Below are 288,358 nucleotides of genomic sequence, written 5' to 3'. Positions count from 1 at the left end.
GTTTCCCCAGCATGATGGATTTTATGGTCAGGTGTGGTGACATCTCATGACCTAAATAGCTTTCAGAGAATGGCTGGTCTGTTTTGAATGATGATGGATTACACTCCAGAACTCTCTGTGAAAAATGAGGTTTCAGGCTTGCAAGTATTGCATGGATATGGATAAGTCCCAGCCAGCTTTTGGACTTTCATTTGGTAAACCTCCTCCTGGTTTTATTGCAAGTGTCTGTCTGTATGTTTTCCACACCTTGTAATTCATTCCCTTGTTTCCTCACAAGATTATTTATGGAAATACGATAGAGCCACTGAACCCTGAAATATTGCTAAATGAAGGTACTAAGTAACACCTGATTTCAGCTAGAGATCATGAATATTAGACACAACAGCAACAGTGGCAAAAACATTAACAGTTAGGAACTGGCTCCAACATGCATGTTGATCTAATCCAGACTTTAATGAGGCACTACGTATCTTCTCAGCAGAAAGTGCCTAACTGAATAAATAGGAGATTTACTGGGGGGGGGGAACCAACAACAGTTCTAAAAATAGCTCCTTATTCCAAGTTTAATCACTTGGTAGAAGTTTAATAATTTCATTTTTTAAAAGTGCATTATTTTTGTCAAAAATATCCATTCTGGGGTTCTGCAACATTTTACTGCGCTAGAATTTTTCAACATTTCATAATGCTAAAACCAACTCTAAAAATGGAAAGGTAAGGAAGAAAATAAAATCCATCATCTATGACTGCAAATCTAGCCCTTCTTTTCTTGTGGTAAGTCACTGTGGAGCTATACTAGTGATGTCTCTCTCTGTCCTAGATGTGCATACATAAGCCTGCACAGAAAGTACCACTATTGCCATTCGTTATGTGCTTCCACACCTCCAGAGAAAAACCCCATAAGCAGTACTGTTGGGCAGAAAGTGCACAAGACAAGATGCTCTGAAGGTGACAGAGCCACCTCTGCACAGAACCAGACCAAATCCAACAGATTCCTCTGGTTACACTGCATATGTGCTAAAGCTAAATTTAACCCTGTACGCTTTGCCACATGTCTACCAAATTCATAGAAAAATTTACTTCCACGGAGCATTGATATGGCATCACAGAGGAGGGCCATGTATAAATTATCTGGAACAACAGCCTCCAAGCTACATCTCTACATAAATATAACTAAGAAGTTGTAAACTTTAATAAGGAAGAAAGATCTCAAGCTTTCTTGCACTATAGGTTAATACACACCAATAGTTTCTGGTTTGAGCTTGCACTGCTGTTTTCTTCCTTTCCAGTATTTTCTACTCTTTTCTTCTCCGAGGATTTAAATGTTGTGCCTCTGTCTTTGTTTTAGGAACGAACATTTTTAATTGAAGATTTTGCACTCTCTGAATGTTGTGTGTCATTTTTTAAATATCAGGTGGCATGCTGACATCAGGGAAGAGCAGGGAAGCACCCACCAGCACTGCCTAATGGAGCAGACAAACACCACCAATTGCAGGAGAATAAATGAAGTTCCAAAATATTCCTTCTATCTTTTTGCTATACTATTGCAAAGTCCCATTTCAGTGTAGTAACCAAGAGGAGTTTAAACATGCTTCAGCACTGAAGGAATCCATTTCCACTAAAGAAGTTACTGTACCACAAGCAATGACTTCTTTCCTGTTTGAAATGCATTAACCTGTGGGCACAGATTATTCCAGGCGTGTTGCACAAGCTTTTCATGCACTAATTTTTTGAGTGCCTGCCTCTGACCTGCAGCACTCAAGCTGCTCCAGTTCTTCCTCAGCTGTTCATGTTCGTCAGACCTCACATCTGCATCCAGACCTTGTTGTTCGAGCATCTAATATCTATTCAACACAGCTCAGCTTCTGCCAGACTCTTCTCCTGTAGTGCGTATACATACCCTAACTGGTTTCTGTAAAGATCCATGCTAGCAGAGCCATCTCTACCTCCTTAATTAACTAGCTTGAAATGGAGCTGAACCCAATCCTACCATTTTGATATAGGTGAAACTGCCACAGAAGTCACTGAGAATATTGCCTAAGCGATATATTGACTGACAAGATATTCTGACTCTTAGTTTCTACTAGTTTATTGTTTGAAGTGTTAGTGTTTTACAGGACTGAAAATAAAGGCACAATAAGATTAGTTGCTTTCTGTTGGATTAGAAACCCTGCAGGACTGCCGTGTCATCACTTCAAATAGAAGATATGGAGTGCTGGAAGTCAATTTTTAAGCTAAGTTAGTTATGTATCACCCCTCCCCTCTTCCCAGTAATCACACATACAGTTCATGCTGAGAAAATCCAAATTCAGCCCTGGTCACACTACAGGCTAGTCAACTGTACTCCAATCAAGTGGGAAATTCTGCTGCAGTGTAGAAAGTATCAGATCCATCAATATCAGGGGCATTTAACATGACATACAGACAAAAGAAGCACTAACCCAAATCTTCACCAAATAAGCAGTTCCTGTGAGATAGCTCCCATTCTTAATTTATATGTACTGTAATATTAGACAGACTCTTTTAATCTTCATTTATTTAAACAAATGCAGTGCTACCTTCAAGTCAATAGTCTCATTGAGAGATGAAGCTTATGATCGCTTGTTCTCTCACCTAAACAGCCAAAGCCTTCCTTGAATGCCTGCTCCCTCTGTACACACCAAAACCACGTTCAAAGGATTCCCAAAGCAGTCCAAGGGAGCATATGTGTGCCTAGAGGATTTTTAATAGAAAACAAAAACAGTAAATCAAGCCAGTAAATTTATACCAAAGAGATAAAGATAAGAGGATCATTTATGTTTCTTTCACAACCTGACATTTTTAAACAGTTTCAGAAACTCTTCAGGATTTGTTTCTTTAAGGGATGGAGAGTATTTTATAGCAAAATTCCTCTTTACTAGCTCATGAAAACTGCAAGGAAAAAAAACCCGTAAAGCCATTTACTTTTATTTGTTACAGGCAGAACTCTCACTGCAGGATATTTAATAGATATTGGAATACTGATATATCCTCTTCTGTACACAAAGAATAAGGGCAATTTTGGAAAGAGTTTCCTCCAATTTCACTAAAAAGAAAGAGAGAAAGGACTTAAAAAGTGAGAAAAAACAAATTTGTTGCTGACCTTTCTTAGACACTTAGAAAAAAAAGAGCAAAGACAGAGTTCCCCAGTTGCCAGTATGCAAGATATTATGGATATATCAATGTATCTGATGACAGAAGGGGCAGAAGTCCAATCCTGTCTGCTTCAAAATGCATGAGTTACCAATCTCAGTCTAAGAGACATTTCATCAAGCTGTTACCACTGCAACATCCATTAGATTCAGTAAGCAGTTCTTATTTTATTGATAATGTTTGGCCCTGTCCAGAACTTAAATGTATGGCTTTATTAATCTGAAATATTGACTAAGTGGCTGCCATGCCCTAAGGTTTCCTTAAACAGCCTGATATCACCAAAGCTTTCTAACACTCAGTTTGTTTGTTAACAGCATGACAACTTCTGTCACTTCAGCAAGAGATTTCTGTTGTACTTTATAAATTCCATTGCATTCCAAAAAGGAGATGGCAGAAAGCTTGTAAGGATATTTGGAGAGCCGTCTAGTTCCCTGCTGCTCAAATTCCCCAAATGCCATACTCATTCTGGACCGCATGCAGGGACACAGGGAAAACAGAAGATGAACTGAAGAAAGCAAAGATTAGCTTCAGAACGGCAAGTAGATGTCTAATGGGAAATATGTCTTTCTGAAAGGCTAGTGGAAGTCCCATGGAAGCTAAAAGTAAATTTACTCAAAGATCAGCCTCAGGACTCAATTTATTTAGTACCATTAGTAAGTCAGGCCTAACAAGGAGGAAGAAGTTCCCATGCCCATTTATTCTCAACATAACTATGAGTGAGTTACTGGCGTGACATGAACACTGAAGATCCAAACATGATTCTGGGAGGTTTCAGATAAATACTGACATCAAAGAGGTAAGTCACTATGATCTGCAATGTGATGCAGTTGCTGCGCAGGCCCCCGGCTATTCACACCTCAATGAATTATTTCACGGAAGTAAAGGTTCAGGGAAGGGTGATAAAAATTGTCAAGAGCTTTGAAAAGATCACACAGAGAGATATTGAAATGGCTTCAACCGTTTGCCTTAGAAAGTGGCTACAAAGGAGGGGACATGATAGAAGTGCATCAGATAAGTAACTGCACTAGTAAAGGGAAATTGGGATTTTCTGTTTTCTGTTGTGCAATACCATAACAGGGAGATGTAGAATGAAACTGTGAAAGGTGGAAACTGAAAACTAGCAACAGGAAATAGTTTTGCATACAATATGTAGACTGAGGGCAGAATTTTTTTCCACTGGAAGCTGAAGATGCCGAGAACTTAACAAAACTTGGCAAGGAACTAGGTTTTTACAGGGCATAATCCTATATTCTGAAATCACTGAGATGCATGCACTTATGAGAAGACATTTCTCCCTTATTAACACTCATCAACACCTAAGCCTGCCAGAGAGAGAAACATCATATTACCTTGGGTGTTAGTTTGTATTTGAGAGCCTGACACTGCAAGAATGAGCAAGAGGTAACCACAATAACCAGAAGACTGCCCTGAAAACAAACTTAACCCAAGCCAAGGTAAAAATAAAATAAATATACTTGCATCAGTATACAGATTTTAAAGATACATGAGTTCCAGTGGAAGAACTCAGAGACTTACATTTGCATCTACTCACACCTAGATAAGCTCCAAAGTGGTTTTTTTCCTTAATATAATGCCCAGCTGGCAAGCCTCTCTGAACTCCTACATACCCCCCGAGGCTGGAAGATTTTCTTTGGAAACACCTTATTCTTTTTAGTGAAATTACTGACCACCTCAACACTATTAACAACTACTAACAAATAATCCACTTTCTGTAAGGCAAATGTGTACTTCTAAGCCAGATCAAAAGATATTCAAACCCAAGACTGAAGCTTTTTCACGCATTAAAGCACACACTGTCACCCTTCACTTTGGTATTTAGTTTGGTCTAAGTATTGCTAACGCAAACGCAGACTCCTTTGCCATTTTGGGAATAACAGAAGTGTTTCTGAGAAAGATGCTTGCTGAATTAATTGTATTATTAAATCCTGCATTCACTGTGGCAAAAAACAATTGTGAGGGTAGATGTGAATGAAGAACTGGAAGGTTAAACTGGGCTTTACCAATGAGAGCTGCGGCTGAGCACTGACATGCTTCTTGATCCAAGCATAAAGCATCCAAGTGTATTTTTCATTTCAATGTGAGGCTGAGAAAAGAGGGGTAATAAAAAATAAAAATAAAAAATAAAGAAAGAAAAGAATCAACAAAGGTATGAAGGGAGCACTAACCAGTGATATTCTGTTCGTTCATTTAAGGGCTGCGGTGGCAGGTGTGGCCTTGGAAGAGGACACTTGACATGGTCCAAGGAGAGGAAAACTTGTTGGAGAGCCAGGCTGTCCCAGCTGTATTTTCTGTCCGCCTCAGATCTGGCCCCAGATCTTTTGCTGTAGGCTACACATGCCGACATGGAAAGGATCCCCATTGGCTGTACTGCACCTTGCAGCCTTCTCCACCACTCAGACCGGAACTGGAACATGAGCAAGGACACCAGAATTAAACAGAAAAATAATCTCTTGTCTGATCAATTTCCTTTTCACTCAGAGAAACATTTTCTGCTTTCCTGCACAGCAAAACAATGCAAGCAAGGTAGCCACCTCAAAGGTGGATACTTAACTGAAGAGCAGATATTTATCTGTGAAACCTATGGGGAAAGGAGAGACCCTGAGTGTAAAGTCTGCTGGCATTTTTCTTTGCTAGTATTTCCTGACCTCCTATTACAGATCAAATTAATTTTGTGAATTCCATTCACAAACCACCTCCCCCTATCTCCCTCCTCTCCATCGTCTTTCAAATCTGATAAACACAAGCATCTCAGGCACAAAATACTTCAGCAAAGAGCATGACTCCATCAAAGCTTAATAACTTTACTCCAAACAAGAATAATGGAAGGGGAGTTTCTTGCGCTGTATCCATCAATTTTTATTAAACATTTCCTTCAAAGCTGTCAGACCACTCATTCCCCCATCCAGGGAATGAAAAGCTCTGATGTGGGGCAATGCTGAAGGGCTCTGGGGAAAGAAGATGAGAGACAACAATGTGACCACAATCACCAAAACTTCAATCTCACTCAGGCTATTATAGGATACCCTGCTAGCTGCTATGAGTCAAACAGAAAGATAACCACTCTGCAGACTTCAATACACCTTGAAAGAATTAAGATTTTTCTAAGCTGTGAATTGCATTTTTTTCTCCCTTTTCCTTTTTTTTTTTTTTTTCTTTTTTTCCTTCCACATTTACTCCATACCTCACTCAATCAAAACTGCTCACTCAAAACTGCTGATTCTTGTATGGGGCAGGCAGGAGAGGCTGTGCTAAGCATTAGCAGAGGCCTGGCATGCAAAGGACTTTGGTACCGTCTCAGCAGGGTTCTGGTGTCCACCACAGGAACAGTTTCAGTATTTGATGAGGATGATTGCAAAGGTATCAGATATAGATGAGAGTCAGTCTTAAAGGGGAGGTAGATAGGAAGAACAGGAAGATTAGCTCATGTGTTATTGCAACAGGGTACAGTAATGCCCCCTGAGCCGCCTGTGGACTCCAAGATAGAAGAGAGGATGAAACAGACTTCAACCCAGATCTGATCCGCAATTTCCATGCCCTCAGCAGAACCAGGTAGGCAGAGATGCCTTGTGGTTAAATAAAGTAGACTAGAAGCCAGAGCAGGGCTTCCACCTCACCTACTAAATGACAGTCTTCTTAATCTATTCTTTATGTGGGTATTCAGGGTTACCAACTGACCATGTTGTAGATGCAGAGACAGTTCTGGTCCAGGTGGATAATAAATTAAGGCACACCACCACAAATGTGTCCAGGATTTTTAGTATCATCTTGGTTCCAGTAATGGCACAGCCACTGAAGCACACCCCACAGCCAAAACTAAAAAACCTGCTAAGCACCATGCTAGCTCTAGGATTCACAACACAGACGTCCCAACACTTTTCTATGTGGTCAGCCAAGAGCCTGCTGCACTCCCTTGCTGTAAGCTGACCAGACTCCACAAAGACACTTCATCCTCTTTTTACTCCCCAATTCCAAGAATTGTGTAATTGAGCCCTAGCTATCACATACCAGCATTGCTCTGTGTTGAGGCTGATGAGCCATTCTGGAAAACTGAGTACTGCAGAATAAAACTGACACCCCCTAACTCTGGATCCAGCAAACCTGGCCATAATCAGCAGTATTTGCAGCAGCGGGTCCCAAGCTCTATTTATGATGGGAGCATCAAATTCCACACCACATACTACTAGACATACACTATTTAGGTTTCTCTGGTTTCTTGGATAGCCCAACCACCTAGTACACAGAGTAATGAAAAGCTTTCAAATACGTTGAAGTATAACAGAAGTTCCATTACATGTCTGGCTTCTAAGGTCTTTTTCACTAAAAGTAAATCATTATTGTTAACCTCAAACCCTCCTGTTATAGCCGTCACTTAATTAATGGGCTAAATTCATAAATGGGTTCAGTTCCCACCAACTTACAGTAGCGTCAAGGTAGATCCCATCTCTAAGATAATAAAATTCTTTATATAAGTCACTTAATCTCATATTTTAATACATAGATTCTGCTTAGAAAGTAGAGGGAGATGCAAAGAAGTTTGTGATTTGTGTACTGAGGTGACAGATTTGTTTATCTGCAGGCCTAGCTGTGTAAATTAGCCTTTCCCAGTAACATCAGAAACCTGGAAGATACTTCATGACTGATGAGAGCAGCATCCTTCTTTTCTCTCCAAATCCTCAACTATATTGCAAATTATATCTGGGAAGGAATCAATATATCTGTGCAGCAATGCTTTAAAGAGAGTAGCCCTGTTACAAGATGAGATTCTGGCTATACTGTCAGTCATGACACAGGGTCTGACAAGATCACAATGGGATGTGACAGGTTTAACAGAACATGTCTGGTAAGACAGTCAGACCAGGACTCATATCCAAACTCAAACTTTGCCCAAAGTAAGCAGCTCCTAATACACTCCCAGGCAGAGCTCCATGGATTCCAGCTGATCATTGATGTAGAGGACAACATCCCCTCCTCTTCTCCCCTGTCTGTCATTCCTAAAGAGTTTGTACCCATACATTCCCACAGTCCAGATGTAGAAGTCATCCCACCACACCTGCCAATACTGTAGCCATGCAGGCATGCACATATCTCTAATGCCTTTTGTTTGTTTCCCATGCTATGTGTATTTACAGACAGGCATCAAGACATATTATGTTCTTAAGCTACTCAGTTCTTCAGAATTCAAAGTTAGTCACCCAAAACTTCAAAAGCAAAGGTGTGAAATTCAACTCAGAAGGTCATAAGCTTCAGAAACCAGGAAATACCTTAGGTTTCAGTTGGACAAAAAATGGATCTTAAGTATCTCGCTACCTCCTTTTCCAAGAATCTTTAGAGCAGCTTTCAATATGCTCATTAGTTCTCCAACATTCTAATTGTATTTGTCTCCCCTGACTTTCCTCAGCATCTCTGGCATAAGGTAAGCCAGCTTTCTGCAGCTTAGATGCCTACCATCCCAGTCCTTCAGCTAGGTCCTAGTGAGGACTCAGACTGTTGACCAGCAGGAGAAAGCATCCCATTACCCCACCTCCATGATAGCAACTACAGGTGGACCTTGACTAATATGTATTCCATACAGAGTGAATGAGCGAGCACGTGCACATCTTTGAACAGAAAGTGCTACCCGCTCACTTAGTAAATACACTTCAGATTTGCTGAGTGCTGTGGTTTTGTTCTTGTGGTTACTTCACCCTAAATTCCACCATGACAACCACAGTAGAATTTTGCTCCCTATAACCATCTTGTTACTACTAATTCAGCCACAGTGGCATGGGGCTGAGCTGTGCCTGGAATCGAGCCCATGACCCATCCACTGGCACAGGCCAAGGTCAACCAATTACTGTTTCGTAGCCTCAGCAAATTTATCCGTTTCCGGCTGCAAGTTAGTTAAGTCTCAAGCTTCCCACATGGAGCCAAGTAAGAATGAATGGCTCTGTGTCCAGCATTCCTCACCTGAGAGCAGATTCATTTTGGTCACAGTTATTAGTTCCAAGATCTTTCAGTTGAAGGAAGCTTTAATGAAGAGACACTGAACCACATTGTGGGCTCCCTGCTGTTTGTGATGCAGGTGACGAAAAAGGCTTTCTAAAAATATCTCATTAGAAATATGATCCAATCAAATATAGCTCTAGTTCCTTTATGTGACTTTAAGAGAGCATACACAGAGATGAGATATTTTGACATACAAGCTCAAGGGCTGTGCTATGATTTTCTTCCTTTAATAAAGCCTTCTTGTAGCCATGTGCTAAATAGAACAGCACTGGAAAAAAAAAAACAAAGAAATGCATTTTTGGCCATGAACCTAATGGGATGAAATAATGATGCACAGGATTCTGAGTTTTTCTGGTACATTTTCATAAATCTTAAAATTTTCTTCCACAACAGAAATTTCCTTCAGTGAATGCTTGAGTGCAGCCACTTCTTTAAAAGAAAACATGCTAAGCACTGTTACAGCAACAGCACGTAGCCAGTCAAAGCAGGAGGGGAAGAAGACTGCTCTCCACTTTTGAGCAAAAATAGCTTTTTGTTAGTTTAAGAGACAGAAGACTTGATATAAGTCAGAAAACTCAATGTACCAACTTTAAACTCTTACAGTGTTTAAATTAGGGAATCCTCTCATCTCTAGTTTGTCTCTATGGGCCCTGTATTCTTCTCACATGCAACATTATTGAGGCCACCAAAATGGAGAGTTAGAACCTTTCAGGTGTTTTGGTTGTGTTCCAATCCTGTCTAAAACCTGAGACAGAATATGGGATAACTAACAGTTACTTATATCTTTCATTTTTTAATGAGGTTTTCGTATTCTCCAGATAAATATGCTGGATAGGATAATGTCAGCTGTATTTTGCTTCAAGGTCTCATCTCCATTGTAATGCAACACCTCACTATATTCTATATGCACAGCAATAAGGATGCTATGCAGCAAAATCATTGCTTCTATCCTAAAGACAAATGTCAAGTTCCCCATCCCTAGCAGGATGCCATCTGCTTCTGCCCCCAGTGTGTTTCTGCTAACCCTCAAAACACCTGCTTTGTGACACAGAAAACACAAAGCTGCCAAGCAGCAAGAAGTAGCAGTCAGGGAGAACAGAAAGGCTTCAGGCCCTCCCTCTCACCCTATTACCAATCAACCTGCTGGTCCAAATATCTGCATGGTTTCTCTTCCCAACAGTGACAGGGTCAGGGTGCTTGACCAAACCAAGATGCAGGCAGCATAGTTGTTGTCATCTATGTCAGAGACTTAGCGGTACATATTCATTCTTGTCGCTTAGGACCACTTAGAGATAGTGCCTCTAGCTGCTTAGTTACCACCTCTGAGCCACTGAAGACCACACACAGATGTGGCCAATTATAGGAGACAGTTTCCTTGCTTACTTTCCACCATGCTTTTACCACCACTCCCACTGTTGCCCCAAGCAACTGTCATTTTACTCACACTTAAGACTGACTCTGCTCAAAGATAATTATATTCTACCTAATCTGCTAAAACCAAGTTGGATTCCAGGTAATTCAGAGTTAGACAAGTGAAAGCTGTTACATATAACATTTCCTTATGGTGAACTAAAAGTACATAACTGTTATGAAAACCCAAGAAAAATATTTTATTAAATAAATCTAGAAATCTAATGAAAATGTGCCCTTGTGGCCAGGAAGGCCAATGGTATCCTGGGGTGCTTTAAGAGGAGTGTCTCCAGCAGATTGAGGGAGTTTCACCTCCCCCTCTACTCTATGCTAGTGAGACCTCACCTAGAGTATTGCATCCAGTTCTGAGCTTCCCAGTTCAAGAAGGACAGGGATTTACTTGAGAAAGTCCAACAAAGGGCTATGAGGATGATTAAGGGATTGGAACACCTGCCTTACGAGGAAAGGCTGAGAGACCTGGGGCTTTTTAGTTTGGAGAGGAGAAGGCTGAGAGGGGATCTAATTAATGTGTATAAATATATGAGGGCTAGGCATCAAGAAGGAAGGGACAACCTCTTTTCAGTTGTGCCCTGTGATAGGATGAGGGGCTATGGATGCAAGCTAGAGCACAGGAAATTCCACTTCAACATGAGGAAGAATTCTTTACTGTAAGGGTTGCAGAGCAGTGGAACAGACTCCCCAGAGAGGTGGAGTTTCCTTCTCTGGAGACTTTCAAGACCTGTCTGGATGCTTTTCTGACTGACCTGCCCTAGACTTGGTCCTGCTCTGGCAGGGGAGTTGGACTCAATTATCTCCAAAGGTCCCTTCTATGAAAAAATAAGAAACTTCTAACAATTCAAATGACCCTGTTCCTATACTGGATCATCAGTAATACAATAAATGCCTAGAAATTAGTATCTGCCCCTTTCTTCTTGGGTTAAGCTCTCATCCTTTCAGTGCAGTGAGTCGTCAGATAGGAGGAGAATGATGTTGATGGTGACTTTCTTCTTTCTGGGTCTTGTATTGATTCAAGATTACTTTTGCATGTTTATACTCCACTTTCTAAATAGGTTACATGTTTTTCTCTCTTATTGGTTCTCAGGGTTAGTTAAGTCACAATTTCTTCTCTGTACAAGGTGTAATACCATAAAACATGGCCTGGCATCTTTTGGGAAATAACTACACAGCTTCACAAAGAGAAATAAAACCTAAAATAAATCAGGTAACAATACAGCTAAGAACAAGCTCAAAACAACAGAATGGTTGGTTATTATTAGAAGACATGAGGTCTGCTACCAGCAGTGGGAAAAATCAAGTTGTCTAGGGGACAGGACTACAGCACCATAGACAGGAAACAGACAATTCCAGGAAGGCACCATTTCAAAACATGAGAAAAACATAATAATTCGGTCTCCGTCTGGATTCCAGCTAATCTACATGGATCAGTCCAAAAGGACAAAGCAAGAACACAGAGGCCAGCTCACAAACCAGACAGGACACAAGAAAAGCTAGGGTGAGGTTCGAAACTGAAAAACGAGGTTGAGTAGGAGCTGGAACAACCACTTGGGAAACAAGACCTACAATGGAAAAGACAGACTCAGGCACAAAAGTGGCCTGAGTAAGCTTGAGTAAGCTTACAGCTCTCATGATGCTTTTGTGCAGATCCTTGTTTACTCTGACTGTGGTGAGACAGTGGAACAGGTTGCCCAGGGAAGCTGTGGATGCCTGCCCCTCCCCGAAAGTGTTCAAGGTCAGGTTGATTTGGGCTTTGAGCAACCTCGTCTAGTGGGAGGTACCCCTGATCATGGCAGGTGGGTTGGAACTAGATGATCCTTAAGGTCCTTTCCAACCCAAACCAGTCTATCATTCTATCCCTGCTTCATGCCAGCTTAGTACTTTCAGGTATTGGGCTTGAGGAGCTTCAACATCTTAGCCCTTGCTTGACCGTAAACATAACTGCTGTCTCTCCATCCATTCACTCCAAGTCAAGGAAACAAGAGCCAGAAATTACAATGGGTCTCTTACAAACACATGTGCTTTTGCATGATCTTTTTTTTCTGGATATTGTTGGAAGCATAAGTATATTTAGTCATAAATACAACAAAAGTTGGTAAACATGCCTCCAAACTGGAAGAAGCAGACAGGGCAGTATCTCATACACACAGATCCCATAATACATCTGTTGTGGCAGCTTAAGCACAGAAAGCTGAGACAGAAACAATTCTATTTTGTAGTTCGTCAGGAGCACCTTCTTTGATTTCATTTGCTTTAATCGTTCCTTATATCTTTGTAATAGCAGAAGAAAAGCCAGAAACCTCTCAAGGCAAAGAGGGAAAGAAACAATGCGTAAGAGCACCTCTTTCTCCTAACTGGCAGACACATACTATCTGATCTGGGCTTGCCTCTAGGGAAGGGCCACGAGTCAAATCCTTCAAGGCAACATCAGAAGATCTAGTTGTGTTCCTGACAACTGAGAAACACCAAACTAAGGATAAAAGATAGGCTGCTGGTCTCCACAGGACACCGCTATTGACAATGAAGAAAATATAATCCCAGCAACCATTAATTTTACTTCATCCTTTCAACTTTTACTGACATGTGCAGACAGAGAGAACATGATGCAAACACACAAAGGAAATCATCAGAGGAAAATACTGCTGTAGGTAGACCTTATCCTAGAAAAGCCCATGCATTAACTGGTCATTATTTAATACACCTAGTAAAGCTAGTAGAAATCCTTGTATCTTATTTTATGATAAATGACTTGTGAATTTTAACCAGAACTGTCTGCTGTCCTTGTAGACACACAAGATGTAAAGGGGGAGGGAAAGGGGCTCCAGCACTTTCTAGGTGTTTTTTGTTTTCTCTTTAGTCACATTTTTCACTACAAGACAGGTCTACTTGTTAGGCATAGAATGCCTTTGCCTCGAGGTTACAAGGTCTTCAAAAACCTAGTAATGAAGCCGAGAATATCTAGAGAAGGACATGTCTGGTAATAGGAAAGCACTGTGAAATTCAGGCAAAGCCACCCAGTATTTAATGCATCTGCTTCTTGGAAACGATTGATTGAAACAGTGATTGAAACAGAAAAGTATTTGTTTTCAGAAAAGTATGTCCATTTCCTTGAAGGAGCAGTAATTAGTCTAAAGTTTAAAATATTCATCACTAGCTTTTGTAAAGCTCTAATTATTTAAAGTGAGAGTTGAAAAACCCTGTACTGCTCGAATATGTGGGTTTTTTTCATTCTGTAGATATTTAGCGATTCAAAAAGGTTGACATTCACCTCCTGACCACTTTCACAAGCACTAAAACAAGTTTTTTGTCCTAATACTGCAAATGCTGCAGGAAGATATTTATTTAATGCACAACCAAACTGTAGGTTTTCTAAAGCTTTTTGCTTTTTCATTTCCAAAGACATTCACTATCCTATGATGCACACACCAGCATAAAAAATAAGAATGAATCTTGAATCCAAAGTAATCATTCAGGACTGATTAGGCACTGCTGTGTAAAAAGCTCTGACAATTCTGTACACAGAGAAGACAAGCTTAATTCCTACTTAGATTTCAGAAAGAACTCTGGAATTACTGTTATAAGACAAGTTATGAAGAACATATTCCTACCATCTACTTTTTTGGTGACAAAATTTGATTCCCTTAGCCCTATTTCCTTGCCTTCTCTTATTAGCCAAGAGTAGTACTCCTTATACCATACACACATACCCACAAATGCACTTGTTTTAAATTGCATTCCTCCCCACTGCAGAGAAAATTAACTCCTTCATGTGACCAGAGTAGGTATCAGGCTAAATGGAAGGAAGAAGTGCTCATCAAAATTGCTGCTGAAATGCAAAGAAATTTAAGCTGGCAATACAGCTCTGACAACAAGAGAAGCCACAGTGCCCTGCGCTGGTGCAAAGCATTGCCAGCAGCAGGGGCAGCGCCTCTGGCAGCCTTCCCATACTTGGGACGCCAGCAGGTACCTGCCTGGTATATCCCATGTGCCTGATCAGGTGCTCAATTGAATCCAGGCAGCCAGTCCTTGAAATTAAATGCAAAGTCAAGAGAATAACTTTCTAAATGCTTTTCTGCATAATAAGGATATTATTGGACTTGTTTATAGCTCCAGCAGTTAAGAAATACCTCTGGTAATACCCATTTCCCAGAATTTTCAATCCCATTTTCCTCCTCAGCCAAAAAAATATTATGGCACTAAGACAAGCTTCAACCTTGTGTAAAGTGTTCTCCTATTCCTTAAAATTTCATCCTCTTTCTCCTGTCCACCCTCAAATCTCAGCAGCTCTCACAAAAACTGGCTGCGATACCGCTTTGCTTGCTGACACACAGTGAACTCTTCATCTTGTTATTCCTCAGCAACCCATTTGCTAATTCTAACTTGGCATTGCTGATAACCCAGATGTTAATAGATACTGGGAGAACCCAATAGCCAATGATTTAAAACAGACACAGATGGAGGACACTGGAAAGGTTGCTTCTACAGTGGTTTGCCAGCTACCAATTTTGACCCAGTATCGTCTTGTTTTCTCATCTCCTCCCCCTTGTGCCTGGAGCAAAGACCAAGCCTCTGTTTTTCAGGCCATTGCCTGCTTAGATAGCTTTGGGTGGGGAAATATAAAGCAAAGGGATCACCAATAAATGCCAGTGCTAGTTACAGAAAGGTTTCAGCCTTAAATTTTAGAACAAACTACACACACACTCACTCCCCTTTCCCTCCATGTTTAAAATAATGGACCACCAATAATCCAATTAGGAAATGGAGAGTCAGTGAAGCCTCCCTCCACTCTTTGCCACTCAAGTCCCTGCTTCCAGCACTTTGAATATTCCCAAGGCCAGCACTCAATCTGGCACCTCTCAGGAAAGAAACAGTCAAGATACTTTGGGGCTTCTAAATACCCCAAGAACGGTTAAAATATGTTGACATTAAAAGTCACACAACTTCTGTTTTCTCAACTCTGATCATTTAAGCTGTTCTCATCTACTCTCACTAGTATATAAGGCTTTTTCAGCAAAATGGTAATCTAAATCCAGCTTCTTATATACACGGCAAAAAAACATCTGACTCACTGTCCTGTGGTTGTATTAGGTCTACACGACTAACAGATGAGTCACTGAACTAATATTTTTGCTATTTTATTACAAGAAAGAGATTATGTCCTAATATTTTTGAGAGATCTAATTCTACTTATGTCAAGATTTACACTGGTAAAAATAAACATAAAAAGCTACTAAAAGTATGAGTAAAGTGTTCTGTTCAGATTATGCACTACCATGATTTTTGACATTTGTAAGTGATGGTAGAAAACTAGACACAAGGGTACAATTAATCTCACTGCCTGTTGAACAAAAATGTGCAACTTTTAGGATGTTTTTTCAAGAGTAGCCACCATTTAAGATAGGAAGATAACTATTATAGCTTTTATATTTGGCAACACATAATTGGCATACCCTGGCATGCAGGATGTTTTTATGTGGTTATTAGTTAATACATATGATCGATTGCTCACAAATATAGCAGAGCAATTACTTGACATGGTATCAGCAACTGCAGGTTTGCCTATATTTATTTTTTTTATGAAATTTATGAAAGAAGTTTGGCCTTTTCCTCATGGCTTTCAAGCACATAGAAGGTTTTTTCTGTTTTGGTAGATACCATTCATTTGCTACTGTAAAGGTTTCTGTGAACACTGTGCCTCCTTAAAATTATTCAGGAGCAAAACTATGTGTTGAACATCTTGTAAAGAAGTGTGAGCTCCTTCTAAAATCACTGGAGAAGGTTTAAACTCACATCAATCTGGGAACGTTGGTCCACCTGTTAAACAGCACAGCAGAAATGTTTGCCAGTTTTCCCACAAAGGGAAATTTCATTTTCAGCATTTCTACTACTCTAGAAAATTAAGCTTTGAAGTGAAAGCTGGAATAAAACCTAAAAAAATGGAGATTGCTTTTTTAAAGGAAGAAAGGATAATCTGCTCACTGCATCACACAGGCTACTCGGCAAAGAGGAAAGGAAGAGCTACCCTTTAGATGAAGATAGGTCACAGCAGCCAGGAAGAGATTTCAGCACTCTTCTCCAACCCTTGGACTGCACTGTACAGGTGGCAAAAAAAGTTTAGTTGAAAGGAGGAGGTAGAATGAGAGAATTCAAAGCTAAAGTAAAATTGTCAGTGAAAATGTAGCACTCAGGTGCATGACAGCGTACTCAGTGATTTCAAACTCTGAAGAAGGCAGGACTGGACTGCAGCAGGTACCAGTATGATCCACAACCCACAAACTGGCTCTTGTGCCCCACAGCACATGGCTTGCATAAGACTGCAGTGCACGTACAACACTGTAGCTGTGTGTAAATTACATGCTATTTATGTTACCGCTGAATTTGGCTCATGCTGCTTTTTCCCTTTAACACAAATTGGCTTCTACATATGGCAATTAAAACTAACCTGGCAAGTGGGAAAACACCTGTATAAACCTTTCATTATTCTGGCATCCTACACTACTCATACTACGTTTTAAGAATTCAGTATTGCCTCAGGTGAACAATTTTTCTGATGTTCTACAGCCAATGAACTTCCACCAGATGAGCTGCTGCTTTCCTTAATCCCAAAGTTTTAACATGACCAATCCTGATTAGGTCTGTGGATCGACCAGGTTCCTGGCCTAACAGCCAAGATGCATTTTACCTAAAGTTCTATTCACAGTTAACTGGAAAATACCTGTTATATTCACTGGCAGATCTGCTTCAGGTAGATCCTTGGAAGTAATTATCTGTTGTAGTTTGGGGATGCCACATGTAGTATATTCCAAAACCCTAAATTGCATAGAATTTATCTATTTCTTACTTTTTTTATTCAAACGCAAGATTTTGGTCAGGTTCATCAAGAAGATCACAGGCATGGAACCAATTTCCAAAAGAGCTGCAGCTGTTTTATGATGCAAAGGTAGTGCCTTCACTCTGCTTTGTTGAAAAAATAAAACAATTTGGATTTGGAACATGCTTTTCTTTGGCATTTTGAAACTGGTTAATCCTGAAACTAACAAAATTCACATAAACCAATAGATACTTGCCTGAGATTTGAAGAGAATCTAAGCTTCACAAGTCCTACTACCAGAACAAATTCTCTATGATGAAAGAGAATCTCTTCTATATATAGGATGCAGTTACAAGGACTCAGAAATACAACCCCTACTTTATTCTGCTAGAGGTCAGTAATATTTTGAGCAGACAGGAGACTTCATACATACAGAAAAAGACAAATAGTATTTGGGTTAAGCCAACACTGAATTCACAAGAACTGTTTTGTTGTTTTTTCCTCAGGTCTGCCAGTAATTCATCAGTGACCTTGAAGAATACTCCCATACACTTCAAAACAGAACAAATAAAATACCCTGTCATTAACAGGCTCATTGAATTAATTAAAATTAGTAAATTGCTTTGGGGGTTGATAATTTTAAAGTTTGCTTCCAGCACTAACCCTAACAGTGGTAGTAAAATAAAGCCAGTTTAATCCAGAAATCTAACAGTGATGGAGATAACTGCAGCTATATAAGACTCAGTACTGGAATAAACATACTGATTTATTTTTTTGAAGTTACTGTCCTGGCTAAAGAAAGAAAAAATAAAAAGATGAGGAGAAGATATGAAGAGAGGAACAAGACACCACAAAGATGGCATGAATGTTTTCAAACTCTTCACATTTGCAAAAAGACTCATGAGGAAGACCAAAGAATATCCCCAGAAGTCAGGTTATGCTTTTTTCAACGACTTTGTCTATAAAGCAGGTAGATACTTCCTTAATTATCCATAACTGTATTACTATAGGCTAAAACTTCATTCTTCATTCTGCTTGCTCTTTTGAGCCTTGAGAACACTTTCTGACCTTCCCAGACCAGCAGTGATTTTCATATTGGGCCTGAGGATGGACGCAATTGACTGTGTGAGATAATTAAGTAGGCAAAAAGCCTTAATCTCATTAGTTATTGGGGGGGGGAAATATATATATATATAAAAAAAAATATATATATATACACCCAGGTCCGCTATGGCTTGTTGTTTACTCTGCCTCACCTGTGACACCTTTTAAGAGATCCATACAAATTTCAGAAATCTATCTCCTATGTGATCCTAAGATACTTGGCTCTTCAAGAACTTAAGATACTCAAAATAGTCCTTGTTAGTGAACACATGTAAGGGTAGGGGAGATGGAAAGTTGCAGTGCAGGATGTTTAATTTTTTTAATAGCCAAAATAATGCATGAGCCATAAGCAAGTGTATATTAATCTCACTACAATGAGAAGAAAAACAATCATAAGAACAAATTCATTATTTGTGGTTTGACAGTTTCTTCATTCAACTGAGATGAAATACCACTTGAAATTAGTAATGCTAGAAATTCAGACACTGGTGTACTTTGGGACAGAGTCTGCGCAACAGAAACAAGCACAGATTCCCCAGAATGAATCTCCCAGTGCCTATGCCCCTATTAACCTTGTGAAATTCAAGTATGCAGCTGGCCAATGGTCAGATACTCCAGTGTGTATAGGTCTAAGAAGAGTTTAATCTTTTCACACATCAAATGTTGTACTTTTGCTTTGCTATTTTAGCTGCTTTCCTTGATTAATTTCCTTTTTTTTTTCTTTTTTTCTTTTTCTTTCTTCTTTTTTTTTTTTTTTTTTTTTTAATTAAAAAACCCTGAAAGTTTCTTGGGGGAAGATGGACATTTCAAATGGCGTATTTTTAAAGACAGGTTTCTCACCCTGGTAGTGAGGGCAAAGATGTCACAGAGGTTACATAAGATATCTGGAAACAAGAAGACAAATCAAAACCTAAAATCTTTTTTTCATTATTTTGATCTTGATATCCATTAATTTAAGAGAATCTGCATCTTCATCTTAAATTTCTGAAGCTGCTAGTAAGGGCTTTGAGTTTGAATTGGTCCAAAATACAAAGCAAATTCCATCAAATTTTACATAACATAAACAACAACAAGCTTCAGTAACCTACTCTAATTTCACTTCCATCTTTTGATCCATATTCAGCTCTGGGAAGTGATAACAGTATCAGCTTCAAAGTTTGGATTCAGTTTTTCCTCTAATGTTCAGACCCAGGTTTCCAGTGCAGCCTGCTACAAAAATAAGGGCTCTCCACAAACCAGCTCTAGATCCTGAAGTTTTTTTGACAGGTGCTTTTGAAAACCATCTGCTGAGGAATACATACTTCATACTTACGAATCCTCAGAAGACATTAGTGAGTGTCATCACACCTTTCCCTTCAAGCAATTGAATATTCTCCTGTGTACCATCCTGTCCACAAGGAACTTTTTAAGCAATTCTGTTTCTGTTTATAGCTTAATCAACTTTATCTGATCCTGTTTTGAAGGCAGGCCTATCTGAGAGTGAAGGACAGCGGGCCTCCCCACACATAACAGTTCCTGGGAAGAAAAATGCCATAACCACAAACATTCCCTCTCTCTCCTCTTTTCCCTGAGCTTTTACTGCTGAGTACAACATTATATAGTACGAAATATCCCTTTGGTCACTTTGGGTACCTGTCTCTACTTGTGTCCCCTCCCAACCTCACACCCCTGCTCACAGGGGAAGCCTTGACACTCTGCAGGCAGTGCTCAGCAGTAGCTGAAAGACCAGTGTTATCAACACTGTTTGAGCCACAATCACAAAGCACAGAATCATATGAGCTGCTATGAAGAAAGTTAACATCATAACATCATGCCAGCCAGACTCAGCAGAAATATACATATGATGCAAGTGTTTAAACCTATTCTAGGATACTTCAGCCTAGAAACAGTTATTTTTCCTTGCTTTTAGGATCACACCTCAAGCATTTAACTGCACCCTTCCATTGTTGTAGGACACCTAAGAAAAAAATGCAGAAAGATAGCAATTTATTTTCAAACACTTATCTGCAAAGTACTACAGAACATGGATATGATGATTTCACAAAATGAAAAGGAAGTAGTAAAATCAGAACAACTTTTCATTCTTGCAGATTATTCTTAGACATTACCATCTCCATTTCTTGTGAATCCTCACTCCAATGTCACTCCTCACCCAACCTACCTTCTTGCAATCACAACAGCACAGCCAAGTTTCTCCCATGCTCTGCATCATCTTTTTTCCTTTACTTTTCAGCCTCAGCTGGACATGCTCTCCATCAGTGGTTGTGCTGCCAGTCTTATGCCTGATTGCCTTAATTAAAAGGCCAGAAGGGATGATTTAGAAGTCTCATCATCAGGCTTGACATTGAATCCAGGAGTCTTCATTATGTCAGATGCTCAGAGAGCTAAGACAGCTGTAGGCAGTACTATACAACATGCTTTGCAACAAGAACTAATTCTGAAAAAAAGCCTTAAAAGAAAGGTTTAGTCTTCTTCCTTGAGACACAAAACATCCCCCTGGCACTTTTTCATAAAGTCCAGATTTGTGTTTATAACCTCAGCCAAAGCAGCCCTAACATCTATGCCAGAAGTAGCTTTATTTTAATACTGTCAAATGTATGAAGTTGAAAATTGCCTAGTGATCCTCTGGAACAGACCACAGTGTGTAAACAGCTTTACTGTTTACATCCTATATAGGGCCAGTTTTAAACTAAAATAATAAAGGGGGGAAAGAGGTCATGGCACTCAGATATTTTCCAGGACTTGTCAGCATCAGGTAAGCACAAAAGATCAAATCTTCTGAAGAAACAGAAAAATATTGGTTTCAAGGTGTCTCAGATGCTACTACACTGAGTAGACAACTGGATACTCACCAATAAAGTTTGCTAAAGAGGGCCAGAAGTGAACTGTCATGGTCATTGGTATGGCTCTAGTCTCCCAAATACTACATTTTCTTTGACTTTGTTCTTGGAGATCAGGTTTTAGTTTTTTTCTAAAATTTAAGTGCTGTTCTGCATGCATTGCTTTCACAAATTAGAGGACACAGGGACGTGATTTTAATTGTTGAAGATTCTTGCCTGTGGAAAAAAGGTGATATTACCATAAACACAAACAAGCAGCTAAAATGTTAGTTTCTGGAAGACCAAGCTAAATAGGACATACACTTTACTGAAATCTCACAGGTGGGGCTTTGAAGGGAGAAAAAGCACAGATGTAGCCAGCTTAAACAAGGCACATAGTAGTCTAAGTAAGCAGTTTTCATAAAGGATGTAATTGCACCACTGCTGAGGTTCAAACCTTAAAACCAAGCTTTCTGAACTCCCTTTTTCCATAAGTGTTGTTGTACTGCCATCAAGTGGGGAACACGCAAAGAAGGATAAAGATAGTCATGAAGATGTATGAACAGAGGCACTACCAGGAGCCAGAGTAATGGATTCTGAACTCCCCATTCCAATAGTCACAGTTTAGGAGCCACTTCCAAAGTAATATGCAGATACCTGGGTAACTGTCAATCATTTCTACATTATAAAGAAACAAGACCAGAAGACTTGAACTGAGTATCCATGAGAGGTATGCCACAGGCACCAAAGGCTTGTGACCAGACCACAGATTAAGCCAAGTGAATAGATACTGACACAGTAATCCCAATTATCTGAAGTCATATATGCACAGAAACATCTTTCAGGGGTAAGAGGAGTTTAAGTTCAGTAAGCAAGTCAATAGCTGGGAATTATTCTAAAAAAAATTGCTCAGAAGTACACAGTGCTCAAAAAGCACATGTAACTCTATGGATGTATCCCTCCTTCCCTTTAGGTTGGTCTAGTTTTACAGTCAAATGCACTGAATTGAAGGGCAAGGCTCTGGCCAGTTTTAGTGAACTAAAATTAATGCCTCACCTTGTGCCACTGGCTTTAATTTGAGAATGCAGTGCCCAGTCCAACCTAGAACCTGTTCCATTTTTTTATTTTTATTTTTATTTTGCCCAACTTAGCACCTGTAAAAGGGTTTTAATTTATCTCTTTGTGAAACCCAAATCCCATACGATCCAAATAGGAATGTCTGTCTCTCTTTTAGAGGGACACAGGTACCAAGAGGACTGTGACTTCTTTTCATGGTGATGTCCTGCCCCAAGACAAAGGGTGCAAAGAGCTCTGTGCAGCTGGCTCTGAAGAGTCAGCAGAAGGGCTTTTCCCAGGTAGACAGAGGTCCTCTCACTTCAGCAAGAGATAACCTCCCAAGATGACAAGAAAGTTTTCTGAGGATCTGAGGGGATTTTTAGCATATAATATATTACCTGGGTTGCCTCTAGCCAACGTATTTCAGGCAGAGACTTTAGATAAATGACATGGAAATATGACTGATCTATCCATTAAAAAAGAATGTCACCACCAAATGGCATTATCTATGTTTTATGAAGCTAAATGTGCTTTGTATGTTGCTGAGTATGCTTCCATTTACTCTAAGGCATGAAAGAACATGGTCGCATTTGGAAGCAGATTGTAGACAGTATGTGATACCAGAAACTGGGAGAAATGCAGCTGAGGCAGGACTGCCATTCTCAGCAACAGGCACTAACTGGTTGGATAGCAAAGCTCTGCCTCTTGTGGTCCAGGTTGAAGACCAAGGTTCATCCTTTGCACATACATCCTAGGAAGGCACACTAGTGTTTAACAGATCAATGTTTTCAGAATGACCAATTTGCTATTGTAAAAAGGACATATGGAGCTGTGAATCTCAATCAAGACATACTTCCTCTCTGGGCTATGTCAAAGTTGAGATCCTGGTATCTCTAGATCTACCGCCATGGTAATAACCATACATACGTTGTTCTCTGAGTAGGTTATGGGCAGTGCTTGACTACAGCGTTCAATGGTGAAAGGGACTGATTCACTCTCCATGACCCTGTTTAGAGTACAAGAACACACTGACTTACTGTGAGGTCTTCTCATAAACCATTTTTCTAGGATTCTAGAAAACTAGGTTTCCTAGTGATAGACCAGAGAGTCTGCAACCCCTTTGCAATTTGGGGGACAAAGTGATGACCTACTCCAGCTAAGTACTTAAGAGGATACAGAGAAAGCTACACAGAAAACCATGAATATGCCACAAATTTTGAATAACATCCTTCAACAGATTATCAAACACTTCAAACAGCAGGACCCACCTAATTTGGCTAATTCTCTATAAAACTAGCCAGAAAAGTTACATACATAGTCAGGAATTATCCCTATCATTATTTGTTCCATAAATTATACAAATTCCTAATCCAGTTGCGAGTTTGGTCCTAGGTATCTCTGAGATCAACTTTGTTTTTTTCTGCAGCAGCTGAAATCCACAGACCCTCCCAGAAGAGTATCTCTCCATTTAACTGAAGAGGCTGCTGACAGGCAAAATTCACACTACAGTAGCTGAGGGAAATGGAGAATTTTCAGAAAATTGCAATTACCTGTTCAGAAACACCATACAGGTTATCTGCTTGAACCAGGCAACAATGCACCAGCTGACAAAAAGGCCAGTAAGAACCTCCTGAGTAAGAGTGAGGTGTAAGGACAGACCAGTGATTAGGAGACAACAGTGCTGTGACTGTCAGCATCTTTTGTTGTTTGCTTGTGACTTCAATTAGAAACAGCTACAATGCCTACTTACAAGACAGTGAAAAAAGTAACTGAACAAAGACAAGTGTCTCATCGACAGGCACTTCAGGAAGAATTACAAATGCAGCTGAAGCACCACTGGGACAGAAAAGAAAATACAATGAAGCTGTACTTCATAATCTAGAGGGAGACAGAATGAATTTACTCAATTTAAACATGTCATATCTCCAACTATGCGAGACTGTTGGTAAGAAGAAAAAAAAAAAAATCAGTTTCTTGGTGATGCTATTTTCTCTATAATGGCTTATATAAAAAAGTCCCAAAGGCCATGGACAGAAGGGTAGGCAGATGGATTAACAGATAACTTTAGATAACTTTACCCTGAAGTTCCACTGTGTGAAGTGTGGAGGATGTTTAAGTGTTTCCAATCACACCACCAGGAAACAAACAAACAAAACAAAAACAAACAAACAAAACAAAAAACAACACACCATAGGAAGACTCTTACCTCTTAACTGTAAATGCACAGGAAAGCTGGGAAGAGAGGATGCCATTATTCAATGGGAATGAAACAGTGACAGTGCAACAAATATTCCTTACACATTCTACCCTCTAAAATTGTACATTGTTTGGGACCTTCCTAGCCTGGGAAAAAGAAAATGGCCTGAGAAAAAATGCCAGGTGTGAACCAAGATCCAAACCTTGTATTACTATCCAGACTTGTACCTAATCAGACTGCTTTAAAATTTCTCAGCAAGCTCCTCTACTAAACACCTTGAATCCAAGTAACATTAACCTCTTAAGGTCTTTGGAGCAGACAATCCAGAATCTAGATCTGGATCTAAAGCATGGACAAATATACATGGAAACATCACTTGTGCTTCCAAAAATTTTCAGCTGAGTAGAATACATACACTTACCAATTACTTCCTCCAGTGAAAGCTGCTTCTGTCTCTGCAGTACAATGAATGAACAAATGGATGGATTAACCTTCAGGTTCTCTGGCTTTATGTGCCCCCTGCCCCTACACTATTTGTAATCTCCAATGTCTATGATTATTCGAGGAGGGCATCCCATCATAGCCTTTTGGACAGACTTAATACTCTCCTTTCAGCCAGGGACCAAAGGCAAAAGCAAGGAAAAGTCTTACGATCCTCACTTTTAATACAAGAACATATGATAGTGATAAAAAGCACTGACAAAGCATCCATAATTCTACTGTGAAATTAACTGTGCGCTTACAACCAAGTTGGAGTAATTTCCAGCTATTTTATGCTAGTAATTTAACTTCAAATATCTCAGCCTTAAGATTTGCTATAAAGAGTACTAAAGGCAAAGAGTCACTACGAAAAGTTTCTTCCAGTTCTCCACCCACCAGATGGCTATTATTTTTAATAATGTATACAGAGGCAGAAAGTACTTTTCTTCCAACTAATTGATGCAGCATGCAGCCTTTTGGACTTTCTATTATAACCTGCCCCCTGTTATGAGTCTACCATGTTTCTACATATGAGGTTCCTCCTCCACCCCACCTGGGCATTGGCAGTGCTTTTAAAAAGGAACCAAATTAATTTCCATGGAGCTTGCTGTAGCTGGATTTTACTCTTGAGTTGTCTCACAAAGCCACAGCTATTTTAGGACTATATTAAATGTTTCTCTACAGAAACTAAGGTACTTCAAGTAAAAGGAAGACATAAATAACAAGTACTGTATTTCATTCTTACTCCTTGTTACACAGACTTCATTTGGGATTGTGGCCTTTTGGCACAAGGCACACAAAATTATTAAATACAGCTTCAACATTAGGGTGGAACTTTATAAGCAAGCTTCAAAATATAAAAAGCCTCATCAGTTGGTGTCAAACTTCCTTATTATTGTCCAATGGCCTCAGAGCTCAATTTTCACATTACAAGGCTTGGAAAAGAGCATCTGATAGTGAGGTTGTATCATGTCACTACAAGATCTTGCCCAGGAGCTGCAACAGGGGACCATAACCAGTGTTCTCATGCAACACTCTTACAGGGACACTCCTGAATCATCATCACTTGATAACAGCACATTTTTCTCATAGTGGCATATTGTAATGGCTGGGCTGCAGCACATGGGATCATTAACATCCAAGTTGTATTCAGATACTTCAGGGTATGGTGAGAGATTACTAAAGCAAGTAGGTTTCACATGAACTGATTTTAGATGCCTAAATTAGAAGGTTAATCACCTGATAGCAATACAAGCATGCATATGACAATTTATAGCTACAGCTAAAAAGACATATTGTTCTCAGCTGCCTCCTGAAAGAATCCACTGAAAAAAAGCACTGGGGACCCTGAGGAAACTAGTCTAAGATAAATGTCCACATTTAGATCTCCAGTGTTTGACACAGACTGTAATAATTGAAATAAATGTTTGCAAGACTAGAATGCATAGGGCACAGGAGAACACACCACACTGAAAGAAACAGAAGTAGCAAGCAAATCCTTGGTGGATATAAATGAACATAAATCCACCAGCATCAGAGGAGTTTGGCTAGTTTCAACCTGTCAAAGAACTACAGCGAAACCAGCTTACTGCCTCATGCATGTCCTATTAGCAAGAGGCTGCCAGTCTCCCAGTAAGGGTGTGTTAAAAAAATAATTAAAAACTTTAACATAGAAATGCAACAAAACGAAGATAAGCTGGTGCTACAGTTTTTGTTGTAACATTTCCTTCATTTTGACAGCATCTCTTCACAAGTCAAACGCTAACAAAGCAAAGTGATCTCTTATAAAATGCACACATAACAGTATAGATATGCACCTCACTGACTTCACTGAATAGCTGAATACATTATCTTTTTAGTCCCCCTGCTACAAGAAACTGCATCATGTTTACATACCTAAAAAGCATATCCAACCAAGTTTTTAAACCAAATACAATATTTTTTTTTACAGTATCCTTGAAATACACTCTGGTCCTCTTTCCTTCAAGATGCAATTGAGAATTATCAAGATCTCCCATAAGGCTACATGAAAAAGATGAAGAGCAAGCAAACCAAACCAAGTGCTTTTTCATCTCTGCCAAGAATTAAACACAGAGCTCCATCAGCAGGAAGGCTCACTTTAGTAACAAAATCTGTCTCAGTCTCTACCTAAAAGGTTTTTTAAGGCTGCAGATTAAAGTTTAAAGGCCACTAGAAAAGCCTCAAGACAGGGAGAGCTCCTATAGGAAAATTGCTATCTAAAATTTCCAGAAAGAAAAAGGTAATTATTACTTTGAGTAACACCAGTAATAGCAGCAATAGTCCTATTTCTAATGATTCTCTTTCCCTAGAGATCTCAACACTTTTTATAAGTTATATAAGCATCACTGTGCAGATCACTTAATATTGAAATTCAATAATCTCTGAGCACAACTGCAAAACACAGTACTATATTACATTCCAGCATGACAAAAAATGCTTTCTTAATTCGAAATCACAAGGGAAGTTTCACAAGACAGCTGGAGAAAACACCTGGACTACAAAACACTCACTTCCTGGAAGAGTGCCACAGAATATTTAACAACTGAAACGGTCAAGATTTCTTGCATGTCAAACGGAAAAAGAAGGCAGCACTTCATCCATCCCCTAGCCCCTGCCAGTACTGCACTGAAACAAACTTGGGAGGCAGTTGATCAGTGACTAAAAGGGAAAAGCTGGAGCACTGTATGGGAATTGCAGCTATTTAGAAGGTATACAAAATGCTCAGGCACTATTTGCACTGGAAATTAATTTATCGGGAGGAGGACGGCACAGTCTGTAAGCTCTGGTCTGCATTGCACGTATGCAAGCATGGGCTGACACATTCACACTCAATACATCTGACTAATTATTGTAGTATCAGCCTGATTTCTCTTAGCACAGTATTAAAATTAAGACAAAGGTGCACAATGAATAAAACTGTAGCAACACAACAAATTTCTAAAGAAAAGTAGTCTGATTTGATAAGGGTGTACAACTTAAACGTAAAGGTTAGCTCAGTTTACAGCTGTCCTACAGCAATTCTGCTCATTACTTAGTGTAGTGAAGGAGGCTGAGCATTTCACAGTCTTCCCTTTTCACTAATAAGCACAATAAATCAAGGGTTACATTGTACAAGGCAAGCCACAATAGTTACCCCTACCCCAACCTAACACATGGACCTCCCATGATGTGTCACACACAAACACTTCTGCTGAGCTTCTCCATCATCCATCCTTCACTCTCTTCACTGAACTCCACACCAAGTGTGTGGTGTTTCTCAAATGGAGATCGAGCGCGTACACTGAAAAAGTATCATAAAGTAAATAATAAATTGCAACAGGAAGTAAAACTAATAAAACAAAAATTAAAAATCCATCATTTCTTTTTAAGTCAGCCTTACGTTCTCTGCAGAATGGAAACATGGGTCTTGAACATCTAGGCCTGGAAATAATACATAAGCTCATTATTTGTAACTCCTGTGATCTTGGATGTAATTTGATTTTAGGGCTAAACACCATCCCCCCCCCAAAAAAAAAAATACACCCAACAAACTGGGAAAAGCAAATCAGAAAAATACCTGGCCTCATTTTATATTGTGGCCAGAACAAAGGGCATCAGTCTCAAGGCTGATAATCTAGTATTATCTCACCACGATGAAAACATGCTTCATTTACTTTAATAAAAAAAGCTAAAGGAAGACAGACAGAATTGTCTTTTCCTTTTAACTTGCTTTGATGGCTCAACTGGCCTCTGATTACATGAGGCTTACAAGTCATCTGAACACATTAGTATGCAACTATTTAATAACACTACAGTGATTAAGTGTCTGAAGTTATCTGAACCAGTTCAGTGACTGTCTAATGCAAAGTGAGCTAAATTAATAGTGGAGGTACATTGGCTCCGATTATAGCAGGAATATTACAGCCACTTCTCTTAATAGTAATCTCCTGTCAAATTGATGCCCATATATATTATGGAATTGTTCGATGATGAAAATTTGCCACATTGTTGTCATTCCCAAAAGACTTACCAGCAAAAGGAATGAACCACAGAGACTTAAACTGCCAATTAATGCTCATAAAGATCCATAAAATGGTTTGCATTGGAAGGGACCTTAAGATCATCTAGCTGCAACCCCCCTGCATGTGCAGGGACACCTTCCACTAGATCAGGGTGCTCAAAAGCCCATCCGATCTGGCCTTGAACATTTACAGGGAGGGGGCATCCAGAGCTTCCCTGGGCAACCTGTTCAAATGTCTAACCTAAATCTAACCTCTTCCAGTTCAAAGCCATTACCCCTTGTCCTGTTGCTACATGCCCTTATAAAAAATAATCTGATAAAGTGAAGTCCCACTAGGGCACTTGAAGGAAATTTTTGTTCTCCTCATGCAGAAAAGAGAGCATGTAATACAAGTCCAGAAACTTCACAAGGAACAAAAGGTACAACTTTTAGTAACTTGGGAAGCTGTCAATGAACATGAGGAAACACTTCTTCACCAGGAGGGTGGTGTAGCATTCAAAGAGGTAATCCATAGGGATTGATGGTACCTCCAGGCTGCATCTAGAAAAAAACACAGCTGACCTGGTCTATTAGTAGCAACAGTCCTACTCCCAGTGGGACATTTGGTGAGATTAAGCTCAGAGGCCCCATCCAACCACCTTTTCTAAGATTCTGTAACCTTGTGTGCAGACACAAACCAAGCCAAAAGCTACATACAATGGCAAATGATTGCAGCAGTCCTTAACGTGACAATAAGGCCATATGCCTGGATAACTGTCAGGTAGAACCATTAAAGGCTTTGTGCAGATGCTTACAGCAGCAGCTGTTTTCTCCAGAGTATGATTATGGCATTGCCTTTCACCTGTCAAAAAATATTTAGGTGAAGGATTGAGGCGTATCAGCCATCTCCTCCTCTGTCTTTTTTCCCTGAGAAGAACTTTTTTGCCAATCAGACATGTATTTGCTGAAACATGAAGATGTTCCACACATGCCAATCAGAGAGAAAGCCTAGTACGCTTCAATTCCCTCCAGAACAGCTGGCATCAGCATGTAGATGGTTACAAATGCACAGAGAATCTTAGTAGGCAAGAGGATTTAAGTAGAAAAAAAGTGTTTTTCTTTTTCTATATTTTTCTACCATGAACTTCCTTGTTTAACTTTGAAAAAAAATCTCTGCTTCAAAAGCTTTTCATGCCTATGAATGCAATTTTACCTTGTCTTTTTATTTCACTATTACAAAGACTTGTTAGAAAAAAAGTGGAAGGAATAGATACTCAAGAGAAATATACAAACTGACAAACCGTTCTTCAAGAAGTGCATGGTTGCATCTTTCCTCTCTAGTGGTACAGAACATCTTCTTTCACATCTTTTAAAAATTGCGTGTCCACACACAGAAGTGCTAGTAAAAACAACTCCGTCTCAAGATTTTTGTAGTCACTGGTGTGATGTGCTCTTCTGGGTAAGCATAGTTTTAATTCACTGGTGAAGCTCACAAGACCATTTTTTAAACTATTATTTTTTAAGCTTGTGGCCACCAGATCTTACAGAGAATCTTAATAAAAATAAACAATTAAATAAAAAAGCTATGTGTGTCATCCAGGGGGTTTGCCCTGCACTGTGAAACTTTTGCTCAGTCTTCTATATGTTACGTCCTTCTCATTTCTGTAGTAGCAGAAGGAACTGAGGAAAAACACAAAAAGCTATTGCTGTGACTACAGTTGAAAGTCTTTGCATCAAGCTAGCTCCCAGATACAGCATCCTACTGTAAAAATTATGTTCAGAAATTCATAAATCTCCAGAAGATATACTCTGTAGTCCAGAAATGAAAAGTTACAACAGTGAGCCCCGAGTTCTTATGATCTTCTGCAAAAAAAGAATCTCTCCTTTGGCCCTCATGCACCAAATTAACAAGTTATGGAAAAGACCAATAAATACAATGTGGCAATCAAAGTAAAGTCTGGATTCCACATTAAGCATTTTATGCTTCCACATAATGAAAAGTGCTAGGTGTAAATAGAAAGTAAGATGAAATTAATAGGTATGAAATACATACATGCTAAGACTGGACCAAAGCAACATGCTTCCCATGCTCTTCACATGTTTTTAACTCCTGCAGGGTTCGTGTAGTATTTCTTTCCATTTTAACACAGCTTTCTAGGAATTATATACAAGCATGCTCTTGAGCAAGGTAATGCCAAAATGTTAAAACTTCAGAAATTAGGGCACAGCCCACTGTCTGCAAGTATCTTCATTTACACATTGCATCATTTTCAGAGTAAATGTGACTATTTCATTAAGTTATTGCAAACAATACTGAAAATGCCCTACTGGGGCATCTTATCTTCAGCTCAGTTATCTGTATATATTAAGTCAACTTTCAGACTCGAGGGGGAGAGAAATAGAATTAATCAATGTATTGAAAGTAATTTGCAGCAAAGGACCATTTTTATGCCCTTCTCTGAACTTAGTCTACTGCTGCCATGTCTATCTTGGAGTAGAAACGACATAGCTGGACATAGGACTGTAGTGATCTTACCAGTGTTGCATACAAAGGCAAGTCTGTATCTGTACATTTACCCACTATTCCCTTTTCAAAGTTTCAGTATTTGTTCATAGCAGAAAATTTTTGCACATCATTTTACTAAAAATTAGTATTGAGATAGTCACTTTAATAATTCCTCCTCTAAGGTATTCCTTCTCAGGAGTTTCTTGGAAGGGTTGTTTAGGTATAGCCATCATTCTCTATTGCTATGCATAATGTGTTGTATTTATCCACATAAAATGTTTCACTGTAATGATTTAGTTAATTCAGATTATTCTAATAATGCAACAGTACTCTGTCCTCTTCAGTATGAAATATACCACTAATCACCATATCACTTGTGAATAATTTAAATAAAATTTCAGAACACTTCTAAAATGCTGAATAAAAGAAAAGCTAAGATTCCTGAGAGACCCTGTCAGAAACAGACTCCCTGCTCTCTTCCCAACAGCAACTTTTTTAGATCTGCCAAGAAGCCAGATTTTAATCCATCTAATATATAACCTCTTAGAGCCAAGTTTCATTGGTTTCCCCCGAATCAAGATGTTAGAGTGATAAGATAAATGCCTTTGAGGAATTAAAGTACACTATATTCATTCTGCTCTCTTTATCAGCCAGATCAGTGATCTTGTCAAGTGATGACAGTTTTGTTTGACAGGACAGATTTACATAAAACCATCTTGACAGACAATGATATGCTATTCGTCTCTAACCTTTTGTTGAAGGCGTCCAAACTGTTCTGCTTCCTTGCTGAGACTTACATGAAAGTAGCTATTCTCTTGGGTTTTGGATAGTCCCTTACAATACCTTTAAATATTGGTATTTTTATGGCACTCCTGCACTGTTACAGAGCTTCCTTATTCTCCAACAGTCTTTAATATCAAATTAATGGCTCAGAGAATTCACATGACAGATTTATTTATTTATTAGGATTCCAGAACTGCTGGTAATAAAATACTTTTAGCTGGTGCTCCCCACACATTCTTCTTTAGCTATAATGAATAAATTTATACTATCCATAATGTCATTGGAGGGTTAAAAAGGAGAGCAGAAAGAGCTGCTAAATATGACTAGTTGTTCTGCATCACTTTATTTAACTTTATGTTCAGTTTAGCAACAGATAACTCAATTGACCCAATTTATGTCAATCAACTGGAGGGGTATTGTTCCTAATAAACCTTTAAAAATGTCATCTTCCTGCTTTTAATCCGAATAGTTTTTGGCAATCACATTCCCTCCCCATGCCTTGCATTAACACAGGGACAAAGTATAAATTAAGTACTCATGTCAGCTTTAGCCTCAAAACATGGGGGGGAAAAAGATACAATAAGATTGTCTAAGCAACAATGTGCATGGAAGAAATCCTACTTCATTGAAAAGAAAAATCAAATGAAACTGGAAGCAAAATTTAGAGAACTGCTACTTCAAAGTTTTTTCACTTGACTTATTATTTGAATGTTGGGAATTACTGTGTATTATTTTTATAAGATACAGGCAAATACATATACATAGAAGTTGCTCAATTGTTTTACAATGTAAAAATGGAACTGTTGCCTGTAAGAACAGAGCCAAAATAAACCACTTTTAAGAGAATCAGAAACTATTTCATCTTAGATACCAACATCCCTGATACACACTCCTCATTTCCTAGTTTAGAAGTCGCATAAAGAGAGTTAAGAGACAGAAAACTAACTGCAACCTTTTCCAACACAAACAGAAATCAAAGGCAGATTCTTAACTGTAGTTCATTAGAAAGGACATCAGTAACCAGCAGAGCTGGACTGGCACAGAGATGTTCTGACTCTCTTGATTAGATCCTTACCTAGGGGTTGGTGAATTTCTACTACAGTTTTTTATGCAGCAAAAGTTTGATACACACTATTTCTCTGAGGAGTGGGAGGAGATGGAGAAGAGGCATCCATACCTCTCCAAATATGTTCGGTGCTGTTGCACTTAGTTGTGCATATGCCAGGGACATGAAGCATATGGCCCAAGGGCTGGCAGTGTCTCTCTAAGCAGATGTCTTCAATACATTCTGCAATAAAGTATTTTTGGGGGCTGTTTATCTGCTTTTCATCAGACTATTCTTTGTCTCTGGTTGATAGAGTTATTCACCTTAACTGAAATCCCACTAAGCACCTTTATAGAATTTGTGCATCTTTTCACTTTCAGAAACTAGAGAATAAGACTTTACTACTCTCTCAAATTGTCCGCATCTAGCAGATAGATTGACTGCAGACTGACTCCTAGGTGCCACAAGAAGTCATAAATCTTCCACAGCAGTTATGCTGCTTTGGTTTTTTAGACAATGGAGTCAGAAATAGGAAATACGGTCAACCTCCAAAGGCAATCACTCCCTCCTGTGTGGCATTACTCCAAGCAGACAGGGATGAATACACAGATTTATGGAGGCCTGGCATGCCAACAGGTAAAGAGGAAGGCCCACGCAGCTTACAGGAAAGCAAGAGAGCAAGTAAAATACTGCTAATAAATAATAATCTTGTGAGCTATCTGGAAATCCACTGCAAATTAATCTTTCATCTTGGCATTGTAAGGACTCATCAAGTTATCTGAATAATGAACAATATTTAATTCTGTAGACTGTTTACAAAGTCCTTTACCTCAGTGGATTTCTGGCCAGATAACTTCCACTTTATATTTGTGCATTTGACAATTCCTTCCCCACAGGGCTTCCAGTGTTTACACACATCTATCAAGATAAAGAACAAAATAATCCTGCTAAAAATTACTTCTTTTTGCCTTTATAGAGGACAGGCCATACAGTGGTGTAATGGTTAGATGGTATAAGAAAATGCTGTTGCACAATATCAATTGTGCAACAATATCTATACCAAATTATATGACAAAACTGGAAAGTTAAAGCATCAAAGGTGATTAGCGTCTAGTCAATGAGCTCAAAGGCAAAACAAGACACAAAAAAGACTTAATTTCTACTTTTTTAGTTTATTTCTTCTTATAAAGGCTTGACACTTTCACCAAGTATCATGATCCTGTTTAGTACTATTTTGAGCTCAACATCTGTATCACCCTAAAACACTGACATCCTTATTTGCAAATTAGAAGGGATAGACTAGCACATTTTTTGAACCCTCGTGAAAATACTTTATAGAATAAGACCCAAGAGAACCCAGAAGAACTGCTGTTCAAATGCATCCCCCAACCAGTGGTAGAGTACTCCCATTCCCTATCACCCTAGCTGGTGACAGAAACATGTCCGGCTTCTTCCAGGTAGCATTTCTGATACTCTTGCAAACACCTCACACAAAATACCTCATTTATTTATTTCCTTCTCAATGTGGTCAAACACCCTGATTAAAAAGGAAATTGGATTACCTCAACAAAGTCTGGTTTTCAGTGAGTAGGGTCTGCTCTCCTTGCCTTAAAAGCAGAATGGGAAGGCATTTTTAATTATGTCAACACAATAAGCAGTGTCTTTTCAATCAAATTAAAGAAAATCTGGATTATTTCCTCCTACCCCCTTCTGCAACCCCCTTGTGCCAGATTCAACATTTCTTCCTTGTGTCTGAATTACAGAATAATCCATGCTTTAAGAACAATAATAAGCTTATTATTTTGTTCTCCAGTGCTTTTGTAGTTCTAAATATCTCAGTAGACAAAGCTTCTCCTCCCTTCTTTGGGAGGCTATTCCCTAGTCTAATATATTTCATCATCCATTTGGGATTCAGCACTCCATAGATAAATTCTGAATAGATCAAGAGAAAAGTATAATTCTCCAGACCTTAATGAATTTTCCTGTATCCTCTTAAAGAGTTAATTACTTAATTTCTCAGACTTTCACTACTATGGTACCATTTAGATATAAAATATAAATGTATAACAAACATCTATTAAAAGAATTCAAATTAACAGAACTATTTTTATTACCTTAAATTGCTGCTTGATCCTTACAAATATTTTCCACGGGCCCTGATTCAGCAAAGCACTTACAAGCACATTCTTCCCCAATTACATGCCAAGGTCCCACTGAAATAAATCACACTTTACATTTTCCATTCACAGAATCACAGTATCATGAAGGTTGGAAAAGACCTGAAAGATCATCAAGTGCAACTGTCCAAGTTCAAGTCAATACATAGACGAGATGAATGCACACAACGCACACACTGACCTATTTCAACCTAGTATTAGTCCAAACCACTCAGACATCTGCTGATGACTAGTCTGAACAGATTACTTGAATAATGATGCAGGTTTTACATATTTGTAATCATCTGTTTAAATTCAGAAGTGTAAGCATCCATCTAGTCATTGCTATCTACAAAAATCCTTATTCCCCTCAAGCCCATGAGCACTACGGGTCTATGATCACAATCTCTGAACAGCCCTATTCTTCTGACTGTTTAACTGTTCATCTTTGCAAAACTGCAATAAGACAAATAGATTGACAATGGTAGTGCAGAGTGATTGCTTCTGGAGACCTCAGCAATGTCACACTTATATTTTCAGAAACTAGAAGATACTTTAAACATTCCTACCCACAGTCTCATTAACATCCTGTGAACTTTCCTAATCAGACAAAAAACAAGAGAAATTTTCTTGATGCAACTCTTCAAATAAAGGCTGCAACTGACATTTTTAAATTATACTACAAAAATTCTATGACCATTGTGGTGTGGGGGTAGCTTGATGCAACCTAAGAGAAGGAAAGGGAGAGAGAAAGTACTGCCCACCCATATATTTTCCAAGGAGAGAAAGATACATGCTGGTAGTAAACTTAATAGCATGTGAATAGAAGTTCGGCAGCAGCACAGTGCCAGACTTTTAATTGAGAAAGCACTGAACACTGATATATGAGACCACTTACTAGAGGAGCTGGAAGAGCAATTCTCAATAAACAATTTAGTCTCCAAATGTAGCTCTTTCACTATTCAAACTGTCCACAAAGACCATGCCATTTTTATAGATGTTTGCTATTTGTAATTATTCAGACAAGTATTTCCTTCTAGTCCACATCAGTTCAAGTGCTGGCTTAAGAACTGAGAGTTACACAACTGTAACTGCTCAGGCAAGTGGTGGGGTTTCCACTGCTGCTGCTATGTGCAGAACTTGAACCTTCTGGAAGTTCTGTCTTGGCATCACCAGCCTGGGATTATTTCTCCCCAAACCTCAGCATAAAGCCCCTGCTCATTCTGTAGACTTCATAACTGATGTGAAGAACGTATCATGATTTTACTGTAAGGTTAGTCAACTTTTTTTTTTTTTTTTTTACTTCTTTCTCCAGCTTTCCATTAAAGCACACAGGAAGAAAAGGAATTTAGCAGACAGTCTGAGAGACAAGACAGGCTAAATTAGTCTTGTTTGTCATATCTGCTTTGTCCCTTTCCTCTACCCTTTGAAATTTGATTTCTTGTTTGCAGAGATAGCATCTCATAAAAGCTTAACCAGAATACGCATAAAACTTCTATAAATCTGAGATTTTTCTTTTCAAAAAGCAGGTGCAAGTGCAAGAGAACCATCCAGTTACTTTTCTAAATGTAATTTGATTTAAGACCTCATACAGCTCTCAGGATTATGGCATGGTGACATTATGTATGAGGCATGTAATTTGATGTACATTCACTGTAGTTCACACGCATACTCTGTTTATTCATATTAAGCTGCAGTTGCTGAAGTACTTACATTTCAAAAAAATAAAACTTGCAATTTTAGGAAACTAATGGAAAAGAAATGGAGAAACACTGAGATTTTTCTTTTTTCAGTTCCCAGTCATACGAGGTCAGGTGCATCCATGGGTCATGAAACAGCTTGGCATTTTCCTCTGCACCCTTACAGACTTGCACTGAATCAACACAACTGCCCTTTCCAGAAGCAGGCAGGAAGCAAATTTACAATGTAGACTTTGTTTCCCAAAGACACACTTGCCTAAGTAGGGAAAGGTGAAACAATAGAAAACTGAAAGAAACTGAAACTAAATTTGCCAAGACTGTTGTTGCAAGCCTGCAAATCATTCAAAACAAGGCATTTTTCACTACAGTTTTCTGTAAGACAAATAACATGAAAACTACAAAGTAGAGAACAAGGTCTAAACATTGTTCAAATACCAGATACTGAAAAGAAAGTTTTCTGTAATTTGGCATTGGAGATCAGAAAAGACAAAAGATCCATCAAGTAGTAGAAAATTAAAAGACAACATCTGGAAGAGTTCAAGATAGGTTGTGCTATCTGAGAATTAGAAGGTTATCAGTCCTCAGAAACCATGGATCCCCAGAACAAAGTGGGGTGTGGGGAAGGGAAGTGCACCGTATCTGTACATTTCCAGAAGACTCTTCACATCAATCTCAGAGAATTCGAAGTTTGCTTCAGAAGATCAAAATTATTAAGTTATTGCAGGATGAAATCCCTTGCATTAATCCTGTATTAATTTTAATAACTATCTGAATGAGAAGTATATCAATTTCCATTAAATGCTCAGTTCTTCTCTACCCTACTATCAGATAGAAAGATTGTTTTAATTTTAACATGCTATTGTCTGTTATTATTTATTGTCTGTTTAGAGAAGTTAAGAAAATTATTGCAGGTTAGTTAAGAAAAACAACAAAATTGTGCTTGTAGATAATTAAAAATACAGTTAAACTGGCCTAAAACTGATTTTGTTTAGGCCTCTGAACAAAATCATGCCAAATTACTAAGTTATCCTGAGCTGGATTCAAACCAGTGACCTCTAATTAAAAGGTACTATATTGGATTACTAAGCCTCCAAGGCACATGCTTTCATTGGCACAATGCTAATTGTTACAGTGCTTTCTAACTTCATGCTTTTTGCCCTGGAAAAAAATAATAAAAATTGTCTCACTAATTTAATCTCAAAGTAAGATTTTTAGCAGCCCTAACAGAAATGAGCAAAGTCTGTTATTTCTAATTCACATAAACAATATCCTATTTTACAAGTCAGATGTATGTTATTTCTTTTTTTCTTAGCCAAAAGTAGATTAAAAAATTGTTTGACAGCAACACCTACCTTTCTGAAGCTAAAAAGAGAATTTTCATGCATGAGAGGTTTTATAATAATTATATTTTCATGAGATCACTCAAGGATCACAAGTCTCTTTCAAATGCATAAAACTTAACCTAATTAATACTTCTGTTTCACAGATGGAGAGACTGACATAACTAACATTTTCAAATTAGGTGTCCTAGAGTCAGATGGCTATACTCACATTGAGAACTGAAGATACTCAGGATCTCTGAATGCCAAGACAATTTTTTAGGAACCTATCTATTGGCTAGGCTAAGAATTACAGGAGCCCACTATTGGAAATTGTGGTCTATATGATTAGTCCATAGATATCACAGGAACCTGTGTGGCCATACACCTTATTTTAACTACCACTATTGCTAATATTGAACTAAATAACTGTTGGGTTTATACATTTATATATATTTTATATATATATACACAAACATCCAGAAGAGAAGAACAGAATAAACAGGTAATTTTGCCATTTCCTATAAAGTATATAAACTAGGTAGGACTACTAGGTTTGACACCCTAATTGTGTACCATTTAACACAATGCCCTTGGTTTTAAGCTACCTGCAAGTAGTAATGGCAGCCTACTCATCAGGAGGACTTCAGGAAGAAATGTCTACCTGTTCAGAAGTTTGATCAGTGTCTGATTACAAAGCTAATAGCTTTGTGTTCTGCAAATCAGACTGAAAGGAAGGATAGAGGCTTCTCATCTACTGAGGTAACCCATTAACCTTTAATACCAGGCCTTGGAATATACCTGTTACGCATACAAGTTAGCTAATCAGACCATAGAACACAAGCCACTCTCAGTTCAAGAGAAAAGGCAAGGCTCAGCTTATTAACTTCATAATAACAAAAAAAAAAATAAAAAAAAATCCAGAGGTAAGTGATTTCTCCACAAACTTTGGGCAAATTTGAGTTTATTTAAGTCATATGGAATCAGCAGACTACACTGTTTTTCAGGCACAGACTCTCAGCATGGTAGAGAAAAACTTACTCTGGTCCATTAGATCCAGAGAAGCACAGGACATGTTTGTAATGCAACAGCTGCAGCCATTTAAATATTCAGCGCTGTTTCCAATCCTGTTTCTCTTTTTTTTAATATGTATTATTGTAGTACTCATGCCCAAAGACACTCTCATCTTTGAACTAATTTGCTTCTTGAGACATTTAATGTCAATATGTCAATCAGTATCTCTACCTTATTATTTCATAGAATTAAATAGTCTAGAAAACTCATATAAAATAATAGTGTTATATTGAGATTAGTTTATTTATTCTCTTTGAAGTCACATCATCTTTTGCTAAACTCTTTAAAGAGAGAATTAAAAAAATAACATAGTGCATCCATTTATGCAACTGTCCACAGATATGTATCTGCTTGATCTACATTACATATAAAGAAAGTTTCTATATAACTCATCTTTTGCTGTCTTACTCTCTTTTGTGTTTATCCAACAGAAAATCCAACATTTTTGCAACCTGAATTAGTAAAGAATTACATAGTAACATTACATGGTATATGTCATTGTTCATCCATTCACTCACTGGTGCAAGAAACTGAAGGAATCCTTCCCCACAAATGGGGGAACTGACCACCTAAATGCAATAGGGCTTTCTTTCTCTCCTCAGTCTTTCCTCTAAAACATCTATAAGCAAAATCTCAGTAATCCAAAATTCTACTCCAAGTATGACACACAAGCTGAAATCATGCTGCTGCAACATAGGTGCTAGCTGTGGATTTGGTTCTTTGCAGCATCTGAACTGGACACATACTAGAAATGTATGAAAAAAGATAGCCAACAAGCATTCATATAGTTCACTTATTTTGAAGTACATGCTGCATTTTCCATGTGTGAAAGAGTAGCACATACAGGCCTTTCAGCATAGATAGCTTCTTTTAAAGGAAAAAAGCTAGCAAATTTCCTTCAGCAGGTACAGTATGGGATAGAAGTTGATCCATTTCTTCTTTCATAGTATGCTGGTTCACTTCAGCAGTCAGTAAACACACAGGAACAGAGGGCTAAAACTTAAGCTAAAACTGAACACAAATCATTATAAAACTGAAATTTGATGAACTTATAGCATCAAGCTCCACCTGTATCTCCAGCAAGACTTAAAGACCAATTTTAAATTAGCCTTAGCAACAGTTAGTCTAGAATGTGTTATAAAAAAATTAGACATTTATCTGCTTTTTAGTCCCAGCTCAGAAAAGCATACTTTTTCACAATAAAATTATTTTGAGACAGAAGTTGCTCAGAATTCAAAAATGAAAACAAAGTTACCAAAGGAAGTTGGTCCCAATTGCACTTCAAAAAAGGAAAAAAAAGTAAAAGAAAAAGTGTAGAATCACAAAAGCATTAACTGTTCCCTGTGTCTTTGGTACAAATACTTTCCAGTCCCAGAAGTGACATAAAGGCACTTTAAATATGCTTAGAGGTTGAAACATCTAAGTCTCTGAATTATTGTGAAGAAAACAGCTATTATTCTGCAACTTAGTGAGGCAGATTATGCATAATTATGCTACACGTTATTTACCATACTGAAGTTAATTTTGCCCTGCAATTACTTTCTTTGTGGGGTTTGCCTAGAGATTTAAATAGCCTTATTATGTCACTCCACGAGCAAGTTCTTTCTCAGTAAAGAAGGGATGTATTACCAATGCCATCTCACAGCCGAGCAACTAAAGTCTTGTGAGGTTAAGGCGAGACTTCCCAAAAAGTGGACTCAACCAGAAAAAACTTTTTGTTGTTTTTTTTGGATTCTAACTAGCAGTACCGTTGCTTAAGCTTACAGAGCACGACAGCACAACTCCACTTTACCGGCAGTATTGGTCAAGATGTTTTAAGACACTCGAGATGCACTTGGTAAGTATAATCGACAATGGAAACCCCTTAAAAACCCCTCGACTTTCAGGACTTTGCTAACCACAGCAGCCTTCCCCTCTGCCAGCAACGCCCGGCTCGCGCTCCCCCGGCCCGGCGGCAGCAGCCCGCGCTCAGCGCCGGGCCGGCAGCGCCATCTGGCGGCTGCGGGCGCTATGACCGCTCCGAGGCAGCCAACGCGGGGGTGGCCGGGGGCCGGGGGCGGGGGCGATCCACATCGCAGATAATTATAATAGCAAGCGCCTTCAAATCGGATTTGCGGTGGGCAATTTTTATAGCTTTCGTAAGCTTTGAGGTATCTGGAATGGGATTTTTTAGGTTAGTACCTAACAGGAAACTCAAGTGAGAACTTCAGTAAGGAGGACTCCCCTATAACTCAGGCCAAATCCAATTTACACCCCAAACGAGCTTCTTTCAACAGTTAGGATTTTACTGCAGTGTTTGGAACAGACACTGCTGAGGAGTGATGCCCAATGACTGATCTTCAAGTGACATGTGTGGCAGAAGCAGCAGCAAAGATAGCCGTCTGCTGAAGTGGAAATTGCTCTTAAACCTAAACTGTAATGCTCCTCGGGCACAACAAACGGATCGCTAGATCTCTGATCTAGTCAGTTTAGAACTGAGCGTACTGAAGTCTCTAACGTGAACACTGAGCTCCACCAAAACTGTTTATGTGCTCTGGGCTACAGAGTATCTGAGCAGACAAAATCCAAGACCATGACAAAAGTAAGGTGATCACCAGTGTCCTAAGGGATCTCTACCGAGTCTGAAAAGACTGACACACCAAACATTTAAAACCCACAATCACAGCAGAAAAAAAAAAAAAAAAATCTGCAGTGCAGTTTGTACTCCTTTCCACAGTGAGACTCATCTCTCTATCCATGGCATGAACTGACAGCTGCTTGCACTGCTGAACCTGCAGGCAACCTTGGACTCCTGGAGCAAGAGATGAATAGCCCATTTTCAATAATTTCCAATGGGCAATACCTTAACCCGAGCACCATAATTCTAAAGCTATCTGTGACACTTATATATCCTTTAACAAGGCCCAAAATTTTATGAGGTGGCATGCATCAATAAGCAAAATTAATTACTTTTTTCCCTGCCTTTTACAGACATAGTATATTTTTTTGAAAAACAGAAAAATAAGCCACTTAGAAGCCAAAAGCTGTGTAACTGTAGGAGAATGCCCTCACTGAAGGCCATGCTTATAAAGCCAAACACGGTGTTATAATGGTACAGTTATGTGTCTTCCAGATCTCATTTGGCTTTGTTTCCTTACAAGCTGAGCCTGATTCCTTGGCACAACTCTGTCTCTCAAAAGTAGCATGATTGCTACAGAAATTAGGGCCCATTAAAATGGACTAGCAACATGTTCACATTGATGTTATCACCCATTTGCTTCTAGGGGATACAATTGTGATTCTCCCAGTAGTCAAAAGCATCTGAATATTATTTACCTTATTCATACACCAATGGAAGTCCATTAAATAAAAAAAGAAAGAAATGTTTCCCTACTTTATCCAGAGATACTGGATTTCTCTGCAGAGACACGAGTTGGTAAATTCACTGGGTTATGTGGGGTGGCAGACTTAAGACTTAATGAGCTAACACATACCTTAGAATTATCTGCTCTGTGCCTAATAAGACTATTTTTACATCAAGACTTAGGAAGACCTACATTAGAGTATATTAGAGCAAGAAAAAATCCCTGTAGAATGCAGAAGAAATAGCAGAAGACCCTTCTAAACTTAATCAGGCAACAGGCAGTTGCAGGAACTGTTACTGATAACGGAAAGATTAATTCCACTTCCTCCAATTAAATATGCTTTGCCAGTTAAGGTTATATACATCTTCTATAAAAATATGCAGGACTTAATTACTAATACTGGAGAATAATCTGGCAACTTTTATTGCCTTCACTAAAAAAAATTACAAATACTACCAAAAACACAAGCCAGAGAATTTAAGTCCAACTTGCCTTCACTTTTTTCACAAGAAAATCAGATTCAGGATTCCAAATAATTCCTAAATATCAGAATCTGAAGCGATTAACTGTGTATCACAAATCTCCAGCTGCTGGAAGCCTGATTTTTTTTTTTTTTTTTTAAGCTTCTAACCACAGCAGATATAGAGCAAGGCTTGAAAATATTACTAATCATTCCACAGAGCCAAAAAGCTAATGGAGATTATACCACAATCACGTTTTTGTAAGTGTAATTAATTTACACCATGGTCATGCATTTTTTGCAGCTTGTGTCCCAAAAAAACAGTTTATGCATTCCACATAGGACCTGAACACACCATCCTCGTCCCCTCCCCCAAAAAATCTTTCCACTTTTATTGTTCAGGAGGTAGTTATAATGCTGATCCCAGGTACTGTTCACAGAGTAACTGAAGTTCTTCATGGGCACACTGCTATCAACCTCAAGAAATTCACCCATTTGAAATCATTAAGACTAATAATATTCACTGAGTAATACCGTAATTATAGCACTATCTGACTATAAACAAACAGGGATTACTGAAGGCCTCCATCATCCTTAGGATTATAGTACTTAAATTTTCTTTCAGACAGTTTATACCCTACCTGACACTACTTTCAGCCCCCCATCCCCCAGCTCCAGCCTCAATTACTGTTTCACTAAGACATCTAGTGGTTTTATCTCTTGCTCTTAAGGACAGCATAGAAATACTGGTGTGTGAAAATGCCCCAAAAATACTGATGCATTTTAGTGAGGAACAATGACAAACTTATTTTTTACTGAAATCACACAGTATCCAAGGAAACTGTATGATAGGAACAAATACATAAAACAGTTATTAGAGCCTAAATTTCTTTAATTTAATATATTTCCCTGCTTCCACTGCTACGATTAATTTCCATGTCATCCTAAAGGTTTGTGAGTTGGAGAAGTTCTACTTAATCAACTACAGAAACTTACTTTGTAGACAGCTGAAATTATGGCAAGCTTCTCTTCTCTGATCTTTTTATAACAGACTTACAAAAAGACTGTGTATCTTTGATGCATGCTCTCAGTTGAACTAGCTGACCTATTTTCAGCCTCTGATTCACTGCCACCTCTTGGGCCCCATGAAAAAAATGAATGACAATTAAAGAACTTTAAGGAGAGAAATCATGCACAGGCTTTAATTCCCGACTTGACACTCATACCATGGATCACATACATCACTATTTAGTTTGACCTATTTGCCTAACTTTGTGTGCACCCAGCTCTACAGCATTAGAATTCTTACCTGTCAAGGAGAATCACCTGGAACAGACTAACACACTGAGAATACATGAATATACAGAGAGCCATACTGTGCAATGTCAGCTGTTCACTGAGGTCAATATCCTGTCCTCAGCAATGGCTTGCACAAAACACCCAAGGAGCAAAGAATCAGAGGTAAAGCTTCTCTATGACTGGGTTACTGCACTGGTGGATAAGGGAAGAGCAACTGATGTCATCTCCCTGGACTTGTGCAAAGCATTTGACACTGTTCCACACAGAATCATAGAATCATGAAGGTTGGAAAAGACCTTCAAGATCATCAAGTCCAATCATCTGCCCTACAACCCCTAGTCACTAAATCATCTCCTGAAACACCACATCTACCTGTTTTTTTAATGCTTCCAGGGACGGTGCCTCCACCAACTCCCTGGGCAGCTTGTTCCAATGCTTCACCACTCTTTCTGTGAAGAAATTTTTCCAAATATCCAATCTAACCTCCCCTGGTGCAACTTGACCCCATTTCCTCTTGTCATCCTTGTCTCTGAAATGGAGAGACTTGGGTAGACCACTCGATGGATAAGGAATTGGCTGGATGGTCACACTCAAAGATTTGCAGTCAGTGGCTCAATGTCCAAAAGGAGACCAGTGATGTTCCTCAGTGTTTGTTATTGGGACTGGCGCTGTTTAACATCTTTGGACAATGAGCAGTGGGATTGAGTGCACCCTGAGCAAGTTTGCTGATGACAACAAACTGTGTAGTCGGTATGCTGGAGGGAAGGAAGGCCATTCAGAGGGACTTTGACAGGCAGGCCTGTGCAAACTGAATGAAGCTCAACGAGATCAAATGCAAGATGCTGCACCTAGGTCAGGGCAATCCCAAGCACAAACAACAGGTTGGGTGGTGAATGGATTGAGAGCAGCCCTGAGGAGTAGGACTTTGGGCTGCAAGTTGATGAGAACCACAACATGAGCCATCAGTGTGCACCTGCAGCCCAAAAAGCCAACCATGCCGTAGATGTCCCCTCCCTGGAAGTGTTCAAGGACAGGTTGGATGGGGCTTTGAGCAACCTGGTCTAGTGGGAGGTGTCCCTGCCCATGCAGGGAGGCTGGAACAAGATGATCTTTAAGGTATCTTTCAACCCAAATCATTCTATGATTCTAAGTGGCTCAGCTCTGTGTTATAGAATTAATGAATGTCTAATTCAGTATAAACTTAAGCATAGTTCACTCACACACTGCATGCAAGACCCTCTCACTTTTCAGCTTACACTTGTAACTACGGTTAAACCAAGAACAGGAGCAGCAAAACCATTAGAGAAAACAGCCTTCACACCAAAGCAAATATATATATATAATTAAATAGGTTTAATATTCTTCCACTTCTCACTAGACATCTGATCACTAAACCATTTCTCCCAAGGACAACAGTCTGGCTTTCCTTTAAGTCTCAGATGTTTGATCAGAGAAATGCCTTTTAAACGGCTTTTAATAAACTGAACATTGTTTTTTGCAATGAAAAAAAGATTAAAAAGCACAACATTCTGCCTGATTTTTCTTCCTTGCTCCCAACCACATGCTTTAATCACTATCATGTCTGAATACTGTAAGCAGGCCAGCTTGTTAGTACATATGGTGCCTGACATGAGAAAGACAATGAAACTGATGGCAGGAGAAACTTTGTGTGAATCAGTGTAACAATACCATTTGGTGGCACAGTAAGATGGATTCAGGCTTTGCCAGAAGCATCAGAAACCAATGACTTTCAACTTGCCTTCTTCAAAGTCTAGTTGCCCATTCTGCCCCATTGGCACACAACTAGTTACATCACCTCACTCAGCATGACAACAGCCTAATCCTGCATTGGAGAAGTCCTCCTCAAAACTCTTCCAAATATCGCTGGGCAAAACTTCTTGGGCGGGCTGACGTATATCCTGAATATTTGCCTCTTACTCTATCATGTCTTATCTTCCTTAGATGCAAGTTGTTTCTACACAGGTGTTTCTAAATATATACAGCTGATTAGATTTTACCGTTTCCTGTTCTCAAGTAAAACCAGAAAAAATTACACTCCCCCCCAAGCACATTCATTATTTGCAAGTGTTTGTTGAATCATTTTTTCTGAATAAATTATACTCTCCATGAGTGCTAAGATTGTTTATTTATTATTGATACTTTAAACCTTTTTACTGTTTTCTGTTTTGCAGCAGAATTACTCAAATTTGCTAAGCATTATGAATAGTAAATAACCTCACTTAGGAGCTAACCCTGAAAGAACTCCAGAAAGAAGAGTGTTGCTATAATGTAAACACAAATTAGATACCCAAGAGTTCACAAAAGGCCAAGGGACAGCAAATACAGCAAAATATAGCATTCTCAGAGATGCATTCTATTTCATCTGGCTTTGTGTTCCCCCCAGAATTACAGCTCTGGGGATGTTTCCCAGTTAATATTCAACCCTATTCCTATAAAGAATACCCTGTGTGCATCTGCCTTCTCACCTGATCATTGACCAGAGTTCTTGCTTTGGTCCTGGGCCTCCAGTTAGCACAGAAATTTTCAGGAACAGGTCTCGTAAGCTGGAAAGTAAAATAACACATCCAGGTCCCACTTACCCCTGAACCCACCTACATGCTATACGAATTATCTTGTCTTCTTTTACTTTGAAGAGTTTCAGTCCCTTTGAGCTTTTCTTATTTTAAAGTCATTTCGGTTAACTCTAGAAATTGCCATTAATGTAACTGACACCACTACATTTCTAAGTGCAAGTGCAACCTGTATGAAATTTTTAGGTTGCAGAGAGCATCAGTTCTAATTTCCACCTGCACTGCAACTCCTGAGTTGCTCATGTCAGCAACTCCGAGGAAATCATGTCAAAGACACCCCTAAATTCACATGTAGGTGCAGCAGTACAGAAAGGACACTGACTAGCTCTTGTGATTTCCAATGACAGTTTCTTAACTGTTAGACTATGTTTATTCTAAATAAAACTATTTTCCTCATTTTGTCCAGTTTCTGAAATTTAGGGGTAGAATAGAATTCTACTGATTTTACACTGCACTACTTGAAAACTTAAAATGTTTTCACCACACTTGTACACAGGCCTGATGGCACTACACTTTACCTCCAGAGTAGGCTGGTGTTTGTTATGCTGTAATGCACTGCAAACTCATTTGTGTTTGCTATTTATTGTCATCCAACGACAGGACAGACCTTGAGCACACAGGCAACTGGATAACTTTCTTTTTAGTGCAAGCACACCAACTCTCTTTCCCAAAAGATTTCCACACTAGGCAAAGAGCTGAAGCTCTCAGCACAATTCTGAGATGTAAGAAATCTCTACCAACAAATAACTCATGCCCCTGGGTCTGTAACATTACAATTCTGGTAAGCATGAATGAATGAATGAATGAAACTCAGGTTTCATTAAAACCTACAGGAAATCTCACTGAAGGTAGCTGGAGCTCTTCCCTTGAGAAAATGAGCCGTATGAAATGCAAGTGATAGCAGTAACTCCACAGCAGAGATAAAACTAGAACCAAGGCAAACAGGTGGCATGATTCCAGGACCTTCAACAAACATGACTATTTTTCTCTATGCCACTCAAAGATTCCACAGAATGTGAAAGCATCTGGCTCATTAAACTATCTGGTTAAGCACTTATACTGGTTTGGTGGGTTTTTTGGTAGCAGGGGAAGGGCGCCAGGAGTGGCTCCTGTAAGAAGCTGAGAAGCTCCCCCTGCCCCAAAACCCAGCCAAGGAGCCATTAAAGGGACAATAGATGTGCCTCTGTGATTAACATACGAAAGAACTGAGATAACACACCTGAGCAGAGCTAACACACAAAAAAAGGAGAAGAGCAGTGCTGGGGAAAGTAAGAGCAGTGCTGGTGGCTAGTGAGGAAGAAGCGGAAGAAGCAGAAGTTCCAAGCAGTTCTGCCCAAGCAGAAGTTTCCCTGCAGCCCATGGCGAGATGGCAGCTGTCCCCCTGCACTCATGGAGGAACGTGGTGGAACATTCCCTGAAGGCGCCAGGAGGGGTGAACTTGGCCAGTGGACTTGGATTTTGTGTCCAGCGGACTCTGATTATGCAGCTTTCATCATGCCATAAAAGTACGAGGCAGTATTTAAATAAGTCCAATTCAAAAACCTCTTGGAAATTTATATTAAGTAGCACTTTGACTAACTAAACCTAAGGGTACCTAAAACACCAAGGATGAAATCTGAGCCCTTATTATTTGTCCAATCACTTGATACTATAATCCACTTCCCAGTCTAAATCAAGAGATTCTTCAATGGTACATAAAAGACCACCACATTTTGGCACAGAATAAAGAGGAGGGTGTAACAGTGGCACCCACAAACACACGGATTTACTAGAACGAATATTTATTCTGGTCATTACTTAGCACTTCGATAAATAAAAAATAATATCACAGATTCTGATGTTGGTTGGGAATACCTTACAGCACAACTACTTAAGGATTCCTATGTTTTGACTAGTCTTAACATGGATAATAATAATCCCACGTGTACACATTCATTCAAAGGCAAAGCTTTCCCCTCAGGTGCCTGGAATCACCTGTCCAATAGGGACAAGGCTCACTGAAAGATATATCTAGAAGTATTACTCACCAAACATGAGGCCACTCAATCTCGAGAAGTCTCCTTAGGTGGCGTACCGACTTAAGGGGCAGCCTTCCTCCCACACCTGCTGCTCCAAGGGAAAACCTAACATGGGATTTGCCCGCGGCAACTCCGTTTTTATGGACCAAGTCAGATCTGTCCTGTGGTTATTCATTCGTTGGTCTACCTCGGTCGAGACACCCCATTGGCTGGGGACCCTGCTCGTTGACAGAGGGTCCCACCCCGGCAACCCCCAGATTGCAGCGAAAACCAGGTGCCTCAGTGTCTGCTGACAATTCCGCAGCACAGCAGGGGGTAAGACCAGCAAAGGTGGCACAATACCTGGCCCATCAGGGGTTAAGGTGTAGCTTCTTCTGCCAGCTCCAGAGGCTAAACATGTAGCAGCCCTCAACACCGCAGGGTGGGGTGGGCACGACTGCTCTGCCACAGAGGGACACAGCAAAAACACCTAAGCTTCCATTCAGAGCTTCAAAGAAGAACATGCAAAACTGATTAAGGAAAGTAATTGGAATGTTATGGATGGTGCACACATAAATGGGAAGGCAGCAATAAATTTACCACTCTCAGAGTACAGCATAATTTAAATTAATTGGAAATAACCCAGTCTGCAACAGTATCTGATTTTTTAATATTTTATTTTATTTTTGGAAGATGATTAATGATTTCAGAAAAAAAAAGTTCCTTCCCCCATTATATTTTTTCACTGGTTCCTCCATTTCACTTACCCCTGCATACACGAGTTTAAATACAGAATGAATTTGGTCAGAAGTGACCTCTGGAGGTCACTTCGCTCAACCCTTGCTCGCAGGAGGGCTAATTAGATCAGGCTGAGGAGAGGTTTCTTCACTCAAGTCTTGAACGCGTCCAGAGCTAGAAATACTACAGGGGCTCTGGGCAGCCCACCCCAGCACCTGGCACCCCTAAGCCAGAGAAACACCAGCACTGCAGCAGAGCTGTGGTACCACGGCACCTGCAGCAAACCCCAGTGCCTCCCGGACACTCTCACACCTGAACGGCCACCCCACACACGTGCCTGAGGGCCCCTGACAGGCCAACACCAGCGGCCTCCTGCACAAGCCTCCACCCTGCCTCACTGCCCTGTGTGTGTGCGCCGTCACTGCCGCGACATTCACAACCAGGTGGACTTTAATGCTGTTCTACTTAAGAGTGACAGAAGTTAAACTTAGGCCTAACTCGAGTGCAGGGAAGCACTCTGGTGAAACCCCTTCAGCCTGTACTGAAACAAGTGTGCTCCCACAGCATCGAGTTTAGCCTCGACTGACAGAGACTCTCATAGATGTACTATAGCTAGAATCAGAACTACTTACTGGATCTATCAAAGGCAATTACATGCTACTCAGAAGCCTACCTGAAGCAGCACAGGCCTTCATTCCCCTGCCTAGAGACCCAGTCCCAGCAGGAAGAAAACCCTCAGATAGCCCTGGGGCATGGGACTGCATGTTTCATTAATTCTGTTCTTCCCTTTCACGCAAAAAAACCCACAGCGACTGGTGGCTACTTTCGCTCTGCAGAGACCACAGCTGAAGAGCTGTAAGGATGAGACAGCCCAACACTATCTAGACAGTGTGTAACAAATCTATTTTATAATTCAGCATGGTGTAACATTTACTGTTCAGTTGTTTCAGTCTATTAAAGGTTGGGACACTGGCTCCCCTTCATCATTTGTTGTTGCTTTATAACAGATGTACAGAAAGATGCAATTCTTAAAACAACCAGAGTGATGTCCCACAGTCATCAGTCCCTTCCCTGAGCGGACACCCTTCTGAAGAGAAAGTCCTACTAGTCACATCCTTTATGGGTTCCACGTGCTTCAGCCGTGCTGGTTTAGTGTGTTCAGCTGCCTGTAATTCTGTTGTCTGAAACAGGCATCTCTGTTACTTTTAGAAGCAAAGTAAAATCATAAACCATACAGTTCCCATTGGAAAAAAAATAATAAAGTTGGTATAGAAGCATATTGACACAGGATAAAATGCCATAAGAAAAATAAGACTTAGAAAATTTAGCTAAACCTTTAACTTCTCTCTCCGGCTGCCCCAGAAGAGAAGCTGTAACTGAGGCTCTTTTACCCTGCACCGTCACGGCACCTGTAGCTGCCCTAGCGGGTCGAGAGGAGACAGCCCCGCCCCGGGAAAGAAAGCGTGGCTAGTCACAGTCAGCGACTGCTTTCCCCTCTCCGCCTCTACTACCCCCGGCCGGCCCCAGCGGCACGCTAAAGCCGCACCTTGGAGATGCTGCTTCCCGGCCCTCGGCCACCACGGCAGCCGCCGCCACCTCCCCTCACCGCTGCCCGCCCCGCAGGCAGGGCCCAGCGGCACGGAGCCGCTGTCCCGCTCCCCAGCCGGCCTCCAGGCTTCAGAAGGGCAGGGCGGCGCTGCTGCCGGCGCCCGGCTCGGGGCACAGGGGGCACCGCACCGCACCGCACCGCACCGCAGCTCCGGGCCGGCGGCGGCGCGAGGCAACAGCCTCAGCGCTCCCCGCAGCTCCGCGCGGGGGGTTGTGGGTGATGTAGTCTCCCTCGCGAGGCCCCGCGTCTCACTTGGTCACCGACTGCGCCTCGGCCGCCGCAAGGCACTATGGGCCTTGTAGGAACAGCGCGCAAGCCAATCAGCGCCTTTGTTTCGGAAAGGCACGGCGCGTCGCCGGCGCTCTCTAGGGCACGTGTTTACTTTTTGCGATTCCATTGGCCAAGAAGAGGGCGTGACCGGCAAACCTCTACCTCCCCCGGGCCAATCGGAGCGGGCCATGTAGAGCAAGCCGTGCCCCGGGGAGCTGCGTGTGCGGCGGCCGGCGGATTGGTGCCGGCGGGGCTGTGGGCGGGGCGGAGGAGCCGGACTCGGAGCCCCTCGGCGGCGGCGGCCCCTCCGGAACCCGGCGGGATGGGGCGGCGGGCGAGTTTCGGGCTGCTGCTCTGCCTCGCCGTGCTCTGGGCCTCAGGACTGGCCACGGCCGGTTAGTACTAAGGCTCCACCTCTCCGCGACCCGCTGGGCCTGAGTTCTGCGGCGGCCTCGCCCCCCATGGCCTGCCACGGGGGCGGGGGAATGTGGTGCTCCCGCTTGGGGGTGCGGGCCCCGAGGTGTTTGTGGGGATCCTGGTGTCCGCAGCAGGTTGCGGGGACAGCAGCGGGAGAAGGGATCCCACGTCCTCGCTGGGGCTCTGGGGGGCGTGGGGCAGCTCCATCCTCACCCGGGCGCTGAGGCGGCGGAGGGGACGGAAGGGAGCTGTGCTCCTGTCAGCTGCGGGACCACGAGTAGCGGGGGTGGCTGGGCCGGGCTTGCCGAGGTGCGGCGGGTCCGTTGCTCAGCCTGTACCCGCGCTTGCCCCTCCGGGGGCAGTTCGGCAGGGCTGGTGGGGGTGAACACACTTTTCAGTCTGGTTCCTGCCTTTAAACAGCTAATTAGAAGCCTGCTTTGTAACACCTGCTCTGCTCAAAGCCGAAACGACACTTTTTTTCCTCGAACGCATTTCCTTGCTGAGGATCTGATAATGCTGATGTTAGCGTTACCAGAGCAGTTTTCTCATGCAGATATGTAGTGAGGCCTGCATTATGACACTATAATACTATTTTTTCTGCTCCTTTTGTTGTTATTCAGCTTGGGTTTTGTGTGCTTCTCAAATGTTGTCATCTACTTCCTTTCCTTGAGTTTCTACCTCCCACACCCTTTCCACCATGGGCGGAGGGGGTGAGAACCTGCAGTGCATTTATTTATATAGTGTTTCTTATGCCAGAAAACAGTCCTTTAATAGACAGTCTTACCCAGTGCTTTTAGGCTGTCAGTGATATTTCAGGAAATAAACATAATGTTTTTTTCAGAGGTAAGATTTGGGCTTCGTTTTCACATATGCAGTAGGAAGTTGAAATTTAGAGTTGTATTACTGGAGTTCAGATTAAATATCAAGCACAGTTGTATGATCTATGTAGGTAACATTATAATCCAGCAGGGTACTTCCTGAGGTGTAGAAAAGATGCATACAAGTTCTGTGAAGCCAGAGATGTACCCAGACTTTGAATGATATGTTGTCACTAATAGTGTATATCAAGAAAAAAGCTAAGGTGAGATGAGACTCTTCAAGTCAGATGAATCATCTGTTGTGTATGTGGAAATTAAGTGACGATACTAGGGTCTGTTCAAGTATGCATCTATGGCTGTGCATGGCTTGCATGCAACTCTTCTGTCTTCACTGATTTTCCACTCTCACAATGTTATGTTTGTGAATATGAAGTTTTGATAGCTTAATTCAGCCTTCAGAAATGTATGTTTAGAGTCAATTGAACTAATACAATCAGTAGGCCCAAGAAAGCATGTGGAACAGTACATGTAGGATTAAGAGCTGTTGTCAAACTGTGGCTACTGTGGGGTAAAAATGTTCATTCAAATCCAGAATTAATTAGGAGATGTTTGGAGTCCACCTTTTGGCAGCAGATTATAACAGGTATGCTTTTCTTGCTCCCATTTTTGGTCAAGAATCATTCTGAAAGAAAATAAGTCACCATCACTTCATTGGTGTTTTGATTTCCTACACTTTGTCACACAGTCTAGAGACTGCTGAATGCTTCCTTGAATACTATTTTGTTCCTAATGTCTGGTCTGGAAACAATCGGCTGAAATATGAGTACATTGAAGGGAGGAGAGGGATGATTGAAAATGGTTCAAGCATTGAATTTCATTACTTCAGAAGGTGTTTCTAATGATGATTTTTTTTTTTTTTTTCAGTAGTGAGTCATTTAACTATAGCCTTAAGCCCTAACTCTAGTCATAAACTTAAAATTGTTTAAATCAATTTATTGAAGACATGGGGTGAATGCAAGTAAAGACAGGCCTAAGGAAACAGGCAATATTTTTTTTAACTTTTGAAGTTATAATATTAATAGACATGATGAGGAGATTGAACATTGGAGGCTTGGGAAAGCAAGCTAAGGAGTCCATGGGGAACTGGCAAAAGCAGCTAAAAACATGATGTGCGGTCTGAAGTGATCTTCTGTTTATCACAGCAGCAATGGCCTTCTGCTTCTTCTGTTGATTCTTCTTCAAAAATGTAGAAAAAAAATCTTCTCTTATTCTGATTGGTAATATTAGTTGATTCTTGGGGTTTCTTTTCCCTTGTTCACAGACTAGAAGGTAGAAATTCCGCCTGAAGAGAGGAAGCAATTCTTCCTCTGACTATCCTGCATCTTCCATGGCTAACTTCAGTGATAGGGAGTTTTCATACTGTCTTAATAACTGGTAGGACAAATGAGCACAAGCATATGCTCATAGGAAACTTCTGTACCCATTATCTCAAAAGACAGAGCAGAGCTCAGTGGTTTTTCCGGACCCTTCTGATTTTGGTTACCTAACTGAAAACATTCCCTAAACTTGTAGCCTAAAAGGGAATCTTAATTCTTACAGAGAAAGTTTTGTAAATAGTTAGCGAGGAAACTGGGAAAAAGTTTTGTATTCAGGGTGGGGGTAGACATGTATCTTAATCTTGTAGTTGCACTAAAAGGAATACTCTGCACAGATTGTGGCTGTGAACAATTTTATTGCTGCCAAGGATACTTTGAAACTAGGCTTGCTGAATAGATGCCACTTACGGATTTTGCTTAACTCACTACATGTTTTAGAGGTTTATGTAACACAAATAACAGTTAAGCTATGAAATCTATTTCTCTGCTGAATTCAACTGTTGAAAAATTGATAAGCAGCAATCAAAGGTAATTTTTTCTTAAGATTTCTTTTTTTCTTGCAAGAATAGGATAAACAGGGTTTGTATTCTATTTCAGAGTCTTAACTAGTCACTTGCATGAAAAGAACATTGAAAGAAATAACTGAATACCATAGAAAATCTGTGATAGATGCCCTAAAATAGTTGTGGCCAAATCTCAAGTATGCATCTTCAATATTTAACTTAATATGTTAGTACAGTAGTACATACATGTATTTTTAAATGTACATCATAAAGTATGCACAAAACCAGAAATTAAAAAAAGAATGAGATAAAGGTAAATTAAACACTATATTAAGAAAAGTTTTATTAACAGTACAAAAAGTATTTTCTTCCTGCACCACTAGTGGGTTGCCTATTGCAGGTCCTGGGGTGTACACACCCCACTTTGGAGATCACTGCTCTGCAGCATGCATAATCTTAGTAGTTGCTTTGTTGTGATAGTGTTGAAGCTTGAAGAGCTTGGTGAAAACTGGGAGGAAACTGCCTACAATGATCCATTAGGGCATTCATCAGAGCTCTGGGAGATTGCCAACTGCTTGTACTTACTGAATTTTTGGCTGTTTCCCGAAGGTGAGGGGACCATTCTACAGTTGAAAGTTACAGTATTTCTTGTCTGGTAGTAGCAGTCCTTTAGCTTTATAAGCTGTCAGTTGATTTGTTCTTATAGTATGGCAAAACTCTGGAACTGTTTGGCTTCCTCAAGCTAATGACATTCTTCTTGCTGAATCACATGGCATAGCTCTTCTTATTCCTGCCTCTCTCTCTGTAGTGCTCTCTTGAAAACAGTAATTCTCACAGCATGGTAGGATCTTTATCCAGCGTATGGTAGGACCTTTTTTGCTCTCATAGGTTGCCAGAGTACTTTTGCTATATTTAAGTAGACTAATTGTACACTGGTCTTTCTAATTGAGGAAAAATGAATAAATTTTAAAGGTGATTTCAATTATATGAAGTGGTGGATGGTTGTAACAAGTGTTCAGCTGTCCTAGCTGGGCGTGAGAGCACCCAGCAGTGTCTACAGCTCCACACTGTTTGTGACCAAAGCATTCTCTACAGTGTTGTCAGCTGCATGTTTCAGCCGCAGTTATTTTTGCCCACTTTTTCCTTTCACTGTATCATTGAATCCCCCTAACTTGTTTAGCAAAGGGTAGGATTAATTTCCAGTTGTTCTTTTCAGAAGGATTTCATAGAATTAGGCAGTCTTGGTAACAGACTCAAAATTAAAAAAAAACCCAAACCAAAACAAACAAAAACAAGGTCATTTTTAAAAATTGAACTATGGGAAAACAAACTCAACTAGCAGCTTTAATCTCTGAAACAGGTGCACAAACATAAAATCTGTGACTTTGTTCAGTAGTTGAGCCTTGACTAATAGGCAGTTCTTAGGTCAAACTGTGACCTTCCGTAGAGCTTTTGTTAACACTTTCAGAATAGTTTTCTTAACTCTTTCTTAGAAGTAGACACACTTCTATGAGTAATGGGTGCATATTAGTCAGCAGATCTGTGGAATAACAAGGCTGTAAGTGATCCCTCCTCTAGTCACATTATCAGTCATCACTGCAGCCTCATCGGCCTAACTTAAAGAAAGTCTCAAGCTAAGAATATTCAAACTAATACTTTGTTGTTGCTGTAGTGCTGTTTTGGAACCACTGTTTTGAAAACAATTATTCAAGTACAACTTCTTAATAACAGCTGGTTTCTTCAGAGCGAATTGAAATGATGCAATAAAAATGAAAGAGGCTTATTCACTTTCAGGGAACAAGAGCGAACATTTAATGAGCTCTGTCTTACATTGCTGAGATGGTTCTTGCCTTTCAATTTAGCAAACCTTTTCCTTGGCATATGAAGTTACAATAAAATTGTTTTTTTATATATGTGCATAGATATTATACCGTACTTCTATTTGACCTTGTCTGGTCTTTTGTTTTAACAGTTAGTAAAGCCTTTACTAAAAAGTTAGAATGGTCTACTGCTGTCAGATGTGTAAGCTGATTTTGAGCACACAAAACCAAACACCTTAGCTGGTATAGCTGTTAAAAATAACATGATGTTTGTTACTGCAGTAATAGGTACTGTGCGTGTGTGTGTGTGTGTGCGTATATATATATAAATATATGTAGACATACACACACACAGCTTTGTATAGATTAATAGCAGCATAAAAGCTGCTGGGTAGGTTAACTGTCTTAGTTTTCCCCCACTCCAGAAGCATGTGTGAAATCTCTTGACAGGCTCTGGAGTTTGAAGTTTTAGGAGTGGCATTTGGTTCTAGATCAAAATAATTTAAGATGGTAGAATGTAATATATGGGAAACCTGCTAACTTCAAATTTGCCTCATCATTTCAAAATAGAAAGGACCAACACATAATCTTAAATGGAGACATACTTTTACTGTATTTAAAAAACAACTGTTGTATGGTGATCTGAAGTGCTGCAGTTCAGTGGTAGACTTACCGCAGTCACCCTTATGAGATTGCTCAAGCTGATAAGCAGTGTGATCACTGCCAAAAATGCAGCTGGCTTTATTTTTTCTTGCCTCTTTTGGTGTTTTTTCCAAATTGGCAGTTGTTCTGCTGTCTTTGTTGCTACTTTAAGGGTCGGTTTCATCTGGAGTGCTCTTTGCTGTCTCCACTAGTTTTTCTGAAGATCTCTACACACTTTCAGTTTTGGATCTGTAGGATGCAGCTGCTTACCCACACCTACTGTTATACAATCTTTTTTTCATCCTGTGTCTGCTTGCAGTCAGACTTTTTGAGCTCTACATCCTCTTCAGTATGCTCAACATACTATTATCTATTTGTCACAGTTTCACTGTCAAACTTCTTGTCAACTTAGTTTTGCAGCTTCACTTTTAAGTCTTAGCATTTTTGCTTTATTTTTATTATGGTGTTACAGCTTAAAGTTGGTCCTCATCTTTTTATTCATTTGTTCTAATCAAAGGTTATACTTCATATAACAATGTGGAAATTGCTTTCTGGAATCTAGCTTCTAAGATTAGCCCTTTCATTGCAAATACCCAGAGTTGTTCAGTTACAGTAATAATACTCGTAAAAAAATGAACTGGTAAAGTGTCATGTTTGTAGTTTGTCACTTCAGAGGTTATTTATCTCTAATAAGACACTTTACTTTCTTGAGGATGAAAAGTATGCAAGTTACGTTTGCTGCCAAATGCTTACAAAAAGGCAGCAGAATTCTATAAGCTTCTGGAGTGTTTTGTTGTCTTTCAGTATTTATGCAGTTAGTCTTTATAGCTAACCATAACATACTACATGGTGCATCTCGCATATAGATCACTAACTTCTATCAGTTTAGGTACCTTTTCTAGTTGTAGTGCAAGTCTCCAGCCTGTTAACAGGGCATTCTACATCCTAGAGTCTTAAAAGGGGAGGATTTCTAAATGTAGTAGGAGTTAGTAGCAGCTTTGCTTAGTCATCTGTTTATCTTTAGCACTTTTAATTTCTCTCTAAGTGAGTTGTGTACCAGAGAGAGGGGGGTCTGTAGCATCTTCTTCCAAATGTGGGAGATTTTTGTTTACCTAAATGAGGTGCTGTCAGATACTGGTGACTGGGAACAGTCACATTTTGGCTGTGATAATTTTAGAGGCTTTCAGCTGAGATAATAGTACAAACCAAGTTGTTTGCAGCAGAGTGAATAGCCCATTTCAGTTACAGGAACAAAGCAAGTAAGAGACACAATTCTGCAAAACAATGGTAAAACTGTCCAAAGTAAACTTTTCTGTTCGTGTTCTCCCCTCTTTTTTCTCTGTTCTTTTAGATCTCCGACTAATAGCCTTTCTTCTTTACCATTTTTTCTTTTTCCAGTCTTTCTAATCAAGTGTCATAGCACAGTCCATTAAGATAAGAAAGACAAGTTAAACAAGGCTTGCAACTCTTAAACCTGGTCTGAAGGACAAACTGATTTCTCACAGTTCTGAAGAGTGACCTCTATGTAAAGGTTTGAGTATGCTGGTCAGGTAAAATTAATTGGCATTCTGCAAAGAAAAGTGTTTAATTAAAAGCAGAGTGGTATTTATTTGTATTAATGTAACTTTCTGGTCACTACTGAAGCTGTTTATACTAAAGCTGATTTGGTGACTAAAAACCTTAGGTTCCGTAGGCCCTTTTCACCTAATGAGTAACTTTTGAAGTAGTTGGACCAGAACAGTTCAGACTGTGTAGTAATCTAGGGGACTGATTATGATTTTTTTTAATCTTAAAAAAAAGTTCCACACTTTTTTCCAGTATTAGAAACACAGTTGTGTTGGCATAATTTAAGGAAGAGGAGGATCATCCGTGAAACACTTGATTCTTCATGATAACAGTAACAATGTCTTTCTGAACTGCATTAGTCAACTTAGTACAGTAAAATATTTCAGAATCATGGTACAATATTATAGCTAAACTTATTTTTGAGAAAATTACTTGTGGAAAAGTTTTTTACCGACTTATCTCTTCTAGATGAAGAGGGAAATCAAGATGAATCACTGGAGTCAAAGGTGAGGAAATAAGTTGATAGTTATTCAATTTTTCTGCTGGAGTAAGGGCAAAGGTCTGAAATTTAGAACTATGATTCCTGTTATAAATTGTTTTGTAGCTCTTGTTTCATTAATTTCTTCTGTCCAGCAGAAGAATTAATGTGTTATGCCTTTGAAAAAAAAAAAAAAAACAAAAAACTGGAAGGGATAGAGTAAACAAGAGCTGATAGAGGTAACTCAACTGCTGAAACTTAGTATGTTAATTAATTGTGTCTTAAAAAGTAGTAGGTTTTTTGCTAGCTGCTGCCATTCTGTTTCTAATCTTCTAAATTATGGGATGCTTTCCTTCAGACTTCATCTGCAGAGGACCAGGCAAAGGACCATTCCGCAGCAACTCGAGTGGTAGCAGGTCAGATCTTCCTTGAATCAGGAAAATCTGACTCTCAATCAGAGGATGAAGATGACTCTCGAAGTCAACAGGAGGAAAAAGAGAATTTGCTGGAAGAGTTGAACTCTCTAGAGATGTCAAATCTATTAAATAAGGATTTGGAAGAAGCAGAATTGCAGAGTCCAGGTAACTGCTCATAGTCTTTTGATCAAGTGGCAATAAATATGCATCTGAGTGACATGCGTACGAACACAAATATTAATTTTGAACTTCTGAACTTATGAAATAACTAGTGTCTTAATTTTTCTCAAATTGAATGGTAGTTGCTGGCTTTTCCATTAGAAAGTAACGTAAAAAGTTTTCAAATATATTGTGGTTGAATCTGGGGGGTTATTTTTAGATGAATTTGAAGGGATTTTCAATAATTCTTGTTGTTTCCATCTTTGAAAGCTTTAACTATCAAGTGGCAAAAGCCCAGACTTCTTTAAATAGGACTAAAGTATACATACTATGCTGTGTGCATGTATGCCAACCTGAGAAGGAGCGATTGCATTAGTGTTTCAGCCTGCTAGCTGTTTGCCTGAAGAGGCAGTTGACAGTGAAGGAAGACATTTTTATGCAAATTAAAACTCTTTAGGGTGGCATTCGGAGCCTTAGGGCAACATCTAAATCGCATGTAAACTTCAGTAAGTTTTTTAATATAAGTAAAACCTTATGTTCTTGTGCCTAAATTCCCAGGAAATTCTAGTATTTCTTTTTTTACTACTGATAAAAATAGAAATGTAATATGATTTTTGACTTGCCGTTACTAGTGGATGATATCTAGATGGAACAGTTGAGTACCCTAGCGAAGACTTTTCTTTTTTGCTTGTCCATAAAAAGGAAATCTTCAACTTTACTGCAAACAAAACATAGTTACATGGTAACAGTAGTATTTGTCTATCTTCTCACCTCAGATTTGAATGTCAAAAGAAAGCAGGAGTTATGAAATGAGCTCTTAGAATATAAATACTAACAGTTTTCTAATAAGCCTTCCTTATTAATGCAGAACTAGTATACAATTGGTAAAAACTCAGTAACAGGATCAAGTATTGCTGTCGATAGGTGTGGTGTTGTACAGGAAAAAGGTATCTTGCATCAGAAAGGGATAACCAGATGGCTTGCTCCTTGGCAATTGCAGTCTTTTAACTACACCTGTGAAAGTACTGCAAGTGACTTTCAAAAACCAGAAATGTAAGTCTTGCACAGTTTTTTGAACCTCTAATGAGATAAATAGTTATGTGGATGAAAGGATTACTGGTTTTATCTAAAAAGCAATTCTGAATGAAAAGCACTTGTACGCTGGAAGGAAAAAAAAGCTGCTAAAGGAAAGCTTTACTGGCAAAGTTTTTAACTGAGCAGGAAAGGAATCTACCTCAGGTACAGATATTACATCTCTTGAATGAACTACTGGTGACAGAACTGCATTAAGGGAGATTAAAGCTTTTCTAAATACAGTTTGGGTCCTATGTATCGTCACGAGATTGCATGGAAAAAAATAATTCAAGTTTCCACATTTTTTTGCAGGATATTGAGCAGAAAAACATTTCATCTTGAGTAATTTATAATTAGCACTATGAAGGCTTTTAACCTTCTAAGAAAGTTGTCCTGCTCTCTTCTAATTAGTGAGGAGGTCTTGCGCAAAAGAAAATTGTATATTTTTAAGATATTCCTCTTTTGTGTTGTATTTTTTTGTAATAGTCAAGTTCCATATTAACGATTTTTGCTGAAAACTGTCCATGAATTTATACATAGAGCTGGGAATTCCTGCAATGTTTTTCCTCTTTGGAGGAATCTTACCAATGTAACAAAAACTTGTAAGTAATCTATATTTGGGTTTCCTGCAGCATAAAGTATGAAATATAAGTAAATAAGGACAAAATACACTTATCAAATACCATATACTTCATTCAGACATGGTAAAACAGGTAAACTGCTACTTGCACACTCAGTTGGTCAAGAAATTATTTATCCTCTGCGTAAATTACTTACTTCATATTTATCACTCTTTATGTACACGATAAAATAACTGTGCTGAGCATTTTATCCTGTGATTGCATTGTTTGTTGCTTTAGGGGTTAGTAGTTGCTACTATCTGGGGGGAAAAACATAATTGTGGCTTAATTTAGAATTAAAAAGGGGCAAGGGGGGGACTGGGACAGAGTAATTTAATAACTGTATTGTACAGCTGACTTCTTGCAGAGCACTGTGTAAACAGTTTGTGTCCAATTGATTTCAATACAGGAGAGAAGATACTAAACTATACAAGTAAAACTTGTATTAAAGTTCTCAAGAAGTGTTAATGTCCCGGACCTAGAGTTTGTTCAGATGACAGTCATAAAGAGTTCTCATCAGTCATAGTTATGTGTATCCTTAGCATGAATTTGCACGTTACTCTGTTTCTAACAGATGTCGAAAATTATTCCAGGCTAATCAGACCTCAACACATTATGTTTGAATGCAGTTGCTGAAAATATCTGTTTTCTTTGTGTGTTATGGATAATTAACTTGGAGTGGTGTGGTGGAACATCTGCCAAGGAATCAAATTATGAAGAGCAATTTCAACAGGTTAACCAGTCCTGGAGGTTTCTTATGCTTCAAAAAATCAACATGACATTTTTAAATTAGTATCATCTTTAGGTCTTAACAGTTATAGATTCTAGAAGAAAGAACTAGCTTTCTCTACAACCAGAAGAATTACAAACTTAACTTCAAAAATCACCTTATATTTTACATTCTCAATTGCATGACTTTGTAAATGTCTTTAAATGTAGCTGAACCCAACTGTTAGATTTATCTTAGTGAAAGGGAAAAACCTTTATAAAAGACTAATTAAAAAACTTTACTTTCAAAAAAAATAGTTAATTCTTAGTCTTCACAGAAGATTGATTTTATTTAAAAATATTGCAGTGTTAAAATCAGTCATCTTTGATGTTCTAGTGCATGAGAATGAATAAATCATGCTGTTCAAAGTAATTTTGAATGCAACTTAAGTATATTGGCCAAATGAAATGAAGTTTTCAGTACAAGTACGTGCAACAGTAGAAAATTACTGGACTTGTAGTGTTTTCATTTAAGTCTTTACTTACAGTTCTAATTGTACTCCCTGCTGGTACTCAAGTACTTTCAGCATCACATTTGACAACGTGAGTGGTTCTGTTGTGATTGCATCTAACCCTGGGGCTAAAATGAATATATGCACTGGAATGCATTTTCAGGGTAGTGCAGAGAAGAGAAAATGAAAGGAAGGCCTGGTTTTTTGGTAGGCGGTAAAAATGTAACTCAGATTTGCCTCTCTAGTCTAAACAAAAATACTGTCTTTGCTTAGAACTAAGGAGTACATAGGAAACCACATACCTTTGTTTAATTTCCCAGTTAAAAATAAGAATAATATGTTTTCAAAGAAAACAAATAGATTTCAGGCTTTTATAATTTGAAATTTTACTCTCAACTTGATTAAATGCAATTCATGGTCATTAAAACCAACATAAGAGTGCTTTCCTATATATAGCAGATTAATTTGTGGAATAAAGGAAAACTGTCTAATTCTTGAGTACATATTTTCAGTTTTGACAGCTATTGGAGGCACTGCAGATGGTGAACCTTGCCACTTCCCCTTTTTGTTTATGGAGAAGGAGTATGCAGAGTGCACTGCAGACGGGAGGGAAGATGGCAGGCTTTGGTGTGCGACAACCTATGATTACAAGAAAGATCAAAAGTGGGGCTTCTGTGAAAGTAAGTAATCTAATGTCTTGTTCTTGTCCAAGGAATGCTTTTTTAAGCTAGTGTTTTCAGTCTTCTTAATGCCTTTTATTTCAGGGTCTAGAAGTCCCTGTCATATCAGTGACCACTGTCTACTGTCATATACAAGTAATTATAAAGGCAAGGTTATTGTAATGGAAAATATAATGCAAATGCCTCTTCCCAAAGCTTTTTGGGAAATCTTGAAGTGGAAGCATCTGTAAAACTCCTGTTTCCTGAGGCTGCATATAGGAGTACAGGGGTTTAACAGTGTTTCCCCTTATACTTGCTGATTTATTGTACAAAGGCAAGCATTCTGTAGGAAACATCCTCCTGAAGGAGGAATCTTTCTTCTTTGCACAGATTGCTTGGAGTAATGAAAAGAGTATTTTAACTCATACATGGGTGACAACACATGAGAAGAAACTGTCTACCAAAATATACCCCCTTAGACAGCTTTTTGTAATCACTTATGTTGTTTATTGGTCTTGAGAAATGTATTTCTTGCTGTATTTTCCCTTTAGAACAAATAGGATTTTTGAGAGAATAGTCTTGAGCTGAATAATTTGAGCTCTTAATATACTATTTTTTTTTCTTAGCTGAAGAGCAGTCTAATAAGAGAAGGCAGATGCAAGAAGCTGAGGATGTTTATCAGACTGGAATGAAAATCCTTAATGAAAGCAGTAAAAAGGCCCAAAAGAAAGAGTAAGTTTACCTCCTTCATCCCTACAAGAGAAGGATGACTTGGCTTGTCACTCCAGGTTAACTGAAAAATAACTTGAATGAGTTGCCCTGGGACTTTGCACTGTAGTGGACTTAGCATCAAACTATGTGGTGACAGTACTGAAAATAAATAGTAATTTCATAGTATTTAGAAAAACAAATTTATGCCTGCTTTCCTCTGAAGCCACTAAAATTGTGTAAGATTAATTTCTCAAGAGTGGATGTCATCAAAACATTGATTTAGTGCAAGATGGTGCTGCAGTACCACTGTACTTAAAAAGACCTATGTTAATTTAAAACTTGGTTCTCATTTTGACACCTTCATCAATAAGTAGTGACATGAGGCTGCTGATCATTATGCGAGTACTATGAACATGTTCAGCTTGTTTATGGAGATGAGGGAGCATACTTCTACTTTATGTATCAGGGAAACTGAAGCACAGCTAAAGGTTGTCTGTCACACCTTGGCAAAGAAAAAGGAAGACTGACTAGTACTCTTTTGGATAAAATAGTGTAGGAATTGTAAACAGTATTAGATCTTAGTTCTCTTGAATACTTTACACTTTCTTAAAAGGTGAAATTACGTGAGGAATTGCTGTGCCTCAACATGTTCTAAAGAAAGAAAACAAGTCTGAGAATTGAAAGGAGGAGAGGTAAAGAAAAATCTTGGAATGCTATTGAAGGTCCATGATAAACATGAAGCATACTTGGCAGTGCTGTGTTATGATGTGTAAGGTTACAGTTTTTTTAAATTGGGAAACCAGCTGGTGTGAAATCACTTTGGAGAGCTACTGTTAGTTCTGAGGCTGAAATAGGAAGGGGAGTTTCCAGAGAACTTTCTCATTGTTAGTATGACTGTTTTATCACAAAATTGATCATGTATGCATTTGCCTTGGACCCAAAACCTAGTGTTTTCATTGGAATTATTTTGTACTAAACAAATCAAGGAGACTCCATGGTCTTTTTCAGGCTTCTTTTTTTTGTCATGTCCAAGTAGCGGTCTTACTAGGTGCCTAGTACAGCACTTAGAATTGTTGCTACAAAAACGTGATCATTTGACCTTAAACTTTTTGTATATCTTACAAGGGAGGCAATGCATACTGCTTTGCATATGGATTAGAGTGAATATTAAAATCTGACTTGTCTAATGTTGTTGCATAGATTGACAGTTCAGTGCTGGAACAAATTATTGTAGGTAGATGCGTTTGTAGAAAATAGAGTCTAAAACAAACAGAACGCCTTCCCAGAACTTGAGGTTTGTGAAAGGAATCTGCTTCTTTGTCTCAAGGTGACAAAGAATTTGTTTTCTTTTAAGAGCATATCAGTATCTTCTGAAAGCAGCTGACATGAATCATACCAAAGCAATGGAGAAAGTGTCTTATGCTTTGTTGTTTGGGGATTACCTGAAGCAGAACATCCAGTCATCAAAAGAACTATTTGAAAAGCTAACAGAAGAAGGTTCTCCTAAAGGACAAATGGTATGTATGTCCTTAGATTCTAAAGACTTTTGTAGGTTTATGAGTTGTTTTATAGATTGTACTTGTTCTAAGATGGGTTTTACGGATTGTTCTTGCTTCCAGAATAGAATGAGAACAGTAGGTGGTATCTGTTGCCTGGTTAAAAAAGACAACAGAGTGCTGATTTTTTTTAATTGTTTGAAGACTTGTAAAAAGCTTTGTCCAGGCTCTGATTCAGTAGATGTATTTTATTAATGCTTGTCTAAGCATTTCCTAATCCTGACTATTCGTTGTCTTTACCTTTTTAAATTTCACCAGTGTCTTCCTTTAGTTCAGAGAGTGCCCCCCAAATGCTTTTGCTTTACCTGGCTTCTGCATGCTGCTAGCATTACTGAGGGTGCAGTAAGAAATGACACCTGCACCCTCAAGGTAAACACATGGCAACAGGTCTTCTCTTTGAGTTTAAAAAAAACAGCATTAAACTACCAGTAATTTAGTATGGTGGTGGTCATTTAATTTAATTTAATTTTTTATCTGTTACATGACTGACCTGATTGGATGTATGCATCCAAAAATTGGGTAGATACAGGTGACTCCAGCCAACAAAGCTTCTCTGAAACTATGTTACTTTTTACTTGTGGTTTGTGTGGGATGTTGTGGCTTTTCATCTGCAGTTTTACCTTTGAGGTAGGGAGGTAGAAAGACACACACCAAAGTTTAGAATGTAGGAAGTTATGAACAGCTAGGAATCTTGGAAGCTGTTTAGAGAACGGGACTCACTTTGTCCATGTGTCTTTGAACATTACAGAATCCATACATAATTGTTCACTTGTTATGACATAAAATATTAATATTACCAATTTCAATATCTCAATATCTGCATATACTTTCTATTTAGTTCCTTCTTTTTGAAAGTGTAAGCTTCTTTGAGAACTACCCAGATTTGTTTAGATCTTTGGTTACCGAGTGCTGGTTTAATGTTGGAGTGCTGATTAACCATAGAAAGCAGGAACTTATTTTCTGTAGAGACTTTATATCTCAATGAAGACCTTGACTTTTATTGCTCTATAATTCAATACTGCCAGCATGGGGTAATCGGTTTTTTGGTGTGTTTTCAGAATAGCCGAGAATAGTATCCGACACTGTGAAATATAGGCATCTTTTTATATATATTGTTAACTTCTGTGCTCCTAGTTTCTTCTCTGAGCCACACAGCTGTAACAGGTGTTAGAAAGAGCAGTAATTATGTAAATTTTCAAAATAAAAATAACTGTTGAGAAAAAAACATCATCCTAACAGCTCTGTTCATTCTAACTGCTTATATTGATAGTAATAAATGCAGCTAACCCATGGCAGAACAGATGCAAAATAGTAAATTCATAGGATCTGCTAGACGGTAAATGAAACGGTAAGACTTTTCTAGAGAAGGTCAGGGTTCATGTATGTTTACACTGGTGTAAGCGGCAAATGGGACACATGAATAACCTGGCCAGTATTGCTGATCTTCTCTTGAGTGTCTTGAAGCTGGGATACTTCTACTGTTCATGACCTTTGTATCTACATTTGGCATTCAGGAAGCTATTTCTTCCTTGCGTTCAATCCACTAGACTGAATTCTGGTGCAATATATTTATGTTAGTGTCCTAGGCAACTGAGTGATTTAGAAACATCATACTCTAAAAGGGGCAGGGTAAAGCCTAGGTATTGGAGGTACCAAAGTGAAAGTCAAGCTTGGCATATTCTTTGCAGCTTTGTGTTGTTGTTTCACTTCTTTATACTTGCATATTTGAGGAAAACTGATCCTGGATTTTTCAAGGGATGTCCTAACAAACTTTGTTTTCTTTCTAGGCTCTTGGATTTCTATATGCATCCGGTCTAGGAGTCAATTCTAGTCAAGCTAAGGTAACTTAGAAATATTCAGTGTGTACTCCTGGTTTTATCTTGGAGGCAGATGTTAAATAACAAATTATTTTGTTTTAAGGCCCTGGTGTATTACACTTTCGGAGCTTTAGGAGGAAATCTAATTGCTCATATGATCTTGGTAAGTAAGATAGTTAATAACTCATGTAAGAACTTTTTTGTACTCTTAAAATTTTAATGTAAGATTGGCATTTATGTAAATACACTGTGCAAATATCAGATCATCAGGCATGCATTGGGTAGGCAGTGGTATCTTTCCTGGTACTCCTTGTTAACTTGAAGAAATGTCTGCTCATTTTTAAGTTGTACACCACTATGCATTTAGATCAACCATGTTTACATCTCCTGACTCAAAGCAGAAGTGTCAGACTTTTAATTTTTATGGGCTAATGAGAACTGTGAAATCTTTACAGAAGATGCCAGTTCAATCCGTATAGTGAGTTTTAAGACAAAGTGCAACATAGGTAAGTAAAAGGCTTTAGATTTTTGCCCGTAAGTGTCATTTGGGTTATTTGCTTTTTTCTGAGTAATATCTGAAGAATATTCACTATGCATAACTTTTCATGTTATCAGTCAGTTTCTTTTCATGCAGACACAATGGACTTATGGCCTTTGTTTTGCCTCGTCTCATCAAGTCTTGCTCAAGTAATGTGAAAAAAGATTGGAACCTGGCAAGCAATATGTTTTCAAATAACATTTTTTTATGTTTTCCATTCTAGGGTTACCGGTACTGGGCTGGGATAGGAGTCCTTCAGAGTTGTGAATCTGCTCTCACTCACTACCGACTTGTAGCTAATCACGGTAAAAACTTTTTACTAGACCGAAGTTCTTGACTTTTTATGTATTTCTGTGTCACTCACCTAGATTATACTAGAAGTACTGGTATCAATACTAATAGTATCAAAATAGAAATTTCCTGCTATTAAATAAGCTATCTGTTTGACTCTGAATAGCCATATGGTATTTTTATCTCCTGTTTACTAAAATGCTTTTAATTCTAAGAGTGTCAAAGTAATTAATTCTCTCTGAGAAATAATTTGAGGCTTTGTAGAGATCTGTTCTTCTAACAGGCAGTATAATATTGGTATTGAAGAAAACCATCTGAAAATTTATCTTACCCATTTTGCAGTTGCTAGTGACATTTCTTTGACTGGTGGCACAGTGGTTCAGCGAATTCGCTTAGCAGATGAAGTGGAAAATCCAGGAATGGCAAGTGGGATGCTAGAGGAAGACTTGATTCAGTATTATCAGTTTTTAGCAGAGAAAGGAGATGTGCAAGCACAGGTAAGATTAAGTTCACCTGATGGTACACACAGGTTTTCAAGAATTACAGGTAATAAAAAGATGGAAAGATGTTGGAGCTTTAGTTTTCTCTTTCTCCCAAATCAGGCTGATTACTATTTCCTGACTAGTTTTTATGAGAAGAGGCTTCAGTTTTAGTGTGTTTGAGGTAGAACTTGGACAGAAAATTCAAATTTTAATGGAAAATAAGTCCGAAACATTACAACTTTAGTATCTTAGGAAAGACGATCTTGGCTTTCACTAGAAACCAGGTAGACTAGTTTAATGATAGCTTTAGATGTGTGGAGGAAGCATTGATCAAAAGAACTGGCCCTGACAGGGGACCTCAGTTTCTTGTTGCTTCTGCTCTTCCATGACTTGTGCATGGTGCAGGCTAGACCTCTTCTACACACAGTGCAGGAGGTGAAGATACTAATATAGGCAGGTTGTCACAATTCAACTTGATCATATATGACTTAAGAATTAGCTAGGCAGAATTTAAATGAAAAAGTACTATTTTGTATCTGGGACAGTCAAGTCACTTATCTAGGATAAATTTGTGCTTAGGATAATGTGAAAAAATAGGACTGTACTGCAGGTATTGAAGCAAATCTGTAATCTTCAGACTTTGTGGCATCTTTAGCTTTGATACGGTCTGTCTTTCTGCATTTCTGCACTGGTGTCTGTATTATTAGAAAAAGAAAGTCCCTAGGAGAAAAGTGACTTATTTGCAATGTAAAATTTATTTTTAGGTTGGCCTTGGGCAGTTGCACTTACATGGAGGAAGAGGAGTAGAGCAAAATCATCAGGTATCCTTTCTGTCTATCTCTGATGCCTATTAAACTTGGTGGAGAAAGTATAGCTCTGAGGCCACAGTGAAGCCAGAGTGCATAAGTACCACCGTAAGGTATTTAATGGCTTCAGTAGTCTTGTTCAATAAAACCTAAGTCATTCAATAAAACTTAATCTTTCTGTGACTAGGACATGGAGCTGATTTTCTTACACAGTTAATTTAAGAATAATCATCTTGGAAATGAGGAAGTCAAAGACAAAAAACAGGTTTTTATGAAAGTAGTACTTGAAACTGGTTGAGCTTTTGTTCGTGTAGTGGAATCTTCATGATGCACTGTACACACAGTGCAATATTCAATACTAAGTATATTAAGCATAGAAAATACAACTTCTGCTGATGTAAGCCAACCTAGCTATTGGTTGTAGAAGTTAAAATTGCTAACCTTTTCTTAGCATATGTATTGAAAGTATGAAGAGCTGAGGATGTGTAATACTGAGGATTATTTTAGACTCAGCTACCAACCAGAAATTATTTAACAGTCATCACATTTATAATACCTTAGAGTGACTCCCTGGAAGGGTCCAGAGATGACATCAAGTGGTCATAATGAGTATAAACAAGTTCTCTGTAAAACTGGAATGGGAACTGGCAGATCTCTCCTCTTCTAAACAGGGTTTGGAGGTACACTAAGGAAGTAAGATTTACCTGTGTAGTTTGTGCATAGTAGCAGTTGTAGTTGTGGGTTTTTTTCCTTCTGCCTTTTGGAATACACTGTTGAGAGGGATTGCTGCTCAATACTCAGATTATAAATGGAGAACCCTGCTACATATATTAAATTAGGTGTGATTGATAATTCTTATCCCCAGAAGAACCTGGTAACTTGGCAAACCTGTTTTCTTCCCTACAGCGAGCATTTGAGTACTTCAGTCAAGCAGCTAATGCTGGCAACTCACATGCCATGGCCTTTCTAGGAAAGGTAAGTAAGATATGAACACACTCTCAAAAGTAAGCAAGTTGACTGCCTTTCAATGAAAAATAACAATTATTTCCTAGTTTCTGATACCAGGCAGTCTAAAACTTGAATCCTGGCGTCCAGGTATTGCTGTTTTGCTACTGTTTTGAATGGTCCTGCAAGATTTGAGTGCTGTAGTTTATTATGTCTAATCTGAATTTGCTACTTGTTCGTTCACTTTAGGAACTTCTGTTTTTTCTAAATAGTGCTTGAACTAGACTTTTTTAAAAATTAAATAGTTGAATACCTAAATGTCCTTTTTCTGTGGCGGAGTTCAAAACTCCAAGCAGGCCACTATGCTTTTCCATACAGTGTGTGGGAGTAACAGCCAGGCTTCTCAAAATTTTGCCTAATGGGTAATACTAAGTTCAGAAAGGAAGAGGAAAGGTATCTGTATTCTTATTCTGTGTAGAGAACTGAGGCGTCTGGGTCAGAACAGCCAATAGGTCCGCATCTACTCTGCACCAAACCCGGAGTCTATGTGCAAGGTGGCCTATTGTATCAGTTTTAGATTGATTTTTTTAAATCTAAAACATGACTGACAAGCTGCTGTTGGTGATGTTAATGAGTTCCTGCTTAGGAAGGTATTTGGGTCACTTGCCAGCGATCTGGGTTGCAGGGCTACCTTCACACTGTGAGGAGCGAAATCCTTATTACTCCATTTGAATACCCTCTAAGGTTAGGCTGCAATAAGCAGCAGCTGTAGCTCATCCTTTTCAGGCTGTCACTGTAGTAGAGGATGCAAAATTAATGTCCTTAGAGAATAAAAAAAAAAACAAACATAAAGTGCTGGTCTGGGCACCTGACAGGAAAAATTGCAGGCTTCTGCTTTCTCTATTGCTTGGGTGTTTTGTGTCTAGAAAATACTGAAATGAACATATGATTCTATGACCAGGATTTATTAACCAATTTTTGCCATGTTTTCAATAAGTATTTTAACAGCCATTATAGTTTGACTTCCACTGGTCTCACAAGATTTTTGCCTGATTACGTGTTTTTCACTGCACACAGGTAGAACTCAAACATTAAGGGTATTTTCATGAAAGCTTTTTATTTTATGGGCTGTTCATTCTCAATTAGAAAGTTAAACCCTTTTGACAGCATAGAGATGTATTTTCTGCTTCTGGGAAAGTTTTTTAATGATTACTCAGTAAATAGTCAGAATAGTCTGACAGTACGATAGACTCCCTCTCATATCCAAAGTGAAGATGCCTCGTGATCTCAATGTTAAACTGACTTCTTCATCTCTTCTTCAATAATACCTTTCTTCTTCAGATGTACTCAGAAGGAAGTGATGTTGTACCTCAGAGCAATGAAACAGCTCTTCAGTATTTCAAGAAAGCTGCTGATATGGTATGATTATCTGTAAGCTTGAAAGAAATTAGATGCACTAAAAAATGTATTAGCTTGCAAATGCTGCTTTTTGTGCACTTCCATGTGTGTACACCTAGTCTCCCAGCTTTTGTCTCAGATTAGCTCTTAATTAAACCCTGCATGTCTAAGATGCCAGAAACTGCTTCCAGTTCTGGTCATGGTGCTTCATGAAGCTGTACTCAGCGTAAGGAGTGCAATTCTCATGAATGCTGGCATCAATACGAAATACCGTCCACCTAAATAGTGTGCAATTCTGTTCATTGTTATTTTTCATTAATCCAACGTTTTCTTGTCACAGAAATTTACAGTGCACTGATGATATGTTATTTTAGTTCTGTTTTCTGGTCAGTGACTAGATAATGGTCTTGGTTTTATACTGCTCATCTCATTTGAGTGCTTGTTTTTAGGTCTTACTCCCTCGTGCCTTTATGTGACCTGTCCCTTATGGTAGCCTTTGTACAGTTAACGCATGTGTAGCTTTCCAGGAAAGGTGTTTAGCATGTGAAACACAGTAGTTGAAGTTCTGAAGGGACTGTTGAAATATAACTGTCTTCATGGTTCTTGCATTTCACAATTAGATTGCACCTCAGTCCTAGAGTAAGGATCTCTCAGTTTGCTAATTTCCTACATTCACTTGAAGTTTTATGATGTGCTTCATTGCCTGTCCTGGCGTTGAGGAATACCACGGTTCATGCTTTTCCGGGGGCAGTGGTCAGTAATGCAGCCCACGGGACAGCCACCAATCTGTCCTTAAATTAAGGCAGGTTCTCAGAGTTCCTGTAGTTGTTTTGGAAGCTTCTGTAGCATCCAGAACATCTCAGACTTGGAAAAACTAAAGTGAGTAAGCTATTCTTTTGACTATTTGAGTGAATAATCTATTCTTTTCTAATGACTCACCTTTCTGTAGGTGTGGGTTCTACATCTTGTACCTACAACACTTTGAAAGTGCACTAACTATTGTTGAAAGCTTTTCTTTTTGCTGTTAATCACCAGTGCAGTTACTGAATAAAAGTTACTGAAGGTGGTATTTTCTTCCTAAATAACTATTGCTTACTAGGACCAAAGTTACAAAGCAAATCTATCTTAAACACTGTTTGTTTTAGTGATGTTAAAGACACAGCAAATTTGAAATACATGGTTGTAGGTTTTGCCTTCCTTTGCAGAAGTGTTCTCCTGTGTTTTCAGGGTAATCCTGTTGGACAGAGTGGATTAGGAATGGCTTACCTCTACGGAAGAGGTGTTCCAGTGGTAAGCTTTTGACAGTCATCTTTCCAATCATAGATGATTGTGTAACTTCTTGTTGTCAAGAAACTTATTCTCTGGAGAGAAGTACTGTAGAAGACTTATTGTGAAGATTTCTGTTACACTGAAAACTCCATGAGGAGATCTGTAATATATTAAAAAAGAATGCAGTTAGCAGTATGAAACATACTGAGTCCCTCTAATAAGCTTGAAAATGTTGCTAAAGCTATTATAACTTCATAGCAATGTGACTTTTGAGTGGGAATTTTGAACTTAGCTCTAATTTTCTTGTGAAATACAACAAATCCTGACTGTCCTCAATTTCTATATCTTTTGAGAGTGGAAGAATATTCTGAAACTTCTAATTAGTTAATTTGACTTGTTGCTTTTCCCACAAGGTTTCATGTCAAATATTTTATATTTAGCTATGCCAACAGATATTTAAAAGTTGAACTAGTCTAGAGTTGAGGAAATAAATAAAATAATGGTTCTAGAAACTGAAAAGGACATCCATTCTAATTTTAAGCGTAACTATTCGTAACAATGCTATATGTAGATGCCAGCTTTGAGATAGCTGCAGACTTAAGACACACTAATATCATAGTAGGCTATTTCATTTTTTGTTTCCAAATTTTGACCAGGTGAATATTTTCTCACTAGAACATCCCAGTGTAATTATTCTGTATTACAGATCTGTCCATGCACTTACATACACACACACACATTTTCTTTCTTTACTTAAAATTGTGGTGTATTGCAAGGCACTAATGACTGGACCAAATTTTCCTGCAGAACTATGAATTAGCACTGAAGTATTTCCAGAAGGCTGCAGAACAGGGATGGGTCGATGGACAGCTTCAACTAGGTTCCATGTATTACAGTAAGTGGCATCAAAATGATGATTTGCCTGGTCTAATCAGTAACTGTTCACTAGGTGGCATTAGAAGTGTAGATATACTGTCTGTAGAGTAGTCTTACTGCATTGAACTTAGACTTCATTCTGGTTTTTCCTAACACATTCAGAGCATTTTTCTTTAATAATTTTAAAGAGGAAGTACATACTTTATTTCATATAGCTCTGCTTTTCAAGGGGAATGAATACTAATGACTTAATCTTTTTTTATAGATGGCATTGGAGTCAAGAGAGACTATAAGCAAGCTTTGAAGTATTTTAACTTGGCCTCCCAAGGTGGCCACATTCTGGCTTTTTATAATCTGGCTCAAATGCATGCTACTGGCACCGGAGTGATGCGATCCTGTCACACTGCTGTTGAGGTAAGGTCACCCATTTATAAAGGTCAAGTAATACTGTCTTGCAAAGGGTTAGCTATAACCACATCAGTTTATATAGGAAGTTTGCTTTAGGTAAAATCCACTGGCGACTGCAGAGCCAAGGCTATCAAAATGAAAAGCATTACCAAACTCCTTTGTATCTCATGGAGAAAAATCTTTATTTCTATGTTGATAGGGCAAGTTTTGTATTTGCTCTAATAACTTCGAAGAAAATCAAGAGAATGTAAAGCAAAGCAAACACTGGTATTTTCTGTGTACTGAATTCTTCATTTAGGCACAGGTTGAATGTAACGAAATAGCTGATAATAAGAATAGTTCTGAGTAAGCATCTGCATCTTGGCATATATTTGCTTAATAACTGTATCTTAAAATAAGCCTATCTTAAGCAGTGAGTTCATCTATCAAGTTTGTCCTGTGAAATGTAAATATTTTGAACAAGCATTTGAATGTTAAAGGTTTACATCTTGCAAAACTGAAATTTCTGAACAACCTACGTTTCCTGACAACTAATCCTCTGCTCTATTCTTTCCTCTGCAGTTGTTTAAGAACGTATGTGAACGGGGCCGTTGGTCTGAAAGACTGATGACTGCCTACAACAGCTATAAAGATGGTGATTCAAATTCTGCTGTGGTTCAGTATCTTCTTCTGGCAGAACAAGGCTACGAAGTTGCACAAAGCAATGCTGCTTTCATACTTGATCAGAGTAAGGACCTGAAAGGTTTCTTTGGAATTTGCCTGCAGAAACCTATTTAGTAGAGTGCTAAAGTGCTTGAAGATATAATTACATAGCTCTTTTTCAGTTAGAACTACAATAAGACTCTTGTTCTCTTTCCTGCTGTTCAAACTGGAAAGCAGTTTGTTTTAATTTTCAGCTCCGTGGATGGCTTTCTGGCCTAAAAGTTAGAATACACTTAAATTAGAAGTTAGAATACACCTAGGGGATTTAAAAAATGGGATAGGGAGAGAATGCTTTACAAACTTGAACCATGCTGAAAATTTTCTTCCCTGGACTTCTAAACACAGCCTTAACATTTTATTTTTAAATCTATTAAGTTACAATACTTCCCAGCTGCAGCTTCCTTTGTTCTTTATCTTGTAATGTCTTAGTGCTTTTCTTTTCCTCCAGATTTAGTGTAACTTTACCCATACTGCTCATGAAGCAGGGAAGAAGAGCTGGACAGTTGGTTCTGGACAATTTAAAAAAAACTTGTCTCAAGTCTCTTATTGCAACTACATGACTGGAACCTGGGTTTCTCAGAGTCTGAGGTCATAGGGATACAATGGAAATGGCAAATCTTTCCAGAAACCAGAAAACGCAGGATTTTAACCTTTCTGGATCTCAAATCGAGGTGTCTCATTAGCAACTTCAGGGCTTTGTGTCATAATATAAAAATCAGATATTCATAGAACCATAGAATGGTTTGGATCGGAAGGGACCTTAAAGTCTTGCTCCAACCCTCCTATGTGGGCAGGGACACCTCCCACCCGCTCACTAGACCAGGTTGCTCAAAGCTCCATCCAACCTGCCCTTGAACACTTCCAGGGACCTCCACAGCTTCCCTGGGCAACCTGTTCCAGTATCTCACAAGCCTCATAGTGAAGAATTTCCTCCTAATATCTAACTGAAATCTCCTCTCTTCCAGTTTAAAGCCATTGACCCTCATACTTTCACTACAAGCCCTTGTAAAAAGTCCCTCCCCAGCTTTCTTGTAGGCCCCCTTCAGATACTGGAAGGCTACTATAAGGTCTCAGAGCCTTCTCTTCTCCAGTCTGAACAACCCCAGCTCTCTCAGCCTGTCTTCATGGGAGAGGTCCTCCAGCCCTCTGTTCATCTTCATGGCCCTCCTCTGGACTTTTTCCAAGAGCTCCATGTCCTTCCTGGCTTGGGGGCTTCAGAACTGGACGCAGTTCTCCAGGTGGGGTCTCACAAGAGCCAAGTAGAGGAGGAGAATCGCCTCCCTTCACCTGCTGGCCATGCTTATTTGATGCAGCACCGGACATGTGCTGGCTGCACATTTCTGGGCTGCAAACACCCCTTTCCAGCTCATGTTAAACTTTTAATCAACCTTGAAGTCTTTCTCCTCAGAGCTGTTTTCTATCCAGTCTCCACCCAACCTGTATTTGTGTTTGAGATTGCTCCAACCCAGGTGCAGAACCTTGCATCTGGGCTTGTGGTGGTTGATGGCCTAATTTAACATCTTAATTTCTAGTTCATGTTTTCAAAAATGCCTGAGCAACTCATCTTTAGATAAGATACAGCAATTAGACTTGGCTGGGTGTGCATTCTTGCAAAGAAGTACCATCTTTCCCTGGCTTAAAATTGTGATTGATGTTAGTCAGATATTACTGCATCTTGAATGGAGATAAATTTAAAATTATTTTATACACTTTTTACAGAAAATTTGTATGTCAATTGTAAGATAGTATAGCTGAAACCATACTTAGACTACGAGTGAAAACAGTTATCAATCCTTTGAACTGTCTGAACTCTCTGATCCTTCAACTACTCTCATTTTATGACATGGACAATTAAAGTAATTTCTGTTCTGAAGTAGCTGTAGCACTGCTGTGTAAAATATACCTCTGGCTGGTTAGGGAGTTTAAGCTTTCATTTCACTGACTAGTCTTGTTTCTTAGATGGCCAAACTAAAATATCATCTACTTAAGCCTTGTATTTGAGTGCACCTTTGACAGGGCCTGAATTGTGTGCTTAAGACTTGCATCTTCTTGAATTCTTGCATTACGCTTCAAAATCTACTAGAGCATGAGTGGGAGTGACACTTGGTGGTAAACAGTATTTCAGGGTGAAATGCTGAGTTTGTTCCTAGCTCTTATATGGGCAGTTACGTGGAAAAAACATATAAACAAAAGGGTTTTTTGTAAGTTTCAGATAGGTTGGATTTTTTCTGTGCTATAGCACAGATGACTTAAAGTTTTTCATTCATTTCAGCAGACTTTAATATAAGCATGGGTGTTTTTTTTGTCTTGTGTGCTTATACCATGTTCCCCTTTAACTGAATTACTTTCTTCTCTAGAAGAAGCTAGCATAGTAGGAGAAAATGAAACCTATCCTCGGGCTTTGCTTCATTGGAATAGAGCAGCTTCTCAAGGTATGTCTGTACTTCACAATTCCAATTGCTGTATTTTTAGTAGAGCCATTAATGTTTTATTTCATGTTTTTTATTAAACAGGGAAGGAGGGAAAGCTTACCTCCTCCTGTTCGGCATTAGTTACTCCATGTAGGTTAGTTGCTGTTCTTTGTTCCACTGTTAGCTATAAAGTCATTGCAATACGCTTGCAGTTCTGAGCCATTCTGAGATTCTGAAGATTAAAGAACTGAAAAGTGTGTGGTGTGGGATTTTGCCATTCAGTATGGAATTACAGTGTTAAACAGCATTAGGAATGTTTAGACTGATTTTTTTAAAAAATCATTCACTTGGAAAAATAGATATGAAGCACCCTTTAGGATTTTGGTACTTTTCATGATTTATAAAAAATGTCATTTCCTGTTGAAAGCCAGCAAAATTCAGTGATGAAGAATGCAGTCTTATTGTCCAACCAACAAACCTAGGTTTAAACTCTGATGCTTGTGATCCTATCCTAAAATAGACAAAACTAAATTAATCATTGAAGATCTCAATTTGCTGTATCTAACTTTCATACAGGTGCACCTACATTCATGTACTGGCTTTTAACTGAAGAGCAAGTGTATAATGCAAATGGAGCCTAAGAGTTTTGTCTGAAAATCTCCAGACCTACTTAGCTTTTAGTAGAAAGTTAGAAACTGAAAAGATGGAATGGTTAAGTATGCAGTTACCAAATGATAATAAGAGACTTTCAAGTTTTCAGTGTCTCTGTTTTAAAAACAGAGCTGAAGCCCTTAATGAACTTCTAAGAAATTGAGAGTTTTTCTGTAATAAGTGACTGTGAACAACATGATACGGCTTTTCAACTGATGCCTGTAAATAGCAGTAAAAATGTTGGTAGGATTACCAAGAAATAGAAATCTGTTGTGTTTTGGTTAGCTAAACTAAATTACAAAAAAAACGCACCCCAAACAAACAAGAAAAAAACAAGAAAAAAAATAAAAGAAACAAAAAAAAACCAACAGTAAACCAAAAATGTTTATATGAGAGAGGGTAAAAGGGAAACAGTTTGTGCAAACTACGGAAGGTAATACTGAAGGTCTTATTGCATCTTCATATGAAACTAAAAGGCTTTCTTTGCCTAGCTGTTTCATCTTTGTTGTTGTTGTTTCTTCATTTATAGGATATACAGTTGCAAGAATTAAACTTGGAGATTACCATTTTTATGGTTTTGGGACTGATGTTGATTATGAAACTGCATTTATTCACTACCGACTGGCATCAGAGCAACAGCACAGTGCGCAAGCAATGTTTAATCTGGGCTACATGCATGAGAAGGGATTGGGCATCAAGCAGGTGGGTAAGCTGTAGGCTGGTAGTCTGCTTCATTACAGTGCATTTACTAATATTAGATTAAGGCCATAAACACTACTGGGCTTTGGGCACTATTTAACCACTTAGTAGGAATTAGCATGTCTCCCAATACATTCCCCATTAGTAAATGGCTAAGTACTTCCACTTCATACTTAGCTATGTGAAGAAATGAGACCAAGACAGGGAAAAAGCTCTTTGCCCAAAATTGTGAAGACTGGCAAAAAGAGTGCCATATGCTTGAATAATACTTTCAAGACTTTGAAGTGTAATGAAATGAGTGCAAATCAATTCCTGGTTCAGGGTATTTTAGCACAAGATTGTTCTTGCTGTGTGAAACACTGATTAATTTCTTTTCTATATCATGACATTTTGAAAAGAAGTTCTATGTGTCTTCAAGTAAGAAACCATAAGCACCAAAACCAATGTGATTTATTAGCTATGGTTTTCCAGATTAGGCTAGGCTACAATTTGCTTTGCAAGCTACATCACATAAAAGGCAGTATATCTCGTCCTCTTAGGAAGCTCATGGTGTATTGCTGTCCATGAGTTAACTAAAAATTACAAAATCCAAAGCAACATGTTCTTATATGTGTCAAAATCATGTAGTTAGTGATTACATGCTAATTTTAAGCAGCCTGCTTTACCTTAATGTATTATTAATTCATGCAATTGATGTATGAATTCAGTAACATCTTCTGGGTTACCTGAAATTGTAAGAAATTGTTTTTCTTTCCTTATTTTCAGTGAGCTGCAACATTTAGGTTTTGTCCAGATACGCACCTTTTAATTATTCAGCTTATTAAAAGACATCCCTTTGCCCCTAAATTCTTGGGAAAAGGTTAGAACAGTGAAAAGCAAGTCTTAGGTCAATATTGTTACTTTGGCAGCAGCAAGTGATCAACATTAGATAACTGCTTACTGACCTAGCTGTAGAAGAGACAATACAGTACACAAATTGCATGATTTCTAAAGCTTATCTTCAAATTTTATTTTCTCTTTTTAAGTGAGTCCTTAAAACTAGTTAACTTCTGGAAATGAGCCTGTAGCTAAAAGCAACAGTGCTAAAATTGGGAGATTTTCATTTTTAAAAAAGAATCCTTTCAGAACATGGAATTTTTTGTTTCTTTTGCTTCTACCTTGAAAACAGCCTAATTTGGAGCAAGTAATAAAAACTTTGAAAATTGTGTTACATCATGTTGAGCATAACTGCTGGTTATTTGAGGAAAAATTAGTCCTAATTCTATCATTTGCATGGAAGAGAAATTCTTTATGGTATTTCAAAATCAGGATAAAATTACAAAATGAACATGTGGCATGAAGTCCTGGAGGTTTCTTGTATTTTAAGTGTCCAACTTGGAACAATTTCAGAATTAAGTCTTACACAGGCCTGTCCTCCACATCACTGAGTGAACACAGGCAGTTTGTATTCAAGTATTCTAACATTGCATCATATAATCTGAAGTGGAACCACAAAAACCCAAATAAGAAAAGTTGAACTGTTCAGGTACACATATCCTCTGTTCTTGCTACAGTCATCACCTTATTCCAACTATCACAGAGGAGAACACTATTTTAAGCTCTTCCTAAAGTTGCTGGCTGTGCTCATGCTTTTGCCACTCATGCAAGTTATGTCCATTTGGATAGGAAGTAGAATCTAATTTGAGAGTATGTGCAGAAATATATGCACTATGCAGCAAGCATGCTGTAGTATAACTGGGAGAAGCTGCTGCTATGTACTCCTTCATGACTTTGATTTTCTTAGTCTTCCATGTTTAGTGTGATGTTGGAGATGTCAGTGTAGTAGGGTTACATAAATATATGCCTTAGTTTACAGTGCATGGGTTGAATATGTTAATACTAATCTCTTGATGAGCTTCACTTCTAGCATCAGTTACCATAGCTTAGCCCTCAGATTGAAGCTTCCCTTTACTTCTCTGTTCAGAGGTGAATGTCCCTCAGAAAAAAAGGGGAAGTTTTACTGAATGGCCTTTGTTTAACTTTACCAAAACCCTTGTATTCAAATGAGAGGATGCAATAGCTTATAGAAAAAGCTCTACGTATTATGGCTAATTTTTTAAGGTCTTCAAAACTTGAGCTTTATATTTTCTTAACTTTAGGATATTCATCTTGCAAAACGATTCTATGACATGGCAGCCGAAGCAAGCCCAGATGCTCAGGTTCCAGTCTTCCTAGCACTTTGCAAGCTTGGAGTGATTTATTCCTTGCAATATGTACAAGAGATCAATGTAAGTAATGCAGAATTAACAGGAAAAACAACAGTGTTTTTCATGTTTAGAAGAAGCTTGAGTTGTAATGTCATTTAAGTAGAAGTCTTACTTGAGCCTTCTGAAAACTTAGATGTGTTTTGTGTTGTTGCATATTAAGAAAGCTACTGAAGCTGTGATTCTTATTTCCTAGAATCATGCCCTCCTGCATGGGCAGTGACTTCCCCCTCTAGACCAGGTAGCTCAAATCCTCATCAAACTTGCCCTTAAATACTTCCAGGGATGAGGCATCCACAATCCTCCCTGGGCAGCCTGTTCCAGTGTCTCACCACCCTCACACTATAGAATTTCTTCCTAGTGTTTAATTTGTGCCATTATATGAAACTGAAATATGCAAAGCCAGTGCTGTTCTTCCCTTGAAGAGAATTTCCCTGACCTGTTTGACTGCTCTTATCTGTGGCCATGTGGTGTGCAAGTTAAGTAGACGATTACAATGATATAGTCGCTGTTCAGGAAAAAAAATAAATAGTTTTCTGTTGCCCAAAGTCTCATGTATAACTATCCCACTTGAGTTTTGTTTAATTTCTATGGGAAAAAAATATTTGTATTAGATAGTTTAGCTATTATACAGTTTCTGCAGAGTGGCAGCACTGAAAAATATATTTGCCTGTAATTTAGGTGAATTCTTTCTATACAGTGTCTCAAATATTCCTCAGTATTCTGATATTTTACAGACTTTTGTATTACTTCTCTGTACCATTTGAATTTATTAGTGCCACTTAGAGCAAATGGAAGTTCAGACAATCCAGCTAAATTTGACTGAATCTAGTAGTCTTGAGAGTGAAGACTTTAAAGAGTGGACAGTCAAAATACTCTAAATCGATTGAGCACTCAGAGAGGCTGGTATGCACAATACAGATACTCCAAGTTTTAAGTCTGATGATGCAGACCTAAATTGACAATGACTGCAGTACCATCAGGTACAGTAGTGAAGCATAAGGTGTGTGTTGTAATGCTTGTGTGGATGGAAGCCTGATAGAAAGGCAGTTCAGTCAAAACTAACCATCACTTTCTTCCCTGTACTTCATCCCCACAAATCTTAGCACTGTACCACATTAAATATCCTGGGACTTACTGTTTTGTCATTCATGGTACTTTGCTGATGACTTCCACCTTGGCTGGACTGATAAGTTCACTGCTTCTCTGTATGTGATACTTGCTTCTCTTTCTTTAAGACAATTAGTATGGTTACGTACCTCATTTTTATTTAAAATTTTTATTTAAATTTGCTTTGCATGGGAAAGCTGCAAAGTGGCTTCATGTCTAGAACAGAAAATAGAATAGCTCATCCTTTATAGCATGGCTTTTAGTCTTACTGGCATTTACTTCTGTGAAATTAAAAATGTTACTGATGTGATATTATTTTTTCAAATAGGAAAAGAGCTATTGAAGTTGTAAAACTGGTAGTTGTACATAAAAAATGTTACAAGTCAAATTTGCAATCAAAGTAACTTGCCGTTCATGCTCTTTAACATGATCATGTGGACTTCTTGTTTCTTAGATAAGGGAGGTGTTCTCACATATTGATATGGACCAGCTCTTGGGGCCTGAGTGGGACCTTTACCTTATGACCATCATCGCCTTGCTTCTGGGAACGATTATAGCTTACAGACAAAGGCAACACCAGGCAGTTCCCAGACCAGTAGGACTGCGTCCAGCTGTGCCTCCACAAGAACCACCACCAGAGCATCAACCACCACAATAGCAACAAGAGCCTCAGTGAATGAACTGGATTTTTCCAAAAGGAACAATTTTCATTGTGATTTAGGACTTTGGATCAACAGTCTCTCCCCCAAAAGAGGCGTAAAGAAGTTAAAAAACAAAAACAAAAGTCTGAAAGCTGCTTAGAATTATGCCTTTTTTCAGGGATAAGAAAATTCTTCTGAAACAGATTTGAATGTTATTTCAGTGCCAATGGAATAACACTATGGCTTTTTTCATGGAAACACAAGAGTGCTACTACAAATATGTTGCCTGCTGTGTCTAGTTCCTCTTTATTTAGGGTCCTTTTCATTTTCTAGAGAGAGCAGAAGTCTACTATTGGAAAGTTTTTGCCTGCTTGATAGCAGTTGCCCTATATAAAAGTAATAACAATAAAAATTTTATGGCCAATGTAATTCCAAGAAGCTGAACTATATTCAAAGCTCTAAAAAGATGAGCTGTATGAACTTTTATTCTAATCTGCATCCCAAATATTTCTACAATCCTTACATTATTATTTCTTAGTATTTCTTACACTTTGGTTTTCTATGCTGTCTTGGGTGGTTTAATGTGGATTATTTATAAACTCTGTAAAACTAAGCCAGCAAACATGCCATTCTCCATTTGTGCTTTTTTTGTTTTGAGTATTTTCCTCCATTCCCCTTAAACTTGACAGTTTTCAACAGACAGTAGCTAGCCCAGGAGGTGGATTGGGGCAGATTTGGTCTGTAGAGTTAAACAGTTGCAAGTTAGCCACACCGCCCAGATCTTGCACCTGTCTGGAACTTTTTTGAAGCATTGTACTTTGACATAAAAACAAATTGGTGGTGTTCCTAAATTCCTTAAACTTGCTTTTACAAGGATGTTGAATCTAGATTGCAGAAAGCACCAGTATTATTTTGGACACTGATAAAAGGACAGAGCCTGAAATCTCAGCAAGTTAGATTTTTTTTGTGTGTGTGTGTGTGGTTTTTTTAGAGGTGGAAGTTCTGTATTTAATTTTCAACAATCCTGTAAGCAGTCTGCACTGCAAGAAGGAAATGTATGTGGTATCTCATGCATGCATCTGTTCAATGCATCTACAAAAAAAGGCCCCAAACATGCATACTCTCTACAAAAGGGCAGTGATGCTACTCCAAAGTTTGGCTGACTGATAAGCATAGTGTGTTAGATTACAGCAGTGCTCTGGCTGTCACCAGCACCTCTTGTACCTAGCATACATGAGAAAGTCAAAATAACATCTCTGGCTGTGCCATCCTGAGGATCCCTTTTAACAAGAGTATAGAAAGAGAAAGAAGACTAATGGTTCATACCAAAAGGTCAGTGCAGAGGCCTTTTAATAAATGTAATAGAACCTGTGGACTGTTTTAGACTGCAAGAGGAATCTTCACTTAGTAATGATTTTAATTAAACTGTAATTTCAGGCCTGGGGTTGGGAAACAGTGGGGGAGTAGTTTAGAGGCAAGAAATGCAGAAGTTTCTGTTCTTATTTACCAGTGGCAGTTAAATATTTGTTTCTATACTAGCATTAAACCCTCTGGATATGCTGTCTTAAAGCTGAGTGAAATGCAAATGAGGCTTTAGCTGCTTTCTGACAAAAGCTGATGTATTTAAAGGGTTAAGGGCTTCCTTTCATGCAAATATTTTTCCAGAGGATTGGCAGCAATGTATCAATACACTTTATTTAGAATTCAGATTTTCATATGGTTTCATACTTGGACATTTTTAAGGAGACCATTGCACAGTAGATCTGTAGTTTGGGAAAGGAGATAAGCAATCCACTCTTTTGTAAATTGAAATGTCTTGGATGACTAGTATTAAAATACAGGTAGAACTTCTCAGTACTTCAAAATGCTTATGCTGCTTTTGTGAAGACAAATCTTTCATTTTAGTTTGGAGGGTTGAAGCATGTGATAGAGCAATGTCCTGTTCAGTCGTAATCATCGTTAGCAGATGGAACAGTATTGAACTTAAATGTAGGGTCTAAAATGTACAGCACTTTCCAGCTACATTTCTAGGATATCTGTGACTTCTAAACACTCCCTCTGAAGTATTTTTGCCTCTGTCACTTAATAGCTCTTTTTAGCTTGGCATGAAAAAATTAAAGACTACATGGAAAATGATTTTCAGTTGAATACCATTGGTTCACTGGTATTGGTCTCTTACAATGTTTAACAATTTTGTTACACTATTAAAAATGTTTTGCTTGATTGATCTACTAGAACTAAATTCTAAAAGCTCTGTCTTACTTGCATGAGAATCTGTCATCATTGCTGCTATATGACAGTTGACTTTCAGTGAACCTGCTGCATTTTTATATCCAAGACATCAGCAGAAGAAAATGATAGAAGTTCAGCAAGTTGTTTCACTTTAAAGAACTGCTTTTTGAAGAAGCAATAAGGAAGTCTTCTTCTGCTACTTTTTTCCCTTCCACCAAATTACTACCACTAACTTTTTCAGATGACATTCATTTGAATGAAGTGGTAGTAGTAAAATAGTACTTACCATAAGTAATGGCAAGTTAACTCAGGGATCAAAGAAATTAATAACTTTTCTAAATCAGTTGTCTACAACATGACTTAAGTTTTTGTGACAATCCCTTGCTTCTCTGTTCTGGAACTTGCATTTCAAGGGACGTATATTTAACTCTTACTAGCAATATGCTTCTTGCTGTGCATTCAGTTTATTAAGCAGCTTTTTTCCTGAAGGAGCTGGGTTGCTGAGTTTACTGCAAGAAAGTACTATTCCCTTTTGGTAGCACACAGGTTGTCTTACAGCTTATATGCAGGAGTATTTTAGAACGCAAACTTGATTCAAGAGAAACCTTTCTGGGTATGTTCCGCATGCTTTAAATGGAAAAATTGTATTCTTTGTCTGAAGTAGTGTAGACCAGAGCCTGCATATTTGACCTTCCTGGATGCATGCTTTTCTCTCCCTGCGCAGAGAATTGAACTACAGAGCAGTAAATGTTGTTGATGGGTGTTTATATGTAGGAAAACTGTGGAAAGATGTAGGGAAGAACGTTTTTCTGCATCTCAAATTCTTAATCAAACACATTAGGTGTTCTTGGTGGTAGGAAGAATCTCTGACCTGTTGAGAAAACAGGATTCATCACTCTGGTGAAACTTGTCCCAGAGCTGTCTGTTGAAACAATTTTCCTTTATATTGTCCATTATGGGACAATGTAATAGAAGATAAGGCCTTTGGTAGAAACATCCCAATGAGACTCTTATGAGACAGACTCATTTTTTGTCATCTTCCTTAAGTCAGCTGCTCTTATTAAAGTAAAACAAACAAACAAACAAACAAAAAACAACAAAAACAGCAACTATCAAATGTTTTTACTTTAGGATAAGGATGTTAAAACATGGATTGTGAAAGGACTTCTAAGACTATGCATTATCTAATTTCCACCTATTATATGCTAGTTTTGGCCTATAAAAGGGAGGATCACACTCACCTTTGCAAGTTGCTTCCTTTTTAAAACGGCAACAGTGAACTGAAAAATCTATTTTTGTTTCAGAGAATATTAAAATAAAAAGATTTAGTTTGATTTGAACTACTGCAAATGCATATGGCAAATAGAAACTATTGGGGGGAACCCTTTGTTTTTATCAGCTGAAGTTCTTTAAAGGGTCTTGTAGGAGTTTTGTAAATTTATTTTGTATTTAAAATCAGTATAAAGGCTGGTCAAATGTAATATAATTGTGTAAACAAATTCTGTTAATAGAAAGATGTACAGATTCATTTTGTACTGTATCTTTAATCTTGTGAAATAAAGATGCCACCTGTGTGGTTACCCTCAGTGTTCACAGTGGTTATGGTAACAGGGGCTATCAGTTGTTATTTGGATGTACTGATCTATACTACTGCTAAATGCACGTCTTCCTGTAAGGACACTCACGCTTCCTTCACTTCTTACTCTCTTTAAAAAAAAAAAAAAAAAAAAAAAAAAAAATCTGTTAATTTGGGTGGGGCATAGAAAAGGGAATAGAAAATTATGCATTGCATCTTTAGCTGTGCTAGAAATGTGCCGTGTGTGTGTATGTATGTGACCCTTTTTTCAGTGTATGCAGCAGCTGTACCAAGTGTGGCAGACACAGAACTGCAGGGTGATTTGAGAATAGTGACAAGTAACTTAAGGATTACTGTTGCATTTTCATTAGTAATAATACAGGGATAACACAGTGACTAGAAAGATAGTGGGGAGGAACTTTTCCGAACTGACAAGTTTTCTTGCTTTTCAGGCCTTTTTGAACCCATTCATTCCTTCAGGTTCCATCTGTTGAGACTTTGAGTCCTCACTCATAAATGTATTATGTTGGTTTGCTTTCCAGTGTGCTTATTAATTTGGAAGAAAACAATTAGAAGAAAAGTAAGGAGGTTGAGAGACCAATAGTAACAGTTATGGAAGTTTTCAGCAGGTGAACTGCCTTGGGCATGAGCCCAAGTTACATAGTTTCCTGAGTCATTCAGAGGCTTCCCACCAGTTCTGCTGCAAACAGCACTTGTTGCAGGTACGAGACGGAACTACTGATACTAAAATGAGGTTGAGTGACTGATGTAACTTAAGCTTAGTGAGGACCATCTGTCACCTTCCAAAGAGCCCATGGCTTGAGATGCGATTGCTGATGTGTTCAACTGAGGTGGGGTCAGAAGTATAGATACCTTGTTTTACTTGTAGCCTGTATCCATTAGGGAGTTGTTTTCTGTGGTGGTAATAGAGTACCATGTGTATAAATGATAGTGGAGGGAGTTGTTCATTTGATGTTTTGGTTTGTTTGTGTTTTTTTTAAGACACACTGAATAGTGTTCCTGGAAAACTAGTATATTTGTTTGAATTTCCTGATGTGGTTGGTTTTGTTTGGTTTGTACATTGCTATATTCTCCTCAGTCTAAGACTAAACCACTTGATTTAAAATTAAAATACTAATAGAAAGTGTAGTTTGTAAAACTGCAACAGTTGTTCCATTAGAATATGTTACTTGGTTTAATGCAAGAATGTTTTTCCTCATATCTAAATGATCATGAGCTTAATGGCATTTCTGAATCCTGACTTTAATTCCTATTTTTATAAAGAATTATTGAGGGGAAAAGTCACTCTAGTCTATTTCTGAAAAAATTCAGAAGACTGTAAATTACTTCTTCCAAAGCCTGTTTGAGGGAAGGTGGTGTATCGAATATCCAGGTAATGAATACTTTAACATCTAATCTTAATTTTCATTTTCAGAAAGAAACATAAGTGGAGATGGAGCACCACTGTAGCTGCCTTTTGCGTAGAAAGAGGTAAATGTCATCTAACTTCCATAGCACAGTAACTGAATTCTGTAGTGAGTCTCAGAATGTTTTTACCCCAAAAGGTGCCGCTTATTCTGGTAAACTTTTCTCAGTGCAGCAGCATTTCAGGCAGACCTCCATTTAAGGGATAGGTTGCTCACATTTTTATTGTTTTGCCACCCAACTTCTTGGGTTTTCCATGTAACACAGGTTGGAATTCCAGAGTTGTGAAAATAACTTGGAAGAATATTATTTTTTTGTGCCACAAAACATTGCAATTATGTTTCTCCAATTCTGCCATCAGACATTTTCTGTATTTCCTTCCTTATATTTTTTCTATGCTTGTTTTTCTTCATACTCATCTTTCTTCCTAAACACAGGCATAAACTGTACTGTAAAATTAGATGTTCCAGTTCCCATCTGTTATTTATGAATGTGACTCCATTTTTGCACAAGAGTCATACTAATTTTTTTCTCTTTTTATTGTTTCTAATTAATTGCTTTTGCTAAAAAAAAAAAAAAAAAAGTACTTTGGATGTGTATTTCCAGCTAGAGTGGCTACTTCTGCAAAGTTAACTCTAGATTTTCTTGGAGTACAAATTCTTTCCCACTAAAGCAGGTGAAAATGTTTAGCAACTAGTGATGAAGGTTTCTTTTAAAATCACTTTTTCACTGAGATCATCTGGTGAAATATTTGAACTATCTAAGTTATCTGAACTCTGTATTTTACAATATTTTACATTACTCATTTCTGTTTAATCCTGCTTTCAAGTTTGGTAGGCTCTGGACTTTGCTATATACTGAAATTCCAGTAATTTTTTTTTTTTTTTTTTTTTTCAAGCTTCCCCAGATCTGTTTAAGAACAATTGTAAAGGAAAAACTGGCTTGCATTACTAGTATTAAAATGTGTATGTGGAAAAAAAATCAAATGCACTTTATAGACTTCATTTAAAGTCATGATTATAGCTGATGTTAAAACTACCAAAAAAAATCTGTGGCATGTTCCAGTTTAAGGCTGATATATTTAGAATATAAAAAAGAAAACCTGGAGGATCATCCAGCTTTGAATTCAAAGGCTAAAAGCCTGAAAATCTATGTTTGGTGAGTTTTCCAGTAGCTGATTACCTTCGTTACTGATGCTGTGAGATCAAGAGGACTTGACTTAATTCTTTTCAGTTTGTATTTAGTTCCATCTTTAGTTCTCATCACATTGATTATAGGATTGGACAGTCCGTTAGGAAGAACAGCCACACCGTAATATGTATACATTTTATTGAGTAATCCAGACGTAATGTTAAATGTTCATCTGTAATTTGTTAGCTAAAGGATTTAATATCTTTTTACAAATAATTTTGAGTCTGACTTGATTGTTGAAATCAGGGAAACATTGCACAGAAGGGAGGTGACTACAGTAAGAGAATTCAGACCCAGTGAGATAAATGTTGTGATCTCACCGCACACAGCTGTGTTGGCTTTTTCTGCCCCAGTGCTAAACAAACAGCCTTACTCAGTTTCCTGCTTGGAGTCTGATCTTTTACTCCGTGGAAGGCAAAGGGTGCAACTAGGTAGGAACTTCTCAGAACAGCAAGAAAAAAGGGTTTCTTCATTAATGTATCATCTCTCAAATACCAGTTTAGCTGTTTATTAGCTATTTGCCTACTCTGGTATCTTTTACATTCAGTGAAAAAGCTCCACAGATACAAAAAAAAAAAAAAAAAAAAAAATTCAAAATTTTTTTTCACATGTAAAATTGTTTCTGTTAGTGTTTTGTTTTGGGGTCTAATTATTGTCTTTGAGTTTACAAGTCCCCAAAAGTTTGTTCTTCTTAGTTCAACTCCTAAAGATAGATTGATAGGAAATGCTTTTAAATGTTTATGGTGATACTAGTTCAGTATCATAAAACAGAGCTCTCGTATTTAGAGTAAACAGTTTGCAAATAATCCTTTGGCTGAAAACTGAAAAACTCTATGGTAAATATATTGAAACTTAACAGAAAGTAAGCTAAAAGCAAATCCCCTTTTTTGATGTTTCAAATCTAGTGTCTTATTAGTCTTATCTTTGGTAACGTGAAAGGTGCTAGAACAAAAGATAGATTGTGTGAATTTAAAACACTATTCCTTACCTAAACACAAAAAATGAAATATTCATTTCTACTCTCTCCTCAGGATCTCTAGATGCCAAATCATAAAAACTTCCTTACAGCAACAGAAGAGAAGTTTTCATATTATAAATGCACGTCTGATAAGTCTTTAACTCTTTCTACGATTCTTATATTAAGCATTTAATGCTTCTAAATTCCTCCACTAGCCACTCCTAGCACTGCTGTCCTACAAGCTCTTTACTTGCTCAGACTGCAGGCAGAAAGTGCTCTGCAGCTACTGATTGCTTTGGTTTGCTGTTATAAGGCAAAACAAAGGTGCTTGGACACCTGAGCAATTTCTTTTTTGGGGAAAATACCCCTTTTATGAATGGGAAATTAGGGTGTTGGCCTGTCATGCTGGAAGCAGCACCTTTGTCCCAGAGCTATTGGTTTTAAAGTAGTCTTGCCATAACTAAGATGTACAATTAATTACACAAATCTCTCCCGAAGTATGATATTTCAGGCTTGCCTTTGTCAGCTAAAGCAAAGACAATTCACATGTGTCCACATGTGTCCAAGGTAAGGAAGCTAAGCAAACAATTCTTTGGCACATTTATTTTCTCTTTCTGTTCTTTGTGTTGTGCCAGTATCAACCCATGGACTGAGGAGCATGCATAAACAAACATTCCTGTGAGACAGTACTTTGCGAGATGTTATAAAGAAGTATGTGAAGTAAAGACTTGGTAATCGTGGAAGCAGGTCCAGTTGGGTAAAAATTTCTGGAAGTGCTTCTGTACGCTTCTGAATTGGGCCTTGGTTGGGATACCACTAAGGGTTAAATCACACTTCCTCATTTAATCCACATTTAATACAATGAAATATATTAAATTCTGTTGAATGATTAATTCAGTTAAATCTACAGTAAAGCTTGCATGAGAGTTCTTGCTTTATATTGGAATAAAATAGCATAATTAAGAGTTTCCCAAGATGTGAATTATTAATACCATGTTTGTAATGAAATATTAACATTAAAAAACATTAAAATTATCTGTCAAGTTGAAAGAACAAAAAGTCAGGTGATGTGTATATTCAAAATCAGTTATAATCGGAATTGTTCTAGTCTTTAGTTATTCAGTACATTTATTTATAGTTACAATCTCACTTGCTCTAACCCTGTAGAGTCTCATAATAAATACATTTTCAATATAGGTTAGAACACCAGCAATAGAATGCTGTATTTTTATTGTTAATATGCAGCCTTATGTCATATTCTGGAAAATCAAATGACATATTCTTTAAACCCAAACTACTTGAAGCAGGCAAACCAGACTCTCAGGTATTTGACATTTTTTGGTTTGTTGGAGTTTTTTTCCCCTCACTGGGGGGAAGGCAGAAGTTCAAGTATGTTCTACCTTCTTTTATTGTATAAATAGCAGTTTTCAACCAGATACTTAATGTATAATTATTCAAATTAAGTAATTTTGTTTCTGATTCTTTAATATAATAGAACATTTCAGTGGAAGGGAGCTACAGCCACCATCTACTCCAGCTGCCTGAACACTTCATGGCTGACGAAAAGTTTTCTCTGTGTCTTTAATTCAAAGACGACTGAGGAAAACGTAAGAACCTGTAACAGGTATGTTACCTGAAAGTCTGTCCATTCTAGATCTTACTAGTAAAAGTATTTCAGAAACGAATAAAAATTTCTTATAAGTCCAAATCGAATAATGGCATTAAACAGAGCTGTCTGATGCAGTAGTAATGGTGTAACAATTTTGATGGAATAAACAGATTAAGAGAATAAAGTTTTCTAAATCATCTTTCCCGTGGTAAGGTAAAGGTAAAGATGCAACTCTTTTAATTTATTTTTAATTTTTATTTTTTTAATTAAGAAATATTCCTCAACCTTTAAATCATCTAGAGGTTATCACTAAACACACTTGGGGGTGCAAAGGACAGTAAAGATGGAAAACATAAGTTGTTATTTCTGGTGCTGAGTCTTAATTACAAACTGGTGGTTGAAATTACATGCTGAGTACTTTGGCAATGCAAGATACACAACCATTGCCACTGCTGGACTGTTTGGGACAGAATTTGTAGCTGCCTTTGTGACTGCAGGCTTATAGTAATGTTGCAGAAAGGTGCCCTGTAATGGCTGTTCCTGATGCTGTTATTCAGAAAACAAATGAGGAAAAAAGAAGAAAATGGGCTCAGGACTTGGCCAAAACTGGGAAAGGATTGATGGCCTTGGAGCCTTTTTCTAGTCAGGTTCTCTTCCAGGCCAGTACATCAGAGGTCAATCATGTTATTCTGGATCCTGGGTTTATTAAAGATCAGGAGGACAAAGGTCAAACAATTGGAAAACTCATCTGTAGTTCTTTTGGCTTATAAAATAATTATGAGAAGAAACAAAGACACCAGTTGTACCTGAGCAGAACTATCCTGTGTCCTTGTTGTAGGTAACCTTTAGACATTCAAATGAGTATGGCTACCAGCCTAAATCCGCCTTGGCCTATGGGCAGAATATGCAACTAAACATATTTTTTATGACTTTATGACTTTTATGACTTTTATTATCTTTGTTTGGGAAATCAATATTTTATACTGCTGGGTAAGAAAGACTGTACATGACCTGCAAATACTGTTCAGGGATGTTGGAGTTATTTTCCCCCATTCGCTTCTAGCTGGCACTCGTGTCGACCTTGTGTGCCAGGGGGTACTCACAGGGGCTTGGGGTTTCTTTGAGTGGCAGTGGACGGTGCACATCTTGATGCATGTCCCCAGGTTAGTATGTACCAACAATAAGCCTTCAAACCTCTGGGAAAGCTTCTTCAAGACAAAATCAGGTGAACCACATATGCCAACCATAACATCAGTTATCGTAACCGTGTGCTTATCTTGCACTTTTAGTTTGAGATTTTCCCACTTTTACAAGAGCATTTCTAAAAATGTTAATTCACCTGGAGAAGAGTTAAACTTGTGTAATGCTTCTTGTTGTTGTTGTTTTTGTTTGTTTGTTTGTTTTTACAGTCAGTCCCCACTACTAATTGAGGCTGTTACAATTTTTTTTTTAATGCAAATGTTAAGTTTATTAGCATTTCTCACCTTGTAAGGTTTTCAAGGAAGCTGTTTGGTGACTTGAAGCTTGGCCAGCTCTCCAGGGTCGTGCTCTAGCTCTCCTGATGGGTACACACCTGTACTCACCTCTGTATGGAAGGTGCACATGTCCATTTTCCACAACTTGCCTTTCATCAGAAGTTTTGACATGGTTGTAGGGTTAGAAATGAAAGTCGCCATAAAGACATGCCTATGAAAATTATGATCTGAAATCTTTGAAGATAAAGGCAGAAATTAAATTAATAACACAAAGCTAAAGTATTAGGTATGTAATACTCCTACAGCTTAGGAGCTTAAAGACAATTCGGTGCACAGACAGTGCAGTTAATTTTATTAGACCTAATATAAAATATGGGGTATTTGCTGATCTGTGAAATTAGTCAGGGTCTAGCAAAAGGCACCTGTTCATTTGTATTAGAAGTGGGTTCACAGAATCGTCAGTTACAAATTCAGGACTGCCAGTTGAATGACCCCGAGCGGAATGGTCTTTCGTATGCTATACATTATTATTATTATTATTATTATTATTATTATTATTATTATTATTATTATTATTATTATTATTATCATCATCATCATCATCATCATCATCATCATCATTATCATTATCATTATCATTATCATTATCGTTTCAACAAGAGAAGGCTGCCTATCAGGCAGGGAAGTGCCTTGACTTTGAATCGTATTTAAAAACAGGCCGTGGAAGTATCTGAATGCGTTAATTCCGAGAACGAGGAAACAAACGCCTGTTCCAGCCTTTCAGCCGCAGCCTTCCCGGAGGCTGAACCGGCGTCCCCCCTCCACCCGCCCGCATCCCGCCCGCAGCCCCCGGCGGCCGCCGCTCACAGGGGCCAATGAGGGCGCCCGGCCCCCCGCGCCGCCCGGCAGCGCCCAATGGCGGCGGCCCCGCGCTGCCGCTGCCCTGGGGGGGCGGAGCGGGACTGGCCGGGGCCGCGCCGCCGCCTCCCTCAGCGCGCTGTCCGGCAGCGCGGGCGGCGGCACCGTTCTCCAGCGGCGCGTCTGGGCCGCCGCCGGCAGGTAGGGCTGCGGGGGGCTCGGGGGAGCGGCCGCGGAGTCGGCAACGAGTGCGGGCCGGGGAGAGCTGCGTGCCCGGGGCCCCCCAGCCGGCCCCGGCGGGGGAGGAGGGTGCGGGACTCTGTGCTCTCCCTGCCTGACAGTCGAGGAACAGGTACCAGGTTTGCGGGGAGGGGATTTGCGGGCAGCGTTATCGCGGAGGGAGGAGGAGGACGTCCAGAAACCGGAGCCGAGGAAACCTAAACCGAAGGCAGGTGGCCCTGCTGGCGGGGCTGGGGCGGTCGCGTTCCCCTCGGCGCATCCGCTGCTGCTTTGCCCTCTCTGCGACTCCGAGGCGGGAACGTCTTCAGCTGCTCGCCCTGAGGGAGCTGAAGTTTCCCCTCCGCGCTCCAGCCCTTTTCCCTGGCCGGGGCTCAGGGCACGGTTCCCATCAGCGACCATCTGGACCGCGTTTCAGCCTGTCCCCCCTTGGTCTTTACACCCTCCTCCGAGGCTGTTTACGATGGATACTGTTTATGACAAGCAGCCTAGCAACCCCCCAGACGCCTTCCCCCAAATGAAAGCTCACTTCTCTCATTTGTAATAAGTGCACGCTGTGCTTCTGTGGAAGCGCTAGTTATTACTAGCAGTTTATTACTCCGCGTCTGCAGAAAGGTTAATGAGTCATTAACAGCAGCATGTGGAAGCTGCTCGTATCCACCTATCTCTCAGCTGCTCTGTGCAATTACTCACGTTTTGGCTTTTTCCTTTCTTGACTCAACTGAATTGCGCTGCTTTTGAAATATTTTTCTGTGCTTAAGCTATTGCAAGGCAAAGAAAAACCGCTACTCATCTTTCTGTCCTCTCGTTTCAATACAGTATGTAAATTATAGGTTAAAAAGCTCAAATTACATATTTCTGTGGAAAATGGATGATTTTTTTATTTTTTTTTTATGTAGGGCCAGACAGCCGCTTCACTGCACGTTTGCCTTGTTCATGTGTTAAATATCTTTTCTGTACTGCAGCTCCACTTTTCTCTGTTTATTTTTGTTAATTGTTTTGTTTGCTAGTTGGCTGTAAACAGACTCTATTTTTCTGATTTTTTTTCCATGGTTCAATTATTTTTGAGAATTCAGTTTTTCAGAAAAAAAGAAGTTTTTTTAAAAAACTTGACTACTTGACTAGATAAGCCAGTGATTTACGGCTCACATCTTCCCGTGCTTGCACCTTTTTCTGGGAATTATCCTTAGAATAACTTAACAGTATTGGTTTGGGGCATCTTTAGTGTTGTCGTGTCAAATTTGGCAGACATTGGTATTTCTTTATTTGGCAAAGTTCCTGTGTTTACTAATTGTGGCACCTGTCTCAGATGTCTGTTTTTGGTTTTTTTTTACTTTCTTTGCCAAAATGACTGAAACATACCTTGTGTTAAGCAGACAAGCGAGCTCTGGACTTTGCCTTAGTATTTTCCAGATAAACAGTTTTATCATATGAAGTTTGTTATCACAAAGAAGCTTGAAGAGGTGTTTCCCACATCTCCAGTGAGAAGCATTACATGGGATTATGCAATACATATGACTTCCCTGACTACTTAGTTTCCAAATGTCTAGGTTCTTTCTTCTCCAAGATTTTTCAGATTTAATTGGTTATTAGGAATTACGTTTAATCTGCTATATCATGCTTTTTTCAGGTAAATTTTTTATTTATCCTATATAACATTAAAGCCTTTTCTTTATATTCCTGTGGAGATCTCAAGAACTAAGCAAGAAGTAATAACTCCCAAGCAGATCTAACATTGTTTTCTTTAGAAACAGGAACACAGCTGACAACTTCAGTCATCGCTGCTTTTTTGTACTTGATTTTTTTTAATTCTTTTAAAAATATGAATGCCGTCAAGAGCACGACCATCAAACTTCCCAGTAAGAGAAAAGGTCAGATTTTTTTTTCTCTCATAAGTAGCACTGCATCTCAGTCCTGACTAGCTGTACTCTTATGATTTGTGTTCTTAATTGCCATTCGGGACTTAACAGCATACCTTGGTCTTTAACTGCAGATCTCTCCTTTACACGAGTTCCTCAGATCCTTCATTGCATCAGTAGCATAATTAATATTCTGCTGTGTGCTTGGTTTGGATAACAGTCCAAGGGATGCAAGGTAAAAAGCAACAGCTACATCTCAGTCGTGTCCAACTCCCCCTCTCGAGTCCTTGTTTGTGCTACCTTGCCAGCTTATCTTGTTAAGAACTGGCAGCTGTACAGTTCCCTGGTTGAGAAACCCAGACTTTGTGGGGGTTAAAACCATATTGTGAGTAGGCTAAATACATTTTGTTTATAGAGTCCTTAAATTTCAGCTATCTCAAGTCTGGCATCAGCAAATGAAGATGAGAAATGGTATGTGTTACAAATCTCTCAAGATGTTCTGCTTTGCAAGGCTTCTGTTGCTCCTGTTGTAGAAGTGGTGACTTCTTCAGTCAGGGAGGCACTTGCCAAGGTGGCACTGGTTACAAGATCATGTCTTGTGGATTCTCTTGCTCTGATGCTTTGCTCCTGGTAGTACCCTTTCTTTGTGCAGCTTTTAATTGAGTATTCCACTGAGGTTTTGTACAATGCACCTGTCACCATCTTTGCCAAAAAATAACAGAATAAGTGAATTTTGAATTTTGAAAAGCCCTATTCTTAAAGGCAGGATGAAAGAAAAGGTTTTAGCCTCAGAAGATTTACAAGAATGTTAGTTTTCTCTTTGAAAGTTGGAAAGCTAAAAAAGATAAGAAAATAAGCTATATTACTATAAGGATTCATGTAGTTGTGGCAATCTTTTAACATAATCTTGGCCATCTAGAAGTTCTAAGCCAATCACTTCAGCTCACTCTACAGCTAGGAAAGGAGAGCCTTCAGCAGGCAATTCTTGGGCCATTTGTCTGTATTGTTGGTTGCATTACAAAAAAAGAAAAGAATCTACGAAGTGCTTGGTGGCAAAAAAAGATATTTTTGTCCTCTGATTTCTTAATACATTTTATTCAGAGCCTAACCATGCTGGATGGCTTCTTAATTCTGCCAGTGGGTGTAATAACTTCACAAGTGGTTAACCTCAAGGAAGGAATGCCTGTCTTTGTATGCACTGGGTATGTGCACGTGTTGTGTTCAGGACTGTGGCTGTAATTATGCCCAGATGAATTTGAGTTTTAGGAAACACAACTAGAAGCCTTACGGGTGAGCACATACATTTGGAACTTCAGGTGTTAAATATGTGCACCTTGAAAGTTTTGTCACAACCTTAAACAGAGCCAGAAATCCTTCTGAAGGTGTCTGTATGGATAAAATTACTTCCCAGGTAGGGATTATGAATCCCCTACTAATTTCTGCAATCAAATTTCAGTGTCTCTTAAATGTGTAAATAAGGGGAATGGTGTGGAAGGTCATAATTCTTTCAAAATTTAAGCATGTAAAATTTCAGAGATTGAGATTGAAAAAAACAGAGAAAATGCAGTCCTATGGAGATCTGAAGGAACAAGGATCAGGGTTCCAGGATTCCCCTTCTCTTCTGAAAAACTTGGGATGTAAATACATTTGTGCATTAGCTGGAGCAGGGATGCACTTTTGAAATTAATGTGCTGGTCATCGATGCTTACTGCACTTCAGTTTGCATCTCAGAGCACATGAACTGTTTTTGTTTTGGATAAAACTGAGACAGAAGAACTCCAGGAGCTTATTTAATGTACTCCAAGTGCTAATATAAAGTCAGTCTACAGCATCAGATTTTAGATAAGTAGAAGCAAAAGCCACAAAAAAACAGGGTGAAACCTATGCCCTTAATGACAAGTATTTCACTGTTCAGTTCTGCTCTTATTGGTAAGATTTTACACTGCTAGTGTAAACTTAGGATATAGCATCTTGATGAACTAGTTAAAATTTTTTAAAATGTAATTCTCAGTGAATATTTACAGAAAAAATACATGGGTAAACATAAACATCATAGCATAATGTTAGACAAGTTAAGAGATCAATTCATGTGTCCCTTAGATAACTATGAAACAAATAGTGCTTTATTAATAGAAAATACACTTAAAGGAAGTAGGTTACTGAAATGCATAGGTTTATTGAACATCAGTTCTATAGAGACACATTTGGTGAAAGGGAGCTCTAAAATTAAAGAGCTTCTGCCCTCACCCATCCAGAAAATCCTTCAATAGGAACTTTTCTGACAGAAATATTTCCTAAAACATTGAAAACTTGTTCTCAGCAGCGGTATATTAAGATTTATCAGTCCTCTGCCATGACATGTCTAGCAATATGTGTAAGACTTCCTTGTAGTTTACATTTTTATTTATTAGAAGTGGTCATGCTATAGGAACGTGTTGATTAGTTGTGCCATTACTTCAAATCAGCACTTGGTGATTTCATCTCATATTGCTCAGGGGCATTCATATGCAATGAGAAATAAGTCTCTTAGTAACAAACCACTGCTGAAGTGCCTCCTGTTCAACTCTTTGCAGAGTAAGGCCATTGTTTTGTGTTTGATACCGGCAGGGAAGGTGGGATAGACAGATTGCGATCCTACTGAAAGGTTTTAGTGTATAAAGTAATTTATCTTCAATATTAAATGTGGCTTTTAAGCTTTGTTGCAGACATTTCCCTCTGGGAAGACAGAACAAAGTGAAACTCCTAGGAAAGGGTTCTGAAAGAAACAAATAGCAGCCTTAGACATAATGAAGGAGGCAGCCAGAAAGCAGCATGGGAAAATAACCTGAAAATGTGTGTGTGTAGATTATTTAATAATAACAATAAGTACCTGTATAGAAGCCCTGTGTGATCAGGAGCGTGTGCTGTAGAGTTTGAGGAATTAATTAGACTCCCTGGAACAGGGGAAGTTACACGAACACAGTGTATCAGTAAAAGGGGAAACAGTATTGGTACAACATTATTTTTGGCTGTGATTCTGTTGCCTTAATTTAGGTGTGAAAAAGATATGCAAGCCTAAGTTAGTCTTTCTGGAGGGGTATTCACCTTGTCCAAAAATAGGTGAGATGAAGAATCCTGTGAAGGCGTTGTGTTCCTTCTCTTGACTATAAACAGAGCATCAGATTACTATCTCGGATGTCTAACTGGGCGTCCAGAGTTAAATGAGATGTGATTCATCTTGCTTTATTAAGGCAACTGAACCAAATTGTCTCGGCACAATTCCTTCAGCTTGAAACAGGACAGAACTGACCAGTGTTCTTCAGGATCCTGTGAATGGGCTCTAGTCATACCCTAACTATCCTAATACTCAAGGAGTAGTCAGTGCGCTTCGGAGCTGAGAGTCAAAGCAGAGTTTCTGGTCCAAGGGCAGCAGACCTGCCTGGTAAGCTGGACAGAAAGGATGTCTTTTTGCTGAGCTGAGTTTCTTGTTTCATTATGCTATTTTAGGCCAAGTTTTAGTTGGCATTTATAGACATGAATATTTATAGAAACTAATTCTCTCAGTGGGCTCTTGGGTTTGCCAGCTGTGAAATGAACTGAAGGAATTATCTTTAATTTACTTTTGAAAATGGGGGTGGGTATACTCTATAGCAATTTTGTTCTCTTGCTATCTGAACCAGGGGCCTCTTGTGAACAGAAGGTACCATTTTACAGAACTGCATGGTGGTTTTGTGGTTGTGGGTGATGGAAATGCATGGAAAAGCACTACTAAGCATTTTTAAAGAGAAATAAAAGTATAATTAGCTGCGTAACTAAAACTTGAGCTGGTCAAGCTCCACAGCACAAGGCTAGTTTATTTTCTAACAAAATAGTTTCAATGGAACAGCTGTAGGGAAGAACTCGGCCTATGAAGTTTAATGTTTAGTTGCTGTTTAATTGCTAGCTGCTCTTGAGGACATGAACTTGCTACCAGAAATTCTCCTTTCTCTCTGGTCCTTGCTATGTTATTTCCAGTTCACCAGAAATATTTCCCTGGCTAAAAACTGTATCCCATCTATAAAAATATATATGTTGGAAATAGCAGGTGCATGTTTCTGAAGATCATTCCAAATCGTAAGGTATGTAAGTTTAGCATGAGGAATAAGATCTCAGCTGATGGATGCATGGATTTGTGAGGCTATTCACTGGCAGAATATCAATTGTCAGTGAAGGGGATAAAACTGAAGTAGAATAGATTGGGCAGATCTGGGCTTTCCCCTCCTAAATAACTAATCTCTGACCTCTGGTTTTAATTGTCTGAATTTCTCTGGAGGCATCTGTATTAGTTTATCACACTACATTTCTGCTTAGAGTCTGGCATGAGCATTCACTCTTTTTTTCTTTTTTTCTTTTTTTTCTTTTTTTTCTTTTTTTTCAGAAAAAAATGCAAATACTACCTGTATTCAGTCCAGGCTATTGACATGAATATGCTTGGAGCTAAGACTGGCCACAGACTTTAGAGAGCTGTAGCTCCAAGCAGCTGCATTAAACTCTTCAGAGACACCAAAACAGGCACTAATTTTCAAGTGATAATCCCTTCTTTTCAGGAAGTTTGTCCTGAAAAAAAAGGAAATTTTTAAATTCTACTAATTTTCAGTAGTCTGTAACATGCTTTTGATTGTGTCAGTTATGGTGGTGTCAAACATACAACTCTGCCACAGTAACTCACTACCAATCTTGGTAACAAAACAGAATCTGAGCCCCTTTGTGGGTCTGTGCTTTTATTGAAAAAGGGAGGTAGATATCTCAAGTTTTTTAAAATCCACTTGTCTTCTTCTCTGTCCCAAAGACTGTCTACTGGGGAAGACAGTCTTTCCCAAAGGTTAGCTGGAATCAGCTTCCCCAGAGATGGAAGGAAAGCTGTAACGCTGCATTGATGTTGCTGTGAACTGGTATTTCCACATATCATCGTGCTGTGCAACTGAGACGTATCGTGGGCTGAGGAGCAGAATAACCGTGGTCGCTTAAGGCTACAGGAGGTTGGAAGAGGAGGTGGGCTGACCTAACTGCATGACTTCCATTTCCAGAGCAGGCTCAGTAAGCAACAATGCTGTCAAACATGCAGTACTGCTGGGGGTGTTAACCTGTGAGGGATTGCATAGAGGAGGATATTCAGATTCCAAACCTTTTAATGAAGAACCACTTTCCTGGTATTATCTCCATGTCTGCAGTGTTTTAAGTTGATTTTTCAGTGAAGTGAGTGAAGTCTTAATAAAATTATTTCTGCCTTCTTTTCCTGATTAGACTCCAGATCTTTAAGGCAGCAGTAACTGTCTTAAACTTCTGAGGGCTGGGATGGAGGTGGAAAGCCACTTCTTGTGTTCTGTTCCCTGTGAACTTGAAGAGATGAGCATGCAACACTCAGGAGTGAATATTACCTCTTCTATCATTTTACTAGCCCTACTCTCTAGGTGTGAATCAGCTGACAAAGATACTAGAGAACGTGTTATTTTTTTTCTCTCCTGAAACAGTTTTGTTTTTACTAGCACTGCTTATTAGTGTGTGTTAGTATAAACAAAACAAACAAAATACCCAATAATCCCAAAATCAAACAACAAAAAATTAAGGATTTTCTCATACCCTCTGTTCTACATCATGGTACTATACCAAGCATTCTTATTGCATGTTTTGACTATTAGAGAAATATAATTAGACACAAATGTTTTGTACAATAGTGCTGTAAACTATTGTGTGCCCTATATGAATTTTACTTGTCAAGATCTTTGTTTCTACTTCATATATAGTTTTTTTGTAATAGGATATAAAATACTGCGTCCCTTTAAATTCAATCTTTCTTCAAGTATGTTTTTTTTCTAGAGTTGCTTTTCAAAAAATCATGCTAAAAGAACAGAAGCATCAACTCTAATAGGCCTATATTTAGAGTGTCTAAAATAGAGAGTGACAACAAACATGATATTTGTGGGTTGTCCTGAAGGGCTGCAGTGTCCTGGCTTCACACTAAATTGCATAATCTCAGTTGACTCTCCAGACACTGGAGACAAGGAAAGACCAGTTGGATCATCCAAGGAATTTTCTGCCGGGGCAGGCTTGTTCCCTGTGACACCTCTTGCAGAATATTGTTTTTTGTCTGCCTTTAAATAATCAAGCAGGACTTCCTTAAACTGGGAGGCAGCTTCACATTTTAAGGTTGCCTTTATATATAAACCATCAAACAGGTTCTCCCTTATGATGCAAATAGCTTTTTAAACTCTTGTCCTTGGAAGGGTGCTGCTGATACAGCTTAGAAGTTATAAAAGCTGTGACATGGAAGTACCTTTATGTAGAAGTTCTTTATACATGTATCGTCAGTTATATGGAAATACAGAGAAGGCTTGAACAAAAGATGGCTTTCTCTCTTAGTGTTCCTAACCTCCCTTTCCAGCCAACATTCAGTACTTGAAAACTTCACTGCTTTCTTTCAGGGCTGCATCACTTCCTCAGTGGTCCCCGTCTTCCTGATGCTTTCACAGTTGGATTCTCTGTTTTTCCCTCACTCTGAATCTGTTCTCCCCTTCTGTGCATACTTGCAGCTCAACCAGATGAATGCCCAACCTCTCTGTATGCATACAGCCTCCAGTGAAGCATCTTTGTCTACAGAATGCAGTTTCTCCCTTGTCTTGAATGTGGCTAGTGTTTGAGGGCTTGGCTGCTTTCTTTCTTCGTTTGTTTTTTTTCTTTCCCCAGGTTTCTTAGTCACATATGAGCTTAACTGATACTGGTTCATGGCAACTAATCATACCCACCATTTTCAGTGAAGATTTGGATCTAACTTCTAGCATGAATTCAGCTGTAATTCAGAAGATAAAGCCCGAATTTAATTTGCACGATTGAAACCAGTCTTCCCAGTACCTGAAGGGGCCTACAGGAAAGTTGGGGAGGGGCTTTTCACCAGAGAGGGCAGTGATAGGACAAGGGGTAATGGTTTTAATCTGAAAGAGGGGAGATTTAGGTTAGACATCAGGAAGAAGTTATTCACCACGCAGGTAGTAAGGTACAGGAATAGGTTGCCCAGGGAGGTTGTGGATGCCCCCTCCTGGAGGTGTTCAAGGCCAGGTTGGATTAGGCCTCATGCAACCTGGTCTAGTGGGAGGTGTCCCTGCTCATAGCAGGGAGGTTGGAACCTGATGATCTTTTAAGGTCCCTTCTAATCTTAACCGTTCCATGATTCTATGATTCTATGAAACTAGTCTGAGGCACAATAGTTTTTCCTTACATATTGAGAGTTTTCATACAAGTAAGTGTTACATGCACAAGGTAGTGACTGAGCTCCTTAAGCTACAGCTGAAGTCTTGGAGCTCATGTAATAGCACATACAGATCAGAGTAGGTAAAACTGGTATAAATTCTAATACCTGATGTTTTCAGATTTTTTCTTGGGGCAATTTATGAAGCTTATATAAGTATACATGGAGAAAATAGGAATGTCCATATTAAGAGTGCAGTAATCAAATAATCAAATATTATTTTATTCTTGTCATCATCTAGATAATAGTAAGGTAATCCTAAGGCATTTAGGCAGAGACTGGTGCCATGATTTTTTCAGTACTGGTAATAAAATCTAAATCCAGTTCTTCTATTTTATTTGGTTTCTCAATTTGTCTGGGGGTGGGGGAGCTTGTTTGTGTGTTTTTTGTTTTCTGTTTGTGGTTTTTTTTCCCTGTAGTTTATCACTGGGTTTTGTTTGTCTTGTGACACTCTGAAGTACTTGGAACTTTCTTTTGATGTTTGATAACAGATTTACAGTTTGGAGTTTGTTTATTATTCAGGTCATGATGTGCTGATGGTCAGTGCTTATTATGGGCCAAGTCAAGAGTAAGACCCATGAGCTCTCTCTCACTTGGAAATTTGCCCAAGGCAGCCGTCATTCCTCAGTTCATGCTACTAGACTTGTTTTTTCTGTACAGATTTGCCAGCCACGTGGTCAAGATAAAATTACATATTTTTCCTTGAGTATCCTTCCTGGCATTAGTGACGCTTGATTGTTACAACAAAAGCCATGGTCAGATCTTTCCTTTTTTTACCATCCTTTTGACTTAGTTTCTTTTTCTGCTACACAGAACTTAAACTTGTCTAGGTTTTTTTTTCCCTTTCATGATCTCCTACAATAACCAAATGCTAAGTACAGTAACCAATTAATGTTTAGATCCCTGAAAGTGTAAGAGAATGTATAAGCAAGAAAACAGTTTCACTGTATGGATTACAGTATTTTTTCAGTGGTGTTGCCATGTAAGGCAATATACTTAGAGTCTATATATTTAGCGCAAACTTGCTATTGATACTACATTTGCAAAAAAAAACCCTGAATTTAATCCTATTAATTTTTACTCTCTTTTTTTTTTCTTCTTCTGTATTTCCCTTAACTGTAATCTAGTCACTCTGGGTAGTGGTGATAAAGCCTACTGCAGCATTCATCATATGTATATAACTTGAAGCAATTGGAGAGACAACCCTTAGTGCCTGAAAATATTAATTGTGCTAATCTGTTGCTTTTGAGCAGAGTTGAAATGTACCGAGAAACAATGTTCAAGTTTCCTGTCCAAGCATATGAGTAATTAAATACTTTGAACGGTATATTTACAAAAGCACCATTCTGTTACAGATACTTCCAAAATGTCTCAATAGTGGTATGAACCATTACAGCTGTTGGTGTTTGTACTTATTTAGTATATAGAAATCCCACCTAAAGTGGGGAGTTACTGTACGAGGTGCTGGGTGTGAGACTTCTAGCACAAGATAATGATGTGATTTGCTCAAATAAGTTTTTTTTGCTTAGTGAAATAAGAAGGATTTTTTTCATCTGTTGCTAGAGCAGAGTTGTACAAAAGGGCAGATAGGTAAACGTGTCACAAGAAGAAATGGCTAAACCGTGCACTTACATAGATTTGAAATGAGAGAAGGTTTTGAGTTATCAAAGTAGTGTTGTAATTTTAAAATGAACCTTCATCAGTTTTCAAAAGGGATTATTTAGTGTCATTGATCAAAACAGAAGGAGGACTTAACAGGCAAGGAGATTTGTTTCAGTTCTGTGATCTCTGCCCTTTGTAGAACTGGAAATAACAGTCACCTATTTGTTACTCAGATGTACTTGTCCCACTGTGAAACTGCAATGTAAAAAAGGGGAAATGTAAAAAAGCAGAAATTTCATGTCTTAGAGTTTTTTGCCTCATGGTCAAATTCATTGCAGTGGAATTGATGGCAAGGATCACTGAGGTCTGCATGTATAACATCTTCTTTAACTTGTATTTACTGTGTAATAGTAGCAACCAAACTTTTGATTTACAGTTCTTTTACTAAAATCTGACAAGTTAGCTCACTTTCCTTTTTTTAGCCAATTCAGTACCAAAAGCTTAACACACATAGTAACACAAAACCAGAAGTAACAAAACCTAAACTGGTAAAAATCCCATTCATGTGGAGAGCCATAATGCTGGCCTGGGAATATCTTGTTCCAAGAAATGTATTTCCATCTACTTTTGTTTGGACTGTACAGAATAAACTTTTGCTTTAACTTTAGTTTACTTGGAGTATAGAGGATACATTTGATCCTTTAGTCCTTGTATGTTCCAAAATTCATTTACTTAGGAATAGTCATGGATGTTTGAGAAGTCTGAAGGACAGGGAGAAAAACTCCACTTGCAGAGTGTTTGCTGCAGTGTTTATGTAGTGGGTGCTCATTGCTTTTCTACTGAGAGGAGTCAGGTTTATCTGCAGTACCAAATGGTTCCTCTGGAGTCAGGTAGTAGTAATCTGTAGTAGTTCTGTAGATTGCAGCATGGTTATGTTGACTGAATGCACAATGGCATTGGTATTCCGCTGGCTAGGGCTCCTTGGTTCACAAAGGGTTTTGGAAAGTGAAGAGACATTAAAAATAATATAGAATGAAGTATCTTTTCCACATACTTTGCACAGGAGTTAGCTGTACAGGATTCATAATTCTATGCAGGCATTGAGGTCAGGGGGTGGAACTGAAGCTGTGGAAGTTGAAAGAGTGCAAAATTCTATCATTTCAGTTTTGTTTTTTTCATTGTAATATATGCATTCTCAGAGTGTCTAGATTTTGAGAGTCTGACATTATGATTATTCAGGGACTTTTCTTTCTTTCAGGCTGCTTGTCTAAAAGTTGAAATAACCCTGATAAGTCAACTATAACCTCCTTTATTAACCAAACTGGGAAGTCTGTAGAAAATTCCAACTGTGAGGAAGTTGCATAGCTGGAATATGTGCTTCATGCTGTGCTGCATGGTACTCTGATGCTTTTCTGGGCATCTCACTTTGCAGTGTTTCAGGTTTCCTGCCTTGTACTGAATGGATTTAGAAAAATATGCTTGTCATGGGGCTATAGGGTACAACAGCACATCCATCCTAAAGTAATGGTATAATTCTCTCACATATCTGCCTTTTTCTTGCCTTCTTTCATTGCTTTTTCCCCTTCACATATAAAAAACAAGCAAACAAACAAAAAATAAATAAAAAATCACACACAAGCAAGAAATAAGGACCTCTTCTGGAATCTCTGTGCACTAAGGACAAGATAAACTTTTCTTTTTTCATTTCCTGCCATTTCATGCTTCTGTCAGGACTTTTACAGGAGAAAGGGGAGGTCAGCATTCAGTTGTTTGGGAAAATAAGACTTGGTTACAGATATTTAAATAAACCCAAAACAAACAGCTTAATTGGTCACACAAGGAAGCAAGATACCAAGGTCATCATCTCCTTCCCTCATATGGCATCCAAGTCACCCTAAACATCTGATTATCCTTTTTCTCTTAGCTTTCCTCTGTGATTAGCTTTGTAGTTTCTATTAATAGCACCTAAAATGGGTGCTGTGCAAGGCAGGCAAAGGTGTCTGCCCCCATTCTACATGACAGCAGATGTCCCTGCTCTGACAGTGGAGAAAAAGGGGTTGGGGCTCAAGTGCAGCTGTTCCCTCCAGCATTAGGGAACTGGTTGTGCAACAAGGGAAAAATATGGAGGGTGACTGGCTCTGGGGTGGCCATAGGCTCTGAAAAGTCTACAGAGAGGCAGTCAGTCTTATGACAAATTCCACTTAACATCAGGATTATCTCCAGGAATCCTTGCTTTTGTGTTTGCAGGGAACTGTACAATTTGTGTTCAGTTCTTCTTGAAAAGATTCATATTCAGCCAATGAACATGGACTCATGAATTCTCTCTGCGTGTCAGGCTGGTTTGTGACTTTAGAGACTCCTGAAGTTTTTGGTTCTTTCATGCGTCTATTTGCTGACCTGCCTTGAGCAGACTAACAACTGTGTCCCTGAAGAGAATAATCATATTGGAAGCCATTTAATGATCTACTTCCTGTAGAAACTGCCTAGAGAGTGAATGCATTTAAATATTATTTGGCTCCTTGGACCTAAATGTTGTTAATGTAGGGTAAAGGGAAGTCTCTTAAGAATCTGTTCTTGTACACCAACATGAAATTTCAGCCCCAAAAACGTTTCAGTTAAGTGAGAGACAGCAGGCCAAGAAATGTGGCTTAAAGCTCTTTAAAATAGCCAAGTCTGAGTTTTAGTATTTTTCAAGTACTTTAATACCATGGCAACAAGAGCTTCAATGCTTGAAAGAATTTGAGACAGAATTCACACACTTCCCTAGGAGAAGACAATAGTGCTGCAAGAGTTTTGAAGTGGTCTGCAAATCTGAGGTGGTCATGGGTGCTTGTCAAACAGATTTTTTTTTTTTTCCCCTTGACCTGACCTTTCCAGTTACTAGCCAACAACCAGAGCACTTTGCAGTACCCCATTTCCTCTAGCAGATTCCCAGACCTGTGTTGAGTACATCCTATTGGAGTGTATGCTGTGTTGCCACGTCTGTGAAAACATTTGCTGGGCTACAGCAAAATCATGCTTAACTCCAGACAAGATCTAAGATGTTTGTTTTTATTAAAGTGTGAAGTTTCAGTCAGTCATCAGAGTTGAAAATGTAGCTAGCTGAGGGGTATCTCTTCATACCCAGACCATTATGATGATCATGGGCAACTCATCCCCGTCCCAGAAACAGCTGCCTAAATGTTATTGATAATGAGATTTGCTGCTCATTGCTTATTCTTGAAAGGGAGCAGACATTGTAAGAAACAAGATGAGCATGGACGTGTTGACATTGTGAAACTGGGATTAAGTTGCATCATAATAAAAATTTGCTAAACCTGGGAGAATCTCCTCATCACCTCTCTTTCGGGGGCTATGAGAGGTATGGCTCCCTGTGTAAGGGAAAAAACACTGTTTTCACATGAGGATGTTTGAAGATCCTCAGATGCTTTAATCAAGGAGTTGCTCAAATGTAGCCCTGCTCTAGACACAGGTGACATTCCTATCTCAAAGGTGGCAGCGCTTTGACCGTACCATGCCTGTGGTACATAATTGGTTTACAATTCTGTATTATTAAAATGGTGGCGCTCATTTCTCCCATTTAATTTTCTAAAATACATTCATTTACTCTTTTCTTATCTTAACAGCACTTGATAAGAAAGTGCAAAGAAGGCTTTTCCTTCAATTGGCTCATCTACACCGTGCCTCTCTCCCAGCCTTCTTCCTCCTTATAATCCCCAAGTGAAGATGAGCAGCCTGCTGCAAACATGACATCTCTGACTAGTGTCATTGCCTCCCGCCAATCTGAATGGGTGTCCTTCACTGATGAGCTGCTCCTCCCTGTTAACCCACGAGGTAAACTATCTCTGATCTTCTTTGAACTTTGTGAGATCTTCTTCTTTCTAATTAGACCAACTAATGCCATATACCTGGTATCACAGAGCCTGTCTTTGCAGTGGGAGTGCAAAGACAGAGGTTGATTTCTCTCCTGCTACCCCTACATAGTAGGATAATTTTGGCCAAAATGTAAAATGCTCTCTTAGGATGGGATTTCCCTAGCGTAGATATTCCAGGGTTTGGATCTGTCCTTCAAGATTCAAGGCAGTATCCAACTGACCATGGAGTAAGTCCTGCCTATTATAATTGAGTGCAAAACTATGCCTAGTGTTTGGCTAAAAACTACATCAGGTGAAGGACAATTTTCTGCCTACATTTAATGGCAAATGTTAGATATTTCATTTTAAAAAATAATTAATAAATGCTGATCCTACTAACCTCTGTATTTTATCTCTATGTTAGATAGCACTGAGAAGCCTCTGAAGCAATGTCTTTCTTCCTTGGACACCTCCTCAGAAGAGAACCACAATGCAGATGGAGAGTTTCAAGACCTCTCTCACACGGAGCTGGAAGATGCAGCTGAGAAACCCAAGGTGGATTCTGCTGTGCTTGGGAACAATGTGTGTCCCAGCACTGATTTGTCGTCATCCATCAGTGCTTGGGTGCAGTTTGAAGATGCACCATGGACCAGTGCTCCATCAACCCGCCCACAAGCAGGTGAGGCAAGTGGATAAAAAGGTCCATTCCAGTAATGTAACAGAATACAGTGAGAGCCTACTGGATTTTTTCCTTGCTCTTTGGTTTCTCAAAGATTGAACTTTGACTGGTTTGTACTGTATTTTAGCAGAATGTGATCAGAGTTTCAAAAAGGGCTCAAAATTTTGCTCTGGGTTGAGCTGGCAGTATAAATTGAACGTATTTTCTTTTTGTAAAGGAAATTAAAGGCTTCTATGATTCCTTTCACCTATGTCTTGACCATGGAGACTGCCAAAATGCCTTAATGGGAAAATAGTATAGTGACATTTTCAGTAGTGACATTTCTTGTGTATAGGTATAGACATCTAAAAAGTTTGATCCATTTTTGTCTCTGTAATCTGGAACTGATTGTGAACTGGTGATTGTGATCATTGTCTTTATTTGTGCATAGTCCCCATATGGTACCTATATGGTTTTTGCCAGAAGCTCACTGAGACCAACAGCTAGTGTGCCAGTGCCCATCACTACTTTCTGCTGACCTTTTATGCTATTATTTAGCAGCTGGAGAATTACAAAGACAACAAAGTTGACTCTAATTCCAGGACTGTGTGCACTTTTCTTCAAATGTAGAGGTTCTTTTTTGCATACTTTAAATGTGCATGCAAAGTCCCTGGCTTGTCTCCTCATCATATGTTAACTGATATGGCTGTATAAGCTTCTAACTTTTCTGTAAAAATGGAATTCTGTATCTACTTGCAGGAGGCTGTGGAGTAATTGAACTTTAGTTTACTTTTTCATGTTTAAATTGAGATTCTCTCTTAATAATTCCACTTATTAGTTCTAGTTATGAAAGCAGTTTAGAGTTCCATGTTCCAAGTATACTCTGCTCACTGTGTCCATCAAACACTCCCTGTGACATCTAAAATATTTCTGTCAGAAAACTTGGGTTGGCAACTTTGGGCTGAGTTTTGGGTAAAACCCAATAGTTTTCCATCTGCTCTTTTTATGCTGCTACAGACTAGTCCATTTGAGACAGTAGTTAGACCTTGTGCAGGGGAAGTGAGTGAATCTTGAGGCAAAAAAAGACTGCTTAAGATCGTCCTATGTTTAAATATATTTCTTGGTTGTTGTTCTTGTAAATACTTAACTAATCCTGGTGATAAGAGAAGGAAGAGCATCCACAACTGTAAATATGTAAAACTGAGGTGCTAAACCTGTATTTTTTAACTTTGTGGTTAGGTGATCCTTACTCATACAGGTTCATACAGCCACATATTTTCTCAAATGGAGCTGTTGGTTGCTGTGACACTGTATTTCCTTCCTAATGTTGCAATGTCCTTGTTGACTGAAAAACTCTTAAGTGCACCTTCTTAATAAATGGACAAAAAAAAGTCTTTGCTCAACCTAAATAAAGCTAGCCATAACAAAGAGACTTCCATGAAGCTAATTTAATTGTTTAATATGCGATTTCCCATCCTTAAAGGGCTATGGTCTTAAGGTATGCGCTGAGCAAAAGCACTGCCCCGTGATTTGTGTTTTCAGTCTCAGGGAACACTAGTTGTAGGCAGAGGTCTAGGATATTCAGGAGAGGTGATCAGAGAAGACTTTACAGAGAAGACTTGTCCTAAGTGATCTATGCCACTGGGAAGGTATTTACACTCTAACTTATAGCATCTGACTGAGGTTCATGGAGGAGGATGGCTCCCCTTGCAGTCACATCAGGATGTACTCCATGTACTTCTTGAGTGGGATGCTGTCATTCTTTAACTATATAGGAACACTAAGAAGGTGATGTTAGTATTTTAAATTACTTATTGATGAGCTAGTCCCACTCCTGTTCTGGACCTTGTATTATAAATGGCCAGACCAGTGCAGCTGATGGCCTCTAAATGAAAAGTTGTGGAGCAGAAGAGATGACAGCTCTTTGTCTCTGACCCTCTACTCTGAAGGGTGTTTGACACCAAGAGGTAGGATAAACCTCAGCTTTGTTGTTTTCAATTAATCTGCAGGTCACGTCTTTTTTCTATGGGTGGCAGCAAAGCTGGAGACTTTGTGTTACAACCGCGGTTCACTGACACACTCAGGGGAAAGCCCATAGTGACAGGAGTTATTCATTTCCAGTAGCAAACAGCCTGCATAAGAATAATAGTGAATAGCCAGATGGGGGAGGGGTGAAGAGTATAAAGGCTAAGTGTGGACAGACAGATCGGTGTGAGAAGGATGGCGACGTTTGAAATCTGTTTCCTGTGCAGGCAGCTGTGAAGAGCAACGTCCTGAATGCGCAGCACCCTCAGCCATGTTCTTGTTGGGGCTCCAGCACTCTTAGGAAATCATCTGTATGTCTGTCCATGCTGAAGCAGCTGCATAGCTGACTAGATAATTAACCAGGCCGATGGCCAGCATGCCTGGAAACTCATTGTGAAAAGGGCTTACAAAGTGGCATTTCCACAGTGCTGTAAGAGTGGAGAATTGGGCCCTAAGAGGGAGAGATGCTGTCTTACTCTGACCTGAAGGCTACAGTATTTTTCCACAGGTTCCTCTGAAAGCAAATATTTGTCCTAAGTGCTCACAGTCTAAAGAAATACTAATTTAAAGACAAATGCTGTATAGTGGTTATCCTTTAGGAAATACATTTAAAATAAATCCAAGGCTAATGCTGGACCCTTGTTGTCCTGGAAGAAGTGAAGATGTTATTTATAGAGTAGAAATTTAGGGGAACTGTGATGGCAAGAAACAGGGCTGAAAACACAAGCAAAGAATTCAGAAGGTGAGAATAAAGGTCAAAACCTGAGGTACAGAAATGAAAAGCATACATTGTGAGCCTCATAGGGGCAATTATCTTTATTCAGGACATTCTTGTAAACTCTTCTACCAGGTTCAGGCAGAGTAAAAGCTAGGCAAAATCTTTATTTCAAACTACTTCCGCTTTTCAGGTTATGCATAGATAACTGACAGCTGCCAAATCATGTGGATTTCTCCCTGGGAAGCAGTAACTCTTGAGTGAGGCCACAGAAATATTTAGTCACAAAAATTATGCATTGTAGTGCCCAGCTTCCTCATTTTCCTTTTGCTGGGAAAAGAAGAAATTCTCTTTTTCTCATAGTTACTATCAGGCTAGTCAAATTTGTCAAACTGATACAGCAGAAGTGAAAGATTAGATGTTTTTTGGCTCACCCAAATGTTCCTATCACAAACGTTATGTAATCTGTAAATGATCACAGCCAGCCAGTGACATAACATTGCATTTGTTGTACAATGGGCCTGCTGCTCACAATCTCATATTCTATTGGTGTTAGCTGCACTCTTGAATCCAATGAGGTATTCAGCAAAGCACCAAAATTAGAGCAAGGCAAGATCTGTTACATCATCTGTTCCACACAGCACACCCCCCTTCCCCCCCTGCTTCTTCCCAAGAGCGTTGTCTGGTTTCAAATGGCTCGAGGAACTTGGACTTCTACCATGTCCCTTGAGAGGCTGTCCCACAGTAAGGCAAATCTCAATTTAACCATTTGGTGCTGTCCTGTCTGAAAACAGGAAATACATGCAACACAAGATCAGCAGCTGAAAACTAGACTGACTGTGTTGCTGTGCTAAAATCAGAAAAATCGGAGTTCCTGTTTGATGAGGAAGGAAATTATGCTAAGAAGTTGATGGTAATAAAATGTAGGTATCAAGAAACAGTCCTCAAAATATCAAAGAGAAACAAATGCTTAAAGGTAAATCTGCATATTAAAACCCGATCCATTGTATTAGGTACAAACATGCCAAGAAAAGTAAAATGCTTGTGGAAAGATACATTTTTCAGTTTGGGAAACAGCGAGTTGATTTTCGGTATCCTACGCATGCTACAGGATTTGCATGTTAGAAGCAATTCTGGCACTGATCTTTCAGTGTCAACAGATTTCTGAGAAATTTCTGTAGCTGAAAGGCCATGACTGCATCTATTGACATTAGAGACCAAATTCCAAATTTCTAGGAAAAATACTCTGCTTCATTTAGGAATTCGGTTTCAACACTTCCAGGAATTTGGAGGGCAGCAGGAGCATCTGAAGAGGGATCGAAATATGTGTAGATGTTTACATTTGCTTGGCATTCTTTTTGAGATTGGCTCAGTATAGAGGAAAATGCACTTTTACTAGTTCCAGGGGTTAGTGTTGGGGAACGTAGAACAGTCATAGGTGGAAGTTGAGTGTAGTAAGAAAACCTGTTACAGAAAAAGCTTTCTATGGTAATGTTTTTACAAAATGCAAGTCTCTTTGTTTAGAAAAAACAAATATATTTTTCCTAAGTGGCACAACTTATCTGTAATAAAATTAGTTTTCCTTTATATTCCAGTCCTCCTCCCTCTTACACAAAGTCTGGTTTTGGGAAGCACAAAACAAGTTGACAGTGTATGAGTTATTAAATCTTGCATATTTCTAAATTAGCATGTGTTTTTCATATTGCTGTGGCTGAATTTAAATGAAACACTGCAGATATAAAATATTTTTTTAACAAAATAGTTCCACAATTTCTAAAATTCCAGTTATAAAAATACTTTAAAAAAACTTGACTCATGATACTGGGTCATGTGCATGGAGCTCAACTTTTCAGCTTGTCCTTTATGTCCAAATAAAGCACTCTGTTTATCAAAACAATTTCAGGTGAAGTTTTAAGGGTGGCTTTTCTGATGCTTCATGCCACATTTCACAAAAGGACAGAAACAGGCACTGGTGGATTTTAATAATACACTGTCATCCTTTCTCTGCAGGCATTGAGCACAACACAGTGCAGAAATACTGGAAGGAGAAGTGGGGGGTTTGGTCATGTCACTCTTAACAAAACAACTGTCAGTGTGTGCCATAAGGAGACAGATCTCTTGAATTTCATCTCTTCATCCTTAGTGATGACTCTACTCAGAAACAGCTCACTACATAGGCTTACAGCTGTACAAATATAAATATATTGGTGCCTGATCACCTGAAGGTAACAGTGCAGCTATATGAAATAAATTGGCACTTCTCTCTGACAAGGCAGGGAGCACTGTCTGGATACTCCCTCTATACAGATGCAAGGCTTCCATAATGAGGTGGTGGCTGATCATACTACTTAGATGGAATAGAGAGAGACAAATCCTTTTTAACATTATTTTGTATTAATGTTAAATAGTACCTATCTTCCTAATAAGGTATCTGTCCAAAGGTATCTGTCCTCCTAATACAGGTAGTTTCTGTGTAACATGCTGAGAAGAGAACCTCTGTGTCAGTAGTTGTTCTGTAACCGCAATATTTGGGGTGCATAGAGACCTTTGTTGATTTAAAAGGTAAACATAGAAGTACTAACTTAGAACATTTATTATGCTGACATTAAATTAGAATTAGTCTCTAGCAGTAAAACTTTCCTTAGTTGAGGAGGACTTTTTTTTATTTCCTTACTAGAGTCACCCATTCTTCCTAAGATTTGAGTGATATTGTGGGCAAAGAGTATGCAATGCGAAGAGCAGACATTGCAAATTCATAGCAGTGAATGTGTTCTGAACTCTGGATGTTGGTTAGGCAGGACTTAACTGTTTGACATGCAGGTCTGGCAGGTGAGTAGAACAGGATTTTTAGCCTACACTGAGCAGAGATGTTATGCATTTTATTCAGATTGGGGCACTCCATCCTGCATGTTCAGAAACAAAAGCCATTTATAATACACATCAATAGGTCAATTTCAATTTATTTTTATACTCCTCCTCCCATGGGGAGCATTCCTGAGATGACGACTACGTTCGAGTGGGTGTCGCAGATAGTGAATGCTTAATTAAGTGTAATTTGAAAACTTTAAAAAAAAATCTGTGATTCTGTAAAAACTCCACTCTGTTGCATAATGCAAATATTCAGATCTTGTCAGCAGTGGCAGAAACATGAAATCTGCCTGTTCTGAAGAGTCACAGCTTCTGCAAAACTTGAACAACAGGAAAATATAGAGATGCCACCATTATAGGATCTAAGGCAAACAGCTGAGTAGTGATGGAGGGTAACAGTGCCAGGCACTAGTTAAGTTGCTGTGTGTTTGTTATGAAATAACTGTGTTCCTGTGGATGGTATTTATATTTACAGTGTTGAGGTACACTGATAGAGTGTCTTTGGAATAGTTGTGATCTTCTGGAAGATTATGCTGTAAGTCTCTAACCAATACCTGTTGTTTTTTCTCTGCATCCAGTGTCTCCATCAAAAGCACCCAGCTGGACTTCCCGCTCTTCCAACTCTTCAGAGAGGCAAGCCCATGCTTCAGAGAGCAGCTGGACAACAAACTCAGAAGACACCAGCAGCCCTAGCATTGCTCCCTCCTACACAGATCTGCATTCAATTAATACTGAGGACTTGACCAGTGGTGGAACATCTGCAGCAGATTCAGCTGGTAAGGGGAAAGCCTCTAAGCTTCCATCTCAAATCTTTTTGATGCTACTCAAATTCCCTGCTCAGAAGTGAGCTACAGGAAACTGATCCAAAGCAGAACAAACTCAAGAATTAGGTAAACTAACACTTTCTTCTAGTCCAATTCCCAGAAAATCACACCTGGATTTGAGATACCCTGGTATGTGCCGGCTGTCAAAGAGCTAAATGCAGCTATGTCTGAGTGAAATACTGGAACATTTCTGGTTTTCACATACTACATCAGCTTAAGCTGATCTAGGAACTAGTTCTCAATATATTGTGGGAGAAGCTGGTTGCCTGACCTGTACTTTGGTGCAGGAGTTTTCTTAACTTGCCAGTGTATTCAGCTGAGGCAGGTCTGGCTCTGCATGCCACTCTGTTTCAGTGAGTGCCAAGACACAAATCCAGGCTGCTTGAGGGTAGCTTAGTAGCAGATTTTGATCATTTAAGTTCCTTTTATCTGACCTTGTAGGGATCTATTCAGATGGTGTTCTGACTGTGGAAAAATGTGCTGCATGGCATTGTAGTTTGATGCTCCTCAGTTGTACTCTAGATAATCTCTGAAGCAGAAGAAATAAAGCAGAGTGGTGTCACCCATGAGTTGCAGAATTAAGATGATAACTTCTAAATGACAAAGCAGATTTTCACAGAGCATAAAAAGAGCTGACACATCAGGACACAAAAAGGAAGAAAATACACAGCTCCAGGAAGAGGCATCTAAAGTATGTTGGAAGCTGTTCACCCCAAGCTGAGGAAGGTCAGTAGCTGCACAGTTTGGTGATGAAAACTGATTTGTTGATGTCATGATAGCTCATACACCTGAAGCATTTAATGTGTTTTCTCTCAGGTGGTGAATGTAACAAATATATGTGAAATAAGATCTGTTTTGGGAGAATGGAATTCCTAAGTCCCACTGAGTTCATATGCTCCTTACATAGGAAGCATATACATACATCACTTGAAAAGAATATTATTTGATGGTTCAGTGAAACTGGGATGGATGTCAAGGCAGGTGCATAGACAGCAGCATGGGAGGTAGTGACTGGGTGCTTAAGACAAAGGTTTTGTGGAGAAGCAGTATTTTTGGGGGGGTAAGTAGAGACCTTTCTTTCTTCAAATAATGCAGTTACCACAAGTTTGTCTGACCATTTTTATTTTAGAGCAGTCTGCTTATCTGTACCTCTGAGTTTGGAAACCAGAGGTAGAAAGGTAGACCAGGTAAGCTGACATTGTGTGCCAGCTGTTTGGATGCTAGCCTGAGCATCAGTTCTGTTCTGATGAGCTCATGTCTATATTAGGGTGAAGTGTAACAGTTTTCATCTGGAGTATGTGCTGTTTGGTTGATTTGGTGGAGGTTGCCAGTGGGAGGCTGTTGCCTCATGCTGTCTCCACATGAGCAAGGGAAATGAGGGATGCCCAGTTCATATGTAACTTTGTGTCATATAGAGAAATGAACAGAAAAGTGTTGCTGGCATACATAGGGAATTATTTGCTGTATGTGGCCAAAAGAGAAACTGGTACTTCAGTAGAAGCTTTGTGGGCAAACTTCTTACTCTTCTTTTTTCTAAGTCAGTCACAAACTGACATGTTTGTTAGTGAAACAGGTACAAAAAAATCATTCCAATCACCTATATATTTTTTAAAGTAAAAAAAGTATTAATGTAGATCATTAGATAAAGCATAAAGTACACTACCTTAGAGATACTGGGACTTGAAATAATAAATACACTCCAGGTATGGAGTTTGCAAAAGGGCAGCATGAACAGAGTGCATCTGTGTGTTCCCCTTTCATGGGATGACTCACAGCCCACCCCCAAAGTGTCTGCTGGCATCAGGCAAGGTTTGTGGAGTTGAGAGAGCTGAGTACATGGTGGCCATGGAACTGTTGTACAGTTCTGGCATCTTTTTTGTTGTTCCACTTCATCCTGCCCTCACAATGCATAACTGTACAAAAATGCACGGTCACTTTCTTCTCTCCTTCCTCTGTGCTCCTCTCTAGAAATTCAGTTCTTCAAACCTGACTTGATTAAAGCATTTTATCTGCATTTCTCTTCTCAAAAGACTAGCTGTCTCTCAGCCTTTAGTGGAGTTTGAGGGCCCCATCAAGGCAACAAAATAACATTTATTTTTTCCATGAAGGAAAAGAGAGGAATCTACATGCTGTGTGTGAAGGTGAAGTTATGTTGACTGTTAACCACTATGTTTACTCCAAGGTGAAGCTTGATGGAGTTTTTTACTGCTAAAAAAACAATGAAAATAAATCAGTTTTTAAAATGTACTTAGTACAGATTTTGGTCTATAGGGGGTGCTTATATTGTTTCAAACGAGAAAAACATATTGGTGAGAAAAGTGTGAAAAATTCTACTTAGTGGTCAGACACTAAATAAAATAAATATTTTACCCATGGTGAATTTATATTCCCTGAACATCATAGAGAGAATCCAGAATACTCTGTTTCATAATTTCAGCACTTGTCCTGATTTTTTTCTGCATGCAAGATGCTTGAACACCAACTGCCTGTCAGGAGTTCAGGGTATGGGATTTTGTGTGAAGCAGATGAAAGCCTGAGGCAGATCTTACTGCAGGCATACTCAGAGCTGCGTCCCAGCAGCAAGAATGCACATCATGCTCTCCAGGGCTGGTAGGCTCCAAGCAGATGAAACTGGCCGGGAATCAGCTTTCCCACAGCTGACACAAGATTTGAGTGTACAACAACTCCACAGGCTTGAGCTTTATCTAGGAAGATATCTGAGAAACATGGTAGAGACCTGAATGATCCCACCTGAGAGTTTATCCTCACTATGATGCAGACTGTAGAAAGCCTCTTGTCTGATGGAGTCAGATTAAGCTCACTTACATCCTGTAAAGGCAACAGAATTCACAGCAGTGGAGGTAAATACTGCACAAGCAGAGCTGAAAAAGATTTGCTTTTCAATCAAAGTGCAGCTAGAAGATGCTGCACTTCATTGCCTGTGCTAGTTTGAACTCTGGCACCAAGAAGCCTTTTGTAGTATCTTCGTCATCATGGAGGGCTATTTTAGACTGCAGCCGCTACCCAGTAAATTTGGGTCAAGTGATGGCAGACATCCCGTTTAATGTGGACATGTTTATATGGTTATAACAACAAGCACTTTACAACAGCTGGCATTATACAGTGTGTGTGAGGCTGTATTTGGTGCTGGTGAGGTGGCCCCTTGCCTCAGTAGCCCAAGCATCACTGTGTCACTCAGCTTGGATCAATGAGCATGGAAAGAAGCAGGAACTTTTGGCATTTGTGCTGTGCTTTGCAAGATAAGTAACACAGGACATCTCTGTTACTGATACAATACAAGTATTTATTCGTTCTGAAGCAGATGCCTGTCTCAGCTTTCAAAAAAGGTTAAATATCTACATGTCAGAGGAGCAAGGGAAAAGGCCTTCTTGTAGCTATGATTATAGATCTGGAAGCACTGTGATCTGTTCTGAGGTTGTGCACAAATGCCTCACAGCTTGATTTAGATTTCTGCATTTCACCATTCATCTCTAAAATAGTTTTTATTTCTATGAATTAAAAATAAATCTTGTCTACAAAATAAAAATAATTATATATGATCAATATATAATGAATTAGATATGCATTTGCATAGATCAGAAACTATATATTCTATTAGAAATTTAATAGAATATATAACAAAATCTGTATTATATAATAATGCTCTGCGTGTGTGTATATAAAAGGCTGATTAGCCTTGTAGACATAGGTTCCCTGATAGCTATTTTAGGTGTGTTGTTGCTAATTCTGTTGTTGTTTTTGTTGTGATTTGTATCTTAGGAGAGCTTCAGCTATGCCATGCTTGATGTTGATGGTTCAATTTGCTGACCAGTTGTTCTGTTTGGCATTATTCTGAAGCTCTGGGACTACTGGGATAATGAGGAAATCACTATGTTATTGTTTTCTGAGAACATCTGCATGTTTGGAGATAGAAGGTTGCATGTGTGGCTCCTAACTGCTCAAAACCCAGAAATTTAATAAATAGCACAAGGAATTTATTTGAAAAATGTTGTTGTTTTCAAAGTGAATTGCATGGTTTAAGGGAGTTCTGTTGCTTCTATTTTAAAACTTGTAGATGACAATTCTGGCAGGCTTAGGTCCAGCTATTTCTTGAAGTGAATGGAGGGCAAGTACTAACTTTTCAAACCTTTTCCTGATGCTTTTCTGCAGTAGTTTTCTTACAAATATTTTTTCTGTAACTGTAGCCAGCTAGACACTGAGTCCTGATATGATGATTGCGAGAGTGGTGTTCTGTAGATTTCAAATGAGCAGCTTTGAATAGATTCCTGAAGGGGCCTACAAGGAAGCTGAGGTGAGACTTTTTACAGAGGCATGTAGCAATAGGGCAAGGTGTAATGGCTTTAAACTGGAAGGGGGTAGATTTAGATTAGACATTAAGGAAAAATTCTTCACTATGAGAGTGTTGAGACACTGGAACAGGTTGCCCAGGGAAGTTGTGGTTGCCCCCTCCCTGGAACTATGGTGCTTTGAGCAACCTGGTCTAGTGGAAGGTGTCCATACCCATGGCAGTGGGGTTGGATCTAGATGTTCTTTAAGGTCTCTTCCAACCCAAACCATTCTGTGATTCTGTGTTTATACAGCTGAGCAATATGCTTGCACTGAGTGCCAGAAATAGGCTACAAGCTCTGAAAACATTCCATGTTAATTACCAGAGCAAGGGGGAAATACCATATGCTGGTGATTGCCACCTTCCACCCAGAACTGCATTTCAGTTATGTGGTGTAACTATTAACTTGTTCTGGTGTCCTGGTCCTAGACACATGAAAAAAATTCGTATGTGAGAGCCTGCCAAAGCCAACTGGAGGGAGAATGCACAGAGGAACATTGAACCCTGGCTTCAGGGAGGAGGGGACTCCAGAATACCATGAGCAAATAGCACTTCAAATGTGTTCTTGCACAACTCTGACTTGTAAGGGCTAAATTCATCACTGGAGGCAGGAGGTTTTTTTCTCCCTCACATCCAGTATCAGCCACCAGCTAGCAATTCAGGAGTTTTATATCCTAGCTGTTCCATATTTTTCTCAAGGCATTTCTAACTTCTTTAAGAGTAACGCATTGGTAGGGCAGAACCAGGAAGCTAGGTCTAGATAATTCATAGCAGTAGAAGAGTTTTAATCCCAAATCACACCTTTGTACTGGAAATCAGCTTCTCTTCAACACCTCATGGCCACTTTTAGGAATCTACAAGTTACAGAATAAGCTTGGTCCAGTCATCTGATTCATTTACTTTAAGGACAGAAGGGAGGACTATGATATCATTCTTATAATCTAATCTGGCCTCCTGTATATCTCAGGCCAAAGAACCTCACCCAGTCATTTCTGCACCAAGCTCATAAATTCAGTTTGAGATCCAGCATATCCAGAGCAAATATCTCTATATTATTTTTCTGATTCATGTCAACTGAAGCAAAGTTTTCTCTTGTTCAGCCATTTCCAACACTTAAAAACTTCAGTTTTAAAAAGGACCGTCCCTGTGCTAATACTTAAAGCAGAACTGAGATGTCACTGAGCTCAGCTCTGCCAACTCTTGTCTCCTCAGCTGGAGCTAAATGTAGTGTCCTAACCTCAAATGACTCTGTATCTTCCACATCTATGCCCCAAAAATCACACTTATTAGTTATGCCTCTATTGTTCTGCCTCCCAAGGAAGAGTAGTTGAAGCTGCTGTAGAACTATCGGATTCTTGCTTTTTCTTCAAGAACAATGAGGAATTTCAGGGAGCAGGAGGAGGGGATATAAGATTTCTCTCATAGCAGGAGTTAGAAGAAAGCTCAAGAGTGTCTGCTCCTTCTAATTCCTACTAGGCTGAGTCTTACCCTGCTTACTCCTCTGAATTAATCAGGCCTCCCTTGCTCCTCCACATACTGAGAGCACCAGGTCTAAGACAGGGAAGAGGGAAAGTATAAAAGAAGAAACTAGTAACATGAAAAAACAGGGTCTGATTTTCATTATTCCTTAGAAATGTTTTAATTTCAAACATTTTTATTAAAAACATAGTAATTTTGCTGTTTAATGGAGGTTTTTCTTGCCTGCATGCCAACATAGAAACAGTTCTTATCTAATACATGCCGTTTGCCCCATGCTGGAGACAGCTGAAGGATCATGTCTTAGTTCAGGTGCTGATTTTTCTCCTCATGGCTGTTCTGAACCACAGGCTATAGTAACTGTGGATTTGTAGGAGGGTTATACTTTGTTATGAGAGCTAAGTGCTGAGCCTGCATCATGTTCTTGGTGAAGTTCACTCTTTCCACAGCTATTCACTGATGGTTTTATATAGTCAGAGCAACTGAAAGAAAAGCAGACAGAATTCCAGCCCCAGTCATGGGACTGGCCTCCTGATCTCCCTTTGTGCAGGCAGTATCCCAAGAGAATAGATGTGGGGAGATGCTTTGTAGTTTATCTCATGCCAGTGAGGCAGACTAGGGGTACGAAGCCCTCTATTTTTGTTTGTAAGGCTGTGGTTCCTCAGCCACAGTGTTTACATTGGCTCCAGTTGCTCTGTAATGCAGTGCAGAAAGCCACATGCCTATGTGATAAGCCAGAGGAGTTCAGTAGGAGATTTTGCAGCTGGGCAGAACATTTCAATTTGAAGCTTAATTGGCAATGGAATGCTTAAGTGCAGCAGCTATCTGTGATTGCTGTGTTGAAAGAGGAAAGACTAGGTTTGTTTGGAGCAATTCTACAGGATGCTAAATACCTTCTGAACTTAAAGCCTCTGGGAAAAGTATCAAGGAATCTCCCCACATCCAGTTCATGGGAGTGGAAAACATCAGTGACAATCTTCTGCAGTGTTATGTCGCCTTTTGCATTTAGTTTTTGGCAGCATGCTGCTGTACCACTGACAGGAGGTGAAAATGGCCATAGAGTGATACGGCAGTGGTGCAGCACTGTCCCAGCCCCGTGCTGCACAGTGGTGTTGCTGGTCCCTTGTGGAGCTGGCTGCACCCCAGGAAACCCAAGTCTGCAGCTCTCAGACAGTAGCAGGGTTCACTGCATGGAGAAATTACCCCCTTGAGAACTCACATATTCCACCATTAATTCTAAGTGGCAGAGAATTAAGCAAGGTTTCAGTGGTAGTACTAATTAACAAGAGCTGTAAATCATTTCATGTGCCCTTAATTAGACATCCCAGTTCTGTGTGGAATTTCCTGTCTGAATATGAAGTGGCTGAATAGAAGCAGCAGTGTAAAACAGCAGGTGAAAAGGGTGGCAGGAGCAGACAGCAAGTAAGGATGAGAAATGTCCTGATGCCCGAATGCATGGATTTGCTTGTTTCTCCCTTACTGTGATATCATCTGAAATCTAAGAAAGACTCAGGGGATCACTGGACTGTGCAGCACAGGAGACCGCGAAGCACAGAAATTGGAAAAGTGCTGATGAACACCTTTGGGGAGTCAGTTGCAGAGTCACCTTCTCAAAGAACTGTGGGATAAAATGGGAAGCAAGTTTTTAAAAACAAGAATAATGTAGGAATTATTTAAGCAAAACCTCTAGCTTCTATGGTGACAATTTTTTTTGTGCACACTTAGAACTTTTGTGAGATTTTTGGGGTTTTATGTCCATTTTTATCAGAACTGCCTCCTTTGTTCTTCTATTTGGCTTCAATGTTAGGGAAAAGATGTAGCACTTTCTGCCCTTTCAAGACAGAAATTAACAGAGTTGGATGGAAGTACTGTAGGGACATGGCTGACATATGTCTTTACTTCAATATCTCCATTTTCTAAATGATCTACCCCTCATCAAACCAAATAATGCTGGACCACAGATATGACCTGAATTTTGCATAATAAGACTGTTCATCAGTTATTAGAAGCAATTTGGTCTTAATTGCCCTTATGTTTGACAGATGAGACCAATATCCTCTGCCTCATCTTAGAGCAGGTAAAAATTGATATTTGCATTGTGACAGTGCTTGTTACATGAGAGGAACAGGAGACTTCATGCTACTTTCTTTCTTCATTCTGGTCTTACATACCAAGGGTGATCCTGGATTTTGTGATGTGGATGTCAGTCCAATTTACTTGTTAACTTCCTAATGTTACTGCACTAAATCTTCTGGAAACTGATTTGAACGCTTAGGATTTGATTTTTATAAAATCTCTTTCAAGTCCTCAGCACCTATTGTGAAGGAGTCCGTATCTGGGTTTGGCACCTAAAACTGCTTCCAAAATACTCAAGTCCCAGCTATTTCTGTTATGGTGCAACAGAATTTTCAAATAGCTGCAGCTCTGTGTGCTCCTCTCCAATCTAGCCATTCAGTTTATTTCCTAGGAGATTAGAGATCCTTGCAACAGGTGTCCTGTAATTCTGTGTCCTCATGCACATTACAGGCTTTGTAGAAATTATGCCATTTAAGTGCAGACTCTAGTCACCAGTTTATTGAAGCTGGTGTAATTTCACATGTAGCCATTTCTGAGAGCTTTAAACATGATTCACTTAAGATCACAGGAATGGAAGCTATTTCCCAGGATGCTGGTGTAAATGTATTCATGATCTATTCACATGTTCCTGTGCCAATACTGTCATTCAAATAGCTTTTTGCACTCTCCAGTTTAAGCCCTTTAATACATTTATACAGTGTAGTTATATTTCTCTCTGTTTTCATTTGCAAAACTGACTGAGACAAGGTTTTCAATATTCTGGTTCTCTATTCTCCTCCTCATCCTAGCAAGCCATTCTCAGCTGTGTTCTTGTTTGAAATAATCTTTCTTGTATGTAGTGACCAATCTGTGCACAAACTGAAGTCTCATCGTAGCCTGATATCAAGATATTACTGTTTCCCCATCTTCTGGAGTTCTCTCCTTGATACATCTCAGGGTCTTATTTCATTTTGTACAAGTGAATCAGGCAAGTACCCTTTCACTTTATTCACATTGACTGCCTATATCCTAGATTACTTTCTCTCATACATAATTTATGAGTTTCTTCACTATAACAAATATATCTCTCCTTAAATGCCTGATTGTGAACTCTGCATTATTACATTTAATCTAATTTCTCTTACCTTAGTCCTCAAGATAAGCCCCTCCTTTCAGTATGATGTTCAGAGCTTTCTTTATATACAGTTCCTCCTAATTGTGTGCATTCAGCAAATACCATTAGCATGTTAATTTCTGTGTCATTATCATTATTTTAAAATAAGGATAAGCATAGTCTTAACTATGTAGTCTTAATCAAGAAATTCTACTTGTAGCTTCTCTAAGCTAATAATTCTCTTAAAACTCAATAGCTATCTTCCTTTTAGCTTGGTTTTTACTTGTCTTAATACTGGTATCAGTCTTCACTTTAGCTCCTTCCCAGATGGCACATCATCAAACACTTTTTCTAATACAGATTTATTTTTTCTTCAGAAAATCAGTTGTCAAGGAAATCTGTTACGTTTGGCTGGAACAAACTACCTCTTTTAAAGCTAGCTTTCATCCTCTTTTTTATCTTCTGTGTTTCACTTTTTCCTTCCAAAGCCTTGCATACTTTTGCAGTCAGATTTCAGCTTATACTGTCTGAAGTAAACTTACAGTTACTCTAAATTGTAGTCTCCAGTTGTATGGTACCACCCCATCTGAACTGATTATTTTAAAATCCTTGTGATGAAAGCTGTACTTACATATGTCAGTTCTTTCTGAGTTTAGGAATGAAGCTTATCAGACCTCCTCATCTAAGCACAGAAACCTCTCCAAGATGTTTTCTTACTTCATTAATGTTAATGTCCATTTCCACTTTCTCCTTTTGGTTATCTAGCCTACCTCCTGTGCTCTTAACCATGATGTTCTGCATCATCGTTCTTATTAAAGAGCAGTGCCAAAGTATTAATTATCTTTGGCACAATATCTAGGTGTGTTCGTGTTTAATTATCACCACAGCCCCACTTCCTTGCTCTTTATGTATGCATATATGTAGTTTGCTTTAGCTCCAATATGTAACATGACCACCAAGATAACTTGTGAGAAAGGTAGGACCTGTTGAAGCCCAGCTTTCCAGGTGAACTGGTCCTGGCTTTATTGAGTTATTACCGTCATTAAGAGTTCTAGTTGTAGGACAGAATCAAACAAAAATAATTCCTCCTTTTGGTGGCTTAAACATTAGGTCAGGGATGAAGCTAAAACTGCTTTAAAAATAAAAATATTAGGGCATGTTCCCTTTCTGTCAGGTTTATGCACTGATTAGTGCATGTATAATTAAACTAACATTGGGGAGTGAAGGAAAGAAACACCTTCAGCGTTTACATCAGTGCAGTGACACAACTGTATTACTGTGTACAGTGTATTCTGGTCAGGGGAGAACACGGGGCAAGGAGCTGGGGGTGGGCAGTGTGGGCAGACGTGGCCAGTGCTGGGGAGAGGGGCTGTGCATGGGTGAGAGACCTGACATAACAGGGAGCTGTGTTTGGGGTCAGCAGACCCTCCTCCTCCGCTTCTCTTCCACTCCTTAGTGCCTCCTGCTTTGCCATTCTGGAGGGTACAGAACCTATCTCCATAACATCCCATGCTTGTCCCCTCACAGTCAAGGCTGGGAGCATGTGGGTAGTAGGGGCCAGGGTCTGTTTCCTCTGCTGAAAGGGGAGAAAGGAGGGCCAAGAAAGATGAGTAGAGCAGGAGCCAGAGGCTTTGTGGTCCATCTCCTGTTAAGGGTGTGGGAACTACTGCTTGCAGGAGAACCTCCCACACCCTTGGCAGGACCGGAGCAAAGACCATAAGGCTGGGGCAGGTGGGAATCAGCTGCTGGAGGCAGAGCAAACCATCCCTGTCACTGGCACAGGACAGACAGCATTCTGCCACACCTGGCAGTCCAGTACCGTTAGCTGTCATTTGCTTTCTGCTTTTAACTGGCTTTGCAGTTAAACTAAACACAAACGTGTGCACTGGCACTCAGAAGAGACATAAATTCTCCAAGCGTAGACCATCAGATTCTGACCTCTGTGGGCGAAGCCATCTTCTCATTGCTTGAAATCTCAGTGTGGATTAGTCTTTGAGAAGGTAGGTGCCTGTAATAGGCACCTTTTGGCTCCAGCCCTGGCGTTTGTTGATTGTTTTCACAAACATGATAATTACGAAGTGCACTGTTTCCTGAAACATCCTCAGGCAGATTTTGGAGCAATGGAATAACTTAATGTATAAGCAGCATACGCAGATAAATTAACCCTTGAGTGTCTTCATCGGTCCATACCAAAAGTGAGAAGTGTAGGACAAGCGAAGATCAGTGGTTACTAACAAAGAATAACTCGTACTGTACAAACCAGGCATATTGAAGTAGGTGTTTCAGCAAGTAACTGTTTTGATTATTATCTGAAATCTAGATAATGTATGAGCTTAGACTTGCCCCTTTCCCAGGTTTCAGGTTATATTAAAATGGATGTTTAAAAGTCCTAATTTTCTGGTGTCATGAAGAGAATGGCTCTCTACAGCAACACTGATGTGGCAAGAGGGAGCCAGATACCTCTGAGTCTGGGTTCAAACAGATCTGATAGATCTGTGAGTCTTTTGGAAAGGGGGTATATGCCATACTGTGATTAACTGCAGATGTCTGATAGTTAATCTGTACAATGCTCTGTACACAAAGAACAGGTACTTAGTGCAGGCAGATGCCAAGTTTCAGCTATTTTCCATGATCTTTTTTGTGTCCCTAATTTGGAATCGGTATTCTTTTCTGGAAAAATTTCATGTGGTTGCACAATGGTGAACGTGCTCTTACAAGATATATGTGGTAAGAAGAGTGTCAGTTTTTGAATGAAGTGGAATCATTTCATGTTCTTGCATAAACACCAAGAATATTCTTGATTCTGTTCATCAAAACGTTTAGCCCAGTCCTCCTCCTGAGACACCCAATGGAAATGTCAGTTTGGTGCAAAAAGTAGGATTTTTATATGTTTGTGCATTTTTATGCTGTGTGGTAGGCGTGAGTCTTCAGAAGGGATTGGGTTGGAAAAGGAGCATGTGTCAGCATGCAGGCTGCAGAGGCACACAGTCTGTCCAGCAGGGCAGACAGCTGGAGGGTGTCCACGTATTTGACACACCAGCCAGAGTGTCAGCTTCACTGCTTCACAGAACACTATCTCCAGCACAGCAGGCTGGCTTGGGAAGTGGGACATGAGGTTGGCTCAGGGTGCTTTGCTGGGCCTCCTCTGCAGCGGGCCCTTCAGCCAGCCAGAATTGGGATCTGGGTGGAAAAGCTTGCACAAAAGAAGTAAGGGGGCTTTACTGGAAGCTTTGCTTTCATGAACCTGTCACTCCTCCTCCCTTGGATTGATTTGTTTGTTCAGGCTTGGTTGCCTCCAGCAACACATTATTAGCATGAACTGTGGTGTATCCTGGGAGACCTGCAGGATTCCCTGCAAACCTTTTGAGTTCTTTGTCTCTGAGGAGGGAGAGGCACAGAGGCATTTCACTCTGTTGACGCAGTTATGTGTACATTGTTCCCCTTTGAATGCTGGTGTGTCTCCTCAGCAAATTCTGTAATTGGACTCCACAGTCAGTAGAATATACTTTTCTTGATAAAGCCACTAAGCTGCACTGCTTTAAAGGCTGTATTTGAAACCAGGCAGTCTACTTTGCTTAGCTGAGAAGGTTCCAGCAGAGCTGTGAACTTGTTATCTCTGTATACATAGGTCAGTCCTTGGTGGTGGTAGACTTCAGGCTTTATGGGTATGTCTAGCCTTAAGGTAAATACAGATTGCGTCATTCATGAGCAGCTTTCTGCCTGATTTAGCATGACTAAGAAAAGAGTGAAGACACAATGATGGAGTAACAGCATGGGTATGGACTTGGGACTCTGCTAAGATCATATGTCTGCTAAAACCTGTGTCACTGCAAATTCTTCACATAGAATCAAGGATTACAAGAGCCTCCCCGTGATGTGGCCAAACCCCATAGGTACACTTTCCATCTCTGCTCAGTTTGAAATTACAGGACTCATTGATTTTCCTCAGAAATCTGCTTCAGCTCCTTTGGCTATTTTGTGCCTCAGACTTGCAGGGACTAGTCTATTTGTCTCAGCATAGCTAAAAATTGTGAAAAGCACTTGATTTCCTGATGAGTTACGTATGTGTCCAGAGATGGGCAGTGTCAGATGAACTGATCTCCCATAAAGGTCAAGGCAGGTTAGTAAGGAGAGGTCAGGTTGCCAGTAGTTAAGGCATCAACACCAGATGGCATCTTGATAACCGAGCAGAATCAGAGGCAAGGCATGCAGTGTTTTTCCAGGAGAGTGATGCTGGTGGTAACAGGGGGCTACTGGGAGGGCACAGGGGTTAAGTAAATACAATGAAGGTGTCTTCTTGAGTGTGTTCTGTTTTCGTCAGACAGTTCAGTTAGCAAGACATTGATGCTGAAGGACCATGCAATTTCTTCTGTGTGCATTTTGCAGGAGTTTTGCAGGGAAGGACACCCAGAGTAGCTGGTTTCTAGAGGCTGTAATGCAGAGCTGTGAGCATAATGCAGGCTGTGCTCCCTGTCCTGCAAGGCTCCACTGTACTTGTGCAGAGCTGGCTGCTGCCTGCAGCTGAGGCTCCAGCTCTGCCCTCTGTCCCCTGCCAAGGTGTCCCTGGCCTGGCAGGGGCTGGGGTGCTGCTGGGGCAAAAGTGTTAGCCGTGCTTGGTTGAGATTGACAGTCCAGCTGCATCCACAGAACAAAACCAGTTTGTCTCGCGCATCTGAGCAGCCCAAAAGCTGAACTAATGGAGCCAACAGGTGTGGAGGGAGAAATGGGAAGGGCAGAAGCATTTTGCCTGAGCCAGTAGCTCCTTGTCTGCTGGATAAAAGGGAAAAGCAAGTCAGTAGGAATCAACACATCCCTCATGGCAGAGAGAGGAGAGCAGAGCAAAGGCACTTGAGATTAACCTGTTACTGCCTGGGACTCACTTCCAAGGAAACCTCAAGTCAAACAGCATGGGACCAGGTCCCAGCAGGCTTCTCTTTCTTCTCTTTCAGAAACCCAGCTTAGGTGCCTCTTGATTTCTTTTTCCAATAAAAAAGTGAGGATGAAGGAAATGTGATGATGTATGGCTAGGCTATACTTTTCCTGTGCTTGAATTCCTTCTTACTATGTTAAGTAGTGAACAGCTTTGATCCACGTGTTCCAGCCCATCCAGTGCTTTATGGAAAAGTTTAGTAGTGGCTCTGCTACTCTGCCTGCCAGTACTTTCTGAAAAGAAAAGGGAGCCAGCAAAGGCTTCCTAGTGAAAGGCAGCTCTGTTTCAGGTATGATAATTGTAAACGATACTGCTTCTCTACGTGTCCTTGCGGTTTTAGAGAGATAAAGGCATTTTTCACCTGCTGATCTTTGTACACTTCTACAAAAGACTTCGTATTCTTTCTCAGAGGTGACTGCTATTTCGCCATACAGTTTGTACTTCATTAGAGAAGTCCATGCAGTCCTCTGGGATCATTTGGATTGGAAACTGTAGGCTTCATACAAATTTCTAAAGTTGTCCGGGATTTTTTTTTTTTGCTATGTTACATGACTTTGATACACCTGTGATGCAGAGAGATTCTGGGCAGAGATAAAACTTTGCCTTCAATTACTGAAATCTCTAAAATCTGTCACCTAGCTCTAAGGAGTGCTCTTTTACCCACAAGATCCCTTGTCCCTTCCTCCACCTCTGGATTTTCTCTCTTCCTGTTCATTTTTCCTTTTCTAGGTGCTGTGTTACTTCTATTAATTTCCAATTTTAAATAACTTAAATGCTAAAGAAGTGTGATGCCAGCAGCTTCAACTTGTTCCTAGTGGGTGAACCTGCTGCATCTTGCCGTCTGACAGTGAAGGTAAAAAGAGCCTGTCATTCCCCTTTACTTGGCAGAAGACCCTTCTGCATGCAGAAGTATTTCTTCATATTCTTCTTAAGAACTTAAATTGCTGTTTATTGAATGGGTAATTACATTAGAACTGTTGCAAACCAATGAAGTAATGGTACTCTTTGAGAAAACACATACCAATTATTGCAGTAGCTAATGTGTGCCCTACGGTGTCACTTAAAATTAATCAGTGATGATAATTTTTGTACCTTAAAAGAATCTGAAACTGCAGTGTGTTTCTAGACACTTTCTGTGTTGTGCTTTAGGACTTTGACTCTTGTATCTGGATTTCAACTGTTGAATAAGGGTGTTACCTTTAAAATTCAATTTTCTGGATGGAAATCGTGTAGCTATTTTAATTTTTCAAAATTCATTAAATCATTCCCCCACCTTCCAAAAAAGATAAATAATTGGTATTTCCTTTAACGTCATTACTTTAGTCCCACTTAAATTGCATGAATTGGGAAAATGTGACTCAAGTCAGTGAGCAGATGATCACAAGACTTAATAGTGTAATCACCTACAGTACCTCATGCAACATGCTAGAGAGCCACCTAATACAGTCAAGTTCACTAGAGTCACACCAAACCTGTCATATAAGCAAAATGAAAGTGTAAAATAAGTTCTTGTGCCATTTTTAATCTAATGCATAGTAATTATTGGGAGGTAAGTATTTCTCACTATTTGTCCTGAAAAAAGAAAGAAGCTAACACTCCCTTCATATTCCTTTATTTCTTTGTTTTAAAAGCCTTCAACTCGGAAAATCTCAGCTCTATTTGGAAAATGCCAAGCCTTCTGTTTTTTCACAGAAATGGAGTTGACTTCGTGATGTGTTTTAACAAAGCCAGTTTCCATATTGACTATGTGCAACCAAAGGGGAAGATGTTTAAAGGAAAAACACTATGGTGAATATACAGAAATGGTTAAGTTCTCCAAGCTGTATAGTGAATCTGCTAGTATATTTTACTTTAAAGTAAATGTCAGGTTAACACCTGTACAAAATAATGGACAAATGGTGAAAATATGTTGGAAAATAACTGCTAGAATCACTAAGGCAATGATCTATGGCCGTGGTATCTTGCTATCTTACTGTCCTCTGTGATGAATGGCAGGACTGTCGATCATTCTTTTTATTACTAGCATATAAGGATAAATTAATTTTTAATTCCTGTGATGAGATAAAATTATGGGAACAGTGAAGATACTCCAATATAATTTCCTACTGTGTGATTACTCCCACAGAAATTTGAATACAAAGGCTGCCTTTATCAAGTGCATGTTTGTTTTCCTCAGCTTCTCATACTTTACAATTTGGCTATGAATTTTAAAGAGCATCAAATGGAGCAGAGATTAGAAATTAGCACCCTTTGTGTCCAACTGAAAGCAGAGCAGCCTCTTTAGGCCCTGCAGAGTTCTTTGCTTATAAGGCTGACTGAACAAGTCTTTATTAAGCTTCCTGTTGCTGGGCTGGAGAATTTGTTTGGCCCCATCATCTGTTCAGACCATGACCTGGACAAATCAACCGTGATGCCTCGAATGTGAAAAGCCTTTGTTCGGCTTGTCATGTTCTGAACACAATTAGTAGCTCTGCAGCTTGTCTCCTTGGGCTAGGTAGGGTCACACCATCCCTTGGTGTAACTATTGCTCTCAAGGTAAGCCACTTGGAGCATCCCTTAAGTGATTCAGCAGCATGCGAGTTTAGGCATGTAACTCCCAATCCTATAGAAATGAGCAGCAGATGAGGATAAAGCTGGTTCCCCCAGCTGTCAGTCACTGTCTGTGCTGGCAACCTGCTATGAAACGTAATAGGCCAAAGGTTCCTCTAAATTGGTGTAGAGAAACTTGGTTATGCAACATGTCTGTCATTAGGGAGGCTTTTCGCCACTTCCAAACACTGTGGTGCAGATGTTCGCCACCTATTTATTCAACCAGGAGTAAGTTACAATAGGTGTGACTTCTGTGTGTCATGGCAGACTATATACAAGCCTGATGAAAAATCACCTTCCACTTGAAGATAAAGTTATTACAACTAATACCAAATAAAGCAGAGAGCTTTTTGTAATAGTCATTAAAGCCTTAGGTGTTGTTTCACAAATCTGTAATTTCTTGAGTGTGTCAGAATTTGCTTTGCTCCAGAAGAATGAAAGGCCAAGGTTTCAAATTGTGTTTCTTCTTCATAAGTCCTGAGGATGATGCATTTACTTTGGCACTGATTTTGTTGCTTCTTCAAATTAGGTATCTGTTCCCTTTGGTGTTACTGCAGTGGATGGAGTGGTATGATGCCCATTCATTACAGTAAGGAGTTAAGATTTCAGATTTCTTCCCCCAGGCACTGGTTGAAGTCTTTCCCTTTTATGTGCCTTAAAGTCACAGGGCAGAGGAAATATGCAGCAGGTGAGCCAGAGTGCTCCCTCTTTCTATGTGTCTATTAATATGTGTGCATGTGCATGTCTACATGCTCTTTATTTGTAGATTCTTTCAGGACATCAAACAGAAATCAAACTCATGGGTTTTTGTTGCAAATAGTTTTGTTGTTTTTTTTTTTTTTCTGAGCATCCCTGTCATGGTTTGGGCCTAACACAACAACAAAGAACCAGCCACATGGCTGCTCACCCAACTCCCCCTCCCTCCACAGACACACACTGGGATGGAAAGGGGAAAGGCCAACTTAGCAGCTCATGGGTTGAGACAAAGGGCAAGGAGGGTTCTTCACCAATTAAGATCACGGGCAAAACAGACTCAACTGTTCTGTGAATTTAATTTCACACTAATCAAATGCACACAGGACACAGACAACACAAAGAGCACTCCTTGTATAAGTTACCCCCACTCCTGTCTTCTTCCCAGACCCAAATTACTTTGTTCCTGATTTCTCATTTCTCTCCCTCCTTCCCCCCAGCAGCACAGGGGGACAGGGGATGGGGTTTAGAGTCAGTTCACAGGCTGGTGGTCCTGCTGCTCCTTTCACCTCAGGAAGAAGGATTCCTTACAGTCCTTTCCTGCTTCCCCACAGGGTCCCTCCCATGGGAAAGGGTCCTCCACCAACCTCTACTTCATGAGTCCTTCCCATGAGGTCAGGAGCAAGCTGCTCCAGTGTGGGCTTCCCACAGAGTCATGGGTTGCCTCGGGAACAGCCACCTCTCCTGGTGCCAGGGTCTTTCACAGCTGCATAATCCTGCACTTTGGCCACAACACCACCCAGCAGGGCTACAGGTTTGGGGAGGAGTGGCTGGAGAGCTGCACAGCAGAGAGGGACCTGGGGGTGCTGATTGACTGTCACCTAGCTTAGGGAGTTGGATTCCCTCAACATAACTGGTCCTGTTAGTAAGGACTGAGGCAAATAAGTCATTAAGCACCTCAGCCTTTTCCTCATCGTTCATCACCATGTTTCCTCCTGCATCTAATAAGGGATGGAGGGTCTCCCTGGTCTTTTGTTGTTTATATATTTATAGAAGCTTTGCTTTTTGTCCTTTACCATGGAGGCCAGATAATTTATATCTGGGCTTTGGACCTTCCAGTCCTCTCCCTGTACAGCCTCATAGCATTTTTGTAGTTGTGAGTGGCCTGCCCATTCCTCCAAAGGCCATATATTCTCTTTTTCTCCCTGAGCACCAGCCAAAGCTCCCTGTTCAACCAGACTGGTCTTCTATGCTGCTGGCTCGCCTTACAGCACATGGGGATGGCCTGCTCCTGTGCCTTCAAGACTTCCTTCTTGAAGAGCGTCCAGCCTTCCTGGACTTCTGTACCCTTCAGAACAGATTCCCAAGGAATTCTGGCAGTCAGGGTGTTGAACAAGGTAAACTTGGCCCTTTGGAAGTCTAGGGTGGCAGTTTTGCTGCCCGCCACCCCCCAGCATCTCTAAGAATAGAGAACTCTTAACAGTTTGTGGTCGCTGTGCCCTAGACAACCTCCAATCATCACATCTGTCAACTCTTCCCTGTTCACAAAGAGCAGGTCTAGCAGGGCACCTTGCCTGGTTGGTTCACTTACCAGCTGTGTCAGGAAGTTATCTTTGACACATTCCAGGAACCTCCAGGACTGTTCCTTCTCTGCTGTGTTGCAGTTCCAGCAGACATCAGGGAAGTTGGAGTCCCCCACAGGAACCAGGGCAAACAACCATGAGATTTCACCCAGATACTTAAGAACAGTTTATCCACCTCACTGCCCTGGTTGGGAAGTCTATAGCAGACAGCTTTGTTGGCCTTGTCCCTGACCCTGATCCAAATGCACTCTACTTTGTCATCATTATAGCCTTGTTCTAGACATTCATAAGAATTCCTTTGGTCTATTTCATTTCCTAGCAGATTGCCAGCACGAATCCAGGTCTTCTCAGCCTGCAGCACAGATTGTTACACAGCATTAGGAGAACCATTTTCTGTCAGGTGACATCCAACCAGTGTATGAGGAAAATAACATTCTCACACTCTTCGGAACCAGCCTTGTCTTTGTGGGGGACTGAACTTCTGCCTGCAGCTCAGATTCAGAGAAGGGCGTGGTTACATGTGATAGGAGATGTATCCAAAAGGATCCATTTCTAAGCACAGCAAGGCTGGCATGGATTTGAATGGTGGGCGCCATTAGGACACCATTGGGGGTGAAGGAGGCATCTCTTTGAGTTTCCAGCATGAGAACTGGGCCAGCTGGGCAGTGGTCTGTGGCCTGTGAACCTCTCTACACACTCTTCTTCTCACAGATCTTAGACGCTTATTGGCAAAACACTGTTTCAACTATGTGGGAACGTATAACAAGCAGTAACCTGTCTGAGACCTTGCTCATAGAGCCCCTGGATATTAGTGGATTTGGCTATTCCTATTTTCAGTCATGAGAAGCTGAATTTAGCTCTGACTAGTGCCTGGATTGAGCCATGTGTTATATGGTTGAGGATTTTCAGTTAATCTTTCCTCGCAGTGTATCTTGATGCCTTTCATTCCTTGTGTGCTTTATTTGCTTTGAATGTATCCCATCCTAAAACACTTTGTCCTGCCAGGATGGTACTCCATAAATCCATCCTGGACCACCGAGCTTTGATTTTGCCATCTTTTCCTCCCAAGAGAAGGATCCTGGGATGGTGCCTGTTCAGAAGCTGTTGGTTGCAAGAAAAAATATAAATACAATCCAAATGTGTCTGACATGGGATCATGTTCAGCTAAATTGTACAGGCTGGGCTTGGTTCTTTCTCTCTCTTAACTGCTGCAGGATGAACACAGGCCAGCAGGGACAAGATAGTGCTTAAGAGCAAGTCCTTATCTATTATCTATGCTGCAAATGCCTCAAGAAACAAGGTTGAAACAGACTTTCATCCAGGTTTCCTATTTTGTAAGGATGAATATGAATAAAAACAGGTGAGATGTGATGAAAAATAGACCTTGTCGTGGGTAGCTGGGACAGCTTAGGTACTCTTCAGCGATTTGTCCTGCAATGAGATCCATTAAGCTGTCAACAGTAAGAGTACAAGATCCCCTGGTTAGCTGTCTACAACAGTATCTGCCAAAGAAGTGTCAAACTTTAAAACGAAAATCTTGCAAGGAGTGAACTAGACACCCGATATTGATCAGATGTTTTTAGTTTTCCTGCAGGGGTTATTGGAAAAGTTTTGTGTTCATATTGGTTTTGACAGGACTTTCACCAAGGCCCAGGGTGGGGTTTTGACAGACTGGGCCCAAATTGGCAACACCAGGGCAGATAGGAACCTTCTCTAGGATGAAGAACATGGAGCTCAATGTCACCTCTTGTGAAACAAGATTAGAGTTGAACCTAAATTTCCCACAGCGAAGCAGAAAGCCTGAGTCACCACCCTAACAGGCATTTTGGAGTGAGTTTATCTATATGATTTTTTACAAAGGCTTTTGACAGTCTTTGAGGTGTTCAGCTTGGAGATATTAACAGCACTTCACTACATGTACTTTTTGGAAAACAGATCTTTTTTTTCCACACATCTGATTCCACTCCTAATTTGAGTTAATTGCAGTGCACATCTTAAAAGTTTTTTTTTTATCAGACAAAGGGTCAAGAGACTAAATACCATGCGAGGAAAAAAACACTGTTCCCTGAGAAACAAGTTTGCTTCAGTATGTCCATGACATCTCAGCACCCCATGCAGTGCTCTGTCATGGTGGCCAGATTAATTATGAACTTTAATTGGGAAAAAGAAACAAAAGGAGGAGTCTAGGGGAAGATGACTTCATCTCCCTGCTCATCTTACATTGCTGTTTCACACAAAAAGATCGAGGCAACAGAGCAGCAGACAAAATTATCTACATAAAGGTTTTACTTGGCTGAGGAGAGGAAGGATAAAATGAGAAAAAGATAATTGTTCATCCAGACAGTCACAAGAGCAGGTCTGAGTTTTCAGCTTTTCCAGCCAGCACATTTGTTCAAGCCTCACACCTTTACAATTTTTGTTCAAGCTGTTTGTCCTTGGGCTAATTTCTCCATCTCATTCTGCCTTAGCCTCAACTTGCTACAAGCCTGGGAATTTTTAGCCTCTGTGAAACAAAAAGTGCTTTTTCTTACACTGACAGAGAAAGCCCTATCTGCTTTGTAAAGTTGTTACGACAAGGTGCAAGAGGGAAATGAGCAGTGACAGTGTTTCCTAAGGGATAGCTTTATGGTTGGCAGGCCCAGGGGTATTAGAAAACAAATGTTCCAGCTCTGCCATTAATTATCTAGTTATAGATGAGTAGTATAGGCTCAAATTTGAAAAAACCTAGATGGAGAGATTGGCACAAAGGGAGGTACTCTTACTTTGTTTTGTTGTGTTGTTTTGTTTTTTTTCTTGAGGAAAGGCATCTAACCACGGATTCTGCTGTGTCGCCTTCCCACACAAATGTACCCCATTAGTAAGGCAGTTGTGTCTCTGCTGCAGGCTGACAGGCACCACCTTTGCTGCATGCTACTCTGCGTCTTTCCCACCAGACCGATTCCTGTACAACACACACTCTACAGTACTTGATCATGTACTCATTCATTCCATCATCTTGTCCTCCCTTCATAATTTAATTTACAGTTACTATTAGACCAAAACCCAGAAGTTGTAGCTTGGTCTTTTCTTTTTGATTGTGCATGCTGTCATGCTCCACTGTTTCTGCAGTTAATTCAGTGTACTTAAAATAATTTCTATACTGATTTATTTTAATGGCTAAACATAAAGTCAGTAAATAATTTGTAAGCCAGATATTTTCTGGCATGGTGTCCAAATTATCCGTATAACCTTGCCTTCAAACAATTTGTTTTCCTTTGTGTGTTAAAATCCCAAATACGTTTTGTCTCTCCATAGTAACCACTAAGGGGAAATGAGAAGAACCTGAGTAAACCCTATAAATGTCACAACGGAGCGGAAGGATGCTGTCTGTTCCTCAAAGGCACTGACAGATTGTCCTTGTGTTTTTTTAGTCTTATATCCCAGCTGCTTGGGGTGAGGACAAGGACAGAGACGATGTAGGCTAAAATGGGAGATGTCACAAGACCTAGAGGTGTATTTGACAGGTGGAACACTCTGTGTTGGTGTGTGTTGGTGTACCTGGCTGTTTGGTGTACATAGAGTAGGTTTCTTTCATTCATTCGTTTCTTATGCAAAGAACTGGCAAGAACTTTCTGGATCATGAAGTCTAATCTTCTGCTCTCACAAACAGACATATCCTGTCATCCCTGTCATACATTTGTCTTGTTTGGTCTTTAGAAACAGGATTTTCATGCCTTTCATTTTCCTTCTGCAAGACTGCATGTGAATCCCATGTACTTCTAGTGATCAGAAACCGCTCTCCAATTTGACAGAAACATGGGAAAATATTTTCAAGGAGGTGCAAAAGTAGAGATTAAAAATGACTGACTGACCGACTGACTTTTTTCAAATGTGGTAAGTACTCTGCATTTAAAAGTTATCCCCATATTTACCCAATCTGGAGTAAATCCAGAACAGTTCACCTGAGAGCACTAAAGAAAATCCCAGTCCTAAAACCAGCCAGTGTCTGAAGAGTTAACTGGAAGCGGTGATTCAGCTGCTGACACAGGGAGCAGCCTGCTGTACTTCTTGCAAGGTGATCAGTTGAAATACTTTTGGGCTTGGTTTGGTTTAGTCTTGCCCTTAAAAAAAGGTAGCTTTTCTACGAAAGAGATAAAAAGAAAACATTTGGCAGTGTTTAACGTGAAGTTTTGCACCCGTTCACCCTGCCGCTCTCAGCCTTTCTGCCCCTCTTCCAGCTCCTGCTTTTCTGGGTGTGCCAGATCGGAACGTAACCTGCACATTTTTTCATCTCTCCGCCCTGCCTACCCGTTGGAAAGAGGCCGATTGGCAGGCGTGGAGCCAGGGCTCCTGCTGCAGCACGCAGGGCGCATACCTCCCCGCCGGCTCCCACGGCAGGCAGCCATGGACACGGGCAGGCAGGGCCGGCCGGTGGGACCCGCGCTGGCACCGCGCAGCTGAAGTTGTCTGAGCCGCGGGTAAGTGCAGCAAGGAGAGAATCCGTTCATGTGAGCCGGCTGGATTTAGGTATTTTGTAGCGGTGGGAGGAGGAGCGTATAAACTTCATTCAGAAGAAAGGTACTAGAGCAGCAGGGGCCGGTAAGTGCCTGGGTGGGTAGATGGAAGGATGGCTGATGGTTGAACTACAGAGAGAAGGCTTGGAAGAAGCGTCTCCACCCATGAAGTCCAAGAGAACCGCTAACATCATAGTAGTGACTTGGGAAAGTTTTCTTTACAGGAAAAGTTTGATGCTGTGAATACCGGTAGGATGAGGCCGAGGACTTTTGGTCCTCTGGGAACAAGTGATTAAAAAGGGGATTGCAAGTTGTATATATACAACTAAATCAGCATTTAATGACCTCCTGTGCCTTATGTATAGTGCCTGCTGCACTGGTACAAACTCTCCTGTGTTTTAAAGCCGAGGAGGATGTGGGGGAGGAGGGAGGGCCGTTTGGTTCATGAACTTTTGTGGGAGGTTATTTCTTTTCTGATCGGACAGAGGAAAAGTAGGCTGTTTCCTTCTTGATAAAAGCTTGTCTGTAGTATAAGAAGATGAACTGAAACATGCAAAAATAGTTATGTTCATTTTCTCCAAATATTGCTGAAGGGGTAATGGAAATCTGTGTCTGTGACTGCTGAGATGTTCAAGGGAAGGTTTGAAAGCAGGTTTTGCTGTGAGATAAACAGCTCTGAGCTCCTCTGTATAGAATTTCAGTGGGTGAGTGAGCCATTCAGATTCTTAAAGCGCTGCATTGTTAGGGTACTTCAGTGCTGCAGTATTTGTTGAAAACACAAGAAATGCTTTGCCCTCGTGTACACAGGAATAAGCAGCTGGGTTTACACATAAGCATACATTTGGAACCGTGTTCTGAAGTGCTAAAAGCAATTTTCAGCTATGTTGTGATCTGTAAGAAAGGATAATTTTATGCAACTCCTTTTTTTCTTCCTCTTATTTTTAAACAGCTATTTGTACTACAGTATCATTATGTTTAGGAGCATGTGTGTCTCAGCACTTTTGAGATCAGATTGTGTGAGGACAACCTCACAGATAGGTATATTTGGCCTCCTGAATGCTGGTGCGGCTTTCTCTGTAACTTTTACTTTCTGTTTCTTACAGCCCATTCCAAAATGCTCAGTTCAACATCAGCTTTCCATACTTAATCTTGTTACATTAATGTTTTCTCTGAGGGAGCAGTACTAAATTTCATTCAGCTATTTCTAAATTCATCACGCAACAGGGAAGTGAGATGGAGCTACTTAAATAACCATTACAGTATTTTTTTCCCATGCAGATTAAAAGGTCAGAAGGCTTTAAAGTGATCGTGTAGCTGGAGCTTCTGCATATCATAAACCATAGCACTTATCTGACTTATTTCCTGTGAAAAGTAGAATAGTCTTACCTGCCTTAAGCACTCCTGTGACATTGAGACTTCGCTGTGCAGAGTTTTTGGTAGATCAGTTCGATGGTCAATAGCTCTTGCTATTAAAACTGCATGATTCTTGATCTCAGTTCTCCATGTTGCTTTCCAACTATCACATATTAGATCACAGCAATTTTTCCTCTCTGATTTTCTGTGGAAGTTCTTACAGACTTATTGTTCCTGAGTCTTCTGTGGAGCAGGTTAAATACATTGAACTTTTGTCTTTTGCTGTGTGGTAGGGTTTTTATTCCATTGTAGTTGTGGATCTTTTTTGAACCCTCATCAGTTTCTCTACATCCCAGAATTCGGGATGAAAGATTAGGTCATAGTGATCCACCAGGAACCAGGCCATGTTACATATGCAAGTGAAATGATTTCCCTTCTGCTTTCATGTTTATCTCTTCCTAAGTCCTATTAGTTCTTCTAGGCTCAGGACTGTACCAAAGGTAGTATTCAGATATTTTCCAGAATCACTGCTTCTAAAGATGCCTTCCATCCTATAACTTTGCCCTACTTTCCTCTGATCCTTTTTACCTAAGTGAAATCTATGCACTTTAGCCCAAGGTACGTACTATCAAACACACCATTCAGGGTAAAACACTTTTGTAGATGACAGTTAATGAGATGTACAGAATTACTTCTATATAGAAGTGTCTCCTACTGGCTCAGTGTAGCAAGACAGGCTCCCCTGTGTCTCTGTAGCAAAATTGCTGCTCACAGAATACAGGAGTTCTGCTTTATGTGTCTTTTATCTGCTGCATCATGCAGAGTGCAGGCAGCCAAGCCAGCCAAGGAGAATCTTCACAGAGTAGTGAAATCGGCTTGGCATCTGGCCATCCAAGGGTGATCCCCTTTCCAGGTGGTCCCTTGCTAGGAAATGAATGAAGTTGTGTCGATGAAAAGAATCAACCTGAACTTTCTCCTTCCCAAACTTAAGCCAAACTCCAGAGCTTTTCCAAGGCTGGAAGCTGTTCAGTTAAGCTTAGCTTATTGTCTGTTTTGCAGCTGCCTCAGCATGTACAGGTTCCAGCTGGGACCAACAGAGAACTATTGAAATGTTGTCAGGAATGCTGATCCAGGACACTTTCTGTCCTGACCTGAAGTTCAGATACTCTTATGAGAGCTCCTGTTCTCAAGAGATTTTCAGTCTGCTTTGGAGGCCAAAAAGGCAATGAAAAAACACTCAGATTTTGGTGTACTTACATGAATGTACTTTACAAACTGTTGGAATAGACAGCTGCAGCAGGCAGGATCCTTGTTCTTCCAACTGAATCAGAATTAAGGCTGCTCTTGGCTGGAAAGGGAATTGCTTTGTCTGTGGGATGTTGTTCCCTCTGTTGCTGTACATGGGCAGTACAGTGAATAAGAAGAAAAACAGGAGGATAACAATTGATCTTTTTTCTTTTCTTCTTTTTTTTTTTTTTCCCCCCATCAAAGATCATAAGTAAAATGCCTGCCCTATCACAAAAGCAAGCAGAAGTTTTCAGTTTGGACAGCAAGTCTTAGGTGTAAACTACATAAATCTGCATACTCTAGAGCTGCGTGTACCTACAGAGAGACTTGATGCTGAGAGCCAAAAAAGTTAGTTAAAGCATACAGGATTCCAGTAACTACCCTCCTATTAAACACTACCTTGAATTTAAAAATAATGCTACCAATGCTATCTATATTTATTCTTTGTGCTCGGGAGGTGTTAGCCACTTCCATTAAATGACTTGCTAATGGTTGACACTGTAGCACACTGTGCAGGAGAAAGAGACAAAATATGAAGGATTAGTTTTTGCTGTATGTTAAATCTGCAAAACCACCACTCAGCATCCCTGACCAGCCAGAGCTTCCTAGAAAATTTCTGCAACCAAGGACATGCAGTGTTTTCTCCACTATTTCTGGTGGACCCAGAAGGATGCCAGTTCCAGGCATGCTACTTTTTAAATCTGTTTGGTACTTGGTATTTCGATCTATTTCCAATTCTGCAGTTAGCGCCAAGGGTTGTCTGTAGAAGCAAATACTCCGGAGGAATGAACACCTTCCATGGAAGCACCCATTGTGCACCAACAGCTTCACATCTGCCGGCTCCGCTGCTTTTCTCATCCAGAGGGGACACCATCTATCGCCAGCACAGCAATCCTGCGGCCATCGCGGCTGGCAGAGGACAAGCAGGGGTTAACATTTCTTCCCATTCACTAATGGCTGCGCATAGCCCGTGGCCAGGCGGTGGGGCAGCCCCGATGGGGGGTGGGAGGCAGCCCCGATGGTGGGGGGCAGCCGTTGGTCCTGCCAGTTCACCCCGCTGCTATAGCAACAGGTCGGGAATGCCTCTGTCTCAGCCATCCCTGCCTCCATTCAGAAATGTCTGGTTTGCAGACAGCTTTATTGTCTGCCGGACAGTTGTCTTTTCCATCAGCTTCCCGCGAAGCAGCCTCATCCACGAAGACAAAAGGCCTGGCAGAAAGAAGAGACTAAACAGGGCTAAAAGTTCAAAGGGGAAAAAAAAATCCCCTTAATTCATGTTTTAACTATTGTGGAAAGAGGAGAAAAATTATTCTAGCTTCTCCTAAATGATACTTCATAAAGAAGGAGAGGGAGCATAATTAAGTTTTGCTAGGATTCAGTAATTGCTTCCTGATGCCTCATTAAACTATTTACAAGTAGACTGGCTCACCCAGTGGACATTGTGGCACAGTTTTTACCCAGCATACTCGGGCTGCTGACAGCTGCGCAGATCCTGTAATGAAAGAGTTTGGTTTAAATTTGCTTTATGGGTGAACCAGCTTTCATACCCAAAATCATCAGCAGATTTGAGCTCAGGCACAGATTTTGCCACATGTCAAGTATATATCTTGTTTTCTAGTGTTGCCCCCTTATGCACAGATGATGGGGAAACTTTAGGGGGAGGATACTGCTGAGTTAGTAAATACAGGGTTTAATCTTCCAAGCTGTCAGCATTTCTAGAACATTAAAGTTCTGGTTCAGATAAACACACTCCCTTCCAGCACAATCTTTGTCCTTGTCCCAAGCAGAAAGACGCTTTCATTAAGCCAGAGCGATGGCAGAATTCTTATTCATTACTGTAAGCACTCATACCTGTGTTCCTCAACAAATACTACAAGAAATGCCATTTCACATGAGATGTTAAATGTAAAGTTTTTCACAAGGTGCATGTACTTGTCCACATGACTGGCCTTTTAGTTTTCATCATTTGACCTTGACATGACCTACATGTGTGCTACAAACCTGCAAATTGGGGAGGCGCAGTGCCAAAAATCAGATTACATCATGTTCCTAAACCCCTTTAGATATTTCTTCTAGACTCACTAACCCAGTAGAAGTCTGCTGCTGGTACATTTTCATCTAACATTTATTTCTGACACTCTCTAAGTACTTTATCCACCATACCTAAATAAGCCAGTGAGAAGAAAAATTTCCCTTCCCACCCCCCTGCTCCCTTTCCATAATATACTGAAACAATTCTGCAACCTCATCCCATGAAGAAAAAAAAACACTTTTCCTAGGAAGTGATCAGCTTATTTCTTGAAACGTTAATATATAACACTAACGAGTGAACTGAGGCATTCTTGTCCATAGCACTGTTCTTACACAATTCATGTCTCCTACACTAGCCTGTGCCACTGGATAATAAAACAGTGGTTTAGAGTACTTCGGTTACCTGTTAAGTGTTTGTTACCCATTCATTTCGTGAATGTCCATTGGATCTCTTTATGGGAATACATTAATAATTATTTTTTCATTTTATAGTCTGGGTACCTTTCTTTTTAAGCTCAGTATCCTCATGGTATCTTATTATCCTGTGTTCCTCATTTCTCTAATCCCTCTTGTTTCAGGCAGACCTCGGTTCTTTCAGGGCTCTTCTGCAAAATCTCACATGGCCCTTCAGAAAGCCATGCTTTGTTTACAGGGCACAGCAGCTGTGGGGCCCATGTTGTTTTCCTTCACATCGGTCACATTCTGTGCTCAGTTCTTGTCTTTCAGCTGCCACCAAAGCAGCTACATGGTTTGGTGAAACAGGCAATAAGGTTTCCTATCTTTTTGCCTATCTTTTTTCCTCTAATTGTTTCCTGTACCCTGAAGACCTGCTAGGTCTTATCCAAGAACAAAGAAGAATGCAGAAGTTCTAGAATGCAGTTTGACTTATTTTTCTGTGATGTATTTTGTACAGAGATTGATTGCCCTAGCAGTGTCAGAGCCCTGTCCCATCTGGCCCCTGTACTCTGCCTAAATCCTAATAACTGCTATCCTAGGACAGAAATTTTCAGGATTCTTTCTTCAATCCTTTAAAGCTGACAGCTTACTCTCTTGTGTATATATATGCATGTTTGTATACACAAATATATGTATACAAGGGGCTCAGTAACTGAGATGGCTGACATTTGAGGTCTCTTCTCCACAGGATTTTATTAATGTTTTCCACTCTTTTTATCTGTATTACAAAGAAAAACAGATTACCTGGCAAAGCCACAAGCTGAATCCCTTCTCTGCACCCCAGTCAAAAAATGAGGAGCATCATTTGGGGAACAAAGAGGAGACAAAGATAAGACTAGGCGGTAATGGAGGGAGCTAAAACTTCACAGCAAGAAAACAAATCAGTGTGTCTGAGAAGTTATGCAGGACTATTATAAGGGAATTTGGGCCCAGTGTGCCCTTTGTTTTGCCCTCAAGCAAAATAGTAGCTTGGAGGGAAGATGCCCGCTAGAGATGGAAAGATGGGAAGTTACACTCTGTGGAGAGAGGAAGGAAGCATGGGTTTACTCTTTGCTTCTCACCAGAGAGCACTGTGATAACATCATGAGACACTTCTTTCCATTCTTCATGTGTGGGTCTCTTTTGGTCCAACTCTCACGTTTTAAGAGTGAGGCCCATGCCTTTCTGTTCACTGTAACCACATCAGTGTGGCCCAAGGGAGAGAGGAAGAAATGGCTTGTTGGATCATTTCTGTTTGGCTGCTTCTGTGGAGTGACCTTGAATAATCCTCTGTACCGTGGTGGCTCCACACACACATGCAAAGGAAAAACAAAACTCTAAATTACATAAGATAGATAACAGCCCAGTATTTGGTTCTGTTGATTTCCTGTAATTGTGAGTAGCTGCACAACAGCTGGGCTTTTATGGTGGGAGCCTGGGCTAGAGGAAGGGCTGCCCTAAGGGAGTCCTAGACCTGGAACAGATGAGTGTGGAAAGGGGGCAATGGCCTCATCAATCAGAGCAATACATTGTAAAACAAGCCATTCCCTCATAACAGCCTCCTGGGCTGGTCAGCAGCTGCTGTGGGGTTGGAGATGAGGTGCTGATAGCACCATGGGATGATAACAAGGCTTGGAGACTGGGTCAGAGGGCCGTAGAGCAGGAGCAGTTAACTAAAATATATGTGGATGAACGTGCTGATAACTTTTTTGTCTTCTGCCATCCTTGGGACTCCTTTCATTATGTGCATACGAAGGGTGAGCTGGGTCAGCTCAGTTAGTTTCCAAAGTTGGCTGGAGTTGTTATGTGTATTTGCATGATTATGCTAGTGAGGCTGCCAGGGCAGGCGCAAACTCTGCCAGTACAGATGTACTTTTATAAACATTATCCAGGACAGCCCTTGTAATATCACTATAGCTTTCCTGGATGGGCAAAAACTGAGAAGAGCGTCACTGTAAAGGAGGCTGAAGTTAGGTTAACACCAGTGGAAATACTTCTTCTTCTTAGGTCCTGTCTCCCTAAACCATCTTCCTCAGCATGTATCCAAACCACAGCTTTAAAGGCCTTGAGAGGTGAAAACCAGTGGTGCAGCACCCTTACTCAACCCTGAAACCATGTTAGCAACAGCACAATTTGTATTTTGAAGACAAATTTTATTTCCAGGGTCAAGTGGTGCCTATCTGACTCTAACAAGCATGTTTCAGTGTCTATTGCGGCAGGAGTTTGATTTCCAAGATCTTGGTAACTTTTTGGAAACTACAGGGTTTCCCACAGTATTTGCACACAATGCAAAGCTTTTCTTGTTTGGACTCTCAGCTACCTACTTTTGTCATCCCAATTTATACTTAAGAAAGCACTTAAGTCTTTCTGGTGTACAGTTTAGAAGAACAGGTATAAATAGTCTTCATGGCCTTACAATCCCAAGATGAGCCCCATGCTCATCTTATACTCCTGGAAAAATTTCCAAATCTCATTCCATCTTAAAATTGTTCCCCAGACCACCTTACTACTTGATCTCAGTGTCTCAGGCCTTTCTTTGTTCCTGTCCTTACTATTTATTTGAAGAAAAATCAGGCATTAAGTACTTTGTTTTTTCCTAACAAAATAATAATGGTATTTTCTGTATTTTGTTTTTGTATAAGATCGTGTCTCCCAGATCATAATTTTTAGTGTTACAACACTGTTCAAAGCAGATGCATTTAAAATAACTGAATTTTAAATCATTGATTAATATGAGAGTTTTCATTGAGAGCTGGGAGGGATACATTCTTCCTGTGTATCATCAGTTTTGCCCCCAGTTAGTATCAGGTCAGTCTTGGCAAAGGGAATCATGCCATTCACTCTTTTTAGAAAATCAGTATGTGTCATACGTAGATCTCAGGCAGAAGTATTGCTGGCTGGTACTAGAGGCCTTTTTGGCTTACCTTCAATGTATTTAGTTGAATTCTTCTTGCTTGTAAATAATGTGAACAGTTTCTCAGCATATGGGAGGAACAAACGGTAAAGCAAGTGCCCAGCATTTCTCCTTGCAGTTCGTAGCCAGTCCTGTACTTCAGCATCCAGTCCTAGCTGTTTACTGCAGCTTCTCCACTTCTCTCTTTGTACTCATACGGATACCTATACTTGGAATCAGCCAGTGCACAAGGAAGTTCCTTGTCACACATGAGTTAAATTTTGCTTAGCCGAGAGCCACACCTTCTGCTGTCTCCAATCATTTTATTCCCTACAGGAGCTCCCTTGCTTATTCCATTTAGCCTGCACAGTCCCTAGAAAGCCCAAAAGCTTTCTCATGACCTGTAATGGCCTTGATGCACTTGACAACAGCCATTAACACTTCCCATTACATCAGTATTTCTGCTTTTTTACAGAGAGGAAACTTGAGCAGCAGAGGGCATAAATTGCTAGCTGAAGGTCACTTAGACAATCACACAGTTCAGATTATCACCTAAGATTTTGCAGACCATTTCTATGTCATATGCTTTGCATCATGCTGCTTTGTGAGCACCAGTAATTATCTTTATTTCTTGAGGGCGAGGGTGTTGCGTTGGCAGGTGCACTCTCAGTGATACTTACATAGGTCAGGGGTTAGACCTAGATCAAGCTATCCTTTCTGTTTTCTCACACTATTAAACTAGTCTCCTTCAGTCCTTTGTGTTGTGTGCCAAAAATCTCTCCAGCAATTAAAAAAACCCTGAAATTTTCTTATACATGGCTTTATTGTAGCTATTCTCATCTTTGCATTGAGCATCTCACCTGTTAATTCATAAAACTTCACTCTAGCCTGGAGCTCCCATATGCTTTGAGTCAAGACTGGCCAAACTGGCTACCCTTATGTAGTTACACGATCTTCTCTGCACTGTAAACAGAAAATATTTGCATAACAAGCTACAGTGGGAAAAGTATTAGCATAAGCTTCAGGGAAAAGTGGAGCACTGTTAACTTCCATAATTTATAAGTGTATCAGCTGTGTTGTCTATGGAACAAATCTGTCTTTACAGTTCATCAGGTAACTAAATTATTAAAATACGTATCTGAAATATAAGTTTCTGCTGAGCCTTACATTAGGAAATGGGAAATGGGTCATTGTGCTTTTTTAAATAACAGCAGTGGCATAACTTGTAAATCATCTTACTATTGCTCGGGGTAAAAGTAGTGTATAAATAAGATATTACCTCTTGCCCAGATAACCTGAGATATGCAGACAGATCTGGCAAACAGAATGTGAGATGCTGACTTGATATGATATAAAACTTGATCTTGGGAAATGCCTTGAGTGCAGGAATGGGGAAGCTAGTGCTACTATTTTTAAATTTGGGGTTTCTGAAATTGTTGGCAATAGTGCATTTTGAAGATGTAAAGTTAACAAATGTCTGTTTTTTCTCCTCCTTTACCATCACCTTTTTATCTTTAAATCTTTGTTTATCAATATACATTTTAATTTTGTACCTTTTTGTGTCAGTCATCAAGCAAAACACGTTCCTTCTTTCCCTGATATTTGTTCTCCTGCCTCTTTCTAAATGATGAGCAGAGATGGACATCACTGTTTTATTTTTGAAAGCAGTGAATTGAGCATTGGTACAGGCTTATTTGACATCCCTGTGTTCTGACTTGTCTTTTTTAGCTACACACAGCACAAGACTGAGCAAATAGTTGGGGTAATGCTAGCTTCAGTAATGGAGGAACTGCCCATCTAGAAATCAGAGAACAGGCAGTTATTTTGCACTGACTACAAAGTTGTCATCAGCTGGTGTTACTATTTGTGGTCACTACCAGTAGATTTTCTGAACTGATGGACTGGCAGTAAGCAAACCCAGAGTGTTTCAAACATATTATTGTCTCCTGCTTGCAATTTTCCTTTAGCTGTGGGAACGTCTTGCATTTATTCGACAGAGCCAGACCCCCATGCACTGCAGCTGTCTTTTGGGTCCATAACTTGATGCATGAGGCCACAGTGTGTTGCTTTGCACTCAAAATTTATGCTACTTAATATGATCCCAAATTCTGAGAGGATCCAGTCGCCAGCACATTACCACCTACAGACGGGCACTGCAATTGTCAGACTTAATCCACATGATGCTATCTCAAGCACTGAAGACAAAATTTAAGAGGTCTGCAAACCTCTGTATTTTTGCTACCAGTCCATTACATATTTCTCGAAAAATTACAACATCATGAAGTAACGTATTGTCTGTGTATGACAGAGTTCTGTAACTTTACTTTGTAAAAGAGGGGTTGTTCAACACATGCTAGTATCAGCTCCTCCAAGATGGAGTGGAATTGTCTTTGCATTTGTAGGATTTGCTACAGATTTATTCTGCTTGCCATATATCGTGAACTTCCTGAAACATCCTGGGCTAGCAGGAGTATTTCTCTTTAATTATTTGTTCTCAGATTATTTCTTCATGAGCTCTGTGTTCTCCTCTCAGTGGCTGTTCCACTATTGAAGGATACATCACTCTATGTATTGCTGATTAAAATCAGAGAAGGAAGCAGGCCTCTGTGGATAAAAGCAAAGTCCAAAGTATCTTCAGAGGCAAACTGACTTTGTTTGTCTTGTCCAATGTACTTTGAAGGGAACTGCTTTTGACAAATGTCATGTGCATGTCTTCGTTGTTCACGTTTGTTCCATTTTCTCCTTCTGGATAAAAGATGAAGTAGAGAGATTTGTTCTCGAGAGAACCTGTCATTCTTTATCCATCCCTCTGTTGGAACAGGTTCGGCTTTACGTTCTCAGCTCTGCTCTGTCCCCTCACACACAGGCTTTGCCTAGCCAAACTGGGAGTGCAGGTATTCCCCTGGCAGTAATAATGATTAAGGCTGGGGTGTAGTCATAGGCTTGGTAACCTGGTAACTGAGCACACCTTGCTGAGAACAAAGTTAGATGACACAGTAAAAATATGTCAGTCATATCTATGTTATGTCTTCAGGGATGGAAACGATGTTGCTTTGTAATGAATCACGTAGGTATGCTTAGCTGCATAAGCAACTGTGTTTACTTCATTAATGATGTTTACTTCATTAATATGTTTGTTAAATAGAATTAAGTTCTAAGGAAAAACAATTAGGTTTTAATGCTTTCTCCATCACTTACATGAGATCTGTTGACTTGGCTAAAATGATTCCTAATTACAAAACAATAGTATTATGTCATATATATATGGTGAATTATTTGATCAAGCGTAGTCTTCTCTAAATGTTGTAAAAAGCTTGACGACTTCCTCTATTAGAACAGTCTTTATGTACCACCTTCTGGCCAGCTAATGAAAGCACAGGAACTGATCTTCAGGATAAAGTCGTGCTTCCTATATCTATGACTGTCAAATGAGTTTAAATCAAAAAGCTTGCTTTTTTGTAAAAGTTTTGGGACCCAGTATCTACCATTGCTTTAACATGTAAGAGAAGAACTCTGCTTTTTGTAGGTATGTTACAAGAACAAAATGTGTTTATTTAAATTTCTTTTTAAAGTAGCCTTCTATACTGAAAAAAAAAAATCAAAGAAAGCTAGGTTTTAATTACAAACAATGCTTTTTCTTAGAGTGCTTAGTGTCTTCTAGCTATAGCTAGGAGATTTTTATTCCCTTTTAAAATTCCTTATTGCCTCTAACTTATTCCCATGTAATTCCTACCTGACATGAAGATCTAACAGTTTCTTCAAGACACTAACAACCTTGTCCAAGACTTATATGTACTATGTCTGATTTGGAATCTACTGGTTTAATGATAAATTGATATTGAGACACAGGCATACCAGGCACTTCCATTTCAACTTTGCTACAGTGTTTTGGTGATTGCTGGGTAGGCTGTGTGTTTGTTCTTGACTGTAATTCTAAGAGTATTAGTACACTAACTTCTAGGAGTTTACAGACTAAAACCTAAGCAGTGTATTTGAAAAACATATTTTTCTGAATACGAACATCTGCTGTAGGAATCTAATTTACCAGTTTTGTGCACATGGTGTGTTACAGGTGCTTGATTTTCTTATAAGACTGGCCAGATCTATTCTGATTGCCCTACTGCACAGTACAGACTGCAGAACATGTAAGAAACTCTTACAAAACTGTAATTCCAGCCAAGAGCATAGAGCATAGCTGAGATCTGTACAAGGAAAGGGGGAATTAACTGTACATTATGAGTTGCTAAAATGTTTCTGTTATTCCATACTACATTAGAAACATTTTTTTTTCATGACCCAGAGTTTTAACTACTCAATAAATTTAACACAATTAAAAACTATTGAGTATTTTTAAATTAAATCATGCAGGAAAGTTCTAAGTTGCAAACTAATTTTATCTTGAGCATTTTCTTTAGTCAAGGAATAATGGCAAGGCTCTGATTGAATTTCAGTTTTGTTTAAGTAGTTTCTGCAGTTGAATAGAGTAAAGGAAAACAGGTGAGACAGAAAAGGCACTTAAATAACATCTTACATAGATGGTTGCAACTTCCACTGTTCTCACAGATAGTCTGACAGCAGTTTCTTAATGGTGAGGTCAGGCTCAGTTCTTGCTACAAGCAGCAAGATTCAGCATGACTGGAGACACAAGGCAAATAGTTCAGGGTAGTGAAGCACAGTAAGCACGAAATGCCTGAAATGCAGTAGTCCTGCCTTCGCATACATACATGTTTGTGTAGATACAGAATAATAATAATAATAATAAAACATGAAAGCATAAATGAACAAAGTCCACAAAAACTTCTAGGGTCCTTTAAGATTGTACATGGGGGACAGTCCTTTTCAACTGTTACCTTGCAGTATGAGGGCTGCTGCAATCTAGCTGTGAGGGGCTGAGTCATAATTTGCTTGTATTTCATCTTCAGTTTAGCACCTGCATGAGGGCTTACATTTGAAACAAAATATAGCAGTTCTTACAAAGATTAGAGGCTCATGGGGCTAAGTTAATTGAACATAGAAGAAGTGAATTGTGTTTTAAATAGAGCTGGAAGATCTGGTATTACTTCTTTTTAACTTCAGATGATTTAACTTCTTTTGACAATTAAGCTTCTTTTGGGACTTGCAATTAATTTGCAATAGTTAACCATGCAACAGGCATCATACTTCAGTAGTCAAAAATCCACTGCTGGGAACAGACTATGTTAGTACTGTAGATTAGGGATGAAACTACACTAGGTTTAATTAGACCACTGATTTACATGGCCTAGACACCCAGGTTCAAAGAGATGTAGTGATAAAATATGACAGAGTACGATCAACTGAAGTTACCTAGAGATGAATCCATTCAACATGATCTGAGAAGTCTGTCAAGTGGGAGGAGAAGGAACAGGAAAGGGAACTGTAGAAGTCAGGTCAGTTACTTCAGTATTTCATTTTGTGCCTTCTCCTCCTGGTTACTTGGTCTGTGATGATTTTGTAATGTCTCTTATCTGTGCCATAAAGTATGAAGTTAAAATCTGTCACAGCTTAACACAGGATTGGCTATTAAACTGGGACAAAATCCTAACTTTCGTATTAATAGTTCAACACACTGGAGAACTAGATTGCTGTTATTTTTTTCTGTGTGGTGTGTTCAGCATCAGGAGGACAAGGATTGTGCGAGAAGTGATCTCTGCCACGTCAAGTCTTGCGGAGACCCTCAAAATCTGCAGGAGCACAGATGTGCCTTCCAGCCTGTTGAGCATTGGTGGTCAAGGGGCCTGGAGCTTTCTAGCCCCTCCTCATAATCCTCCTACAAGGAGGCAAGGTAATGGCAATGCTTACTTTAGCTGAAGGGCTGGTGTTGGCTACATCAAGGAAACGAGTACCCCATTGGAAGGTGCGAACATGTTAAGGGTGTGTCTGTACTGCAGGCTGAAGTACTGCAGATAAAATTAGAGCTATCTAAATTAAATGCAAATAAATATATTTAGGTAATAGAAACCATCACACCATGAAGCTCTGAACTAACTTCTGTCAAGAGACGAAATAGACGACTACTCAGAAATTGGAAAATCCAGGTGTTTGCTCGGATCTATTTGTCGAAGTCTTTATCTGCCTTTCTTTCTGAAAGTTGTCTAACACTCTTAGATCTTCCTACTTCTGTGGTACAATTTTGGTCATCAATAGTTTGCAGTATCAATGTCCTTTAGCAGCTGGATGGCTGCCTTTCCCCCAGGCATAAGTAACCTCATACTACCTAGTGGTTTTGGCCAAATAGTTTAAATAGAAAAATGAAAAGATGATACAATAAAGAGAACCAAAACCCTACTTTCCTTGTAGTGAGTCACAAGAGGCTGATCACAGTGAGATGGTTTATATCCATTATAACAATGTTGTTTTCCAGTTTATCATACTGAATTAATTAACCATTTTGCTACTGAACACTTGCAAAGCCAACAAAATGTTAAGAGGCATGTGGATGAAAAAAAAAAGCTTACAATGCAGGTTGGCATTTTATTGTTCACTGGGGACTTAAGTTTCCAAATTATTTAATGACTTGGCAATAATGTTCAGGCATGTATGTAGTAAGATACGGCCATTGCTGGTTGCTGGCACCACTTATGTGGGGGAATAAATGCAGAGATACGTAGTTGTGTGGGCAGCCTGAGGCTGTTTTTCCCAGAACTCACATGTTGATGGTGTCAGTGGGAAAGGAGAGAGAGCTACTGTCCCCCTTACGTCTGTGGTGAATCTGCTTCTGTGTTTTGGCTGGCTGGAGCAACCTGTCAGGTTGGAATTTGGCAAGGTCAAGCAATTAAAAGTTATTTTAATTTTGCAAAGTAAACACCTATCAAAGTAATTTGTTTAGGCAAGCAAAATCAGTCAAGACAGAAAAAACAAGTGCATTGTTTTGATCACTTCTTCCTTTTTTTATGCAGATCTAGTATTTCTCAGTCAGGTGTCACTCCAGGTGAAGACTATTGGCACTCCATCAGCAAGCTCTTGTCTTTATTTATTTTGTAGGAAACAATTTTGAAAATAATAAAGCAGGAAGTAAAACAAAAAACCTAACATTCATCTAGAGAATTGCTTTCTTACGTGTCCTGTCCCAGACCTACTCGGGTGCTGCCAAATTGAAGAACATTCACATTTTAAACATTCTCACCATGTTCAGGAGCTCCTCAAAAGTCAAGAAGGGAAAAGTCTTAAGTCATTGTGCGATCTATCCTTTAGCAATGTCAAGATTTTTCACCATGTGGTACTTGTGTTTGCAGCAGAGGTGACAATATTTTTCTTGGGATATACACACTACTTCATCTTGTTCCCAGGAACTTTCTTTGGATGCTTAGCTGTGTTAGTATATTGTTACTTTTATCTTCCCTGCTATTAGTCATTCTCTTTTCTAGAACCACCTCTGTATTCTTCAAATATCTGTAAACCCAACAATATAGTTCTTTAGTAGCAGAATAATGTACTTTTTATGTTAGTTTTGGAAATAAATATTGTTTTACTTCCAAGAATTGACAGTTCCACATACCAAATCAAATAACACTTTATTGATAAAATTAATCAAATGCTTACATTTATAAAGCCATCTTCTCTTAATGTTTCTGCTGTATTTTTGAGCGTATGGATCAAATAAGCAATTTATTTCATAAAACTTACTCAGTTTAGAAAGAAATTTTGTCAGGTGATCTCTGGGTGTTTTTCATATGGACTCTTAAGGTGGCCTTTTTATCTGCCTCTCTCAAACTTACCAGAAGTGTTAAAACTTTATTTGTGGAATCACATTTGGTTTCTGCAATTCAAAAGCTAAGATACAGGAAAGGGGAAAATTATAATTGCAGATGGGGAAGAGGTGGTCTGCTCTTAAATCCTGATCTTATCAACACAGGACTTCTAGAAGTCTTAAAAGAAATGGAGAATGTTTTGCCAGAAATCCCATAAGAACAGAGTCTCTTACCACAGCTTTCCATTGCTTTTGCTTTGCTTTAGAGACTTATATTCTTGTTAATGTAAGTAATGGAAATGCGTGAGACAACATATCGGTGTGGACCTGGGATCAGAACATCAGATTATTCTTGGTGGGTTTTTTATTACTTTCTCATTTAGGGTGTGGTCATAGAATCATAGAATCCTAGGGGTTGGAAGGGACCTCGAAAGATCATCTAGTCCAACCCCCCTGCCAGAGCAGGGTCACCTAGAGTACATCACACAGGAAGGCGTCCAGGTGGATTTTGAATGTCTCCAGTGAAGAAGACTCCACAACCTCTCTGGGCAGCCTGTTCCAGTGCTCTGTCACTCTCACAGTAAAAATTTTTTTTCTGATATTCACCTTAAACCTCCTGTGCTCCAGTTTGTATCCATTACTCCTTGTCCTATCACTGGTCATCACTGAAAAAAGCTTAACTCCATCTTCTTGACACTCACCCTTTACGTATTTGTAAACATTGATGAGGTCACCCCTCAGTCTCCTTTTCTCCAAACTAAAGAGACCCAGCTCCCTCAGCCTTTCCTCATAAGGGAGATGTTCCACTCCCTTAATCATCTTTGTGGCTCTGCGCTGGACTCTTTCAAGCACTTCCCTGTCCTTCTTGAACTGAGGGGCCCAGAACTGGACACAATATTCCAGATGTGGCCTCACCAATGCAGAAAAGAGGGGGAGGAGAACCTCTCTTGACCGACTAACCACACCCTTTCTAATGCACCCCAGGATGCCATTGGCCTTCTTAGCCACAAGGGCACACTGCTGGCTCATGGTCATCCTCCTGTCCACCAGGACCCCCTGGTCCCTCTCTCCTACACTGCTCTCCAGCAGGTCAGCCCCCAACCTATACTGGTACATGGCGTTTTTCCTCCCCAAATGCAAAACTCTACACTTGCGCTTGTTGAACTTCATCAGGTTTTTCCCCGCCCAAGTCTCCAGCCTGTTTAGGTCTCTCTGAATGGCAGCACAGCCTTCTGGTGTGTCAGCCACTCCTCCCAGCTTGGTGTCATCAGCAAACTTGCTGAGGGTACATTCTGTACCCTCATCCAGGTCGTTGATGAAGATGTTGAACAACACCGGTCCCAGTACCGACCCCTGAGGGACTCCACTAGTCACAGGCCTCCAACGAGATTTTGCCCCATTGACTACAACTCTCTGCCTCCTTCCTTTCAACCAGTTCTTGATCCACCTCACTACCTGATCACCAAACCCATACTTGATCAACTTATCTACAAGGATGCTGTGGGAGACAGTGTCAGATGCTTTACTGAAATCAAGATAGACCACATCTACCGCTCTACCATCATCTATCCACCTAGTAATTTCCTCATAGAAGGCTATGAGGTTAGTCAAACATGACTTACCCTTGGTAAAACCATTTTGACTGCTCTTGATGACCCCCATGTCCTTGATATGCCTAGAGATAGTGCCAAGGACAAGTTGTTCCATCAGCTTTCCAGGGATGGAGGTGAGGCTGATCGGTCTATAGTTACCCGGGTCCTCCTTCTTGCCCTTCTTGTAGACTGGAGTGACATTTGCTATCCTCCAGTCCTCAGGCACCTCTCCTGTTACCCATGACTTACCGAAGATGATGGAGAGTGGACTAGCAATGACCTCCGCCAGCTCCCTCAGCACCCTTGGATGCATTTCATCTGGACCCATCGATTTATGGATGTCCAGATTACTCAACTGATCCCTAACCCAATCCTCATCTACCTGGGCAAAGTCCTCCTTTATCTTGACTTCTTCTGGGGCTATATGAAACTGGGGCTCATGGGGGAAATCCTGCAGGAGTAAAGACAGAGGCAAAGAAGGCATTCAGCACCTCTGCCTTCTTTAAATCCTCTGTCACCAGGGCACCCACCTCATTCAGCAGTGGGCCTATATTGCCTCTGGTATTAGTTTTGTTGGCTATGTATTTGAAAAAGCCCTTTCTATTGTCCTTAACCTGACTTGCAAGGTTAAATTCCAAGGAGGCCTTAGCTTTCCTAGTTGCCTCCCTACATTCTCTGACAACAGTCCTATATTCCTCCCAAGTGACCATGGTTGATAATCAGTTGGCTTGTTGGTTTATTACCCCACAAATCCATTTAAAGTGTTGTGGCAAAAATTAACCTACCTCTATACGCAGTGTTACAACCAGTAGCAGGGACTACAGAGGGGCAATGCTGAGAGAGAAAGGGCAGGGTAGAGAAAAAAATCTGAGAAACTGAGATAATTCCACTTCTTTTCAAATACACTTTGAAATGCATGGATAGTCTGTACAAGCTATCTGCTCTTGTTATTGCTTTGTTATTATTGTGGCTTGAAAAACAAACTGGTATTATTCTGCTTCATATATAATTCTTAATTATAATAACCCATAGAAGTTGCGTGATCTGTTTTGTTCCTAGATCAAAAGTTGGGTGAACTTCCATACAACTGGGATGAGAGGCTCAGAAAATCAAATTACCCAAGACATGAGCTACTGGCAGGACTTTGGCTAACATGAATATTCCCTTTTTCATATTCTAAATGGTAACTGGAATCAAAATTCAAATTGTCTGTTATGGTTGAGGCAGAATGGAAATCAAGCTCATCTGTTTTGGGAACTGGTGGCAATTTAAATGATTACTTAAATGGTTTGCTATAGTTCACACTGTAAAATATGCTCCAGTCACATGTACAGCCATACCAAAGTGCTATGTTTTACACTCATGCACTGAAGAATGGTGATTTGTGTAAAGCATGGGATCTGTATATCTGTTAGAAGCAAAAGGCACAAATGCTAGCACTGCTGAATCATACGTTGAGCAAATCCGTGGGGTAGCCACAGAGTATGATTTCATGCTGGCTCCTCATTTTGAGGAGCACTCTTTTTCATTAGCCCAGTGGGAAGAAAATTGGAAGAAAACCCTTTAATTTCTGAACTCTGAGAATTTATGCTCATTTTGAAAACATCTTATTACCTCTGCAGCTATCTCCTCCATAAAGAGCTGGAATTGAAATAGCACAGTATGATGCAGGCTTGTGGGAAGTGTCTTGGCAGAGCATAAGACTGGGAAAGTAGCGATCAAAAGTGCCATGTCCTGACAGGACAAGGACAGCTTCCACAGTACAAGTAAAAAATATGTTTTTCCTTATCCTAATGTACATGACTAGATCACAGCTTCTCCAAAAGATTTTTCAGAGACATTCAAGGACTGGTAGACTCCTTCCCACTAGGTAAGCCAAAAAGTCTCTGCTGAACACATCCTGGACAAAAACACCACCTCTGTGCTTTTTGTGGTGCCTTCACCATATACCCATGTGCTTTTGTGATAACAGCAATGCGCAGACGGGTATGATGGGGACAGAGTGGAGAAGTGCTCTTCTTCAGTGTTCACTCCCTCTAGAGCAAAGGGTATGGGGACAGAAAGGGAAAAATATGAGAACAAGAGTGAGAGAGAAAAGAACAGGAACAGGCAGAAGATAAATGGAGAGAAGAAATGCAGCCTGAAAGCTTAGAGAAGAGAGTTTTAAAAAATCATTATAATATGTGGGCTAAGTTTCTTTTTTAGGTCTTTATGTTGGAATGACGGCAATACAATCATTACTGTCATTCCTTTTGTTTTTCTTCCTGCATTCCTTTCCTGTGTTCGTCTGTCTGTTTCTTCATTAATTCTTACCAGACCCTACAGCATTTTAGCTGAGTCTTTTGACCATCTTTCTTGCCCAGCATATGAATAGACCTTTCTTGAGCGTGCAAACTATTGTGCAGGTTTTCCTGTCGTGGAGAGAACTAGGTGACTTCAAAATAATTAGCTGAAATTTCCTCCCCTCCCCTCTTTTTTTTAAAGACAATTCCTCATCTCTCCAAGAAGATGAAGAGATAGATATGGAGGCTGTCAACTGGCAGCTGAACAACACCTCCATGAATGGACATTCATCTACCCCAACCACAGTTCGCTTTCCCAGTTGGGTGACTTTTGATGACAATGAAGTCAGTTTTGCACCGCAGAACCTTTCTCCCTTGAAAACAGACACCCCACCTGCAGAAACACAGACTCCAGATGTTAACTTTAACACTACATCCTTTAAGAAAAGAGAACGTCCTAAAAGCACATTGGGAGACCTTTCCAAAATTCAAAAACTAGATCTGTCCTCCTTAACCAAGTTGCCTTCTGTTGAAACACCACCATGGAGTGCTACTAATCCATTCCTGGATGAATCTCTGCGAGATGTCCAACCCTCACCCATCAATCCATTCAGTTCATTCTTTGAGGAGCGAGACAGACGTTCTAAAAGCTCTTCTGTCTCCAGTGCTCCAGCCAAAAGCCAAAGAGATTCTCTCATTATTCTTCATCAAGAACCTGATACTATCAGTTTCCATGAGGCAAACAAAAGTGTAACCCACATCGATGCTGTAGAGCAGCTCAAGCAACTCCAGATTCGAGACCCAGATCATGTGAGCAGCCCTACCTTGCCTGATGATGACCCTGTGATGCCATATGATCTGGATGCAGCCTTATTTAACCTGGCACCAACTCAGCCAAAGGATGGATGGCCAATGATGCTCAGGATCCCAGAAAAGAAGAATATTATGTCATCCAGGCACTGGGGGCCAATATATGTCAAGCTGACTGACAGTGGATGTATACAGCTTTTTTATGAGAAAGGACTGGAGAAACCTTTCCGGGAATTCAAACTTGAAATCAATCATGAGATCTCAGAGCGCAAACTGCAGAACTATGATGAGAATGGAAGGATACACAGTGTGCGATTGGACCGCACAACCTACAAGGAGAAAAAGAAGTACCAGCCTAAGCCAGCCATTGCTCACACAGCAGAGAGAGAGCAAATTATCAAGCTCGGGACGACAGACTATGAAGACTTCCTTAGCTTCATCAGTGCTGTGCAAGACACACTGATGAAGTTGCCAGCCTCATCAACAGATCTGAGCACAGTGGGACTAAACTATCAAGAAGAAGAAATCACGATTGATGTCAGGGATGAGTTTCATGGTATCTTGGCCAAAGGAGACGGTGTGATTCTTCAGCACAGTGTGCTGACCCATATCTACGTTCTCAGCTTCCTTTCTGGCCTAGCAGAATGCAGACTGGGCCTTAATGATATCCTGATTAAAGGGAATGAAATAGTTGCAAGGCAAGATATTATGCCCACTACTACCACTAAGTGGATTAAATTATACAGCTGTCAGTTCCATTCATGTGTGGATGAGGATGTGTTTAATAACTCTCGTGTTATCCTGTTCAACCCCTTGGATGCCTGCAGGTTTGAACTGATGCGATTCAGAACTGTCTTTGCTGAGAAAACTTTGCCTTTTACCCTCAGGACAGCTGCCAGCATCAGTGGTGCTGAGGTGGAGGTGCAGAGCTGGCTGATGATGTCCATGGGATTCTCTTCCAACCATGACCCTTTAACTCAGGTCCCTTGTGAAAATGTGATGATCCGCTACCCAGTGCCAAATGAGTGGGTGAAGAACTTCCGCAGGGAAAGTGTCCTGGGGGAGAAATCTTTGAAAGCCAAGGTGAACAAGGGGGCCACTTTTGGATCAACCAGTATGTCTGGTTCTGAGCCAGTAATGAGAGTAACTTTGGGAACTGCCAAATATGAGCATGCCTTTAATTCCATCGTATGGAGGATAAACCGACTACCTGACAAAAACTCAGGTGAGTAGTGCATACTATCTCTGCAGGAGTAAACTAAAAGAAGTTACATATTTTAGAAGATAAGGAATCCTGGGTTTACATCATGAGGGATAAATCATCTTCTCTAGTATACCAAAGGACATCAGTTAGTCGCATTAAGCATTTTTCTGACCCTTCACTGCTGTAGTTTTACATATCCTACAAACCTTGCTAATGATGAAAACAGGTTTAGGTTTTCTGGATGCAAAAATAGGCCTTATGTCTCTGCTATTATGAGCACATTATGGGACTTAGGCACAAAACAGCTCAGTGTGCTTAGCACTGTTACTGGAAGCAGGGCTTTTTCAGGTAACTTGCAAAGGCAAGTTACTATTCTACAGGGTGAACAACAGGACCATATAAATTGCTATAGTTTCAGTACTTGTGATTCTTCTTCCATGCCTTGCCAAGCTTAGTGAGCTAGTGCAGTATATTTCAACACATATACCACAGCTAATGCCTAAAAAATGTCTGGAATGGGCATTGTAGGAGAACAGAAGATACTGTGCAACCGTTAAAAAAAAATTCCCAATCACCAGGTTATGGCTGGGTTTTTGTAATTAGTGCAGACAGGTAAATACAGCTTAAACCTGAAGAGGGAATACCAACATAAAACCCACAAGTCTTTGTATTTTTAGTAACATGTCCATAATTAAACATTCAAATAATACAAGCAAGCTCCTGTTCCCTCTGGCCATCACTGCCAGTCATTCAATTTCCTGCCTTTCATCCATGGTGTGCAATAAAGCTGGACAACTTGAGTTCCTTTTTGTTTCATAGTGTACTCCTTGATTTCTCTGTTCTAGACTAGCTTTTTACAAATGAGACACACCTTTTAGTATTAATGCTCTAGTAATGCAGCTGAGTTGGGTTTCTGTATTTGGTGTTCCCTGGAAGTTCAGTATTGTACCAGATTTGGCACTTCCCAAGGATGTATGTTTTTCCTCAGTTTGAGCTATAGTGTCAGCAAAACAGTGATCCTAGTCTTGTAGTCTTTTGGATCACATTTCAGCCTGAGGATGCCAGCTTACACCATAGATTACAAATTTGGAGGGGTATCACTGACAAAAGTGAAGGCTTCATGTTTTCTGTATTGTGGGACATAAGAAAAGAGAACTTTGGAACTCAAAAGAAATATTGCAATAAAAAAAATTATCCTCAAGCTGTTAATGAGCAATATCATGCTCATGAGGAAAATCTCATTATGCCATCTGGATGAGCTCCAGGAATGAGATGCTGAGAAATTGGGCGTTCTGTGGCATCTTCTCTCCATAGATCTGTGTATACCATATAGACGTCGCAGTTGGAGAAACAAAAGCCTCCGATCTTTAACACAATCACAGAGCATGCCAGCAGCAAACCAGGAGAAGAAGCAGAACTTCTGGCTTTACTGCCTTCAGCGAGGTGACACTCCCTTGCCCATCACTGCTTTGAAGGGGATGTTGATCTGTCTCCTGTTTCCTTGATCTTTTCTCTCCCACTGTGCCAGAGATATACCCTGTGTCAGGAGGAACTGGATCAGAGAATTGGCACTGCTGTTGGAGCCCTGCCACAGAGCATCAGTGTCACTGTGCAGAACACAGAGCAGTTAGTATTTGTTTACATCCTGAGAGGAAGAGAGTGTCATCTTCCCTCCGGTCAGGTCAGATGTGATTTCAGGGAAAGGAAGGGCCTTACAAACACTGTCTTGGCCAAGACACACGAGGTACGTGACAAAGAGGGAATCCCAAAGTGACGACAGGGCAGGCCAAGCATAGTTTAAATCTGACCTTCCCTCACAAGGACTACTCACATTTCCTGACAGTAGTTATCCCATGGTTTTTCTTACTCAAAGTATGTGGCAAACAAAGAGGGATATAAATGTGCTACTCAAAAGCATTGATTCCCACTGCTTCTTAGATTTGCCTGATGGACCACATATACTTCTGACCATATGGTACTGACGTGTGGTCTACTCCCAGCCTTGTGCATGCTTGGCTGTGTACAGCCTCACTCACAAGTCATGTAGTAATTCACCTCCACCTATTTTCGGAAGTCCCTACAAATTATGCAGTTCTCAAACACCCAAGTATAAAAATATTCCCCTGACTTGCACTGCATGCTTTCTTACTGTGGCACCTGCAGCTCAACCCCTCACAGCACTCTGGGCCCTCTGTAAATGTCTGGTCTGCTAATAAACTGCTCTGGTGCCTGCCAACTCCAGAGCAGGAGAGAAGTGGTGGCATCACACTGCAGCTGGGGGGAAATGCTGCAGGTGGCCACAGTGTTCAGCTCCACCTTGGCTCCTGTCCACAGGACCTGGGGCATACACACTGCATGACTCCCTCCAGGACACATGCCTATCTGCCAGCTCTCTATGCCTATCAAAGAAATACATACGTAGACACAGCCTTACTATGGAACCCTTTGTTCATCCACGTTGTATGCTCTGACATATCAGTCCCTTGCAGATGTGATCCTAGGGACTCCAGAGGCCTGCAGGTAGCAACTTGGACCTCTTGTGCTTCACACCATTCCCTGAATGCAGCAGACTGGTGCAGGCCCTGTGTAGACATGAGGTGTATTGACGCCTTCAGCCCCGCCTGGAATCTGCCCTGAGGCCCAGTGCCACAGCCCAGCAGGGGAAGAGAGCTGGTCCCACCTCACTGCCCACTATCAGGGTGTATTACCCTAGCACCCAAATTGTTAGGAACTATTACAGCAGCTTCGATGTCTTATTCAAATGTTTACTCTTTGTGCTTTCTAGTGAGATGGGGCCCTTAGCACTTCCATGATAGGAACTTGTTATCAGCACTGTCTATATTGTTTTGTAGACAAAGCATCTGCTTATGACTGGACATGGAAAATCATATGACGAAGCACTGTGTGTACTCTGGCTATGATTTGATCTAAGAAAAAACTATGGACTTGATTCTACTGAGTACATTGCAGAAATCCTTTCCAAACCAGCTTGTTAAACTTTATTGTCCTTCTCATATTCACAATTAATACTATCAAAGTAGTTGATAAAGCCTATTTACAGGTTCTGCAGAGCTTCAGTTTTAGCTGGCTGGGCTCCATATGTTGTTGTTGTTGTGGTTTTTTTTTAAATCCTCCAGCAGAGTATTAGGAAGATACCTAACCCAGTCTTCTATCGTGGGAAAATGCTCTTCCAGTGAAGCAGGGATGCAGCCTCCATGCAGAGCCTTGGATCTGGATATTTGAGCTTTGCACTAGTTTGGCTGTGGATCCCACACATGCTGCCTGCTATACTTTCTGAACTAAATTAAATCCTTTAATCCAAACTTGCTGGGATATCAGAGTAGTTTGAAACAGATTTTCTCCAATCACAGTAACCCATGCATAAATATGAATTACATTGTCAGATCCTTCATTGTCAGAATGAAATGTTAATACCTCAAGAAAGCAAGAGATGCAAAAACAGAAGCAGTCTGTTGATTTCCTCCTGATTTTACTAAAAAGTGTACCTGTCCATTGGTGAAGGACCTCTGCATGAGATGGCTGAACAACCAGATAATCTATAGAAGTCATGCCTAGTGTGCCTCACACTCAGAACTGGTGTGCTTGGTATTTTTGCTACAGCTTCAGTGGAGGAGTTGCTTTCTTAATCAGTTCACCTATGCCTACTATGCTGAGCTAGTTTAAATTAATAACTTCCATATTATTTTGAGTGTTGAGCATGTTTTTTTCTGTTAGAGCGTACTCCTACTGGAAGAAATTAAGTTATTGAAAAATTACTTTGTTAATTGCATGTCATGCGTTTTTGTTTTGTTTTGTTTTTCCCTTTATTCTCTTTTCCCCCTTTTTTTTATTTGAGCCTGTGACTATCCACCAACATTTAGGTGTGTTAGAAGAATGGTTTCTGGTTCCATGTGTTTAGTTGAAGTTATGGAGTTTAAAGGCTCAGATCTCCAAAGCACCTGCCACACAACGTACTCAAGCCCAGTTAAATGCTTCCCAGTGTAACCTTCCCATGCATCCATCCTGAAGACAACTGAACATGTGCCAGCTCAGGCTTGTAGTGGCACAAGCTGAATGTTTTGTAATTGTGAATGTGGCTTGTACCACAGCACAGCACTGTCTCTCTGGGGCTGCTGTGGGCCTCTGCTGCAGCCCAGGCAGTCTGAAGGAGGCAGCCACCCATGGCAAAATAGAGGAGAGGAAAAGCATAGCAAAGTGGATGAGCAGGAAGGATTACAATGAGGAGTCTGCTGAGACTGGTGCAGAGTGAGGAAAGAGGAATGAATGGGTTGGAGCCTGAGACTGGGAATTGGTTGCCAGTACTGAGTGCTGAACACAGAATTTTTGAGCCAGGAATTACTCATTTTTAGGCATCTTCATAACAGAGTGCCAGAGAGCAGCGATTCCCAGGTATGTGCAGGGGCACCAAGTGTCCCATGGCAGAGGCTGAAGTGTGCTACTGCCACAGGTGTGCCCACCACAGCCAAGCTCAAGAACTGGGCAGAAGCAAAAGCCCTGCAGTGCTGGAGTGCACAGTGTTCTCCATGAAAGCACATGGGGCTCCTGCTAGCCCACGGTGGATGGGATCATCTTGAAGGTTTGCTGTGCCCCACTGCTTTTTATCCAGAAAATTTGTGCTCCAGGATTGAAAAGCTGGGAAGTGCTGTCAGAGATCCCATCTCACTCTAGAACCCAGACAACTCTGCTTGGGATAAGTAATCCTGATGAAAAGCAATAGAAGTATTTTATTGCATGCAAAACTCGAGCTTTTACATTTGCTTAATACTGCACCCACTCATTCATAACTTGGCTCCAGCTGTGGTGCTGCATATCTCAATGATCTCTGCTGAACTCCATAGCCTCTTGTTAGATTTGATGCACAGACATGAGGTTATGAACCTTCCAGTTGTGAGGAAATTCTGGCTAGACTGTTTAGAACTATAGCTGACTTTAGATGACATTTTTACTCAGACTTACATCAGGTAGAAATTTTTTTCAACTGTATTTCAGAGGTTAAGTGGGATGTTGCAATGCCTGAGCCCTCTAAAGACTTCTCCATTTCGTCCTGTTGGGACAAGTAATGCCTTAAAGTCCTACATCTTGCTTTTCAAGCTTCAGCTCAACAAGGCTGACTTTTGGGCTGAGCTCTGGGTGAGGAGCTGACTTCAAGACCCAGGCTTTCAAGTCCTTTGCAGGCAGTGTTTCCCTCCTCTTCCCAGGGGGAGCTTCTGGGCTTTCTCCGCCCATTTCTTTTTCCTTTTACCCATTTACTTTTTACTTTACTTACCTGTCTGTCCTGTACATCTTGTTGAGCTGTATGGAGAAGAACTTTCCCAAAGAACAAGTATTCAGAAATGCTAAAGCCTGTAACAGTGGCAAACAAGGATTTAGTTATTTTATTTGTACATTACTTTCATTTACACATGCTTAGAGAACAGGATACTTTCCATCAGAAAGTCCAAGGTGGCTTATAAGGCTCTCATCCTAATTTTACAGACAGAGAAACTGAAGTGCAAACCTTAAAGTACTTGCTCAAGAGCTTAAGGAGTTGGCAGCAGTCAGAAATAAAATTAGCTTGGCTTGATTAGCAATCCCTACTTTATTTTTTAAACATCACTGCTGTCCAGCAAAACAAAAGGGAAAAAATAATAATAAAGGTTTTCATTTACAGATGACAGAGCTAAATATGATTACTTCCTCTACCTTGTTGTGGGTTAAAGGAAGGAATAAACAGTTATTTCCACGCTATGCACAAATTTGCCTTTTGAAACCAGAAAAATTATTTAACCTTATTCAGTATATTTTCTTTTGCTAAAAATGGGGATAAAAATTTCAAATAGATGTGAAATGTCTGCCAAATACCACCTTTACTTACTATCAATACCTGGTATTTTAGAAGGATGTGCCACAATGTACTTGGTGTGTTACATAAACTGGGGGAATGGGAAGAGGAGAAATACCTTTACCCAATGCTGCTTGATTTACATCTTGTATTTTCACCTACTAAAACCAAGCTAGAGTTATCAGCAGTCCTTTTTGCAATTTATTTTGTTCATTTCCTCTGGAAACTCCAATGGTATTGGAACAGATAAGATACTCTTGCTTGCTACGCACTAGTTCACCCAGGCAGATTCTGGGTTCCTTGCAGTTTTGTGATGTTGCTTTCCCCTAGATGATGTCGGTTTTGAACCATCCAACACAATTTTCATGTCTGTTTGCTCTCTTTTTCCAGCTTCTGGACATCCTCACTGCTTCTTTTGCCACCTAGAGCTTGGCTCTGACCGGGAAGTGCCTTCCAGTTTTGTCCGCTATGTAGATGTGGAATTTGACATGCCCACCACTTCTGCATCCAAAGCCACTGTTCGGTCCATCTCTGTGGAGGACAAGACCGATGTGAGGAAGTGGGTCAACTATTCAGCACACTACAGTTACAAGGTGAAAATGAGCTTGGGGCAATCACCATGGTTACTTCGCATACTACATTGTCTTAAAAAGTGTGGGCAGATGATAAAATATAGTGAGCAGATGAGGTGAGAATTGGCACATGCCAGGCTCTGTGCAGTAGCTGCCCACGTGCAGCTTATTGATTCATGGTAAACAAGCAGTGGATTATCACTCAGCAAAGATGGAATAAACTTGCTTGCAGTTGCTTTGTAGAAGAGCATACACACAGCCAGCTACTGGGGATTAGCTGATATGGTGAGAGTGTGAACAGGGACCTTTGCTGCTCTTCACAGCAGCTACAGGGGGAGTGCAACAGCAGACAAAAGGATCACAGTATTTTTCTGCTTAAATATTTCTTCTTCCTGCTTGCCCTAAGAAGAGGAGCAGATGGGAAAATGCACTGTGTATATACCTGCCAAGAATCTTAGTATGCCAAAATTTGCATGTTAGCTGATCACTCAGCAGAGGGATCGGCATCCTGCCTACCTTGTTTAAGAGCAATGATGAGAGATACTGAAACGATTCTCATGGCAAATATATTTAATGGTAATTGTAATTACATTTTTAGTAATGTCTTAATTTCCCTTGATCTTCCTAAGTATCCTTTTTAAGAACTAAACATTGGATTATCCCTGAGTTTTCAGAGGTGTTGAAATCTAAGATACAAATATTGATGTGCACTTTGTAAATTAATGTATTTGCTTTATACATCAGTCTTTGCAGTGTTTAAAATTGAGGCTGGTCTTCTGCTGTCACTTAGAAGCCACCTTTCCCCTGCAGATATGGTTCTTGTTTTGGATTCAAGATAAGCTGAGGATAGTAATGAATATAAAATCATGTGAGACCAGTTCTCTGCACGACATTCTCTCCTGGAAATGATGTCATGGCACTGTTGAGTTGTAAAACTGTTTGGACTAGAGTGAAGACACTTACAGTAACTAAAATCCAGCTTCTCCTCCTCAGTCTGTTTTTCTTCACAACCCTCTCAGTTTACCAGGAGTTTCTTCACCTAAGCAGGACACGAACCACCCCTAAGGAAGATTGTTGAATCTGTTGTTTTTCTTTCTCACTGCAAGTGTTTTCCCTCTTTTTCCTCTGCCAGGTTGAAATAGAGCAGAAAAAAAGCTTGAATGAGGATCTGAAGGGGGAAGATTCTGTAAATGTCAATGAATGTGCTACACAGTGAAGGAAGATCTGTCTGCAGGTCCCCAGAGGGATGGTCAAATTAACAGACCTGGAAGAGAGGACTTGCAGGGGGTTGGTATTTTTCTTTTTAAAAGTATGGAGTACTACTTTTAAAACAATGCTCTGAAGAGTGTTATTTTTCAGTGTAATAATCTGTACTTCGAGAAGAAGCTCATCGGGGTTGTTTCGAGTGGACCCATGCGCTTTTGCTGGAACTATTTAAGTAGAGTTGGGGTGTAGACAGAATGACCCACATTACAGTTGAAGCCTGCCTTTTCTGCCTCTTCACCATCTAGGCTCTGCACTGAAGTATGGTCATCATCATAGCCAAACCAGAAAGCAGCCTTTATCTCACTTACAGTCTTGCCTTCCTACATTAAGTGTTTTTTTTAATTGCCTGTTGGTTTTGTCATTGGTAGATTCACTTCTTTCTGAACTACCCAATAAAACCCAGGTAGCATCAAGTGAAAGATTATATAAAATCTGATTTCTGAAGTGGTCAAGAGTGAAAAACCTGAGCATCATTCTGGAGAATCAACAAACTCTGCATCTTAAACATACTAAATGGTCAAGTAAATGAACTAGAGACAGGACAGCTAATCATGTAGCTGTTCTTCTATTCACCCCTTCCTGTCTCATCCCCTGAACAACCACATGTCATTGTGCACATTTTTATTTGTTAGTCTAGGCTGTTCTGTTATCTAGACTGAACATGGTTATGGCTGCTAGTAACAGGGAACATGTATTATAACAGAGATGATACAGGAGGGACTTTGCTAAGATTTGACCATTCCTACCTAGAAAGATATTTAATGGAAAAACGTTGGGGTTTGGATTTGTTTTTTTAATGTTTTCTTGGATGGGTAAGGTGGGTGGTTATGGAAAATGTCAGAACACTTATTTTAATAGACAATGTTGTTTGCTTTCCTGAAAATCATTGGAAGTCTGTCCAGCACAGTATTGCTTTCATGTTCTGTCTTGAACCTAAGATATAAGTAACTCATATCTTTATAAAACCCCCACTAACTGGGACTTAAAGTCTCTTTTCAAAAATTAACAACAAGCTTCCATCGTGGAGATGTTTTTATCTCCACTTAGCTGAAAGTAACAGCAAGTCTTAAAACTTTTTCTAAGTAAAAATGCAGAAGGCAAAAATCATTCATATATATATTTTCAGATAAAACAGTGTTCAAAGTACCCATTTTTTGTAGTTGTTTCCACAGTTTGTCTCAAGATAATTTTTAATTTAAAAAAAGTAATTTATTAAATCACTTACCTTTTGAAAGGTTACTGCTGACTTGGAAAGCCTTGGTAATGTAATTTAAAATCATAATTAAAATGAAAGCTTTTTTATAAGTTTATAAATGTATTTTATTTTACATTTCACGTAACAGAAAATTAGTACATTCTTGATTTACTACTTTCAGTGTGACTCCTATAAAAATCACTATGATGTTGAAATCCCAAAAAAAACCATGAGATTAATTACATTGAGTCTAAAACTGGTTGTGGTGAAATTGAAAACAAATTATGGTAATATTTTAAATGCCTTTTCATGTGCATCTAAATTTCAGGCCTTTGCCAACCTAGTGATATATACTTTCACTGTAAATACATAAAGTCTCAGTCTTTCTAAAACTTCTTAATAAGCATGGAATATTCTATTGCAGGCAGTCCTACTGAAGCCCAGGGAGCTTCTTGGAGCACACCAGTTAGTACTAAGCATTTGCAACATTTCTTTCTACATGGAAGAATGCTACTAACTTTTATGAAGAATTTTGAGATCAGTGGGTTAAAATGACTCATAAAGTTCAAAGAATTATTATTCATTAAATTATAACTTGTATAGGTTGTGTAATACCTAAGAGCACAGGGGTGAATTTGTGACTGATTCTCAGCTCTGCTACAGGCTGTCTGTGATAAGTTGCGTGGCAACTCTCTACGAAACTCACTCTTCTTTTCAAAGGCATTCAAAGAACTTTTTGGAGTTTTCCCTGTTTTCAATGCAGCTCCTAGTGTACAGTTTCTGAAGAGAATCAGTGAGAAATCCAACAAAACTGAGCTGCAGGAGTGCTAAGATGTTGCTGAGGAAGTGTGAGAAAATTTCATGAAAGAAACCCTTGGGAAATTTCCTACTCTGATCTTCAGGTTCAGTGGCTGAATTTTTGCCTATTTTCTCCTAGCCCTTGAGAACACAAATGAGTACTAGCAAATAAGCAAAATTACATTGTACTCCTTAAAGAGGTGAGAAAATCAAAGGAATATAATTTTCAATCTCTGTTGAATTTTAAACTTTTCAGTCTTTGTTCCAGCCACAGAATATTTCATGCCCCCAAAACCAAAAGATGAACTTACTGAAGGTTTCTGCATTTACTTAATTCCTCTAGTTCTTTTTCTTTTTTTTTCCCTTAAATTCAAATTTAATGAATAAGAGAAGGGGCCTGACTCTGAGCTCTCTTATATAGTTAATTGTACAACAGAAGTTGAACAAGTTGCCTAGTGGAGTTATGCATGCAAAACTGAAAAAAAAGCTATTTTAATCCATTCTGATCTCTGGAGAATATCTTTTTTATGTTTCTGCCACTGAATTTCAAGAGTTTAGGCTTAATACCTCTGCTAGAGTTTCAAAAGATCTTATTTCCCAATGAAACATTAGAGTAAGGAGTTTAATTTTTCCAAAGAGCACTAACAACCAAATATTTAGAAAATCTAGTGTTGGTATCACCAGGTGTCACCACTGAATTCTTTTTTCAGCCCAGCACCATTATGAGCATTAAGTGTTTGAACACCAGGATCCTAAGTGTCCTTTTTGAGGCTTCCGCTGTTCTTGCTTTATTAAGCAGTGCCAGTTTTTCATTGGTAGAAACTACCATTGTATGAACTTCATGCACATGAACCATGTACTCTTCATCCATAAGGATGCAGTAGTAATTTGGACAGACTGTTGATGGGGGTGAGGGGAAAAGAGCTGACAGTGTTGTCAATTTTAGAGAAGCAAAAATTATTTAGATGCAAGCTATGCTTGCAATGTTGATGTTTTGGTTTGTTTTTTTTAATCTTGGGGGAAAATCTCTCTGAATAGTTTTGGTTTAATACTCCTTTTGAGAAAGATATAATTACTGTCCTTTGGTTTATTTGAAAGCTCTGTAGTACTTAACAGTCCATGCAGGAAATGTGCCTTTGAGGTAAGCATACATTTACTCCCTGAAACTATTCCCACCTTCATGTTCTTTCTGTCTCTCAATATGGTTTTGATTAATTTTTGTACTGTGGTAGGACTTGAGGTGTTGCAGGGAATTTTTCCTAGAAAAATAAACAGTCTTTGATCACAAGGGGTAAAGATGAACAACATCACTGGGCAGCTGAGCTTATTTTAGTGAATGCCTCTTACGTTCATTAGCTGTGGACACTGCTAGCAAAGGACAATGGGCAAATTCAGCTGAGAAATACTGTAACTGACTGATGTTATTCTTGTCTTTTATTTTATTTAGACTCAAATTTAGTCAGCCTATGAAGGAGACAGATTTTAGGTTCTTCATTGCAGTAGCATCATAAGAGAAATATTTCACCTTTTCTGGTGGGTTGCTGGCTGACATATTTACTTGACAGGACATCCAAGACCTGTTGGTCTACCTGTCCACATGACTCAGTAGCTGCTAAAGCTCCATCTTGATCATTTACCTCCCAGAATGCATGCAAGAGAGCATGAAAGCAAGAGGAAAAGGCATACAAAGTTCAGCCTGGAGGTACTTGCTCTATTGCTTGCATGAAATTCTCATTAATTTCCTTGGCCCTTGAATGCACACAAACTAATCAAGCCCTTGATAAGTCACCTCTGTTCCAGAGGGTGAAAAATTCCTTTCAGTGACTCTTGTTTATAGCTGTATTCATCTCCAGAACTGGCCAGCAGAAGAATTTGCAGCACAAAGAGATCACTTATAGATGAAGCACCTACCCTTTTCTGCGACTAAAGTTAAATCTACATCATGAGTTGTCTGAGATAATGAAATTTTGTATAACCTGCCTGTTCTGTTCAGCCAGCCACACGTCCGTCCATCCAGCCAGCCATCCATCCATCCTCCCATCCGTCCTGCCCTCCCTCTCTCTTTCTTCTATACTGGCAGTTGATTCTTTGCACTATTGACATTGATTGGTCTGATTATTATTTTGTAACATGTTCCTACCTTTTTGTTTTGTAAAATAAGAAAGTCTATACACTGGCTAACTTTGTAGAGGTGGTTTATTTTTTTTTCTTTTTATCAGTTCAACTGGGATGTCATGTTCTGTTTGAACTATGGGAAAACTTAAATAAATATTAAGATGAAACAGCATATCCACTTTTTCACTGTGAAATTGAAGTTGTGTGTGCTGTATGTTCTGATAAGTCAGAAGTTTTGAATTCAGAAGAGGAAAAGGGAGTGTTTTGAATGGCATAAAGAAGGACATAAATTAGAAGTAATAGGACTATATACAGAGAAGAGATTATTTCATTTGATCATCCAAACTGAACAATGGACTGCAAAGGAAATGGAGCTGGTCTAGAGCTTGAGCCACATAAGCAGACATGTGGACCAGTGCTGACGTAATACAGAGGAGGATCCAGCATTTGAATGAAACCATCCTGAAACAAACTAATTGAGAACTGAAGCTTCTGCTCAGGGGGTCTCTTCTACTTCAGTTATTTGACTACTAAAGTCAGGAGTACATGTAAGGGCACTGTCTTCCTGTGTTCAGAATATGCGTTTGTAAAGCAAGTGGAAGGGTAATGTCTAAACTATTTACAGAGTCCTCTGCTATGATTCTCTGTGTTCTTTCAAACTTGTTTAAGCCATGTATCATTTAATACATCTTTCCACTTCTCTCACAGCCACCAAGACCACTTGCAGTCTGCTGTCTTTCTCAAAAGCACTCTGAACTAAAGAACTAGGCATTCTGATTGACCAAAGAAAATCAGATACCCATCATAAGGGCTGTTCAGATTATTGCTCTGAGCTCAGCACATTCTTCATAGTATGCCTCAGTACAACTGACAGAAAGTAAATCATTTTACAGTATAAGAAAATGGAGGTACAGGGGGCATGATGCCTCATGTTCATTATTCAAGAATAAATCACATCAGCGAGAAAAAAAGGAAGGAAAGATAAAAGAAAGAATCAGAGGCTGTTAGTAACAGCAGTTTATTTACTGTTATTCAGATATTCAGTGACATTTGGAAATTATTCTCTCAAATGGAGAGGGTAAGATTATATTAACCATGATAGCTTGACAACATGCAAAATTGTTTTAAAAAGAGCTATAAAAAAAGATAAAAGTTTGAAGCCAGGGAGCTCCAAGTTCCCTTGGCAATAGGGCAGTCCTTCAGGACAAGCCAAAACAACACCATGTGAGAGATAGAGAAGTCAGAGTGCCAGCGCAATGTGTACCCAAACAAAAGACATCACTAGAGTGAAATAGCACAATTTGGAAAGTCAAAAAGCACCAAATTTTTATTTCAGTGCTCTTAATCGCCATGATTGCCTTACCATCTAATCTAGGTATGTTGTAAATTTATGAGTAGGATGAAAGCTGCTGAAGGTCAGCTGAGGTAAAGTGAAAGATGGAGAAGCAGCGCATTGCTTCAGCTTAGGTGTAGGTTTGTGTCACAGCAGATGTGTGTGAAACGTGAAGCGTGCCAGTCCCAGAAAAAACTTCTGTCCTAGTCACAGGGTTGGAAGCTTAATAACAGCTGCCATATATTAAAAAGTAGTTTGAATAGTATTTTAAACACCAGCTATGAACAGTGTCTTTCTCAACCCTGAATAATGGAACAGCAAAGCTTGATAGGGGTGACTGTACCACTGTCTGCAGCTGCACTGGGGTGCCAAAATAGATAGACACATACTGGGGTTCAGGGGTTGTGGGCAGACTGGTTCTTCCCTGGCCTTCTGCTGTCTCCAGTTGCTGCTAAGAGCAATCAGCTTGGCATAAGGAGCTTCTGAAGGGATAGGAGGAATGCAGTGGGAATACATCTGATCACAATTTCCTTAGATGAGACCCTCTTTTGTAAAGGTTTCCCTTAAGCAGAACAGAAGGGGAGACCTCCACTGCTCTCTGTGGAAGCAAATAAATGTGTTAGGGCATAGCCTGTTCAACAATTATACAGGGAGTGCTCCAATTAAAAGAGAATGGGATGGGAAAACCTTGTGTCAGTGCACAGATGTGGGCAGAACTGTAGCAGAGTTCTGTTTTCTGGTCAGGAGAAAAAAAAGAAGTATTGCAGTCAGCTTTCAACAAAGAGCCACCTCCCTTTGATAGAAATATTGCTTAAATTGTACTGCACCCATCAACAGGCCTTGAATTTATTTATTTTTTCCCCAAGCTGTTATATGTACCCTTTGCTCAGGAGGAAGAAATGTCACTGGCAGTCAGAAACACACAGTTGGCATGAGATTAACAACCAGACAAGTGCGGGTGGAAAAACAGGTGTGCTGAAGTTACAGTCTCAATAGAGAAAAATGCTAATAACCTCATGAAATCCCAAGACAAGTCAGGAACTACATGAAAAATATGACTTGGGGAGCCACAGTCTACAAACATTGGCCCTGGGAACAATGGAAAAAACAGTAAAAAATTTAATATGAATGTTATGAAAGATTGGAAGGTTTGTGAACAAATAAAATTGGATTTGGAACCAAACCAAATTGTCAAAATGAGCTCTCAAATCGTATGGGACTAGAGGACCTAAAAGACACAGGATGATCAAAGTGTGAGTTGACTGTGACATTTCTTCCTGGTAAGTTGTGAGTTTGTGGTATCGGTCCTAGATGGACAAGTGAACTACAGATTGGAACAATAAGGCTTTTTAGCTCTGTGTTCACAACCCCCAGGTTTGCCAGAGCAAAGGGACTGTTGCTCTCTAGTGGTCACTGCAAACTGCCAGGTTTTTGCCTGGATTACTGGCCTGCTGCATTGAGCAGACTCAATGAAACACAAGTCTCACCAGTTTTCAGGTCTGAGAAGCCTATGCAGAATTTAGCCTGTTGCTGACACACTGAAAACCAGTTAGATCTTAAAACTGGGTGTAAAAGTTGACTACCTCGATTCCATGTTTAGCTGAGAAAAAGCCATCAGATTAATTTTTCAGTGATGTTGACAGCTCTTTTCACCCAAGTAGTCCTTACCTGTCTGCACAGTCATGCACAGAATCAGTTTCAATTCACATCCATAAAGCACTTCAAATACCATCTACAGAAAATGCTGTAAGAGGATAAATTTAACTACTGTCTTAAAAAAAAAAAAAAAAGGCATAAGTGTGTTGTATAGGCATGCATAGCATGTATGACGGAAGGAATGCTAGTTTGACCTTTTTTTTTCTGGTCACACTTCAGAAGACAGACACCCTCTCTGCCCTGAGGTACATTGGTGGGGCTAAGTCCAAGTCTGGGCAGCCAAGGCCACTGCTCCCATCTGGTAAATCCCTATGCAGCTGCTGCCTCATTCTGGAAGTACCAAAATTCCTAGGAGCTCTCACAAATGTGCAGGAAAGACGTCTACATATACCTACTGTTCCTGTGCCTGCTTCAAACTGCCACAGCCCTAGATGGTTACATAGCCAAGTCCAGCTTGGGTTTTCAAGCCAAGTGTTCTCTGACCTGCCCTCTCTTGAGGATATTAATCTGCTGCCATGCTCAGAATGAACACAGTGTGGTATAAATCTGCTCGGTGGTCAGAGGACTGCACTGCAGGTAAGCAAACAGGGTATGGCTCCCGTTCTCCTCTTTTAAGGCTACCTGGAGAGATGAGGCAGAAGAGGAGGCAGTTCAAGACTGATCAGAGGGAATGAAGACATGAAGGGTTTAGAGTACTGACCAGGTTTGTCAGGTCCTGACTGCAGTTTCTGAAATGCTGTTGAGGAAATTACGGAAATAATCCTTGGAGCCAGAACTAGACATCAGACCTGACTTCTCCCTCCAGACAAATTTATTTTTCTGCTGAGCTCAGTGAACCCAGAAGGCCTGCTGCCCAGTGGAAGTACTATATAGCATAAGTAATACCACCATTTTAAGATAATGCCTTATCTGTTTGCTGAGGTGCTATGGAAATAGAAGGTGCTGTGTTTTTTAGGAAGCAATTTGTTATAAAAGGTGTCCCTGAACCAATACGACCCCTCCATATTAGAGCCTGGCAAGAATACAACTATATGCCTTTGAAATAAATCCCTTGCAGCATGGGAACAGTTTTCCTTCCCAGCACCTACACAAAGCACATGAAAATTAGTTTCAATCTGTCCTGAAGTTATTTCTTAGCTAATTTTTAGATTTAAGTAAAAGATGTACTAGCTACTAATTTTCAGCTTATGTTAATATTTTAACATTTACTATGTATTATGAACCTACTTTTATCGAAGTTATAGCTAACAGTCATTTCTTCTAATGACAGTGCTACTAGACAATTTTAGCACAAAAAGAAAAATTTTGAAAACGTATTTCTCTGATTTATTTTGTGGGTTGTTTTTTTTGGGGGGGGGGTTGTTTTTGTTTTTTTCTGGGGTTACTATACTGGCATAGGAGTTCTGCCTCCCTCTTGTGGCTATATCTTTTACATTCAACTTGGAAAACAATGCAGCCATAGTCAAGAGTTCATGATAGTTACCTTCCTTACATAAGCATCCTCCTCAAGTCTGCTAGAAAAGTCCCATTATGGTGGGAATCTGCCATACAAAAATTTTTTACCTAAGGGACAGATTCTTTTTCACTTTCATGTGCGAACATGTTTGATAAAATCAATGCTAATTCACACTTCTTGCATTTTGTAATGGGTTTTGGTCAGATTCAAGTCAGCCAAATGTAATGGTTCCATCTAGGAGTTACCAATGTATATTCCAGGTTATGTGTGATATTTTCAAGTAGTGCTGGAAAGTCTAGCCAATTAGCTTTGGAACCAACTGCTTTGATGCATGCAAAAACTTACGGCCTATACATTTTAGGATTATCACTTTGTCCTTCCTATCGCCTTCCGTTTAAAAAAAATCATAGTCCTTTTTAGACAATGAGAAATTAACCTATCTGAAGAGCAAAATGAAATAAAAGACTGTACCTCTCAGATGATAAGAAAGCTGAGATAGTATTAAATCACTGCCTTGGACTGATAGAGCCCCAGCTGAATCCAGATCTAATGTCCCTCCATTGTTTCCCTAACCCAGAACATCTTCTCCCTTCAAGGTCCTTAGCAGACTTACAGCATTTGTAGCATGATTTACCTTGAATGTCTCTGCTCTGTGCCCTTGTATTCGTCATTCCTTAGCAATTTACAGTGATAGCAATTTAGCACATTGCCTGCTGCAACATTCAGAATGACATAAGACTGTGTCTTGAAAGCCATAGCTGGAAACAGGGCAGGAGGGACCTGGAAATTTATAGCAGAGATCTATAGCAATGGAAAGAGAATATGCTGCTTAAATGCTACTGCTGGTCTTCTTCCTTTGTAAGGTCTAAAAGAAAGTGCCTCTGGTTCTGCACCACTGTTACTTAGTCGCATCCTCCAGCTTCATCTCCAATTTCTGCTGGCTTTGGCAGCAGGGCAAAGGACTTGCTTTGGCCACTCATATCGTCATATGGATAGAGATATTATCACTTTGGCTTGGAAGGTGCTCTCATCTGCCTCACATTAGATGATATCCATCAGCAACTCCTTGGCAGCTGGCCAGTGAAAACATTCACAGGAGCTGCGCCCAGCCTGGTGCAGACTCTGCCGGGCGCTGGCTGCAGCAACAGCTAGAACTTCTTGGGAAAAAACATCCCTGGTGCCTACAGACCATATCCAATAAAGGTGGTGTCGGGCCCTCACCCTATAGCAGTTAATACTGTATCTGCATCTGGCCAGTTGGGTCAGAGCATGAATTAGTCCTTTCCGCACAAATGCAGCTGCCTGAAAATGCCATAAACTGGAAGCGCTGTTTTCTGCTCATCATGTGCTCTGCCCGTACCAGAAAGAGGGCAAGGAAAACTGCAGGTATAGCAAGTCCAATGGGCTCATACCTCACTAGAAATGTTTTCTTTCGACAGAGACACAGATGTCCTGACTACTAATCTGCCTACAGTAGGTCTATGGGAGAAATGAGATGGCTAATGACAGTAGATCATATTGCAAAGTTAGGAAGATTTGTAGTGGAAGATGATGCTTAAGAGGGAAAAACAATCTTTCATCTAAAGCAGCAATGCAGGGAGTAGGAACAAGCAGCTTAGGGAAAATGTGAGCTCAGGTTTGTAAGTGCAGCTTTACTTCTCTTTATATGTTTGCAGCTCTCAAAATCATGTTGTGCCCAAGACTTCCAGGTTACACGTCATTTAGCAGGAAGACTAGCAGAGAGGAGGTCTGGAAATGGATCACAGGTTACAAATGGCAGTAAAGGGTCCTATAACTCTATTATAGGATGAGTTGGGCTGGCTTACTCCTGCCATTTTCTTTTATGTTAAAGCCAGGGACTCTGCAATGCCATCCTCACACTAGTAGAGCTTTGCCAGTTAGATAATTAGCCTCAGCATAGGAACTGCACAGTAACTGTTAGTAGCCATAGGCTGGCCACAACTGAGTTCATGTTCACTGTTCCTTACTGGGAAGGCTGATCACAGCCAAAGCTGATCTGGAGTTGTTTTCTGCAAATTCCACACAGTCTGGTGAAAAACAACCCAAGGACTCATCTAGGATTAAAACAACAAAAGAAAACTCCACCCCACAAGCAACAAACCAATCAAAACAAGCAAACAAAAAAAACCCCAACCAAACAAAAAAAAACAGCAACAAAACAAAACAAAAAAAAACAAACAAGAAAAAACAAAGCAAAGATTTGAAAGATTTGTCATGTCTGCCTGATGGCCTGATGCCTCTCATGCTGGGTCCCAGAGGGAACATATGATTACCTCTGAATAGGCTGTTAAGTGTAGGGCACACCCATGCTTATTCCATGCTTTACCTGACCCTCAGCAAGGCAGAAGCTTGCATGCTTTGCAAGTGGCCTCAAGGCCACTTGGGCACACAGGAACAGACATACCAAGTGGGAAGCAGTGAGCATCCAAAGTGGAGCAATCCTGTCTTGCACAAGAGCATTTTTAGTTTATGGATGCGTGAAACTGTGGTTGTGGGACAACTCACTGAATAATCCAGACCACAGCACACCCCTGCTTGGCGATGGCTGCCTGTGTGCAGTCCCCCACCCTGCCAGCTGTGTGAGGGAACACTCAGGCTCCCGAAGGAATCACAGGGCTATCAGACACATAGACCAGCGCTACACTGTTTCACTCTCCAGTGCCCATATAAATCAGGAACAACTTTGCCAAAGTGAATTCAGTTTTGCTGTAGACCTTTGCACATCATAGCTGCTGGCTAAAATATATGGTAGTAATCAGTAAAAGCATTTATCAGCATGCAAGGTAAAGCTTTGCTTTAGATCCATAATGTAGGATGTTGCACAAACTGGTACTTTGAGTGCAGTTTGTTACCTGACTTCTTTGTTGCTCAGCTGCATGGATCAGAGCCAGCAGTACTTTGGTTGTTGTCAGAACCCCATCACAGTTGATTAGCTGTGATTCATAACAGTCATAACAGTGGCAGTCCAAGTGATTAATATTACTACTTACAAAGTACTTAAGCAAGGTAGTACTCACAGAATGTGTAACTTCAAAGTACTCCTTTAGCTCATGTCCTTGCAGATAGGCTCTAGCTTTCAGAATTTTAGGGAATTTTTTAGCTATTGAAGAATCAGTACTTTCTATTCAAATTATGATTCATTCAATCTGTAGAGACCTAAGCATTAGGCCAAAAGACTGGTAATCTTCCTACCAGTATTATAGCTTGCTTACAGCAATTTAAGTAGCAGCCAATTTTTCTTCAATAAAAGGAAGCCTGGAAACTTTTCTACATGACAAAGCATTTGGCAACAATGTTGCTTTGAAGTATTTCCTCCTCTGGTCACTTATTTCTACTCCTGTCAGCTCTTTCAATCGAGCTAACACATCTTTTGTGGAGCTGCCCTATGAACCAGATCAGGAAACTGATCCAGGTTAAAATTTAGCCAGCACAGGGAAAAAAAAAAGCAACAAAACAACAAACAACAAAAAATAGAAATGGCACAGCAAGGAACTGGCACAACTGCAAAAGCAGAGCGTGGTGGCACATGGATGGGATGAGCACAGAGCAGTATGGGAAGAAAATACAAATGCCTGAAATCCTCATTATCACTGAGTGCTTGGGGGTCGTGGGAATGATGGGGTCAGTGTCTTAGTTAAGTTTTGCCTTTACAAACTAAGCATAGTTTTGTCAAGAGAGACATGAAAGAAACAATCTGATCCACAAACCTATGATGGCAGAAACCTCTGCTAAGGTGTAAATAAATACAACACATGGCAATAGCCTAGAAAGGAGCTTTTTGGCTCCTCCAGCTGTTACTGATCATGTACTAGAAACAGCTGATATAAAGACTGATGTGCAGCTGCATGAAGTGATTTTTGAGGGAGGCTGAGGAAAGTCAATTCCCTAAGGAGAAGTGGCACAAGTGGTCCTAGAAAGGGACCAGTTTTACAAAATCCAACCTGGAGTTTGTGTATAAAACAGAGAGAACTGTGATTCTGCTGGTGGAGAAATCCTAGCATTGAGAGGAAAGGGTCTAACAATTAGTAGCAGCTTTAAAACAAAGTCTTCTGATGGGTGTAGAGGCCTCTATCCTTTGTGGTATTGTTCCTCAGTCTTTGAAGGCCTGAGCGGTCTGTTGGAGATATATGGAGACAGAAGGAGTTGCAGTAATGAAACAACTACAGTAGCTGGTCACCTACTAACATACTTTTCTCTGAAGGTGCAATTTATGTAATTTGTTTGGAAGAGGGAAGATGGCTTCATAAAGTCAGTAGCTGTGTGGATTTGACTGTATAACTAAACGTATAGTTTTATTATCCTGTTTAGATGTGCCCTAATGAGAAAGGTGTATATATAATTTGTTTTCAAGCAACTACACATATTCTAACAGTAAACAGTTTTAGTCTATATTAAATTAAAAAAATGTTGTGCTTCCTATTTTGCTTGAGTGAGCACCTGGTAAGAGCAGAGCAAGCCTGAGACTCTAAAAGTCTAATCACAAAATCAAAGCTTAATGTGTAGCAAGATTCTCTGAAGGGCTTATCTGCTCTAGCAGTTCAAGCTGAGAATTTGCTGAAACATTATGGTCTGTCCTCTGAAGGGTCACTAGAGACAAAGCACATTGCTCTAGAATGACAAGGTTTGGTTCTCTGGGGTCTGTGAGGAGGGCAGTTGAATTGTGCGTATGTTAGACCCTTAAAACTGGCATTACTATGCTTTGGTAAAGGATATTGCTGTGCTTCCAATTCTAGATGTGAGAATAAGTCCATCTAGAAAAACAGATTCCTTGGAGGAAGGGTGATGGGAGCTATTAAATTTCATTTCTGCCTTGCTTAAAAGTTTTTGGGGGAAGTCTAGTGCTGAAGGCAAGAGGGATATGCGTACTGGCTTTTTGCTTCCAGCTACTAGTTCATGCCAAGTAGGCTATTAGGAGGAAAATGTCACTATATATATATATTTATTTTTGATACCTGTTCATTAAAGGCTGTTTATACAATACCTGAACACTGTCTGACCTAGTATCAATTAAGGTCCATTATGTGTTGGCATCTCTTCTGAGGGCTGGTTGCATCCAAAAAAGCTTCAGTAGGATGCATCTGTTGTTAACTTCCGCCTATGCCCAAAGTTTTGGATTGCAGCTTAGGCCACTTACTGTTGTTTTGGTTTTTAATCTCTGTAGGGACACTTAAAAAATGCAAAAAAACCTCACACATTTTATCAAATTTTATGTAAGGTTATACTCTCATACAGTGAGTGGAAGCAGCAAGAGTGAGTTAAACAGAGGTGAACATGAGCTCTAACGTCACAATGTGTGAGTGTATCTTCAAGCATCTTATTCTCCTGTCAAGGTTTTCTAGATTGACTTGGTTCTGTGTATACTCCTATGTTATCCTTTTAACATATGCTGTTGCAATTTAAATGTGTAATTCCTCAGTTATCTGGAAAGCTCTCAGAGACTGGGGCAGAAAGTTTACTTCCCTAACTAGTAATACTACTGTATCACCAAGGCCTTCTGAAAAGTGTGCAATGGCTTAGTTTTTGTTTAAGAAAAGTGTGTGATAGACTGGCTGAATATTGCATGTTATCTTCATGCCCACAGCAGCAGACTTTTCCAGCACAACTACAGTAGCAGACTGGTTATATGGACAAGATTTATGGTGATAAATCTGGAAAACATGCTGGCAAATCTGGAAGGTGTGCTGATGGTAAAGCCTCATTCTGTTACCTAAATTAAAATTCGCACTCCTGTAACTTAGTTAAGACCAATTTCTGTTTTCCTTGCTTAACTGGCCCTCAAGGGGTAGGGGAACCAGTCAACACAGATCACACTTAAAAAGCTTTTTCACTTAAAAATTGTTTCCAGAACTAAGAAATTATAAACGACTGTGTCAGCAACACCTCATACTAGGTTCTCTGTGCTTTGCTGTATGATCAGAAATGTTTTCCAAGAAAAATGAGAGCATACTGATGGGGTATTGATCAGGCACTCTCATGGTCTGCTCCTAGGAAACAAAGGAGTAGCTTCAGATTATTATTATTTTTAACATTTTCAGATGAACCAAATAGCCTAAATAAAACAAACAAAGAAACAAACAAAAAAAACCCAAAAATCCCACCAAAACAAAACAAAACAAAAAACGACCTGAAAATCACAACTTCAATTTGGTGTATTTTGACTTCACATCAAGATTTTGTTGGCCTATTTTTCAGCTGAATTTCTAGCTGCTGGCTTTCAGTGCCAATCACGCATACTTAGCACTTTTTAATTTCTAGATCCAAGTCTGTCCCATCCCTCCCCCCATCAGCAAATACTTATACATCGGTCATCCCATTGCAAAATATCTTATTTAAAGACATGTTGTGAAGAACAAGACATTAGTACTTGCTAAGAACTTTAAAATGGAAATACAACTTCCATTCAACTTCAAACTCTCTTTTCTAACTTAAAAAATCTCTCTTCTAAAAGACAGACTTCTCTGATGGACCACAAAGGAGATTAACTAAAACCACCTCCATATCCTGGACCCTTTATAAATAATATAGTGTGAAGTGTTGGCTATAAAAGACATTTTTTTGGTCTTAGTCTCAGACATTTGGTAGAGAAATAAAGATGATTGTGCCTAGGATTGAGTGGGAACTTTTAAATTTTATTTCCTCCTCTAGCACACCAAGGATCAGCTTCTGATCTTGTGTACAAATGTGATTTTCCCTACACTGTCCCAACTTTGGCACAATTTTTGTGTGAAGGAGAAAGTTTACCCAAATGTCATCATCTTTGCTCTGGGCATAAGGTCCATCATCACTGTGGTGCTCAAGTCTAGACAGTACAACAGCTAAAACAGAAGTGTCCATCCAACAGTAAAGCTGACATTACTGCTAAACCTAGTGAAGCCACCCAGAGCTGTCAGTGGTAAAAACCTTAGGGAAAAAGAAGAGACAGGGTGAGACACAAACTTACTATAATTCATGTCTGACTGTTAAACAAATGAGAATGCTGGCAGATAAATAGCTAACTATGAAAGTAATGCTCTTGTGTAGCTTATGCCTATTGATGCTATCCTTATTAGCAATGTTGCAGTGTACAGTTTGCTGTACACAAACATGTACCTTATTCCAATCTAACAAAATGCTAAATGAAATAGAATCCCATCACATCAATCCAGCAGGCAGATGGGACACTGGAGAGAAACAAGGTGAACAGACTTCAGCAAGCAGTGAACTTGCTCTATCTCCCCAAGCAGCAGCTGAATTGCCTTGAATTAGATGGACTATTAGTCTGGCTCAACAGGGCATTTCTCATGAGGGCTTTATTTTGTTCACAGTTTTCTTTAGGGGCACTCAGGGGGCTTGCAGTGCTGCACCACAACTTGATATTGGTGTCTGAGAAACGGTTACAGGGCTCTGCACACAGGGCTTACCTTCTAGGAAGACAGTCTGCAGAACAACAGAAAGGAGCACAATTCTAGACAGAGTTGTTACTGCTATCATACCCATTTGTTATCTTTTTTAATTATTCAGTAAGCCACTCTGAAAAATGGGGAGGAGGCTCCAGGGAGGGAAACTAGCTATTCAGTGCCTCGTGTTATGAAGACGAAGGGTATGAATGGCAATCTGATTCTTTCCTGGTGGTATGCCAGTCACTTCAGCAACTTCACAGCAAGTACAAACCTTGTTTTCAGAGGTATAGGAAGTCAAGCCACACTAGCACTTCAATCAATCCTCATAGTTCATTAATCAGACCATGAACTACAGCTTCTGAGGGGGCAGACCCTCTTCAGTCCTGTTGGCTGTGCTACGCAGACGGAAAACGTCAGCAAAAAAGGCTAAGTTTGATAGCTGAAAATGGTCAAACTTTGTAAACTACCCTATTTTTTGGCTGGGTCTCCAGCAGTTTGCACAGTGAACAGTAGCATCATCAGCACGTAAAAAGTCTGCACTCCAGAAGGGAAGGAAATGTTCGTCACTGTAGAAATGAAGTATTTACAGGAATGAGAAGATCTCCTATACCCACTAACAAACTCCCTCCCATCAGAAGATATCAGACAGGCCTTCCCTTGTTGCTCAGGCTATTTAAGAGGACGGACTTCAGGTGAAGGGAACGTAACAGTCTCTGGCACAGTATCACAGCACTGGCTGAAGAGACATAACCAGCTATGCCTTGTATCTGTAGAGTCAGAATTCAGTCCCATGAGTGGGACTTACACAGATGACCTACTGGTGAAGACCTAAGGGATGAACAGGGTTCCTAAGTTGTGCTAAGGACTAAGAGAAGGTGGCAGTGGTGAAGTTAAGTTTGATGGAACAGTACTGATGGTTGATACATTCCTGTATTATGTGCCTCTCACAGGCTGCCATAAATAAAGACGACAGAGAATGGAAAAAGGAGGCAATAAAGAGGGGAAAACAGAAGCAAAGCCAGCTGGCAAGGCTCTGAGAACTCCTTGCACAGGTGGGAAGTCTTATTCCCCCAGATTCTGTGAGGAACCGCTAAAAGCAGCCATTTTGCAAACTGGTGACTGCCTATGGGCCATAGCAAGTCCCTAGTGAAGGACATCAGTAACTTACTAGACTTTGCTGCCTCCCTCCTTCTGTGCAGCTCTGGACTCAGCTGCCAGCCCAGGCAGTGGAAGGGAGCCTGCAAGCACTCCGGGGCCTGGGGCCTACTGACAGCGCTGGCCTCTCGGCCCGCCGGCCTGTGAGGGAAGGCAGGAGCGCGCGCCAGGCCAGGCAGGGGTTAAGACCCTTGTCGCGAGCCAGGAGACATTCCTGGCCTCAAGGAGGCAGCGGTGCGCGCGGCTTTCCATCGCGAGGGAGCACACGGCTCCCAAGGCTGGGCCGCGGCGAGTCAGCGTCCCCGCTCGCCTGGCACAAGCCGCGACCGGAGCACCGGGGGTGCCCGCATCCCGCCCCCCCCCCCCCGCTTCCCGCCCGGGGCCGCCTGGCGCCAGCGGCGCGAGCCGGCCCCCGCAGCCCCGCCCCGCGGGCGCCATGACGTCACGCGCGGGGAGGGGCGGGGTTACGGCACGCGGAGACTTCCGCCTCGGTAGCCCCGCGCCGCCGCCGGCAGGTGCGCGAGGTCGCGCAGCTACTTCCGCCTCTGTAGGTGTCATGGCGGCGGGGCGGGCTCTCCACGTGACGGCGCCCGGCCCGACGCGCTCTCGCGCGCAGCTCTCGCGGTGCCTCGCGGGCCCCCCTCCCCCCCCCGCCCGCGTCCCCCTCTCGCCCTGGCCGCTCGCGCAGCTGCTCGGCTCTCGCTATATAAAGGGGCGAAGCGGGCAGAGCGGGCGGCTGGCGGCGGCGGCTGCAGCCCCAGGGCCGGCGAACCGGGCCAGGCCAGGCCGCGGGGCTGCCCCTGAGCCGGGGCGGGACGCGCGGGCTCTGGGGGGACGCAGCCGGGCAGGTTTATTGTTTTAGGGGCGACTCCCCCCCCCGCGGTTGGGGGCGTCCCGGGGGGCTCGGGACATGGCGAGCTCGACTAACACAAACCCCGTGGTAAGGACCGGGTCGGGGGGCGAGGGGGGCCCCGGGAGCAGCACGAGCGGAGGGGGTCGGCGGGGCTCGCCGCCCCTTCCCCCGCACTCCCTTCCCTCACGCCGCCCGCCTCGAGCGGTCCCGGCCCCCTCCCCCCGGCGGGAAGCGGTGGTGGGGGACTCGGGGCAGCCTCCCACCCGCGGCGGGGAGCCAACTTGTGGCGCCCAGCGCTGGGGAGAAAGCGGAGCCGGGGGCGGCGGGCGCGGGGCGGTGGGAGCGGGGATGCGGGGCGGTGGCCCGGCGGCGGGCTGGCAGAGCCCCGCGGGGAGGCCGGGGCCGCGCCGCCGCCCGCGGGCTGGGGGTCGGGCGGGGAGGGGAAGGGCTGGCGGGCGGGGGGCACCGCCGCCGGAGGGAGCCGCCCGGGGAAGGGGCGAGAGCTGGAGCAAGCGGCTGGGGAAGGCGGGCGCTGCCGCCCGCCCCGCCGCCGTCCCGAGGCGAGGGGAAGCGGTGTCCGAGCCAGCTTTCGCTTTTGTGGTGTCGGTCGCGGCGGAGTCCGCCCCAGCTCCGCTGGAGCCATTTTATGTTTTATAAGGAGACGATGGTTGAAAAGCACCTATCCCAGCCCGGCCGGATCGGCTAAGCCGAGTGAAAGCCCTCAACTCCTGTTCCGCGAGCGAGGCAGTATTTATTTGAAAAAGAGAGAAAAGATTAAAAAAAATCCTTTTCCTCTCCCCCTCCCCCTCTCCGTTCCCTTCTCGTGCTTTCTGCACCTTGGCGGGTGGCTCGCTGCTGCACTTGTACTCACAGAGGTTTGCAACAAGCAGTCACACGAACCTGCGCAGCCACCGAGCCCCCCGGCTGCCGCTCTCAGTCCGCTCCTCTCCCCCTTGCGCGCGCCCCCGGCCGCGACCCCCGCCCCGAAGCGTTGGAGGAGACAAACCCGGCGTCCCGGCGGCGGGCTCGGCCCCCTTGTTTGTGGTTCTCGGATCCATCATGGCTTCCCCTGCCTTTCTGCCTCCCTGCTCCTTGTGTTCCTCCTCCCTGTGGCTGCCCTGTTTATATAGAGCTATTGCCGCTCTCTAATATAGACTCTGCTAGGATGGGAAGGTGCTTTCCAGCCCCACGTCACCGCCTCTCCATTTAAACACCACATCAGCCTTTAAATAGGGAGCGAGCCGCGGAGCCCGGGCTGGGAGGTGCATGCGTCCGCGTCGGAGGCTGGGAGTCGGGCGGCTTGTCCCTGCCATCTGGACCGGGCTTTCGCCGGGTTTCCCTTCCTTTCCCTCCCCTCCCCGTTCCCGCCGGCATGCGGGAGCGGCCGTACTTTCTGCCGGCGGGGGCGGGGGGCATGTCTCCGAGCTGGTGTCAGTGGAATCTCTCTTGCCTTTACGCATTGCACAAAGACACTTTTCATCCTGTCTTGTATTTGAAACGGTTTACCTTTTTCTTCTTTTTTTTTTTTTCCTTTCTTTTTCTGTTTTGGTTTGATGGGACTGTTTTTGTCCCCAGTATACAACTGGCGCACGTTCCTGTGCTCCCGTAAGCTTTTCGTAATAGTTTTTCTGCTGTATGGGGAGAGTTTAAACGGTTGTTACCCAGTACATCGTGGAGAGATGTGGTACTTAACGGCACTTTGCCAAGGTCTTACTAAACGTAATGTGACCCTTAAAGTAATATTAATGCTAAAGTTTTTTCTATGGGTGATGGGCCGCAGACACTGCTCATTCTGTGCATTTCTTTTGACCAGTGTACAAATACTATACTGCAGCCTAGGCAGAGCAAAGGTTTTAGAATTTTCACTAATACTTGGTTTAATGACAAAATTTGTTATACCGCAAAAAGAGTATACAAAAGAAGTTTTCCTTTCCAAAATCTGAAAATTTAAGAGGCCTGCCTGTGAATTAGGGTCATGCAACTGCAAAGTAGCATCGTCGTTTTGATATTTTGTCAGGTTTTCTATCACAAAAAAATCAGAAAAGTAGTCAGCCGTTACATGCGGGGCAGTTATTCAGTAGCATGCATAGTCTAATGTGCATGATCTGAATCTGTTAGTTGTCTTTTATAAACCTCTGGCTTTATTTTTTTATTGCAGGAAGAGACTCTATTTCTGTATAGTAAATTAGAGGTTTTGCTTCTGTTTTTTGACCAAGTTAGTACTGGATAGCAAAATATATATATTTTGAGTAATCTCTAAACACTTGTTAATTCAACAATTGGCTAAGACTTGCTTTCTCTCAGCTGTATTTCTGTACTGGCATAACTTCTGTAAAGTTCTCTTGGAAGGTGTCTATGTTTGAACACGGTGTTTGCAATCACAAAAGCCAAGCATAAAATGAGCCTGCTTCATAAAGGTGTCCTTTAGGTTAATTTTCAACTAGATAGGGAAACCCTGCAATAGTGCATGGTCAACTTTGTCAAGTTCAGGTTGTATTCAATAGCAGGGAATCTAGGGTTATGAGAGATGAATAGAAATATTTTCAAATACTGCAACTAGGTGATAACTAGGAAGCTAGACTTTGAGCCTAATGTGTCAGTAGTATCATGTCAGCATCTCATCAAATCTGAATTGCTAGCAATCTTTCTTCCTAATAAAGGACAAATATAAGACATTAACAGTTACATACAGTATAAGATTTTGTGGGTGACAAAGGAAATTTATTTGTAAAAGTCCACAACATTAAAAAACTTAACTTTTAATGTTACAGTGCAGTACTTTTTATGCACATCTTTGATCTAATTGTGACTAAAACTAGCTGCCTTTACAGTGTGCTCTTCTAGCTGTCATATAGCTAGTTTCCAGCTCTAACTGCGTAGACAGGAGAAAGATGAGTGATGTTTCAGGAATAACTACAGATGCAGCCAGGAACAAACTGTTGTTGTCAGATGCAGAAAGCTTACCCTGGCATATCTCTCCATAATATATTGGTTATTGGAAACCCAAACTGCTGAAATCCCAAGTGTTGTGATAATAATTACAGAGAGATGCAGTTTTTCTACCCTTGAAACTGAAGGAATGTAGGAAGTGTAAGCCCTCAAAGGCATGTGGTGTTTCTTAAAATAGTGTGCTGATTGCTCCTTAGATTTGGAGTTTGTGTGCATGTGTAGCAGTCTCACCATACTCGGAGGTTTCTTTACAAGATGCACAGAGAAAGTGAAATATAATTGTTCCCTTATGTTCCCAGAGGGGGAAGTACTGGATTTCAAATCTTTTCTATGTGTTTGTGGTTGTATCTAATAAATCAGGAATTTTAATTGTTGTCTTTAATCTGTAGTTAAGTGTTTGGAATAGTGTTTATTGAACAGTGATTTGAGTATTTTGCTCTTAAAAGAACTTGAAGTTTACAGCAATGTACTCTTTATGAGGGAGGCATTTTAATATAATCCAGATGAAAGCATGATTGTTTTTAATAGCAATCTTTAAAGTTGCCATTATATTCTCATTGCTTTCTCTGAATGTGGAAATTTACTGGAAAGCATGACTCACCTGCTAACCCATCTTTAAACTTGTTAAGTAATTGGATTCCCATGCTTATTTTTTGAGTAAGCAGTGTGTGAAAAAATTCACAGTCTTAGGTGGTTCATATAAACAGCTTGAGCGTCGTATAAATAATGCTTAAAGCCAACAAATACTTAGTGTATATCTCAAACAATATAGTGTGCTTCCTATTAACGAGCAGGACTTAAGGCTGTGTTTCAATTTTACTGGGTTTGCCTCTGTTGAGGTAGGAGAAGAACATTCTGTGATAACCGTCAAAATTCCGCTATGGATGGCTCTTGAAGGCACTCTGTTCCCTCTGTGGAAAGCATTGCATTCACCTGAGCTAGACATTCTGTAGGACTGTATACAAGAGAATATTTTGGACCAGACAGAATTTTTCCAAGTTTTACACAAACGTGTAGGTAAAATCAGACACTGTTTCGTTCTAAGTGTATAGATACTTTCTACTCTACTCCCTTCCTTCTAATCATACAGCCATGCGTATATCATGTATCCTGATACTGCCTGACTAGAACAGTGTCCAAAAATTGACCCTTCTTTAGATCCAGTGCCTTTCTGCTCTCTTGCTAAAGTAATCCTGGACACAAGAATCCAGTATCATGCTCTTTGAATTTTTTTTTTTTCCCTTACTACATGGGGAAGAAAGGAAACATTTCCAAGCAGACTTTTGAGTGGTAGGGTCAATTTGTTGTATCTGAATGTTGGTATTTTTTCCTAGCGCTTTATAGGCTGAGGAGGCTTTGTGAATAAACCTTACAAAAATACCTGACTGTGGAGATAGGAGGTAACTGCTGGTGGAATTTACTAGGGCCTGTTTGTGTAAAATCTGTTTCATTAGAAAAGTGAACCTAATAGGTGATTTAAGGAGAAAATGCCATCTCCACCCTGCAGGAATTTTAATTGTAATTTCAGATGTACGACTAGTTCTCTTGACCTAAGTGAAGTGACTCACGTGCCTGAGGTTAAGCATGTTTATTTGCAGAATGTGGTTTTGGCTTTAAAAAACAGATGCTTTTAATACAATAAGGAACAATATATGGAATAGGTTAAGTAACATTTCTGAGCTAGTTGAATCATATAAGCTTTATTTAATTTGTTTAATTGTAGAAATTATAGGACTTTATGTTACTAAGTAGAATGTCTTTTTGCATCTGCTATGAATTAAATCTAAGTGGAAAAATAATTCTGTTAATGATGCTTGGTATTTTAGGGTACTCACTATACAGATTTAAAATAGTAGCACTAAAGAAGAGTAGTTTGGCTTTGGAAGTCTCTTTCAAATATCTCTATAAGCACCATTAATACTGTACTTGAAGCCTGAATATGTGAGCATGCAATTATTTTCTGGAAAGGAAAAAATCTGGAAGTAGCCTGATATGCTTTGTTTCTTTTGGAGAAGTTAAGTTTTGGACATAGGTGCTGTAAGTACAGTTTTTAAGGATGGCAAACTTTACCTGTTACTTGAGGCCAGATTTTTTTTTTTTGGAGAGACAAGTAGTGAAAGGATGAATTCTAACATTTCAGCTACTTGATTTGCACCAGCATGTAGTAAAGCGGAAAAGTGGCTGACTGCTGAAATGTAAAACAAAGAAAAATAATAGGGTGCTGATAGCGTGCCACTTGTCCAAATATTGACATGTGGTCAATTGCACACAGTGTTAAGTTGGGTTTTGTGGTGATTTTTTCTTTGGTATTTTTTTGGTCAGGGTTTTTATGGTAAGAAAAATCACTTGGGTATGCCCCAATATGGAGGGTTTTTTTAAGCACTAAGGATATAATGCACTGAGCACCCATCAGATTGCTTAGTTCTTCATTCCTGTTCCTTTCTCCCCCTGTAATATCAATACGTTTCTTTAACGATTTTGGTTCTGGTGGTTGTCTTTTGCTTAAGGAAGTTACGGAACAGCATAGAGGAAGATGTCAGCTTACAGAAAGATCAGTTTAAAAACGGTCTACCCCCTGCCCAAGGAACTGCCTTGGTCAGTGAAGTATATATGGTTTAAAGGCTACAGATTGATCACCCCTAATTTAGAACTCAGGGTGCTGTCTTGCAATTAGGTAGGACAGATATATAAACCAAATCAAAATACCATTGAGGTTCACACATACATAGAGAGGTCCAAGCTGTGCTTTTTAAAAGGTAGAGCACATGCACAGTACTATTATCCTGTGGTAGTATTAATTAAATTTTGTGCTTTAATTGTTAAGTATTTATATTACCTTTTAAGAATTGTACCTCCATTTAAAAATTACACAATGGCTGAGGTTGGAAGTGACCTCTGGAGGTCACTTTGCAATCCTCCTGCACAAGCTGGTTGCCCAGGACTGTGGGAGTCCCAGGGATGGAGACTCCACAACTTCTCTTGGCAACCAAAAGTGAATTGACAGTTCACTTTATCACTGGCACTTTAGGCATGAACGCAGCATAATAGAATAATGTATTTGTTGTATTTCCCCCTGAAAAATTTCAATGTAAAAACCTATGTTCTTACTGCAAACAGAAGTCTGTCTTACCTCATATGGTGTATTCAATAGTTTCTGTAAACAGAACAACAGGACATTCACATGAATGCTTCCGGTTTTTTGAGCCTTCAGCATTTTTCAGCTCTACCATTGGGAGCTGTATGTAGTTCCTGTTGAACTAGCAAGCTCTAACAAGTTTATTTTCACTGTGTTCATCTGATATCCTTTTGAACTTTTAAAGTTCTGTGACGTTAATATTTTGCACACATGCGAATATTGTTGCATATTGAGTATGTACATTGGCAAACAGGTGATAAATTTACTGAATGGAAAACAATCTCCTTTCCTCTGTTTCGTATTACGCTCCTGGTGGCTGGAAAACTCTTATACTGTAGTTGTATCACAAAAGATTGCTAACAGCCTCTTCCCTTTTCACGTTGTTTGAGCTGCTCTTGCTGACTTACACCTTTTGGGATATTTTAGTCACTTGGAAACATGCAGTGTATTATGTAATGCAGGTGTTGTTTTTTTTGGAAATGTTATTTTAATGTTAATGTGATACATTTATTTTGAAATATTGCTGACTAGTTACTTTTTATTTAAAGCCTAAATTGTACAGGTCTGTAATTGAAGATGTCATCAATGATGTCAGAGAAGTTTTTCTGGATGAAGGAGTTGATGAACAAGTTCTTATGGAACTCAAAACAGTAAGTTGCAACTCAAGCGTTTTTCAGTAGAGCAATACAGCAATTGGATTTCAGATCTGCTCACTGTTGTACACAGTAAAAATACTATTTTTTTTAGTTAGTTAAGCATTTTATTAATTTGCGTATCTGTAGCCCCGTATCATATGAGTGACACTGCTGTGTAGAGATCTGCTCACCTTGTTTACTTTCCCTAATTTGGCTTGTCAAACTTGACATAAACTAACAGCAGACATTAAAATTCACAGTTTTATTTTGGTCCCCAAAACATATCTTTAAAAAAGGGGGGGGAAATACGTTCATTTTAGAGGCAGACTATTCATAAGATTAGTTGCAGGAAAAATAAAATGCCTGTTCTTGATGTTTTTGGCTTTCTGAAGAAGAGGAGTTGCATTGTCAGATGTGTTGTCAGATTTTTGCATGTATGGTTTATGGTTTGTGGAAGTATTGTTTTGGGGAGGGGTGGTCTGTGATAAATTGCACTGTGAACATCACACCTGAGCTCTAATGGGTTGCTTATAGCTTTCTTCAAGTTCTTCTTGAGTAAAAGTAGGGAGGGAAGGGAGAAAGAAGAAATAAAGTAGAAGGAAAATGGAAAAGTAAATGCCTGCTTAGCTGTCATATAAGGCCTTCAGAAAATGAATTGTCCCCCACTCTTAGTATTTTTTAAGTATTAAAAAATGGATGGAGTGGGAAAGGAATTTTGAGTTTGGCTAGGTAGAAGCAGGTAACGACTTTTTTTCATTAAACCTTGACTTGGCTTGGAAACAGAGTAAGCGATGTAAGAAAAGCGCCTTGATGTTTCTGTCACAGACCTGTTCTGCAAATAATGTCAGAAAAGATTAAATGAGGAAAGAGAAAAGAAGGAAAAAAGTATTGAAGAGGAAGGCTTACTGAAGAGGAAGACCCCTAAGCAGGATTTGAAATCCGGAGTCCTGGCTGCCTGTGGTCTTTTTGACTCTGTATACCTGCATTGCTCTGTTTTTGCAAGAGCTGCTCTTTTTGCATCTCTGGCTTTTCTTGGGAGACATATCAGCTGACATAAAGAGCTGAAGCGATGGAAAAGCTGGATTTGATATTGTGGTAGAAGCTCTACAGAGGCATTATCTTAGGTATACTGGTAGTTTGAGTTGAAGTGTATTATGAGGCAGTAGTCTTCAGGCAATTTGTATTAAGGAGTTCCCAGAAGAAATGGCTTGAGGAAAGTCAGATAAAGACTTATTTTTGTGAATAAAGAGGTAAGAAAGAAATAAACTAGAGAATTGAAAACTTGAAGGTTAATTTGAAGTCACCAGTCTGTCTCTAACCATGCTTCTGTTAGGGTTGCTAGGAATCTTCCATGCTTAGAAGCAAGAAAAAATGTTAAAGCTTAAGCTTGGACTGACAACTCTGAAGGGTTATTTAATTTCTCTTTTTAAAACATTATCTGTGGAGTTCTCTCCAGTCTTATTTGCCTAAGGGCTTTTTGGCTAAGTAGACTGTGCAAGATAAACAGTGAAAATACATTTGATTTTGGCATACTATCTTATATTTTTACAAATTTTGTTGGGTAAAAGTCATACCTAAAAATTTGTCTTTTCCTCTTCCAAACTAGCTGTGGGAGAACAAGCTCATGCAGTCCAAGGCTGTAGATGGCTTCCATTCTGAAGAGCAGCAGCTTTTGTTGCAGGTGCAACAGCAGCAACAGCAGCAACAGCAGCATCATCACCACCACCATCACACACAACCTCAGCCACAGCAGGCTGTGCAGCAGCAGTCTCAACCACAGCAGGTCCTTATTCCAGCATCTCAGCAAGGTCAGATTTACTCTCTAATCACTCTGGGAAAAGACTCTCAAGTTACACCAACTCTTTAGCATATTCTAAATCTAGGGCAGAATGTTTATTTGGTGGATAGCTTTCTGTCTTTTTTTGTCTCTTCATTGAGTCTTATTTAATGGGTTGAGACAAAAATTTTCTTGGAGAAAAATACTTTTAGTCATATTCTTCAAGATTTTGGAAAAGCTGAATTCTTCTCTTGGTGTTCTACTACATAGCTTATGTTTTCAGAATACACTACTTGCAGTTTTTGTCAAAAATCCATTAGCAGCTCTGTAATTTCAAGCCAGTATACGTATGCAGTTGGCAGTTTAGTCATAAGGGAGTAATGTCATTAGGAGCAAATTAATTTAAAAATATATATTATTGTTTAGCATAAGTGGATGCTAGGATGTAAAAAATACTTGTATAACAGTCTTGGTGAATGTAGGAGATCATGTTAGAACAAGTTTTGAGTGAAAAGTGTAATGGCTGGGTATTTTTGCGGTCTTAAAGGATTGCACACTGTGTAGGTGTGGATGTCCAAGGTATATTGTAGCTAGCTGTAACTTGTTTCTTGTAATTATAGTCTTGTGTATTCTTCATTAATAATTTATGGGAAACATTTTCAGCAATTACATTTTAATTTGAAAACTAAGATAAATACTACTGGATGAATGTGTAAAAAAAGTCTGCCACCTGTGAAATGCTTGAGTTGCATTTTCAGTGTGTTATTAAAATTGTGGCATAAAATATTTATCTGTGGTAGTCAATCGCATACTTCAGACTTTTTATAAGATTTAATGGATCAGAATCTGTGTTGTCATAGGTACAAAAGATAGCAATGAGCTGATTTCCCCCTCCATCTCCCAAAAAACCCCACCCCATTATATCTTCGTAACAGAAGAGAGCTATTGTGACAAAAACCTGTTGGGTTTTTTTTTTGGTTTTGTGGTTTTGTTTTGGTTTTTTTCTTCTTAAAGTACTTTGTATTTTGGCTGGACATAAATCAGTTGTGACTATTGGGATAAAAATATTTTTGAGATCAAGACCCCTAAATAACTGTGGCTTCAAATGACCCCAGTGTCCCAGCTTGAGTTACAGTTAGCAGAAGCTAGAAAGTCTACTCACCAAGACCTCTAGTGGTTCCTTAGCTGAAGAGCTGTGACTCTACTGACCAATTTTCCTTACACTAATAAGGGGGTCCCTGTTCTGCCATTTGTGTCTTCGGGTCGAATTAGATCCTGCTTATAGTAATGCACTTAAAATTGATTTATTGTTGCCCAGTGTTTTAGCTTATGACCAAATGACAGTGTGGAAGCTAAATCAAGTCAGGATATCAAAGCTCTTCAATCACAGACATGCAGTTTTATTAACTTACTTGCCTTCCTGGTTCCATGGGGAAGGTGGTGTAGTAGTTGTTGCATGACCTGGTGCAGTCTCAGAGAGAGGGAGAGAGATCAGGACAATTGGCATGGTAGTTCCTGCTGTCCCATATGTGGTCCTGGCACAGGGTCATGAGATTTCCTTGGGTTCTTTTGCTCTGCTTTTGTTTCCTGAAAGTTGGAGGGATGGCCTTGGATCTTGGTGCAAGGTTGTGGGGCTTTCCACCTCTGAATTTTTTCCAGAACTCTCAGTTATACCTAGTATTCTTAAGTGTCCTTGGTTATAGGATTGAATGGAGAATACCTTGTTGATGATTTCATGAGCTTATGGTAGTAGCTATGCTAACTAGACCTAACTCAAGCTAGCTGCTGCATCCTGTTAACATACTCTTTATCTTGTAACAATCCTGCTGAAGTCTATTTTAAGAGTTAACCACTGTCAATTGATATTTTTTGAGAACTGATACTGGGCATCAGGAAATCTATCAATATTTCACTAGTACCTTCAATTTCAGAAATGTATGTTCAGTCTTGCTTTGCTTAGGGTCAGAATAGGTAACTGAAGCCCTTCAACTACAATCTGTAAAGCCAAAATAGCTGTGTCACCTCTCAGAGCTGCTGTTCTCTATTGTCTTGTGAGTAAAACTTGTAAGATCAGAGACTGCTCATTAACTGTTTTTGTTACAAAACTCAGCTGATTTTGGGTGATGTTCTTTTTAAGTTATTCTGTCTTAGATGTTACTTTTGGGCAGGCTGTAACTTTAATGAAATTAATTTTTTTGTTTCTAGCACCTCAGCAGCAGGTTATTGTACCAGATTCCAAGCTGATACCGCACATGAACGCATCGGGCATGGTAAGAAAAGCAGATGTTTACACATGCATACACTGCCATTATGTAAGTTATTTTGATTAAATAGTAAATGCAAATCTGGTATTAGTCATCAGATGCATAAAAGTAATTTAGGACACACTGGTAAAGCTGTCTGCCATCTTTCTGAGTTTTGCTGCTGCACTGACAGTCTAGGAACAGTAACTCAGGACTGCACTTTAGTTTTTATTTCAAATCATGGACTTGCCTTGATTCTCTGCTTTGCATGTATTTAGCCAAAACTTTTTTTAACGGAGTACTGTTGGTATGAATCTACGTCATGATGTGCTTCCATACCAACAGAATGCTATAAACTGATGCAAGCATATTGTATTTGCCAGATGAGGAAAAAACATTAACTATTCTGAAACTTCAGCTTATATCAAATGAGAGATTATTTAGCAGTTCACATCAGTCTTTTCTGTTCACATTATTTTGGTTTACTAATTTTGTAATAGCAGATAAAACTGAGTCTGGTAATTTACCCTTTTCTTGCAGTTTTTATCTCTAAAGATTAGTTTTTGTTACCTAATCTTGCTTTAAACACCTTGGCTTAGTAAAAAAAAACAAACTGCTTGCAAAGCAGTGAAAACAACAGCTAACGCAAGTTAAATATGTGCATTAGACAAGAATTCATTATATTCTTACCACTTTTTATGGTAAAGGCACATAAAACAAAGCTTCATGGTTGATCAAAACTGCAGCAGCTTGCTTAGCCTTCACTTATTTGTTACCTGCTGACCTTATTATAGAAAAGAACCTGAACTTCTTGACTCAAATAGCATGATATAGCCAGAGACTGAAAGCACGTAAGTATCTACCTATTTTTAGAAGTTTTACAGTCACTTCAATGTGATTTGTAACTTCCCAAGTCCAACAGTTAAACACTCTTTTCTCTCATTCAGCTCTATCTTGTTGATAAGTGTTAAAAAAATTAGTGTTGCAAAAATGAGCATGCCATGCTTTCACAGCTCTAGTGCTGTCAAAAGTGGATTAATTGTATACCACAGACTACTGTTCAGTAAAAAGTTAAGTAATTGATTTGGAATTACTGTGTTTTATTAGAAACATTTATTAGAAACATTTAAGGTGGTACTAAAGAATGGATCTGACAGAATTTCTTGGAAGACAGAGAGTAATGGTAGTTTATTTATCTGCCTTTGAGACATGAGGATGCAGACAAGCACGTTTCAGTTTTTCTTGGTGATCTGTAATATCTACTGTATTGACCTCCCAACACAGGGAGATCGTACTTCTTACAAACAGAAAGTATTCACTCTACTACAACTACAATAAACTACAGCTACCTGAAAGGAAGCTGTAGGGAGGTGGGAGCTGGCCTCTTCTCTCAAGTGAATAATGACAGGACGAGAGGAAATGGCCTAAAGTTGCATTAGGGGACATTTAGACTGGGTATTAAAAAAAAATTATATACCAAAAGAGTGCTTGGACACTGGAACAGGCTGCCCAGGGAGGTGGAAGTGTTTAAAAGAAATGTAAATGTAGTGCTTAGGGACATGATTTAAGCACTGAACAGGTAGATTAGGTTATGGTTGGTGGATTTATGTTATGGTTGGACTTGATGATCTTGAAGGTTCTTTCCAACCAGGATGATTCTGTCCTTCTGTGAAAGTTTAAATCCTTTATAGCGAAGATTTGTGATTCTTTTATAGTGGGGAAACTGAGACTTTTCCATAGGCAGCTGAAATTAAGACCCTTGAAATGGAGAGGCCTCTGGAGAAGTCCATCACCCTCTGTGCGTTGAGGACTTAATGCAGATTTTTTGTGTGTTTGGACACTCCTGTAATTGGGTTGGAATTGAGTTTACTTATAATTTCAAATCCTTACCCACTGAGAGTTTTTCGCTTTCTATTCTAACCAGCTGTCTTGAGAGAAAAAAATTGTCATTCTGTGAACATTCAGTACACTGTATGTGTATATTCACTCAAAAGTGCTGTGTTATGTGGGGCTTGAAATGCAAATCACTTATGGAATGAAGAAAAGTGCAAACCTGATTACTACTCCTTGTGAAAACAAGATGAACACAATCATTGCTTCAGTACTTTAGGTTTCTTCAGATTTCTAGGCCTGTATCTTTAGCTGTTTTGAAAAAGTGTAAGTAAAATTGCCACATGAGCAATGCAGTGTTGTACTCTGCTAATAGGTCCAGTGGGCAGAGGAGAAAAAAAATCTGTACAGCTTGCAGATAAACCAAGAAATGACATGGAGCTGGGTTCAGGTGTGATACTGATTGTTGCTTCTGCCTTCTTGTTAAGGAAGAAGGAAAATATTTTTTGTATGTAGTATAATGTGCAGTTGATTAATGCCTGCGTTTTAATAACTGCAGAAACTTGTGTGCAAACTTTGTAAACAGCAATAAAAAGGTACATATTTTCAGGCAGTATGTTTTGAGATTAAAAGCTGGCAATAATGTCCATGGTTAAAAATCTTCCCTTGTATTTCAGAGTGCTGCAGCCACTGCAGCTACGTTGGCTCTCCCTGCGGGCGTTACTCCTGTTCAGCAGATACTTACAAATTCAGGTAACTGTCTTAATGTTGAGATCAAACGATGGTTTTGAGGATGCTTGAGAGCAAGGAATTCTGGGGCTTACTCCCTGCTATATATTGCTAAAAAGCAGAACCTGGGAATCCACCCTTACAAGGTAGTTCAATCTCTTCACTAGAAGGGTGGAGTCTTGTTCGCTGCCTTGCGTTAGATTCTGTGCAAGCTTTCCCCACTTCTTCAAACAAGGGCATGAAGCAAGAAGACAAGTGTTACTGTTTGTCCCCTTTGCATATTTCTGAGCTTTGTAATGCATGACCTGAGTACAGATACTAGACTGGTTACAAAAGAGCAGGATCACTTCACCTGTGACTTCAGATGAGGAATGTCTTAAGGTTTCTTGTACCTGCTAAGCACACACAGTGGAATTTATAATTTTGCTGGCAATGCTGATTTTACTTTAGGTATTTTAAAGTACTGTCATGTTGTACTTTCAGACTATAATTTAATTTTACTTTATGAACAGTGTATCGGATACTTTGTATTTTTTATAAGATCAGTTCTGCATGGAGAGGAAGGGAAGATCTGACAAAGCTTATTTTCTTGAATCGGTTGCTGCTTTTGCCAGAGTAATTCATCTGGTCTGCTCAGAATCACCTGTGACTTAACCTCCCTGCTTCAAACATTTGAATGTTTAGTTGCTATGTAGTTGAAATAAAATTTAAATGTGTAGCAGTTCTAGTAATTCACATCTTTCCAATTTATAAGGAAGCACTTCTATGCTTGTCACAGCATAGAATAATTGGCTGCTTAAATTTGTTACTTCTGTCATGGTAATTTTTTTTCTTTAGTTATAAATATTTGAGTATGTTTTCTTAAACAAGGGGCTAGGGAAGTCCCTTCTTTCAAATATACTTAGTTATTTCAGTAAAAAGGGCTCTGCATTTTTCTGTGGAGGGAGAACAGGAAGTAAAATCAGGATTTGAGGGATATGTATGAAGTTCAGGATTATCTAATTTAATTTCTTCTCCATCTTTCTGATTACAAATTCAGTTTAATCTATGGAGCACCCTTGAAAAATGTTCAGAAATGTCTTCAGAATGTCCACTGAATGCATTTAGTCCATGACTTTGAACTCTATCTCTTATGGTGGTCATTCAGGACAGGGTGGTATGTTGGTCTGGTTTCTGTGACCAAAGCCAGCTTGGGTCTTGTCACTGCTGTAGCTGCACTGCTTTTTGTAATTCTTGTCCTCTCTTGGTTCAGGTGGTTCCTGCTGTAGTAATTCTCAAAACATGCAACCCAAATCCCAAGTTCCAACAGTTTAAAGTATTTCTATTGCAATATTCATCCCTGGTGCCGTTGGACCAGAGCATCAGGTTTAACATGGCAATTAACTCATCTCCTTGCCCATGCTCACGGTCAGACTTATCCACAGACTGAATTCTGTTAGGAATATACCTGCTCCAAGTGGAGCCTTCTCTGTGAGCCACAGTCTCTCCAGAACTATACCTCATGTGGCATAGTTTTGCACACAGCCTCAGTTGTTGTGGGGTGCACCTGTTCCAGTGTGGCCTCCATGGACCACAGTGCGTTCAGAGATACACTTGCTCCAGTGTGGTTTTACCCACAGCCTCAGTCCCTTCAGAAGTAAACCTGCATCAGCGTGGCCTTACTCATGGCTGCTGTCCCTCCAAGGGTGTACCTGCTCTGTCATATGCTTATCCATGGCCACATGCTTTGAGATGCTCCAGCATGACCTCATGAACAGTCACTGGTGCTTCAAGGTGTACCGGCTGCAACATGGACTTATACTTTGATATGTACCGTCTCCAGCATGGATTTCTCCTTGGACTCCAATGCCTACAGATTTATACCTGCTGTGGCACAGATATAACCACAGATGCTTTGAGTTATACCTTCTTTGGCATGGGTTCATCCACAGCCAGAGTTCATACTGGAGTTCCAGCCTGTCCAGTACACAGAAACAGCAGTGATGCCCTTGCCATCTGCCAGCCCAGGCACATCACCGTTGCTGTTATCAAAATGTTTCCAGGCTTAGCAGAGTAAGATGATAGTGCAGCAAGCAGTGAAAGCAAAAAGCAGCCAGTAACAGGCACTAGACTCTAACACATGGTAAGGCAGGCAAGTGCAATGCAAGTGTAGGAGCCTGCCAATTAATAGCTAGACAGCCGTAACAGATGTAAATTCAGTCTAGTACATTCTAATAAAATCTCTCGTTATCTCAAACCCTTTGAGTCCCACATTGAGCACCAAAAAGGACTGTTGTGGTTTAAGCCCAGCCAGCAACTAAGCACCATACAGCAGTTCACTCACTCCCCCTTGGTGGGATCGAGGAGAGAATCAGAAGGGTAAAAGTGAGAAAACTCATGGGTTGAGATGAAGACAGTTTAATAGGTAAAGCAAAAACCACATACACAAGCAAAGCAAAGAATGAATTCATTACTTCCCATTGGCAGGTAGGTGTTCATCCGCAGGAAAGCAGGGCTCCATTGCACTTAACTGTTACTTGGGAAGACCATCACTACACATAGAATGGTTTGGGTTGGGAGGGACCTTAAAAATCATGTCCCCCCTTTCTTCCTTCTTCTCCCAGGTTTATATGCTGAGTATTATGTTCTATGTCATATGACCCGTCTAGACAGTTGGGGTCAGCTGTCCCAGCTGCGTCTGCTCTCAACTCCTCGTGCACCGCCGGTCTTGCTGGCATGCAGCAAGTGGGAGGAGCAGGAAAGGCCTTGACTGTGTAACGCTGTTCAGTAATAGTTATAGTACCTGTGTGTTACCAACACTTTTCAAATCCAACATCTAGCCCCATATTAGCTACTATGAAGAAAATTAACTGCTGTAGCCAAAACCAGCACAGAGAGGTAAGTAATAAGTGTAAGGATAGATTTTTCAAAATGCAACTGCATGATAATGTTGCAAAGAAATTTCTGCATAGCAGAACTTCTCTGAAGGGGGAAGAGTCTGAGAAAAGGACATACTCTGACAGGATCCTGAAATACCATATTGTTAGCAGGGGATAGAATTTTTGTGGTGTGAATACCTATATTCTTATTTTAGTATATATTAATTTGTCTGTCTGTAAAATCTATCTTTTGAAACATGAGCTATGTTCATAAGTGAGGGCTAGTATTTAAAATACTGTGCTGCATTAAAGGATTATACTGCAGCTTGCATATGTAAAATTATTTTTTGATTGCATACCTCACCATTGTATTTAGATGATAAACATCCCTATCAGATCTTGGTTTCTGACACTGCTGCTATAGCATAATATCTTTTCACTGGTGAAAGTGAAACTTAAATGCTCTTCTTTAATTGTCATTGGTGTTACTCCAGGAAACAAGGTACTTAATAAAGATAATTTTACAAATCAATTTCTACGTTTGATGTATTTGATGTTTATTTCATTACAGGCCAGATCCTTCAAGTAGTTAGAACTGCAAATGGAGCTCAGTACATCATTCAACCACAGCAGCCAGTTGTTCTACAGCAGCAGGTCATACCACAAATGCAGCCTGGTGGAGTACAAGCACCTGTTATACAGCAGGTAAAGAAAACTTTGTATAGGTACACTTGAAAGAAAAAACATTATAGTAATTACTCTAGAGGCTTGCATTTTTGTGAGCAATTTGAAACAACACAAAAGTCAGAAAGGATAGACTTAAAAAAAAGAGAATTGTGTTAAGTAGTGTGTTTTTTAAAAAGGATCAATTTTGAAATTTTCTCTTCTGTGTCACTTTTATTCTTGCCAGATTCTGACTGATTGCAGTTTAAAATTTCTTTTGCATTATCTTCTGATGACAATTATATGCATAATCCTAGTTAAAATTAGTCTGTGTCACGTGACATGTAGAAGAAAATACCTAAACCGCACACTCCCCTTGATTATTTTAGTTGTGAATGCAGTATGCATTACAAGGATTTTTGTTCAGCTACAAGATGTCTAACTGTGTTTCCAGACTGTGTAGATATTGAATTTAGCATAATGGCTCAGTTATGTAGAGTAAGTATGGATTACAATTTATAGAGAGTTTCGAATTAATGTTTTACAGAACGGTCCCTTTCAACCCCTAACATTCTGTGATTCTGTGAACCTAAATGTTCCTCTGCTGTGCTTGGAATTTGTGTGATGATAGTGCTAGCATTTTGGAATGGAAAGACAGGTTTTCTTAGCTTTAGTAATGCAAAATGTAGACAATTAACACCAAATAGTGAAACAAGGTATTTAATTGAAAATTAAATTATGTATCTGATATAGGTGGAATATTTATAACTCTTGTTTCTCTGATTAGTGTAAGTCAGATTGATATGCTTCAATTGTTTGCTGTAAGTTATGGTGGTCTGTTAAAACAGCAGCCACAATACTTGCAATGATATTCCATCAGGTTTTGGCTCCTATCCCTGGAGGGATTTCCCAGCAGACAGGAGTGATTATTCAGCCTCAGCAGATCCTGTTTACAGGAAATAAAACACAAGTCATACCTACAACAGTGGCTGCCCCTACACCAGCTCAAGCACAGATTCCTGCAGCTGGTCAGCAGCAACCACAACAACAACAGGCACAACCACAAGCACCACTTGTTCTGCAAGTTGATGGAGCAGGGGACACGTCGTCCGAAGAAGAAGAAGATGAGGAGGAAGACTATGATGATGATGAAGAGGAAGACAAAGAAAAAGATGGAGGTGAAGATGGCCAAGTTGAAGAGGTAATTGACATTGTTTCAGAAGACTGGAGCATGCTTGTGTTTATTTTGTTTTTGCAATATTTGAAAGAAGAACTGTATGCTTCCAATTATATTATATTCCAGTCATTTTGAGTATATAACTTTTATCCTTGTATTTCAAGTTCTTTATTTCCCATATTGAAGTTGTGGAAACTGTGTCTTAACAAAGCACCTTGAAATGCAGCTGGAGAGGGTGGGGAAGACAGCAAAAACTTAATTGTCATGAATGCTCTGAAGTTTCTAAAAGCTCCAGTAGTAACATTTCTGATGTTGTGGAGAGGTTGTGAAACCTTCATAAGCAAACAGAAATAGTCAGCTCCACTTGGGACTGCATGCATACAACAGCAAGGTGTTGGGAAGAGTGACAAGAGGGAGAGCATATGTTTAGTTCACTGAGTGGACCAATAGACATGGCCTGACCTGTATCTCACTGACTATCCCATTGCTTTCTATTACACTAGAACAAGCTTGAAAACTCAAATTTTATTATAAAGCACCTTCTAGAAACAGATTTGGCCTTGATTTAATGAAATCAGGAGATAGGAGCAGGAGTGAACATTCTTCCTAACTTGTTGCATTCTTAACAATATATGCTAAATCTAGAATTTAAATTTGCTCTGTTTCAGACTTCAGCCAGTGGTTCTTAATAAGTTTTGGTGTGTTGGAGCAAAAAGCCCCGCAAGAATAAGACATTTAAAAAAAAATAGGTGGGAGGGATACTAAAAAGCTAAACATACTGTTATTTCAGTCTCTGACAGGAAACTTTGTACTCCCTCAGTCTTTTCCTAAAACACATTTTGAACTGTCAGATCACTTCCACAGTTCTCTGCAGCCTTCTCTGTTTTTTTAACATTCCATTTAAAATACCAGTATGAGGACCTATATGAAGCATTTCACTGTCTGTACCGCCCATGCAGTATATGCAGGTAAAACCTATTTTTTAACAATGAGCCAAATCAGGTTTTCTGTAGTACATCTCCAGTGGTGTTTAGCAGTATTTTTCTATTAAAACTTACAGGTTGAGTTCACATTATTTTTCCATTATATTGATAAAAATTAATGTCAGTTTAAATGTTTGAATAGTTGCCTTATTAACTATAAGTCATCGTGGTTAAATATGAAGTGTTCTTTAGTGGTGTCTTAAAGCTAGCATTTTTGTGGAAAATCTTTTATATGCCAAGACTTTACTGTCAGCATGCCAGAGATCTGTTATTTTTGCTATCTTTGTTCATCATCAGTTACTTAACGAGTGAACAGTTCCTTAAAAGCTTTTGAAGTTGCTTAAATATAGCTTGACTTTGGAGGGAATTAGGATCTCTAGTACACCTTTCTCTTCCCTCACTAACATCTCCCCTGTTTATCTTATATATTTGGGAGTAGATGGAAAGATGAGCATTAGACAGAAGACTTAACAAAAGTAGTTTTGCATTTTTTAAAGGTTGTTTTAGCTTTTGAAGTGTTTGTTATTTACATGAGATGAAAATCCCCTAAATTTGTGCTGGAACAGAATGTCAGCAGAAAGAGCAAAAAATGAAAGTAATTTTTAAAGGACAGGAAAATACATTCTAGAAGGTCTGGAAAACATTTTATGTGTATCTATTGTCTTTCTTTCTCCTGTAAAAACTGTCTACATGTTTTGAGGTCTAGTACTGTTTGTGGCACATCAAACATGTATAAGTCGGGAGTTTCTGTTCTTAATGATACATAGGGAGTGATGTGACTAATGTTGCCTTTCCTCTGTGTAGATTCTATAGAAAAATGTAAATTTGCATAATGATATTTTTTTTGTAAAGACAATGTGCAAGCACTATAGCATTTACAGTAAAGTAGCAACAATCATGGTGGCAAAAGACTGCAGTGCCCAGAATCTGGCCTGGACACTGAAGTTCCAGATTAAAATTGGTAAGAATGGACAGGAAGGAGGTGTACATACATCAGCCAGTCCTCTGTTGAAAAGTTTAATATTCTCCACCTCAAATGCATGTTATGTCCTGTAGTTCATAGATAAGACTGTAGCCTCATGTGAGTAATCAAAGTAATGGGTTTGATCTTACTAAGCAGAATGACTTTTTACATATGTTCCTTTCAGGAGCCTCTTAACAGTGAAGATGATGTGAGTGATGAAGAAGGGCAAGAACTGTTTGATACGGAAAATGTTGTTGTGTGCCAGTATGATAAGGTAGTATCTATTGAACAGAATCCAATAATTCTATTTTCTCTGTCCTTTTTCCTATCAGGTAATAATTTTAAGTCATACCTTTACAATTGCTAAGTACAGTTAGATCTGTAAGGGTTATAATTTGAAGCAGGAAAAAGCTGTAAGGTTGTTGAATAAGAACTGTGTTGAGAAAAATGGCTTGGTTAGATGATCTTCAGTTATGAACAGACTCTGCTTAGACTTGTCATCATACTCAGCAGCAAATTTAAGACAGAGGCAAGTGGTGTCACTATCTACATCCCAGCCATCTGTCTCCTCCAGGCTGTAATCCAAACCCCTTAGTTTCAAGGCAATTCCTGAGGATAGTGAAGGACCTCAGAGTAGCAGTCAGAAAAGCTTGTCAGTTCTGTTAAAGCTGAGCAACAGGAACTACTCTGAAATCCACACCCTCTTAGAAGTTACAAATGTGAACTCAGGGGAGAGCAGTGCCCATTGTTAATCTCTAGTGCTACATGCTCTGAAGTTACTTCATCACTTATCAAATGGTTGTTCATTTCACCTCTATAAATACACAGGATCAGCTCAATTGTCCTGTGCAGAGTTCCCTCTTGCACAGTGCCCTCTGTCAGCTGGTGGTGAGTGCCTCTGGAACAATATGACAGGGACAAACAGGTAGCAATGCTCACGTAAAGAATCTTACCATCCTTCTGTGAACTGTCTGTTGAGGGAGAGATACAGGCTTTGAAGCAAATGGCCAGCAGAGGATTTTCTCATTAATTTGTCAGAAATTAATTTCATTATTTGTTTGAATCCTTGTAAACTTTGTCTTATGACAAGAAGTTTCATAAATGAGTTGTGATGTGTGGAGAGTTATCTAGTTTTAACCCATTGGTTTCATATGATGCCTCCTAGTTCTTTATTTAGAAAAAGTGTTTCCTCTTCTCTTTCGCAGTGCCTTTTATGATATTGCAGATCATCATAACCCTCCTCGGTCATCTCTTAAAAATCAGAGCTACACTTCACTTGGTTGTTATTTGTACAGCTGTCCACAAACATTTGGTTATTCTTACTTTGATTCTCTGTTTTATTCTTCTTTATCTTATTTAATACAGGTAGATAAGGTTGAGGTGGGATCAGAGGGATTTATACAACGGGTGAACTTTCAGTATGTTGGAACAGGCTGCCCAGGGAGGTTGTGGAGTCTCCATCTCTGGAGATATTCAAGACCTGCCTGGATACAGTCCTGAGTAATGTTGTCTAGGCAGTCCTGCTTTAGTGGGGGAGTTGGGCTAAATGGTCTCTAGGGGTCCTTTCCAACTCTGACAATTCCATGATTCCATGATATTAAGTGGTGTAGCAAAGTTCTGCAATAGTTCATGTCTGCTTTTGACTCTACCGAACACAGAGTTGGTATTCTCATGGAAGAGTCTTAGAACATTGGGATCTCATTCCCAGCTTTTATTTGTCAACTCAAACCCATAATGTTTTCTATCCATGTGAATTGGAATAATGTTTTCCATTGTTACCACCTTCATATACATTGAATGCCACCATTGTTTTATTACACAATGAGTTAGGGCAGTAATGTCATTCTGCAGTTCTTCAGTAACTGTTCTTTTGTATTATCAGTGATATTTTGTCATTTTCCAGATTACTAGTGAATTCTTAAATCTTGCAGACTCAAGCCAGCACAAATCTCTTCTGGAATGATTGCATTTCACTGTAAAAACAGTGTTCTTATCTTTCTTTTACCATCTTTATTCAGTTATTCATCAGAGGACCTTCCTTCTTACTGCATGGCAGCTTGAACGCTTGTGATGAGGGATTTTTGTTGAATGCCATTTGAAAGGCTAGTATATAAGCAAGACCTTTCCTTATTCACTTATTTGCTGTTGCCACTGACTTTTTAGCATAAAGTGAACGCTGGTGGTCTTTTACTTTTTCTGATGCCATTTCTAATAGGTGGCAGGTACTTATTTACTCTGTTCTTAACAGTACGGTGTTTGGGAATTTTTGGTTTTTCTTGTATCTTTTTTGCTAAAAATTTGCTCTTCTACCTTTAGACTGAATTTTGTTCAGTTTCCTTTGGTTTTAGGTCAAGCCTAAGAACACACAATTAATTAAACCCTCTTCTAGTGGATTTGTGGACTTTTTATTACCCCTGGGAAAGTGTCTTATGTAGTTGCTGTTAGTTCTGGTGATATTTTGTGTTGTAAAGCCCTGCACACTGTTTTGAGCCAAGAAAAGGATTGTGTGTTTTTTGGATTCCTGACTTAGCTTCTTCATAAAGTAGGACTTGACTGTATGGTGTCTAAAACAGCCTCAGATGCTGCACGTTGGTTTAGTCTTGCAATACTACAACTGTTCCTTACCCTTGTATCTTTGGTCTCTTTCACCACCATTGGTCAACCAGCTTCCTATAGCCAGGTAGTGTTTGGGAATGGGCTTGGAGAAGTAAGTTATTTCTGAGTAGAATATTTCTGTAAAGACAATATGAATAAAACTGTTGTTTTACTCTGATCCTGTGTCATCAGGAGTATTCGTTGTAACCTGGACATCCATTATGTCATAGGCTTCTGTAAAACAGACTCGCTGGGGAGCAAGGATAGAATGAACATCTTCCTTCCTCCCTCCTAGTTTTTCTTGAGTTGCAAATAGCTGGACTGATATCCCAGCTGAATCTTGCAAATTGCTATCATACAAAGCCTTAAAAGGGCCAATATTTTAATTAGGAAGACTGTAGGTTAAAGTTGAAGCTTCATGCCATCATGCCCAATAATGTAGATGTTACTTTTCTCACCTGACACTTTATGATGAAAACTGAAATCTAAGTCATATACCATGACTCACAGTTGGGGGTCAATTATAGAATGTAAGACTAGAATATATATTCTGTATCAGGTTGGGCATTTTGTACCACAAAGACTTTCAGACTGAAAGCCTTGTAAGTATTCTACTTGCCTTTTAACCAAAACTGAACTTGTGAAAACCCCGAGTCAAACTCTAATATTAGGAGCAGAAAGTTGAATAGGCCTGCTGTCAGCTTACACGTAACATAGACCAACTAGTTTTCATGGAGAATAGAACATACACAAGAGGTGCAAATAATAAACCCTAGTGTTCGACCCTTTCAGGTCTGATTTAAAACATCAGTCTTTTCTGTTGCAGTGGTTGAAAGGGAGAGTTCCATGGCCATTGTAATCAAAGAGAATGTAAGCAAATTGAAGTGCGCAGGTGGATGTATCTCTTCCTTTCCAGCCACCTCTAAAAATGAGCTGTATGCTTTGGATTTTGGAATGCCTCTGTGCTTGTATGGTTTTGTGACAGTTGCTGTCCCCAGTTTCAAAAATGAAAACAGTGCTGCTATGTGCATAATTAGTTTCTGTTTTCCTTAGATAAATGCAGAATGTATTTTCAAGATATTTGTAGTAATGTCTAATACTTATTTTCTTTTTGTTTTTACTTTATAATTATTTATGCATTATTACCTATTTCTGATGCGGACTTATAGTTCAACTTTTTTCTCCTGTTTTTAGATCCATAGAAGTAAAAACAAATGGAAATTTCATCTCAAAGATGGCATCATGAATCTTAATGGAAGAGATTATGTATTTTCCAAAGCCATTGGAGATGCAGAATGGTGAAGTTTTAAAAGACAAAACAAAAAACTCCCTGTAAAAGGAAAAGTATCAAAAGCAGGAAAGGTTGAGACTTGGACATATACTCCAACCAAAATGTGTTTCTGCACATCAGAAATAAGAAACAGAAGTATTGGAACAAAGAAAAATGTGGCAACAAAGACACTACTTCAGATGAGCAAGCCATGGACTGTAGCAGCTATAGCATTGTCTGGAAGCTGGTTTTGTGTGTTAGGAATACCTTAATTATCAATTCTACATACAGGTACCTACAGCTGGTATTTAGCATGTAAGGCTTTGTTTCAACCCCCTCCTTCTTCCCTTGATTTAAGATTTTAAAATACTTCTTCCACTGATTGAAGGAACTCTTCCCTTTGATAGATTATTAATCTGAAAATGCTTATTGTGTGTACAAATCTTTGCTTTGAACACTTCCTTTTGGTAGTGAGGATGATCGGAATGTTACTTAAACTGCGTGCAAGTTTTGTACAGAAGGGTAAGAATTAAGGTGTTAAATTTTAAATAACTTGTATAAGGAAAATATTTTTAATTCTGATATGCTCATTAATTATTATATCTATTTGTTGTTTTCAGTTCCCCATAAACAGGTTATTGTTCCTAGCGGTTATGAAATGGTAAAATGATCATTTATATTTCAAAATTACTTTAATTTCATGTAAGTGATACCTTTTATTTAGGGCTGTATTTTTTAAATACTAAGCACCTGTAGCTCCCCCCCTACCCTGAAAGTCAGATTGCTTAACTTTTTAATTATATTCTTGCTGTTTGGTGGCAATTCAGCATCACTGAACTGAAACAAATACTTCTGTTTCCATTGATTTTTTTTTTATTTTTATTTTTTTAAAGGCTTTGGAGACCTTTTGAAACAAACGTGTAGGTAATGGCATAATTGATGCGTTCCTTCACCTGCTTACTACATGTGTAGTCCAGACATCCAGAAATAATTCAGTAAACCACAAGAATGACTAAATTTTTAATATAGAAAAACCACATAAAAATTCTAACATCCTGGCTTCAACTCTGTTAATCAAAGATCCGCTTTACTAAAAAGTATAGCCATAAGTTGCCTGCAGCAGTTGATCTCTCTAAAGTTTCCAGGTGGCATGTAATTTCATGAAGAGTGCAGCACAGCTTTGAAGACAAATTTTGTTAGAGCATCTTTAGATTGTCTTGGTAACAGAAGATCAAGCAGTCAGATGCACTAAACCTTGTGTAGTCACATGTTCACTTGCCTTTTCCAGAGATGTGATTTTGTAGTGGTTTGTTTGGTTTTTTTCCTTCGTGAAAAGCAACAAGTTTGCTCCCCCTTCCTTCCCTTCCACTCCTGAGAAGTGAATACATTTTCTTCATGCATAGGTTATTATTGCAATCTTGCTTTCAGAAATGCAATTACTTTTAAACCAGGAGAGGGAATGGGCATTATATTTCAGAAAGTGTTGAGGAAGTAATGTTCTTGTGGCTCACCATTTCAAAAACTTTGTTTCATTAGGTGCTTGGAGAGGTGATGCAAAAAGAAAGGACACAGCAAAGATAATTTTAACTAAATTGGGGAAGACTTGTGGAAGCAGACATTTGAACCATGATTTCTGACCTTTTTTGCTTGAGAGTGAAACTTTTAAAACATTATTTACAAAGTCACAAGTGTATTTTAGCAGCTCATAACAACTGCTATGATTTTCTTTCTCTCCAATTCACTTATTTCCAAATGTATCCATAGTCTCAGTAGCAGGTAGGAAACCCAAAACACATGGTGAGGAGAGGGTTTTCTCCGCTGTGATTTTGTACACGTGTGCTCTCATTGATACAGACTAAAACTGCCTGTAGGCCATGTCTAGAGCCCCTGGTTGTTAGTAAGCCATCTACATACATAAGTTTTGTGAAAAGCTTATTGGTGTTTCTTTTAATTCATTCTTAAGAAATGGAATCATCATTTAGAGCACATTTTTGACTTGGGGCTTCAAGGTATCTCAAACTGATTGGTGTTTGCTTTCTTCTGAGCAGAGCAGACATTTTATTTTTTTATCACTGTTGACATTTCTTTGTACAACTGCAATGAAATCGATACTTTACTAACTGATTCTTTCCCTCACTTTCTGCTTATCTGTTACCTGTGAGTCTTAAGTTGTGGACTTCAGAAGAATTCCCATAATGCTGCACAACCAAACCAATAAAAAGAAGAAAAATCCCTTTAGCTATAGATTCCTCTTTATACTACTGGAACCCAGATTACTTGTACAACACTTTGTTTTCATACATCTTAGTGATTTTTTTCACCCACGTTACATATACTAGAAGCTGCATAAACTTTTTATTTATTTTTAAAGGATAGCAGAACTTTAAAGGTAACTTAAGCTTTGTCTGTTTTGAAGGATGTTAGAAGCTTTCTGAACTTGCACAGTGTCTTGCAAGCTAATTGTATGGTATGCTTTTCACATAAGAAGTTTTGTCTTCACATAGGAATAGCTGTGAAGTTTTCAGAAAGCCAGTCAAACATGAACATACCACACTGTGCTCTTATTGCTACATCAAGTGTTCCTTTTTTTAAATCAAAAAAGCATGTTTTAATTTCATTTTATTGTAGCAGCTTGCTGTAAGAATGTAGTTTGCTTAATTTTATTATTGTACTTGAATTTTTAATCATAGTTTTAACATTATAACTGAACAGACCATTTCATTTGGTTCCAAAGAAACCATTCCTTTCAGAGGGCAAGGGATTCCCATTCAGAGTTAATAAATGATTCCTCCCTATCCCCACCCTCCCCCCCCAGAAGTAGGTTTTTGGTTGTTTGGGTTTTTTTTTTCCCCATTTAAATAGTTCAGTATTACGGAAACAATTATTTCAAGAGGGCTTGTGTTAAAATTTGCACAGATAGTGGAGCACCTTTTTATGATGGAAAAAATGGGGAAAGATAACTTCATCATTATAACCATGATGGCTGATGGAAACTTGTAGAGCAACTGGGTAAAATTGTGAGTCTTGTGCCTTTTCAGTTTGCAGAATATCTGTTACGCCAGTATGATTTTGTTTCCTGAGAGAGTCAATTTCCTGCAGTGCTTCAATCAGAAAAGGAACTTTTTTTCTCTAATTCCATTGGATTTTAGTGCGTGCAATCATTTTAAAACATCTAAGTCGAAATCAAATTGAAATGTGTTTTCTGTTAAGGAGATAATAGAGAATTTAGTTACTTAAGGAACTTTATATTGGACTATTTAAATAAAATATGCTTTTATTCCCCCTCAGTTGTTGGTGAGTGACAAGACTTCTTTGAGGCTTCATACTCCTTGTTCCTAAATTGTACTCACAAGTTGCATTTGAACATCATGCAGTTTTCTAAACATAATTTAAAGTGATAATTATAGTCAGAGTTTATTTCCAAGAATATGATATGTGATTCTGAAGCACAGTTTCTAGAAAAGAGCAAAGAACATGTTGTGTGATATAACAGATCTTTTTTTTTAAATGTTTTTTGTATTTCTGCTGCAGAATTAGGAGTGTTAAAGTAAACTTAATTGAGCCTGTGAAAATAATTCCACTCCTTGACAGCAGTAATTATGTCACCATGTAACACTACTAGAGTAAAATTTCTTAATGCCAGTGAAGGACTAAGAGACCTTGTTAAATAAAGTTCATTTTGATTCAGTCTCTTCAATTTGTAAAAACTCCTTTAAAATAATAGAGTCTCCTATACCCCCAGTCTCAAGCAAAGCAAAAGCTTCCTTAATAGAATGCAATAAGATGTCCAGGAACTGAACTGTGGTTTTAGGATAATGCACACTGGATTGGTTCTGGGCTGCCTTACACAGCATTGTGGGGTCACTCTGTACCACCCCACCCAGACGCCCCCAGCTGAAATTGGAGTTCTTTCCAGACTTAGAGATTAGTGACTGTACAAGATGAAGAAACTTGCACATTATGTATCGGTGTCTGGCATTTAAAGTCTCGTTTTCCCATTGCTGTGATTGGTTGGGAAATGTGTAAAAACCAGTCCATTGGTTTCCCTGTTGTCAACTTTTTTCAGGCAGTTCATGCAGTGTGTCTTTTAATTATTATTTGGTGGATTAGACATTGTGGAACAAAAGGAGCTTTTTTAACAGGAAGAACTACCTTGCGTTAGCTGTATGTACAGTCATCCAATGAGACATGTTCCAGAGTGCATAGGGTACCAATAGATTACGGAGTGGGGGCATATCCTTTTTTGCTGTTCTGAGCTACTATTGTCAACTGCTGTTGTACATACACTGTTATGTGTAAGGGGGTAAATATATTTATTATGTTTGTAAAATTCATTCTGTACAATTGCAGATCAAGGTTGCTCCTCTGTGATATACAGGATATTATGTTTCAAAGGCCATGCTTGGAATACAATTAGAGAACTTAGTATTTTGATGTACTAAGACCTATTTTAAGTTTAATATTTTGCCTTTGCAAAAACTTTAATTAAAGATGTTATTTAAAAACGTTTGCCACTTCATTTGCTATCTTGCATGTGCAGTTGTTTAATATGTGTGGCTTAATGACTATTATGTAGTAACTGAATAATCAGAATTTATTTTTGTCACACGCAGGTAACTTCACTGTCACCTACTTTGTTGAGTTTGTCTTGTCAGCTTTCCATTTAACATCATCGCCATGTTATCTATAAAAAAATCACATTTTAATCTTGAGGCCAGACTTCCATACTTATTTGAGAAGTTTCTTCCTATGGTTATTTGAGACTTAGGTCTTGAGGCAAAATTGGTTTAATAACTTCATGTGCCATCTGGATTTAGTACTGTGAATGGAAACGTAAGACAGTATGGAGAAGTAAAATACAGAGGTTTTGGATGAGAACTGGCTCATCGTAAAGGTTTCACCTTCACCAGTGAAACCGATTTGACATAATTTTATTCTAGTGTAAGCAGGTGACATCTTTTCAGTTCCTGGCTAAAAGCAGTATCTTGAGACATGACTTGTGCTATATTTTTAAACCTAAATTTGAACTTTAAATTCTAAATATAGTTAGAAAGAATGCAAGCTATAGGCTATGGTGCCTGTGTGTGGGGTTGTATTGTGTGATGTGATTTTGAAGTAATCTTTTTAAGTGTAATGGTATAAAGGGTACAGCAAAGCAAGGTGGTGGTTTGCTGTTTTTGTGGCATTTTCAAACAGCTTTGAAAAATGGCCTGTTGTTCTGGCCTAAGTATTTTCAAAAGGACCCTAAAAAAGAGGAGGGAAAGCAGGATGGTGACAAATCAGTAGCAGACTCAAATTAAACAAAAAAGCTGGATTTCATCCCTGTAAGGAAAGGTGAGAACATAATAGTGAATGTTATTTGTGATCTGCTAGCTGTGCATGAACAAAGTATTTCAAGGATATTTTTGGGGCAAAATCAAGCATATTTTAAAATACCTGATTTTTTCCTCTTAGTATGATTTTTTTTTTTTTAATGGCTTTATTGTTTTAACTGTAGGGGCATGAGAGGATAAGAATCTCAAGATTATTAGCATAGCTTTCAGTAAATCCCTGTTTAGTTTCACCTGCACATCCTTCCTTACAACTTGTCTTAAACTGCATCAGCTTTGGAGTTTGTGGGGGTTTTTTGTTTGTGTTTTTTTTAACCCAAACTGTTGTTTGTGGAATACTCTGTTAAAAACTGAAGGTCTTGCTGCTTGTTTTCAAAGCAGACTCTCCCAATAATTTTTCAAACTCTTTTCTTCACTGCTAATGTGATTATGCCAAAGCCATTCCCTCCTTTCAGATGTAATGACATCTGTATCTAGTACAGCCAAATGAACTCTAGTTGAACGGCTTTTGACATTCAGAAAAGTGTTCGTTTATATGGCAATTTTTTATATTTAGATTGGAGACTTTCCCTATTATTTTTGTGTGAAATGCCTGTGCAGTTATATCTTTTTACATAATATGAATGTGCATGTCCTGGTTTGGCCTGAGAGAGAGTTATCTGCAATAATGAGGTAATACAGATTAAATAAAGATAAATAAATAGATAAATAAAGAACTGAAAATAGTGGTTTGTTACAAATGTGACTACATTGCCCATTTGTGTCCATGGGTCAAAACAGCCTCTCTGGATATTGGTGAGCTGGTATGTTTAAATGCCTTTCAGTGGTAAGTATTTAAAAAAATATATAACTGGGTGTATTTGATTTACACTTTATAGTTTTAGTTTTCAGTTTTAGTTCACTTGTGTAAACAAAGAGTTACTGAAATGGAAAGCAAGTGTTCAATTTGGATATTTCAATAACAAATCCAAAAGGCTATAATTAAATTTTTAAAACAAAAAAATACTGTAACAAAATGTTACGTGTGGATGTGTGATTCTGTCAAGGTAGAAATTCTTTCTCTTTGCTAGAGGTACCAAATGAAGCAGAACTGCACTGCAGACAAGTCATCAAGATGTCTAGAAGAGAAGACAGGTTTGAATCCCAAGAGAATGGGGATGCTGCTGTATAAGTGCTGGAGCTGCTAAGATTTAATGCCAAGGTAAAGAAAAACCCTTCCTAACTGGTGATGGAGAAAATGGTTTTGGACTAGCAAAATAAGGAAGGCAGTCTTCTCTGCCAAACCACATGGCTTCCTGATTTTTGCAACGGCTTATTCCCATTTCTCCTAGGAATCCTGCTGCAAGGTCCCCACAGATATGGCTCCTCCTGCCGTACCTGTGGTCAAGGACTTCATACAGACCTTTCCGCTCAGAGGAACAATGGGCTGACTCCAGGTGGGCTGTCCGGATTCAGCAGGTAACCTCTTCTGGGAAACAGTTTTCTGGGGAGTACAGCATTTCTAAAAAGGCAACAGAACTCACCCTGGGGAAATTCTGCATGTAGGTTTTGTTCTGTCTTGGGTTGCCTGTTTCTCAGAAAACTCAAATTTTTGCACAATGGAAACTCTTCTGAACGTACCATGTTTGAGATTTTAACAAAGACAAAGCATTAATTCTGGGAATAGTATTTCTTACATACTATTTTTTGTGGCCTGAATTTGTTTGATTTTAATAAGTAATTTTAATCTTAAACCATTAAAGCAGCATCTAGCAAAATTCCAGGGATGTGTAGAGCTGACAAATGGCTTGATAGGTGTGGTGATGATACTGATGTTAAAAATTGGTTAGCTAAAGAAGTATATTCACATTGCAGATGCTTCTGCACATATCACTTAAGTTGGTTTTGAGAGGGGGCAAAGTGAAAGTGGAGCAGTTCTTAATTTTAGCAGATAAAGTTGCTGTTAGTGTTTATTCAGAATATCTGTTGGTTTTCATTTTCTGTCCTAAATAATTGTCATATCCTTAAACAGGTTTGTAATTTCTCCCTGAGCTTATTATGTATGTGTTGCCATGAAGTTTAAATAACTTGCGGTAATAGGTGGAAAATGCAAAGTACTTAATCAAATAGAGCATGGGGTTTCTTCCATAGTAGAGAAAGGAATTGTAAAGAGAATCTGCAGAAGTGACTGAGATCACAGAGGATAAAGAAAGGTAGAGAAACATTCACAGAAGAATGCAAACATACTTAGTTGTCAAAAGAGAAGTATATGTAAAGAAAAAAACTCCACACTTTCTTGGACTTCTCATCTGCCACTGTGACAGCCACCCTTTCTCATTGCCTTTTATCAAAATCAACTTCTTGCTGCTTTATTCTGTCATATCACTGCTGGTTCAATTGTAAATCTGTAGCTGGGTAAGATAGAATTGATCTGTTGTTGCCCCAGCTTCCTCTAGGCAGCAGTGTTAATCCATGTATGATTTTGGGAATTCTTCCACTACAGTCAAACTGAAACCAGCACTGTACATGCAGCACACGACCTTCTCACTTCTTGGTATTTCAGTGCTGTCACATGTGCCAGTCAGCAACAAGCTGTGGAGAAGACAGACAGTCCCTCAAAACCTGCAGTGAGAAGTTTTTTGTTAAAACCCATGTTACTGCTTCGTTTTGATTTGTTGCAGCTTTGCCTTCAAAAAAGACAGTGAGTGCTGTCATTTTTCTGTACTTTTCAATGAAAAGCTGCTGGCATTTCAGCTGAAACTGTTAAGCTGTAAGACAGCCAGTGTGGGCTTGGCAGTCTAGCCCACTATCAAGCCTCAGTGTTTGCAACAGGGAGCCTCTTCTTGGCAGCAAAGTAGGTCTTACAAAAAGTATCAGACTGTATATGCATATAACAAGCCAACAATTCCAATCACTTTGTAATAACTGTTTAATGAGCTCTTAGCTAGGTATTGTGAATCGACTTAATGCTCACAATGGATTTCATTCCTTAAAAGAGAAAATAAAAACGGAGAACCTGGAGGAGACTCCTCATCACAGCTGCATAGTGAATGTCTGAAACGCAAAATGAGTGTACTCCTCTTCTAACTAATTAAGGAGACTTCATGAACTTCAACTGAACAGCATAGATGTGCAACAGTAAGGATATAACTTCAGATGACCACACATGCAAGTTCTAGCGCTGCTTATAATCAGGACAGCACAGAAAGCTCCTACTTGAAAAGTAGGGTATGATTCAAGTTGATTCATATTAATCCTGCAGAAGTTAAGCTCTTGGAAGGAGTAAGTTCAGGATGACTCAGATAAGGTTCATTGTTGATGACGTTCTGCCATGTTTTGGAATAGTTACCTGATATTTTCAGAGTGGAAAATAAGGACAGGCAGTTACAAAAATTACAAATTTCCACAGGATTGGTATCCTGTCTAATCTGAGAACCTGATAATTTGAGGCACTATGGCAGCTCATACCAATCTTGTGCATGGGATAGGATACAAAGTGAGAACTGAGGTTCTGCTGATGAAACACTCTGCATATTGATGTCATAGAGCCTCCATTTGTTCATTTTCACAAAATTATTTCAAGTTGCAAAAAAAATAAGTTGAGTCAGATAGAGGTGACTAAACAGGTTGAAAGTATTTCAGTGTTATGCAGAGGTATTATTGAACGTGTGTGAATTCTAGGTTGATGATGCTGTCAGAATCAGTGTGCATCACTACGACATCTTAACCATCTTCTGTTTCAGGGTGTGATGATGGCCCTTCAACACCCTGTGCCTTAGCCCACAAAGCCTACATCAAAGTGCAGTATAATGTTACATGTTTTCAGAATCCCTGCCAAGGAGGAGGGGAGTGCATAATGGAGAGGCTTGATATCCAACTAATTTTGTGCTTCACCTTATCCAGTTCTTCTTGCAACCCAGAAACCATTTGATTACTTAGTGGTTTAGAGTGAGGCTGCCTGGCATCTGTTTGAAAAACAATACAGATTATGCTGCTATTACTCATCAGCTTGGCCAAACAGCCTGGAAAGGAAGGGTTTGGTTCATTTTAGCACTTAAGTATGAGGTCTGCTGAAATAAAACTTTACTTTTTAAGGAGTTATTTTTGTAGATTTTCCAAAGACTATGCTGTGAGCATTCTACAGCAAGAAAGGAAACAAAAGGGGTGTTAATTTATGTTGATAAACCAAAATTCTATGGTAGTGATTTGAAATTTACCTTTCCTTGTGCTATTTTCAGATTCCAGGATACCACAGCAGGGTGTGCTTTGCTTTGACTATAGCTGACCTGTTGCAGATGGTGTAATCTTTTTATGCTTACTCAAATCAAAAAAGGGGCTGCCATGGGATGGGCCAAAAGTCATTTTGTGCTGGAACCTGGACTGTGATAGCTGCTAATGGTGTGTGGCAAGCAAAGCATAAAAGAATAGGCAAGTGCATATGATATACTCCCCAAATACTCCTTCCCATCTGCCATGTGTCACAGGTCAGAAGCATCCTGAGACAGTTTTTGTATGTTTAGTATCTTTTTGTAGATTTCTGTTCCATGAATTTCTGTAATCCACGGAAACTTTATTACCATAGCAGCCTTTGGCAAGAAATTCAGTAAGTCAGCTACTCCAGCCTGCTCGTGACTTTATTGAGCTTCATCCTCTCTTTTCTATTCTAAGGTGTCCTACTTACTGATTCCTTAGCTGTAACTCCAAGCCTTTCATTCTTCTTGCTGCTCTACTCTGAAACCTTTCTAGTTCTATTATATTGCTTTTCCGTTGCAGCAATAAGAGCTACGTTATTCAAGGTGCAGATTTATACAGTGATACAATAATTACCAGTTTTATGTTCTGCTCCTTTCCCAGTAATATAGTCATCTCTGCTTTTTTGACCTCCAGAAAGCATAAACTGGTATTTTCAGGGACTTACCTACTGTACCCCTAAGATCTTGTTCCTGAATTGAGGTTGTCAGCTCAGAGCACATCATTTAAGATGTCAGTTTGTCTTTTTTTACCATGTGTATCACTTAATATCTATCTGCACAGAGTTCCTCTTGCCAGGCATTCAGTCTTAAGAAGTCTTCCTCCAGTTCTTCACAGCCATCTGTTTCTCTCATTGCTCTGAGTATCTTCATATTATGGCAAACTTTGGTATCTTACTGTTCACTCCTTTTTCCAGGTCCCTTATGCACATACTGAACAGCATGGGCCTCCTAGAAAGAACTATTTCTTCCTTATTACTTGTTGGCCTCTTTCATTTTCTCCTTGCCTATAAGCTTAATTCTCCTTGCTGGTGCCAGTTAGCATCTACATCTGAGAAGAAGCTTTCCTTGCACCCTAAAGTTTCATGTAGGAGGGAAACACAATTACAGGCAGTGGCAAGGTGCACAGATGATGAAGGCAGAGCTGAGGTTTTTTTGGAATGGGGAGGGTATGTCAAGAGTTAAATGATATTTGAGCACTTTGACAATTTTCAGCAGTGAGTCATCCTTCACATAATGCAAGGATCCATATAGCAAAGATAACAAGTTTTTTTCCCCTCACTGATGAGAAATACTGAACATAAAATTTGGCAGCATCAATTTTGGCAAATACGGGACAAGGGACATTGGCTCTGAGGGAAGACCTACCGGGAGGGAGGGATCATCTGTAAAATTGCATATGGGCAGATTCACTTAATTATTTTGAGAACTCCTGCAGTAGAGTCTCTCCACCACATAAATTTCTCCCTGTGGAATTGTTTTCTTGTGAAGTATCCAAACCTTAGTCATGGTGGCTGCCACATACATGAGGTTTAGAAAGGAGAATGGAAAAGATCAGATTCCAGATTGAGTCTTTCCAAGAGGACCTCATAACTTTTAGGTAATTCTGATAATCTTGGATGTAATTAATGATGGTTTTGGAACCAGAGAGCTTAGCAGTACTACTACTGTTCATTTCCATCCCTGCTGCACTGTCCAAGATGGCCATTTAGGATATCCTTTTCCCTGCCAGTGGTGGGGAAAAACCTTAAAACCTCTTCAAATGGTGTGTCATGTCTTTTTGCCTGTAGGCCAGCCAAGGGGAACAATGAAGTTGAGTGCAAGAGAAATGGTATTAACTTCTTGAGGAAAAATATTTTTTAAATTTCAGAAAAACTTGAGCCTCTGACAGTTTCAAGTGAAACATTTTATTCCAATCCTCTGCATTATTTCTAACGTATTCTAGAGAAAATATGTACTGAATGCTAGAAATAATACATCTTGCCGAGACAGATTTAAAATGGCAAGTATTATGTAAGGTTATACTCAGACCACAAATATCTGAAGGGATTGATCAGAGCAGGAATGCCAGAGAATATCTATAGGATACAAACAGTTACAAGAAGTCTGGCAAATAAATTATTTAAAGTCTGTTGCCTGGATCTGTCCAATAGTTTTTAAAATATTTTTACCAAGTTATACACTAGAAAGAACATGCAAGATATAAACCAGAAATACCAAACTTTGTTCATAAAGACAAAGCCACAGAATTATTTTAATAGACAAAAAAAATACATGCAACAATGGGAGATAAAAAAGTTCAGTAATGTGTAAATATATCCATCATTCATTAGTAACAGCAAACAGCTGTATAATTCAAAAGCTTACTGCAATTAGTCCAACATACCATGTCTTTCCAATGTGCTACTACATTCCATGGAACAAATATTCTGGTTTAGTTTAAGGTAAAGATTTGAAGTAAGTGAACAGTGCTACTCTTAACAGCACTTCTAAAACAAATGTTGATTTAGTCTTTGCTCTCATTCTGAAAAGAAATATGAATGAAGCTTGGATTTTCTTTTCCACTGATACACTAATATCTGTGAAGTCTGTAGCATTGAATGTACAGTTTGTCCATTAGAAATTGATTGTCTTGGCTTCTGATGACATACTGAATAAAGGCACTTGGGGAAACTTTTTCTCCCTTTCATCATAGAATCATAGAATGGTTTGAGTTGGAAGGGACCTTAAAGACAATCTAGTTCCAACCCCTCTGGATGGGCAGGGACACCTCCTGCTAGACCAGGTTGCTCAGAGCCCTATCCAACCTGGCCTTGAACACTTCCAGGGATGAGGCATCCACAGCTTCTGTGGGCAACCTGTTCCAGTGTCTCACCACCCTCTTATAGCAAATAATTTCTTCCTAATGTCTAAGCTTAAATCTACCCTTTTCCAGTTTAAAGCCATTGTCCCTTGTCCTCTCACTATGAGCCCTTGTAAAAAAATCCCTCCCCAGCTTTCCTGTAGGCTCCTTCAGGTACTGGAAGGCTGCTATGAGGTCTTGGAGCCTTCTCTTCTCCATACGGAACGGCCCCAACTCTCTCAGCCTGTCTTCATAGCAGAGGTGCTCCAGCCCTCTCATCATCTTCATGGCCCTCCTCTGGACTTGCTCCAAGAGCTCTATGTCCTTCCTTTGTTGGGGGCTCCAGAGCTGTACACAGTACTCCAGATGGTGTCTCATGAGAGCAGAGGGGGAGAATCACCTCCCTCGACCTGCTGGCCACGCTTCTTTTGATGCAGCCCAGGACATGGCTGGCTTGGTGGGCTGCAAGAACACACTGCTGTCTCCTGTTGAGCTTTCTGTCAACCAACACCCCCGTGATTATTTCAGTATCAGAAGGGTGGCAGAACCCAGGTTCAGGGCTTGCATCTCAACATAACTGATTTCATGTGGGACTTTTAAGACATGGCCGGAATGTTACAAATGCAGCCATTTACAGAGTAGGAAATCTTGCTGATCTGCATACTTAAGAAGATTAATTTACATTTCTGATTAACAATCGGTGAGTCCAGAACATTAGGAGGAGGTAATAAATTATTTGTGTTATTTACAGCAGTTTTGCTGTTGATTTTTAATGGTGTTAACATTGACAAAATATTTTTTTATGAGGCCATCTCAAAGAGTTGGTGAATCTAGGCCCTTGTTTCTGCTCACTGAAGCAGCCTTCATTTTTTAATATGGAACCAAGTCAAGTATGTACATGGTATTTGCAATAATGCTATTTCCAGTTGTAGTAGCTGGCAGTTTGAAGGGCTCTACCATTACATTTTTCTGGATACTGCTAACCCACTTGATAAAATATCTGACTATTGTCTGTTCAGTAATTACAGTTCTTCAAAGAATATAATTTCACTAAAAACAGCATAAATATTACAAAATGAACTTTAAAATACCTACCTGAATGCAAAGATTCACACAATATTCTCTGTTCTTATGGTAAGCCTTTCAAATAGATGGATGAAGTGATCAATGGCCATGTTGGTAGCAGTCCTACAGAGTTAGTGTCTACAGATGGCCGAGAACAGGTCTGATTCTCCTCTCAAAACCAGGCACTCAGGCCACCCAAATATTACCAAGCAGGCTGGTGCAGACCAGCTCCTACCACAAGTCCTGATGTAGAGAGCAAGGCTGCAGGTCATTTGTGGTGTATGGCTGAACTGAGCACAGCCAAGCTTGGTCTTGGTCTGGCCTCATCTAGCAGCAGGTATGGCAGGAGAATGCTTTAGTGCTTCACTGCAGCAAAAGACTGTCCATTGTTCCTGCTGTCTGAGCTTGGATTTCATAAAGAACAGTGGGGAGAGTGTGTGTCTAAGCTACAGACAGGCTATGGCTCACCAGAAGCTAATCATGTGATTTACCTGATTGTACTGCAGACATTACAGAAGTTGGGTAACATATCTCACTACAAGATGGAGAGATGCTCTTAAAATATTTTGGAGGAGCTAGTAGTTAGCCCTCAATTCAGTAACTGAAGGCATGATACCCTCCCTTTGTCTAAGTGTAGATTTGAGGCATCTCAGCATAGCAGGTGCTCAAAGAAAGTCATTCTAGCCCTGTAAGATGGGTAAGTGGGGTTAAGAGCAATGGTGAGAAAGCAGTAGTTACACAGTACTGCAGTCAGGTAAAGAATGAATAATTGGGAGAAGATTTAGTTCAATCGTTAGTACAAGTTTCAGCCATAAAAAACATACAAACATTGTTATCTTGCCTGAATAGACTTGTTTTCAAAATAAGTTGGGACTAAACCACCTCTTAAATTGGTTTATCAAAGTAGGGGAATTTTTGCAGTGCACAAAGACAAATGCCCTGATGTTTCTTATCTGTTTTCTTGTAAACAGCGACAAAACCAATGACATTTGCCTTTCACCACTAAAAGGGCAAATTAATTTCCCCCCTAATTCAACTAAACCAAGTACTGAAGCAAAAGACTAGCTTCTCTTTAAGTCAGGATGGCAGAAGAGGAGAAATCTGTTCCATTTTAGGACCTGATAGAAGTTTAGAAATTTGCTATTAAAAAACTAGTTGAACTTTTGGATGCATAGGCAGCTGGCATTTGAGAACTTCAACCTTTAACATTTTTTTTCAATCTCACTTTAATTGTAAAACTTTATTTTCTTTAGTCATATAAGTCCCCCCAAGTTTTATGTTTGGTCTCCTGCTTCCTTAAGTTTTTTAGATGGGGGTATATCTCATATTTGCTGAGTTTATTAATTTTCCTACTTCCAGCATTATCACCAGAATAGTATCTTTTGATGTGCACTGGTAAGAGACAAGAAGTGCAAATGAGTGGCTTGTCTAGAAGAAGACTGCTCCATGAGTATTTTCAGACATCACAAAGGATAGGCTAGGGAAAAAGGATATTGAGAGTGTTTTATCTTTTCAATCTATTCACTGTGTGCACCACCACCTCTTGGCCAAACTGTGGCTGTGATACTTGGAGATGTTATAGTTCAGTTTGCTTGCATTCTTCCACAAGAATTTGGTTTGGCATCGTCATGGCAGGAAAATAATCATTGACTGGGTCTTGAATGCTTGTAAGAATCTGACCTATCCCTTGGCCGATTCTCTGCCCATATGAGCCACTGCTGTTTTTGGCTGAGATTGTCTGGCCTCTGTAGACTTGAGCCTGATGCTCACATATACCAAACTTGCTTAGCAGGATAAACACATCTCTTCGGAAAGCTTTGGTGAAAATAGCATAAAGAAAGGGGTTGGCACAAGAATTGAGTGGGTAGAAGAGTACCAGCAAAATCTTGGAATTGGTGACAGTTATCAATGGTTTGTTCATAATAGCAGATAAAGCATGGAAAGAGATGGGAGCCATGCACAGAAAGTCAGTGAAAATCAACACAGCCATCCGCTGGGCAATTTTGGTGTCTTTGTCCCCTGACTTGTACTGAGGGTTTCGCACAGTTACATAGATTTTTATGTAGCAGGCACAAATGATGACAAAAGCAATAATGTTACATATTAAAATGAACACAACATAGGCTTCTGCCACTGGTGTTTCAGTGTCCATAGGCAAGCAGATGCTGACTTTGCTGTAGCTGCTGACGCCAACCAGTGGCAAAAGGGCAAGAAGAAAGCACGAGAGCCACCCTCCCACCATGATAACCAAGGCGTGCCGGAGGCGGATCTTGCGATCTGGACGCATGGCGAAGGTAATGGCGTACCAGCGCTCCAGGGTGATCGCGGTCAGCGTGTACACAGAAAGTTCACTAGCAAAGACTGTGAAAAAGCCAGCTGTGTTGCAGCCAGGCCCAGTCTGCCACTCTATAGCGTGGTTATAGTACTCTGACCTGGTGTAGAGATCCACTGAAGCGATCAGGAGGAGATATAACCCCATGCAAAAATCAGCAAAGGCCAAGTTACACATCAGAAAGCGTGGTACAGTCAGTTTATAATGGCTGGTGAGAAGGATGAAAAGGACAAAAATGTTACCCAGGATGGCCAGTAGGTTCACAAACCACACTATAATCCTCAAAAATTGATATCCCATTATATCCTCACAGGGATTAAACTCATCAGGCTCTGGAGTGCATATTACATCTTCATTGCCTCCACAGAGAGTATAGTCATAATGACTGTCAAAGGTCTGGACATCTTCCATTTGAGGGTTCTTGAGCTCTTGGCCAAACCCAAGACTTCCCTCTTCGTGCTCTTCCAAAAAAATGTAATAATGGGAACTTTCATGAAAATTTGTGGACTTGGTGTTTTTGTCATACACATTGTCAAGGTGGTCTGTGTTTTCTTCTGCATAATCTTTGTAAAATGGACCTTTGAGAGCTTTAACTGATCTTCTCTTACGGAAGCTGTGACTGCCACTCTGGTTACATGTCAGGTACTCCAGGATTCTGAAAGAGTAGAGGGGGAAATCACTGCTGGCATTTACAGTCTGACTGGGGTACAGTGAGTAAACAAAGGGAACATTTCAAAAGCAAATCACTTTGAAAATCACTATGAAAACATAGCTATCAAAATGTGGTTGGATGTTTGTTAACAGAATATAGAGTGAACAAAAAGTTTGAGCATTTCTGGGCTTTTATTTAAGATATATTTTTCCTTTCTCTGTTGCTTCCAGCTGCCCCCAGTAGCAATTTGGCTTGTTCAGCGTCCATAAGTCCTTTACCTTCTTGGATCTACAGTCTTAGTAAGTAACAAGACTTCTGTCTGCTGTTTATAACTTCTTTAATAATGCATACAGTATTACTTTTCTTTTCATTGTTGCTCACAAATCAATTTCTCCCAGAACGTCTAGCATTTTAATTTTTGTTCTGTGTTTCCTACAGGTGCTTTACCTCTAATAGTGTAACAGTTGGGTATTCTGTACCCCATGGTGTGATACACCTGTATTTCTAGTTGTAAATTGTTCATACTTTTTACTAGGAAAAAAAAAAGCAATTCGGCATAAAAATTTTTTATCACTGTGATTCACTGTCACAGAACCTTTAGCATTTCTCGTTTCCAGGTGTGCAGAATTTGAGATTGCATACAATTGAGTCTGAGAAATTTTCATCTCTACTAATAGGCATGCAAATACTGGTTTCTTTCAGTCATTAAATTGTGCTGGGTTCTTTCTGCACATTCCTCCTGTCCAGGCTTTGAATCTTTCTACTCCTCTATTTCTGTCCTCACTTTCCCAGTCCATTGTAATTGTGAATGTTAATGCTTTGTGAGTTTATTATTGATTAATTAATATACTTATCATAGCATAATTTTAATATGCTATGCATTCCAACCACAAATACTTAAATACTGAGCACTGGGGCTGTCTTCCTAAATCAGGGGCTGGCCTGGATGAGAATTCTCTAAACCTTATTAAACTTGGTAGAAATTTACATTGGATTTGCATTCTGCAGTAAATTTCTGCTGCTAATCACAGTAAGTCATCTTCCCTTTCTCCCTCCAGCATATGAGTTACTGTGTTACATCAGGACCTCTAAAAGTGTATTTTTTTTCTTTCCATAAGCTATCGGCACCTGTTCTGAAGGGAGGCTGGAAATTTTGCCAAAAAGGAATTTGAAATAATCTCTCTACAAGGTTATTACAGAAACATTTATTCTGAGCTTTTCAGTTAGAAGACATGGGGCTTTAATCCCTCCAAAACTTCTCATTCCAGTCCTTGCTACAGCACATTCTGTGTTATTGCACGTTATCCCTTTCTCTTTTTTTCCCCTTTCATTCTGGGCTCAACAAAAGCAGGAGTTATTGCAAAAGGTTCTACAAATTGTCACTTGAAAAAATTCTTTCTTCTGTCAGCTTGAAATTATAACCTGTTTCAAAGAATGTCTTCTATTCCTAGAAAAAATAGTCACAAAATGTCAATAGGTGTAATTTTTAATAATATTTACATTGTCTTCACTTACATACTTCAAAATTGAATGCAAGTTAGTAAAACTCACCCGCCATTCTTTTTCCAGCTCTTGAAAGCACAGCAGTGACTTGGATATGATAGGTCAGCTCGCATTAGCTGAAGAAATACCTTTACAGTTGGTAATTTCTTTAAAGTCCACGTATTTTTTGCCATTAGTTCCCTAAGGCTTTCCAATCCTTTGGCTGGAAGGCTAGCAACAGCTGTTCTGGAGACATCCCTAGGTAAAGGAAGAAAAAGACAAACATCAGAATATCCAGTGACTGGCTCAGAATTTTTTCAGATTCTCACGGTAATTTAGGAGTTTCATAGAATTCTACAGCAAAAATCAAATCCAGAGGAGGTGGGGATTTGATATAACTTTGCTAGGTTCTGATATCACTCATATTTAAGTAGGATATGAATTCCTCCTGTGATTTTCTTTGTCTTTTAAAATCTCTTGTCTTTAATGTTTCATAGTGCAGAGTATGGATGATAAAGAAATACCAGGACTTTTAAAATTACACCTTTAAAGCCAACCAGATACAAATGCATATAAAAACCCAAATTAAAAAAAAAAATACTTAAAGTAACCACATCTGCAATCGGAAGAGCTATTTTCCTTTAGACTTCTTTAGACTCTGTTTAACTTATTTGTGTACTTCAGTTGTAATTGCGAAATCAATGTTCTTCATAAACTAAAATTAAAATCTTCAATCTTGGTCCATCCTGAAACTCTCAGAAAACTTAGTATTAAGTCTGCTGCTTTCTGTTTCTCTGGTATTGAGTCCACCTCAGTAGGTACATTGCAGAGTGTGTGTGGGCGGTGGATTCCCTTTACAACTGCCAGGTGAACGTCATCTGGTCCTGCTAGCATTTTCCACTTGTTTTTTGCTTTGTTCCAAAACCTCTTCTACTGACACTTGAAATCAAGATGTTTTCTCAGTTATACTCTGTAAAGAAGTAAACCTATAAAAAAGGTTTTACTGTAGGAACACTGTTTGAGCACTTTAATAATGAACGCTCGAATAGTAAATAACTAATGCAGCTTTTTTCTGTGTGTTGTTTCCCAAGAGTGCATTTCTTGTCCCACTAGAAGCCCCACCCGTTGGCTGTTTTTTTGCAACTAAAATAAAGTAACTACTAACTTTGTTTTAAACAACTTGCTTCTAAAACGCTTGGTTTTGCTCTTTTTCCTTATTTTGATTTGATTGTATTTGTTTTTAAATTTAGTTAGATTTCTTCCCCTTTCTGTAGGAGGGCTTTTTTACTTCTAATACCTTTTTTGCTATCATAAATATTTGAATGTCATAATTAGTTGATTTCAACCACATAAACTTTTTTTTTGTTCTTCTGGATTCCTTTTTGATAGCTAGTATATGTTTCTACCAAGCCTCTGAATTGGCTTTTAGGAGAGTCTGAATGCTGCCTGCTAATGTTTTATCTTTTAAAGAACCACAGAATAGTTTAACTTTCAGATCATCCAGTTTGACCTCACTGCTCAAAGAAGGGTCACCTGGAGCAGGTTGCTCAGTTGATTTCTCAGTATCTCCAGGAATGGAGACTCTACAGCCTCTCCAGGCAACCTGTTCCAGCATTGGATCACCCTCACAGCAAAGTTTTTTCTTATGTTGAAATAGACTATCCTGTACTTCAGCTTCTATCTGTTGCTTCTTGTCCTGTCGCTGGACATCACTGAGGAGAGCCTGGCTCCATCTTCCCAGTTCCCTGACTCCTCTTTGAAGTATTTATACACACTGATAATATTCTCTTGACTCTTCTACAGACTAAACATTTTCAGTTCTCTCAGCTTATCTTGCTATGACAGAAGTCCCAGTTTCTTAATCAACTTAGTGGCCTGCTCCTTTTTGTTTTTCACTAGAGCTCTCCTTCTGAAGCAAAACATCTTGGTAAACCAGATCTTGGACTAGATCTTACCAAGACAAGGCTGGCCTTTCAGCAACCCCCATGGGTCTCCATCAAGTCCTCATGGTGGTGGCAGCTACCTGCAGGAAGGGAACACGGTTAAATGCTGTGTGATGGGAGGTGTGAAGACTTTTTGGAAGGGAGGTGCTACCTCACAGACTCTTGGAAGTTCTTTGAAGGTGTTCCAAGACAAGCATATGGAGAAAGATGATCTTGTTTGTACAATGAATTATGATTTCTGAAAAGCCTTGACAATGTCAGCTATCAAGGGCTGTTGAGGTTAACTAACGTGTTACGTGACAAGGCGAATGGTTCTCCTGGGTTAATTAAAAAAATAAGAGTGGAGGAAGAGCCTGGCGAGAGCCAGCTGGAGTAGAGACGTGATTATGCCCCTGTGCTCAGCACTGGTGAGGCTGCACCTTGAGTACTGTGTGCAGTTCTGGGCCCCTCAGTACAAAAAGGATGTTGAGTTGCTGGAGCATGTCCAAAGAAGAGCTACCGAGCTGGTGAAAGGTCTGCAAAATAAGCCCTATGAGGAGAGGCTGAGGAAACTGGGATTGCTAAGTTTGAAGAAAAGGAGACTGAGGGGTGACCTCATTGTTCTCTACAACTACCTGAAAGGAGGTTGTAGTGAGGTGTGTGTTGGCCTCTTCTCTCAAGTGAATAATGACAGGACGAGAGGAAATGTCCTGAAGCGGCACCAGGGGAGGTTTAGACTGGATATTAGGAAGAATTTGTTTACTGAAAGAGTTGTTGGACAGTGGAACATGCTGCCCAGGTGGAGTATACATCCCTGGAAGTATTTAAAAGAAATATAGATATAGCGCTTAGCAACATGATTTAAGCACTGAACAGGTAAATTACGTTATGGTAGGGAGATTTAGGCTATGGTTAGACATGATGATCTTCAAGGTCCCTTCCAACCACGATGATTCTATGAATCCTCTGAAGTACTGTATGTGTATGTATATGGGTATGTATTTAAGCAGTTAGCTATTGCAGTTTTTATTTTCAAAAACTCTGTTGGTTTTAAACTGAGCTACTTGAGGAGAAGATACAGGCACAGTTGCTTTGAAGTTCTAGTTGATTTAGGATTAATCTTGTTGCAGAGTTAGCAATAGATGGTTAGTCTCATCCATGGGCTGTATTAAGCACAATGGCTTAGTAGTTAACCAAGTCCCCAGTTTGGGAAGTCCCTAAACTGCTGGTATGATCTCTGCCACTAAGAGGTCTTGTGAGCTCTCTGTACTGCTGCTATTGCAAATGAAAAGTCTCCTGGGAGTCTGGTACTAATGTCTCCCAGTGGAAGATAACTTATTAGTTACCTTGCCTAGGCCCAGACTTTGTTAGTGACAAATGGTCTGTCAACTGGCCAGAGGCAAGTGTGGGATCGACAGGGTTTTTTTTACCTTACAAAAATCCAGTCTTGATGATTATCTATTCAGATTCACAATCTACTTCGAGCAGTGTAGCAGCTGTCTTCAAATTAGAAAGCATAGGACTGAAAAGTTTCTTAAATAATAACTATTAATTTTCAGAGCAATGTGAATCCAAGCAGTTGGAGTTTGCCAGACTGTAGTATCTGTGTCTGCATTGATACAGAAGTCACATTTTCCTAAATTATTTCTTTGTTCTGTGTCATTGTACAGTCAGTCTTGCTTTTGCATTGCTCAAAAAAATGGGAACTGACTGCAGTTATGTCAGCCTCATTAGTATCTAATAATATTGATAACTAAGATGTTGTTTAAACAACAATTTTTACATTGCACAGAAGAGTGTCTTGCTACTACTGCTGGCACACAAAGAAACAAGAGAATGGGAAGAGGTCTGATAGACTTGTCAAGAGGATCTGTCTCAAATTGAAGTGACTGTAAAAAAGGTTAGGCAGGAAACTGGTAAAATGAATGGTAACAAGTCACAAGGATTGGATAGTTTTCACCAAAGACTTCTAAAGCAACTAGGGGAGAAGTAGTTGAATTGATAAAGGAGGTGTGTAACCTCCAACTCCCCCTGCAGGAAAGCAGCAGTTGAGCCACCAACTTAATATGATAAAACTTGGCACAAGTCAGCATGTAAAGGGCTTTTGTAAAAATAAGTCCTGCCTTATAAAGCTCTCTGACTGTTGTGAATAAGATCTGCTCTGAGTCTTCTGGGACTTACACGAGGCCTTTGACAAACCCCTTCAAAGGCTGCTATGAAACCAGGCAGCCATGCACCTTATGGGAGATGTCATATGTTTGGGATTACGGTAAATTCAAAATTCACTAGCAAAATTAATTTCTAGCCTAGATCCTGACCAGATGTTAGTCCATAAGTAGCCCTGGTCTAGAGCTTGCTCAGGTACTGGAGGTGCTTTGAGGAAGCATAGAGCTCTGCACTTGGGAGCATAACAACAACCCAAGTGCATTCAACCCATTTTAACACTGTGGCTGGTTAGCTGTTTGTTTTCTCCTCATATGCTTTCTTATGAATCTCATGTGGCATTTCTAGGCTGTTCCTTTCCTTACATGAAATTTACACAACAGATTGAATGTTGCACAGACATTGGAGAGCTTCAGATGAATGTGGGAATAAAACATAGATTGTTTAAGATATATTGGGTTTTAAACAAACTTAATATATGATACAAGTGTTAAACAGATGTTTAGCTACTCAGATTTGGTTCTTTTTTCTGAGTTACATTTTTTTGTCTACTTCATTTTTTTAATGAAGTCAGAACTAGATATAAGGGATAACAGCTTTTTTCAGTAATATTTTTCACAGCTGGAAACACTCAGCTGTAGTATGAAACCAACTAATGGTGAGAATTTAAAAGAGATAGTTGAGAAAATGGGACTGAATGCATTGGGAATTTTTACCTAATCAAATACTGAGTATTGCAATACATAGGCAGTGCATATGTGAGAGTTTCAGAATCTCTTTTGTTACTGTTTAAAATAGTTTCAGTTCCTGGAACTCTTTATCTCAACCCATGAGTTTTCTCACTTCGACCCTTCCAATTCTCTCCCCCATCCCACTGGGTGGGGGACTGAGCAAGTGGCTGTGTGGAGCTGAGCTGCAGGCCACGAGTCAAATTCTGTGCTACTGCAAGCTCTCACCTCCCCTTGAGGAGGACCCAGTGCTGTGTGTTACTGCTTTTACCTATTCTCCTCATACACACCTGTATCACAAGGACTTAGCAACTTCAAATGAAAAGGCCTGGACTAGTTTCATTCCTCTGGAGAGAAGCATTGGGTGGGATGGCCCACCAGCTGGCAGACAGAGCTGCCAGGCTTGAGTTTAGCAGGTTGTGACATAACTTTATCCCTACTTATGTTGTTCTGCAGCAGGTTTTTGGAGAGCAAAGGGGAATGAAAGCAGTGAGTGAAGTGGAAGAGCTGGCCTGCATGTCCTTGTGAGAATGACTGCATTGGTGCTTCCCAACTCCATTCTTCTGCGGTGTTCTGAAATGGGTTAGCTGGTGATGCATCAGGTGTTACTGGAAAAGTGAGGATGATTTCAGGAAACAAAGTGTCACTCCAATGTGACAGGAGTGGTCTGTCATTATTTGCTTTTGGAATGACTGATATGAACTGTCCTTCCAGTGTCCAATTATTCAAGGTACCCGTTTCAGAAGTATGACACTGAGTAGTCTGTACTTCTCTCTCCCCTCGAGCTGGTGAAAGAAAAACCTGATACTGCCCAGAACTGATCTCAGACCCTGTTCCCAAGGATGCTGCTAATAACTCCAGTGGACCTTGTGATGTGTAGGAATGATGTGGTCCTGAAAGGTGGGCCCACAGCCAGATCTTCCTCTTCATCCCACATGACAAAGCAATTTAGATGACTGAAGTAGAAGACAGGCTACTGTTCACACACAGGCCTTGAAGTGCATCTGACTTGAGATGCAGGGGACAGAGAGAATCACAGATTTGACTATGACCTTGCCATCAAAGGTCTGTTGCAGCTTTGCACAGCAGGGAAACAACTCTTCTGAGCATAAAGTGGTTACGCCTGATACAAGTTCTACTATGGATGTTGTGTTGCTGGTAGCCAGCCTGATTTCCTGGAGCTGGAAAGAATCTGGCAGAAAAATCATGTTTTCTGCACCCTTTCATTATTATAGCTAGCTAGTAGGATTCCTTGTGTGAACAATACACTGTTATTCTGATATCAATATGCTGTCTTCCTGAAGAGCAGAAAGTAAAACTGATTCTTACACAGAGTGAGCACTGCCAGCACCATCTGGTTTGTGGTGGAGGAGGGAATCCTGCTTTCAGCACTTCAGTCTCCCCCATGCTCAGTCCTGTGCACTATGTTACATGCTAGATGATTTGAGTCAGGGAATATGATTCTTTTTAATGTTCTTAAACCCCTTAATTTATTTATTTTTTCATTTTATATTGTGATTCTAATTCTAGTTATGAGTTCTTTGGAGGACTCTCAAATCAGACTGGAAGCCAGATTATGAGAGAGAAGAAATGACATCACCAGAAGTAACTTCATTCTGTCTAAAGTTACTTTTTGGCTCTGTTTGAATCTCCTTCACATGTGTCTTAGTAGAGCCCTTAGATTCTATCACAATTGTACTAGAGTTGTACGGTCATAAGGCAGAATGTAGTACTGAAACTTTCAGAAGAAAAATTGGTATGAACAGCATTTTTATGATAAGATGCAGGCATTTATTAAATCATGTTCCTGAAGCTCAACATTTGTTGCTGTTCTTTCTTTAAACGTGTCATTTCCATCCGTATTGCTCTGCTGTTAATAATGGTGGGAAAGAAAGTCCCACCTAAACCAGTAGTATTTAAGTAGCTTTTTCTACTTAATTTTCTCTTACTCACAGTAGAGTTGGTCCACTGTGCACTCCCAGAAATGCATCATCGTCAATAACTTCCAGGTATTTGTTCTTGTGCAGATAGCTGCAGAAACAAACACAACACAGTGGTTTGGATACAGTTACCACAGGTTAAAGATGATCTTCAGTTTGCTTACCTACACAGAAGCAGTATGTGTAAGGACCACCTATCCCAACAGCATATTGAAGTATAATCAGTTACTTAATTTTTTGTGTACCCAAGGAACAAAATAGAGGTTTGCCATATTGGAAAAAAATAAAAATCCTCAATAAATAAATAAATGAGCGAAATAAATTATCTTTGCTCCAGATTATTTTTCTCTCTGTCATGTACATAAAGATGTTCATACACACTATCTTCAGGTAATTATATGGGAGGATGAGGTGAAATGGATTGTTTTGCTCTCATGAGAATGAGGTACAAAATATATACATTATGAACAAACATGAAATAATTCCCTCCTTGTTTTGAGTTTGATAATAAGTATTAAATGCTTTAAAATCTCCATAGCCAGGTGGAGGCTCCCATAAAAAGGTAAACAATTGCAAATGAAGTTTCGTTATAAGAAGAGCAAGAGAGGGAGTGAGAAGGAGGATAAATCTGAAGGAAAAAATAATAGAAAACTGCTGTTAAAAAAAATTACCTAAAAAGACCTAAAAACCATGAACAATCTCCTGAGTAGCTAACTCTTCTGAAATATGGAATGCTGCAAATTTCTATCACTACATGATTGATAGGATGAAGGATCAACATAAATTCCCATCACTCTGGAAACTGATACACAAGACAGTGGGGATTCAGGAAGTAGGGAATTTACAGAGTGATGGTGCATGATTAAACACAGACAATGGAAGGCTACTGAATACTCAAAAAATTAGCATAACCCTAATGGAACAATCAGTGTTAAATTCAGTTCTGTGTTTTTGTTTTCAGATTTAAAAGTGGCTGATCTAGAATTAATCTTGCCTTGTTTTTAGCTGGATTCCTCTTTACCATGCCCTTAATCTGTCATCTCTGAAACTTACAAACGCACATCTTATTGCAGGTAATTCAGTCAAGTTCCAAACTGCTTTAGAGAGGCTATGCATTTCTGACCAAGATTTTTGTTCTCAATGGCCTAATAGATTTTATGTTTTTTGTAAAGAGACTTGGGAGAACTAATTGGCTTCAGTAGTTCCAGAACTGTAGGTATGCAAAGACATAACATAAATTAAAACACCCGCAGGAGCAGCAGAAGCACAGGCATCCTGCTTTTCTGCCAAAGTTACAGTGCATGTACAGCACTGAGCACATTTTATGACATTCTGTGAAGAGCAAATATACATAGAACATGATGAAGTAGAAAATCAAGTGTTATTTTTAGGCATGGAAGTGCCATCTTATGTGTATTAGTTGGATAAGTTTGACATAGAGTTAGATTAAACATGATTTTGGACCAACTGTCCAGCTAAGAAGTACATGAAACAAGCATCTTCATTTCTGTGAGGTGGTTCCTGCTGGTTAGCCGGGAGAACTGCAGTTATGAGCAGCTAGAATCTCCTAAACACACAGACAGGAATATGCTGAATTAGCTGAGCAACAAAAAGAAACTGTATATTAGGTTGCAATATATACATGTGTGTAAATATATATATGTGTGTGTATCTGTTTATATGTACACGTGGTTACTACTGTGATAATTCTTTCCCTACGGCAGCAGTTAAACCCTAGATGGTGTTTTTACTTAGTTCAGTCGAGTTCTGTCACAACGTTTACAAGAGAAACAGCTTGCAGGCATCAACCTTAGTCATGCTTTTTAACTTAATTTAGATGGAAATGGAAGTCTTGTGGTGGGATGAAGGATCATTCATCAAACATAGTAGTCCCTGGAGGAGGATGGAGGAGGATCTAGCTCACTTGGCTGAGAGGCACTACATAAGCAAGGAGACAAAAATAGTCCAAGCATTTTGTTTCTGTACTATGATGAGAAAGGACCTCTGAGGGAAACTTGAACCCAGGCAGCTGCAGGACTGCACGTCAGGGCAGAAATGCAATACAACCCGTTAAGGAGCAGAACACAGAAAATTGTCAAGGAAACCTATCCAGGGGAATGTATGTTCCCTTTGATGAAAAGATGGCAAAATGACCAATGCTCCAAAGGCCTTGAAGGACCATGGTGTCTAGGCAGAAGAGACTCATAGCACCTGTGATTATCCCATTTATATATTTTATCAATTTTCTGCATAGTGGAAAATGTAAAGTCTAATGGCCCCAGTAGCAAACCATAGATTCTAGCATGAGGCTGCAGTTGAGGAGCAACAGCAGGGTCCACAGATTGCAATATTATAGGTAGCCCAGGTCCAAGAGAAGCAGGAAGAGGAGCTCACAGTGAGGCAAGTATTACAGTGACCCAGGCCCAACAACTACAGTCATCAGGATTGCTTGACATTTCACCAACAAGGGCACAGGGCTAGTGGAGACCTTGCAATGCAAGAATGAAGAAAAAGATTATTGCAGATGATGACCGTAAAGCATTTCTCAAGAGAAGACAATGTGGTTCTCACTCCAAATAAAGGACAAAACCCTTGCAAGGACTGCAGGCAGACTGCCTTATGAAGGTCATGTTTCACATGGTAGATGAAAGTAGAGAAAATTCACAATTACGAGATCAGCAGCAAAAGAGAGGAACAGGAGAATGCCAAAATACTGCTCAAGTGAAGCCAGGTGATACTGCTCAGAACTGAAACATAATTATCTTGAAAAGGAATTTAATAAAATTTCAGAGTGTAATTGGCCCGGAAATTATAAGATGTTCAGAGCAGACCTATTAAAGAAATAAAGTGAAAGTAAAAAGAATTTGATACTATTGATTCAGCCAGTAATACCTCAAGCATAGAAGGATGCTTGGGACTGTAGCTACTATAAACATTTTAAAGGTAATTTGGGATATAACTAGGAAGGCAAAAAATAGAATAGAAAGGTTGTGGTTGTCACAACAGATTTCAAAGGGTGTCCATGAAGTTGTTGTGACCTGTGTGCAGTTAGTGGCAAAGATGCAAAGGTCAAAGCTTTCCTAATTTTAACTGTTTAACAAAAACACCATTTGAGATAGTGGCTGTGGAGGTAACTGAATTGACTCAGAAAAGGGCAGAAGGCCACTGTTTTGTCTTTGTGCTACAAGAGTCTCTCAAACTCAGATACTGGAACAGGGGTTTACCTGTAAAAATAATAAAGTCAGAGGAACTGTTTCTTGGTGTGGAAATAAAAAAGTAAATATTCTAATCCTGTCCTGGATGAATAATTGGCAAATTGTCCATAACATTCACTGGATACAAGTTTATATTGATCACCATAGTGAGAAATGAGAAGTAAATGCACTTCAGCTGGGTTACACAATACAAAGTCCCAGGGAGCCAAGCCAGAGTAACACTTCTGGCATGTCATTCACTGGACAATACCCATGCCTAAAGCCTCATTTTTTATGGAGGAAAATAGCTTACTTCATTTTATCAGCTATTGTTGTTTGACATAAGCTTTCATTCTTTAGAAATATATGGCTATCTAGCATTGCCTAACATTGGTGTTTTCTGAGAACTTTTATATTCTGTAAATGACAACCTAGCCACTTTTGTTGTGAGCTTTTGCTTCAGTTTGAAAATTTCCTCATGATTTTGTTTGGAAATCTAATACAAAAATTAAAACCAGAGCAAGAGCTAAGAATTAATCCAGGATTTCAACATCTAGTTTTGAAGTTGTAGTTCTGAAGGACACAAAAACCTGCCTGACCTAATAAAACCTGTCTGGTTTAGTAACTAGACATTATTATACAACCAAACAATTGCGTGTCCATTCTGAAATATTTTCCACTGGTATTTGGACACCGTAGTGAGTGATAAACCTGAAATATAATAGTTTGCATATGTGATAAAAATCTTCAACCTTAGAAACCGCCACAGAGACTTCCAGGAAGTTCATAACCATGTGTTACCAAGGAGAAGCTGCAGTGTTAGCTGCCAGTTTTCACATAGATGAGTTGGGCCCATCAGAATGTACATTTTCCTGATGATAACTGATTTCAGTTATTTAAGCCCTTTTATTTTAATAGATACTTCTTCTAAATGGAAAGAATGAGACCTTGTTAAATGGTACTTTCACAGAGAAAATGTATGTTGAGCCAGTATAGCTCCTTCTAAGAGTGCCTTTAATCTTATTTTTACTGATAGCTATGGTATAGAATGTCATTTAAATATAGTGCAGAAACAAAAACCAGAACAGTGGTAACCACATGCCTAAAAAAATGTTGGAAATCTTAGAAATCACATGGGTGAAGTGGAATATCTATCCTTGCTGGCGACACTAGCATGAGGTAATCAGATAGACATGAATACCACAGTGCAAAGTATACAGGGAATCTGTAGTAGTAAATGCTGCATCTGGAATAAGATATGATGATGGTTTCGTAGTGGTATAAGTAAAATGAGGTGTTTTGGTTTGGTTTTACTTTTATCAAAGCAGATCAGTAAGCTAACTGTGCCAGCAACTAATACAGAGCTTCTATGGACTCGAGATCCCGGGGTAGGCAGGAAAAACGTTGCATTAAGTCACCGCCACCAGAAAACAACATGACTGCAGTATGTTGAGCAGGACCTTCTGAGGGCATGAAACAGTAGTAGGGTCTTTCAATTGCTATGTAAAATAGGGCAAATGTTGTGTCAGGGCACAACAGAGATACTGAGTATTCAGACATGATCAATGCATGCTTCATAAAGCAACAGGTTAGAGAGTCCGCATGAGGAAAAGCAGCTTTTGATTTCAGCTTCAGTGGCACACAGGCTCTGCTTCAAAAAGTTATAATCTAAAGTGTTTTGTAAGAGCAACCACCAGGTTCTGATATTCAGCAACTCTGGAGGACCAAAAAACCCAAAGAGTGCACTACAGCTATAGTGTCCAAATAGAAATACATATATATGAGAAAACTTTCTTAGAAGTAAACAAAAGTATGAAAGTTAAATTACTGAGGGCATTCTGGGAGCTCTTAGGGGACACCATTTTGGAGGTAAAGAACAAACAGGAAAAGAAAGAGATGGCAAAAGAAAAAGAAAATTCCGTATATTTAGAATATTCAAAATCTTCAACTGAGATGAAAAACTGAAAAATCCTGAAAGGTCTGAAGATATTTTTACAAAATATTTTATTTTGACAACAGTGTATTTTCTTCTGGGAGCAAAGGACACGAATGAAAAATGCTGACAAGCTTCTTTGACTAATATATAGTTCCACATGCCTTTCTTTTTTCAGTGTAAAAGATTTCTATTTCTCTTCTTTCGTAGTCCCAGGTCATTCATGCAAACCCCTATACTGTAGCTGGACACCTTTCTCATGTTTTTATTTTTTAAGCTGGATTGCTTCACTGTTAAGGTTTTACTGCAGTCCCACAAGCAACTTTATCAGCACAGGGAGTGATGGAGTAAGAATGAGCCACCAGGTTAGTGAAAAAGGGAGATTTTGCAAAATATTCTTCCAAAGGATCACTTAGTTAAAAACCTAATAAAGTTACCGAGGTTCCTAGTTGGAATACCTCACTGGCTTATGGAATTATGTATTGATAGTATTGCTTGCTTACTTTCAGCTTCTGATTTTAAAATAAGGCAGCTGAATTTATAAAACAAGGAGGAAAAAAATGTTGGCCACACATTTAAGTGTCACTACCATAGTATTAAACAGGGTATTGACATGCAATATGTTAATTTATCTATGCATCCTGTTGCATTATGAAACGAAGGGAGGACAGGCAAAAGAGATGCATTGATAAATAAGCCATATTAAGGATTTGTCATATTTTTTTACCACACCATTGTTTATCTTGACTCTGAGCTAAGCCAAGCACTATGAATGATCCCCAAGAGTGTATACCAAAGTAAATATATTCCTTTGGAGTTTATTTTTGCAGAGATTTATTTTGATATTGCACACTTTCCATTTCAGTAATTTAGACAGCTCTGTAAAAGCTCATCACAAATATATTTTGCTGGAAATATGTTTTTAAAAAAATCTTAATTCCTCACCAGTTTCCTTACAGAAATAAACAATGTTACAGGAGCACCACTTTGCAGAAGTCTGGAGGAGACATGCAGTTTATGGCCCTTAATGATGTGTTAGAACAAGAGATTGAAGTTTCAGGTTAATGCTATTCAGCAAAAGTCTAATTTGCCCCTTCATTCCCGCTTTTTGGCTTCCCTGCCTTTATAAAACATATACAGCAATACTATGGTTTGCTGTAAAACACAGATCCTTCTTGAATGAGATTTATTAAGTAGTGCCATTGCTCAGTATGATAATAGAAAGCATTTTGCATGGTTCCACACCTGCATCTGTGTTGATTGTTTTTATCTCCTTGAATTACATAGGTCTTTTAATACTGCGGAACTGGTAGAAAGGCACGCTGCAGGGTAGAAGGTAGCTTCCAAGACTCTCAAAATGTCTTCTGATTTATGGATGGAACATGGAATCTTTGAATTATTTGTAAAAAATGAATTATTTGCTTTGATTGTGTTCCTTTTTTACTTTGTTTTCCTTCTTGAGTTCATAATTCAAAACTCATGCAGGTTTGATGAGGCTTGCAGAAACCTGGTCCAGTGCAAGGTGTCCCTGTTCATGGTAGGGGGTTGGAACTAGATGATTTTTAAGGTCCCATCCAACACAAACAATTCCATAATTAATGTTTCTTTCCCTCACTATTTTTCTCTTAGTTTCTTTTTGCTCCTAGTTTCATAAAGTCAAAAGGGCCTTGGATCAAACCCAGAGGATAACAGGTACTTTCTTCTCTGTACAGTGATAAACACACAGGAGTTAAAAATAGAAATGTCAGAATACAGAAAACAAAATATTTGCCTTTTGCATTAACTTAATGCTGCTGCTAGAAACAACAAATCTCCAAGCTTGCACTTAGCAAAATTATACCTTATCTTGACATATAGTAACCAAACTACTTCAGAAAATTAGTCTAGAAATGTCCATGTAGTTTATCAAACAGATAAAGGCTTTACCATGGATGTTTAGCTCCCTGGTTTGCCTTGTAAATCTGGAGTAGTGCTTTGCTCCAAGTAAATGTCGTATGTTTTAATTAGGAGAAAACTGTTTGTTTTAAGAAACCATTTTTTACTGCTGTTAGATAAAGCTCTGTGTCCTGCTTTGTGCCAGGATGAAGCCAGTTTCCTTTTTACCGATTTTTTATTTTTCCTCCAGTGAACTCTTTTAAGCACACAAGTTTTCCAGCTTGTGGACTGGTAACACTTGAAAGTTTGTGTTCCTGCCAAGAGACCAAGGACACTTTGCTCTGCTTTGGTTTTGAATGCTAAAGGAGCAGAAGAGTCTTATCTATGACCCTCCCATAGGAAAGAGTGGACTAGACGGACAGCACATTTGACCAGAGATATTCCATACATACATATACACGTAAGACTTGGTATAAGTCAGGGATCATGGAAGTCAAGCCCCTTCCTTCCTGCTTCTTCCCTTCTCATTTCACCCATGGCCGGCATCTGGGGAGGACTCCATCTATCCATCACCATTGATCCCTAGGCCCGTGCATTCCTGACCCTCGTAACTCTGCCTTCAGCTCCTGTCTGCTCTGCTGCTCCGGCAGAACTCCTGGACATTTTGGGACTGCTGAGAGCTAAGGAGAGTGCTGTGGGAGTTGCTGGGGGTAGGGGCAGTAATAGGGGTTTTGCACATTCCTGAACATACTTGTATGTATTTGTATATATTTTCTTTTATCATTAGTATTTAATTAAAGCTGTCTAGTTTAGTTTTCAATATGGAAAGTCCCTCTCCTTATTATCTGCTTTCCCCATCTGGGTGGGAGGGTGCAGGGATTGAGAGGATTGTTGCCGCTGGTTTAATTGTCAATCCTGAGTCTTACTCTGAAAGTAAACCTGGTTTTAGTTGTGATTTGGTTTTGGTTTTGGGGTTTGTTGTTGTGTTTTGTTTTGTTTTTTTAATTTGCTTAACTAGTGCATCATAGCCAGTCTCTGGAAAGGTTTACTTAAAATCAGTATCTCCAGTTGGAAGGGACCATTAAGGATCATTAAGTCCAACTCAATGCTCCTGGCATTGTTCCTGCAGACCCTAGTACATGTTTTCTGCTTATTTACTTCCATCCAGTCCAATATACGGCCTTGAAAAGTGGTCTGTGCAGTGGGTGGGGAACTGGCTGACAGACCGTACCTAGAGGGTGACAGTAAACAGTTCCTCCTCAAACTGGCAACTGGTCACAAGTGGGGTCCCCAAGGGATTGATATTGGGCCAAACGCTGTTTAACATTTTCATGAGTGACCTGGATGTTGGGATCAAGACCATGCTGATGAAGTTTGCTGATGACATCAAGACAAGTGGAGAGGTTGACACTCCAGAAGGGAGAGCAACCCTCCAGGATGACCTGGGCAGACTGGAGGAGTGGGCTAGCAGGAACCTTATGAAGTTCTATGAGGAGAAGTGTAAGGTCTTGCACCTGGGAACACATAGCCCAGGAGTGCAGTTCAGACTGGGATCCAGCTGGCTGGAGAGCAGCCCTGTGGAAAGAGATCTGGGGATCTTGGTGGATAACATGAGTGGCTCATGTTGGAGGCTCAACAGGAGTGAACAATGTGTTGCACTGGCAAACAAAGCCACCAGGATGCTGGGCTGCATCAACAAGGGCATCACCAGCAGAAATTAAAAAGTCATCATTGAGCTCTACTCAGCGCTTGCCAGACCACACCTGGAGCGCTGCATTCAGCTTTGGTCCCCGCTCTACAAAAATGATGCAGACAGGCTGGAGAGGGTTCAGAGAAGAGCCACAGGGATGAGCAGAGGACTGGAGAATTTGTCATATGAGGAGAGGCTGAGAAAATTGGGTTTGTTCAGCCTGAAGAAAAGAAGGTTGAGGGGAGACTTCATTACCATGTTCCAGTACTTAATGGGTGGCTACCAAAAAAGATGGAGACTCCTTATTTACAAGGAGTCACATGGAAAAGACAAGGGGTAATAGGCACAAGTTGCTTCCTATTGGACACAGGGGGTAAATGTTTCACCATGAGGACAATCAAACATTGGAATAGTCTTCCAATGGAAGTGGTAGATTCCCCCACATTGGACAGTTTGAAGTCTCAGCATGACAGGGTGCTGAGCCACCTCATATAAACTATAGTATTACCTAGAAAGGTATTCTTGAAGTTCCTTCCAACCTGGCATTCTATGATTCTATGCATATTGCAGAAGTTTAGGACTCCAGCTCTTCTAAAATTAGATCTTCACTTGATACTTTAATAATAAGGAAAATTCCAAAGAGGCCAGAAGCAATAGCACTTCTGCACTCTCAGAGAACAAAAAAAAAAGTTCCTAAAAAGTCATCTCCGACCTGTGTTTCATCAAAATGTAAGAAATGGAAAAGCCAGCACAGTTCAAATATTGGCTAAGGCTTTGAAAGGTTTCAAATATTGCATATACAGCTTAGAGGGATTCTGTCAAGACATTGGATATATTTTGCCATATTTTACATCTTGCAATTTCTGTAGGCACTAGTACAAGCACTATGTCATAATGAAAAACTTCCGTTCTCATATGAATGTTCCAAGTAACTGAACTAGTGTGAGTAAAGTAAAACCTATGCCAGATCTTTAACTCAAGCCTTTTAAAATTTAAGAAATCTAGCTAGTTTTTAAGGAAAAACAGGCAGTTTGGAAACATTAAAACCATGTGAAGGAGGCTCTGTAGAGTCCTGAAATGAATAATTGTGGACATATGCAATTCAAATTTTAAATTAAAGGTAGAGGTTAAGGCACATAGAGGATTATAGGCAGCAGATCTGTAATAAAGCCAGCAACGTGACTTGTAACAGTTTTCTTGTACATTTTAAGATGTCCCTTCCTTTTACCAGTGACTGTTTTTGAATGTGGTTATCTTTCTCAGGATATCAGGAAGTCTGCTCTCTTTCTAGCTGATGGTGTATTATTGTGTTTATTATTTTGTTTTACTAGGGAATTATGTAATACATGCATAATATAACCCTAACCCTCTGCTACAGTGCCAAGACCATAGCTGCATGGTTGCTTGTGTATGTCCTTGTTACTCTCATATTTCTTACTAGTGATGCTGGGTTGACTTCTCAGGATTCCTGAGGTTTGGGGAGACACAGGGAGCTGGGCATTAAACTGTGTTGGAGTTCTTCCATCTGCAGTTGGGATGATTGATAAGGCCAAGTACGAGTTTTTCTACTGTTTTTGTGAAAAATAGCTTTGCAAGAAGTTGCTACACTTATTAGCATTTTCAGAACTATTTCAATCAAGGTAGCTTCAAGTTAAGGCTCCTTTGTAAAAGACCACGTACAAGCAAGAGGTCACTCTGCTTATTAGCATTTTTGGAGCTGTTCCAACTGAGAGAGCTTGAAGTTTAAAGCTGGTTTGTAAAATGCCACGTAAGAGCAAGAGGTCTATTTTGGGGGATGTTTTATGTTATCCACATAAGCAAACTGCATGAGCACCTCAAGGGGTGTGTCTCGGCCTCTCTGATGGATACTTCTAATCCTAGCCCATAGCAGCACAGTGCGAATGCTCCTGGACATCCCTCCAGTCATTTTTTGTCTTTATCTTAGCATTGTTGGTCTGATTTTATTAAGCCTGTTTTATTTCCTTACCAGGAATTGTTCCTATAATTTGTAATCTGATGCTATGTCCTTTTTGTCACTCTTTGTGCTTGTTTTGTTGTTGTTGTTTTGTGTATATTTTCGGGGTTTTTTTATTTCTGAAACAAAAAAAGTCTGAAAAATTCAGACTTTTGTAACCTGTGAATGCTGATACTCATCAAAAGGTTCATTCTCTGGATCAGAGTCAATGGTGTCAGAGTATCTATAAAGATTAGGTTCATTGTCACTAACATCTGGTGTTACAGGAGTTGAACTGTAGCTTTGTGGAATTACTACCTTGGAACACTGGAATACCCAATGTTGCTCAACCTGGGCAACACTGGAATAAAACAGTATCTTGGCTCTGTGTGTGTGTGTGATTGGCTTGGTCACCTGGTGGGACGTGACAGTCCTACAGACTGCTTACAGAATTCAAGCCAAATTTAAAGTACTGAAAAGAATCATATCTACCACACTTCTCTGCTTAACTTAAGAGCTCACGATGAAGAGATCTCTTTACTCATGACTCTTCAGTCAACCTTCTGCAGGACCACAGTAAGCTCTGCCAAAGTGAATGGAGCTTCTGGAATTGAGATTTGTTCTGTGTTAATGATTGAGGCAGATGATTTTGATTAGGGTGTAAAATGGATAGTCACCCACTAAGTATTTGTTTTCCAGAAGCTACAATAAGAAGGTGGAAGGGAAAGCTGAAATGGTTGCTTCATTGCTTTTGAGATGCCCATCTCTCATTTCTAGTGCAAGTGACTCGTTCCTCTGAATTGCTTCCAACACCTCACACTATGCTCTTTTTAGCAGATAAGAGGTTTCTGTGAAAGGGCTGCTACCATTATCAGTGCTATGCTTACTAAAATAAACGGTCTTGTAAGTAGAACAGCATATTTATCTTCCAAGTGGTCTTAGAAATGCTACTGATAAAAATAAAATATTTTTGGTAGCTTCAATCCAGAACAAATTTCACATTGCAATTACCTGCCATGATTTTACTTTTGAGCTAGAAATATACATACCAAATGAAAGCACACTGCAAAAGACATTAAGTGCCCACCATTTTTATTGCTGGCTGAAATTAGTATCCTCTCTTTGCTCCTTAAAAATAATTAGAATAAGATATGTACAGTGCAAAGGCACTGCTGTAGTGTCCTTCTGCCCCTGCTCTGAGGGCTCCCTGTCAGCATGACTGGAACAGCAGGAGATGAGCTAGAAACAAATGCAGGAATAGTAAGTCCTACTTGTATGATCAGCACTGTGTGTTTGCCTATAAGCTGTGATAGACATGGAGAAGTGAGGAGAGCCCGTGCCATTACAGGAGGGGCTCCTGTGCCAGGGAGGTCATCTTATTGAAGCCCTCCCTGTCACCTGAGGAGTTACTTTTGAGATTTCCAAAGGGACTTCCAGAGATTAATAATGACAGGATGAGAAGAAATGGCCTGAAGCTGTGCCAGGGGAGAGTTAGACTGGATATTAGAAAGAATTTATTTACCAAAAGAGTTGTTGGACTATGGAACAGGCTGCCCAGGGAGGTGGTGGAGTCACCATCCCTGGAAGTATTTAAAAGAAATGTAGATAAAGCGTGTAGCGACATGATTTAAGCACTGAATGGGTAAATCAGGTTATGGTAGGGGGATTTAGGTTATAGTTGGACTTGATGATCTTCAAGGTCCCTTCCAACCAGGATGATTCTATGATTCTATGATTTGAGAAACTCCAATAATTTATTATGTAATTCTTTTTCTGAGAGAAGAGAATTATCTGCTACTTACATAGCATCCAGATTTGTTCCATTAAAAGCATGTCCTTGGATGCTGGTAAAACCATTATTGTAGAGTTTGCTGCAAGCAAAAAAAATAAATTAGTCTATTTTGGGTTGCTTCAGTACCTGACTACCTAGCATCTTATGTATCATATTATTTGGTAAGAGCACATTTATGAATGGGTTAAATTTGATCTCTTGAAGAAGCAGAAATTATAGTGCAAGATAAAACAAATTCACAGCAGCATTCCCAAATGTAGCTGAATCAAGAATGCCATGTGGCAGGTGTGCCATTTTACTTCTTTTTACAGAAAACACAGAACTAGACTAAAATGCTTTACTATAACTTTACCACTCTCAAACAGAAACAAAGAAACACAATTCTGCAAGGACTGATTAAGGAAGGCTAAAGGAATTAATAAACTAATACCTAGCAAAATAGGTATGATTCTACTGTCAGACCTGCCTGAAATTTTATAATTCATTATTATGCTCCTTTAGAACAAAAGGATTTAAAAAATAATTTCTTTAAAATTCATTCTTTCATATTCTAGTGCTCTTTCCCCTAGTTCAGGTCATAACTCATTACAGTCATTTTCACACCCCTCAGCCCTTTCTTGTGGCTCACATCGACTATGACTTGCATAACTGAACTTTATTTAACAAGTTTCCTTCAAATATGACTCATCTGACACATGCCACCCATTAATTTTCACAGTATGTGCCACTTAGGTTGAAAAAAAGTTGACACACAGTTCTAACTATGCTGTAGCTTTACAGAAGGAGAACCCTGCAAACTTTTCCCTTTGATTTTCTCCAGCATACCCATTTACTGGCATTAGGGTAATACAAAAGCAAAACCACTTTGGTCATGCCAGTTTGAAGACAAGCAGCAGGCATGATTCAAATCACTGTCAAAGTAAAGGATTTATGCAAAGTAGATTATGGATACTAGCTGTATATGGTGTTTCTCTGTTACAAACTACTAGAGAGTAGGACAGGGATTTTTTTGTTTGTTTGGTTTGTGGTTTTGTTGTTTTTTTTTTTTTAATATTTTACCATATGTTTGAGAGAGCAAGGCAAGGTAATTGCCTTGTATCTTAAACTGAAAAAACTTACAGAGTTAGAGATTCATTACAAAGCCCATGGAAAGCATTTGCAGGCACTGAAGTAATGAAAGGGTTATCTGCAATTTCACTGAAAAAGGAGACAAAAACATCACAATCAAACATCTGCCCAACAGAGCTTCTCTACAACAGTTTTATTATTAATTATTTTCTGCCTTGATGATACATAAAAATATAGAACAACTCGTTTAGTTTTATCTAAGACCAGAAGATACATGTGGGATGATTAAGAATCACTTAGCAGTACCTCCCCTGAATGTGCAGGTCTACTCTTTAAAAAGCATTTAGCATGAATGACCCGTGTTTGTTTTTTGTAAGTGATCGTCATAAAAAAATTTCAAGGTAGAAGTAAAATAATGTTTTGCTCTCTGACACTTAGAAAGTCACTTGTTGGAAGCAAGGGCACAAGTGGTGAACTGCTTCTGTTTCATCTAGCCAATTTACTTCTTGGTTCTCACTGATTAGTAGGAGTAGTATTTAATTTACAATTTAGTAGAGCTTAATCTAATCTAAAGCCCTTTTGGTCTTTAAGCAACTTCCTAAGAACTCTTAAGATGTAGGTGCACCCAACTCAGAGCTCGGGCTGACTCAGGTTTCAATCTTGGAGGCCAATAGCCAAGGCAAACATAGAAGCTCCACGTTATGGAGTGTGAGTTAGCACAAGGCTTACATCTAGTCTCAGAAGATCCTTGGGAGGCTCACTAGAGGTCTAGACTCCTTAGCAAAACAGCTGGTATTTCTACATTGCTCTGAGGTTTGTCTTGCCAATGGCAGACCATGAATGCAGTGGAGACTCACTTCCTTGATTAAGAATACCCCTTTGTAACACTGAAGCAGTGGCTGGGGTAGACCATCAATCCTGTCTTTGAAAGCCACCTTCTAGCATAATACTTCCAGCCCATCCTGCAGTCAAGCGTCTTCCAGCTGAACACAGCTACCATGTAAGATTGCTAACTCCCAGTGACCAAGATACTTTTACCTTGTGCCAGCCTGCAAAATCTTAGCCTGAGCCACTCTTCCCACTTGCCTTGATGACAACCCAGAATCTGAACTTAAGTTGCAGGTCAGGGCACAAAGATCACAGAATCACAGAATCTTAGGGGTTGGAAGGGACCTCGAAAGATCATCTAGTCCAACCCTCCTGCTGGAGCAGGGTCACCCAGAGTACATCACACAGGAATGTGTCCAGGCGGGTTTTGAATGTCTCTAGCAAAGGAGACTCCACAACCTCTCTGGGCAGCCTGTTCCAGTGCTCTGGCACAGTAAAGAAGTTTTTTCTGATGTTTACATGGAACCTCCTATGCTCCAGTTTGCACCCACCGCCCCTTGTCCTGTCATGGGACATCACTGAAAAAAGCCTGGCTCTGTCCTCCTGACACTTGCCCTTAACGTATTTGTAAACATTGATGAGATGGATGTAATCTTTGCTTTCTGAATACAAAAAAAACCCTGGGTTTTTTATAGCAGAGCTCTTTGTTTCTGAAATACCTTTAAGGATAACAGTGGGAGACTGCCCTGCCCCATCCCCTTTCTCCAAGAAATTGTTTTGCAATATGCTTCAAGCCATATTAAAAATCAGGAGGATTTTAAATCAGTTGAAGTAAATGGATTTAAGGTGTGAGAAAGGAAGAAGGTCTCAAGTGTTATCTAGAAGAGCCTCATGTGAACAAACCCAACTAAATTAGTAAAGCTTCTAGTAGGAAAATTTTTTCCAGCTGTGGACTTTAGTTAAAAAAAGATGGCTCCAACAAGAAAGCCTTGTTTAAAAGTAGGCAATTGTCAGTCCTGGTGCTTTGGTCCTTCAGTGGGACAATGGACTTGTACTTGAAATGTGACTCTACAAGTATGGTTGGACAAGGGCATTTAGGCAAAGTGTGTGTTCATAAAAGCTTATGTTGACCATCTAAAAGAGAGCATGCATCTCACTCAACTGCTATGGGTAGTCCTCTTTCTCAAAGACACATTGAACCAGCCTGAGCTGACCTCACTATTAAGGCTGTCATGAAACCAAGGTTCTCCTGATCTAGCGACTTAAAAGCTCTACTTATTTCTCAGCTTAGGCAATTTGCTTTTTAAGCTCCTCTTCTGTTTTCTTTAATAAAATATAAACTGTATTGAAGCAACATATTTTGGGTAAAATAACTCTTCACAAAAATTTTCCTAAAAATGTGAGCTTAGCTAACACTGAGCTTTTTAAAGGTGTGATGATAAACAATTGCTCTAAAGATTGTCCAGTTCTCCTGCTCTTCAGTCTTCTGTACTCAGGATGGGGTCAGAAGAAAGAAGGCAGAGACAGGGGAAGTTAGGATTCAACAGTATAGCAGCTCAATGAAGAGCAATATCAGAAAATGTGCAATATCAGCTCACCGTGTTAGCACAAATTTGTTAGAAGGATGTTGACAGGATGACTTCATGTTAGCAGGCTGTATGTCAGATCAGGTTCTGTGTGTCACACTATTCAGACTAATTCAGGTATTGCACAGCCATTACAAAAAAAAAATAAAAGGAAAAGGCCTGTAGAGGTTGTGTAATGTGCTTTGGCTAATTTAAGAGAAACATGCTTGTGTGTCCATGTCTCTCATCAGGTCAAATGTACAGTGTGAGGTGACCTGGCAGTTTCCAGATTTGGTACTAAGGATCATTGAAATACAGCTTTGGGAAAAGTAGTTTGTCAGACTTATTTGGTATTTTCCTACAAAACAGAAACCTTCAGTATAGGTTTTCCTGGGATCTGAGAATGACAGTATTCTAACAAACTGTGAGGACAGGTACTTACAGTAAGAAGTTCACATCAGATGAGTAGATTTTGGTGAGGTCTGGAAATTCTTTGAGTCCAGTATTAAAAATACCACTGAAAGAGAAGAAACAGAATGACATGTACTGTATCACTGAACAACAACAAACAATGAGTTTCAACACTCAGCAGTGCAGAATGGTTATTTCATCATCTCTGCTGTCAATAAATTAATTTATAAATAACTGTCCATAATATAAGGATGCATGAAAAATGTTTAAAAAGTCAAAATACTAGATTTATGATAAATTATAGAATCTAAAAAATAGGAACACAGTTAAGCAGATCTGCAGAGAGAAGTAGGCTGTGAGGGTGGACAGGGAGAAAAACAATTGTAACTCTGCATTCACTTGAGAGATTAAGGCTGCTTCAGACAACCATCTGGACTCCCAAATCCTCTGTATTTCACTGAGGCTAAGAGCCGTTCAAATAGCTCTAAAAAGGGAAACTGTCTTAAAGTGTGAAAGCAGTTAAAACCCCCTATTTCTGAACTTTGTAGGCTGGAAATAACTCAGGAAAATACAGGTCTCCATTTTTAAAACTATTGTCCTTAAATGAAATTACTACTTTCTTTTCATTGCTTTCAGAGCTATAGGAAAAATCTGGAAAAATCTTTCCTCCTCGCAGCTACCCCCACCGCACACGCAGAGCCCTTTCTAGAGTATTCCACACATTTCTCAGAATCACAGAAATTATTCTCTTTCTCATCTCTCTTTCCTATGCTATAACTTTAGAATTCCATGGTTTGGTTACTCTGTGCTGCTCTTTGGAAACTTCAAGGGAATAGAGTGAATTCTTCAGGATTTCTTTCTGCTACAGAGGTCATATGAAATCAGGTGTCTAGGGACGAACTTGTCACATTTAGCTGATATGTATGCTTTAAAACCCTGTATAAATATCTAATAAATAAATAAAAAAGATGTGTGTATTTCTAATGTGTCCTTTCTTCCCACTATTCTCTACAAAAATATAGTAATTCAGCACTTACTATAAGAGGAAAGCTAGCTGTGGAATTTTGCCAAGGAAACATTAGTGTATTCCAGACATTTAATGGATAAGAAGAATGGCAATATTACTGATGAATTTGTGAACATGTTTTTCTTTTTTGCAAAATTAGTCAAAGTTTCAACCTCTACCCTAACTGGCTTTCTGTCATTAGAATAAAGCAAAAATCATTGCAATCAGTTTCAAAAGAAAGTGCAAAGAAAAAAACTGCTATAGTGTAAAGAGTCATCTGTGAGGCTTAAGTGCCAGCTTGTTAGAGGTGCTAAATACTTACAGGTATTTCAGAAGTGGGAGATTCTTAAAGGCATCTGGATCTATGTAATCCAAGTTTCTAAGATTTCGAATTTCACTGTAAAAAAGGGAGGATCATAACCACAGAGATCATTAATATTTGTTTATCATAACTGAAATCAGTGATGTTAAAATGGAATTTCAAGGAGCTAATTCCTGCAATGAGCTTTTTAAATGGTTAGCACTAGCTTGAGGCCACTATCCATTCTGAGCAAGCTTACAACAAAGAATTTTTATCTGGATAGATGTGGTCCTGCAGACCAGACAGTTTAAGCAAGGGGGAAAGCACACTTGAGATTTGATTACGGATCTTTGGTCTGCATGGTCCTAAAAGTAAAACAATAGCCTGTGGGAATGGCTATTACTTTGAACATGGTGAGAGTTTTGTTAAGTAAAACTTTCAGTACTGAGACACAGTAATCCTATCAATTTACAACCATCTACTTAGCTTATAACATTATTATGTTTTTTTCGTTTGGTTTTGGGTTTTTTTCTGACCTTTTTTTTTTTTTCCTTCATGTCTCTAGCAGTATTTTGTATTATTTTTCCTGTCTCTTTTTATAGGTCTCATTACTGGATCCAGAAGATGGGTCAGTCACTTAAATTAACTCCATTCTGAGACCTGAAATGGGCACACCTTTTTCTATACAGGCATGTCCAGCATTATAGAGGGTAGTGTATCGCTTTGCTTTATACTGATGCAAAATGTAACACAGACTTCATTCCTTACATCTTCTGTCCACAGTTACTCCTTAAATACTTCCACACAGGGGACAGCCTGGACTGCAGGTGGCTTTTTAGACTGCACATGTTGAAAAGCATGTTGATCATGGCTATGGCCATGCTGGGTGCTTTCTGTAGTTGTGTTGGTGGGGCTGCTACCCCTCCAATCAACATGGTCATTGCCAGGCATCATGACTTGTCCTTTTTTATTCTCATCTTTTATGAAAAAATCCACCCATACCTGCCAGCACATGCACACTTTTCCTTTCCTGGCCTCCTTACTGTTGCCAGAAAGGAGCATGCTTGCTTCTTTTTCTTTACCTTAAACCAGCTAGTCTTGTAACTATACTGGAACAGCTTTCAGCTTTTGCTAATATAGAAAATATATGGAAAGAACAGTGCCAGTCCTCCTCCTGAGACCAGCTGTGGAGCAGTGGGCTGAGGGAAGCACTTCCTACTTATAGAAATTGATGCAGACAGCAAGCCTAGATGATGTGGTAAAGGCTTTGTGGGTGATGTTCTGGTTTTAAGTCAGTCCTAGAAGTAGTGCTACTGGGCACTCAATGGGCAGAAAGCAGTAGTATTTCACAGAATCACAGAATTTTAGGGGTTGGGAGGGACCTCTGGAGATCATTGAGTACAAACCCCCTGCCAGAGCAGGACCACCACAGAATCGAGGGCAGGTCATACAGAAACACATTCAGACAGGACTTCAAAGTCTCCAGAGAGGGAGATTTCACATCCTCTCTGGAAAACCTGTTCCAGTGCTGACAAAACAGTTCTGCTCCACCTCTGAAGTCTTCAGGTTTTGATCTGTTTACTCCAATATTGCAGGGAGTCAGGGATTTACATGTTACTTGTGTGTTAAACTGATGTAATTGCTATACTGCTGCTGTTACGGTGCTGTATTCAACTGTTCTTCATGTCCATCAGCTACTTGGAACAGTACTGTTTCTGTATTTTAAAAGAAATGTTCTCAGTGTCAGGATCTTGCTTCTCTCAAATTATTTTATTCATTAGGTAGCTGACACACTCCCAACAGTGGAATTTGCTCCATAAAATTTAACTGACATGTTTTTTCCATCAATGACTACGTTTAAAATACCGGACTCATCAACTTCCTGGCTATATATTCCTTTGTTGTGGACAAAACATATTCCAGGGAAAGAGAATCTTCAGATTAGCATTCAGCTGATTATCATGGATAATGCATTGGAGTATCATAGAGTGTCCTGGTTTGAGCCAGGATTAAGCCAATTTTACTGATTTTTTTTCCTTCAGTAAGCTTCCTTTTTAACTAGCACCAGAGCATTCCAGCTAAGACTGATAACAGTGGAATGTTTTTCTAACTGCTGGATCTTTAAGGTCGCACCTTTATGCTGCCAGTTCAGACACTACGGGGAGATCTATGACCCCCCTGTAAGAGGCTGAATGACACAGACAGCAAAATTGGCCAGAGCTATTCCATTCCATATATCTACGTAAGCTCAGAGGAAGGTCAGAGATCACAGAAGACAACTTCCTTCCTGCTTCTTCTTCCCTTCTCTTCCATCCATGGCCAGCATCTGGGGAGGACTCCATCCATCCAGCACCATCGACCCTTAGGCTTGAGCTCTCCTGACCCTCATCACTCTCTGCTTTCTCCAGCAGCAGTCCAGGATTTTTCTGGACTGTTTGCAGCTAAGGAGAGTGCTGTGGGAGTTGCTGGGGGTGGGGGAAGGCGAGAGGCTCTTGCCCATATCTGAATATATTCATATATAATTGTATATGTATTTTCTTATATCAGTAGTGTTTAATTAAAGTTGTGTAGTTTAGTTTTCAATCCAGCAAAGTCTCTCTTTTTCTCCCTCTCCTTCCCTGCCTGGATAGGAAGGGGAGGGGATCGAGAGCATTGTTATCGAACCTGACTCAAATGGTGACATAAGGTCATTTTAGCTTGTTGCTATTCGTACTCTTCTGCAAAAATTATTTAGATGAGGTACTGAAAGTAAGAATTTTAAATCTGCAGATGGTACTAAAATTGCAATGAGATTCAATTGGATTTTTATTTATTAAGTAACTGGGCCATGAGAGGGCATGTGCTGTTTAACAAAAGTAAATGAGAAACTAATTAATCTGGGAATAGAAGATTTAAAACTGGCAGCTGGCACAGTAACCAGATAAAAGCTTAAAGAATGTGAATAAATCAGTATGATTCAACTGAACATTGGGAAAATGTTCATGTCCTGCCGTTTGATTCCCTTGATTTGGAAATGCTGGGATTAGGAAAGAAGTATGCTTTACTATATACTGTATTTATATTTTTATTTTATGCCACACTTTGTATTACAGAGGTTTCTTACAGTGCAAAAGGAAGAAAAAGGGCCACTGTGGTAGGCACTACAAAAATCAACAGTAGACAGCCAGTTGCTTACAAGACTCTAGCCAAAATAGACGAGAAAGAGGATCAGAGATGTATAAAAAGGTAAAAGGTGCTTTGATCAAAGTGAATGCTAAGCTTAAGAAATAAAATCAGGAGAAAAATCCAATTTTCCCTACTTCTAATCCAGTCAAACGTGCCTCTTGCACTTGACTGGCTTCATGCATGGCCTCTCATTTCATATGCACGAAAAAGAGAAAGATCTTCAAATTCAATTCCATTCATAAACTGCTCTGCTGTCCTTATTTTGCAGATATTATGAAATCTGAGGGTACTGGAAGAAATCTCCCATTAAAACCACAGATTTAAAAGATATTTATAGCTCCATCAATATTGGAGTCTATAAAGTTAAGGCCATAAGGAGAAAAGCTATTTGAATAGTTCTCATCACTTAACAGGATAGTGATACACAAACTGAATTTCACTGTTTCTTTTATGTTAATCAGCTATGAATAATATACTCAAAGGTGCCTAAGCATTATGTGACAATAATTTTCAAACTGTAAACAAAAGACTGCTGTGGTGTAAGGATAATTTCCAAAGGATCAAAAAAAAAAAAGAAAAGCACTGGTAGATTCATTAATCAGAGTTTGCACTTTTATCAGTAAGCTTTTCTGAATTGGTAAATTGAGAAAATTGAAACCTGCTGATTTAGAAAATTAAGGTTCCTCTGAAAAGCAGCTTTAGGAAAACTATTAGTATTTTTAGCTGCCTAAGATGCAGATACAGCCAAAGAGTATACTTAAAAATGTCCAGTAGGCTAGTTCCCAGCTGAGTGTCTACGAGAGCTGGTACTAAGTGATTTTGAAATGGAACTTGGACACACTCTATAAATGCAACTTAATCTTAACATACAGTGCTTACATTCTGCATCCAACAGCAATGTGACAATTCTGAGCCTTTCTGTGAATTAAGTGCTTCAAAGACATATAAATCCCTAAGATGCTTAATAGGCATTTTTGTTGACCATTGATGCAAAGAGGCAAAAGGTGCCCTGAACAAACATTTCACTTTGCAGTCCTAACTAAAATTACTTAGACATGCTCATAAGAATGAAGGATGCTGCTACCTATACAGAAGATAACAAAATGTTTTACAGAATATTTACAAATTTTTTCCAAGTTACTTTACAAACTATTCAGCTTCTGCTTTATTTTTTAAATAAATAAAATAATTAAGAATTGGCTTCTTTGTGCTTTAAAGAAAATCAGTGATTTAAATTTTATTTCTGGCACTCACACTAGTAATTAAAAATGCACTAGGTTCACAATCAAACCACGACCTGACTGTTCATGAACAGCAACTCAATTTTTCTTTTTAAAGAAGATACTTAAAAACCTTTAACACGTGAAGAACAGATGTGTAGAAAAGGCTACGCGATTATATAAAGTCCTGTGTCAAGGCTGAGAAGAAACTAGGCTCCCATCAGTCTATTCCCTACCTACAGACTGCAGCTTTTAACAATACTTTTCTGCATAGCACTCATCCCAGTGCCCTGAAACTCACTGCAGGTATACAGCAGTGACCCCAGATCTCTTCAGTCTCTCTCTCCACTTGTTTCTCAGATATTTCCATCAAAGCTTACTCCTTACTGCAGCATTGTATCCCACGAGTTGTCCAAGAGCAGAAGTGCATCCCCTGTCCTGGAGGCTGACAGAGCTGCCCCAGCCCTTGGCTCCAGCTCAGCGCAGCAGTCCCTTACCAGCTCTCTGAATGACGTTTCGTATACGAGGGCAAGCCACTTCAACCATAACCTCTGGCCCTCATCCCAAATGCTGAGAGGGCTTTTAACATGGCTGTACAAGGGGAGAGTGCTTTTGGAGTGAGGAGGAGAAAGATTTAGGAAGACATCAAAGAAGAGTGAGCAGAGACACAGAGACAGTGAAAAGAAAGTGTTTTGTTTTGGTTTTTTGGGATTCCCTCCACAGGACTTGTTTCCTGAGAAAAACTGATCCATTTTATTTAGTGTAGCGCTACCAAGCTGCAGCTCTACTAGTAAGACAACTACACAAAAACATTGACTGCTGATTAGACACTTTCGCAATTACATATAGAAAAAATATAATTATGCCATTGTATGGGAGAGACAGTTCAGAATTCGTAAACATCTCAAGTTTGTCTCAAAGACATCCTTAAAAAAGGTAAAGACAAAAAGAAGGAACAAGAAGCAACTGTGAGACAAATTTAACACAATTGGGGAAAATTAAAAAACAACCCAGAATGTCTTGTCCCTGATTTTCATCTTCATAGAGTGGGATCTAGTCCATTAAAATACAGCAGGTAGTCAGTATATTATTTCTGCAATATTTTGGAGAATATACAGTTTGCAGAAGGTGCTCAGCACTTAACTGGCATAGGCTCATAAAAATATGACCTATGCTTAATGACAGGTTAGGTCTGGAAGGAATAGAAAGTCAGGAGAGAGGTACAAGAACTGAATAAGGACCAACAAAATGGAGCACTGAAGATGACTAACAAGTTGAAGCACATTAACAGGCTTGGCAGACAGGGATGATGACAAATACATAATTCCTGTTCACATGACACTTGACTTAAGCCAAAGCAATTAGTTCCTCCCTTTCACAAACACCAGATTTTCTCCTAAGAAGTTCTTACATTTAAAAACAAATTTTTAAAAAATTAAACCTTAAACACCAAAAGCCTTCCTGTGAAACTCATTCAGGAATATTAAAAGAGCATGTTAATGGACTGAACTAGGTCTCAGGATCATTGACTGTACTTCTATCTCTGCCTGTCAGGTTCTTTTAGGGGAGGCACTTCCACTTTCCAGCTTTAGTCACTCTCTATCTACAGTAACAATAATGATATTATCTCCTTTATTTTTATTAACCTTCCTGTTTCACACTTTGTAAAGTAAAAAAAAAAAAATAATAAAAAAATAGAGCAGCATTAAGAGATCACCTAGTTCAACCTCTCTCTCTGAGTGAATATTAAATAGACCTATGGAGTTCCTGATTACACAGCCTTAAAGGCTTCCAGTGACAGGGACAACCTCCCCAGGAAAACAATTCTAATGTTTACTTAGGCTAGCCATTTGAAAATATTTCTTTGATTTTAGCACGAATCTTGGCTAATCTAATTTAAGGTTCTTGTTATTATTACTTTTGCTTTGTCAAACATCAGTGTGGAAAATGGGTTGTAGCCTTCATCCCTTGTAATAACCCTAAAAGATATATCTGCCTATGGCATGTTTTCTTTCTGGGCACAAATGTCTTTCCTCTGACAAAGTTTTCTGGATCTGTGATGACTGACAGTGCTCTCCCACAGAAACTGTGCAGACACAAAACATCTCTGAAATATGCCAAAACGCAGCTCATCTGAGCTTTACAACACTGACACACTTTCCATTCCATCATTTGGATCAGTAATGAAAACATAGAAGAGTTCCAGAATCAGGATGGATCCTATGAAGCTCTATTCAATAGACTACCTTCTACTTTTGATAGGGTACTGCTGAATGTTAGGAACTCCCTGGATACAGGTATCCTACCACTTTTGTAACTATCCTAGTGCATCATTTTGTAAGGACTGATCAAAACAAAACAGTATAAAAACACTTCCCAGAAGCCTTTGTCTATAACATTCCCATTCCATTTAATAACCAGATAAACACTCTTAATTTTACTAGAGCACTTCCAGAATGATTACTTATTATTCCTTGTGTCTCCAGCTAGTGCCATTTTGCTTTGTGCTTTGGTCTTTCTGATTTTATTTCTGGTGCTTATATTGCTGTTTTACACTTACCTTCAGTAATTTGACATAAGTAATTCTTAGTTGCCAATTTATTTCAGCTAGCTATCAAGCTCATAATGTAGTCCCCAATATTTTTTACTACACTTTTTTCCACTTCTATGAGAGGCTACAGAAAAGCAAGGGATGGAAAAGATGTAGGAAAAGAAAGCACAAGTCAAAAAGGAGGCTGACTTCATAATACAGAGAAAGGAAATAAGAAATTTTTAGCTACAAAGAAGACAAGAATGGCAACTCAAACATCAACATGTATTTATTTAACACAGTGTGCCCTCAGCAAGTTTGCTGATGACACTAAACTGGGAGGAGTGGCTGACACACCAGAAGGCTGTGCTGCCATTTAGCAAGACCTAGACAGGCTGGAGAGCTGGGCAGAGAGAAACTTGATGAAATTCAACAAGGGCAAGTGCAGAGTCTTGCATCTGGGGAAGAACAACCCCATGTACCAGTACAGGATGACCATGAGCCAGCAATGTGTCCTTGTAGCCAAGAAGCCCAATGGCATCCTGAGGTACATTAGAGTGTGGTTAGTAGGTCAAGGGAGGTTCCCCTCCCCCTCTATTCTACCTTGATGAGACCGCATCTGGAATATTGTGTCCAGTCCTGGGCCCCTCAGTTCAACAAGGACAGGGAACTGCTTGAGAGAGTCCAGTGCAGAGCCACAAAGATGATTAAGGGAGTGGAACATATTTCCTATGAGGAAAGGCTGAGGGAGCTGGGTCTCTTGAACTTGGATAAAAGGAGACTGAGGGGCAACCTCAACAATGTTTACAAATATGTTAAGGGCAAGTGTCGGAAGGATGGAGCCAGGCTTTTTTCAGTGATGTCCAGTAATAGGACAAGGGGCAATGGGTGCAAACTGGTACATAGGAGGTTCCATGCAAACATCAGAAAAAACTTCTATACTGTGAGGGTGACAGAGCACTGGAACAGCCTGCCCAAAGAGGTTGTGGAGTCTCCTTCGGTGGAGATACTCAAAACCCGCCTGGACATGTTCCTGTGTCATGTACTGTAGGTGACTCTGCTCTGGCAGTGGGGTTGATCTTTCGAGGTCCCTTCCAACCCCTAAGATTCTGTGATTCTGTGATTTCCATACATCCCTAGTTTTATTTTATCACAATTTTCATTTATTTAATTACAATACTTACATATGAGTGACTTTCATTAAACTGCTGAAGGAACGGGCCTCCAGACTCTGAAGTGTTTCATCTATGGAGATGTAGCTAAACAGCAGCAAACAGAAAAAGAAACAAGTCTCAGACTTTGGCAAGCCATGGCTAGTGCCCCTCACACCACCTTATTTTTCCTCTCATTCTTCTTCTCATCCAACTTCCATGACACTGCTTTTGCTGCTTAATAATACTATTGTGCAGCATAGTGTGTATCTAAAGCATCAGTCAAAATCTGCTGAAAAGTTCTGCCCTGAGATACTGTCCGTGTGTCTGGCAAACATCCATATTTCATATTTCAGAATCACATTCTTCCCTGTTCCCCACTTAAAATAACCTTGGAGTTCTCTAAGGGGATCAAGTCCTCAGATAAATGGCATAGTTCTCTGTATTTAAGCATTACAAAGGAAGGGAAGACACTAAATGGTCCTTGGGCCATTACTGCAACAGCTGTTGTAATTCCTCTAGAGAGAAACAGATCATCAGGACAACTGACACTTTGATATTGTTGAGGAAAAAAATGTGCTCTGACATGAAGTTGGAAAGAAACTCTAGCCATAGAGTTTCCTCCTTTCAGAAGGAAAACCAGAGAGCAAGCTTAAGAAATATTTATTTGCACACAGGTTCAGCTGAGTGGCATCTGTACTGCCATCATCTACAATTGCCCCTCTGGGCTCCAGCACACACTGGCAGCTCATGTCAAGCTTCTCATCTACTATCGCCCCCAAGTCCTTCTCCTCAGGACTGCTCTCTAGCCATTCTCTCCCCAGCCTGTATTTGTGCCTGGGGTTGACTCAACCCAGGTGCAGGACCTTGCACTTGGCCTTGTTGAACTTCATGAGGTTGGCACTGGCCCACCTCTCCAGCCTCTCAAGGTCCCTCTGGATAGTGTCCCTTCCCTCTATGGTGTCAACTACTCCACACAGCTTCGTATCGTCAACAAACCTGCTGAGGATACACTCAATCCCACTGTTCATATCTCCAACAAAGATGTTAAACATAAATATTAAATAAATATTAACATATTTCATATTTTCACTTTTTAAATAATTATTTAATATTTAATGCTATGTTTTGATACTCTTGATCCAAGTTTTTACTGACTCAGGTTTTAATATTTTGCATGTACCTTGAGCAACTTGATCATTATTTTAAATGCACAAAATTAAATTGACTAAAAGAGTCTTTGATATCAAATGTAGATCTCAAAATCAAATAAAATATAATAAATCTGTCATATGCCTTTCCTCCTTTTTAATCATTAGACCTGGAAAGACCTATCCAACTGGTATTTTACATTGATTCTAATGGAGTTGTGTTCCTTAAACTAAACAGAGATTTTTAACATTCTACCTATTTTTTTCCAATTACAGTATTCCAAATAATATTAAATAGAAAATAAAAATATGATCCTTTAACCCAGGAGGGCTTTTTAATACACACATTTGGCTCTGATTTTTATTTCCATGGAAATTTTAAAGAAGATAAATAGTTCTTTCAACTGATATTAAAAAATATTTTATTTTAAAAAAATAATTCAAAGAATACTTTGTGACCAGCACATGCTCTAACAACCAGCAGATGACTGATACCACTAATGTTCCAAGGAAATGTAAATCCTCTCCAGATCTAATCTAAAAGCATATTATCTGAACTAATTTTAACTCTTCTGACATGACATGTCCTTTTTATTGATCCCTTCGGAGATGTATTCAAGAGTGTTTGAAAAGGTACCAGAAAAGTAACTAGTACAGACTGTATGACCAACAGATTCTCTTTCTACAGTAATATTGCTTTTACAAAGCTATTTGAAGAACGATAATAAAGCAGGAATGCAATAAAGAAAGCATTTCCAGTCTGTACCTCTGTGATTGAGTATTGTAAAGTTCAACGTTTATGTGAGATGCTTTAATTTTGTTTCCCTGTAAGCAATAAATGTTTATTGCCCAGGAAACTGGTGTTTCAGTCTTAAAAGAAAATTAATTATCCCATTTTAACAGAGCCTATATTTTATCATACCAAAATATCGGTTATATCAATGACACAAAAAAAAAATAATGGTTTTATGTAGCAGACAGCTACATATAAATCAGCTTAACAGAAAATGGAATTAGAAATGGATAATTAACAAACACTGCATCCTCAGTATGGGGCTAGGAATTAGAAAGTACATTTCGTGTGCTCCATGATAAAAACGGGTCACCTTATATCAGTAAGGTAAGTGCATTTCTTTCACATATGAGAAGAGGCAGAAATGCTCTCCCTCACCCTTACAGCCACCATGTCCCTTCTCACCGTGCTGCATATCACATTTTTTACTATACTGCCTGGCTTGGAGCAGACTGAGTTACAGTTTTATGGCTTTCAGCTGTGGGACAAAAGTGGGAAGGAACTAGCTTATTTTCTTTCTGTGTTGACCTCCACTCTTCTGCTTCATAAGCAGACATATTACTGTACCTTAATTAAACCACATCACTACTGATGACAGGGAAATGAGTAGTTTTATCTGCTTTAGTGTCATCTCTATAAAGACCCCAAACCCACAGGAACACATTTGAAATCTCCTCTGAAACAGGAATGTCAAAAAGAAACATGTATAAATGGTGTATAAACATTTACTTCCAAGTGTCCAGAGTGCCTCCAGAAACATTTGGGCCCTGGCCAATGAACACGTAATACAGTATGTTAAATGTAAGCAATAAAAATCGTAGTAATCAGAACTGGAAGGCTTGGAATGGATGTTTAAATTCCCATTTTGAAGGCGTGCTACAATTCAGCACCTCCTCTCCCTACCAGCTGTGTTTAATTTGCAGGATTTCAAAATTCCTTAAACACTCATTGTGAATACAGTCATAGCTTAAACACCAAATGCACAGCCTCAGAGAAAGTCTGTTTGCAGGTAACACTTTAATCACAATTGGTCATACAGAAAGAGCCTGAGAACACAGAATTTAAAGCAGGCTGGCACATGTCAGTAGCCACGGGGCCTACTTCCTATCCTTATTTTCTTCCTTCTCCCTCTCTCCACCTTTCTTTGCTTTTTCTCAGCCTCAGCATCCTCTGTGTTGCTGCCCACAGCTGTCCCTGTTTTCTGCTGCTGATGGAGGGCAGCTCAGTGTCATTTGAGGTACTTCACAAGAGGAAAACCAGAAGCAGCAAAGGCAACTGAAGCCCTGAGTTGGGGCTGTATAGAATGGGCAGGCACTGGGAAGCAGGTGTGGGAACACTGTGGAGCAAAAGCATGGTAGGTGTGGAGAGCCATGTGGTGGCACTGGCTGTGGAACAGCAGTGTTCAAGGGGCATGAAAAGGCACTGTGTGGCGCAGGAGAAAACGTGCACGGGGAAATGTTGTGCTTTGCATGGGGCTGCTGGCAGAGAGCACTGTGCAATCTGGGGTTGCTACTTTGCCTGGAGAAACTGAAAACTGTTAAGTGGGCTACAGGTCAGGTGTCTGTGAGGTACTCGTGAGTGTGGCCAGAAAGCACTATCCTGAGCCCAGGAAAAAGGTTCCTTATCTTGACCATAAAAATCCTGAATGTTCAACCTGTCCTAAGTCAGTAGGAAATACCAGGTGAAGCCCTTAAAGGATGTAAAACATTAATTTCTCTTGCATCTGAATACCTTACAAAACCTTTTTTTCAGTGCACTGATGCATTTCTGACAGGAATTATCTTTGCACTTCAGCAATTTCTTGTAGTGCTTTTTGTTTCATTTCTGTGGTGAAGCAGCACAGGGAAACAACTCTCTACTTCTGGCTATAAAGAGTACATAGATGCGTATTCATTTAAGAGAAAAAGTAGCAAATTTGCTGAGGATACATTCAATCCCACTGTCCATGTCTCTAACAAAGATGTTAAACAGCACTGGTCCCCATACTGACCCCTGAGGGACACCACTCAGTTGCTCTGCCACCATCCACCCTCTGTAGTCTTGTTATAGAAGGCCACCACGTTGGTCGGGCATGACTTGCCCTTAGTGAAGCCATGTTGCCTGTCAACAATCGCCTCTTTCTTTTCCATGTTCCTTCACAGACTTTCCTTGAGAATCTGCTCCATGATCTTCCCAAGCACATAGGTGAAACTGACCGGCCTATAGTTCCCTGGGTCTTCCTTTTTCTCCTTTTTAAAAATAGGGGCTTTGCTCCCTTTTCTCCAATCAGCAGGAACCTCACCAGACTGCCATGACCTCTCAAATATGATGGAAAGAGGCTTAGCAATTTAATATTGCTCCCTCAGGACCTGTGGGTGAATCCCATCAGGTCCCATAGATTTATGCACCTTCAAGTTCTTTAGATGGTCAAGAAGAGCTCCTATCGCTACCTTAGTAATAAAAGGCTGAACAAGAAAAATGTGCACTTCTTAATGAATGAAGTGGCTTATTAGTTAACACATGACACAGAAAAGGTGAGCACTAAACTGAATAAAGCCCTGAGCAATCTGGTTGGACCTTACGGTTGGCCCAGCTTCAAGCAGGTGGTGGACTAGAGGCCTGTCCTTGTTTGAGCCAGGATGAAGCCAGTTTTCTTTTTACTGTTTTTTAGTTGTTGTTGCTGTGTTTTGTTTTGTTTTTCTTCAGCGACCTGTCTTTTAAGCAGCACACTTGCTGAAAGTAGCAGCAAGTTTTCCAGCTAATGTACTGATAACACCTGAATGTTTATAGTTACTGCTAACAGACAAAGGACACTTTGCTCCTCTTGTTGAAACTGCTTCTTCAGACACTAAAGGAGCAGAAAAATTCCTATCTACAACCCTCCTTTAGGGAAGAGTGGACTAGACAGATAGGAAATCTGGCCAAACAAAATATTCCATCCACATATATGGAACTTTCAGTATAAATTCCAAGACCATGGAAATCAAGCCCTTCTTCTTCCTTTTCCCTTCTTCCGTTCAAAGCTGGCATCCAGGGAGGACTCAATCTATCCATCTCCTTTGATCCCTAGGCTTGTGCATTCCTAACCCTCACAACTCTGCCCTCAGCTCTGCCACTCTCTCCAGCAGTGCCCTGGGACATTTCGGGACTGTTCACAGCTCAGGAGATGCTATGGGAGTTGCTGCGGGTGAGGAGAGGTGATAGGGGTTTTGCACATTCCTGAACCTATTTGTATATATTTTCTTTTATGATTAGTATTTAATTAAAGCTGTCTAGCTTAGTTTTCAGTCTGGAAGGTCTCTCTCCTCTTTGCTCTCTCCTTTCCCTACCTGGTTGGGAGGGGTAGGGTATAGCGAGCATTATTGTTTAATTGCTGACCCTGAATTAAACTGTGACAAGGCCATCTTAGGTTCCTTCCAAATTACATGACTCTCTGATTCTAGGGAATGAATTGGGAAATGGCAGAGAAGTTCTCTGCATCAAATAGCCATGCACAGGATGTTAGATTATGGGCCAGTCACCAAGAAGAAACAAAGTTGAGATAACTTTGTCTCTAGACTGCTGACATCAACAAGCTGCACAGTCCCACTTTCTAATGGGACAAATGTTGAAGTGAGGCAAACAGGTAGAAATTGCTGGTTGTGCATTTACAGTTTGCATCCATGTAGGTGTTTACACACAAAGGAAGTTATACAATGGAAGTCCTTCTCACATCAAAGAAATACTAATGTTTTGGTGAAAGTTAATCCATACAATGGAAATGATAAAGGGTCTCCAATGAAATGAGGTATTAATTGCTGAGAGCAATTAATGCTGAGAGCTGAAAACAAATTTTTAGCTAGGACCAGCAGTAGAATATGTTAATTTGTTATTAATCAAACAATTTCTCATATTTTGAGAACTGAAAAAAAAATATTAAAAAAGGTTTATAATCTTACTTATCACATCTACTTCACTAAATGTGTGGTCTTACACAAAAATGCCCAGTATGTCCTTCTATAGCTCATTCAGGTTGTATATGGTGGGATGATTATCTTCAGTTATAAAATGTAAGTGGTGACATAGCAAAGGTGCAAGAATATTTTAATTTCAGATTTTATACATGAAGAAAGAATTCTGGAGAAGGAAAGTGGCTTTCCATAAAAAAGTTAAAATAATAATATCAGAAACAGAACTTACATCCTAGAGATGTTAGGGAGACTGGAAAAAGCATCACTTGGAATTGTTCTTAGATGAGTCTCCATAAACCTCCTATAGAAAGAAAAGTTTGACAGTTAATATCCTTTGGTAAGTACAATTTAACATTAAAAAGTCCTACACAATTCCAGCTCTGCTCCAATATATCCATTCTTATTTTCCCTTTCCCCAACATTTCCATCTTTGCCTCATTTCTTTTCCTATTTCATCGTATGGCTTGGTTTGCTTGGTGTGTTCCCTCAATCTAAATTATGACCTCCTGTCTCACCTCGGAACTCAGCATTCAGTGGTATTGATGGACCTTCCAAAACTCCAGAGTATGACAAGCAAACATATTTGCCCATGGATGTTAATGAAGCATTCTTTAATAATTTCAGGCTCCACAAAGATATCCCATTCCTCATTCCAAGCAAGAAATTCAGGTATACTAGCCAAAACTGAATTACAGCAATTGCATTCTACTTCCACAGAATTCTCCATATACTTTGCATCCATATACATTGCAACAAATACAACATTTCCTCCTCCCTAAATCTCTGGGATTATGGGGATGGCATGTACTTGTTATTTTTTAGCTTAAGCCCAGTTAAAGATGCACTTCAGGAGAGAACAGAATTCTGTATCTTAGCTGTATGCAGCAGGCTTCAGAAAAATAGGCAATATTTAAGGGAGGTACATATCAACAGCCAAGTTCTTAACAGAATCAATCTCTAGCAGAATGACTCCTCCACAAAAGGAGGAAATACCTTAGAAAATTAGCCTATTCAGTTAAAATAATTCAGTTAAACTTACAGTTACAACCTGGATGAGGTAATCTTTGGTTTTCTAGTACATCTGGGAATAAACTTATGTAAGTTATATTCAGTGAATAGTCTGAAGAATAATCAAGAAAAAATAATAAACTTTTCCCATAGAAAGAAACTTTTCCCAGTAGAAAGAAACAAACAACTTAGGATGATGTCTTACTTCTGTTTTCTGTAAACTGACCATGGACCTGGGAGATGAAAAAATGAAACACATTGGTGTCGGCCTTTTCTGAGATGGGACAGTACCAGAGGAAATGGTAAAAATACTGGACTCTAAAGTATTGGGACAGATCAATGAAATAAAAAAATATCTGGGCATATAAAATACAAATTATCAGGTTCAGAAAGTGCAAGAACCACAAACTGTTACTAGGAGAGTATTCCAGGACAGCATTACTGCCTGGTTCTCTTATTCATATACTCCTCATGAGGTATACTTTACTGGTCACAGCTGCAGGCAGGAGACTGGGAGAGATGGAGCTTTGGCATGATCTTGCACAGACACTCTTCAGTAGTTACATACATAAGCAAATGGGCACAGGGAGCTCTATGAACCTTACAGTGTTCCATGTTAAATAAACCTAATCTCAACACACGCTAAATTAATCTTATGAAATGTACAGGTGGTAGGTGTTAAACATTTCAAAAGAGATACACTGTAACAATAACTTGTGAGAGTTTTCCTTTTTTTCCCCTTTTTGGCTTTCCACCATCTTAACAGCAGTAGTTTTGCAAATTTTGACACTAATTCCAGTAAAGTGAGCCTTTTATTTGCTGTCTTCCTTCCCATCCTCTGATTTAATTTATACTTTCTTTTCATTAAGGTTCATACCCTATATAGATATGACCTTCATATTATATGTAAATGTTATGTTTCAGAAAAATCGAACTTCAGCTGTGACTACAAATAATAGATAATATTATGAGGATTTAGTAAGAAGCTAGGATAGACTGCAGTGAACAGGCACAGGGCTCAGCCAAGGGTACTCACCAGTCCTGTTTCACATGTAACTGACTCCTTTCACACCCCTTAATTGCCTCCTTTCCTTTAGCATCCCATTTGGCAAGGTCCTTAATCAGATAATCTTAGGGAAGCAGACACTCTCCTACCACTTACTCTTACAAGTAACTTGCATGATTGCTCTGCATAACATAACAACACAGAACGATTTTTTAATGCTTTTAAGCTTTTTATGTCTGAATCCCTCAAGCAAGAAAAAACCCTTGGTTTTCAGCTTCCTTCATTTAATCAAGCAATGAACTTCCCCCATGAGAAAATGCATATTGTAATGCAAATGGAAATATTTGCCTAACTACAAATATTAAACTGTTCACTTAAACTATTTATTCCAATGTTTATTAGCTTAATTCAACATTCATGCTGCATTCAATTTCCCAAATTTTCTCTGGGAAGAAAGCTGCACAAAGTACGTAATAATTAGTACCACGTATGACATATACTAGATCTTACTCCAAAATCTCACACTTTTTCTTTATACTTGATCATTTCAGTGCACAATAGCCTACCAAAGAACTCCACCTTACATACTAAGTCAGAAAACAACTCCAAGGGAAGCAGCAGATTCCCCCATATTGGACAGTTTTAAGTCTCAGCGTGAGAGGGTGCTGAGCCATCTCACATAAACTATAGAATTCCTAAAAAGGTTGGATCAGATGATCCTTGAGGTCCTTTCCAGCCTGGCATTCTAGAATTCCACAAGTTGAAGGCTTGATGGTTCTTTCATCCCCTTTACTCTCTCTTGGAATTTGAATCTACTCCCTGGACCTCAATGGTTGCATCATCCCTTCTCACAGACCACTTATGCACTCAGACCCACAGAAATCATCTCTAACAAGGGACCTGATCTCATGCTCAGCTGCAGCCTGTCTACAGCAATCCCTGCAACTAGTTCAAAGCCCTAAAAAAGGAAGTAAAAAGCATCTAGTTGGCCATGCCACCATGGAGAGGACATTTTTTTTTTTTTAGCAGGAGCTGAAGGCAAATAGTGACAAATGCAAGTGAAACCAACATTTTCCTCAAATACAAAAGGTTTCACATTTTTCTCTATTAAGAAACATATTTATATATGTCTAACCACATATACATGATTTTAACAACATCCTCAGGAGTATCTGTGATACTGCTTCAGTAAGACATATTAAGGAAGTAAATATATATTTTACATACTTAGCCTCTTCATTATAAAACACTTATTAAATGACTGTCTATAAAGCATAGTAAATAAATAGGGACAAGCCAAAGAATTTTGGATTTAAATTACATGATCTACAGCTTGAATAATGGCAACAACAGCTACAGTTATTTTAATTCTCCACAAAGACTGGAAAAAAATGGACCATATTTGAAACAAAGTAAGAAATTTTACATATTAATTTCATCTTTCTGAGAAAATTGTAACAAGCATTGACCTTCCAGCTTTTACATAGGAGGAATAACAATGACAGCACAAGTAACAGCAAGGTAAACAGTTATTGACCCATAAACTTCTAGGTTTTTATATTCAACTAAACAGAACATAAACTAAACAAACTGAGAAATATTACCATTTTAAAAATTATTACTCTGAAATAAATGCATCTTAGTCTTTCAGTGGTGCAAATATAGCTATAGAAAGGTATTCCACAGTGAAATGTATGCTGAGTTTACCAGAAGATGATTACCATCTAGTGTCTAATGCTAGTATTACCAAAGTGGTAGGAGTGAGGTAAAGACTCATGGCAAAGTAACTCTAAAAGTAGGAAATAACTTCTGAATTTGCTAGAAGAGCACATATCTGCTTCCCCACAGTTAACTACAAATCCAAAAGTATAACATGAAGTACACGTCAAAACTGGCCCATCCCTAAGAAATGAAAGAAATACTAGAGCCTTTCAAACTGAAAGTGCACAGGTCGGCGTTTGGGGCAATTCTGTATTGAAAGGAAGTTCTTGGCACTAACATATCCTCTTCCTACGTACTAAAGTGCATATGGACACTGTCAGACTGACATGCAAGAATTTAGGCTGGTTACTTGCTAATATATAGCAAACAGAAAATGCCAATCCAGCGTGTTAGAGCTTATTCTTGCTCAATTTGTGATCACCTGCTGCTTCTTGCTGGATTTGAGTAAAAAAATTAGAACTTTACAGGAGACACTTGGCTCTCCCACATGTCACCTTCTATTTACCAGCAAAACAGTAGGTTTCTAATGTTGTTTAATAGAACTGTCAGTGCTGAAGAAAACATGCTATTAAAATACATGCAAGGCAGAGATAGTTTAATCCTAAACAGTTGAGATACTGAGAACTGCAAAAAATGTGGTCAGGAAAAATCCTGTGAGGAACTGCACTAATACAGAGAACTGCTGAAAGGTAAAAACATAATTGATACCACTAAGATCTGAAGATAAAACAAACAGGAAATTAGATAGCGGCTTAATGTTTTGATTACCATGCATTATTAGTATCACAGTATCACTCTGGTTGGAAAGGACCTTCAAGATCACCAAGTCCAACCACTACCCTAACCCTGCCACGTTCACCACTAAACCCTGTCCCCTGGCACCACATCTGTCTTTTTAGATGTCTTCAGGGATGGCGGCTCCACCACCTCCTCGGACACCCTGGATCACTAAGTCCAACTCCTGCCCCAGAACAGGACTACCCCAAAGTTCACACGATGTCCCTGAGGGCATTGTCCAAATGCTTCTTGAATATTGTCAGGCTCGGTGCTATTTCTGCTTCCTGGGGAGCCTATTCCAGTGCTCCACCACCCTCTGGGTGAAGAATAATTTCCTAATGTGCAACCTAAACCTCCCCCTGCACATCTTCCTACCATTCCCTTGAGTCCTCTGACACACCTGGCCAGTAACTCGATTTTTAACCAGCTACACAGAGCTCCTGGGCAAAGCATTGGCTGAGGTGCTGAGTTCACTCTGGTGTCAGGATACACCAATGCTAAAGGAAGGTGGCCACAGAAAATGCAAACAACAGAAGTATTTCTAGGGTGCCACAGTAATACAATTGAGGTGAAGAGAAACACTTCAATATGCATTTGTAAATTTCTGCAGAAGATTTATTAAAAATAACATGCTTGCTGTGACACAGTTAGATATCTTAAGAAAGTGATAACTGCTAAATTTAAAGTTGCATTTCAGTATGTGACTCAGTAAAATCCTGAGCTAGATATATCATTAAGTCACCTGACCTTTGTTTTCCAAATTTGTTTTTCAAATACAAAGTATTCTCTCAGACAAAGCAGGAAAGGCCAGCATAATTTAAAGACTCATAATTTAAAGGGAAATACTGAGATTTAAAATTATGAGAAGTCACATTTCAAATTCTGCTAAATGAAAACTGTTTTTATAAACATCATACACAACTGCCCTGCAGAGTGGTAATGTCCTTGTAAGTCTTTTGTGTTTAACATTAGAAAGATAGAAATTATTTTCTAGAATGAAGTTTGCCTTTATGCATAACCACTAAGACTAGTGGTCAACTGAGTTAAATATTTTCTTCTTATTCAAGGCAAAGTTGAACAGACAAAAAAAAAAAGCCAGGAGAGCTGAGCCCTTATCCATTCTATGAGGAATAATCATTCAGCAGTCACTCAGGTCTGAACTCAGGAGATGCTGCCTTCTGTCTAGTCATATACCTACATAGGTTTTAAGCAGCAAATTAGACTGCTTTGAGTAACATTTATGGGAAGGAACACAGGACTCTATTGTTGGCTTGCTATAGAAGGTACAGGGATGTGACACGGACCTGAAAATGCTGTGTATGCAGTGGCTGATGGGAGGACAATGTGGCATTTTCAACAAAACCAACAACAAAACCAAGTTCTTTCAACTTCTGTCAAACTTGTGGAACTCATTGCTGAAGGATGTTATGAATGTTGAAATGGGCTCAAGAAACAACTGAATGAGGCACAGACATGAAATTCAAGAGACATAGAAAAGCAATCCTCTGAGCGTTACTACAAGGAAAAAACCACACTGAGTTTAGAAACTTCCTGCAGGTAAAAATAATTAAAGCCAAGATGTTATTCATGGAGAGTACCACCTATGACTTCTAAATGCAGATACCTAAGGAAAATCCTGGAGACAGGATACTGCATTAGGTGAGAGCCACTGGACTTGATTTGGCATGGCTGCTCATAAGTGGTAGAAAACTTAAGGGAGGGTATTGAAGCTATTGTGGATGGGAAGGGAAGCTTATTAGGAGAATGCAGGTGATGTAGAGAACAAATAAATAAGAAGCAAAACTTTATTATTTTTATTGCCAAATAAAAAATAATTAAAAGCAACTAATAATAGACTCATAACATGAAAAACACTTGGAACTGCAATGAGATGATGATGGAATAGTGATACCATCTGAATATTTCATCATAATCATGCCAAGATAAGTATTACAATAATTCAACCATTATGATGCAATTATATCTTTGGACAAAAGTTCAGTAAGATTTTGGTGATCTGTAAGTGTAAGTAATTTTTCACAGTCATTAATCCACACTTTCTAATGGATCTGACTGCTTTGAAAAAAAAGGATCTTTCCTGGCATGTTTTATCAAACATGGAGGAGATTATAGCACCAACCATTGCTCTATTCCAGCACTGTGCGGATGAAAGAGAATAGCACTGCCAGCCAGAGGGCTAGGACAGAGGTCCCCTCGGTACTGTGCCTGTAGTGCCACTGCCACAGCATGAAGGAGTGGAGTCAAGGATAGGCAGCAGCAAAAGCAAAGGAGGGCCAGGCAGCAGTAAGTGGCACCAGACCAGGTCTGGTGTCAGCTGTGCAGAGAGGCGTGAAAATATTATAGATGAGACAAAATGATTGATATCTAATTTCATATTTTTAGTACTGTATAATACCACTTAGAACTACCTTCCTACAATAGTATGGTAAGAGTATATAATCCTTAACTTCAGGCAAGACGACAAACTTGGCCTGTAATACACAAAACTTTTTTCTTTCTACTTACTTTGTTTACTCCACAGGAAAAAAAAAAAATCTTGTACTGAAAAAAAGCATCTCCAAGAACAACTCATGTGAACTCAGCCATCATTCTGGATAAGCACCTGCATCAACTACATTTGGAGAAATACATTAAAAACACTTTAAAGCAAACACATTTTACTGGCTGAATTCATGACATTTTTCCACTAAAAGAGTTTGGAAATAAAACAGTCTTTGCAATTTCTTATAAGCATGGCTTGTTAAAAAAAGGCTCACACCACTCTCTTAAAGTAGGATAGAAAATGAGAACAGTCCTGGCTGAATAATCAGAACGAAACTTTAATTGGAGTTTCAAGACCCTGTGCACTGAAAAGAGCTGGCAAAGTCTCCCTAGACTCAACAGTCTATTAGCTTTACAAATATGAGAAAACTGAATAGCCATGCAAGAAAGTTTTAAAATTAGCAGTCTTGAGGTTCATACATAACTACCAAGAAGCCAAGTTACTTTACCAAAAGTTCCTGAATTTGGGAAAAACTATAGAGGGTTTCAACATATAATGTACATGTATGCACATCTATATAGTTCACTTCTAAAGAAGTATCCACTTGTACTTAAGGGTAACAGAAACTTCAATTATTTTGGAATCTTTTGTCTTTAATCCAGAACTGTTGCCAGGTCTACGGCAGCAGGATGCAACACATGATTGAAGCAGGGGCACATATCTTACAATCTCTCAGGAAAATTCGCTATATTATTCTATTCTCCACATGCAAGCAAGTCAGCCTGAAGATTTTGACAGCACTCTGAATGAAAACCAGGTACAAGTAACTGTTATGACTCCCATTTAACATATGGAGGGAAAGAAAGATTAAGACATTTGCTGAAAGCAAGGGACATCAGAATTAGATATAGCTCACCAGACTTCAGCAATTCAAATAATAACTCAAAAGAAAAAAACACAAACTGAGAGAAAACTGCAGACTGAAGTAAAAAAAATGCCTTTTTTTGTGTGTGTGACAAGAGCTCTGCTTTCCTTATTTCCTTAGAGAATTTTCAGTTTATTTTCAAATCAGACTATACAGCACATGTTCTGCCTTTTCTACCATACACTATAAAATCAGAATTGTCATTATCTGTTTTTTTTCTTGTCTTAGAACGACTGTGGTAGGAAGTACACTTACTGAGAAGTTTGCAATGGTCATCCCAATTGGTACAGATTACTAAAATGCACACAAAGTAAACAGAAAAATATTTCTCAGTTGGTTTTGTTGCTTACTTTTTCCATAGAAATAAGACTTTCACTGGGTTTTTTTGTCTGTTAAAAATGGTGGCTTACAATCTTAAGAGTCCCTGTTACAAAAGGCGTTTAAAACACTGCAGGGTCCAACAGCCAAAGTGCTTTATTTGTGAAGCTGTATGCAGGGACGTACTTCTCAGCCATCATACCAGCATTTTTCAGGGAAAGTATCCAATTCCATTATGTGATCTCATTGCTTCTATTAACTATTTTCAATGCGCGTACAAAGGCTTATTTCTCCTATAATCTGAAACTGCTTTATTTTCTAGCTTGTCACGGTAGATTTCAAGGAACATACTACCTGTCACATACTGTAACATTACTGTAATTTCAAGCTAAGTAAAATGCTTTTACAAAAGTCTAACAACCAAACCAAAGCCCATTTAATTTAAAATCTTACTTATCAACTGAAATACTTGTAAAATTGCAGTGTAACCATCCAAAAAATTAAAGGTATGTGTAAATAATGGAAATAATAAATAATTTATTCTTCTTCTTTTCAGGTAAGTGATCAATTTGCTAAATATTTACTTTCAGGTGTTAAAAAACTTGAGAAGCCCATTCAAATAACTTCATGGCTCATATTTTCAAATAAAGTGCCAGGAATCATTATCAAGACATAAGCCAATCAACCTGCTACTGTTTCATTCTGCACTTAAAACCAACTGATTTTAAGTTTGCTTATTTTATCAGAAAATAACCTACTTATAAATTACTGTTCCCTTTGAGACTAGAAACATTTTGCACCATATGAGACAAAGTAAAAGTCATGAGTGATCCTGCTGTTTAGCTATATAGCTGACTGGTGTCATTTCAGTTTCCTTTGAGTGGCTACGTGATACATCTGTATGGGGATGATAGGTAATGACACACAGGATACTCTTCTGAACTGCCAGCAGTAACCCAGACAAGATATTCTAAGGTGTCTGTAATGGTACTAACACTTAGGTTTAGATACTTGAATTGCTCTATCACTTTGCCAAGCCCCAAATTTGCTGCTGTATCCATACTACACACTTTGGTTTATCTCAAAACTTTGTCTCCGAGACGGTTCCCATGGATTGTCAGGCTTTGGCAAAAAAAGCTTAAAATGCACAGAAACGTTTGTGGAACTGTCTGCAAGGTGGCATCCAATTCCTATTATCTTTTTCGTTACAAAACTGTATCTGATCTATCCTTCCTTCTCCTCACCTCTTGGCACATGCCACAGAACCCAGCCTTCCATTCAGTTTGCCCACAAACAGCCCAGTATTTAATTTTCCCATGTTCTACTCAGAAATTTTAAGGACAAATGGACAACCTTCTCTTCAATTCTCCAAAAAGTCTGAGTCCTTTTTCCAACATCTCCCTGACAAACATAAGAGTCTGCACACTGCCATGTGTGTCATACTGCCCAGATAATTACTGCACTTCCCCCCTCGCAACCTCCCTTCCTCATCCCGCAGGGCATTAGCTCAGAGCATCTCCTTCTTGAAAATATGAATCCTCACAATCGGCTGGTGCTTTCCCGAAACCATCCCAGTGTACTCACAGGGTCTGGGTATCTTCTGGAAGGCTGGGAATGAAGTGTATGTCACTGCAAGTGATTTTGTAGCCATCCCTGTCAGAACACTCGCAGAAGGCTGAAGGACATCTCTCTGTGCACTGGCTGCACAGTACCAGCACCAGCAGCAACTGGAAGGCTACCGGGAGGCACAGCATCTTCTGCCGCCCGCTCCCACTCTGCCCCTCGCTCCTCCGAGGGAAAGGGAGGAGACACCACAGCCGCAGGGACAGACCACGCTGCCCCGCAGACAGAAGCTGCTCGCGAAAGGCGGCACCTTTGCTGGACAACACCGCCTCCTCCCTCAGCGGAGACAGGAAAGTTCTTTGCAAACCCTGCGCACCCTCGCCTTCGGGCAGGCTCCGTCTTCCTCACCCCGGTCCCCGCGCCCACCCCGCCAGCCGTGCCTCCCTGCGGCCGCGTCCCACACAGAGTTGGCCCCCGGCACCAATTCGCGGGGTCCCACCAGCCTGTCCCCGGGTAGCCCCTGTGCCTCAGCGCTCACCGGGGCGGAGCCGCAGCGACCAACCCGGCCGCGCCGTCCGCGCCCTTTCACCGGGCAGCGCCGCTCCCCGCGCTCCAGGCGGCGGCCAGCGGGGCCCGGCGCAGCCGCGGGGCGCCGGGGCCACCTGTCGAGGGCGGCCGGGACTGCGCGGGGCGAGCGGATCCCGGCCCAGCCCAGACGTGGCCGCCCGGGCCAGGACTGTCAAGTACGGAGCTGGGCTCCAGGTCCCTGCCGGCAGGGGGACGAGCCCGCCGAGCCCATTGCAAACGCCGCGGCGCCACGTCTTACCCCGACCCCTTCTCCCAGCACCTTTGCGGAGGGGAGGAGGGAAGGGGCTGTGTAAGCACAGTACTCACTCACCTGTGAAAGCCATTTAGTTAGAACAGATCTTTACACGGAGTAATTCACTGCAAAGCAGATAAGGCACTAAATGTAAAACAGTTTTTAAAAAAACACTGAAAATGCAAAGGAGTGATTTTGAAAATCACGTGACAAAAGAGAACAAAATGAAGCAACATTTTCCACAATATCAGGAAAGATAAAATCCTTTCACCAAAGGAAAATGGAGGGAAAAAAATAATAATCTAATCTTGAGAGAAAGAAGGTGGTATTATTGAAGTAGCAACCCACTGCAGCCACTGGTAGGGCCACAGGTTAATAGTGGGCAAGGCACAAAGGTTCCAATACTGAAGCACTCATATCCTTGTCTGATAGACACTACAAGAAGAAAAGGCAAAAAAATATGGCTAATGCTCGTTTAATCGGATTTTCTTCATAAACAAGAGATACACATGCTATAAACAAATACTTAAAGGTAGTGAGATAAAAAAGATATATTGTTGTCTAGTTCAATGAGGCAGTAAAGAAAGTTATTTAATGCTTTGCCTCTACTCCTTTGACTTTTTTTTTTCTCACCTAAATGCCAGTGCTTTCTCCTTCATGTAGATTTTGTCCATGTGTAGGTACACAACAAGAAAAATATTAACAAAAATGTTTGTAAATTTGGAAGGAGGAAACATGAAAAAGTAACCTAATCACAGGAAAAATATTAAACCACAATCTTCTTGGATACAGTTCCCTTCCTGCTAAATCAGAGCTGTCCTAAAGTTATGAGTACAACACCTCAGATATAACTTTGATATAAGTCTTTAAAAGTAATTTAAGTCACTTCATCAGTGCGTGTTTCTGAAATATATTTAATTCCCTATCTTTTTAAGATTAGCAAATAATACTATACCCACAAAGAAATACAATATAAATACTGATCTTGCAGATGTATATTAGTGCTTAGACTATTCCCTGCTTCGCTTAGTGCTAAGGGAGACTCCACTACAGTGTAAGCCAGACTAAGCTCCTGGAAGCTGCTACCAATGTGTTTACGTTTGCCCTCTCTCACTGGTGGGATCATGTTCTTTCCCAGACAAGAGCTAATGGCAAATTTCATTAAGAAGAAAGCCACAAGCTACTACAAGTTCTGAGGGTAGAAGCACACCTATTTCTGGGCTGCTACCCCATCTCATCCTGTCCCATCCCATTCTGTCCCCTGTTGAAGCTAGCCACACTGTGCTGTGTGGCACAGCAATACAGGGACAGCAAGTGCAACATTATGGCAGTTGCTGCACTTCACAAAACAATGTTAGTCTAACCCCTCATTTTCCTCCAAGACATCCAGGGTAACATTGCCTGGCATCCATGAGGCATGGTCTGTCTTTCCGCTTTGGGGACCATAGACAAGACACACATGCTCATCCATACATCAAATCTGTTGTAGGACACACTTACTACAAAATCCTACTAATCTGAGGTCAACTTGTAAGAATGGAGGCCAAGTTTGTGGTACAAGCTCAGGGTTCCTTGCTGGGTGCTCCAAACAATCCCATTGATCCCTCCCAGGTATGGAAACAACACCTCAATGCTCACCCATCCTGCAGACAGGAGTTGCTTCTGTATTTCATCCCATGCTGTTGTGGTTTCCATGATTTATACTGCTGTAGCCACATGGTCATAATTTTAAAAAATTAAATGCAGATATATCAGAGACCAAACAAAAATAAGTGTTTTGTGGAGTTAGGCTTGTCTTGGGTGCTCTACCCAAAGGGAGTAATCAGCCACTAAATTAATTTCACCTAATGTGCTACATGCTAAAAAATTCAGACAGCACTACAGCTGCCTACAGGGTTTTCTCGGGATATCAAAATTCTCCACTGGTTTTATTGTTCTAACTGCCACAGTATCCAGCATCTCCTATGATATACTAGCAATAGGACATGACAATCTCAGTTCCTTTTGGCTTCAGTAAAGAAATATTTGGGTTGACACAGGCTGACATATAAGTGTACAAAGCCATTGAGCAAAACAAACATAGCACCAAAGAAATCTCCATCTTCTTTTGGACCAAGTTATCTTAGTTGTCATGAGTCTATTCTACGCCTGATTTCTAGGCAGTGGGTACAAGTAATAGTTGTTCCATTTAGCAAGCAACATTGCCTGACACTGTCCAGAAGCAGCTTGTCAACTTTGAACAGCAGCATTAAAATCCTTTTCCAGCTTAATCACTGCTTTCTCACAATCAATCTTCATGACCTATTATGACCTGGAGCACAACTGAGAAGTCCTTGCTTTTCGTTACATGACCAGGTTAGCAGGAAGAGACTAGGGATGTGTATCTTCTCTTTAATGACAGTACTGCTGAGTGAATTGTTGCAAACTCTTGCGTGCATTCTCTTTCAACCCTCCTCTCCCCTACTTTTATTCTGATTTCAGCATTACTTTTTATGTATCACTGTGTATGGAATAAGCAAAGGAAAAATAGTTGTATTGCTGGGCAGATAAGTAGTCCTAAGATTTGAGCCATTTCAGTGGGCTTTCATAAACCAAATCACACTCATTCATTTGGTGTACCAAAGGTATCCTTTTGCTACTTACCTTTACTAACAGGCTAGCCTGCATTAGCTACTCCATGGTATTTGTGTTTCAGGCTCTTAAACTAGAGGAAGGGTAATTTGTTTCATTGCTCCTTCACTGAGGACAAAGTATTTTGAATTAAATTTATTTAGTAGGAAAAAGAACATGCATGTAGATATTGGCATTAGAATCTTTGGCATGGCAGCTGCTCTGTGGCAGGAGTGGTAGTCTAGAAAGCATTAATCAAAGGAATTAATTTCTTCCCAGCAGACTGAAGAAATGACAAGGCTGATACTGAAGTTGTAGATGTTCAGAGCAGATTTCAAAATAAATAAGAACTGCTTAATATAAACCTTGCAATTGAGGTAAAATACAATAGAAAGGGCTTCTTCAAATACAATGCAGATAAAACTAACACTAGAGGCAATGTAGGCCCAGACCTGAATGAGGTGGAAGCCTTGATGACAGAGGATATAAAGAAGGCTGAGTTACCGACTGCCTTCTTTGTCTCTGTCTACACTGCTGCAGACTGCCCTCAGGAGCCCCAGATCCCTGAAGCCCCAGAGGAGTTTGCCTTGGCTGATGAGGACTGGGTTAGGGATCAGTTAAGCAATCTTGACATCCATAAATTGATGGGTCCTGATGGAATGCACCCATGGTTGCTGAGGGAGGTGGCAGAGGTCATTGCTAGGCCACTTTGGTAAGTCAGGGGCAACTGAAGAGGTGCCTGAGGACTGGAGGAAAGCAAATGTCACGCCGGTGTACAAAAAGGGCACAAGGAGAACCCGGGTAACTATAGATGGGTCAGCCTCACCTCCATCCCTAGAAAGGTGATGGAACAACTTATCCTTGGTGCTGTCTCTAACCATATCAAGGATGAAAGGGTCATTAGGAGTAGTCAACACGGCTTTACCAAGGGCAAGTCATGTTTGACCAACCTGATAGCCTTCTACAAGGATGTATCTAGATGGACGTGCAGTAGATGTGGTTTATTTTGATTTCAGTAAAGCATTTGACACTGTCTCCCACAGCATCCTTGTAGCTAAACTGAGGAAGGGTGGTCTGGATGATCGGGTAGTGAACAGAATCTAGTTGGACATCTGTGACTAGTGTAGTCCCTCAGGGGCTGATACTGGGACCAGTACTATTCAATATTTTCATCAGTGACCTGGATGAGGGAACAGAATGTACCCGCAGCAAGTTTGCTGATTATACAAAACTGGGAGGAGTGGCTGACACACCAGAGAGTTGTGCTGCAATTCAACGAGACCTAGACAGGCTGGAGAGTTGGGCAGGGAGAAATACAATGAAATACAAGGGCAAGTGAAGAGTCTTGCATCTCGGGGAAGAACAACCCCATGTACCAGTACAGGTTGGGGGCTGACCTGCTGGAGAGCAGTGTAGGAGAAAGGGACCAGGGGGTCCTGGTGGACAGGAGGATGACCATGAGCCAGCAATGTGCCCTTGTAGCCAAGAAGGCCAATGGCATCCTGAGGTGTATTAGAAAGGGTGTGGTTAGTAGGTCAAGGGAGGTTCTCCTCCCCTTATATTCTTCCTTGGTGAGGCCACATCTGGAATATTGTGTCCAGTTCTGGGCCCCTCAGTTCAACAAGGACAGGGAACTGCTTGAGAGAGTCCAGTGCAGAGCCACAAAGATGATTAAGGGAGTGGAACATCTCCTTTATAAGGAAAGGCTGAGGGAGCTGCGTCTCTTGAGCTTGGAGGAGACTGAGGGGTGACCTCATCAACGTTTATAAATAACGGCAATAGTCAGGAGGATGGAGCCAGGCTTTTTTCAGTGACATCCAGTGATAGGACAAGGGGCAATGGATGCAAACTGGAACACAGGAGGTTCCACATAAACATCCCAATAAACTTTACTGTGAGAGTGACAGCACCGGAACAGGCTGTCCAGAGAGGTTGTGGAGTCTCCTTCTCTGGAGACATTCAAAACCCGCCTGGACTTGTTCCTGTGTGATGTACTCTAGGTGATCCTGCTCTGGCAGGGTGTTTGGACTGGATGTTGGTTCGAGGTCCCTTCCAACCCCTAATATTCTGTGATTTTGTGGTATCATTTCTGGGCTTGAACCCTGAATGAGAGAAGCAAGTGACTCCTATTGTTCAAGACCTGATAACTTTGAAGGAAAGAGGACACGAGACTTCAACCTATGGAGAGCTCCAATCTGGATGCACTACCTGCTGGGCTTCATGACTTGATTTCACGTTCTGAGCCAGGAACATCAACAGTAAGAGTTTGGGGAGAAAAAAGACTGTTGCTAACCCCACAGTGTTTCCAAAAGCACTGGCTTCACTCTGAAAAGTTATGCTCTAAGCAATATGACGTTGTATACATTACAGTTGCTGGCATGTTTAAGGAATTTTCTGGCTAGAAGTCTTCAACCACAGTCCAGTTGTTCAACTCTGTCAGGGCTTGCACCCAGCACCGCACACTCTGCAACAGCTCTGGGGCTCCAGGTCAGCTCAAGCCTGGATACACAAACCCACCCTGAACTGTTTGAAAGTTGAACCCATTCCCAGCTTGACTCCTGTCTTGCTGACGGTTTTTCCTGGGTGATTCAGCACCCATGTGGTAGGTAGCATTGTCTCTGGTCTTCTTTCCAGTCCTGTCTCCTTGGTAGACCTTGGATTTACATTGTAGTCTTGTCTCCAGGTGTCTCTGGCTCTTCCTGTCTGAACCCTACACCTTATGTGATTCCTTGCCTTGCTGGGACTGTCAATATCACCAACACAATCCTGCTGAGATGCTGCAGGACTGTGTCCTGTTGGCGAGGTCACTGTCAGTGCTATGGCCACCTTTGGCTTCCAGCTTGCTGTTCCTCCTAGAGCAGCCTGTCAGGGCTGAGGGCACTGACAGGCCTGAATGGCCCTGCCTGGCCTCCTCTAGGACTTTCCTCCATGCTGCCCACAGCCCAGGGCCCCACACTGGGGCTGATCTCCAGCTGCCCACAGCCCTGCCCTACCCTGGCCAGCCATGAGTCCTGCTAAGTCAGGACTGGCACCCAGGCTGGCATCCTGGCCCAGCCTCAGCCCGTCCTAGTCCCCAGGAACATATTCAGTGCCTGGGGTTGTAGCTGCCCCAGAGCCCCCCACTGCCAGGCTCTCGGCTGGGCTGGTGGGATGGAATGGGCTAACAGGCCCTGCCTGCTGCTCTGGGAGATCCCCTGTGGCTCCTTACGCCTGACCTTGAGGGAGCTGCTAGCCTTGCCGTGCCACACTCTGGCTGGACGCACTCCTGGACTGTAGAATATTAAGAAATGTTCCTTTTTTATATACTAAAAAATGTTAATGTATTAAAAGTATAACTCACATGTGTACATACACAATCATAAACATAATCCTAAGAACAGACATTCAAAATCCTGTATGCCTCAAGGACAGAGAAATGAAGCAGTTTTAATCAATGAATATGGTTTATGCTCATTGTAATAAGGAAATAGGAAAGAAAAATAACTTGTAAATCTGCAGTATATTGCAGATTTTTTTTTCTTTTTTTTTTATTTATTTTGGTGCTTTTTCAAAGACCCCTGCAGGTAGCTATTAATTTAAACATGGCAAAAACCAACAAGTGTATTTTTTCCCCTGTTCCAGACACTCCCCCTAGTGACAGCCAAGGTCACTTATTTAGTACCTGTCATCTCAATCACTGCAAGGCTCAGAATTCCTTTTGGTTTTTTTTTTAGTAATTTAAAAAAAGTAACAGTATTCTCATTTGCCAGATTTGGTATAGTATGTTGATATCTTTGCATTGCTTATATGGTTTATACACAAATAAGATAAACCCCAACAGTTCTAACAAGCAGTTAGTTTTAATTGGTGTTCCACATAAACTCCTCAAGATATTACTATATATCAACAGTTAAATCTTGTAATATCTGTATGAGGAAGTGTTCAAATGGGGAAAATAATTAAGTAAAAAGTACAATAAAGACTTGTGGTTTTATTCTGATTCATCAAAATGTTTAGCCATTTTAGACACTTGTAAAATATACCAGTTCCTACTTGTTTCTATTTCAGTGCCTGAAATAATTTCTAGTCTGTCAGAAAAAAAATTACGTTAGACACGCTACTTTGACACTGCACCATTCATCAGATCAAGTGTTTCAATAGTTACATGAAAGAATGTTTCTCTAGGATCTTGGAGGTTCATGTCTATATCACCAATTTATCTTAAAGAACAGGTAGTTACCGAGTTTTATGATTATGAGATCTTAAGGAAGGCTTGTGCTTCTCCTTTTGCTTTATTTTATGAAAGAGCCATGAACAAGCTGTGAAAATCAAAATATTCAGTTGGCTGAAGACTAAATAGTAGGTATTGCTATGTAAAGCCTGAGGTTTTAAATTCTAAGAGTGCTTAGAGAGAACAGGAAAATAAAACTATCCCTTGAACTTAAGCAATTATTTAATGTAAGAACTATGAAAGCTGTTTTTAAGCAGGTATGTTTGTATCCAGAAAGAAATACAGAATCACGGAGACACAGAATTCTTGAGTCTGGAAGGGAACCCTGGAGGTCATCATGCTCAAGCCCCTGATCAAGCAGGGTCATGTAGAACAGGTTGCCAGGGCCACGTGCAGATGTTCTTTGACTATTTCTAAGGATAGAGACTCCACAACATCTTTGTGCAACTTGTGCCAGTGCTCCGTCACCCTCATATTTAATAAGTGTTCTCTTATGTTCAGGCAGAAGTTTCTGTTCAGTTTGTGCCCACTGCCTCTTGTCCTGTCACTGGACACCATCCTCTTTACAGCCTCCTTCCAGGTATTTATACACATTGATGAGATCCTCTAAGCCTTCTCTTCTCCAGGCTAGACAGCCCCAGCTGTCTCTGCTTTTCCTCATGGGAGAAATGTGTCAGTCCCTTTATCATCCTAGTGGCTCTCAGGGTGTTAGTAGCTCATGCATGCATAGGTGCATTCCACCAGGGCCCACGGAATTACATACGTCCAGTTTACTGAAGTATTCTCTAAACTGATCCTCTTCTACCAACGGTATGTTTTCCTTTCCTTAGACTTGCCCTTAGGGTTTTCTTGTTCCAGACCCTCCTCCTGGTCTGCGAGGCCTTGGGTTCCTAAAGGCCACTTGTGCAAGCAAAGACTGAGGCAAAGAAGACATTCAGTACCTCAGCTCTTGCCAATATAGTGTATTTATTTATTTAGTCTTTATTTAGCTTCTTATTTATTCTTTATTTACAATTAATTATCCTTTACTTATAATTACAAACCTTTTCTTCCTGTCTGCATTTATCCTAAAAAAGCACTCAGTTGTTTTGTTTTTTTCTTCCTCAGACTTATATGGCCCGGGCCTCTTCAGCTAAAGTCAGCTTTGTAGTCACCTTTTTCTGATTTCATTCTGCTCTGCCTGCATCTATTGCATAGGCATCTATGCCCAGAAATAACATCCATCAAAAACTTCTCTGCCCTCATAATTCAGGCTTCAGACAGATCTTACATTTTTCTTTGACCTGGGTCATGGCACATACCTGTTTTGATATGGAGTTAAGTATGTTTAATCGAGGAGCCTGACTTTTTATTACAACAATTGTCAATCAAAACTGCCTTTTACGCTCACTGACTTAGGTGACAATTCATCTAGTCCACAGTGCTTCTCTTTGTGCCTCTATGACATATCTTCATAAAGGACCTCATTTTCTGAGTCCCGTAAACGATGAATCTTCAAGTCAGTTCTTTATTTAGGATTGTCTTTTCTTTTTGATAGCCTTCTGAAAGAAATGTCTAAACAGTCTCATGAAAGCAACAAGAATAATGAGTTTTCATGGATGACAAGTAGTGTAGCATGAAAAGATACCACTAGTGATAAATCCAAGAATTAAAAAATTATTTTTTTTTAACAAAAGGAAATCATTAAAAAAATGTTATAGCTCTACTGGATATTCCACACTCAAGGTCTGTGTCCTCAGGCACCCTATACATTTATTTAGATATATAGCAATGTCATGGCTCATAATAATCTTTCCTTTTTGGAGAAAAAAAATAAATAAATTCTGAAGTGCATGAGGCAAGAGCAACAATATCATGAATCAAGCAGCACTAGCCTTAAGTAGTGAGAACATGCTGCCTGTCTAAGCGCAAGTGCTGTCAAGTGATTGTCTCAGCACAACATTTTAGATGACATAATGCTGGGATACATAATTTTGATTTGATATAATAACATGAAAGTGTTTTCTCCTTATAAAGTTAATTGATTTCTCATGCATACACATTCCAAACTGAAGACAGATTCTATAGCAATCATATCCACTTACATTTAACATCCTTATGACAAACAAGCAAACAAAATAATCACAGTACTATTCAGCTTCAAAAAAGAGAATTACAGAAATACAAGGGGCAGACAAAGGAGTTACCTTACGTGCCTCATGGTGACTCTTTAGGGACACCAAAGTGCAAGTGCATGCTTACTAAGTAAGTCTTCAGGAAGGGCATAAGAAAGCCAGCATTGTTAACAATATGATGAAGTCAGTTGTTAAAAACATGAAATTATCCTTCAAAAAATTTATGTCATGGTTTAGGGTAGAATATGAAGTTCTCTTTCAAGTGCTAGCAGGCTAAATGTAAAATATGGTAAAATGAACTTAAAAGCAGTTAAAAAACAATTTGTGAAAAACAAAAACTAATAAACCCTTTTCAAATGCAACAAAACAAGGAATGCTACCAGAGTCTATAAAACTGATAGATGAATTAGCATCTAAAAGGAGCATATAGAGGAGATAAAGCCATAACCCCAAATCAAAGGATGTTTTGTTTCTATGCTTACTGTACAAGAGCTCAGAGAGATTATCAGACTATATCTCTGTGGACAGATAAATTGAATTTGAGAAGAACAACCAGTCAAAATCCTATTTACTTGGTTATTGAAATAGCAGAACTAGTGACTGTGGTGTACTTAGTTAACACCCTTTTTGTACCAAAGGACTAATTGATATTATGCTAATATTTAATAGTTTCTGAGGAAAAGAAAAGAATTTCAGATCCAGATAATATAGATTACAGAATTCAGAACATGGAATGACAGAATCCAGAATAAAATAACACATTTTCACCTCTGTCAACTGTAGTGGATACTGGAGTAGAAACTACAATAAAAATAAATGTCATGGATGCACGTATAAATAAGGTCTTTGGAGGAAGCGTCAAAACAGCTTTTTTGAAAAGCAGACATTCCTCATGTATTTTGGAAGTCTTCTGAAGCTGTCAACAGAACCTGCGTTACAGGTTACTTAGATTTTCAGGCAGCCTTTAGCACAATCTTCAGCGAAGGCCTTTAAACTCTGCAGCAACAGAATAGAAAGAAAGTACTTTTTCACACATCCAGAAGTAAACTTATCATTGCCAGGAGGTTGGAGAGGCAGATAGGATTATACAAATCTAAGGGCTACAGGCCTATAAACAGATACTGAGGAAACAGTCCTCTTACAAACGTCTTCTGACATGACAAACATGGATGCTGGAGGAACCTACTGAGGGAGCTAGACCACAGAAGTAGTCAAGCTCATGTGTTCTCTCTAAATAGTGTCTCCTGCTGCCACTGTTGAATACGGTACGCTGGGCCAGATGGACCAGCAGGGTAATTCTATGTTCCTGTCTGGACTCGGTGACAAATACATGCACTCAAATCTCAGCCCTTTGCCTACTCTAAAGAAAGGTGCAGCAAAAAAACACTACTGCATCCATCTAGTCTGGAAATCAACAGGCACAGGTATCAGGAACAGACTTTGCTGAGCTGTCAGTTCACCACACTGGTTAATTAGCAACCCTCACCAACAACCCCATCACACTTACCTGTTCCCTCTCTTGTTCCATGAGTTTTGAAGGGAATAGAAGACACCAGAAGTTTGCATTAAATATGTTGTGCAAAATCCACAGTGAGCCTCAAGCAGTTTGTTACCTGTTCAGTAACACCTGTTTGGTGTTCACCGAATCAACTGTCTTATAACGTCACTAGCCTGCTCTGTCTTCTCTGTTGGGAGTGGTGGCATCTTGA

The 288,358-nt window shown here is 39.7% G+C and overlaps 4 protein-coding genes and 1 long non-coding RNA gene across 12 annotated transcripts; 3 read left to right on the top strand and 2 right to left on the bottom strand.

Annotated features, from left to right (window-relative positions):
- Nucleotides 1-52,204: 52,204 nt before the first annotated feature.
- Nucleotides 52,205-87,091, top strand: SEL1L (SEL1L adaptor subunit of ERAD E3 ubiquitin ligase). 2 transcript variants are annotated; one of them, XM_051621426.1, is made up of 21 exons: nt 52,205-52,352; nt 59,568-59,605; nt 59,936-60,158; nt 63,579-63,746; nt 64,352-64,457; nt 65,791-65,953; nt 67,780-67,833; nt 67,913-67,972; nt 68,571-68,652; nt 68,981-69,135; nt 69,885-69,941; nt 70,833-70,901; nt 72,213-72,290; nt 73,497-73,559; nt 74,346-74,433; nt 74,680-74,828; nt 75,384-75,549; nt 77,885-77,956; nt 79,116-79,288; nt 81,424-81,552; nt 83,093-87,091. In XM_051621426.1, the coding sequence occupies exons 1-21, from the start codon at nt 52,280-52,282 to the stop codon at nt 83,294-83,296; spliced, it is 2,370 nt and encodes a 789-aa protein (XP_051477386.1). In that variant the 5' UTR covers nt 52,205-52,279; the 3' UTR covers nt 83,297-87,091. The 2 variants fall into 2 exon arrangements, with proteins under 2 accessions (XP_051477386.1, XP_051477385.1); XM_051621425.1 differs by having other exon boundaries at nt 52,206-52,352; nt 77,882-77,956.
- Nucleotides 87,092-94,726: 7,635 nt separating this feature from the next.
- STON2 (stonin 2) lies at nt 94,727-173,342 on the top strand. Of its 4 annotated transcripts, none has more exons than XM_051620208.1 (7): nt 94,727-94,804; nt 109,189-109,396; nt 109,841-110,095; nt 116,261-116,458; nt 159,571-161,403; nt 167,615-167,817; nt 168,929-173,342. In XM_051620208.1, the coding sequence occupies exons 2-7, from the start codon at nt 109,309-109,311 to the stop codon at nt 169,010-169,012; spliced, it is 2,661 nt and encodes an 886-aa protein (XP_051476168.1). In that variant the 5' UTR covers nt 94,727-94,804; nt 109,189-109,308; the 3' UTR covers nt 169,013-173,342. The 4 variants fall into 4 exon arrangements, with proteins under 4 accessions (XP_051476168.1, XP_051476169.1, XP_051476170.1 ...); XM_051620209.1 differs by lacking the exon at nt 94,727-94,804 and adding an exon at nt 99,997-100,120; XM_051620210.1 differs by lacking the exon at nt 94,727-94,804 and adding an exon at nt 100,360-100,378.
- On the bottom strand, nt 166,764-168,922 carry LOC127385029 (uncharacterized). Its single transcript, XR_007889573.1, has 2 exons — nt 168,760-168,922; nt 166,764-167,755 (listed from the first exon to the last, which is right to left on the bottom strand). It is a non-coding gene; the product is annotated as an uncharacterized LOC127385029 (long non-coding RNA).
- A 13,480-nt stretch (nt 173,343-186,822) lies between the features above and the next one.
- Nucleotides 186,823-215,351, top strand: GTF2A1 (general transcription factor IIA subunit 1). Its single transcript, XM_051620211.1, has 9 exons — nt 186,823-187,110; nt 193,657-193,758; nt 195,350-195,551; nt 197,726-197,790; nt 200,271-200,346; nt 203,752-203,885; nt 204,724-205,044; nt 207,152-207,241; nt 210,757-215,351. The coding sequence occupies exons 1-9, from the start codon at nt 187,081-187,083 to the stop codon at nt 210,862-210,864; spliced, it is 1,128 nt and encodes a 375-aa protein (XP_051476171.1). The 5' UTR covers nt 186,823-187,080; the 3' UTR covers nt 210,865-215,351.
- A 10,288-nt stretch (nt 215,352-225,639) lies between these two features.
- On the bottom strand, nt 225,640-277,113 carry TSHR (thyroid stimulating hormone receptor). Of its 4 annotated transcripts, XM_051621987.1 has the most exons (10): nt 276,917-277,113; nt 267,303-267,374; nt 261,234-261,308; nt 253,156-253,230; nt 251,859-251,933; nt 249,075-249,152; nt 247,966-248,034; nt 235,531-235,608; nt 228,834-229,022; nt 225,640-227,285 (listed from the first exon to the last, which is right to left on the bottom strand). In XM_051621987.1, the coding sequence occupies exons 1-10, from the start codon at nt 277,084-277,086 to the stop codon at nt 225,875-225,877; spliced, it is 2,292 nt and encodes a 763-aa protein (XP_051477947.1). In that variant the 5' UTR covers nt 277,087-277,113; the 3' UTR covers nt 225,640-225,874. The 4 variants fall into 4 exon arrangements, with proteins under 4 accessions (XP_051477947.1, XP_051477948.1, XP_051477950.1 ...); XM_051621988.1 differs by lacking the exon at nt 261,234-261,308; XM_051621989.1 differs by lacking the exon at nt 249,075-249,152 and having other exon boundaries at nt 225,854-227,285; nt 276,917-277,098.
- Nucleotides 277,114-288,358: the final 11,245 nt, after the last annotated feature.

The sequence above is a fragment of the Apus apus genome, chromosome 5 (assembly GCF_020740795.1).
Source record: "Apus apus isolate bApuApu2 chromosome 5, bApuApu2.pri.cur, whole genome shotgun sequence".
Taxonomy (NCBI): domain Eukaryota; kingdom Metazoa; phylum Chordata; class Aves; order Apodiformes; family Apodidae; genus Apus; species Apus apus.
The sequence above is the reverse complement of the archived record's forward strand: the minus strand, read 5'-3'. Positions and strand labels throughout refer to the sequence as shown.

Bases quoted from the DNA above. Each gene is read 5' to 3' on its own strand.
- TSHR (XM_051621987.1), bottom strand. From the start codon at position 277,086: ATGCTGTGCCTCCCGGTAGCCTTCCAGTTGCTGCTGGTGCTGGTACTG. The intron at 251,934-253,155 runs GTAAGTATTTAG...CTTCTCTTTCAG, and splicing joins CTCCCACTTCTGAAATACCT to TGGTATTTTTAATACTGGAC. The intron at 229,023-235,530 runs GTGAGTAAGAGA...TCCTTTACCTAG, and splicing joins CACAGTGGACCAACTCTACT to GGATGTCTCCAGAACAGCTG.
- STON2 (XM_051620208.1), top strand. From the start codon at position 109,309: ATGACATCTCTGACTAGTGTCATTGCCTCCCGCCAATCTGAATGGGTG. The intron at 109,397-109,840 runs GTAAACTATCTC...TCTCTATGTTAG, and splicing joins CCTCCCTGTTAACCCACGAG to ATAGCACTGAGAAGCCTCTG. The intron at 161,404-167,614 runs GTGAGTAGTGCA...CTCTTTTTCCAG, and splicing joins ACTACCTGACAAAAACTCAG to CTTCTGGACATCCTCACTGC.
- SEL1L (XM_051621425.1), top strand. From the start codon at position 52,280: ATGGGGCGGCGGGCGAGTTTCGGGCTGCTGCTCTGCCTCGCCGTGCTC. The intron at 60,159-63,578 runs GTAACTGCTCAT...ACATATTTTCAG, and splicing joins AGCAGAATTGCAGAGTCCAG to TTTTGACAGCTATTGGAGGC. The intron at 79,289-81,423 runs GTGGGTAAGCTG...TCTTAACTTTAG, and splicing joins AGGGATTGGGCATCAAGCAG to GATATTCATCTTGCAAAACG.
- GTF2A1 (XM_051620211.1), top strand. From the start codon at position 187,081: ATGGCGAGCTCGACTAACACAAACCCCGTG. The intron at 193,759-195,349 runs GTAAGTTGCAAC...CTTCCAAACTAG, and splicing joins TTCTTATGGAACTCAAAACA to CTGTGGGAGAACAAGCTCAT. The intron at 205,045-207,151 runs GTAATTGACATT...TGTTCCTTTCAG, and splicing joins AAGATGGCCAAGTTGAAGAG to GAGCCTCTTAACAGTGAAGA.